The sequence below is a fragment of the Megascapheus bottae genome, chromosome 6 (assembly GCF_031878675.1).
Source record: "Megascapheus bottae isolate mThoBot1 chromosome 6, mThoBot2.hap1, whole genome shotgun sequence".
In the NCBI taxonomy this organism is placed as follows: domain Eukaryota; kingdom Metazoa; phylum Chordata; class Mammalia; order Rodentia; family Geomyidae; genus Megascapheus; species Megascapheus bottae.
The window spans coordinates 57,942,673-58,230,024 of record NC_143514.1 but is presented as its reverse complement, the minus strand read 5'-3'; the positions used below and the strand labels follow the sequence as shown (position 1 = coordinate 58,230,024).

Here is a 287,352-nt window from a genome sequence, read left to right as displayed (position 1 = left end):
GCGCACTCACCCCATGACCTCATGATGGGCACCCTGGTGCCCATCTCAGGGTAGGGGGTGTTTTGCTGGGGACATCATGTGGGGGCAGAGGGGACAGCTCATGAGGACCCATGGCAGCTGCCTTTACCTGCATCCAGGCCCAGATAATGGCTCTGGCCAAACGCTCTCCTGCATTGACCCAGAGTCTAGGACGGTCATGGAGGAGCAGGGGCGTAGCTTACAAGGGGGTGCCTTTGGAGGGGTGGGAGAGCTGGAGAGGGATGGGGAAGCTTCCTCTCAGAGGCTCCCCCACCTCCTCTTCTCTTTGCCAGTTTCTCAGCCTTCCCCAGACCCCTCCCAGGCTTGTCAGGGGAGGATAGGGGAGGATGGGCCAGGGGCTCCTGTCAGTCTCAAGCTGGAGAGCTCCCCAGGCTTCATTAACATGCAAATTAGCAAGTTCTGACTGGCTGTGGCAACGACAGGCAGCCACCCCTCCCAGCCCTGTGAGAGAGAGAGAGAGAGAGAGAGAGAGAGAGAGAGAGAGAGAGAGAGAGAGAGAGAGAGAGAGAGGTCTGCAGCAGGGCTAAGATAGGGGAAAGTGGCTCTCACTATTCTGTCTCACACACCATACACACTCACAGGCTCGTGCCTACAGAAAGACAGACACTCATACCAGAAATATACAGTCACATACAGCCACCATCCCTACAGTGTAGGAATATGTACGGACAAACAACTTCATCCACAGTGGGCACACCCTGGTCTGCCTCAAATAGGCATAGCAAGCCCCACTCCCTTCCCAACATACCCTTACACACAATCCCACAAACACACTATCCTTCCCACAGCCACACCCCCAATCACACATAGTATACAACTACACATACGAGCGAGGGGGTGTGGGTGTGGTCACCCACCACACAGATGCCCTTTAGGCCAATATGCGTTCCCCTGCTCCCTCTCCAGAAGTGACCAAGAACAGTCATTCTTTGCCCCACCCCCATACCACTGGCTCTCATGGTGGTTTCTTACACAAGTTCCTTGCTTGGACCCGCTGTCCACACCTCCTTCACCCCACCCACTTGTGTTGTCTTCTAGACATCAGCTCCATAGCGGCCTGTCCTGGCCCTCTTTCTGTGGGCTTGGGCACCTTCGACTGAGCAGGCCCCCAGCACTTCCCTTGAGAGCTGCCCTGGTCAGGCTGCATTGCAATTGCCTGTTGATGAGAGCTCAAGGGGGACCGGAAGGCGTCAGTCAGTCTTGTTTACTGCTCTGTCCCAGCACTCAGCTCACTGCTGCCCATCCATGCCATTTCCGCACAACAGGATGGAGCAGGAGCCAGCTGCGTTAATAACCTGAATGGCTAATACTTACCCAGCATTCGCTGTGGGCCCAGCCACACACAAAACAACCCTATGAAGGAGTTTCTCTTATTATCAATCTCCAAGTTACAGGTGAGGAAACTGAGGCACAGTAGGGTGAAGATGTCTGAACAAGATCACCCAGCTAAAACTAGGGTCTGAGTAACTACTCTGGAAAGCTCTATGTGCTCTTTCCAGAACACTGGGCACTGCTTTGAAGAGCTAGTGGCAGTCCTGAGAAGGGAGGAGCAGCAGAAGAAGAAAATGGGGTGTTAGACCTTTGAGAGGAGACTCTGGGCTGGGGGAGAGGGGCCTAGCGCACCAGGTCTGGAGGGCTCAGCCAGGCCACCCTCAAGAGAGAAATCTCAAGTCAAATTGCTTCCCATTTCTTCCATATCTACTAAAGTTTACCAAGCACTCTGGAAAGCCCCTCCACTCAGCAAGGCACCAGGATGACGGCAAGGCCAAGGCATATTACTTAGTCTCCAGCTTTCTTCTGTCAGTCTCTTTTTATCTTCAGGCTGGTCTACTGAGGATCACCCTCTGCCTCCACTCTGCCTTCAGAATGGGAGCCGCTTGCCTCACTGATCCCACCCTACTGGGCAATATTCGTTGGCTCAGTGATGGATGCATGATTTGAACTGCACCAATGAGAGCCCAGCTGGAGAGTTTTGAATTTGGAGCCACACAAAGCTCTGGAGTTTTCAGCAGCCCAAATCTCCTGCGATGGGCAGAGAGGAAAATTGGCAAACACACTGAGGGGAGGGGATGGAGGTCCAGCTGTGACTGGTCTGGAACGTGGCTAGGTGATAGTTCAGGGGGCTTGAACACATTCTGCTTACTCTCCCTGGGAACTCTATCTTGCTCAAGCCTTACCTCCATCCTCCCATCCTGTCACTTCTCTGCTGGGAACTAGGACAGGCTTGGGATGTATGGGGATGATCTAAGTGAGGCTGAGCCAAGACTCAAGCTCCACACCACCCTTTCTGGCCAGATGACTGGTAAATGGCAGATTGCAGTCACAAGCACTTGCTTCCCATTTGTGACAAGGAATGAATGGATGGGAGAATGAACTGACATATCTCCCAGGCCCTGGCTGGGCCACAGAGCTGGCTCACTGCCCCCCATGAGAATGAGCATTGTCTTTGGACACACTTGGTCCCCATGTGGCTGCCTGGCTCTGGAAACCACTGGAGTTTGTGGGTGGGACTCAGCGGGTGGTCTTCCCTGCTGACCTGTCCTCTTTTATCCCTCTCTCCATCCCGGTCTAGGGTTCTCATGTGGGAATGGGTAGCTCTTTCAGGCAAACTGTATTCAGCATTTTTTTTTTTTGCCAGTCCTGGGTTTGAACTCAGGGCCTGGGCATTGTCCTTGGGCTTTCTCAAGGCTAGAACTCCACCACTTGAGCCACAGCACCACTTTCAGCTTTTTCTGTATATGTGGTACCAAGGAATTGAACCCAGGGCTTTATGCATGTGAGCTAAGCACTCTACCACTAGGCCAAGCTCCCTGCTCCTTTTCATTTCCTTTTTAAACTCTATTGTTTGAACACAAAAGAGCAAGAGATTATGCCTTTGTTTCTGATCTCTAATGTGAGGATGGCCTCAGTGTCACCATGTACGGTAGAGAAGGGTATGATTGACACTCTCTGCATTGTGCAACGCGGCAGAGACTGAAGGTCATCCAGTGACTGAGTGGAGGAAAGAGTGGCTTATTGGTCAACAATTTAAAAATGTCAAGTATTGAGCTGGGACTTGAACCCAGGGCTCCCAACAACCCAGGATTTCTAGGTCCCTTTTGGTTGGATTTCTGAATTCCCTGGAGAGAATGCTTAGCACTGACATTTCCTTTTTCTTTCTTTCTTTTCTTTCTTTCCTTCCTTCCTTCGTTCTTCCTTCCTTTCTTTCTTTTCTTGTGGATCATGGGGCTTGAACTCTGAGCCTGAGCACTGTCCCTGAGCTCTTCAGCTCAATGCCACTACTGAGCCACAGCCTCACTTCCCATTTTCTAGAGGTTAATTGGAGATAAGAGTCTCAGGTTCTTCAGTGCCAGGGCTGGCTTTGAACCTTGACCCTCAGATCTCAGCCTCCTGAGTAGCTAGGACTACAGGTGTGAGCCACCATGCTTGGCTTTGACCATTTGCTTTCAAAGCAAGTTGTCAGAGTTTACTCAATGTGATGTGCTTCATCTCTCCCTTCCTCCCCCCCATCCCTTTCCCAGACAACATGCAAACCCCAGGGGGGCTTGGCTGTGACCCACTCTCCAGGGCTAAAGGTCAATTGTAGACCTGTTCCTTTTGTTCAGGAATTATTAATCCAGTAAATTTGGGGGGCAGGGCTCCTAGGTTCCTAGGAAGGGAAGAGCCAGGTCTGCTCTCCTGGACTGAGGTCCCTGAATGTTCTTTGAGAATGACCCTAAATTCTGTTAAAGTGGAATGAAAATGCTAGTGTTTTGGCTCTGGCTCCTCAATTTGGCAGCTGCCACCTGCATCTGGCACAGACAAGGCAAGAACACAGCACCCAGCTTAGTGTCCAGGACCCAGCTTACCGCCAGTTTAGGGTAGTCCTTTCCCAGCCCAGGGAAGCTAAGGGTTAACTGACTGGGGAGGCAGGAGCAGCAGTCTTTGGCTAAGGAGCCTTGTTAATTGATTCCCTCATTCCCATTTGTTCCTGCTAAAGAGAGACAGATGAGAGGGAGCCCGCCAGGCCCGGCTTGGCACCCGGCAGCTTGGCTGGGCACAGCTGTGCTCATGGCGCTGTGTCTGTGGGGGAGGGCTGGTGGCAGTGGAGGTGAAGAGTTGGGGCAGTCTCACAGCAGGCCGGTGCCCCCAGCTCATTCTGGGTCAGGCAGAGAGAAGGCAGATCATTTCTGAGAGGCAGATCCTTAGTGGGGCCTCTTTGATCTTTGGCCCCGCCTGTTACCACCAGTGGTCTGAGAGCTCAGTAGCAGATGTGGGAGGTAGCTTCCTTACCACCCCTCCCATAATGGGACTTTGGCCAACCCAAGGCCCAGACAGTATTTCTGCCTGGAATAGGGTCAACTCTGGCTTGTCCAGTAGAGTTCTAGGCCTCTGTGAGACAGGCTGGAGTTCACATCATGAAGCAGCTGGCATCTTTCCCCTGCAGCAGGCTCTGCCTGAATCCCCTGGCCCCTAAGTGTGTGTGTGTGTGTGTGTGTGTGTGTGTGTGTGTGTGTGTGTGTGTGTGTGTGTGTGTGTGATGAGGCTTTAACCCAGAGTCTGGGCACTGACACTGAGCTTTTTGCTCAAGGCTTGTGCTCTACTACTTGAGCTATACCTCCACTTCCACGATCTTCAGATTTCAGCTTCCTAAGCTGGTAAGATTACAGGTGAGCTTCTGGTTCCCAGCTTTAATTCAGCTTTGTATCATTTTTCTGCCTCTCCATTTCAGCCAAGCTCACTAGGACCTGTTAGATTTGACTTGCGCCACCTTCTCCTTTGAGGATGGAGTTTGAACGTCACAGGGGGTTCTGCCTAATTTAGGCTGTAGATTGTGGCCTCTCTGAGTCTTGGTGTTCTGTGTAAAGAGTAAAGATTGTCAAATGGCCAGGATTCTCCCCACTCCCTCAGTGTACTTGGTAGAGTAACTCTTCTGTAGCTCCTTTCACCACCTGGAATCTACCATGGTCTTGTGACTTACTCTGTCTTACAGACAGAACTTGGCAGAAGTGATGGGGCCAATTCGGAGCCCAAGACTCCAGAGGCCTTGCACACTCTCACTTGACTCTTGGCATCCTGCCTGGCTTCGGCGTGAACAGGCTGGGGCTGTCCTGCTGGATGAAGAGAGACACATGGCCTTGTCCTTCTCCTCACTCAGATGACAGCCATGCAACCCTCCCAAGCAGAGCCACTTAACCAACTAGCAGCTGACTGCTGATGACTGAGCCCAGCCAAGAACAGAAGAATAGCCCAGGTGCATTCATAAGGAGGAACAAGTAAGTGGTCAGCATTTTATAAACTTTAGGGCAACTTATTATACAGCAAAATCTCACTGTCTCAGAGTATTGTGTGAGGTAATATAAGTAAACGAGAACATAAACAAAGAGTGCCTGACACAAAGCAGGAGATCAAAAAGTAGAGTTGTCACTCTTTCTTAGGGTGGAGTTCTGGTCTATAAATTGAAGCCTTCTGCACTGGAGAATATCCTCCCATCAGTGCTCATAAGATCACCAGCTGGCACTGGGTATGGTGCTTCACACCTGCAATGTGAGCTACTTGGGCAGAGGAGACCAGGAGGATTTGGTTTAAGATCAATCTGGGGGGCGGGGAGGGAAGTAGCCTATGAGACCTTCTTCTCAGCCCATAAAAGGCTGGGATGGGGGCCTGGGGTGTGGCAATCATTCCAGCTAAATGGGAAGTATAAATAGTCCAGGCTGTTTTCAGCCAAGTGAGTGTGGCTCAAGTAATACATCACCTGCTTAGTCCGTGCAAGGCCTTGAATTCAGAACCAGTACTGCCAAACAAAAAAATGAAACCCATAAGTTCATCCAACTCTCGACCTGATTTTCCTCACATCTTTCCTAACACTACTAAAGATCATAGGTGACATTATTAGGTGCTTTTGTGTGTTGCTCTGCAGCAGGTATTTTAGATGCCTTATCTCACCAAATCTTCACTCAACCTTAGGCAATATTTCAATGACCATATTCACTGTCTTAAGTCAAGTGAAATGAAGCTTGGAGATTCAAAATTTATCTTGCTGAGTTTCACATAGCTAGTGAGCCTTGAGAGATTTGAAAGCTATAGATTACACTTCACTCTTGCCTACTTTTCCGATTCAGCTCTGATTAGCAGGCCCTGACCTAGTGGCCCAGTTTCAGAAGACCTAGGTCTTCCTCAAGCTTATTTACCATATGATATAGGTAGGTTTGGTTAAATCCCTACTCCTCCACCAGAACCTGGGCCTGTTCTTCTAACCTCTCTCTTACAGGCAAACTTTGAAGCCTTTTCTGCTTCCCAGGACAAGGTTTGAATCCTCTGCTCTCATTACATCTCTTTTAGAGTCACGGTCTTTTTCTCTGGCATTCCTCTTGAGCTTATGGATGATACCTGCTCAGTTTTCCAAGTGTTCGCAAACTTTTCCTTGTCTTCCTGATTCCCTTCCATTTCTCTGGTCAAGAATTAATTGACCCTCATGCTGTGTAAGGGGCAGGGTGATATTATGTGCCCTTCTTCTCAGGAGAATTGCACACTAGCCTCCAGCATACATGCTGATGTGTTCTTATAGGCTTCCTGCCCCTGGCTCAGAGCACATTGGCCTAAAAGTGGCACTCTATCTAGCCAATTAGATTTCTCCTCCAAAGTTTTGGACTGGTAACAGAAAAGAGACCATTAGAAAGGAGGTATAAGGAATCGTTTTGTTTGTTTTGCTAGTACTGGGTTTGAATTAGGGCCCCACACTTGCCAGGCACGTGCTCTACCATTGAGCCATAACTTCAATCCTTTCTTGCACTGGTTATTTTGACATCACATCTTGCCTTTTGCCTGAGCATGGGCCTAGACCCCTATTCTCTCCATCTCAATCTCCTGCCTGGCTAAGATGACAGGTAGGCATGTGTTACCATAGCTACCTATTGGCTGAAAAGAGATCTTGGGAACTTTGTTCTCTGGTTTGACTTGAACCTGTAATGCCTCCCCTATTAGCTTCCTAAGTATTTAGGATGATAGGCATGAGCCACTGTGCCTATCTGATTGGTTGTTTTTATTTAGATAGTATCTCACTTTATAGTCCAGGGCTGTCCTTCATCCCTCAATCCCCCTGTGTCAGCCCCCCAGTGCTAGGATTATGGGTGTATGACACTGTGTCTGGTAATGCATGTACTTTTTCCTTTTTATAAGGTTTTTGGTCAGTGTCACCTCTTCCCTTGAAATCTCCCAGTTTTTCCCTCTTATAGCTTCCTTCCTTCCTTCCTTCCTTCCTTCCTTCCTTCTCTCTCTCTCTCTCTCTCTCTCTCTCTCTCTCTCTCTCTCTCTCTCTCTCTCTCTCTCTCTCTCCTTTTCTGTTTTTTAGAGGTTTTGCCATGTAGCACAAGCTGGCCTAGACCTCAATAATGTAGCCCTAGTTGGCCTTGAACTCATTATTCTCTTGCTTCAGGCTCCAGAGAACTTGATTGCAGGTGCTCTCAGTTATCTTTGTTATACTTAGAACTAAGGTGGCCAAGCTTACCTTTTGTTGTTGTTGCTGTTGTTGTTTTGCCAGTCCTGGAGCTTGAACTCAGGCCTGGGCATTGTTCTTGGGCTTTTCTCAAGGCTAGCGCTCTACCACTTGAGCCACAGCACCACTTCTGGCTTTTTCTGTGCATGTGGTACTAAGGAATCAAACCAGGGCTTCGTGCAAGTGAGGCAAGCACTCTACCACTAGGCCATACTCCTGGCCCTAAGCTAGCAGAGAGAGAGAGAGAGAGAGAGAGAGAGAGAGGAGAGAGAGAGAGAGAGAGAGGAGAGGGAGGGAGGGAGGGAGGGAGGGAGGGAGGGAGGGAGGGAGGGAGGGGGAGGGAGGAGAGAGAGAGAGAGAGAGAGAGAGAGAGAGAGAGAGAGAGAGAGAGAGAGAGAGAGAGAGAGAGGAGAGAGAGAGAGAGATTTTACTTTCCCCAAAGATTTGGGGAAGTTGGTGGGGAGAGGCAGTACACAGGCGGCACAAGGAAGATGCAGAGTAGAGCTGCTCAGTGGAACATTCCCATGGGTCACTGCCTTGGAGTCTGTGAGCCAGAACATCCCTCTCTGTGACTATAGCTGTCCCAAATATGTCTCTGTCACTCACAAACCAGAGATCTGACCGAGGTTGTCTGCTAGGTGGCCTGGCCATATATTTTTCCCAGAGCTGGGAAATCTGGGGGCAGTGGAGGGAAGCTGAAGAGAAGTCCTACAGACTTAAGTCTCATCTTTAGAGAAAATTTGGGGGGCAGGGTCTTACTACATACTTCAGGTTGGCTTGGGGCTTGTGAGTGCTGGGATTATAGACATGGAGGACCATACTTGGTTTAATTATCTCTCATCTTTAAAAATGATCCACAGGTCACTTGGACTTTCTGATCTTAGAAACTGTTGCTGCCAATCCTCTCCATACTAAAGTCAGATGTCTTTCACCCTCTTCCCTTCCTCTCACCACTGTCTAGACCACGAATGAATCCTACCTAGCAAGTCTATCTCCTCAAATAATTGCCTAGAATGGGCAATCAGTCTTTATTGCATGCTGCTAGAGTTTTTGCCATCCTCAGTGTGCTCTGTACATCTGAATTGACTTCCAGCTGGGTTGGCCCAGAGGTGTATACTCCATGTGCCAGCACTCATCAGCAGGCCAATGGCGATTAAGCTACAGTGCTTCTCAGCACCAAGACCTCCCACTTCCAATTGCATGGAGAAGAATTCACCAGCTTCCTCAAGCCTATTGGCCCCGTGGCTGTCCTCCTAGGATGCTTCCCTCCTAGGATGCTTGTCCTGCCACCCCAGGGCCTGGAGCAGGAGAGTCCAGCTCTGCTGAGGTCACAGTTGGGATGCCACCTTCTCTCTTCTCTTCATTCTGAAATCAGCCCTCACTCAGCCTCTTATTTGTAGCATCACAACCCCAGTCATTCCAATTGTCTATGTCCTTGCCTTTGAGTCTTCCCACTGCACTTGAAGGACAGCTGAGGGGTGGGACAGGAAGTGGGTCTGCCTTGCTCATTGTATCCCTAGCACCTAACCCAGGGGCTGGTATGCAGATGGGCCTGGGAAACTTTTAATTATGTGACTAAAGTGGATCACTGAATGCCATGAGGGAGGCCACTTTCTTCCCATCCAGAAAGTCAGGGTTGGCACAGGGCCAGCAGGAGGCAGAATGGGGGCTGAAGCCCAAGTCAGGGTGAGGACAGAGCCTTTGGGTTTTCTACAATAGCCACACTGGTGCCATGCTTCAGTTCACAAAACAAGCCCTTGCCCATTCTTTGATTTCATCTTTCCCACACAGTTTCTCCCAGTGGGCTAAAGGAGGAGTGGGGGCTTGGAAAGGACACATTCCAGGTCCAAGTGGTGGAGGCCTCTAGGGTCTCTTGAGTTTCTGGGACTTCGAAACCTGTCACGGCCAGAGGGATTCAACCTAAGTATGCCCCTCCCCCTGCCCTGCAACCCCAAGCCTGGTCAGGATTCCTTCCCACAGGGACACCACCGCCCTCCACCCCCATGCAGGCTGCCCGCCTGTGTCTGTCACATCAAGTTCAAGTGATTCATGTGGCAGCAGCTCCTGGTCTGCCTGTCGGCACGTCAGCTCATCAGCCCGTCCTGGTTACCATGACAACAGGATGCAAGGCACCAGGGCATCAGTGGGCTGTGGCTCTCAGAGGGGCAGTGCCATAGGCAAGGGAGGGGACTTGTTTCTTCCTCCTGTGGGAAGCTTGGCAAGCTGCTGGGGGCTGGTGGCCCCTCCCTGCCTCTAAGTCTTGGCATTTCCTTCCTGCCATCTGTGCTGGGAGCTGGGGGAGGGGTGGAGTGCCATCCCTAGTGGGAGGGGTTTAGGAGCAGATGAGTGGGAAGAACTGCCCTCCCTGCTAGGCTGTGTCCCTCCCCCAGATCTTAGGACTCTTCTAGGGCCCTTGGCATATCATAGCCCTCCTCTCCTTGGCATAAATGGGAAGTTTCACACACCCTTCAGCTAGAAACTTGGTCTCTGACTTGGAGTAGAGCCCAGGGAGGGAGGAATTCTTCAGGGAAGAGAGTCCTGAGGGAACTGACCTGCTCTGCACCAGTTCCTGGCTAGGGCGTTTTCTCAATGAATCATCCCAGAAACCCTATGGGCTCAGTATTATCATACCCATTTTACAGGGGGGGCGGGGAATCACAGCCTAGAAATGACAGCTAGAAAGCTATAGCCTTGGGAATCAAACACAGGCCCAGCTGGCTCCTGACTTCATTTTTCTCAGAGGCCTTGTAACTGTCTCTGAGGGGAAGAAATTCTTCCTGCCATAGCCCCTCTTTGGCTCCATTCAGCCCCACAGAGAGAGAAGGGCTGGGGCTGAGCCCTGGAGGGAGCACCAGTCTGTGAGTTGGGTGGCCTGGGTTGGGTGGGACAGTGCCATGAGAGCCTTGAATCATTCTCCTCATCCAAGCACTCAGGAGTGGCCAGAAGGAGGTGCTATTCCATGATAGACTAGAGGCCTTGCATCCTTCATCAGGGCTGGGCCCAGACAGGTGACAGAGATGGGGCTGTGATCAAAGGAGTCTAAATTAGTAGGGGAAGCAGGAGAAGCAGGGGCTCCTCCCATAACTGGGGTCCAAATGGGGTCTTGTTCCTTTGGTTCTTGTGCCAAGAATTCCACTCTTCTAAATTGAGATAGAGTTCTCTAAGCTTTGCATGATGATGCCTTTCCCATCGCGCTCATGTACTTTGCCCATTCACTTTTCTGCCACAATGAAACAGGTAGAAACAATGGAGAGGGGGAGTGTGAGGGCAGGGAAGCTGCACTGTGAACCCCTTTGACCAATACATTTTCTGTGCAAGGGTGGAGTGCCTTCCCATGCCACCCTAACTTGGGCCTCAGTAGAAACACTTGGGAAATCTGCATGCATCTTGTAGAATGTAAGCCTGGCTTGAGAAGGGTCTCCAAGGGTCTAGAAGGGGTGAATTGGCACTGTCTCTGGTGGAGGAGCTGGCCTAGCCTCTCGCAGAGGTCAGCATAGGTCAGCATAGCTGTGCCTAGGCTCACTGCATTAAAGGATGACTTGCAAACCGAGGGGAGCCTCTTGGAGTCTGAGTAGGGTGAAGCTGAGAATTAGCCGCCACTAGGGCCCACATCAGGGAAATATTGAGGAAGTATCTCTGCCTGGGGCTCTCCACGTTTCCACAAGCAATGCTCTGCAGAGAGAACCTCAGCCCCCATCCTTCCAGTAAACCAGGCCTCGCCCTCACGCCTATGTCAGGCCCTGCCAAAACAGAAAAGGCCTGTCAAGACTGAAGGGGAAGTTGGAGTTTTGATGCTAGATTAGATTGGAAATTTTAACTTACAAAAATGAGACACATCATGCCTGAGGGTGTCCAGAAAAATGATGGGGGTCTACCCCAGCTATGGTCCAGCCAAGGAGAAAGCTGGGCAAAGGAATCTCAGCTGAGCTGAGAAAGAATCACAGCAATTGCATGGGGCCTACCAGCCAGTGCCAGCCATTCCAGGAAACCTACCTCCTCAGATGGTGTTGGCTTCTTGGGTTTTAACTCACTATTGAGTAGAGCCAGCCTATATCCAGTAGCATCAGAGAAATTGGTAGATATGTGTGTCTTTGTTGTAGAGATGAAAATTGAGGCTCAGGAAGCAAGGGGGGACATCTTATGGTTATCCAGAAGCTCCTGGCAGAGCAAGATCAGGTTTTAGGCCTTTAGCTCCTGGCCCAGGGTCGACTGAGTCTCTGGAGCTCCCATGGAGATATGTCTGGGCCAGGACCAAAGTCTCACTTGCCACCCCTCACAGGCTACAGAAGCTGTCTGGAGGGATCACAGGGGATGGGGCCTACAAGGATTTACAGATCCCAGAGGATCTGGGTCCCAACCTGGATCATCAGAGAATTCAGCATGTAGAAGCTACCTAGTCCTGAACCCAGCCCTGAGATTTAGTGGCCATGAAGACCCTCAGGGAACAGCTATCAGAACAGCTCCTGCACAGGACATGCAGAGTGCCTACTGCTGTAGATAGACTTCAGCCAGGTGAGATTGTAAAAATACAGGTTCTAGAGTTAGGCCTGAGTTCAGGTCCTATCTCTGTGCATCCTTGAACAAATCATACTGCCTCTCTTAGCCTCCTCTCTTATGTGCAAAGGGAAAAAAGTTTCTGATTCAGTGTGTGGATGCTTAGACATCTAAGGCACGTATCCCACTGTCTGGCCCTCCAGGCTGCCTCTGGTCCCCCACGGAGAGCTCTGTAATCTCAGCTTTCCCTTGAAGCAATGTGGTCCAGGCCCGAGGTGACTGGCCTCATCCATCCATCCATCCATCCATCCATCCATCCATCCATCCATCCATCTATCCATCCACCCATCAATCCATCCACCCACCCAGCCTTCCCTCCCTCTCCACTTGGCCTGTATGGAGCCCCAGGGTCACCTCATCTATTTTTAAACTTTTTTTCCTCCCTTCATCCTGCCACTTCTATCCTTTCTCTCTCTCTCCCTCTTTTTTTTTCTTCAGAAATGACATAATTAGAGGGGTTTAATGTTCTGCTGCTGAAATCTTCATTTTCTTGGGTAATTTCCACTATTTCATCAAAGAATAATTAATTGCATTGTCTTTAATCAATTGTTTTACAAATCCAGCAGCGGGAGGATGTCTCCCACCATCTCCACAGCTGCTTTTCCCTCCTGGATGAGGTGCCAGCTCATGCCAATGGGAGAGAGCGGCTGCCAGGGTTGGGTGGGGACTACAAGCGTGGGACCCACGTTTTCCTGGCCTCTGCAGGGGAGAGGGCACGGGTGGCTGGGAATCCATCTGGCAGCTTTGCAGGGAGCACCACCTGCTGGGGCAGGCTGTAGGGAGGGCTGGTACTCCCCCCCCCACACACCTTGGGTTTGGCCTTACAGCCTAGGCAAACATGAAGGCTTCAGTCCAAGTAGCAGAGGCAGAAGCTGAGAGCCAGGGAGATGGAGAGAGATGCCACGGGAAGCAAGATAGATGATTGTGATGACTGTTAAAGGGGATGGGGGATAGGGGGAGAAGAAGGGGGAATTCCCCGGCCAGAGGATGTGTAGTGCTGCCAGGCTCAGGACCTGCCTGAAACGCTTCATCACTATAATAATCTTGAGATATAATTACTTCCAACTTCACACACAGGAAGCCCCGTCTCAGAGAGGTCAAGTGCTTTGTCCAAGGGCAACAGCTGGCTAGTGACGGTGAAGCAAGGCACCTTTGGCCTCAGACAGTATAGCTGGGACTGTGTGTTTATTCATGGGCTGTCCTACCTCTCCACAACGGTCCTCGACAGCGGACAAGTCCTATCTCATTAAAACAAAAACAAAAAAGTCCAAGCCTGCTGAAGCCCAGCAAGTGTTGACTGAACGGTGGCTTCTTTTCTCAGTGTGTCTGGTTTTTTGTTCCTGAGTTATTGTTGCTCATTAGTGATCTCCTGGCCTGCCAGGACAATGCCCCAGGGCATTTGCCCCTCCTGTTCTGCCCTTTCTCTGGGATTTTTCCTTGATTTTGTTCACATCTCTGCTCCACGGTCACCTTCTCAGAACCTTCTTATTGAGGCGCTGTCATCTAAGTAAATGACCCTTTTCCCTTCTGTCATATGATTGTTTTTCTTCTTGCTGCCTCCTCCCTTTGCATCCCACCTTTTGGGTGCTAGGTGCCACTGAACTTTCCTGACCTGGTAGAGAGACCATGAGTGTGACCATGTAAATTGCCAGGAGCAAGTGGAATAAGACAGAGGTTCATGTGTCACCTGCAGGGGTGCTGTGGGGGGATTTTGTAAGTTGTGTGTGTGATTCCCTTCTTCTTTTTCCCAGAAGTTGGAAATGGAGTCCCTTTAGCAGAGGTCTCCAAGTAAGGACAACACAGACCTACTTTATTATTGTTATTAGTGTTGTTATATTTTGGTATCTGGACTTGTGCTTAAATTCAGGTTTTTGTCATTGTCCTTTAGTTTTTTGTTTTTTTTTTTTTTTTTTTTGCCAGTCCTAGGGTTTGAACTCAGGACTGGGTACTGTCCTTTGGCCTTTTCAAGGTTACTACTCTACCACTTGAGCCACAGGGCTACTTCTGGATTTTTCTGTGTATGTGGTACTGAGGAATTGAAATTGAACCCAGGACTTCGTGTGTGCTAGGCAAGCACTCTACCACATGCCATACTCCTGGCCCCTGTCCTTTAGCTTTTATGCTCAATGCTGGCATTCTACCACTTGAGCCTCAGTTCCACTTCTGGGTCTTTTTGCTGGTTAATTAGAGATAAGCATCTCACAAATTTTCCTTCCTGGACAGGCTTCACGATGCTAAGATTTCAGCCTCCTCAGTAGCTAGGATTTCAGGTGTGAGCCACTGGTACTCAGCTAGGATATACTTTCCTGGGGTATGCTTCGTGTCTTGCTTCTGGTTTGGGACTCCAGTCATGTATCTTTATCTTCACTACAACACCCCGATGCGGGAAATTCCCCTAGTATAGATGCTGGAACTGACATCCAGAGGAGCTGGTTGGCTACTCTTGTCATATAGCTAGCCAGCAGGGGCTGGGCCTGGAGTCCCTGTCGCTTACCTCACTGCTTCCCTCCTGCCACTATCCATCTGTTCCTGATGCAGTTGCCTGAGCTCCTTCTGACCCCCTGGGACCCTCTTCCCTTGCCTTCTACACACTGGATATTTTGCCTCTGACAGGGAATGCGGAAAGGTAGATACATACTTCCAGATCTGCCCCTTTCTCCTCATATGTAGAGTTGCAGGTCTGTGGCTGGCTGGGTCCTTCATGTTATATGGACATCTCACTCCACTAGATCCAGCTCACACTTCATGTTCATCTCATCAACCTGGATCACTTGCCTGGCACTGGTGGCTCACGCCTGTAATCATTCTATTCAAGAGGCTGAGATCTGAGGATTGCGGTTCAAAGCTAGCCTAGGCAGAAAATTCTGTGAGACTTACCTCCCACTTAGAGCTACAGCTCTACTTTGGGTTTTCTGGTAGGTGGCCCTTTCTTTCCAAGATAGGAGGAATACCTTGTCAACAGCCACAGGCACAGACAGGAAAATAATAAAAACAAAAACAAAAAAACCCCACAAAACAGAAAATATTCAAAGGACACAGACTCTGAGGCCACTTAGCGCAAAGGCAAGGCAAAGACTCCAAACCCTTTGGGATAGCAGTGAATGTCACCATACTGTAGCTCAGACAGTAATTAAAGTTCATCCCACAAACTGCTTGACATGAGCAAGTCACTCCATCTCTCCAGACCTGGAGTCCTTCGCACCCTGGATGATCTCCAAGAAAAATTCTGTATTCGTATGACACGAGTCTACAATCAACAAGGTTAAAGCGTGTCATATATAATGTTTCTAAAAGGCCAAGAAGTCTATCATATCTTTCAGCAACATCTCCAGCCAAAGTGGGTTTTAAATGCATCGGCTGTAAAGGCCACACTGAAGGTCTTCATTGGAAGAAGCTGGCTGGACTCTGGCAGCTGCTTCCCAAGGATAGGGCTGGAAACAGAGAGGGAAAGATGCAGTATGCTTTTGAGCTTGTTTAGTTGGACACACAACATGGAAACTGATCACTGTAATCCAACAAGGTGTCAGGACGCCAGCAGCCAGCTTTCCATGATCAGAGCAGCTGGGTTTTGACAGGTTAGGAGGCCTCCAGGCAAAGAAGGGGAGGGGATGCCAGCTAATAGAGGTGCAGAGGTCTAAAACTATTGTGTTCAGAGAACTAGGCATGGTTCATCCAGAGTGGAGCATTATAGTAGAGACAAAGAAAAGCTAGAGACAAGGAGGCTTGAGAGATAATTAAGAGACAAGGGTGAAGTCTGGAATGTCGGCCTGTAGGATTTGGGCTTTACTCAAAACAAGGGAGCCGCAGGTTATAGAGAACAAGCAACATGATCAAATAAATCTAAGTTTTGCAAGTTCTTTCCCTGCAGTGGGCAGCATGGAGGCTGGACTGAGGTGAGGATGGCAGCAAGGGTCACAGTAAGGGCAGGATTGCTGAAATCAATGGGAAAGGGCATGCCCTGGACTGGGGTGGACATGTGGGTGGAGATACAGGAAATCCAATGTGCTGGAGGTGGGATGGACAGGGCTTTGTTGGTGACTGGATGTGAGAAGGGGGTGAGGAAGGTGCAGCCATGTTGTGTGTAGGGTCCTAAAGGGAGCAGGTGACAATGGTTACGCGTGGAAATGGAGACACAGAGGGTGGACAGGGGATCTTGGTTTACTCTACTTTGTGCTGTTACAACTGAATATCGCACTCTGGGTAATGTATATACAATGGAAGTTTGCTTGGCCCGTGGTTCTGGAGATAGAAAGTCCAAGATGAATTGGTGGCATCTGTTGAGACTGTAACCTGGCAGAGGCTACTGCTTGGTGTGAGAGTGCATGTGCTGGAGGAGAGTGAGGAGGCCTGAACTCGTGCCCTCTTGAGAGAACTAGCCTTCCCCTGTGATAGCAGCCCTAACCATTCACAAGGGCCCTGCCACATCTCTTACAGATCATTTGGCAACACTCGCCTTGGGAAAGAAGGTTCCAGTACTGGGGGTATAGCTCAGTGGTAGAACTCTTGCCTGGCATGCCCAAGTCCCTGGGTTTGATTCCCAGGGTAGCAAAAACCAACCTTTGAACCTATGAGCTTTGGAGAAGACATGGTCTGTAGTATGGATGGGGAGGCAGGTGGAGAGCAATCACCAGAGTCTGAAAGGCCCAGAGGGTCAGGCAGGCTTTAGGGGAGGCAGGAAGTGGTGGGTGATGAAAGATGGATTTGTTGTTTGTTTCTATGCAATGTGTCACCCTACATCTTATGGATTGTAATGGTACAGATTTGCCTTACCAACACACTTCTCTGGACTTGGCTTGGCCTTGTGGTTTCAGACTCAGGCAGGGTCTCTCACATAGCCAGGACCTCAGCCAGAGCTGTGGTTGTGAGTCTGCTGGGGGCTGAGGGATCCGCTCCTGAGGTGATGCAGCATTCACCCCTAGCCATGGTGCAGGTTGTTGATAGAAAGCCTTGATTCTTCTCCATCAGCTGCTAGCACTTTCAACAACATGGAAGCCAGCTCAAGAAGTGACTATATCCTAAGAATGGTTCTCTTATTTCATGACAATCCATGGTTCACAGACAACTCCATTCTGTGGTGACACAAGGCTGTGACTCTTAGGAGGTGATGAGCACTGGGGACCATCTAGGAAGCTGGTGACAACAGAGAGACAAAGACTGGCTTCTTTAGTTCCCTTGATTTGGGATGAAGAGTGAGACCCAGAGAGGGCCAGGCACTGGCCCACAGCAAGTTTGGCCTATGGCAGAAATATAGTGGAGTTTGCATGGTCCTAGAGATAGGGATCCCCGCATTCCTATCCCCAGGACACCTAGTAGAAGGAGAAGGGGCCCTCAGGAAGCCTGTACCGTTCCCTCAGCACCTCAGAACTTGGCAGTGGGTGGCTGAGGGACCCATCAGCTCCTCTGAGGGCGCCCTCCCCACCCAGCAGGAGCAACACACCAGCATTGCTTCTGCTAGATGCCAGCAGGGCCTGCACTTCATTCAAGCAGGATAGTGAAAAATCCATATGCTCCTTATCTCTCCAGTCTTCAATCGTTCACTTTTTCAGCAAAGTTTTACCCAGACCCTATTGTGTGTCTGTCATCTCTTAGGACAACTGTGGAGCCACGTGTCTCTTGACTTCATGCCTGCAGCATTATGAATCAAACCAGGGGGAGGCAGACAAAGCTCTAAGAAAAAAGAACTGTGCCAATGGCCATGTGTGCCCTAGAGGAGATGTGGAGGGATAAGTCTCCAAGGCAGACAGACTTAGGCTTAGAAGTGAAGGGACGGCATTTAGGGTGATGGACCAGGAACATGGAGGGGGGGATGGGGTGCATGGAGAGAAAACTTGGGTGGCTAGAGCTGCAGCATGAGTGAGAAGTGGATGCAGACATCACCAGTAGAGGGTGTGTTGGTTATGGCATGGGCAGCCAGGCAGGCCTGGCATGCAGACTGCATGGTTGCCTAAACGTTCTTAAAGGATGGACAGGTAGACTCTGTAGGATGGCAGGAGAGCCTGCTTCTGGAAGGCTTGGAGGGAGGGAGGGAGGGAGGGAGGGAGGGAGGGAGGGAGGGAAGTGGTGGCAGTAGACATGGAAAGGAGACCTGTGGCAGTGGGGGCCCTGGGATCTGAGCAGAGGTCTGGCAGAAAAGACACTTATGGGGGGCAGAGTCCCAGGTCTGAGGATCCTCCAGGGAGCCTAGACACTTCCTGTTCCCTGTGGCTAGACTGGCTCTGCCACTGTCCTCTTGTGTGTCTCTGAGTTCCGTGCCCGTGAATGTCACGGGCAAAGGAAAGATGGACAGGAAAGGGCCTTATTGACTGAGAACCCATCCCAATGTCCTACCAGAATTTGGAGGTCTTTGATTCTAATTAACCTCTTTGGGAATTGGCTCAGAAGTCCAGCTATAATGCCCCAGGCCACTGAGAGCAGGCAGGGGCTGCTTCCAGCAGGGCAGGGGGTTTATGTGGGCATGAAGAGTATTACAAGGTCCTTGTGAGTGGCTGTTGTGACCAGATCCCACTCACACTGCCTCCAGCCCAGGCTGTCTGGGTTCCAAGTTGTAAGGCCCCAGAGTGGAGGAATAAAGAATGATAGAGGCCGTGAGGAGCTGAGAGGCCCTTCTGCATCCTCCATGGGTGTGCATACATCAACACACTATACAAGTGTCCATAAGTATAAGAATGCACATGCCCAGGTGCACGTGTCACACAAGCAGGCAGTATGCGCAGTGCATGTATGGTGTGTGTGGACCTGGCCACACACAACTGACCTGGTGCCACTCCTACAGTCTGTTACACAGGCTTCAGCCTTCACAGTCGTGGGCTGTCACTATGTCTCTATGCTCCCTCAGTCTCCTATCTGATGTGCACGGCCCTGGGACTTGTGCAATGCCACTGGTGCTAGAGAGGGCATGAGCCAGGATTTGACTCATGGGGGAGGGTCCTGGGTGGAGGAGTAGGCAAACAGAGGAAGGTGATCTAGGAGGCTTCCAGGGTCACAGCCTTGGGAAGGGGAGAGTCAGCCCAAGCTGGCACTGACCATCCAGACTCAGGGCAGCTGCATGTCCCTCAGCTCACCTGGCTCCATTGTCCTTTCAACTCCCTGGTCCCAGGCAGGGGGCTTCTAGCAAGGGACAGATGGCCTAGGAGAGACCTCAGAATGGCCCAGTTCTGTGCCTACTATTCTGGTCAGGGCAAGGAACCTGGCAACTGGAAGGAGCTGCTTCTGAGTGCTGTCTGCTCTCTGCCATGTTGGTACAGCCTTCTCAGTGCATGTGTGCATGTGGTGTGTGTGTGTAAATTTTTTTTAGAGGGGCCGGGAGTTTGGCCCAGTGGTAAGAGTGCTTGCCTAGTATGCACAAAGACCTAGGTTTGATTCCTTGATACCACATACAAAGGAAAAAGCCAGAAGTGGTGCTAAGGCTCAAGTGGTAGAACTCTAGCCTTGAGAAAGCCCAAGGACAGTGCTCAGGCCCTGAGTTCAAGCTCCAGGACTGGCAAAAAAAATAGTTTTAGAGATGCTGGGAATCTGGCTTAGTGGTAGAGTGCTTGCCTAGTATGCATGAAGCCCTGGGTTTATTTCCTCAATACCATGTGAACAGAAAAAGCTGCAAGTGGTGCTGTGGGTCAAGTGGTAAAGTGCTAGCCTTGAGCCAAAAAAGCTCAGAGACAGTGCCAGGTCCTGAGTTCAAGCCCCAGGACTGGCAAAAAGAAAATAAAAAAGAATTAGAGTAATATTGGAGTTTGAACTCTTATCATTTGACTCCTACCTGGTTTTCCTTGAGTTTTTTTGTTTATTTTTTGTTAGGCTTGGGCTTTTGCCTCCAAACTGAATCCTGGGATTCTAAGCATGCACCACCAGGCGTGCTTTAAGTAAAAGGCTGAAGGGTGAGTGGGGTTCCTCAGCTGGTGAAAGGGGAAGAGGTTGGTCTTGCCCTCAGGTATTTGTCTCCACACTGTCTGGATCTGGCTTGGAAGGCACATGTTCAAGTGGTCTGGCCTAGCTACCTCCTAATACTGCCTCTGTTGGCTCTGATGAGGCCCAGGGATGAGCAAATGGACACAAGGTCAGAGGTATTGGGCTCATGTGGTCATGTGTCCTAGGGCTCTAGGGGACACTGAGCCTTAGCTTGGGAGGAATGGGGGATAGGTCTCCCCAAGGGCCACACCAGTATAAGAGGAGGTTCTGCCCTGGATGCTATGCTCTGAAGCTGCCCCCTGCCCCGGCCTAGGGCCTGGCCAGTCTGCAGGCAGAGATTTATGGTGTGCAGAGAGCACCCTGCCCGAACGCTGTGCAGATCATAAATCTCACTCCGGCTTGGCCCAGGCTCCCCGTAGGCTTCTCTCAAGGTTCTCATCACCCTGCCAAGCCAGGCCAAGACTAGGCCTTGGGGAGGAGCCCTGGGCAACCCTGGCCTTCACACCTCGTCCCTGTGGGTGGCTCTGGGTTTTGTCAGAAATGGGGGCTGGAGGTTAAGAGCTGGGTTCTCAAAGCTTCCAGCCTGGGTCCAAGTGCCAGCTGCACCATGCCTAGCATGAAAGCGAAGGGAGAGGCACAGCGTGAGCGCCTGTTTCTTCATCTATGATGGGATAATGACTGTCTCTTGTTATCTCTCTCGCTATGTCACAGTTGTCCTGTTGGATAGCCTGATGACACAGAGAGGGGACTGATACTCAGGGGGACAGTGATTTGTCCAAGGTAAAGGGCTGGGGAAAATGTAAACTGGGTTTCTATGTGCCTGAAGCCAGGCCCAGAAGTTCAGAGTTTCTCAGGAGTAGAGCAGGCTCCATAGCCTAGGAGAGGACCAGCAAATGGTGGACACGTGTCCCCTGGGAATGCTCTCAGTTACCACAGCCTCCTCCCTGCAGAGGTCATAGGGTGCCAGGCAGGGGCCTGCCTGGCTGAAGGGCAGGAGCTGGGACCCTCAGGTGAATCACAAGGCCCACCTTGGGGAAAGCTGTAGAGAAAGGCTCCGGTGCTGGGGCTATATCTCCTAGCAACATGGCCCTAGGGACCACGTCTGTCTGCCTCAGGTGCCCCAGGGAGCTCTGATCAGCCAACATCCCCAAGGAGGGTGTCTAGCCTGCTGGAGTGGGTGGGAGAACCGAGCGATGGGGGCAAAGCTGGGGAACAAAGCTAGGACTGAGCTCCTCTGCCCCACCCCTGGCTCTGCCCTCTGTGTCTCCTCTCCCTCTCTGCCTCCCTCCCATCCTCTCCTGAACCTTTCTTCCACAGTCTTGACTCTCCACCTATATAACCTTCTGCCTCTGTCTCTCCTCCCTCAGACCTCCCCTGGGGTTCTGTTTCGCTGTCCTTCTGTCTCTTATGTCACTCAAATTTCTCCTACCTTTCTCTCTCTTCCACATTCCCCTCTTTTCTTCCTGTTTCTTTGTCTCTGTTGCTCTGCAAGCCTAGCACTCCTTCTCCGCCCTCTTCTGGCTTTCCCTGTCTCCCCTCCTCCCACATGGAGGAGCCTGAGAGGTGGGCAGGGGAGCTGACCCCTTAGCCTTGCTTGGGAGACATACTACAGAAAGTCTAATGGGATGTACAAGAAGTCAGTTGGTAGGTTGTAGAGAGGCAAACTTTCACCTCATAGTCTAGGATCATTCCCCTCCCCCCCAAGCCACAGTTTGCCCATCTGTTAATGGGATTAATGGGTTGAATGTAGACAGGTATAGTAATGCCTCTCAGGAGGCAGAGGCAGGAGGATGGTGAGTTTGAGGTTAGCCTAGGCAAAGTTACCAAGACTCTACTGCAACACACACACACACACACACACACACACACTGAGGCATGGCTTAAATAGGAGTTCTGAGTGCAATCATCAGTAGTGCAGAAAAAAAAGACGATCAGAACATCAGGTCAAAGTGTTCTCCTTCTTGTGGAGAAAGGGCTATCCAGGTATCCGGGTCTCTAGTCATTCTTTGATAAGCCATGCCTGGCACCTGTCTCTTTGCAGAAAGGGTCTGGGGCTTGGCTGAACTGGGGAGCCCTTGATGTACTTAGGAGGCTTTGGCTGCATCCTGGCGCCCTCTGGTGGCAACAGGTAGATACTACTCCCCTTTGCTCTGCTCTCTGGCATTGACTCCAGGACTTTGCCAAGTGACAGTGGGCACCAGGACCCCAGCTGAGCCCTGGGTATGTACCAGTCCTCTTCTAGGTATTCTTATGTTTGGGCTTACCCATCCTACTGTGATCTGACATACAGCCGAGAGTGGTAAGAACCAGGCATTGGCCTAGATGGTCACTCCCAGCCAGCAATCTGACACCACATGAGTTTGTGCTCTGAAGCCCTCAGCCCATGCCAGCAATCCTTCCATCAGTAACTATGCGCTCTCTGGGTCTGGTTGTTCATCCAACACATACTGATTTACACCTACAGGAGCTGTCAGAGCCAATATGCCTGATTTACAGATGGGAAAACTGAGGCTCAGTGAGTGGGGCGTGACCACCCTACATTCACTCATGAGTGTGTGGTAAAGAGAAGAGTCGATCTTCTGGCTTCTTGCTTAGCTTGGTAGGTCAGTCACTGCAACCACTGCTGACTGTCAAAGAGCCAACTGGGCAGCAGCGTCCAGCCAGGAACCCGAGAGGCAGAGTATGGCCAGCACAACCTCTTGGTGTGAGGTCAACCACCTTGGGCATCTGACCTTGAGTCCAAGATTCCAGAAGGTGAAGGCAGCCACTGGAGGAAGGGCATGGTGTAGGGGCACTACAGAGTGGAGTGGATGGGCCTGCATTTGGAAATGGTGGGGCAGGTGGGGGTGTTGAAGTGGCGTGTTGGGGGGGTGCATGCCAGGCCAAGGAGCCTAGGCCTTAGGGGAGACTCTGAGAGCAGAGGTTCACCCCCTAGCTTTCTTGTCCCTCCCACAGGCCTCTCAGGACCTGTTCTATGCCAGGAGGTGTGAGGAGCAGGATGGGTAAGCTTGTCGTTCCTATAGAGCTCATAGTGTGCAAAAGATCATCCCCCAAACAGGCTGTTCATGTCTAACCCAAGATGCAGAGGTCAGGGGGTGGAGGGGGAGATGCAGGGGTGGTGGCTGTCCTCCAAAAACACCCTGAGGGAAGGAAGTGTTCTAGAGCTCATTTTGGGTGGGGGAGGCAGCACAGGCAGACACACACCGAGCTGCTCTTTCCAATCAATGCGCTTCACTGTTTGCATATTTCATCTCTACCTGAAAGAAGATGGCAGGAGTGAGGGGGCGGGGGTGGGTGGGTGAGTTGGGAAGGCCAGAAAGGCCGGACGTGGAGGCCTCTCCTAGACAGAGGCCTTAGTGAGAAGCTGGCAGACAAGTCTGCACAGGGTTTGCTAAATGAGGCTGAAAGCTAGAATCAGGCTCTCGACATGGGGTCAACAAAGAGCTAGGGCTGGAACCTCAAAGATTTGAGGATCCCTGGGCATCTCTGGATAGCAAGAGTGGCAGGAATGTAGAAACTCATTAGATGTGCACATGCCCCGGTTCCCAGGCCGCTGAGAGGAACCCTAAATCTCCCTCCACAATTCCCTGCCATGCTGCAATGGCCGCTGTGGACAAGTATTAGAAAACTGGAGCCTGGGTCAGGAACTGTTTCCCGTTTGCCACCCACTGCCTACTCTCGTGGGGAAGAAGCCTGGACTAGAAAAACAACCCTGGCCCCCGATGACTTTGTCATGCCCTAGGAATGCCCAGCTGTCCGCCTCTGCCTGGGAGTGGGGGTGGGGCCCGTGGGCACTGCAGGGGGTCCACCGTGGGTGGCCGCACCCAGGTGGGGCACCATCCTGCCAGTCGGGTTTCCTAGGGTTGGTTGAGGGCCATCCAGGGCTGTGGGTCCTATGACCTAAGACAGCCCCTGAGCCCCTGGTGGGGAGGGGCACTGCTGACTGCGGGTTGGGGTGGGAGGAGACGCTGGCTCCAGCTTGCGGGATGGGAGAGAGGCCTGGCCGAGCACTGTCAAGTGGGAGCACCTCCCCTTCCCCTGTTGGCGGAGCCTCATTAGGATGCCAGTGGTCTTGTGGGCTGAGTGGAAGTCACGGAGAACAGCGGGAAGGTGTGAGTACCCATGCCAGCCAGTGCTCTGCTCCCTTACCTGCTTGGCCCTGGCCTCCCAGGGCAAGCTGCCTGCACCCTGTGGCCACACTGTTGTCCTGATACCTGCTCAGCCTGCAGCAGCCCTCCCACCCCTGCCGTCCTCTCCTTGCCCTCCCCGCTTTCCTTCATCTTCCATCCCTCTTCCTTTCTCCACCTTTGAGGCTCTGACCTGACTTATTCTCCACCCTGACCCCTCACACTGGGTCTGAGCCCCAGCCCTCCTGCTCTTAGGCCTTAGGCAGGTTGCTAAACCTCTCTTGAGTCTCCATTTAAGACTGCAAAGTATGGGTAGCAGAATCTATCTCTTGAATGCATGTGGGGCTCTGAACCTTTTCAACAAGGTCTAGTGCTTACTCTGGCCAGGCACCTTGTAGAGTCAGCATCAACCACCACCCCCATTTTATAGCTAGACAAACAGAGGCTCAAAGAGACAAGCTTGCTCCTTGTCCAGCTGCAGGTGCAAAGCTGGGCTTGCTGGCTCCAGGATCATTGTTCTCTGCATCTGTGTTAAGAGGACACAGATGGGCCATGGGCTAGACCAGATCTCAGCCACATGCAAGTTTAGAAGATCAAATCCCAGGCCTTGGAGTGAGGTCTCAGTTTCTTCATCTGTACAGTGGTCCAGCTAGTGGGTGTGTTGGTTCATGCCTGTACTTCTGGTACTTGAGAGGCAGAGGCAGGAGTCTCTTGAGGTGGAGATTGACTTGGACCCCATGGTAAGACTCTGTTTAAGAAAGAAAGAAAGAACGGGGCCGGGAGTTTGGCCTAGTGGTAGAGTGCTTGCCTAGCATTCACGAAGACCCCAGTTCAACTCCTCAGTACCACATACATAGAAAAAATCTGGAAATGGTGCTGAGGCTCAAGTGGTAGAGCTCTAGCCTTGAGAAAGTCCAAGGACAGTGCTCAGGCCCTGAGCTCAAGCCCAGGACTGGCAAAAAAAAAAAAAAAAAAAAAAAGGAAAGAAAGAAAGAAAGAAAGAAGTGCTCCAAGGCAGATGGGAATAACTAAAAGGCTCCAGAGGTGGAATCCAGCCGCTATATCCCTGCCTGGCCAGAACTAGAAGGACACAAGCTGCCTGGGGTATGGCGGTTACTACTGCCTTGTGGAGACTTAACACACTACGCCTCCAGCAGCCACTGCTACAAACCCTGGGCTTCAGGCCAGAGTCCCTACCCCAGGACTTGGGCTTACCTGCCTGACCTGCACAATGTAGCCCCACCTCCAGATATGGAAGCTGCAGCTTAGAGTGGGGTCCCGGCTGGAAGCAGGAATGGGGCTCTAAGGAAGGATGCTGTGGCCCAAAAGGGGCTGACTGGGCAGAGTGCAGACAGGGAAAGAGTTGTTGGTAACGAGGGCCTGAGATGGAGGGGGACTGTATGGGATGAAGCAGGATTGGGCCAGGTTTTGAGGCAGGGGGAAGACAAAGGTATGGACAGAGGGGAGGGAACGGGCAGGAGGGAATGGCTAGGGATGAGGGCTCCAGCAGAGGCATGATATGGCTCAAAGACGGATGGATTGCTTAATTTCTAACTTCTGGAATCAAGGTGTAGGCATGGTGGTGAGACTACTCTGCTCTTTGGGATCCTGTGTTTATAAGACCTTCAACAGCCACGCCTGCTCTAACTGCATCCTCTGTGCCCCTGTGTATCTCTGTCCCCCATCGCAGATGAGGTCTGGGGGTGCCTGAGGCAAAGTCACCTTGATGTCCACTGGAGAGGGTGGGATACCCCGCGGGATGGCAGCAAGAGGAGAGTGGCCAGGGTGTTTTTTTTTTTTTGTGGCTGGATGCCTGGGCCTCCCTGACAGGGGTCCTGGGGTGTTAGAGGTGTGTGCAGAGCAACCCAGGGCCTTGTGATTACTTATGATTATAGTTACTCCCGCTCAAAGCTGGACCTTATCTCTTCATAGGTGGTCTAGGATCAGATACTTGTCTCTGCTCAGAGGAGGGCAAGAACTAAGAACCTACACTGCCAACCAGCAGAGACCTGGCAAATCCCAGAAGCTGTCAGAACTACCTTCTTATAAAATACCTAACAACACCCTCGTCTCACTCCAGTCACTCATTCATGTGTTTGCTCAGCAGATATTTACCAAAACTGGGCAGTATGGCCACCAGGTGTATTTGTGTTTTGCCTGGACAAGGACAGGTGGCCTGTCCCCTCCTGGAAGAGCCAGCTCCATTATAGCCACAGCTGCTGTCCCAGCCCTGCCAGGTGGCCTCAGTTCCCGGCAGGGTGAGGCTCAGACGCCTTCTTTTGGGCACAACTCTTCCTACCCATTCCATGCTGAGTGGCCCATGTGGTGATGCCCAGGGACCAGTGCCTGCCACAGCCCCTTGGTTATGTAGAAGAGGCCCCTGACACTGTGACCGGCCTGAAGCTGGTCCTGGGTCACACTGCGATTTGGAGTGACTCTGCTCACCAGCCTGGTGTCCTCATCTGGGGAGGGGGATGGTGGAAGCCCCCACGCCCACATCTCCCCCCAGACCACCCTCCCAGAGGCTGTCTCTTCCTGGCAGGACACTTAGGGCCACCTGGGCCCAGCATGCCCGCTAGCTCGTGGGCAGGCCCTGGAAACTAACGGCTGGTGTGAGTGGGTGTTTGGCGGCACTGCCAGGTCCAGGCGCTCCCCAGCTGCCAGCTGGCAGCCACCAGCTCACCACCCCTGAAGGCCAGCCTCAGGGCTCAAGGTTTCCCCCTGCAGGCCACTTGCCTGGGCTCCTACTTGACGCACCCCTTTTTTTTTTCCTCAGGTGCAAGCTAAGGCAGGCTGTGCAGGGGATGTGGAGGGGACCCCTCAGAGAAGAGTGACCCGCCTCGGGGTTCCTGTCTGACCACCACTGACAGCAAAAGGGTGTGTGTGTGTGTGTGTGTGTGTGTGTGTGTGTGTGTGTGTGCATGCGTGTCAGTCATTACTGTGTGCCTGTGTGTGGTAGCAGGTCTGTTTCCTCCTTTCAACCTTGACCCCACTGATCCATTTGCAGGGATTCATACATCATTCATTCATTCATTCATTCATCCATCAATGTATTCACTCATTCATGCATACATACATACATACATTCATCAATTACAATTAACCCAAGTCCCAGTCCTTATTTGGGAGATGCTGCATAGATAAATATAGATGTGGTTTCTGAGAGCCTAGAAGACGTCCAGCTGGAGGATGGGAAGGCTGTGGTGCCCTGGGGGAGGGGGCAGCAGGGTAGGAGCGCCGTCAGGCTGTGGTGCTAGAAGCAAGCTGCACAGCGCCTCTCACTGGTTCCCCAGCACTGAGGGCAACTGGCAGCCTGTGTACCCATGAGGAAGAGCCCAGAGGCTGCTGTGACCTCTCCGCACAGTCACACAGCAATCTACACAGTTCTCAGCCTGGGCTCTGAGACACTCTGCTCTTCTGGCCCAGTGAAGGGGACAGGCCGAGGCCCGGTGGCCTTTAAGGACAAGTTACTGTGGTTGCCCCGGGGATGGAGGTGGGGCAGGGTATAGCCAGGTGAGATTAGAGTTCTGGAAAACAAAATGCCCTTGACAGTGGGTAGATTGTATCTTTGTGTTTATGTTAGGTATGGGTATATGCATGTCTATGTATGTGTATATGTATACATGTACAGGCATGCCTACATATATGTGCGTGCACATGTACATATGCATTTATGGATGTGTATATGAATGTGTGTGTGTGTGTGTGTGTGTGTGTGTGTGTGTGTGTGTGGTGATGGACTATGGAGCAGGGACACTGGTGACAAGGACTTGGCAGCAGTTCCAAGGAATGATGACAGTGGGCTGAGCTGGGGAAGGCCATTGGATAGGGAGTTTGGGAGGGATGTGGGCAGGCTGGGTGGAGGGTAAGGTGGGCAGGGGATGGCAGCAAGTGTCTGTCATAGGAATGGGGTATAGGAAGGTGACAGTGGCCTGGGTTGGGGTGACCGAGCAAAGCCTGCGGGGAAAGCTGGGAGTTTGGCCTTGGACTTGACTGTGCAGGGCAGAGCTTCTCCTTGCTGGGCGTTTCTTGTCTTTCAGAGTGATGCACAAACACACACACCCATCTTCTCCCAGCCTGGTGCCTGGCCAGGTCCCAGCTCAGCAGCTGATGGAGAAGAGTCAGGAACTAAGCGGAGACTGTCCCATGGGAACTCCACCTGGACCCCTAACTGCTATGCTCGGGGTCACCTCTAGGCCTGGTCTCGCGGTATCCTTGGAGGGAATCCTGTATACCACACTACCTACCAGATGGGTAGGATTCCCATGAGGCTAGGTGTGATTGTCTGAATGGCCCTGAATGGACGGAGACACACGCCAGCCATTCTCAAGGCACCAGCCCCTCCTCCCCCCGCCAGCCTCCCAGCTCCTTGCCCACAGCCCCTCCTGAGGGCCGTTTTGAACCCTTGGGTAGGAGTGCTGGTTTCTGGCCTCTCATTGTCTTTTTCTGGAGCAGATCCTGTCTGGTTTACTGGGCCTTCTTAGCCCCCTTTGTGCTTCGGTTTCCTCATCTGTCCAGTGGGGTTTCATTCATGGTGGGGTGGGTCCCCACATTCCTCAAGGGGGGGGTCTCTTCTCCTATCAGGCTTCTTCCTGCAGTGTGGGGGGCCGCCCGTAGGGAGGCTCTGGGGGCTCCTCCTCTGGGCCCCTCCCTGGCAGGCTGCCAGCAGCTCTTCCAGGCTAATTAAGTTATTTTGAAGCAGATGTGGAGGGTGGATTAGTGAGCAATTGGCTGTGGAGCTGTGATCTGTGCCAGGCCCCAGCCCCCACCCTGGCGCCGGGCAGCTCCCGAAATGCCAGTGAGCAGGAGCCTCCCTCCCCAAGCTGTGTAAGTGTCCAGCTGGGAGCTGTCTGGTGGGGGGAGACCCTCTGTCCTGTCACCTGTCTTGTATCCAGAGCCCACGCCATAGCCCTCCTGGGCAGGCAGGGAAGGGGAGGGGGTGCAGTGGTGGCCTTACTTGTCAGGTCAAGGCTAGGGGCCAGCCTGGAGAGCTGCCTGAGGAGCTGAGGCCCTCCCTGAGCACCCCACCTCTCTGCTGGGTGCCTTTCCAACATTCCTGTGAATTTTTAGCAGCAGTAAATGCTCTGTGCTCTTGGCTGTGAGAGGCCTATGCCGTGGGGCTCTTGTTCCCATTGAACAGATGAAGAACAGAGAGCTGTCTCACAGGGAGGCGAGGAAGAATCCACTGCCACCCTGCTCCTGGCAGCTGGCTCATAGCCACAGCCATGGCCAGCCCTGCTGTGTGCTGCATCCCATGGCAGCAGAGACCAGCACGGGTTCTGCCCCCAAAGGGCCATGAGAAGCAGCCCCCCACATAGCCCATGCAGGTCTGTCTCAGCACCCCAGCAGCCAGCTGGTCACAGGGCACTGACATGAGTGTACATGGCCTGGTACCCCTGGCTTGCACGCCTCTGGCTAGAGGGAGCTCACTCCTCCATTTCAATTGTCAGACACTGGCCCTTTAGGGAGCTTGAAGCTGCCTCTCTCTCTCTTGAGCTACTTCATGAGCCACACAGGACAACCTCCCTTTCTCCACATAAAACTATCATGGCTCCAGGCTGTGGCTGAGAGGCTCAGGTCTGGCTTCTACTCACCTGCCTGGGCCCCACAGCCCAGGCTGTTGGCTGCTTAGCTGTCGTTCACACACACATTCTCCAGCGCATGCCTGGTGCCCCAAGTTCCCCAACCCTGTCACCCCTCCCTCTCAAAGCTCCTTGCAGCTGGTCAGCGCCAGCCCCTGTTCTGTCAAGCCCAGTAGATTTCCTTCACTCACGTTGACCCCACTCACTCAATCATTGCTCAGTCATCATGTCTTGCATCTCCTTTTTTTGTGCCCATATTAGGGCTGGAACTCACAGCCACATGCTCTTACTTGGCTTTTTTACTCAAAGTTGGCACTCTGTCACTTGAGCCACACCTCCACAACTAGATTTTTGCTGTTTAATTGGAGTTGAATCTCCCAAACTTTTCTGATTGGGCTGGCTCCAAACTGCAATCCTCTGATCTCAGCCTTCTGAGTAGCTAGGATTATAGGCATGAGGCATTGGTGCCTGGCTTCCATCTTCATTTTGAAAGAGTGGTGGTAGCTCTTAACAGGGCCCGGAACCCAGGGTTTTGGACCTGTCTGCATCCTCATCACCACCACCATTCTCTTCATTCAGAGGCTGGGAGCATCCTTGGGGTGGGATTTGACAGTCCTTTTGCAGGATGGAAGTGGACAGTGCTGAGAACGTTGCTTCTCCTCATTCCCCAGAATCCAGGCTGCTTCCCCGCCTTTCCCCCATAAATACAGACTCCCTCCCATTTACAGTTCTCTTCAGGATCTGCAAGGGAAAAGAAATCGATGTATAATGAGCACGTGCTATGCACTGGGTGAGTTTACTGATTCTTTGCACCAACTCCTGCTTTAAGAACAAGGAATTTCAGGCTCCTCAGAGAAGCCAGCACAGTTGTCCATGGAAACTCAGTTGGGAGAGGACTTCTTTTTATGCAACTAGCATCCCTTTGGTGTTCATGACAGCTTAGTGTGGCACCTGGTGAGAACACTTCTGGCAGCTGGATTCTGGGAGCAGAGAGAGATGCTCATTTCTGAGGGACCCTGGACATCTTGGTTAGAAATAATATGCCAGCCTCACCAGCCATTATTTCCAAAACATTTGAAATCTTTGCTTGCTGGTGGGGGTGGGAGGGAGGGTCCTGCCAGTTCAATGCATGTGATTCCTTCACATTCTCTCCACCATGCACAGCTCTCTTCCATGGAATGTGTCATTCCTGTAGAGCCCTCCTGCAGGCTGGGAAGGTGGGCTGGGGGCATAGCCAATTAGCCTTTGCTCATCGGAAGGCAATTCAGCTCACCCAGTGGGCTTGACCAGGAAATGGAATGATCATTTGGGATTTAGGGCGAAGGCCCTTCTAGATTAGCCTCATGGATAGAGGAAACCAGCTATTCCAGTGACCAGTGAAGAAGCCAGTGCCACCAGGTCAGCTTCTTCTACCTCTGTAAGCCTTGTTCTGAGTCTGTTGTGTCTTCCCCCCAGGGACAGCTTATGATCTGTGTTGAATAGTAAACCCCACTTTTGTTTTAAAGAGGAGGGAAACTGAGGCTTGGTATGTGAAACTTTCCCAAGAGCATTTGCTGGAAAGCAGAGTTAGAATTGTTTCCCAGGTTTTCTGGGGAGAGGCCAGCACTCCTGCTGGGGTGCTCCCTCTCCACTGGGAACACTGTGGAAGTGATTCTCAAAGACTGTCCCAGATGGGCCAGGTGTAGAGAAAGAAAACCACTCTTCCCTGAGATAGGAAAGAGATTTTGCTAGGGGAGTGTAGGCTCTGCAGCCAGGTGGAGCTGTTTTCACTGTGTGACCTTGGGCAGACGGAGCAGCTGCTCTGATCCTCTTCTTTTCTGTAGTACCAGTGCTAACCTCACAGAGGTAGTTGGAGAGGAAAGGAAGGAAAGAGCCTTTCTGTACTAACTCCATTCCTTGGCTTATGCAAACAAGTGTAAGGGGTTCACTTTTCAAGTGGGGAGACTCAAGCTGAGGGTGGACAAGGGTGATCCAAAATCACCAGAGCCTAAGTGGCAGACCTGGAATGTGACGCTGTCTCTCTAGCTCCCGTCTCTTAAATGGCCTTTGCAAAGGGAACAGCAGGACAATGAGAGCCAGCCTAGGTCTCTACCTACCTGCTCTGCGACCGTGGCCTTCTCCTCATTCAGTCATTATCTGTTCATCTCATCGGTGGCAGTACGTGGGCCTGTGAGGCTGAGTGCTGGGTTGGGCACCAGGAGGTTTGTAATCAGTGCACACCCCAAACAGGTGATGCCGCCTCTTCTTTCATGTGGCCTGCAGGAGACACCCTGCTTGAGTATGGAGGGCAGGGCAGAGGACTCCTCTCCCTGAAGCCTCTGTGCCTGGCCCAGAGCCTAGCCTACAGGGGCTGGGTGAACTGTTTGCCTTGGTGGGTGTTTAAGGTCTTAGTCCCATTCCAGGGCCCTGTGGGCATCCTGGTACTGCCATTAGCCAGGTACCTACTGTCCCCTGTGTGTGAAGGTGGGAGATGGACAGGGAGATAGGAGTATGCACTTCCACTGTGCTGGTCCTGATATCTGTGCTCCTGCTGTGACTCTTGTGAACAACTTGGCCCACTTCTCACAGAGCTTACTACTACATCCTGGGTGCCTACAACACTCCTTGGGACTGAATTGTGTCCCTCTGCCCCCAAGTTCACACGGTATGAGGTCAAAATCCCAGTGGGACTGCTGGTAGGGGGGAGAGGTCTTTAGGAAGTAATGGAGTAAAGAGGCCTGGTGGGGGGAGGGGCCTAAACATACCAAGGGAAAACAAGACCAGCCCTCTGCCTGTCTGTCACAGGAGCAGGCAGCAAAAAGGTGGCTGTCTGTGTGCCAGGAAGAGGGCCCAGACACAGAATCTGCCAACTTGTCCAGCTACAGAACTCCGAGAACATGAATTTCTGTTATTTAAATTGTCTGGACTATGGTATTTTGTGATGGCAGCCTGAGCTGACGAAGATTTACCCCAGGCCAAGCAGTAACTAGGAGCCAAGTACAATATGGCCTGTGGAATGCCCAGATCATGGTAATTCATGCCACATGGGGTCTCTTATGCCAGGCTGCCTTCTGCTCCACATCATGAAGCCTTAAAATCTCCACACCCATCTCAGTCCCTGCAGACTCCTTGCAAGCCTAAAGGCCTAAAGGCTGGATTCCTGCTGTACTAGCACCCCCTGCTGGCCCAGAATTCATCTGTCTACACCAGCTGCTCTCTCATCTCCAGGTCTTGGAGAGCAGACCTGGATCCACAGTCACCCAAGTGCTCTTCTGCACCTTGTCACTAACCTCTCTCAGGGGCCTTAGGCTACAAACTAGTGACAGCAGTACCCCCTCTTGGGTGTGAAGAGAGGGGAAAAGCAACAAAGCTGGCATAAGAGCACATTTGTGGACAGAAGGGTGGTAGGCAGAAGTATGGAGAGGTCAGTGGCCTTGACTGAGTGGGGCTGGAATCCTGCCCACCTCCCTCTGCCTTCCTCTGCCAGGGAGGTTCCCACCAAGTGCCCATCTTGATCCTACCATGTCCACTAGTGTTTGGCCAGTGTCTGTGCCTCAGTGCCTTCCTGCTCTGGAAGTTGGAGTGGTGACACCTGGTCTTAAAAGGGCTGCTGGGTAGCCAAGGGCTTATTGCTTGTACCTGTAATCCTAGCTACCGAAGAGGCTGAGATGTGAGGATTACAGTTAAAAGCCAGCCTGGGCAGGAAAATCCTCGAGACTAACCTCCAATTAACCACCAGAAAACAAAGTTGAGAGGGTTGAGCACTTCGTCTTGAGCATAAAAGCTCAGAGACAGCCATGAGCCCCTGAGTTCAAGCCCCTACCCACGAATAAACAACAACAACAACAACAAAAGGGCTGATGGAGAGGGTACAGCTTGGTGCCCCTGCTTGTAACCCCTCCCTGCAGGACTGGGCTGCACCTCACTGACACTTCCTTCCCCTTTGCTCAGTACACAATGCTGACTGCCCGCTCTGTGGGCCCTGTCCAATCCCAACCCCAACCCACCCACCTCTCCCTTATATAGACCAAGAACCTCTGTGGGAGGTGTGGTCTCATCAATTCCACCCTCTTCCCCTCCCCAGTCCCTGCCTCTAACCTTTCTATTGGGTGGTTTCTCTGACTCTGCCCTCTGCTCACCCCTCCCATAGCACCCCCTTCCCAGTTTCGTACACTGGGACAACCCACCTTTGACAACGCACCATGCTAGCACAGCAGCCTCCAGGCAGGCTGTGCTGGGGGCTGAAGGGAACCAGGAGGGCTCCAGGAACCCATCTAGTTCCCTTCAACTTTTCCCCCTACTGCAGTCAGAGAGCTTTGGCAGACAGCATGCTGCTGCTCCCCCGTAGGAAACAAGTTGGTGTGGTCCTCTTTTGCCTTTAGGATGAAGACCTGGAGGTCTCATATCCTCTGAACCTGCAGACACCCTGTCCAATTTCAGGGCCTCTTTCCTTCCTGGACCTCCTCGTCTGGCCTTTCCCTCTGTCTGGAATGCTGTTCCCTTCTCCACTCATTACTTTCTGTCCACATGGTGCAGACCCCAGTTCTAGCACCATGCCATGATTTGAAGTGTCTCCCAAAGGCTGCTGGGTCTAGGCTGGGTCCACAGCCTGTGGCACTTTGGGGAAGAAGTGCAGTTACTGAGGGGTGTGCCTTTGAAAGGGATGTGGGGACCCTGGCTGGTCCTTCCTCAATCTCTCTAGATTTTCCAGCCATCCGGAGGGGATAGACCTCTGCTTCACACTCCCGCTACAGTGTACCAGGCTGCAACAGAATGGAAAGCCACCAGGAATGGAAATGTGCCAGTGACCCCTAAGAAAAAGTTGGTTTTCTCCAGCATTTTGTCACAGTAACAGAAAGCTAATACAGCACATGTAGAGAGCTCTGTCCTAGTCTGAGGTAAATGCTGCAAGTTCTTGCTAGACACTGGGGCTCTGTTTTGGAGCCTTTCTTGAACAAGCCTTTAGATGATCCCAGAGTTCTGTACCCCACAGAACTCCCCAGAACAGGTCAATTCTGACAGGCTTGCCAGCGTCCCAATTCCTACTCAGAATCTGGGATGACATTGCTGTCCTTCAAACTACCATGGAAACCTTGTGGTCTTCAGTCTGCCTCCTGGATTTTGTTCAAGATGTTTAGGTTGACGATAGTTCCTGAGGACTCTGTGTGTGTGTGTGTGTGTGAAACTTTGAGAGCCAGGAGTCTTGAGTTCCAATCCTGCCTCCCCCGTGTGACCCTACTGTGCTGTGCAAGGTCAGGGCATCCCCACCCGCCCCCTTCCTCACAGGAATGGCCCCAGAAAACATTGTGGATGAGATAGGGTCCTGAAGGGTCTTGAGGGAAGGGTGGGTGAATTGAGGGGAGCAGAAATGGAGGTGGAGGTGAGCATGGCCTGTGACAAGCTGTGCCTGGGTCAGAGGACGAAGGGCAAACTACAGGACCAGTGGAGTAGGAAAGCAGGGAAGCAAGGAAGCAAGGACTGAACTCCCCCTCCAAAATTCCTCTAGAGCCCCTACTAATAAGCATCTTAGTCTCTTTCCTGGCCCCTTAGTCAATTCCTCTTGCGACCCAGCCCCTTCTCCCTCGATGTCCAGCTCCTTGGAGCTGTCCTGCCAACAGTATTGGCTCCTGTAGCACACAACTTCTTCATCAGAGAGCAGCCAGGACCAGTTCTCTGGGGGAGTCTGAGGTCCCTACCAATGTCCTCCATGGGTGTGGGGGTGGCTTCACCACCTAGGAATGCAACACCTGGCCCCTTCCCTGTTCCTAGCAGCTTACCTAGTGTCGAATTGTGTATCTAACTCTGCCATCTCCCACCATGGGCTCTCCTCTACCACCCACAGCCCCAAATACTGTCCCCCCAGAGCTGGTCCTTTTGTGTGGTTTGAGACTAATGGGCTGCTAGTGTTGGTGTCAGGGGTGCATTTGGGCCCAGGTTGGAAGCCTGGCTCCTGAGAAGTAGTTGGGAGAGTAGGCAAGAGTCTGGCAGGGAGGGCTGCAGGCTGGGAACATGAACAAGATGTGGCAGAGCTGTGATTGGAGTATGTGTGAACTTGCTGTCAGAAAGAATCATGGTTCCTTACCTAGTGGGGTCTGGGAGATAAGGCTGGGGGTCTCACTTTGAGTACTCAGCGTGCCTTGGAGCCCAGCATCCAAGCACAGGGTTAAGCGAGACAGCCAAGTGTGTACACAAAGATGCTCATCTTCAACCTGACAGGGACCGCTTTTCTCTTTCTCTCATGCTTCAGCCATTCCAGCCTTTTGTTCCCCTATACATTTAAGGTTCTACCTCAGAGCCTTTGCATAGATGGCTGTTGCCCTGCCCAGCTACCTTGTTCCCTTGATTTCAAAGCAAGCTTCTTTGCATCTCTCAGTTCTGGCTTATATATCATCAACTCCTTAGAATCCTAACTCTGCCCCTTCCCCTCTCCATCAAGAGACCTGGTTGACTTAGTTTATATCAAGTGCACCTGTGTGGAATGGCTGCTCTCCATGTGTCTTTTGAGCTGCCCCCCCCCCCACTGAATGGTGTTTCTTTTCTTTTCTTTTTATTGGTTGGTTATGAGACTTGAACTCAGGGCCTGGGCACTGTCCCTAAGCTGCTTTTGCTCAAGGCTAGCGCTGTGGCACTTGAGCCACAGAACCACTTCTAGCCTTTTTTGTTGATGTACTGAGGAATTGAACCCAGGGCTTCATGCACACTAGGCAGGCACTCTACCACTAAGCCACATTTCCAGCCCCATAAAGGCAAATTTTTTTAAAAGTCTACTTCTTCCCACTACCAAGCACATTGCCTAATGCGTTTGTCCTCCAGGTTACTAGACAGGGGCCATGGGCCAGCCTTCTTCCTTTTGTGAGGAAGACACTTCCGGATTACCAGCTCTGAGAGGCTGCAGGAGCCCGGGTACAGGGCGGGGACAGCCAGAGTGGGTGTGGGATCCCAGGGACTACAGGAAGATGGTACCAATGACTGCCCAGTCCTGCCAGTGGAGGAAGTTCTGCCAGCTGTTCTTCCCTTCCCCAGCTTCTCACCAGGAAGAAGAAATGTAGCCTCCTCCCTGTGCCTCTCTCCTGGCTTCAGTAAGGAACAACAGAGCAATTTCCTTGGGTCTAATCTCAGTGCATCATTCTTCCAACTTAGCTTGGCTCATTCTGAAGCAGAAGAGACAAAAATGGTGTGTGTGTGTGTGTGTGTGTGTGCCCGTGCACGCATGTGCACACATGCGTGTGTATATGTATGTGTGCCAGTACTGAGGCTTAAATTATGAGCCTCAGCTCTCTCCCTTAACTTCTTTAGCTAAAGTTAGTGCTCTACCACTTGAGCCACGTCTCTACTTCTATTTTTCTGCTGATTAATTGAAGATAAGAGTCTCAGATTTGTCTACCCAGGCTGCCTTGATCTTTAGATCTCAGCCTTCTGAGTAGTTAGGGTTTCAGGCATGAGCCATAGGCAGCTGGCCTCACACTGGTCACTTCTGATTGAGGTCTGTTTTCTGATTTTGAAGACAAACATTCACTCAGCCGTCCAGTCACTTCCTTTCTAAGTGCGTTCAGTGTGCTGGGCCCTGGGGTTACAGGCAACAAATGGGGTCCCGCCCTACTGAACGGGAAGGCTGTGGGGTTGGAGAGACAACCTTTGTAGGTCATGGTGCTTTTGGTCCACACTGAGATGGGTATGCAGGTGACAGCACACCCAGAGTGGCTGAGTCCAGAGGGACCAGAAGATGTTGAACACACAGAGAGGAGGGGAATACAAGAAAGGGGAAAAAAATCTGAGAAAAAGAAGGGTGCATTTATTGAACTAAAAATACCTCTGGCTGGATGAGGTGGTTCACATCCGTTATCACAGTTACTCAGGAGGCAGAGATTAGGAGGAAAGAATTAAAGCGGTAAAAAAAAGATTCCCCATCTCAACCAAGCAGCCAGGTATTATGGCAGTTGCCTGTCATCTCAGCCACAGGGGAAGCTATAGGGTGGAGGATTATCTGAGGTTGGCCCCAGGGAAAAAATGTGAGACTCTACCCCCAAAATAACTGAAGCAAAACAAAGGCTGGGCTGTGGCTCAAGGACTAGATCATCCGTCTAGGAAGTTCAAGGTCTTGAGTTCAAACCCCAGGTACTGCAGGAAGAAACATGGTGTCCATATTGTCCAAACATATGTAGTAACAGTAGTAATTTTCATGACTTGATAACCCAACAGTCCTAATTTTACAGATGAGGAAACTATCTCAGAAAGGAAAGGCTGGGCCAGAGTTATAACCTGTTGGATGCTCTGCCTGCCTGCTGCAGCTCCTCCAAGCCCAGGCCTCCCTTTGCCGTCTGTCCTATGTCACGGACCAAGTTATTAGCCAGTTTTTACTACCCTGAAAAAAAGAATTTTACCTTTTATCAGAACTGAAATGATCCCAGACCAGAGGTCTGGTTTGATCTGTCATATTGCTTAAATGGATAATCTGAGTTAAATTCACAATCTTTATAGGGTTCTTTTGGATAACTCTGGGAATGATCTAGAAAGAGTAGCACTGAGCATGAGAATGATCCAGATAGTCACACATGAAGAGTCATGGTGCTAGCCACACTACCCCCCTCATTGCCTGCATGAGGGCTGCGACTGCCTATGTCAAAACCCCTGGGCTGAGAAGGGAAAAGAGAGCTTCTCACTGTCCTTTCAGGCTGTAAAAAGGATCAAATTCCACCATGTTCCTGGGGACTAATTATGAAGTCTAATTTTTGGAAGAGAAGCTTAGCTCGCTGACAGAATGACAAGATTTTGCTAATTTATCTTGGCAAAGTTCTGGGGCATACATGTGCAGATAAACTCTCAGAGGGCCAAGTGCTGGTGGCTCACACCTATAATCCTAGCTACTCAGGAGGCTGAAATCTGAGGACTGCCTTTTAAAGCCAGCCCCGGGAGGAAAGTCCATGAGACTCATCTTCAATTAACCACCAAAAACCTGAAGGATTGTTGTGGCTAAAGTGTTAGAACACTGGCCTTGAACACAAAAGCCCAGGGACAATGCCTAAGTCCTAAGTTCAAGCCGAAGGACGAGAAAAAAAAAATCTCAGAAGGAACTTCTGGTTTATATGAACTTTGATTTAATGCTTCGGTTTGAGGAGCAGAGAGAGAGAGAGAGATCTCTTAGTGTTAGGAAATCAGAAGAAAGAAGAGGCCTCTCACCTGAAACTCTAACTCCTAAGAGTGCAGGAGATACTCCCTGAGTTGGGTGTGGTGCCAAACACATATAATCTCCACTCCTTAATAGGTTAAGATCAGGAGGATTAAGGCTCAACGACAACCTGAGGCCAAAACCTGATATCAACCAATAAAAGCTGGGCACAGTGGCACAGACCAACCATCCCTGCACAAAAATGCTGGGCACTATTGGAGGAAAATACCAAATCAAACAAACAAAAAACACAACTAAAGAAAACTGAGACTGAAGACTGCCTTTCAAAGCCAATCCTGGTGGGAAATCCATGATACTCATATCTCCAATTAACCAGCAAAAAGTCCCAAGTAAGGCTGTGGCTTAAATGGTAGAGCTCCAGCCTTGAGAACAACCACAATAATAAAAAAAAAAAGCTAAGGGAAATTCTTAGGCCCTGACTTTAAACCCCAGCATTGGCACAAAAGAGGCACTCTGAGGGGTGGCTTAGAGCAGAAGAGTACCTGTCCAGCAAGCTCAAGCCCCTGAGTTCAAACTCCACTACAGGAAAACAAATTACCCTTGATGAAGAATGCTTGCCAAAGACTCTTTTGTGGGGATTGTGCCAAGCAGGAGAGATGCTGGTTTCAATGAGAATGGCCAACTTCAGCAGTGAGGCGGAGCTATGTCCTAACACTGAGAGGCCCGAGGGCAGGAAGTGCTGTGAATTGAATGGGTTAAGTATGTCCCTCCCCCACTGAAGACCTGACAAGGCAGCTGGACCTTTAAGAGGTGAATCCTAGAGGAGATTGCTGAGGAATCACCCTCAGAGGAACTGAAGGTGTTCCTGTTGGACCCTGTTATTCTCACAGGAGAGGCTGACTCCAAAGAGCCAGTGGGACCCTCCCTACACTCTGGCTTCCTTTCTTGAAATCTGATTTCTTCCTCTAGCACACATATGGTTGTTTACCAAGAGGTGATGCCACCATGGAGGTCTTTCAAGATCTTTTGCAAAGATGTTCCATTCTTTGCCTCCAGAGTCAAAATGGTGAGCTAAATAAACCTCGTTTCTTCATAATTCCACATCCTTGGGTATTTTGTTACAGTAATAGAAAACTCCTTAGGACCTGTGGGAATGATGACCATTGGAAGAAGCAAAATCCCCAGATAATAGAATGATACAAACTTCAGACTTTTTTTTTGGAGGTGGCTAAGTATGAGATTAAGACCAGAAGGACTCATTATGATTCAATATTAGTTTATACACTAAAAATATGGAGCTGGGTGTGATGGCTCACACCTGTAATCCTAGCTATTCAGGAGGCTAAGATCTGAGGATCAAGGTTCAAAGCCAGCCCAGGCACAAAAGGACCTGAGACTCTTATCTCAAGTTAACCTCTAGATAATGGGAAGTGGGGCTTGGCTCAAGAGTATGTTAGTAGCCTTGAGCTGAAGAGCTCAGGGACAGTTCCCAGGCCAAGTTCAAGCCTAATGACCCACTAAAAAGAAAAAGAAAATGGGCATGGACCAGGCGCAGTGACTCACGCCTGTAATCCTTGCTACTCAGGAGGCTGAGATCTGAGGATTGTGCTTCAAAGCCAGCCTGCACACTAAAGTCCGTGACACTCTTATCTCCAGTTAACCACTTGAAAACCCAGAAGTGGTGCTGTGCTCAAGGGGCAGGGCGGTCAGTAGCCTTGAGCTGAAGAGTTCAGGCACAGTGCTCAGGCATAGAGTTCAAGCCCCACAACTGACCGGCGCGCCCCCCCCCCCCCCCGGCCGCAAAATGGGCATGTTATATGTGAAAAAAAATGACTAGAGCCATTACAAGAGAAATGTTTCCGACTCTTCAATTGGCCATAATTCTTTGAATGAGGAAGGGGCGGGTACCCTTGAGGAAATTCAAGATAATTACTATCACACTTGAGTTCCTTGGCACTCCTCTTGTCCCTTCCCCAAGGGACCTATGGCCACACTTGAGGGTAACAATGTACTGGCAAAGACCCCAGATCTTTTAAGAATGATTAGATCCGGGCTGGGTGCTGATGGTTCATGCCCATCATCCTAGCTGCCCAGAAGGCTGAGATCTGAGGACTGAAATACAATCCTTCAACAGACAAATTGGATTTGTCTGGCAGACAAATTTGCGTGACTCTTATTTCCAATCAACCAGCAAAAAACTGGAAGTGGAAGTGTGGTGCAAATAGTAGAGAGAAAAGCTGAGGAACAGTGTGAGGCCCCAGTTCAAGCCCTAGTGTTGGCACAGAAAAAAGAAAAAGAGAAAAGAAAAGAAAGAATTACTGGACAGGGACCTCAAATGAGCAAATTCTGAGGAGCCAGGTCTACTGCTTAGGGTGGGGGTGACCTGCCCTGTGCCTGGACAGATGCTATCTGTGACCACTTCCCAGATGCCCTCAGGGTCAGCAGCTTTGTCACAAAGGTCCTCTGACTATGAAGGAAGGATAAATCAAGGGAGAGCTGCTGTAGGTTCCCCAACTGTGTCAAAATTGCACATCTAGAGTAACATCATAACTTAAGCAGGCCAACAAGATTAATGTTACTGTCAAGGAGAGAAGCAGAGGGGGGAATTCCATTTAACTTTCTGGTTTGAGTCTGAGAAATGAGAATGGATTATTACAATTAATTAGGTGGCGGTCCTAATTATGGTTCCATGTGTTCCAAATGTGGGCTCATGTTTGGAACAAATGAATGCAAATACATGGACTATGTCCCCTCTTCTACTCGCACCAGAGACAATTAGAAGTATTCCTTTAGTCTTTATTGTTTGGTCTTACTGGAGTTTGAACTCAGGAATTTGAGCTTGAAAGGCAAATTCTCTACCACTTGAGCCATATATCTAGCCTTTTTTTTGCTTTCATATATATATATATATATATATATATGGAGAGAGAGAGAAAGAGAGAGGGAGAGAGAGAGAGAGAGAGAGAGAGAGAGAGAGAGAGAGAGAGAGAGAGAGAGAGAGAGAGAGAGAGAGAGAGAGTCTTAAATATTTACTAGGGCTGGGTTGGACTGAGTTCCACCTATTTAAACTTCCAAGATAGCTAGGCTCACAGGCACATACTGCCATGCCCAGTTTCCTGGTTGAGATGATTTCCAAGGAGGTTTTGCCTGGACTACCTTGAAACCACAATCCTCCCAAGTTCAGCCTCCTGAGTAGCGGAGATTATAGATAAAAGCCACCATACCCATTCTAGAAGTATTTGATCTCCATGGCAGGGAAAGCATCACACCTTCTATCTTGCTCAAGAGCTGACAACTCTCCAGCTCTATGCACAAGTAGCTCATAGCAGCATTGGCCATTCACACTGCACAAGGTATCATATTGGTCTGGTTCTATGGAAAGGCCATGGCAGGCACCTCGAAGTCAATTGCATTTCCTGGGAGGGGAGAAAGAGTCTAGGGAAGGAGAGGTCTGATATCATCTGTCCACCACCAGAAACCACATATGGCCTTTTATTTACTGAGCCCACTGAGTGCAGGCAGGGAGGTGAAGGACAACACTAACTGGCACCCAGAGAGAAGAAGTTCCAGTTAAGTTTCTGGAGGAGGTTGTGGTCTGGGAAACTGAGCACAGTCTTGCAAAGTTGCTAAACTTTGCATACTGGAGCACTGACAATGAGACAATAACACTTAGTGGGCTATTTATTCATTTACTTATATTTAATTCTGGCACTGGAGCTTGAACTCAGGGTCTCACACTTTTGCTTTCTTTCTTTTTTTCCAAATGAGACACACCTCTATTTTTGGCATTTTGCTGGTTGGTTGGAGACATGAGTCTTGTGGATTTGTCTGGCTGGACTGGCTTTCAGCTTTGATCCTCTTGAGTATCTAGGATTGCAGACACTAGCCACCAATGCTAGGCTATGGGGGCTACTTTAGATTTTAGGTGAAGCATGTCCTATGTTTGTGCATAAACCATGCCAAAGCATTTCCTGGGTAATTGAAAAAGCTGCTGGCTTCAAATGGGTCATAGCTGGTGAAGACTTCAAGCCAAGTTCTTATGACCCATTAGATCCAACGGAGCCTGCTGAGTTGGTGGCAGACGGCAGTCCAGCATGCAGCCTTTGGCAGGGCCAGGTGAGAGGATTGCAGCAGAATCTCTTTAGTTTGGGAGCAAAGCCAAGCCTTCTTTGGCAAGTAATTGCTTTTTAGAAACACTGCCTTGCTTGCCCTTTGGTATTGTCAGAGACTAAAAACCTGACTGTGGACTATGACACCTGCCCCATTGTCTGGTCTACTCTAGTGAAAATGCCTTACCACCTCCATCGGATGGGGATGGTGCAGGGGTCTGGGCTTGACCAGCTTTTTTTAAACACAAGTGGGTTGCATAACAGGTGGCTCCCCAGACAGCTGGCTCTCTCTTTTTCAGCCATCGCTTATATTCTCTATAGGCATTGCCCAGAGCCAACTCCTTGCAAAGAAAGCATTCTGAGCCTGGCTTACAAATGACTTTTATGCAGAAAACACTGATATCCAGAAATGACCAGATGTTGTGGTGGTCAGATCTGTGGAAGGTTCCTGGAGGATGAACAGGGTAATCTTCCCCTTGGCCAGTGCTTCTGGTGGCGTGTCTCATTGCCGTGGTCTGGAAGGAAAGAAGGGGTTTTATGCCTCCAGTGATTCATGGTTAGGTAGTTCATGGTCTGACCAGACAGACACTTAGAGGAGACAAGAAGACAAGATTGAGGAGAAGGAACCATGAGGAAGAGGTATGTGATTGTTGTCTTAGAATGGACCTAGTGTACCATCAGCTTATTTTGGTGGGAACACTCACTGAAAGACTGCATTGTCCTAGAATGATCTCAGTGAATAGGTGGATAAGATGACTTCCTCTGTGCATGCCAATTAGTGTCTTTCCTCGGCCACCCTGGGACTGCTTGGGGGTCTCAGCAAACATAGTGGCCATGGACGTCATCTGGTGGTAGATAAATGACATCGGATTTCCTCCTCCATCTTAGGGGATGCAATTTAGTTGATAACAATTGATTTTGGCTTTGGATTTTCTTCTACTATCTTCCATGACCCACAATGGCTTTGTCATCCAGATGGTGGCAGCCTCTGCAGGCTCCACTAGCCACTGTCCACTGTCAGTTTATCTCACACTAAGGAGTTCATTTCTGAGACAGAAGTCAGTAGACAGACACCAATCAGATCCATGGATTTTTACCATTGTCAGAAGCAGCTGTGAGTGTAGGATTCCAGATTGGCCTCATGACTGGCTAATTCCAGAAATAGATGGAAGGGAAATCCTCCATGAGATTGCAGGGCCCTCCTTGAAAATGCCACATACACACACAAACGCTCTCAACACCAACTACTATTCCATAAGCAGTAGGAGCAAATTTGTGGTGTGGATCACTATCGTCTCCCCCCTTTATGCATGAATGCAAATGTATTTGAACATGTGCTTCTCAATCTTTGGTGTCCATTTGAATTACCCAGGCAGAGAAGGCAGGGAAATCTTGCCAAAATGAAGCTTCTGGTTATGTGTAGTGGCTCAAGCCTGTAACTGAGCTACTAGGAAGGTTGAGATTGGGGAATTGTGTTTTGTATGTGGGAGAAATAAGTTCATGACACACTTGATACCATCGGTGGATGGAGGGAGGGAGGAAGGGAGGGAGGGAGGGAGGGAGAGATAGACAGAAGAGAGAGAGAGAATATGCAGCTTCTGAATTGGCAGGTCTGAGTGAGGCTTGAGATTCTGCACTGGCAACATCCCCAAGGAAAGAGACCTTTCATCTCTTTCCTCTCCTAGTGAGAACATGTGAGAACATGTGAGAACACATGTTCATAGTAGGCATTCTGTAAATATTTGTGCAATGACAGAACATATATAGCTCATGGAATCAGTTGTATTCCCATGTATATTCAAAAATACACACACAGTTCAGAGAGGTCCTTAAACCAATGAGATGATACTTAAGTGAGTGTTGAGAGTCACATGTGCAGAAGAACACAGGTATGTGTGGCATCTCACAGGAGTGCATGCTTCCTCCAGGAAGCTTATATACCATCCATACAGTGGCTCATGGAGTCTCCTTTTGTCACTTTTCTATTCTGTTCAGAGGGTCAGGGTAGGAAAAGGGCCTGGAAGTGGGCCTCTCCCCTGTCCTTCTCAGAAGCAGCCTGCAGTGCTCCCTCCCCACAGACCAATCACTCATTCATTTAGCATTGGCTGGGCACAGCTCAAAGACACACTGCAGATTCTCTGAGCACAGATAAGAGGCCTGAGGCCTTGCTCATTATTCCTCGGAAATGTGTGGGACACAGTCTCAGCCATGCTGCCCCAGCCTGGGTCCCTCTATGACTCAGGGCCCTTGGTGCCTGCTTCTGTGCCCCACCCTGGCCCATCACTATGCAGAGTTTGTAGCTGCTGCCCAGACACCCCCCCCCACCTCCATACACACACCTTGTTTAGTCTGTTTGCAATTATTTAGCCAAGAAGCCAGGAAACTGCTCCAAGCAAGTTTTGGCAGACAGATCCAAGTCTCTGCCTAAGGATCCCTGCCCCTGATAATCTCAGGAAATCCTGGAGCTGCCTCCTCCTTAGAACCCTTTCCTTTCTTAGCTGCCAGTTTGGAGCAGCCACCACCCAGGCCTGACAGATATCTTGTCCACTGATAAAAGCCTGTGAATGGACATGCCCACAGGGCCAGGGGACATAGCACCTGCTGAGCCAGGCATCATTTAGATCCTCCTCCCACTCAAGGGGAAGAGGGCAGGCACCCATTGTCTTTTCTAGACAATGGACTATTCTAGCCAATAGGAGATGCTATGGTTTTAAGTGAGTGGGGGCGTGCCTGCTAAGGGGATTATGGATTTCTTCCTTACTCTTTGTTTTCCTGCTGCTATAAGGTGAGTGGCTTCTTCTCCCACATCAAGTGCTTCCTTGCTGCAGTCTCCAGACAGCAGAGCTGGCCAACTATAGACCAAAATCTCCAAAACTTGAGGCAGAATGCCGTTTTTCTCTTCTTAAGAGGGCTATCTCAGTTGCTCTGTATAGCAATTCGGTAACCGGATGACACTGGACATGAAGGGTTCTCCAGATTCAGCCTGCCATGCTGAGGCTGGCTCTGAAAACCTAGGTTAGGGAGCCACCATCAGGCCACAGCAAGCCCTACCATATTCTTCCCGAGGACCACAGCACCCTCCTGGCTGTGTATTTGCAGAGCCAAGAGGAACATGCGTCCCCAGCTCTGGCCTCCATTTTAGATGGACCTGGCAGCCTCTTCACGCCCTCTGACCCTGAGTGCCACTTCTTCTTCCCAGGTGTTTCATACAGGTGCATCTTCTCACTTCCTCTACATAAGCTATCCTGGGAAGCAGGAGCTGCTGAGAGGAGTGAACGGAATGAGGTGTGATTTGTGCCAAGAAGGCTGTGGCTGCTGGATAAGTGACAGGCACTGTAGTGGTTGTTTGGCTCAGGGTAGCTCCGTTCTCTTTCTACACTTGTGCCCTTTATTTGAAGTTCTCCCGGGCCCTGCCATTCTCCACACAGGCTTCTAGCCAGTGTGAAGAAAGAGCACACCCCTTTCCTTTTCCTTGAGCCACAATGAAGAGATCCAGGCTCTGTACTCAGCTCCCAGCCCCCAGTGCTTGCTCAGTCCCTCCAGATGGACCAACCAGGTTGTTTCCAGGCCGGGGAGAAGAAAGGCAGCAGGCAGGATGCATCTGGGGTGGGAAGGAGGGCAGGAGCATAAGCAGCCATCCATCTGGAAGACAGGTGGGCAGGCGGAGCCACAGGGCTGGGCAAAGGAGAGGCCAGAGAGCTGAGCAGAGCTGGAAAAGGGGTGGCAGGCCTCATCTTGCCTCCCTGGCACCAAGTTCTCTTCCCTGCAAGGCCCAAGCTGTGTAGGCAGTGAATGTAGCCACAGTTGCAGCCTCCTGGATGTCTGCATGAGGTTGTGGTCTTGTCCTGCAGCTTTGGCATCAGCAATGGACAACTCCATCCTTGTGCTCCGCATGCCCCCCCCCCTCCGCACCATACCCTTCCATGTCTACTTTCACTGTTGCTTCTCCAAAGCCGGCCTTCTGATGAGAACAAATCAGCCCTGCTTCTGGCTTTGTGCACTGTGGCTTTCAATCACTTTTTCTGTCTTTCCACAGTAGTTTGGGAAGATTCTGGCCAAGCTGACTGGGAACTGTCAGCCAAGAGAACACAGAGTATGTCAAGCAGGCTCTTGTCTAAGAAAGCAGATGTGTGTCTGGAGGGAGGGATGGCAGTAATTAGGGCAGCATCACTTTAGGGGGACTTGCCTCCTTCTTAGAGGAAGATGGAGGTCCCATCTATCAGCAAGTCCTCCTGGGCTCTTTCTCTGGGCAGGGCACCGTGGGGGGTAGAGGGGTGGTGGGTGCACAGAGCTCCTTCTCAGGTCTGAATGCTCCAACAGGAAGGCAACTCTCCCCACCACATCCCTCCCCCACTCCCTGGAGCTCAGATCCTGGTAGGAGAGATAAGATTTACATATACCAAAGTGAGTGAACAATAGGATGACTTGTGCCAAGTGTGTGGTCTATTAGCTCATTAATAAGCACTTAGGGAGCCTTCTTGGGACCAGGCACCAGGCTAGGCAAAGAGGTACAGATAAAAGGACCAAGCCTTCCTTTCCTAACACAAGGCCACAGGGAAGGCAGGCTCCCCAGCCCCTTGGGACCACAGAGAAAGGAGATGCCAGAGAACTTGGTAGCACCCAGCAATCACCAAGCACTGGGATACATACTTCCTGTGGGTTTCTTTGTCAAAATTCTACACAGTAGTGCATGTCACTGCTCTCATTGTGTATGCGAGGGAATGAAGGCTGACTGAGGATGGTAACGTGTGTGTGTGTGTGTGTGTGTGTGTGTGTGTGTGTGTGTGTGTGTGTGTGTGTGCTGGAGGGGTGGGGGAGAGCACCTGTGTGCTAGTACTTAGGGCTTGGTGTTGTTCTGAGCTTTCTCTGCTCAAGGCTGGCTCTCTACCACTTGAGCCACACTTCTATTTCCAGCTTTTTGCCAGTTAAATGGAGAGAAGAGTATTGTAAGCATTTCTGTTCAGGTTAGCTTTAAATCATGAACCTCCTATCTCAGCCTTCTGAGTAGCTAGGATTACCGGCATGAGCCCTCAGTGCCCAGCTTATCTAAATTCTTGCCACAAAACAGATTGGATGTGGATCCCAGAACTATGGTTTATAAAGGCTACGTTCTCATGCAGGAAACTCAGGAGAGAGCAGACCTCAGCTGGGGGCGGGGCCAGGTGGGGCAAGGAAGGTCTTCAGAAAAGAACATACAAGCTGGTCTTGAGGATAGGCTGGAGTGTGTCCAGGAGGCAGAAGGGAGTCACATCATGACGATTGTACATTTTCAGAGGAGGTGGATGTCCCATGTGGGGAGTGGTACTGCAAGAGCAGGGTGGGTACAATCGTGAAGTGACCCCAGCCCTATGGGTCCATCCTGGAGAGAGTGGGGTGTGCTTGCATTGAGGCCTGCAGATGCTCTGAAAATCCCACAGCAGTGATTTCCAGGGACCAAGGCTTCATGGAGGACAGTGTGTGTAGGTGAGCTGGCTTCTGTGGAGTGAGCAGCATCAAACAGCATCAGAGAGAGGAGGGGCACTTAGTGGGGTCTCCTCTAGGGGAGCAGGTGTGAGGCTCCCCAGTCTGAGTGGAGGAGGATATAAAGATTACACCCAAGGAATTTTGGGAAAGTGGATGGACTCCAGTCGTGGGGTCTTGGATTCCAGACTACAGGATGTCCCTGGGGCAGCCAGCTCTGGATGAAAGGATGGATGCGATTGGTCAGCTGGCACCGTGGGATGTCACGTGTCAGACAGAGTGTGGCTGTTGGGTGAGCAAGACAGACATGGCCCCTGGCTTTTATGGAGTTTGCAGTCCAGGAGCCGAGACAGACATGAATCAAGCAACCACAGGCACCATGGGTAACTTGCAAACAACCTGGCAGCTGATGGAAACCCTGGGTGCCCTGGGGAAATGTGGGCAGGTAGGACATGTGGGAAGCAGCCCTTGGCCAGATCTCTCAGGGATGGATAAGCTGGGGGTGGGGGAGAAGGACAAGCGCCCTAGGTGGAGGAATGAGCAAGAATGAAGCCTCAGAGACTGAAAAAACTGGCAAGTCGAAAGCAAAGCCAAAAGATCAGAGACCAAAGGGAGGATGAGCTCAGCTGGCATGGAAGGTTTGTTGAGGAAGAGTTGCGAGTGGTGAAGAGCTTTAGGAAAATAACGTAAGAAAAATATGAGTTCTAGAAAGACCTCTCTGGCTGCTGTAAGGCGAAGGGAGTGTGGGTGAGTGTGTTTTGGGGAGATCCTTAGGGAGGCTGCTGTGGGCACCCAGGGAGAGGTGGGGAGTTTGCATGCAGGTGGTGGTCAGGTAATAAGGAGGCATGGATCGTACTGGTATTGGGCTTGATGACTGCGTATGAGGTAAGGAAGAAGGAGGAACCAGCGATTCCCAGGGCTTCAAGTGGAAACACATGGTGGATGGTGAGGCAGCTTACAGAGATGAGGGCCTGGGAGAAGGAGTGTCCCTGGAGAGAATCACTAGTTGGTTCTAGACCTGCTGGGTTTAAGGTTCCTGAGAGGCCTCAAGTGAATGCCCTCAGGTCCTAGGCCTGGGGCTCAGGATGTAGACTGGGGAGACTATGGATGGAGAAATTATGAAAGGTTTGGGAGAAAAGGTCAGCAAATGGATGGCTACATCCCTACCAGGCAGTGGGATGAGGCTGGCATCCATCAAGGAAGGCAGAAAGTGATGCCCACAGAGAGACTGCATTGATGGATTTGCTGGTGGGAGGAGTCAGAAGGATCTGCCTGAGGGAGTCACTGGCCTCTCCAAGGCTAAGGATAAGCAGCCTACTTACTTGAGAAAGGGCAGGAAATCTGAGCAGGCCCAGCTCTGTGCCCATTGGAGAGATGTTGGGGCATGTCTGGGGGAGTTTGTCTCCATGGGATTTTGTTATCTGTTTATTAAGTGATCTTCTGCCTTTGGCTGCAGCTGGGAGCTTGCGAAAGTCCTAACCCACAGCTGTCTTGTCCTAGTTGTGTCTCTGTCTCACCCTGCAGGATTAGTTCAATGGGTCACCCGTCCTCCCCTCACTCTGCTGGGCTTCGAATTCAAGAAGCTGCCTGCTTCCCTGCTACCTGTCCTCCAGATCTGAAGCGACTCAGATGCTATGGGGCCTGTCCTGGACTCAGCCTGCATCCCCCAAAGCCACACCTGTGTGTTTTCTGCCACCTCTCTTATCTTCTGCATATCATTGTGACCCCCCCCCACCATCCTTATTCCACTCTCGCTCCTGAGACCTCACCCTCAGCAGGGAAGTAGCTGAGAGACAGGATACCTGGGTTCCAATTTGGGTTTTGGTATTATCTCACCCTAAACAAGCACTTTGCCCTCTCTAGGAAGCAGATGGGAAAACTCCATGCTTTTCAAGCCGAATGACTATAAGACTGGGCTGAAGAATTCATGCGCAATGTTCTCTGGCCTTTCTGATGTTACCAGCCGTGCCAGGGATTGGGACTTCCGAGGAAGATCTGCCCTCAAGTTAGATATAACTTGGATGAAAGGTCCGGCCTTTGGCGTCCAATAAGTGAGCATAGTGGAGGAGGCAGCATCTAGGAGGCCAGATCAAAGGGGATGCCTGAGGCTATCAGTCCCCTCCAGTCTCTTCTCCCCTCCTCAGTTCTTTCATATCCTGCCTGTTCCAGTGTCAGCTTCCTCTGTCCCCTCCACTCCACCATGCTGCAGAACTATAAACGGTGGAATGGTGTCCCAGATGTCCCTCAGTTCTTGAGGTACGATGTCTAAGAGCAGACCTTTGCCCCAGGTGCAGAAAAAGAACCATGAAGTGTAGGGAGGAAACAGAAGAGGATGTATTAGCAAAACAGAACTATGCATTGAGAGATAAGGTGGTAGGCAGTTGGATTAAGAGCGAATTGCGTCAAAGCTGTTGGGACTTGGATTTTCTTATCCAAACCCTCTTTCTGTGGTCCCTCCTCACGTGGCTTGGTGACTGCTCAGTGGCTGGGTGTGGGAAGTCACACCCTTATGCTTTTGAGAAGGTGACAGCAGGTGCTGATACGCTTGGTCCTTTGCCATTCCCAGTGGAAGGGCATTGAGCACGTATGCCCCCAAAGTATATGTGGGTAGTGAGCTTCTGAAAGATGTAGGGCCTTTATCTTAATCCTTGGTCAGTGGTATGGGCCATATGGAGTTTTACAATGGAATCTTGTAGCCCAGGGAATTCCTGCATGCTTACTTTTGTCTACCTTCCTACCTATCAACAACATCATTCTCCTCCCTAACTTGGGTGTTTTTCTGCGTACTTGATTGGCCAATGTGTTAGTATATAGCTATAACAGGATACTGGTGACTGGGAAATTCATAAAGAAAAGAGATTTATTTTGGAGGTTGGTAAGTCAAGAACATAGGACCAGCTTTTGCTTGGCCTCTATTGAGGATTTTGTACAGCATTGAGTCATGGTGAACACAGAGGGTGACAGCAGGATGAGTAGGGGGATAGGGAAAAGAGAACTTCCACAGTATCTAACCCATTCCTGAAAGAAAAACATTAATCTAGCCATGAGGACTTTACTCTCATGATCCAACACCCCTCACCCCAACAGTAGGCTCCACCTCCCAACTCTAAGTAACAGACTAACACTGGGGTGTACACTCAAACCCTGACAGTCAGACAGACTTCATCTAATCCTTCCTGGCAATACTAGAAGTAGCAGACACGTTTCCCCAGGTCATAGATGGGAAACCAAGGCTTAGAGAAGCTAAGTGTCTTCTTCAGTCTCCTAGCCTAGTGGTGGCCATTTGGGGAAGTAGTCTCCATGTCACTTGCCCTGAGTTTTAACTTCCTGGTAGATCACAGCTTGCCATTCCCCCCTTGGGGTATGTGGGTGGGTGGCTGTGAACAGGCCCATCTCTGCTAGCCAGCCCTGTGCCCTCTGCAACTCATTCAGCCACTCTGAGCCTCATGACCTTGGTAAGTCAATGCCAATCTCCTTGAGGAAAGCTGGTCCCACTTCAATGGCAAAATTGGTGTTCAATAAATCACAATTTATCTGAGGCTGCCTAACTTCTAAAACAAAGGCACATGGGTTGGGCACAGAGGTAGCTCAAATTATCTACCCTGCTATAAATATGGCTGCAATGAATATCTTTTTGGCTTTGTTGGGTTGTTTCCTATAGATAAAGTCTCTGGATAGATTGCTGCCTGGGGTCAAAGGGCATAGACATTTCTATAAGTCAGCAAATTTTCTCCCCCCCATGTGGGGGAGGGCCCCCCCAAGCTTGCTTCAGGAGTCAAGGAGAGCCGGGTGTGGCCTCACTGGGCCATTTCCTAGTGTGTGGCCTTGGGCAAGTGACTCCACCTCAGCCTCACATTTCTTATCTGTAAATCAAAGATTATGACATTACCTGTCTCAAGGGATTGTGGCCTCCCAGGAAGAAAGTGCTCATAAACCCTGCCTTTTATTATGGTTCCTACTTGCTCTGCCGTCCTTCCTCAGTAAATCAATAGGGCGACAGAGGCTGAGAGAGGGAAGGAGTCTGTCAGCCAAGGTTGTAGCAGTCTGTATTTGGATCTTGGTTCCACCTCTCTTCTAAGAGGCCTCCTAGAACCCACCCCTCCCTTCCCCCAGGGCTGGGACTGGATTGGGGCTGGAGCTCTGATGGCCTAAGGCCTCTTTCAGGCTGAAGAGGTTGGCAGTGTGGGGTGGGGGCGGGATCATTGGCATGACTCAAGTCCTCAGTGATGCTGGGCTGGCCCTTTGCCATTTTCCCTTTCTCTTTCTATCATCTGCTTTTGCTATTCTAGAATGCTTTCCCTGGCCAGTCAGCATTGAACTGGTGACCTTCTTACCCACTGGCCTGTGAGGAGGCAAACCCTGCCTCATTTATCTTCCCCGGGCCACAGCACTCTCTTAAACAATGCTGACTGGAGTAAAACAAACCTGGGAGTTTCAGAGCTTAGTTTTCTAACAAAGATGGAGAAGCACCAAAGGCCTTGCCGAAGGACACTCATGGTCAATCCAGTATTGACTCCCCACAAGTGCTACCTAGCACTCAGCAAGAATGAAGCGCGGAACCAGGAAGGTCAGGGTGTGGCAGAAGGAACCTAGGAATGGGGGGCAAACGACCCTCTGCCCCTCCCTCACGGTTACCTTGGATTTCTTATGGCTTCTCTTAGTATCTAATGAAAAATGGAAAGGATCCACTCAACTACTTCTTGGAGCTCTTTTGTTTAGGGATTGGAGACACCCAGAAAAATAGGAAAGGGGAGTATCCAGGAGACAGAGGAACAGTCAAGACTGAAGTCAGGCAGGCCTTGGACCAAAGCTCAGCAACTTTACCAGATGTATGTCCTCAGACATGTCCTTATTCGGAACCTTCGTTTCTTCTCTGTGAACTGCTGCTTCCTCTGACTAGCCTTTCCTGACCACTTCTGGGCACACCTTCACCACTCTTTCCGGCTTTCCCAGCCTGTGTCATCCACCTTGCTTGTTTTTTTCTGGTTCTTTCCCTCAAACATGGGCTGCCTGAGGACAGGGATCTGTCAGATTTGTTTTCTGCAATGTCCCCTGGATTTGGCATAGTAAATACTCAATAAATATTAACAAATGAGTGGATTTGTCTTGTGAATGTGGCCTCCCAAGGACCCTGGGAGAAGAGATGGGTACCAGGCTCTGCCCAGCACACAGTAGGTCCAATCAAACAGAAGACAGCAGCTTTCCTCAGGAAGCAGGACCCACAGTAGAGGCAGCAAATCCCAGCAGCTCATGGGGTGGCTTCTGCTTCCTGGCTCAGGCTGAGCCCTCTAATTGCTCCTGTCTCCTTGGCAGCCTCAGCAACTGTCTAATGAGTTTGCACCGGCTGGCCCCTGGGCTTGGCCATACAGCCCAGGCCTGCCTGCCCATCTGCAGGCAGACAAAGGCTCTCTTGTCCCTGGGATCTGCTTCCTGTCCGCCCACCACATCTCTGTCAAGCTGAGATCCCTAGCTGTCAGGTGCCTTCTTTTACCATGAAGGAGCCTAAGGGCCCTACCTAGAGAAAGTAGAAAGGGCATTTGCCCTGGGGGATGGGATCAGGTCTAAGTCCCAGGTCTGTCCCAAAGACTAGATACTATGAGAGACCATCCATAACCAAGAGCTGGCTGGATCACCTGGGCTAGAATCAGGCCTCCACAGCGCCCCCTCGAGGCAAGTCACCTGCTTCTCAAGCCTTGGTGCCCATGCAGCAGGGAAGGGTATGTGAGCTTATAGTATAAATGTTAGCGCAATCCCTGCCACACAGAAAGAACTACAGTAATTGCCAGGGATCCTCTTTCAATTGGGGATACTCAGTCTGCTGGGTTCACCACTACTGGCATTTGGGACTGGATCATGCTTTGCTGGGGACTGTCTCATAACATCAGCTTAGTCAATCAAGAGGTTTCCTATTAGATTCTCAATTGGTTAATTCACTCTGGGACCCCAAACCTTTCCTCCATGGTCAGAGTTACTGGAAACTAATCTATAACCATCCTCAAAGTTACCCTCTTCCCCAAACTAACCTACGAGCCCCAAATACTCCAGGCTGAGGCATTACAACTAGGAGGAAGATGTGGCGTCACAGAGAGAAGCCAGACAGGGATCCTGCAGAAGCCATGCCAGGACTCCCTTAGGCAGCTAGGGTTGAAATGGCCCTTTGAAGGGCTCCCTTTGACTCTTTTCTTAGAGCCTTTTTTTTTTTGGTCGTGGGGTTTGGACTTAGGGCCTGGGAACTGTCCTTGAGCTTTTATTGTTCAAGGCTGGCACTCTACCACAGCTCTCTTCCAGCTTTTGGGTGGTTAATGGGAGATAAGAGTATTACAGAATTTTTCCTGCCTGGGCTGGCTTTGAACTATGATCCTCAGATCTCAGTCTCCTGAATAGGTATGATGATAGGTGTAAGCCATCAGCAACTGGCTTGGAGTCTCTGTTTTCCTCTTGAGCATATAGGCATGCCCATTATCTTTGTGTCCTACTCTGCCATTACAGGTCTGGTCACTGTCCCAGAATTGGCTGAGTCTAACTCCAGCACCCAGCATCCACTGCTTGTCTGCCTCCTCCAAACATCCCCTTTCACCACCCATCTCGTGCAAAGCTCCTTACTGAGCTGCCACCTGTGTATGCATTGCTAATGCTGCTCAGATGCTCCAATGCCTTTTCTGCACTTCCCCGTCATTCCAGCAACTGGTTCCCCTGCCCCGCATTTCCCCAGTTCCCTCCACCAGCACACCATTGCCTTGCTGCAGCTCCAGAGCCAACCCTGAGCTCACAGCGCTGCTGGAACACATGTCTGCCCAGCATGGCATCCAGTTTATTTATGAGGCTGTCTGCCCCTGGTCCCAGGAGCCCCAGGGCAGGGCCCTGTCTGATTCATTGCCTGGTGCTAGGTCTGGGCAGCATCAGAGACTGGGTGCTTTGCAGAGGTGATGGTTGCTGGCTCCAGAAGAAGATATGGCAGGGGTTGGCACAGAGTTTGGGCCCATGGCTGCGGGTGGTGGAGCTGACTGATGCCAGGCTGCTAGAGAAAGGCCTCCCTATCCCCTTCCCCCCAAACTCCCACCCTCCTTCCCCAGGCACTGACTGACTCATTCACTCAGCAAGTCTCTGGCTCATTCATGTGTCTGCTTGCTGGTTCACATACCCATTCACTAATGGGCTCAGGCATTCATTCACTCCTTTCTTCATTTCTTCACTCTTCACCCCCCAAACATTTCCTGAGCTCTGATCCTCTGCCCAGTCCCACCCTCCCAAGAAACCCCGGAGACATGGAGAAACTGCCACCCTACCTCCGAAGACCTTCTGTTTAGTGTGGGGAGGGCACAGAGGGGCTCAGATATATAAGCAAGTAACTGCAACCAGAGGGGCAGGACCTGAGTAGGCTCCATCCAGGAGGGGATTCTTGCAGTCAGGTGAGAAGGCCTGGGAGAATAAGTATTATTAAGCAAAGCCTGGAGAAGCTGGGCTCAGTGCTTGGGGGCTGGGTGGAGGAGAGACCACAGAGCTGGGACAGACAGCTTCTTGGCCACTTGGTTGTGTGGCTAGTGAAGGAGAGGGAGGGACAAGAACTGTTTTCAGCTGCCACCTTGCCTTTAGAAATCCTAGGTCCACAGACAGTAATTTTGGGCCAGACAGTGTCCTAGAGCCTGGGGATACTAGAGTGACACAAATGAGACCCCCATCGTCAAAGAGCGGCCATGTGAGTATGGGAGGCAGACGCAGAGAAAACAGGTCAGCATGCCAGAGAACTCTGGAGCTGGGATGGCCTGTTAAGTAAATTGCTCATAGGGGAATCTCTCCACAAAGACAGTGCCTCTAAATGATGAGCTTTGCTCTCTCCAGGCAAATCTCTGTGGGAATGCCACTTGTTTAGGGACAGGGAATGATGCAATTTAATCAGCACTGAGTATCCATAGCCAGTGGCATGGGCATCACAACTAGCCAGCCCATGGCAGCCACCAGCTGCTTTAATCTGAGTCTCCATCCACTCCACCAGGCTACCCTTTACCAGGGTATCCATCTCTGAACTCCAAAATGCTTAGCACAGGCACCTGTGCCCTTCCTGGGACCAGAAGCAGCACAGAAGCAGGGTTGGACTGTTGACTGGGCTGTCACTGCCCATCTATGTAAGTGTGAGGGGTGGATAATCCACTGTGGGGAGGTTGTCTTCCAGTATGGAGCATGAATATAGGAGACCATAAAATAGCACTGTCCTCCCCCACTCCCCCCGCCCCCAGGCCTCTTCATCCAACTTGTCCCAGGCTAGGACAGATGGGAGGTGGTGGGAAGGGAGGGAAGAAAGGGGAAGGAGGGCGACTGAGATTGAGGTCCCAGGCTAGCCTTTTTGGCAGTTGAGATTCTTCCTGTTTCCTTCTCAAGCTCAGCTCTGAGCCCACACTCAGTAGCCCTTACCTGGGGTATCCATCAGCTCTGGTATTCTGGGCAATGACAGAGACTGCCTGCTTCTACTGCTTAGGGCTAGGTTGAGAAAGACCCTGGAGCCAGGGTCTGAGGGAGTGCCAGGGACCCTGGGCAGAGCAGAGTGCTCAGGGGGCCTGGTACCTGGACCTGTGGCCTCTATCCCCCAAACTTGTGGATTCCTCTGGAGGACGGAGGGCTCTGGATGAGGTAACTTGGCTTCCGCAGGACTATTAACGGAGGCTGGGCATCTTGTGAATCATCTTTAGACTTCAGTAAGTGACCTTTAGACTTCAGCTTAGAGGCTCTGGGCTATGAAGGAAGGAGGAGGCAGGCAGGCATTAGAGTCCAGAGCTGAAGTCCCTCTCCTGACTTCCAGGAGTGACCGAAGTTTTATCATCTGGTAAGGCTTTAGCCAAAGTGATTTTGTTTTGTGTTGATTACTTTTTGTTTTCAGTGCTGGAGCTGAAACTCAGGGCTATGTGTCAAGTGCTCTGCCACCAGACTTATTTATGCCCAGCACTGGAGATTTTTTTCTGTGGCAGGGAATACGTTTGTTTGGACCAGTAGAGATCAGGCCATCTTCAACTGTTAAAAATTTGAATCCCAATTTTAAAGAAATATTGCTATTTATTATTTTTAATCATTTCTTTTTCTAGTAGAGAAACGACCTGGCAAACAAGCACCTGGGGAACTCTATTTGTTTTGGATTACTTTTTAATCCTCTGGATTTTATATTACAAGTGTAATTTATACTAACAGAAACTTCAAACATGACAACAAATATCCAACCTAGAAAGGGAAAGAGATTCCTTTCCCTTAAATTCTCTTCCCTAGAGATGACCACTGTGTTTCAAAATTCTTCCCACAGACTTTTATATGTGTGTTGGTATAAGGTGAACAATTTCCTTACGATAGATTTTTCCTCTCATATTTCTTGGTTATGATTTTTTACCCTGTTTAGCCAGAGACACACATTTGCCTCAAGGAGGATAGGACAGTAGTATAAAATAAATAGGACAGTAATATAAAAAGAAATAAAGAACAACACTTAGTTTAAAATGTGATCTCTAACAGTCTTTTAAAGCCCATAATAAGATAAGAGTCTAGAAAGGCTACCTTTGTTGCATAACTTTGTTGGTTAAGATGCTTTGGGCTCTAAGTAACACAAAATGGCTTAATAATGAGACATATTGACCCAGGGTGGCTTCTGGGTTGGCTTAATAAACTAACTCTGGCCCATCTTTTTACAGTTCCCAAGGTTATACCTTCTTTTGTCTCATATTTTCACCATTGGGTTGGCTACCTTGTAGAATTGCCAGTGGCTGAGCTGCACTTTCATCACCATAATGCTCAGGAAGGGAGAAGTTGGTTCTCTTAACAGCAAGGAAACTTTTCCTTAGTTCCTGGAAAACCTTCCTGTATTCCATGCGTCCTGATTAGGGTGAAAGGCCCATGAATTTACTCTGTATTGGGCTGTAAGCCTGCATTTCTGCACCAATCAGCAGTAGGGTAGAATTCCATGACATCAGTTAGAGCTGTCCCCAGAATTGAAGTTGGTCTCAGCTTTCTTCAAAATATATCATGAGGATGGAATAAATTCCAGATTAAAAATGGGGATATTTTCAAAAGGAATAGGAAATGAAATACATTACACTATGAGTCTCACAGATTTTTAGTACCTGGGCTGGCTTTGAACCACGATCCTCAGAGCTCTGCCTTCTGAGTATCTAGAATTACAGACATGAGCCACCACACCCAGCTCTTTTAGACTCTTATTTCCAATTAACCACCAGAAAACCAGAAGGGGAGCTATTGCTCAAATGGTAATTACTTTCGAGCAAAATAACTCAAGGACGTGCTCAGACCCTGAGTTTAGGCTCCAAGAGTGCACATATGCATACACACAACATGTGTGCGCGCACACACCACACACACACACACACACACACACACTAAAATTTGGAGAACTCCATGTGGAGTTTTGTCCTAAGCTCAAGGTAGAGAGGTATGATGTAAGGGAAGTTCTTATCTAATTGAGGAGGAAAAGCAGAATTCTTCTACTTCTCAGCGAAGCACTAACGATTTGTAAAAACGACATAGATGAGACAGAAGTGCTATAATTTTTCCTCTGGGCCATAGCAGCAGGGTAATGAGAACACAGGAGCTTTAGAGCAGGCTTCTAGAATGCTAGGCCTCTAGCTGCTGTTTTGAAGGGTGCATGGGCCACCCCACAGTGGAGAAAGAAAGGACACATAGGGTATTCATAAGTTTCTCTGGGCTGCTGTGGCAACACATCTTTGTTGATCCAAAATCATGGTTACTAGGATGGTGGTCCCTCCTAAGGTGCTAGGGGACAATTTGTTGTTTGCTGTTTCTAGCTTCTAGTGCTTCTTGGCATTCCTTCAGGACACATCATTCCAGTCTCTGCCCCAATCTATCTTTTTTTTTTTTTTTTGAGTCTGACAAGGTAGCACAAACTGGCTTGGAACTCATGATCCTCCTGCCTTGACCTCTCAAGTGGGGATTACGATGTGAGCTACCATACTTAATTTTGCTTCCTTTGCTTGAGCTTTTTACTTCTAGCTCATCTCCACTGTGCCCAAATTCCCCTTGATGTTCTCTGGTGGGAGCAGTTGTCACTGCAAGCAGTTAGGGCCCACTTGGATAATCCAAAACAATTTCATCTCAAGATCTTCAAGTTAATTGTGTCCATAAAGACTTCCAAAATCACAGTCATAGATTTCAGGAATCAGAGTGTGGATATATATTCATTAATAATATTGATCTTGGGGACCACTATTCAATCTCTGATGGGGTGATTAGGCAGATAGAGAACCTGGGAGAGAGCCCTGCACATGCTTATTTCCTATTTGATATGTAACTATGCCCCAGTGTTCCGGCATCTGGACAACAGGGGGACGCTGAAGGTCACTGAGTGCTCTTGCAGGACACTTTACAGTCAGGACCCTGGACAGGGGTATCACAATCCTGTAGTCCCAGGCCTACCAGAGAATCTGCCCTTATGGATCCCGGCCAGCCCCAATCCCCTGCAGCTCCTAGAGATTTTGTTCAAGTAAGGACAAACCCTGGCTTCCACATTCTGAACAAGCAGGGACAGTGAGGACAGAATCTGAGGCTTAAAGGCTTGAACAGAAGGTGACATGAGTTCTAGAGGCCCCTCTTTTAATGTTAGGACACCTGACATGGTTTGAATGTCCCTTCCAAAATGCATTTGAAATTGAATTACCTTGATGAAGGTACTGTGGGATGATTAGGTCATGATATCTCTAATCTCATGAGTGGAGTGATGCTATTATCATGAGACTGGGGTTAGTTGTCATGGTAATAGCCTTATTATAAAATGGAGTTCTTCCTGCTGCATCGTCTTGCTCCCTTCACCCTCATGTGGTCTCTCACAAGTGTTGCCTTACACTGTGTACTAAACATACACACACACACACACACGCACAGACACATGCACATGCACACGCACACGCACACGCAGCAGAAAGAAACAGACAGAGGATCAAAAGATCTCAGTCTCTATGAGCCTACTTCCTCCAGGTAAGCCCCAGATCCTAATGTTTGCTTACACCACACAGTTAATGCATAAGCCTATGGGGGACATTTCATATGCAAATTATAACATGGCCCTATGATCTTGGACTTCCCAGAATCTGGAACTAGAGAAGTTTATTTGCTTACAAGTTGTTCAATCTGTGATATTCTCTTGTGACAGCAGAAAAGAAGCAAGATAGAAACTTGGTTCTGGAAAGTGAGTCAGTTGAGGTAACAAGCTCCTGAAGAAGTGGAAGTGGCTTTGAAGTGGAGTGGTAGGCAGAGGCTGGAAGAATTTGGAGAAATAAGATAGAAAGGACCTAGATTTCCATGGATGGATCATTAAGTGTGATTCTGGTGAAGGCCTAGCATTAGGGGAATTCTAGAATTTCTGGGAGGTGATGCAAGTGATCACAATCGGAACACGGGTGGGATGTGGACACTAAGGCCATCCTGATGAAGGCTCTGATGGAACAAGAGGCTATCCTGTGTTCATTAGTTATTTCCCTCCCCAAAGCCAAGTGAATAAATGATACGTCTCCTGGAAATCATTGCTCTTCTAGGCTTTATCTTTTGAAAATGGACAAATGCTATACCTGTTACTTTATTCTGTACATTGCTGTAGTATATAGTTCATGCTTTACAGACAAATTTTGTATTGGTCAGGATGCTAGAGAAGCAGAACTAGTAGAATGCATATATAATTGTAAAAGAGGATTTATCAGATCGAGCCACACAATCAAAGGCCCAATAGTTTCACATTGGCTGTCTGCAGGCTGGACAGTGAAAGAAAACTGATAACAGCTCATTCCTAAAGGCTGGGGACCTCAACACAAGGTTGAATCAGCTCTAAAGCTGAAGTTCTGGAAATGCCCTGGAGAGTTGCTGCAGAGAGTCTTAAGAGTTTGATGTCCCCAGGCAATGATGGCAGCAAAAAAAATAAGATAGAGCTTTTACTCCCAGGAAGACTTTGCCCCTTCTTCAGCTGTGTGGTTCATTCTCCACCCTCAGCTCGTTTGGTGGTGCTGCCCATATTTAGAGCAGGTCTTTCCCCTCCCTTTGCTAACCCACATACTGATCTTATCTGGAAGTACCTTCACTACGCATGGAAAAGTATATTTTTTCAATTTGTTAGGCTCTCAATCCAGTCAACTTGTCAACCATGATTAAACATCATGTATTTTTTTTATTTTATTTATTTTTATTTATTTATTTATTTATTTATTTATTTTGCCAGTCCTGGGCTTGAGCTCAGGGCCTGAGCACTGTCCTTGGACTTTCTCAAGGCTAGAGCTCTACCACTTGAGCCTCAGCACCACTTCCAGCTTTTTTGTATGTATGTGGTACCAAGGAATCGAACCCGGGTCTTCACGCATGCTAGGCAAGCACTTTAACCACTAGGCCAAACTCCCGGCCCAAACACCATGTATTTTTACAATAGTACATTTTTTATTTTATTAACATTAATGTTTACATTGTATTTCATATGTCATGTTTAACAAATAAGTATTCAAGAAGGGAATCTCTGTATGCAATCACTGGCACATAGGTTTTAGAACAATTAAAATTAAGCTGAGGGTTTGTATGTCATAGATACATATTAATCTAGGTACTAAGACATGTCTATAGAGTATATAGCCCATCATAGATTTTTATGTCTATATAGTTATATTTATATCTCTAAGACCATGTCCATAACCTTAGGTACCCAAATATTGAATCATCGTTCTTATACTGTGTGGATCTAATATCCACACATTAAGGATACCACACGCCTTTTGTTCCTCTGGTCTTCACTAATCTCACTCAACATGATTCACTCTAGTTTCATCTACTTCCCCGCGAATGCCTTTATTTTATCTTGTCTGTTGGCTATGTAGAATTCCATTGTGTGTGTGTGTGTGTGTGTGTGTGTGTGTGTGTGTGTGTGTGTGTGTGTGTATCACATTTTTTTGTATCCATTCATGTGCAGTAGGGCATCTGGGTTGTTTCCATCGCCTGGCTATTGTGAATAGTGCAGAGATGAACATGACTGAGCTGATATCCTTATCATATCCTGGGTTATGATGCTCAGGGTAGATGCCCAGGAGTGGAATGATGGGATTGTAGGGAAGGTCTATTTTCAGTTTTTTTAAGAAACTTCCAAGCTGCCTTTCAGAGTGTCGGAACTAGTTGATATTCCCACCAGCAATGCAGCAGGGCTTCTCTTTCTCCACAACCCCGCCAGCATTTGTTGTTGCCTGAGTTCAGAATATTGGCCACTCTAATTAGGGTAAGGTGGTATCTTAGGGTTGTCTTTATTTGCATTTCCTTTATGATCATGGATGATGAGCATTTTTCGCATATGTTTTTCTGTCATTTTAACCTCTTTTTTTTTTTTTTTTGCCAGTCCTGAAATTTGGACTCAGGGCTTAAGCACTGTCCTTGGGCTTTCTCAAGGCTAGCCCTCTGCCACTTGTGCCACAGCACCATTTCTGGCTTTTTCTGTGTATGTGGAACTGAGGAATCGAACCAGGGTCTTTGTGTATGCTAGGCAAGCAAGCACTCTACCACTAGGTCAAACTCGTGGTCTAACCTCTTTTGATAAGTCTCTCTTTAGTTCCCTTGCCCATTTGGTGATTGGTTTATACAACAATAGATTTTAATGCTACCTTCATTGAAAACCAAACCTTCGCATACATGCTATAATTTAACCAGACCCGTGTAGGTAGACATAAGGGATTGTCTGTAGGTTGAACGTAACTGAATTAATAATTGAATAAGGACTATTCATATTGGGGATGTAAAACATGTTTCCTCCTAAATCTATGTAGCACTGACTTCACTTCTTTGGTCTTCACTTTTTTTTTTTTTTTGGTCAGTCATGAGTCTTGAACTCTGGTCCTGGGTGTTGTCCCTGAGCTCTTCCGCTCAAGGCTAGCCCTCTACCACTTGACCACTTGAGCCACAGCGCCACTTTCTGTTTTCTGGTGGTTAATTGGAGTTAAGAGTCTCACAGACTTTAGTGCCTGGGCTGGCTTTTTTTTTTTTTTTTGGTGGGTCATGGGGCTTGAACTCTGGGCCTGGGAATTATCCCTGAGCTCTTCAGCTCAAGGCTATTGCCCTACCCCTTGAGCCACGACATCACTTCTGGTTTCATAGTGGTTAATTGGAGACAAGAGTCTCATGTTCTTTAGTGCCCCGGCTGGCTTTGAACTATGATCCTCAGATCTCAGCCTTCTGAGTATCTAGGATTACAGATGTGAGCCACCGCCCGTGGCTCCCGGGCTGGCTCTGAACTGTGATACTCAGATCTCAGCCTCCTGAGTAGCTAGGATTATAGCTGTGGGTCACCAGTGCTTGGCTTTGACTCTACTTCTAAATAACCACAGAAATAATCGTGGGATCTGGGTACTGTGGAGCTCCTTTGCAACTCTAGCTACTGGGGAGAAAAGGGCAGAGGACTGAGATTGAGGCAGCCAGGAAAACTTAACAAGATTCTGTGTAAAAACAAAACAAAACAAAACAAAAGTTGGGCATGGATGGCTCACACCTATAATCTCAGCTAATCAAAGCTGAGCGGTTTGAAATCAGTCCAGGCAGGCAAATCTGACAGATTCTTATTTCTGATTAACCAGCATAAAGCTGAAAGTAGAAATATGGTTCTAGTGATAGAGGACTATACTTAATTGAATAACCCATGCAAAAGCAAGAAGACTTGAATTCAAGCCCCAATACTTGCACAGAGGGAGGGAGGAAGCGAGGGAGGGAGGGAGGGAGGGAGGGAGGGAGGGAGAGAGAGAGAGAGAGAGAGAGAGAGAGAGAGAGAGAGAGAGAGAGAGAGAGAGAGAGAGAGAGAGGCACCCAGCCCTCCCCACCTTCCAGAATACTCTGGGAAGAGAGGTAGGTGGATGGTAGCTTGCCAGGACTGGCCCCTTCTTGTGTGAGTAACATTCTGATCTCTTGAACATCAACTGCTGGCAGCTTCATTCCACCTTGCAATCCTTGTTGTCCCTTCTTAAAGGGCAGCAGGACATGATCTTTGCCTTCCCCCAGCATTCCAGTTGCAGTGACCTTTTCAAAAGGAACTCCCTGCAATCTCTGTGTGCCTGTGCGACAGGCAAGTACAGAAAGGGTTTGACAGCAGGTATCCTCTCCTACTGCTTTTATCCCGACCCTTTAAACTGCAAGCAACAGTATTGATCAAACACAAACAGTAGATCTTCATTGGGTCATCACATAAAAAAGCAATTGGGGGTTCAGACATAGCTGCATCCAGCTGTGCTAACAGTATCAATAAGACAACTTTCCATTTCTCAGCTCTGTCTGCCTGTTCTGGACTTTTGATTTCTGGAGACGTTTTCGGCACCTGATATAAGATGATCACCAATTGCTCTAGTCTTATCCTAACAGCTCACAATCTCAAAAGAGTTTCCAGGTAGCCCTAGACATTCTTAGTTCCTATTGGCTAAACTCCAACCGGCCTGGCTTAGGTTACATGTTTACCCTCAGGCAATGACTGGCCCAGGGGATAGGTACTTAGCTGGCTGGCCAAGCATAAACTCTGAGCATTTACCTGAGCAACCTGCATAGAGTCAGGGACAGGCTGGATGTCACAGGTGTCCACTGTGCCTGGCCCCTGTTGTCTCACACTTCTGTCTGTAGAGAAGGGGATGGTTACTTGGCTACTGGGCTGCATGTGGTTTGGCTCCAGATAGCTATGCTGAACAGACAGACCCTGCTCAGACCTGTCTTACGTTCCTACTTCCCAGTCTCCCCCATGCCAAAACAGCGGTGGGAGGGGAATGTACTGTCCACCTGGGACCACACTCCTAGGCCCTGCCTTTCCCTGACCCTCAGTTCTCACGGGCAGGTCAGGGATCAGGAAAATCTCTATTTCTAACCTGAGAGGTTAGAAGAGGCACTGTCTGACCTAAAATGGATAAAGTTACGAAATGGCCCCTTTGCAGTGTTTTAGGGTGCTCCCTTAGCTGGAGGTTTGTTTGGGTCTAGACTTTGGGGTCAATCCTAACATTTCTCCACTCTAACTTGGCCTGGCCTTTTAGGCAGAATGCAGTGCTGGCTGCCCTGCCAATCTTGGCCTTTTTTTTCTGGTTCTCTGCCAAGGCCCAGGCCTGGTGTGGAGCCCCTCTGTTGGAGAAAAGTGGTGTCTATCAGTTGCAGGAGGCTCAGACTTGGTCTTCATCATACTGGGAGCTAGGTGGGGACTTCAGAGGATGGAGGGGCCTTGGAAAACAATAATCTGAGATGGCCTTAGGACAGAGTTTTTTGCTTACATTGCTGAGCAGTGAAGCACATATGAAGGTACCCTGTCCAGAGCCTCTTGAGAGGCGAGCTTCCCATCTGACCTCCACTGTGGGGGTGAGGTAGGGCTGGCTTCAGTCTCACATAATCCATTTTCTCTGCAGTCCCAGGCTGGACATGTGTTTCTTTGCCCTGGGCCATTGTCTGCCTTCTGGAATGCCCTGAATGCTTGCCAGGGGAACACTCCCCCTTACAACCTGGATCCCTTTGCCTGGCCATTTTCTGACAGCCAGAAATAGCCACTGAAGAACCATGAAGCTGGGCTATCATGGTGGTTCTGTTATAACTAGGGTTCTAGCACCTTCTTGGGTGTCTATAGATCCTGCCACAAGGGTGAAGGATTTAACATGATCACTTAAGATACACACATACACACACACACACACACACACACACACACACACACACACACAGGATATGAATGAAAACTATAGTGCAGTGTTCTTTCATGCCCTCCTGAGTGGCAGAAGGAAAGCCGATCATATCACATCCTGGCTGGAATACGATGCAACCACATATAGTAAATGGTAATGCAAAAGCAAAACAATTTTTGGGCTCTAATAAGGTTAAAATATGCTGATCCTATGACCCAGAAGTTTTCTCCTAGCATGCACCAAGGAAAAGTAAAAATGTATGTTTTCTCAAAGACAGGGGCAAAATATTCAGAGCTGCAACCCTTCTAATATCTGAACACATCCCATTTACCATTAACAGAATAAGCAAATTATGATATATCTATGAAATGGAATATTACACAGTAATAAAATGAATGCAGCATATATTTTGAACACAACATTGTGCAAAAGAGGTAAATATACAAGGGCATGCCATAAAATTCAGTTTGTAGAATTTGAATGTTAGCCTTCGTACAGAAATCACAAATCACAAATGTACATACCTGGGAATATTCACTAACTAGAAATACGTAACTTGCATCCAAAGGAAAAAAAAGGATGAGGCCATGAGCTCAGATGCTCCCGCTGCCCACTTTTGATCATTGTTCCTCATCCTGGATAAGCTCTCTCCTGACTTCTCATACCATCAGTTAATTGTGCTTGCATTAAAACTGTACAAATGGAATATGGTTGTAAGTGCCATTTGGTTTTGTACTTTGTTAGATGATCCATATGGATTTTTGCAGTTGAAGTTTAACTGATAATCATCATTCTATGAGAACTTGGCTTTGGGTAGTTTTCAGCTCAGTTTGGAGCTCTCATATATAATGCTCTTATGAACACTCCAGAACACATTTACTTTTCTTTCCCTTCCTTCCTTCCTTCCTTCCTTCCTTCCTTCCTTCCTTCCTTCCTTCCTTCCTTCGTTCTTTCCTTCCTTCGTTCCTTCGTTCGTTCCTTCCTTCCTTCCTTCCTTCCTTCTTCCCCTCTTTCTTTCTTTTTTCTTTCTTTCTTTCTTTCTTTCTTTCTTTCTTTCTTTCTTTCTTTCTTTCTTTCTTTCTTTCTTTCTTTCTTTCTTTTGGTGCTACTGGGGCTTAAACTATGACCCTCAGATCTCAGCCTCCTGGATTAAAGAAGTGAGCCACCATGCCAGCATACATTTTCTTGATGAACGATGTTTAAGGTGCCTCTTTTAAGGAAATATCTAGAATGACTGGCTCATTGTTTGTTTTCATTCTTTTATTTTTTAAAGCTTCTTCCTGCCTCTCACCTTGTCCATGTCTGCTGTATGTACCCCATTAGGGTAACCAAACAAGATTCTGATTCCCTCTGCAGGCAACCACCAGCAGCCCTCTGTGTGTCTCTGTGGCCTTCATGCCTGTGTACCCCAAGAATTGTGAGGTTCCAGGAGCTACTTCAGTGAGTACAATAGATGTTTTGATCCCTTTAACTTCCTGGCTCAGCTTCCTACATGCCTGAGGCCAAAGGTAGCCCAAGCCAGACAGACTCTGCAGCCCAGCCCCAGGTTTTCTATAGGCCAGTCCCAGAAAGAGAGCCAGTGAGTGAGCCTTTTGTCAGGGCCAGGCTTGGCAGGGGAGAGGCTAGACTGGCCAGCATATGAGCTAGGCTGGGTGGTGGCTGTGCCAAGGGGCCCAGGACTCCCTGGGCAGGGGACAGGCAAATAGTACTCTGCCTGTTTGAGTGACATCTGGGCTACTCTTTTTTTTTTTTTTTTTTTTTTTTTTTGCCAGTCCTGGGCTGAAGGCCTGAGCCCTGTCCTTGGATTTTTCTCAAGGCTAGAATTCTACCACTTGAGCCTCAGCACCACTTCTGGCTTTTTCTAAGTATGTTGTACCAAGGAATCGAACCCGGGTCTTTGTGCATGCTAGGCAAGCACTCTACCACTAGGCCAAACTCCCGGCCCATCTGGGCTACTCTTGCACCTGATTGTTCTTCCCTCAGCCTCCCTTGCCTCCCCTCCAGGTACTGGGGGTGATTTTGTCTGAGGACTACAGGAGACTGCAGATATAGGCTGCAGCCCCGGGCCTTGTCTGTGTATCTTACAGCTAAGGAAGCAGAAGCTCATGAAGACAAAGGTCTTCTCTGAATTCTACAGAATTTAAACCCAAGTCCATCTGGCTCTAGGACAGAATTCCTGCTGAAGGCTGCCTGCCTCAGGGATGTAATTAGGATGTGAAAGGTAGATGGAAGGCCAGCCCCAAGGCCAAACTGTATTTCCAGCATCTGAGTTTCCCCTATCAGAACCTGGTGATTTGGGTCAAAATGCCTTCTTATGAAAGTATGTGAGGACAAGTGGCCAGATCCATTGTCTGGAATTTTGTGGGCAAGAGACTGCTTGGCAAGACCCCTGAAGGAGCTGTGATTTGAGATTCCTCAGTTATTTCCTCCTCCCATGAAGGCTGTGTTCCATTTCATGAAAGGGAAACAGAGGCTGGGAGCCAGCCTTCCCTGGAAGGATGGGGACAGCTAAAGGCCTGGACTGTCTCTGTGAGGGTTTATGCTGGCTATGCTGGGAAGAGGTCATCTGAGTAAGAGCTGTGGAGAAGGAGGGTAGGGTGGATGAGGCTCCAGCCTGAAAGCCTCCCTGGGCTCCTCTGTGAGGTGAGCTCAAACCCTCACCATCACCCTTTCCCTGAGCATGCCTGCAGTCATGCTGCACCTGGCACTTTGGGGAGTTCTGGGGTTAGGGGTTTTAGAATTGTCACATCCCCATGGAGCTGCTCTGACCCGGGACAAATCCCTGTGCTCCCATATTTGTAACCCTCTCTGTCTTGTCTGAGGGTCCCCAGAGAGTCCAGAACTAGAACTTCTTTTTTTTTTGGCCAGTCCTGGGCCTTAAACTCAGGGCCTGAGCACTGTCCTTGGGCTTTCTTAAGATTAGAGCCCTACCCCTTGGGCCACAGCACCACTTCCAACTTTTTGTATGTATATGGTATCAAGGAATTGAACCTGAGTCTTTGTGCATGCTAGGCAGGCACTCTACCACTAGGCCAAACTTATGGCCCCCAGAACTAGGATTTTTAAGCAAGATGTATATTTGTGAGGGGGTCCAGGAAGCCCAGGGCTGAGAGACAGGGAAAGAAGCCAATACAAGTAAGCTAATGAGCAGCAGACAGGCAACTGGGGCCCAAGGAAGGACATGAGCCAATCCTTGGGGGGCAGTCTCCCAGGGAGGGAAGACTCGAGGCCTTGGTCCACCAGCCTCACGGATTCATCAGGGCACCAACTCTGAATACTAGCACTTGGAGGGGAATCTCAAATACCTAAGGGACAGGAGGTATGAGGCGGTTAGAGATAGAGAGCCTGGGGCCCAGGGAGCCTGGGAATGGCCCTGGATGCCAGGTTCAAGTCTCAGCTTTTCAGCCACCTCTTTTTCTGGGAAGGCTGATTTCTCTAAAATGGGGTGAAAGGGGCTGTTCGCCCATAGCAGTACTGAGGATAAAACATGATAAGGCTCCACTGGGCCTGGTGGTGATTGATAAGTGGCTAAATGGAACTTTCTCTTCCCTGCTCATGTAAAGAGCAGGCTGACTCACTGGTTTGGAGGCACCCAGCAACCTGCTGTTTGAACCAAACATTGCTATCCTTGCCCTCTCTCTCCTTCCCTCTTTATCTCTTACTTTTCACATCAAATGTTGACTAACATTACACCCTACCAGACCAGAGTGGGCTGTGAGGACCCAGGGTTCCCATGCACTTGTCTTGGCCCTGGGAAGTTCAAAGTCCACTTAGGAAGACAGAAATGTGACCAGGCATAGGTTTTGATGGTAAATAGAAGTTTCTGAGGGAAAAGGAGGCAGTGCAGACAGATTAGGGGGTGCTGCAGGGAGATGAGCTGATGTCAGCACTTGCATTGGGAGCTCCTGGTGGGTGACAGAAGCCACATGCTACCTATGAGGCAATGGTGGCTAAAGAACAGGAGCTTTGCATGGCATGGATGCCGTCAGACTTAGGCCTGGCCCATGCTGCCTGTCTCCACATACATGTAACTCTGGCTCTGCTGTGTCACAGGGAGAGAAATTAGAGCTCATGACTGGCAAGCATGGGAAACTGAGGCAAGTCAGATCCTCTCTGATTCCACCCTGTTTCCTCCCTCCCCATCCTTTCCTGGTTCACACCCTGAAGACCTGAGGCAGAGGTGTGTGTGTGTGTGTGTGTGTGTGTGTGTGTGTGTGTGTGTGTACCTCTACTCAAACTTTACATTCTAATTCCATTTGAATTCTGCATCTGTGATATAATCGTGTTTGTTTTTAAAATATATAATTCTTATAATGACTGGCTAATTACTAAAATAATTAATCTACATGTAAACAAAGCAAGATGTTCAGAGTTTATAGGCCCCTTGGTGTGAGTAGAGGACATAGGTGTAGGCCAATGGGGGCTGGAGGAAATGCCAGGTCTTCCAGAGCCTGACTTGTGTGGGGGGGTGCTACCTTACCATGGAAACACCCACTGTGGTGCATTCACATCCTTGTTACTGTAGGATCCCAGGTGTCATTATGCCCCCCTCTGCACCTCTGGATCACATGCATGTGTGCTCACCCCAACTCACACTAGTATTCACTTCATGCACATGTTCTTACACATGCACACCTGCATGCATGCTCAGGACATCCCTAATGGGTTGCACATGCAACTTTGAACATGCACACATGTGTGCTTATGCATTTACACAGTCACAACTAGGCAGATGAGATGTTAAGGGCATTTTCAATCATACAAACATACATGTCAGTGTGAACGTGTGCCTGCATGACACAAACATGTTTGGCCATGCAGATTGTGCAAGACACTGTTCACACAGGACACAAACCCAAATGCCTGTAGATTAGATACATAGAAATATTTTGGTTACATGAACAGATGTGTATTTTATACCCACACATATTCACATGTGTTCATACATGACTTGTATCTGTGCACACACAATCTCCTTAGCCAGGTGGGACTCCAGCTTCCCAACTGGGCTGAACTGAATCAGAGTTGTAGGAAAGGACTCTTAGATTTCCAGCCTCAAGAGGCTGGATGCTGGCACTTCTCTGCTCTTCAGGCTCCTAAGAGAAGCTCTCTTCCAGCTTCCAGAGGGACTAATTTTAGTGTTACTCTGCGGGAGAGCTGTCGTCAGGCTTGTAGCCTGGTGCCCAGATGGGTCAGTAGTCTTTCTGGGATCTATACAGCAAGGCCTTGGAAGAGGAAAGACCAGGGTCCAGTCTTCTTTGCCAAGCCTGTTTGGATCATTGATTGAGAGACAACCAGACCACTACAAAGTCCTTTTTGAAACACCTATAGTCCGGGAGGCTACAGTTTGTCTATCACATGGCTTTCAGATGAAGATGCTGTTCCCTATGTGTCCACTAAAAGGGACTTTTAGGGTGTTAGCTGAAGATAAGCCAATTCCTTGGTGCCTAGCTCCAGAGGCCAAGCTCCAGGGCAGGACAGAGAGGTAAAGGCAAAAAGCAGCTCTGGAGGGTATCATGGATACCAGCACTGAAAGAGCCTAGAGAAACCTCCTGTACCCACTAGGTGGAGGGAGCAGATGAGGGGCTTTTTCTTTTTTCTTTTTTTTTTGCCAGTCCTGGGCTTGAGCTCAGGGCCTGAGCACTGTCCTCAGACTTTCTCAAGGCTAGAGCTCTACCACTTGAGCCTCAGCACCATTTCCAGTTTTTTCTATGTATGTGGTACCAAGGAATCGAACCTGGGTCTTCATGCATGCTAGGCAAGCACTTTAACCACTAGGCCAAACTCCCAGCCCGATGAGGGGCTTTTTCATGTTCCTCACAGTCTCTTAAGCCAGATGATAAGCAGGTCTTTGTCTCTGTCCCTCTATCTCTGTCTGTTGTCTCTCTTTCTCTGCTAACCTGGATTTTGGCACAGCTGATCCTACTACCTCATCTTCCTAGTACTAACTGGAACTTCAGCAGGTTATCTTTTATATGTCAGAATGCACATAATACACCAGTATTTACTACATGCACATGTTCTTACACACACACACACACATACACACACAGGCTTTCCACATTAATCAGCAAAGAATGAAAGAGCAAAAAAACCCAATGCTGGAAGGGCCAGATGAAAGGGGCACAGGGCCTAGTGGCAGGAGGAGAGAAAATCAGAACCTCCTTTTTGAGCAGAATATTTAAAATATGCTTGTCTTTTATTTATTTATTTATTTATTTATTTATTTATTTATTTATCGGTGGGACCAGTCCTGGACTTGAACTCAGGGCCTGGCTGCTTGCTCTCAAGGCAGCCTCCTTTCACTTGAGCCACAGCACCACCTCCAGTTTTGCTTTTTTTTTTTTTTTTTTTTGGTAGTTAATTAGAGATAAAACTCTCAGGCTGGCTTCAATCCCCAGTCCTCTGATCTCAGCCTCCTGAGTACCTAGGAATACAGGTGTGAGGCTCTGGCATCTAGCTCACGCTTGTTTTTTTGACTCAGCAATTTCCCCTCCAATAATCTCTCCTTGGTGGAAAAGTTGTATAGATGAGGTGTCCATGCATAAATAAGCATGTGCATTCTTGACAGCATCAGCAGTCAAGGGCTAAATCAACACGGGTACGCCCTGCTCTGGCCACCATGGAGTAGTTAAGCAGAGGCTGGGGTGCATTCATAGGCACTGGTCTGCATCAGTTCTTTGGTGTGAGGAAATCAGGTCCTGGAAAACAGCCAGGGTTACCTCTTCATTTGCTATTTCAAATGCCTCTAAAAGTTAGAAATAAATATATAGCCCAATCCAGATTAACAGCAGTATTTTTATACAGTGAAGGGGTGGGAGACTTATTTTTTTTCTAGATGTTTCTATGTCAACTTTTTTGACAGTCGTGGGGTTCAAACCCAGGATCTTGTTTTTTACTACGCATATGCTCTGGCACTTGAGCCATACCCTAGTCATGTTTTTCCTTATGGTAGACTCACATTTTTGCCTGGGGTCAGCCTTGGACTATGATCCTCCTACTTCTGTCTCCTTTGTAGCTGAATTATCAGTGCACACTATCGCACCAGTTTATTTACAGTCTTAACTTTTTGCCCAGGTAACCTCAGCCATGATTCTGCTGATCTTCACCTCCTTACCAGCTAGGATTACAGGCATGTACCACTATGTCCAATCTCTTCCTTCTCCTCCTTTTAATTCTTTTTCCTCCTACTCCTCCTTTCCTTCCTTCCTTCCTTCCTTCCTTCCTTCCTTCCTTCCTCCCTCCCTCCCTCCCTCCCTCCCTCCCTCCCTCCCCTCCTCCTCCTCCTCCTCCTCCTCCTCCTCCTCCTCCTCCTCCTCCTCCTCCTCCTCCTCCTTCTTTTCTAGTACTGGGGCTTGAACTCAAGGTCTATCACTTTGTTTTTTAAGTCATGCTGATACTCTACTGCTTGAGCCATACTTCCACTTCCAGTTTGGTGGTTTTTTTTTGCTGGTTATTTGGAAATAAGACTGTCAAGGATTTGTCTACCTAGGCAGGCTTCGAACACCAATTCTCAGTTAAGAATACCCTGCATAGCTAGGATTATACACACGAGCCACCAGCATACCGCTCCTATATTCTTTAAGTGATGTTAGAGAGAGTTTTCATCCATATACTGTATCACCTCTATAATTAAATTGATAATTAAGATTTCTCATCCCACCATTTACTAGATGGAGGAGCAGTGGAGGCAAAGAACTGCCCCCAGCCCTGTGCTGGGTTATTGCTGGCCAGCACTGTAGTTCTGCTTTGACCCATGATGTGCAAATGTACCATACATCTTGGTTGTTGTGGTGGTGGTTATTTGGCAGTACTAGGGTTTCAACTCAGAGCCTTTTGCTTGCTAGGCAGGTGCTCTACCAGTTGAGCCACTTGTTTGGAATTAATTGAATAGCATCCCTCCTTTAAAGTTATGCTGGCCAGCGCTGTGATCCTCCTGTTCATGCTTCCTATGCAGGAGGAAAAAGAATACATATATGGCTCAATTCTATAGTAATCCTTTAATTCTTAAATGCACAAGCGCCTTCTTAGAAAATAAACGAAAATCCAAAAAGGTAGTTAGACCCAGGGACTTACATACCCCTTAAACAAAGAAGATTCATTTGTAGAAAAGTAGAGAGGGGACAAAGGGTTTCGTCTTTTTCTGGAGCGGCAGGCTGTGGGGAGGTAAACATGTTGGGAACTAATGGAAGCCAGGGGTCAGTTCAGTAAGGTTTGTCGGCTGACTAGTGCTCACTTCTGAGGGCTAATGCTGTTCTCTTCCTGGTATGGAAGAGAAGAAGAGAAACGCCTTCCAAAGGGAAATTTATGTCCTGCTTTGAGGCAGATAGGAGAAGGGCAAAGGGCTCTTTATGCATGTTTTCCTAATCACCTTTAGCTCAAAACAATCCTCATGTGAAAGAGGTATATTTTGGGATGGCCTGTTCTGAACGCCTTTTGTGGGTAACTGGACAAACTTCAATGCACACCTATGGAGTAATATGCATCATTGGAATGCTTTGTAATGTTACAGAATCATGAATACAACTGAAAAATATTCTTACATGAAGTGGTCAGGACAGCACCGAGTATATATTAAGCTGCAGTTATGTTCGCACGGTTCAGCGGCTGTTAATGATGCCAGAGCAACCCTGTAGAGTTGCACCTCTCATCCTTCTGGGGGCAGATGGAGAAACCAAGGCTCAGAGAGGGGACAAGATAGCATTGTATTGCCTTCCTCCTGGCTTGCAGTCTGGTGAGGGCAGAGTCTTGGTGTCAGGAAGTAAATTGCCCTTCTTGGCTTTCATTTCTTTTGTGAATCTTTGCTCCAGCCCATCCCACACATCTGTGAGTCATCATACCTATATTGTACTTGGGGAGGGGTTATAGGTTGAGAGGACACCCCAGGAGTGTGTACCCAGCACACAGATGACCCAGCTGGTGAGTTGTTATTGTGTTTCTGGAACACACTTAGGTGGCAGAGTTGGAGTAGAAACTCCAGAGAGACAGTGCTGTGATTCTGATAGGCCCAAAGGCCATATGTTGACCCCCTTCTGTCACTGGCACTAGTGGCACGAGGCAGAACCTTTAAGAGATTGGATGTAGCCGGAGGAAGTTAGGCATTGGGGACATGAGCTTGAAGGAACTTCTCTTTCTTGCTTTTTGGCCATCATGAGTTGAGCAGCTTTCTCTGACACTGACACTCGCTCCCGCTGTGGTGTCCCGCCTCACCACATTGTCGACAACCAGTCAGGGACTGAAACGGTGATCCACAGTCAAGGAGATTAGTTTGGTATTTTGTTACAGCAACAGAGAGCTGGCACACATGGGCTGGATCACTTTCTATAGCCCAACTTGTCCAGATGTGGTGAGCCATAGGTCCCCCGGGAACCTGTGCTCACCGGGGTGGAGTAATCGGGTATGTATGAGGGCCTCTTCAGAGGATGTAATACCAGCTGAGACCAGGGGGTGTGGCCCGCCCCCTGGCAACCCTTCCCATTTAGCCAAGTATCCATGAGAAACATTCTTCAAGCCTAAGGCCTCAGTTTCTCTTGCTGAACCAGCCCAGTACAGTGGTTATCATGAAGGTGCTGTTAGGGCTGAGTTTGCCTAGGTTTGCCCAGATTCTCTGCTTTTGCTTTCTGTGTGACAGTGAGCTAGGAAGTATGCCTCTCTCTACCTCACTCTCTTCCTCCTCAGTGAAGGAGGTGACAGGACTCTTGTCCCTTGTCCTCAGAACAATTAGATGAAAATGGTACTCTGGATGCCAGCAGGGCCTCAAGACCTGTTGCTATTGCTGTCACTCTCACTGTTTTATTAGCTGTGAAGGAGCTAAGGCCACATGTATGTGCCCGGAGGCTAGTGACTAGTCCTCGAGTCCCCATCTCTAAGCTCCTAGCCCCTAGTCCCCTGGCTTCCTCAGTGAGTGATCGACAGGCTGGGCTGATGGAGTCCTGGCAGGCCTGTCCTGGCAGCTGCTCCCACAAGGCGAGGCCCTGATTGCTGCGAGAATTAATTAGGCTGCATTCCTCTTGCAGGGCTGCTGGCGGGCCTGCACACGGCCCCTTCTGAGCTGCTGAGGGCTCTTGGCTGGGATCCCTGGCAGGCCAAGGCAAGGCCCACACCATGCTGGCCCCTGAGAGGGCCTGGGAGGCCCCTGTGTGCTGGAAGCCCTGGCCAAGGAAGGGCTGATGATAAGCCAGCAGCCCAAGGCCAGCTCCTGTCCTGGTGATCCCTCGCTTAGCCATTTCTACCAGCCCCTCATCACTCAAGATCAAATTCCAGGCATTGGATGCTATCCCTAGCCTGGCCCCTGCCACACAGGCTGGCTACTGCTTCCTGGACTCTACCATGTTCTGACATGTTTGCCCATCCCCCCTCTCCCTTACAATGCCCTGTCCTTCATCCCAGGATGTGCAAACCCACCTGTCCTTTAATTGCACAATGCTCACACATTGCCCCTCTTGTCCTTTCACATGTCTGTCGTCGCCTCCTGGGAAATGTGGAGGTGACAGTTGCTGCTGGTGTACTCCAGCACCACCCTATATCAGGAATCCAAGTCTTGATATATGCTCAGGAGGGCACTACTAGCCTTCCCCACAGCCCTCTTTCTTTGACTTCTGAGATTGTAGCTGAGGGCAGCTCTCTTCTGAAGGCTGGTACCCTCCCCTGTGCAGTTCCTGGAACCCTCATCTCCAGAATCCTGTGAATCCTGGCCTACATGTCACCTTTTCCAGGAAGCCATCTTGGGTTCCCCCTTCCTAGAGGAGAGAGAGAGAGAGAGGAGACTATAGAAGCTAAGAGTCTAGAGTTTAAATTCCATCTTAGCCACATCATGGCTGTGTGACTGGCAAGTTATAGAACCACTCTGTGTCTCAGTTACCTATAAACTGTGTGTGTATGTGTGTGTGTGTGTGAACACACGCACGCGCGCGTTCTGGGGCTTGAACTTAAGGCCTGGGTAATGTTCCTGAGCTTTTTTTTTTTTTTGCCTGTCCTGGGCCTCGAATTTAGGGCCTGAGCACTGTCCTTGTGCTTTCTCAAGGCTAGAGCTCTACCACTTGAGCTACAGTGCCACTTCTGGCTTTTTCTATGTATATGACACCAAGGAATTAAACCTGGGTCTTCATGTATGCTAGGCAAGCACTCTACCACTAGGCCACACTCCTGCTCTCCCCCCACCCCCCGCCTTGGCTCAAGGCTAGCATTCTTCCACTTGAGCTACAGCTCCACCTCCAGCTTTTTTGGTACTCCGATCATGATCCTCAGAGCTCAGCCTTCTGAGTTGCTAGGATTACAGGTATAAGCCACCAGTGCCTTGCTCAACTTTTATTTATTTACTTATAATACTAGAACTGGCTGCCTAAGGTGGTGATGAGGAGTCACAGTTAGTGTGTGCAAAGCCCTGGTAAGCCCTTGATAAACAGGAGTCTCTATTTACCCTAATGCTAAGGCTTGGCCTTTGAGGCAGTGTAGCTTCTGCTTGTATAGTTCAGATTATCATCACTATTGAATGAATAGATGGCTATATTCCAGGAATTTACTGCCCTGATGATAGGCAAATGACTTATAGGAACCTATCCTGGACTCTATTTGAGACAAAGAGCGAGAGAGAGTCTGAGTTTGTAGCAAGATGGTGAGTGGGTGGTGTGAACTGAGGCCCAGCCTGTAGCCTCCTTGGCCTGCTCTGTGCCAGGTCAGAACTCGAGTATAGCCCTATTTGTTCCCCACCTTAGCTTCTCCTGTGCATATAACCAGAATAAGTCAGGCTTGTCCTGGCCCCCTTCTGGCCTATCTTTGCCTCTAGAGATTCAGCCAAAGGTAACATGAATTTGATTCAGAAAGCTTTAGAAAAATCTTATTGTTTACTAGGGAAAGCAGACGTTTTTGTTCCACAAAATGTAAATTTTCTCAAATGTAGACCGAATTCTTCCCAGAGGTTGGCCTGATAGCGGCTCCTTATCTGTTCTCTGTTTCCTGCTGGTTCCTACCCACTGCCCAGACCCAGCTGCCCAGTTTAGCAGCACCCACAGACTCTGGGCATGATTGACCCCCACCCTCCCCTCCCCACTACACTCCCTGGCTTTGCATAGTACTCGTCCCTTGGAGAGAAGAGGGATTGGATGAGGGCCAGGTCAAGGACCCCAGAAACCCAAGGCCCAAGGACTAAGAATCTGAGAGATCTTGCACCACATTTACCTCAATGGATCTCCTGTTCTCCCTCAAACTATTGCTCAGTCACCTGGGTCGCTGACCTCGAACCCTGATCAGGACCCTGTGTCAAGTGTAGTGAGCATCTGCTTCCCCCAGAACTCCTCTGCCAGGACATTCTGCCACTGCTAAGACCCCTGCCCAATGTAGCTCTGGGCTGCAGGCCTATGGTGTCTCAGGGGTAGGGCCATTTTCAATGGGCAGCTATTATGCTGGGTCAGTAGCAGGTGAAGCTTCAGCAGGAGAAAATGCTGTGCATTGGGCAGGAATGGACGACATGTGACTAGGCTGGCCTGGAGGCCTCATGGACCCTAAAAGGTAGGCAAGTGACTCCCATGATAGGGCTATAGTTTCAGGGCCCAGCCCTGACCAGGTCACTTAATGCTCACAGACATTTCATAGCTCACAAGAGGAAGTCCAACTTCTTAGCCTGACCCTCAAGGTCTCTCCAGCTTGGCCTTCCAGCCCAGTGAGGCTCTGGTGGGGACACCCCACTCTCCCCTCTCCCCGCATCTAGATCCTCTCTCTGTTTTCCTCCAACTTATTTGAGTCTGGCTCATGTTTTGAGGCAACAGGAGTGTCACCTTCATACAGATCCTTTCTCTGACCTCCACCTCTGCCCTAGCCAGCTCCAGTCTCCCTCATACCGGTCCTCCTTATGCTCTGCCCCCAGCTTGTGCATTATGTAATCATCATTGGCAGCCTGACAAGCAAACTCTGCTTCTTCTCAGGCTCCAGGCTCAGCCTGGCACCAGAGTGCACCTGTCTTGTGCTTGCATCAGCACTGTGATTTACAGCCCATGACTTCCCATTTTCTGGATGAAAAAACTGAGACTCAGAAAGAGTTTTGTTGGAGGTCATGATTCAGAACTGGTCCATGGATTCAATCATATGTACACAAATTCTGGAGCTAGCAAGCTGGAGTTCCCATACTGATGTCACCCCTTAATGCTGTTACCCACAAAGAGTTACTTGCCTTCTTTGTGTACCATGTTCCTCATCTCTACCCTGCATCCCAGGGTTGTTCTGGTGCCCAAATGAGTTAATCTGGATAAAGTCTGTTGTATGCCAGTATACAGAATGAGCTTAATACATGTCAACATGTTATTCTTCCGTGAAGCAGTCGAGGTTGGTTTTGTGGACAAGGGTTAGAGCCCTATGTAAATGATTATTGCTTAGTCTATAAATATTTTCTGAAAGCTGGCTCAGGTCACAGCCTGCCACACCCAGCCCAGCCCAGCCCAGCCCAGCTGTGGGGAAAGGACTCCACCTGTTCAAAGGGAGATTTGGTAGAAATGGAAGCAGTGGATCCAGCTAGCTACCAGCAGGAGTGTCCTTGGCCCAGAAGGGCTGCATGGACTCAGCAGGCATGGGGTTTGAGCTAGAGTCTGAGCCTTCTTCTATTAGAAAAGTGTCAAACTTCTTTGCTCTGGGCCTTGTAGTCAGCTCCTGGCAGAACAGGATGGAGCAACTGGGGCAGAAGTAGGCCTCTGTACTCTTCTAGCACTCTGGGCCAAGGCCTGCTGTCAATTGGTTTCTGGGTAATTGGTGGGAACATGGATTCCAGAATCCTGTCCTCACAGATGCAAACGCCCAGAGAAGGCAGGTTAGCAGCATAAGATGGCCAGCAAGAGTGGCAGTGGAAACTGAGGTTCCAGCCAACCTCTCTTTCCTAAGATGGACTTATCACCTCTGGTCAGCCAAGACAAAAATAAATAAGTAATAGAAATCCCAGAACACCATGTCATCATTTATTATGAACAAAACGTTTGCAGGTAAACAATTGAGATTAAAAAATACATTAAAATAAATAATTGAGATTCTTGAAGTTCTCAGAATAAGTTATATACAGATAGCTGAAGCCCAGCGGGGTCTTCTCACCAGCAGTGTCCCCAGAGACTAAGGGTGCAGAGGCTCTCGGGGATGGGGAGTCAGGGAGGACAATAGGAGCCAGCCAGGAATTCAGCCCTGAGGCTGTCCAGCCTCTGAGTCTGCTTAGGAATGTCTGTGCCCTGGTGCACAGATGCTCTTGGATTGTGGCCAAACAGACAGGACATGGCCTCCAGGTTCATGTCCACCCCCACACAGCTCCTTTAAGCAGGGCCATGGCTGGCAGCCAGTGCTGGCATGCTGCTCTACCTTGCAGAGGCTGAGGGCTTCCCTGATGGTAGGAGGGTGCAATGCAACCAGGATAGACTTCCTCACCAGAGTGAGGTGACCAGAGCTCGCACTAACTCCAACAGTTGGGTCCAACAGGCAAACACCCAGACCCTGGTCCAAGAGACAGTCAGCGTCTCCCTTGAGCCGCCCAATCTCCATACTGGCTTCCTTCTCAAGCTTCCTGGGGCTCATGGCGCTATCTCTTCCTCCACCTGGAGTGCGCAGGCCTGGGCTTTGTCAACACCTGCTGCTGTCGTTGGGCCAAGTGGATCTTGGAGGCAGAAATGTCCCTGGAAATTGAGATGGATCAACTTAGCATTTCAGGAGATCCAAACTATCCAAGATGAGAGAAAGAGATTCGAGTTCTTACTTGGATCCTGGCTTATGGACATTTTGGAGCAGAAGGTGGTCACAGCCTGAGAATAGGGCCTACCCATCAAGGTCAAAGCTAGACTAGGACTGGAATCTTCTCTGCCCATAGGGACTTTTACATTCTGCAAGAGTGATGGATGGTATGACAAAAGATGACCCAGGTATCACCCATGCCTACTCTTCCTCTTCTGCATCTCCCTTCCTTCATGGCTCTCTACCTTCCTCTCATCCAAACTGCATCTTCTCTAATGTTACCATGTGTTAAAGGACTGCTGCTCAAGGTGCTGCATTCCAAACAATCTGGTCCAGTTGCCCTCTGAATCTGGCAGAGGTCCTGGCAAGGATGCTGGGACCCTCATAAAATACAAAATGGGCCTTGTCTGCCCAGGGATGAGCACAGGTAGCAAAAGCAGCTCTGTGCACACTGTAAAGTGCTCTACACACGTGAAAGCATCCTGATTTTCATCCTGCTTAGCTTTGTGCCCAAGGCTATTGCTCTGCCACTTGGGCCACAGCTCCACTTCTGGCTTACTGACGGTTAATTGGACATTAGAGTTTCTACTTAGACTGGCTTTAAACCTGGATCTTCAGATCTCAACTTCCTGAGTAGCTAGGACTGTAGGTGTGAGACACCTGTACCTAGGCACGACATAAATATATGTTCTTAAATGTATTCCCACCCACTTTCTTGCCTTGTTTCCTTTCTTCCTGCCTGACCCTTTAAAAATGGGAATTCCTAATGGGCCACACTATCTTCTAGCTTCCCAGAGCCCTCAGAAGCAGGAGTAGACATGGCCAAGACCCTCAGAGCAGAATGAGTGTCAAATCCTGATTGACACACATCACAGATGTCAACACCCTGAGGATTTCATGGCCATCCTGTGAGATGGTCACTGCTATTTCCATATTTTAAAAATCAGAATCGGAATCACAGAGAAGTGGAATGGCAAGTGTGTGGTCACAAAACATGTCTGCAACAGGGCTGGAGTCCCAGTCAGGCCCACTGTCCTTGGGTCCCTTGGACCCCACAAAGAGTTTCTGTCCTCTAATCAGTGTGGTTGGACAAGTGTCCATGTGGGGAGGTGAGGACAGAGCAGGCTGGGCAGTCAGCCCCTCAGGATCATGCAGTGGGTGAAGAGACTTGACGTGGACACAGCCCGTGCAGATACCTGTGGTTCTCAGGCATGAGCCCCCAGACCCTCGACAAAAAGTCTACACTCAGGCCTTGCACTAACAGAGCAGTGATTAGGAGCAGACTGGACTCAGCCAGATGCCGCAGATGCTCTACAACTTTGAGCAAGGAGCTTCGCCTCTCTGAGACTCAGTTCTCCCATCTCTCATGGGAAAACAGAGAAATGGGCTGGGTGCCCTCACCTCAGCCTCTGGAGGAGCTCTTCTGCTGAGGCCCATGTCTTGCCAGTCTGGGACACCTGTGCAGAAGGCTGGCTTCTTGGTACGGACACAGCTTCAGTCCTGAAGGAATGGAACAGCAACAGAGCCCATGTGAGGGGCTGTCCAGCACCCTGAAGGCACCTGGCTACAGGCCCAGCCCAGCCCCCACCCCACCCCACCTGCCCTGGGGAGCAGATCTATTTCCACTCTGTGCACCTGGCATCCTTCCTTTCCCGGGCAGGGTGGGGATTGAGGAAAACTGAGCTACTGGGAATGTGTAATGCCTTAGAATGAGGCAGCTGTGTGGCTGGGCTTCCCAGAATCTGGCTACCTGAACTGCAGGGGAAACTGAGGTAGGGTCCTCCCCCTGCCCCCACCACCCCCAGGCTGAACTCCAGAGGAGGAGTTTCTTGGAACCCGTGATGGTGGCTAGAGCACTGGATTCAGGAAGCCAGTTCCTGCTTTCCCAAGGGGAGGAGAAAAGAAATACGATCTCTCTCCACTTCTCTGACAGATGGGAAAACTGAAGCCAAGAAAGGGAGGGACGTGGTGTCAGCTCCTCCTCCTCTGCCCCCCCCCCCACCAACTCACTGACAACCCTGGGATTGTGTCATGGCTTCCCAACTCCAGATGTTATTTTTATTTCAAACAAGCTCTGAGCCTCAGGTTGGATTCAAAGTCCAGCGGATCTTCAAAGTCTGACTCAGCTGTCTCCTGGGGTGCATCCCACATGCCCAGGGGTGGGGACACAAGCATTCTCAGAAGCCCCCAAGTCAGGACAAAGCCCCCAAGGCAGGACTCATAGGTACCTAGTTCTCTGTGGGAAAGGATGCTGCCCCACCCCCCACATTGCCTGTGGTCCCCAGGATCTGGCGTACTCCTAACTGGCCAGCTTTTTTGCCTAATTCCTAGATACCCTGCTGTCAGGGAGGGGTCAGGCTAGCAGCCACCTCTACCCCTGCAAGCTGGGTGTCTACCTACCGGGGTCTTCGATGGCAGAAGGTGGCACAGGCAGTGTCGTGGGCACTGGAGCACTCACAGCGCCTTGGCAGAGAACGGCGCCGGCGCCTTGGCGGATTTCCCAGGCCGTAAGGAGCTGTCTGTCTGTGGGCGAACAGCCAGCAAGGTAGTGATGTGGGACAAGGAGGGAGGGAGGGAGGGAGGGAGGGAGGGAGGGAGGGAGGGAGAGAGAGAGAGAGACAGAGAGAGAGAGAGAGAGAGAGAGAGAGAGAGAGAGAGAGAGAGAGAGAGAGAGAGAGAGAGAGAGAGAGAGATTAGGTAAGCCTTTGTCATTGGCTAGCAGGGATTGTCCACACTGTACACATGCCATCATTCATGGCAGTGAAAGGTGCCTAGTCTCTGAACTCTCGTTCTACCCGTGTGCCCAGGGAGGCCTGGGCAGGCTTCCTCCTCGCTCTTGGCCTCTTTTGCTCTGGCTCTGCTTTGCTCAGGAAGAGGAATCTGTGGTCCCACCCAAAGCTGGGAGCTGGGAGCCCTTCCAGCCCTTCTCCCCTCCCAAGGGGAACCTGAGCCCAGGGGGTGAGGCTGGTCCTGTTTTCAAAGAAGAGCTGGCCCTGGAGGAAGGGCGACCTCTCCATCGCAGAGCACCTAGCACCCTGCTCACAGCTAGAATGTCCCCATCTCCTCCTCTCTACCTGCCTGGGAGGGTCATAAATGGGCCTAAAGTTCTACCTTAAAATGTTGTGTGTGTGTGTGTGTGTGTGTGTGTGTGTGTGTGTGTGTGTGTGTGTGTGTGTGTGTATGATTAAAGATTAAAGACTATCTGGCCAAGGTGGCCGGGTCAGGTAGGGCCCCTGAGGCTGGCCACACCAGCACCCTTAGGTGACAGAGCTAATTTTAGATGGTGTGGCAGAATCGCAATGACTCCAGGTAGACACGGCACGCAGGGACTGGCAGAGTTCCCGCCCTGAGCGAGTGTTTAGGTGCGGATTAGCTCTACACGCTTACGTGCCAGGCTTCTCTTGCCTTATGCAATTTAGGGAAGGAATAAAAAAAAATCACAAACACACACAGAAACTCCAACCTGAGGTATGCAGAGGCCTGGAGGCGGCACGGGCGCAGGCAGAGCCCTCAGCACCCAGCGTCTACCAGTGCTCAGCCAGGGAGCTCAGGCAGGTTTCTTGCCTGTCATCTAGGGACAAAGCAGTGCCTGCTTTTTGGGGAGCTTTGGGGGTGCTCAGGAGATGGTACTGCTCCCATAGAGCTGCGTGGAGAGCCTGACACAGTCAAGCTGCATCGGCTGTCATTGACAATGCTATTCTCTGGGGAAGTGTGGATGCGTAGCTACAGCCCAGTTGCTCCGCTCCTGTGTGATCTTTGGGAAGTCCCCTCACCTCTCCAAGTCTCAATGTCTTAATCTGGAAAATGGAGCTGAACAACTTTCCTACCAGGGAGTTGTGAGCTTGCTCAGGAGCCTCCCCCCTGTGCACACCAGGTTCTGGCGGCATCCACGTGGAGTTGAAACAGAAACTGCTTACTGTTTGCATTAGCACTATACCCCCATCTGGAGGCCCAAAGGAGAGCCAGGCTGCGGCAGAGGCTCCCCAGCATACCAGAAGCCCTCCCATGCGCTTGTATCCCACTAGGTCTCCATGATGCTCACCCAGCAGTGTTCACCCAGATGATGTCCAGGTGGCAGAAGTAGACACATTCCTTGTCAAGCCAGGAGCTACAGGAGCAACGTCGAGGCCGTAGGTGGGCGCCACGGGCCTGGGCTGCGAGCTCTGGCTGCTCCAGGTTGTCAGCAGCCTGGCTCTTTCCTGCATGCACAGGACGGGAAGAGAGAGAGAGGCAGAGAGGTGGTCAGGGATAGGGGACCTGCCAGGCTCCTCCTCTTGCACAATCAAGGAAGTTGGCATTCTAGCTTCTCAGAAGCTCCTGGCCAGCCTGGGGGAAGCCCCAGCAGCCTGATGGGAAGGGCCAGCCACTGTCCCAGGCTGCAGCAGCCTGCACCTGCACAGCACCCCCATGCTGCTGCCATGGGCTCCAGCCGTATACCCCCAGTTGATGTCGAGAAGCATTGCATCCGTATGGGGGGTGGTGCTGAAGACCCTGCCACACTGACCCTCCCGGGGAGGCAGCGGCAAGTGAGACCAGGCTCACCTTCATGGAAGGCCACGAGCAGAGCCAGAGCCACGGAGTACCAGGCAGTGGGCATGGAGACCATGGCAGCGGCTGAGTGCACAGCTGGACAGCTGGATGGAGCAGGGAGAGCGCCTGTTGCCAGTGTCTTACTGCTAAGCTGAGCAGAGAGCTCATTGCAGCGGTGCCCAGGCTGCCTCTTATAACACTAGGCAGGGCCCCGCCCCTGCGGCTCCAGCCCCGCCCTGCTGCACCTTGGGCAGGGAGCCAGGGACACCGCCTCCTCCCTGGGTGCCTGGCCCGCCCTGGCCTCCCAGTAAGGAGGGGGGAGGTGGGTGGGAATCAGAGCTCCTCCCTCCATTGGAGCACTTCTGGAGTCCTGAGGCTCCCGGCAACCTGGCAACCTCCAGTACCCTCCTGGTCCATCTGACTTCATGAAGTTGCCTTACTACTCTGTACCTCCTCCCCCTCTGTGACACTCCATAAGTTTAACCCAAAGCTGAAAGTCTGGAGAGGGAAAGAGACTCTGCCATCCACCCTCCCTGCCTGCCCACTGCCTACAAGCCAGAGGATGTCCCTCCGTTGTGTGGGAGGTAAAAGGCCCACTCAAGTCCGTGTGGCCTTGGGCGAGTCAGAACCCCCTCTGTGCTGACCTCAGTGAAGGACACAGCTCATCCTGGACCGCTAATTAGCCTGGGGCTACCTCATCCTCTCCTCACCCAGGAAGTGCCACCCACCCCTTCCCCCCATCCCAGAGCCTGGATGGAACATTCTAGTACCTTCCAGAGCAGCCATGGCCAAGGTTATATTTCTCCTGGGCCTCAGTCTCCTTGTTTGTGAAGCAAGACCAAAACAGGTGATTTAACCTGTTTGGTGCCCAGAATCTCTTCAGGCTAAGCAGGCGATTCCAAGTCCTTTCTAGAAAGAGGTTCCTGAAGGCATCTGTCCTTCAGTGGTCTCCCATCCTGGACATGGTAGAATGTCTTGGCCCACCTCTATGGCTATTGTATGAAAAAGAAAATAGAAGAGAAAAGCAAGGCAAGGCAAGGGCAAGGACAAAGGCTGTCGGGGACTGGCATGCTGTTCCTGGTCCCTTTGCAGATGCAGATGCTTTGTTGGAGACAAGAGTATGATGTACTACTGTTGAGCTGAGTGTCCTTCTGTGCCTGCCCAGGCCTGGCTCAGAGTCCACTCCCTGGGATTTGAAGGGACCTTGACTCCAGGCAAACAGGAAAGGCCCTCTCAGTTCTTGGAAGCTCCAGGCCTGCCTAGCTCATGGCCACCAGGCCTATTTCCCTAGCCAGCTTGACATCCTGAGCCCCAGGGAAGGCAGGGTGGGTGGCCAGGGACATCCTAGGAGCCTTGTTCTCTGAGAAAGAAGGAATGTGTTTAGATTGGCCTAGCTTTGAACTGTGGAACTCAGTTACTTGTTCATATATCTGCATTTTTAATAACTGTATTCAACACATATCCACAGAGGGAAAATAGATGACCTCAAGTAACAGGTGATTTTGCTTTCTCCCATGCTCTAGATGCACACATGTGTGGGAGATCCTTTTAGAGTTGGGAAGAACTAATAGAAAGCAAGTTTCTTAGAAAAATCTTCCCATTCCCAAAGCTGAGATCAGACATCGGAGACGCACAACAACCATTTTTCTGAGTACCTATAATGTGTGCTGGACACTTCCTACTGTTTCTTACTCCTTAGAGAGTCTCAGAGAAGATCAGAGCCTCCCTCCTCTTCTTTCAGCCACACAATGGGCACATGACAGAGCTGGCATTGGTACCCTGATCTCGATCTAAACAACAATAACAGCAAAAAGCCACAACCAAACTGATTCCTTGTATGGGGCTCACTGCCCGCCCCCATATCACATCTCTCTAAGAATTTAGAAGAATATTTCTGCCATGAGGTGAGCAATTCTGTGGGTCATTTCTATTAGCCTCTGAAAGAATATGAAGACAAGACTTAGGCGAGAGCGGGGGTTGGAGAAAATGCAAACTATTGAGCCATGAAGAGAAGGGAAAAGCAGGTCACAGGGAGAAGAAGGGAGTCGGGGTGGGGAGGAAAACAATCAAGAGGCAGATAAAGACAGGTAGGGAGAGGGGAGAAAACAAGGAAGCAGCATGGCATGGAGTGAGAAAAAAAGTAGGATTTAAGAAAGTAAGAGAGAAAGACCATCAGGGGTCAGAGTCATGGTTCTAATGTGTCTAATCTTCCCACAAATGTAAAACTGCACGGGACAATAGGGAACCAGAGGCTCTGAGTCTGAGAAACATAATAGAAGAATTAAATGGCCACAGAGACAGGATCCCTCCCTGGTGTGAAAGGAAGATGACGACAGGGCAAGGGCCACTGCCTGCCTGGCAGGGTCAGCACGGATAACTGCCCACAATGCCGGCTCTAGTTTCCTCGGTTTCCCTCTTTTCCCCTCCTCTCCTTGGCTGGGTCTCCAGCAGGGCAGGTAGGACTCCCTGTAATGGAGAGGCCTGCCCAGGAACCTGAGCGAGCCTGGTCTTAGGGGATGAAGCCATTCCGGGAACAACACTACTCTAACTCACTAGAGTTGGTTTCCAGGTAGAGAAAATTAAACTGAGTTAAAAATAGCCAGCTCCAGCCTCCTGGATCTCTTAGCCCAGGCTGTGACAATCACCTCTGCCACTCCTGATACATATGGCAGCCAGCCTTTGCCCCCGGTGACTATCCAGGCTCTGCTGTCTCCATTGCTTCTAGGTGGCCTGGCTGTGTGTCCTTGCTATTGCTGGCTGGCTTGGCTTCATGTCATCCTGAGTCCATTGCTCTGCCCTGATGCATCCCTCCTCACAATCCAACTTGGCCCTGCTATCTGGACACCTGCCTGGATTTCTAAAGGCTGAGAGAGGAGGCAGAGGCCCCTGACATGCATCCTGTCTAAATTAAGTAATTTGTTTCCATGAGTTTTGTTACCAGCCTGGTTGGAGAAGGGGAGCGGAAGTGATGAGGAGGATGGTTGGAGCATCTTTCTGAGTGAGATGCTAGGAGTTTCCCTGTAGAAATCCCCTCCATTCTTTACTCCCATCCTACAGATGAGCTAACTGGGGCCCAAGGGGAGGAGCAACTGGCTCAAGATAGAAATGGGCCTAGCTATGTTTTGTCTGTGCTCTGGCCTCAGTTGTCCTGCCTTCCCACTGATGGTGAGAGGTGCTCTTAGCTTTGACTGTCCTTGATCTTCAGAATCCAGCTGAGCTGAGTTAAATCTCCCCCAGGGAAGACTATGGCTGCATGGCTTTGACTCCCAGCTTGGACTCCTGATTTCTCTCATCTGGAAACCCAGTCATTTTTCCCTTACTATCTGTCCCCATTGGGTTTCAGGAGGTTCTGTTTGCAGTCCTGATGGTGGGAACACAGTGTCTTGGTTGCAGGTCCATACTGTGTAGGCAATTCAAGAGTGAGACCCTAGGGAGGGGGCTGGTCAGGGGCAGATGTCAGGAACCTTCAGGCCATGGTGAATGGAGAAAGAAGACATTTTTCTTGCCCTGGGGCTAGCCTGGGCTGAAGTCTCAGGGACAGGGATGTTCCCTTGCCCTTTCCCATTTGTCCCCAAGGCTTCAGTTTGGGTGGCCTGCCCCTACTCAGGCCTGGGGCTACTCTGTTTCAGGATCTCCTGGTGGATGGTTAGAGCCTCTTGTCATCAACCCCAGTTCACTCTGAGCCACCATGACCTGCCACTGCCCACATCATCATACCCATGTTGGGTCACCCCAGGGACAGCTGCAGTCCTGCGGGACCAGCTCCTCTGTCATGGCCTCCTTAGAGAATCCCTTGTTGCTTTCCCCCCTCCCTTCACTCCAGCCCATTTGAGAAGATTTATATCTCCCATATAAACTGTACTTTTAAAGGAATAATTCATGTGCCTTGTTTGTTATTAATCTGCGAGCAATCAGAACGGGGTCATCGAGGCCCATGGAGCTGCTGGAATTCCAACTGAAAGCAGATATTGTTCAGTCAAAGCACCCTGGCCAAATGGCTGTGTGAATCCTGCTGGACTTGTTGAAATAGGAAAATCAACTCAGGCTCTCAGTATTTAGGATGGAAATCTCTTGGCTCCAAGTTTTTGAGTTTCCTCCAAGTGCTAAACACCTAATTCCCCCACTTAGCCTTTTAGGGATATAGGGCAAATGAGCATTTATTTACGACAATATATTTCAAGCCCTGTAACTTACCTGCATTAGCTCCATTAATGGTCACAACAAATACCTGTGGGGTAGGTATTGTAATTAGTCCCTACTTTATAAATGAGGTGACAGTCTCAGAGAGGATATCTGACTTTCCCAATGTCAGATTGCTAGGAATTGGTAGAGTTAGATTAAATAGCAGGTCTGTGTTACTTTAAACTCCCTGTTCTGAACCTCCACTCTCCAGCCTTTGGGGAACCCTCCATGGGCAATTCTCCAAGGAGATCTCTTAGCTCCTACCAGGTAGAAAGCTAGGCCTGGAAAGCAGGAAGCCCAGGAACAGAGGCAGGTCTCATACCTGGGTCCCAAGAGGCAGAACTCCTCCCAAAATCCCTACCCAAGAGGGCAATGTCTGAGGTCTTGTCATAGTCATTACACGGGCATGAATAGTACATTCTTAGTTCAATAAATTCCTACATAGACCCGGGGTAGGGGGTGGGAGGTCAGGCTGGGCTCATGGTTTTCACTATAGATGAAGCCCCAGAGGAAATGGCTTACTCAGGGTCACATAGTGAATAAAAGGCAGGGAAAGAACTTTCTTCCTTGTACTGTATCTGCTATAGAACTGATAGCTCATAGCAATTATCAATCATTGCTATTCAACAATTCATCATCCACCCACCTATCCATCCAGTATCCATTTGTTCATTCATTCATCCATCATCCATCCGTTCATCATCCATCCATCATCCATCTGTTCACTCATTCATCTATCCATTTATCATCCATCCATCCATCCTCCAGCTACCCATTAGTGAACCTTTCACCTAACCTTCCATTTCTATATCTACCCAATCAGTCTCCCATCTCTCTACCTCCTTCATGAAATACAAGATGGCCATGTTTAGAAGGATCAAGGTTTGATGGATTTATTATTCAGAATTTCTGTTACAATGGAAAATACTAGAGAGGAATAGTTTAAAAGGAGGAAGGATTTTGTTACAGTTTCAGAGGTTTCAGTCCGAGGTTGACTGGATTCTTGCTTTGGGCCTGAGGTGAGGCAGAGTATCATGGCTGTGATACGGTGTGAAAGATGAAGCTGTTCCCCTCATGGCAGAGCAAAAAAAAAAAAGAAAAAAAAAAGAGACAGAGGAAAGGACCAAGTATAAGATAACACTTTTCAAAGCTGCACTTTTCTCCAGCCAGGTCACCAGCTTCTAAAGTTCCATCACCTCCCAATAGTCTATTCAGATACTGAATCCATTAATGGATGAATCCATTGATGAGGATCCAAAGTCCCATCTCGTAACACATTTAGGCATTTCATAGTTAAGCCATGACATTCGGAAAGCTTGGACTGGCAGGTTATACTTTTCCTGACACTTAACTTGGTAATTTCCTGGGGAGAGAGCCATCTCCTTATCAGATGATGAGCTCATTGATAGGTAGTCTCTGGAAACCCCATTCTAGATTCTAGTGCAAGCCTGGAACACAGTTTATGTTGAAGGCTGGGATGAAGCAAAATGCTACAAATCTTCCTATCAGATGATGAGCACATGGATATGTAGTCTCTGGAATATTTGTTCTAGATTCTAGCTCAGGCCTGGCACACAGGTTATGTCAAAGACTGGGATGAAGAAAAATGCTACAAGGTGGCTTTGTTTTCACCAGATAATCCTCACTATCCTATCTAATGCCTCCTTTCCTTTCTGATACCATCTTTAAAATGCTTTCTAATGTTGAAGACTTGAGAACGACTTTAAGAAAAGAACCAGTTATTCAGAAGTGGAAAGGCCCTTGGTTATATAGCTAGGTGAAGAAACTGAGGTCCAGAAAGGAGGTGTGGCCATCAGAGGTGCCCTTGGACAGGCTAAAACCTAGAAACCTGGGTGTCTGGATCCCCCTCTCTCTGAGGCCTAAGCCCCTACAATTTGGAGGGGCTGGAACCCCAACATTTCTTTCCATCCCACCACCACCAGCCAAGACATGCAGCTGGTATTTCTCACAGCCACACCCACCGTGTTGCCTAGAACCCATGTTTTTCAAGACGCACCCAGGGCCCCACCAGGAGGCCGCCTTTCCCCTCTGGGAAGGGGTGAGCCACCAGGAGGCTGGGCTATGCAGAAAGTACAGTACTTCATTCTAGAATTCAGTGTCAGCTAAAAATAAGTGCCTGGTGCCTATATCATAACTTGGTGCCCAGCAGGCAGGCAAAGCTGGGGTTCCCATTGAGATTCCGAGCGACATTCCTGGGAAGACGTGTGCCTGGGATGCCGCCTTGATTGGGCTTTCCTGCCCAGCTCCTAGGAATCCCTAGGAAGAGCAGAGCTGAGCCCTGGAAGGCAGGGTGGTCAAAGCAAAAACCACTGCCTGGGGCAGGCTCAGGGTGTGGGGGTGAGTCAGGGGACAGCGCACCCCTGGAACTTCTGAGGCTGGGCAGGTTCATGTGCCAGCTTCAAAGCCTTGTGACTCAGGTTTGAGTGTCCCTTACTCTCCCAGCCTGCTATGGACAAGTACCCAGCACTGGACTAGGCCTGAAGTTGTGCAGGGCAGGGTTTGTTAGTCTGCTGCTCACTAGTCACGTGACCAGGATTTAACTCTCTCGAGTGCCAGAGGCCACAACTGTCAGTAGCATCTAAGGATAATCCCACCTGGTAGACACTTTGGGGTGGAACCAATGTGGGCTTTGGTGAGAAGGCTCCATGACACACCTCTGTCCTCTCTGGGGGCTGCAGGGTGCTCGGGCCTCAGTGTGGATGCATGTCTGGGAGGAGTACACATGTACGCTGTACGCATTGCGTGCGTGTGAATGTGCATGCTTGTATGTATGTGTCAGGGGTGTTACTGGAGTTGTGTCATCTTCTGCCATGGGCTAGATTCCTGTGAGTGCCCCCCTGCCATTGCTCTGCATTTCTAAGTCCCTCAAGGCTGAGTAGCTATCATGGTTGGTGATCACACCTTCTCATTCTCACTTTGCCCTTACAATAGCAACCCTCCAAGGCATATCAAGGCATCCATTTTTTCTTTTTTCTTTGTTTCTTTTTTTTTTAAGTTCTGCGATCAGGACTCAGACTCAGTACCTGACATTTTTGCTCATTGGCTAGTGCTCTACCAACTGAGCCACAAGGCATCCATTTTTATGCTGATAGGTTGGATACCGGCCTTGGAGTAGTTGAGGTTAAAACCCAGGCCAGCCTCCGAAATTTTAAGATTTTGCCCTGGGCTGGTCTCTGGTCTTTCTACTTTCGTTACCAAAGTAAGTGAGATTACAGGAGTATATCATACATCTCATGGGTAAAGCACACACATACACATACACACACACGCAAGCGCACACGCACATATGTGTATATATATATGTGTGTGTGTGTGTTGGGCTTTTGAATGCAGGATTGAGCTTGCTCTGCCAGCTTGCTTAGCTGGTGCTCTGTCATTTGAGCCATACATCCATCTTGGCTATTGCTGGTTATGTTGAAGATGGAATTTAATGAACTTGTCTGACCAGGGTAGTTAGGTTATAGATGTGATCTACCATGCCCGGCTCACAGCTTCTTCTTATCACCCATATTTTTGAGGTGAGGAGACAGGTATTTTGTTCCAAGGTTATGATATATAACAAGGCAGAAGCTGGAATTTGAATCCAAGTCATCTGGAACTCCTGGCTTTAGCATTTCTGCTCTGGGATTTTTCTGCCAAGGCCAGTGAGTCTTCAAAAGCAAGTAGATAACATTGCCCTCAGAGGCCCTGAATCTGGCAGCAGAAGAATCCCCACCATGCTTCATCCTGGCTCCTAAGCTTTAGCAGTGGGAACCCTGGGAGCTTGAGGGAGAGGAGGAGACTGTTTTCACACTGCCCTGGGTACTTGAGGTGAGTTGTGACTCAGAGAGGGAGGCCCTGAGCTGGTGGCAAGTGGTGGGGCAGCCCAGGCCATTGTTGGGGTCCCCTAGGAGGAGGGTAATGTTGGTCTGAGTCATAGTAGCGGGACCAGACAAGGTGCTGGGATGGCCCAATGACCTCACACTTTTATCTGGGCCTAGGAAAGAGCCACAGGCTCAGGCGGGCCTGGTGGGCCCAACATGGTGGGACAGGCACAGTTCCTCCTCTGCCATAGTCACGGAGTACCTGTGAGACTAGAGGATCTCCCTTCAGGCTCCTTGAGGCCTTATGTGGCTGGAATTCCCATGCCCTGCCCAGCTGGAAAGGCAGCTGTTATAGGAGCATTGGAGGGCCTGGAGCTGACAGAAGCTTACTTTACACCTATGTCACATGCCCCTGGATGATGGTCAGCCAAGAACTGCCACCTAGCAGGTGCTAGGAGAGGGGAGGAGAGGGGGGACAGCCACCATCAGCCAGGAAGCCCCTGGAATGGAAGGCTGGAGCACACTGGCCTCTGCTACTCTGGTGGCAGCTGCTCATGCCAGGGTCCTGGCTATGGGCTTTATGGATGAGAACCTTCTGATTTCTATGTCTTATTTTCTCAATGCATCAAATAAAAATAAAAACCCTAGGATCTATAGAGGATGATTAGAGAGCTGGTGACTCACTGGGGGCCAGGTGTTAGCAAGAAATAGAGAACCATTCATTGCTCCCAGGCCAGAGGATGTGAGAAAAGCCCCCATCATGCCTTCCCAGAAGATACATCTGGCATATTTTAGTGGTCAGTGCTTGCCCCCTGCCAAGCCCTCTCCAAGGCTGACACAGAGAGGGCTGCCAAGGTCAAGCCAAGCACCAGCCAGCTAACTGGATCCTTCATCCAAGGGGAAGAGACTTTTATCTCCTGAAGGCCTTCTGGCCTCTGGTTTGGATAAACTCTAGAGATGGGAAGGGCTGAATCTGGGGAGCAGAGGGCCTAGGTGGCCATAAAGCAATGGCTTCTCCCAGGACCAACTCAGTCTGAGTCAGCCAGGGGCTGCCGCTGCCTCTGAGTTCATCGCCTGCCTGTTCGCCTGTCACCCAGCCTTGAAACCCAGGCCTCAGGCACAAGGCAGCTCTGTAATAATGCCCTGGTGATAATGACAGCTGTGTGGGGAGCTGTGCCCACGTGCCAAGCACTCTCCCTGCCTTCATCCATTTGATCCTCCAAACAGCCTGAGGAAGTGGGCAGGGCGGGGCCTGGAGGGTGAAGGTCAGAGAGGCTGCATCAGCTGCCCAAGGCTACTCAGCCAGCAATGGAAGAGATGGATCTCGGGCCCCAAGCAGTATCTCTGCCGCCAGTCAGCAAATATGTGGCACCCACTGAGGCTCAGACTTGGGGAGGGGGCTAGAGTTCTCTACTCTGGTTGGGATTTGGGAAGAGACCCTGCGGTTGAGTCTAAAGACCAGAGGGTATTTTAGGCTGGTTCTGTGTTGGCTAAAAGGAAGGACAGACAAAAAAAAAAAAATCCTGAAGATCTGAAGGGCTTTGTGGCAGAAGGGATATATGTTGGTCACCTCATTCTTCAAGCTCAGGCCAGCGGTTCTCCCACCAGAAAATCTCAGCCCCAACAACCTCCTTGCTCCCGCAATCAACCACACGGAGGAGAGTGGCCTGATTGGCAAAGGGATCCTTCATTTTCCAGCTCTGACAAGTATGGACCCCATGATCCCCTGACTGCCTCGAGGCCCCTCTCAGCACATCCTTCCTGCCTGGAAGGAGACATGAACTTAACCCAGTCCCTCTCTGCCCTGGGTATTGCCTTGCATAGCTGTGTGGGTTAGGGGACCCATCTCCCCCCCCACCCCACTAGACAGTGATACCTATATCCTCACCTGTAATTTCCCCAACAGCCTCTGGAGGTCCCCCTTCTGCCCACGTGCACTGTGGGTAAAGGAGGGAAGAGGAGGAAGAGGAGGGAGAAAAGAAGGAGCAGGAGGAAAGAGGAGGGAAGGAGAAGAAAATAGAAGAGAAACTGAAGGAAGGAAGAAGACAGAGAGAAAGGAAGGAAGGCAGGCAGAAAGGAAGGAAGGGAGGGAAAAAAGGAGCTGCTAGGAACCAGTGATCCATCCAACCATCCATCCATCCATCCATCCATCCGTTCTTTCCATCCCTTTCTTCCTCCCCCCCTCCCATGGCGGCACAGGGATTTCAACTCCCCGAAATGGCAAAAGACCCCTATGCAAACCATGTTTATGTTTTAGGGGTCACAGCACTGTTGAACCCTTGCAACCTGGGCTACAGTCCTATTTCCACAGCTGGCTATTGACAGCTTCCTCATGTGTACAGTGTCCACAGAAGTATCTCCTTCCTGGGAAAGCAGCGAGGATGAAGGTATACCAATCAGGTCTCGTCCTTACCACGGTGACCAGGCAGCAGACGGGGAAACTGAGGCCGAGAGAGGGGCCGGCCCTTCCCCTATCATGGGAAGTGGGGGGGACCCCCTCTCCCCCTTGTACTCATTTTGGGAAGCCTCGGCCAGGGTGTGTGTGTGTGTGTGTGTGTGTGTGTGTGTGTGTGTGTGTGTGTGTGTATGTGTGTGTGAGTGTGTGTGTGGTGTGTGTGAGTGTGGTGTGTGGTGTGTGAGTGTGTGGTGTGTGTGTGGTGTGTGAGAGTGTGTATGTGTGTGAGTGTGCATATGTGTGTGTGTATGTGTGAGTGTGTGTGGTGTGTGTGTATGTGTGAGTGTGTGGTGTGAGTGTGTGTGAGTGTGAGAGTGTGTATGTGTGTGTATGTGTGGGTGGTGTGAGTGTGTATGTGTGTGTGGTGTGTGTGTGGTGTGTGTGTGAGTGTGCGGTGTGAGTGTGCAGTGTGTGTGAGTGTGGTGTGTGAGTGTGTGGTGTGTGTGAGTGTGTGTGAGTGTGTGTGTGTGGTGTGAGTGTGAGTGTGTGTGGTATGAGTGTGTGTGTGAGTGTGTGTATGTGTGTGGTGTGAGTGTGTGTGGTATGAGTGTGTGTGTGAGTGTGTGTATGTGTGTGGTGTGAGTGTGTATGTGTATGTGTGTATGTGTGTGTGTGGTGTGAGTGTGTGTGAGTGTGTGTGGTGTGAGTGTGTGTGTATGTATGTGTGTGGTGTGAGTGTGTGTGTGGTGTGAGTGTGTGTGAGTATGTATGTGTGAGTGTGTATGTGTATGTATGTGTGTATGTGTGTGAGTGTGTGTGTGTATGTGTGTGTGGTATGAGTGTGCATGTGTATGTATGTGTGTATGTGTGTGTGAGTGTGAGTATATGTATGTGTGTGTGAGTGTATGTGTGTGAGTGTGTATGTGTGTGTGTGGTGTGAGTGTGTGTATCTATGTGTGTGTGGTGTGAGTGTGTGTATGTATGTGTGTGTGGTGTGTGTGTGGTGTGAGTGTGTGTGAGTGTGTATGTGTGTATGTGTGTGAGTGTGTGTGGTGTGAGTGTGAGTGTGTGTATGTGTGTGTGGTGTGAGTGTGCATGTGTATGTATGTGTGTATGTGTGAGAGTGTGAGTGTATGTATGTATGTGTGTGTGTATGTGTGTTTGTGTGTGAGTGTGTGTGGTGAGTGTGAGTGTGTGTATGTATGTGTGTGTGTGAGTGTGTGTATGTATGTGTGTATGTGTGTGTGGTGTGTATGTGTGTGTATGTGTATGTATGTGTGTATGTGTGTATGAGTGTGTATGTGTGTATGTGTGTGTATGTGTGTATGAGTGTGTGTGGTGTGAGTGTGTATGTGTGTGTATGTGTGTATGTATGTGTGTGTATGTGTATGTATGTGTGTATGTGTGTATGTGTGTATGTATGTGTGTATGTGTGTATGTATGTGTGTATGTATGTGTGTGTGAGTGTGTGTATGTGTGTATGTGTGTGTGGTGTGAGTGTGTGTGTGCGCGCTTGCGCGTGCGCACAGAGCTAAGCTGCCGGGTGGTGGCGCGGGTGGGTGGCGGCCCCGCAGGCAGCCGGCTCGGCTCGGCCCGCCCTCGCCTCGCGACCAATTTTGGGCAAAGCGGCGGCGGCGGCGGCGGCAGCGCTACGTGACCGCGCTGAGTCAGCGCGCAGGAATGCGGAGGACGCTTTGTTCCCCGCTGGCTGCAGAACGAACGTGCTGGGGCCCGGGCGCGGCGGGCCTGACATCACTGCGGGCCGGGCCGGCCGCGCGGCCACGTGCGCCCCGCTCCCCTCCCGGCTGCCGGCTTGGCTCCCCTCCCGGGGGACACCCCCTTCCCCCGCCGTGATCCCAGCCTCCCAGCCTGCCCAGGCCAGGGTGGGTCACGTGGGGCACGGGGACCCACCTCCCCAGGGAGGAGGGCAGGTGCTTGGTGGGGAGGCGGGTGTTGAGGCCTCCAAGGGCCTAGCTAGGCCCTGAGCTGTCCTATGGAGCTGGGGTCTCTGAAGCTGGGCTCAGTCTCAGTCCTCCCTGCCAGCCCTGCCTCTGGCTGCATGCTGACCCCCACCCCCCCAGAGGCTGGGCCTGTCCAGTGACAGGGCCACTGTTGTTCTTTATGTGCCCTGTGCTGGATGGAGGTCTTACGCTTATCGGTGTTTTGGAAAGGAGTGTAGGGGCTTTGAGAAGTTTGTTTTGCTTTACACATGGCTACACCAAAGGCCCTGGTGTACCTCTGTTGATCTTAACTGCAGCGCTGACCAATGACCAGAACAACCCTGGGTGCTTATTGCTCCCGGAAATTGAGGCCCCAGGTGAGAAGCCATCCGCCCCAGGCCACAGTCGTTCTCTCCCGGAGCAGTTAGGAGCCCAGGGCAGCTTGACCAACTCCCTTCTTCCAGGTGGATGTGAACCCTCCTCTGGGTTGGAATATCTCCATGGTTCCCCAGACTTCTAGGTAGGTGCAGTTGAGGTGGTCAGCATGACAAATGGAGTGGAAAACCTTCAGGTTCCACTCCCTGCTGTTCTGAGAAAGACCAGCCCCTGGAAGCACCTGGGCACAACGCTTGCTTTTGGGTTCTTGCATGACTGCCCTGTCTTGTCCATGGGGGAATTCCATCTTCCTGAGGCAGGGGTCGGAGGAACAGGAAAAAGATGGCCATGTCTGTGGGTAAGGCCTGCAGCAGGCAGGCCTGCCAGCTGGCTGCCCTGAATAGAAGGTTCTCTGGATAGGAGTTTTTCATACATCTTCTCCCTTCCCTCATCACCAAGGTTCCTGACGGCAGGACATGGAAGTCCACTTTGCCATCCAGCAGACAAGCCTGGAACATGAGGATCTCAGCTGGCCTTAAGAGGCCATCTTTGTCCATCTTGGCCTCAGGGACTCTATAGTTGAGCAGGTCCTCCTTGAGTTTCTGCTCAGCCCATCCTTCGCTCAGTGTATCTGGGACTCGTTGACTTCTGTCCTTTTAGGCCACACAGAGGAGATGAGATAACCTCTCTTTGCACCAGGGCTGACCTTGAAACAGCCTTTTTCCTACCTTCATGGACCGCCCTAGCTTTTCTTTTTTTTCCTTTTGTTATATAGCCCAAGCTGACTTGCAACTTTCCTCCTCAGTCTCCTGAGCGCTGGGATACAGGTGTGTAACACAATGAACAATGTCTAGCTGTTCCCTTCCTCTCTTCTTACCCTTCCTTTCTCTCTCCTTCTCCTTCTCTTCCTTCTCTTCCTCCCCTCCCACTCTGTCCTCTAGGCTATACTCATATTTTGACAAAGCCCTCACTCGGGGGCTGGTCCCCGTTCTGGGCACTGGCAGCGAGGGCCCAAGCCCTGGCTGGTTCTTGGTCCTGCCCTTCCGGTGTGGTGCTTTTACTCACAGAAGGCACAGGTGTACCTGGGCAAGATTGACATCACCATTTAAAGCCAGAGGTCTTGGAATTTGGGATGATGCCTTTCCTTCTGTCAGCATTGCTGGGGGTTCACTTAGAAACTCAGTGCACAGTGACAGAGTCCATAGAGCACAGGGATTAGATGCAGACCGCTGGGACCAAGAGCCCTAGGGCTTCTCTGCACCTTAGATTTCACATCCATAAAAGGGGAGCAGGCTCTCTTTATGAGCATTGAAGAGTATGCACATGCAGACTTTTTGGCATGCAGAAATCAAGTGTTAGCATTGGCTCACACCCCTAGCCTGTGCCAGGGGCGCTACAGTGACTTACCCTCCAACATCATCTCCCTTGACTTCCGTGTCTTGTCCCCATGGCACAAACCCTTATGCAGATATGTGGGAGCACAGATATTTCTAATCCTTTTATGAGGAAGACTGTGAGGTATGGCCACCACAGCTTAGGCCGGGGTGCGGGGGGAGGGAAAGAGAGAGTATCAGTCTTTGTATGTGGCACAGCAGACAGGTAGAACCCGAAATCTGTCTCAAGTGAAAGCTGATGGTGTCTGAGTCTCCTTGGACCTCTAAGACCTCAAATCTCTGAGGACATGGGGGGACAGGAATGTGCCTGCACGTGCCCCCCCCCCCCCCCCACTACACAATTCCTAGCACTTAGGGCCCCGCCTCAACCCGGCAGGCCTGCCTGGATTCCTGCCCGTGTGGTTTCCCCTCAGCCTCTCCCTCACGTCCACTGGCAGAGCATCCTCCGCTGTCTGCATTCCTCTGCCATGAAGGGGCCGGGCTTTGGTAGGACAGCTGTGTGTGCTGGGTAGGGTGTTCCGGGCCACACCTGCAGGCACCTGCCTCTCTGTGCCCATGTATGGCTGTTCCCCTGTGGGTGCATAGAATGTGTGTGTTTGCACTGCTAGGTTTGCACATATGGGGTATAGACCTCTGTGTGCTTGTGCATGCATGCATGCATGCATGCATACAAGTCAAGGGGGACTGATATGCAAGTGGGGACATAGATCCCTAGGGGTCCCGTGAACCTGTAGATATGGACATGTGCTCATGCCTGATGCATTCTACACTCATACCAGAAGGCTCTTTTGTGTGGAGATCTGGTACCCAGATCTTGACCTCTCCAGTAAGACCTCTCTCAGCCTGAGCTCACAGCTACTAGAAGAAGCTGGAGGAATTGAGAGCAGGGAGCCAGGATGAGATCAAATATGGAGAGTCCATTAGCCCACCTGGACAGGCTGCTGGCTGCATGTTCCCCTATTTAATCCTCATATCCACTCCAGGACAGAGAAGAGTGGAGTACATTTCTGCTCCTGGCTCAGAGATGAACAGTGCATTGCCCAAGGCCACATGGTGGTCTATAAGTGGTGGAGCCAAGTTCAAGTCTGTATCTACCTGACTCTAGAAGCTGCCAGTCAGGGTTGGGAAGCAGAGACATGTAAGGGCTGAGCACCGTGTGGATGGGCATTCAGTGTCTTTGTAGGTATGGGTCTATGCCACCTATACAAGCCACCTGTGCCCCAGCTCCCCCTGCTTGGGCTGGGTAGTAATAGACAGGCATATAGCAGTTTATCTGTGTCTGCCCCTGGAGTAAGTGCCTTTTACATGTAGTAACTCATCAGAGCCTCTTTAATATCCCAGGAGGCTGTGCTATTATGAAGCTATTATGATTATACTATATAATGTTTATATAGTAATATCTAATAATTATAACAATTATTATTAATAAGCTATTATTTTCATTGTAAAGATGAGGAAACTGAGGCACAGATAGGCAAAGCAACTTTCTCAAAGTTCCACAGCTGAAAAAACTGCATAGGTAAAATTTTAATTCTTGTCTCATGGCTCCAGGGTCTGAGGGTACAGACCCCCCCTCCCCCCGCCACCCTCACCGCCACTACCCCGCACCCTGAACTGCGCTGGCTCATCTTCTAGAACAGGAGCCCTCAACCTCACTCCCTTGTGGTTGGGTGGTCTCCCTCCAACTGCATTCTACATTCAGGCCCAGTCCCCTTTTCAACCCTCCCTTTCCAGAGGGGGAGACTGAGTCTGTACTGGAGTCATGCAGGAGCCTAAAGAAGTGATTTCTACGGCTCAGTCCCATGCTGCTCTTGTCTGCTACTAACTTGTAAGCGCTCATTCTTTCCATGCACCAGTTTCTGCCCTATCCCCAGAAGGGCTGCCCTGAAGTTTCCAAGTAGGGAGTCCTGAAAGGAGGTGGGGCAGGCCTGGCAGCTGGCATGGCATGGGCAGGTAGGCGAAAGTGAGGCTGGGCCAGAGCTGAAGTCGTGGCTCAGGAGCCGGTTTTCCCAGGCCATGTCTGAGTAATCCTGTGTCTATATTTATCTCATCTTTTCTTGGGTGCGCAAACAGAACCCAGTGCCAGACAGGTCCGCCACCCCCCATTGCTGGCTTCCTTTCCTCACCTGCCAGTGGCCCTATGGAGAGCCGCCCTGTTGGCCCACAATGATATTCAAACTCAGTGGCTTCTGTGACAACTATAATTGTCGGTGGTGGCCCTGGAAGGTCAAACTTGGTAGCTGTACTTGTGAACAGTGGCAGCCATGGCCTGGTACAGTGGGGGCTTTGAAAGGACTTTTGTCACCCAGGAACAAAGGGTCTTCTTCAATGGGATGGGGCCTTTCATGCCTGTATTTATACTTTGGTCCAAAGAGGACCACATCCCCTCTCTCCAGGACCTTTTTTTTTTTTTTGGTTGTTGGTCATGGGGCTTTGAACTCAAGGCCTGGATGTTGTCTCTGAGCTCTTTTGCTCAAGGCTAGTGCTCTACTACTTTAATCCACAGGGCCACTTCTGGTTTTTTTTTTTTTTGATGGTTAATTGGAGATTCACAGGCACCTTTTAGCTTCAGGCTGGGTTAGAACCGCGATCCTCAGACCTCAGCCCCTTGAGTAACTAGGATTATAGGCATGAGCCACCAGTGCCTGGCTAGGACCCAAAAGTTAAAGGAGGGAATTTGCATGGTGCAAGCTCTAGTTGAGTCCTGACACCTTGATGTAGGTAAAGAACTAATGGTGACTTGGTTTCCCTACTTGTTTGGGGGCCTGTGTGCCTTACCTCCTTAAGATCTTGGAAGCTTAGGAAGTGACAGATGGGATGGTCTCAGTGGAGAAGGGGCCACCAGCCCCATCTGCTTCTACCATCCCAGCCTCAGGCCCACAGCAGATACACACTCAGATACACAAGGTGACAGATGCCTGCCTCTTAGAACAAATGCATGCTATGGGACACCCCTAATTCGGAGAGAGACATGAAGTCTTAGATTTCTAGTGAATTAAATGCATTGGCATTTGGACTCTGGGAAGACCCTAGAAGGTGTAGTGGCCCCTAGTAACTTTGCTAAGACCCTTTCTCAAAGACAGGAGGCAGGACAGGTCACCACCCAAGCCAAAGGGAAGACAACACACAAGTATTATCATGATCAAGGAATAATGAGGCCTGGACTGGGCCTGGACTTCAGTACCCCAACTCCAATCACGATCTGTGGATGTCTAGGCCCCTGCCCTGACTCTCGCCTCTGCCCTGGCGATGCCACCTTCCTGACCTTGGAGAACCCTGGGCCTGGTGCACGTGCACTGTAGCCCTGGGTTGGATTAGGCAGAATCCGAGGACGTGCTGGGCTGGCAGGCTGAGGGGTGGGGCGGGTGCTGGTGTTGGAGTTGCTCTATGCTGGCTCAGGACTGGGCTGTGACAAGGCCTTGTATGGCTCTGCCAGGGTAACTCGGCGGCTGCACCCATTGGCTGGGCTGACACTCCCAGCCAGAGCTGCCTGGGCCCCAAACCACGGGTAACCAGAGCTGCCGGGAGCTGGCGGATTAGCATGCCCGCCTGCCCGCCCGCCTGCCCGCCACCAGGGCTGCTCTTTTCCTTTCCTAAAAAGGCAGAGCTGGGCAGGAAAGACGGGCAGTAGCACTGGGTCCTGGGGTACAGGTCAGGTGGGTGGGGTGGTATAGGTACCTCCATGGAGGGTTTGGAAATCCTAGCTTTGGGCCTTGAGCCAAGCTCTTTCTGGCTCTGGACGTTATTTTGTCATAGGAACAGGGGAGGGTTGGCAATGGGGTCTCTTCAAATTAGATGAAGCCAGGATAAGCTTGGGAAATAGGTAAGTTGGGGTCTCCTGGTCCAAACTCAGGTTCTAAGGTTGCTCAGTAGCAAAGAGCTAGAAATTTCCTAAAGGTGACCACTCCGATGATCTCAGGGAACAGGGATAATTCTCTGTTCATGTAAAAAGTGATGAGGTGGTAAGTCTCCATCCTCCCAGCATCTCCCAAGAAATACCCACATGGAGCCTTCTCAGGCCCTTGACCTTCTGCTCTGTCCTTCCTTTGCTCTGCGCACTCATTCTAACCTTAAGCTGGCTGACCTTTCTAAGGCTATGCTAGCTAAAGTGACATGTTCCCATAACTCTCCAGGGCATAGCACACTCCTCAAGTTCTGAGGCCAGAGAGGACACAGGCTTAGTAGTAAGGCAGAAAAAAAAAATCCCAATTCTGTGGAACGAGTGTAGCCTTAGGTGGGGGCTCAGCAGAGCTTGACCAATGCCTTACGAGATGCCAGATCAGATGGTATAGGCTTGTAATCCTGCCACTTTGCCAGGGTGGGATCTTGGGCTTTTACTTCATCTGTAAAATGGGAATGCACATCTGTTCTGGTCTCCTTCTTAAGGGAAAAGGTTTTGCAGCCTCTTAAGAACCTCTATAGGCAGAGACTTGGTGGCCAGTGACAGGCAGGTGACTGTAAGTGGCCTTGGTGTTAGGCCGGTCACAGACAAGAAGGGCAGGTGACAGAATTCACACGTCTTCCCCATGCTCTCCAATCCTGGCATTTGTTGGTTAGGCCTGCATCTGTGGCCTGAGTGACAGGGTCCCAATGTGGCTTGTCAGAGAGAGCCCCAGCTGGGACAGCGGATGCAGAAGCTCCACCATTTGAGACCCAGTGCTATACTGGAGTCAGGGTGAGGCTGGAACTCAGCTCTTTGGAAGGCTGCTGTGGAACCAGCCTCAGGTTGTAGTCCTTTTACTTTCACTATCTGGAACAATACAGACAGTAGCTCACCTTGCTGGGCTGTGGAAAGGAATACAAAATTTGGACTCTGGGCCTAAATACATCCTATGCTCTTCTTCTACATGTGCCTGTGTGACTCCACTGATCTTCTGGCCTGGTTTGAGATTTGGGCTTTCTCTAGGTCATGCTCCCTAGCACCTAATTAATTTGGGACTCTGCATTGTCAACACCCATGATTCTAAGGCTGGCTACCTTCTTTGCAGCTTTTGTATGGCTTTCTTAGGGCCATTTCCCCCCCAACTCCTGTAAAAATTTAATCCTTCTGAGGCTGACATCATCTGGCCATCTGATATCTGTTCATATCCTGGCCTAATTCTGAGAAGTCCTAACTTTGTATGATTGTTACTGGGGCTGTTTCCACGCTCTCCCTTCTCCTTCATTAACTTACCCATGTGACTTACTTGGGGTGGGGTGGAGATGAAATGTGAATGGAAGGATACTTATTCTTAGTGCCTAGTCTTTCTCTGCTTCTGAGGTCATGGGAACACAGAAATAGAGCCACTCTCATTTTAGGTCTCCCACTTCTGAGATGGGAAGATGAGAAAAAGAAGTTCCCTTGGCCTTCAGCTACCCATTGTCTGGCTTGATTGTTTCTGCAGCATAGTGGAACTGGTCCTGAAAGGCCAGATCTGTGAGCCTTACCATCACTGGAGATGACCTTACCTGCCACCTGATGACCTTCTCAGAACTTTGGATGCTTTCCTGGTGACATCCACCTCTTGCAGTCCAGTCTTCCTTCACAGTTGTCTTACGTGTGTGTGTGTGTGTGTGTGTGTGTGTGTGTGTGTGTGTGTGTAATTCAGGGCCTGGGTATTATCTCTTAGTTTTTTTTTTTTTTTTTTTTTTTGCTTAAGGCTGGTTTCAAGACAGATGGTTCCACTTTTGGCTTTTAGGTGGTTAATTGGAGATGAGTCTCATAACCTTTCCTCCCTGGGCTAGCTTTCAACTTTGATCCTCAGATCTCATTCTCTTGAGTAGTTAAGATTACACGTGTGAACCAGAAGCACCTGGCTTGTCTTTCTTTTTTTGTTTTTGGTTTTTTTTTGCCAGTCCTGGACCTTGAACTCAGGGCCTGAGCATTGTCCTTGGACTTTCTCAAGGCTAGAGCTCTACCACTTGAGCCACAGCACCGTTTCTGCTTTTTTTCTATACATGTAGTACTGAGGAATTGAACCTGGGTCTTTGTGAATGCTAGGCAAGCACTCTACCACTAGGCCAAACTTTCAGCCCCTTGTTTTACTTGTAAGACTGCTCACAGCCTTGCATTTTCTGCATCTCACCTTGTAATCAAGGCTTTCCTCTACCTCAACCACCCCATGTGCTTCCTTCCCAGCCCATGGATGCAGCAATTCTCAGCATCCTCTCTTCATTTGCAATATTCTCATTCCATACCTACTGTCCCTTTGTGCCGTGGGCTGGCAGAACCTCACTATGGGCGAATCTGACTTGACTGTCTGCCTCTCAGTTCTTGTAGTCTGGATGCTGACACTACTGGAGAAACTGCAGAGCTGATGGAGGCTGCAGCCATAGTGCTAAACAGGATGCCTGCCTCACCTCCTGGGGGCTTCGTATTGCTCATTCATGTCTTGTCTAGTCTCCTCATTGTTATCTGCATCTCTGGAAGCATTCTTGTCATCAGGCAGGCTGACTTATCCACCCCACTTCCCTCCCACTAGGGGAGATTGATCTCACCTCTTTGGTCACACTCGCCTTAACACTCAGTTTCTGCTCTCCAGTCTTTTCTCCCTGAGGTGTCACAGCCTTCCAGCGCTTGCCCAGCAACCCTTCCTGTGCCCTAGGCCTTGGATCCTCAGCTACCACCCTCTGCCCACCATTTCTCCTGAATTCAGACATGGCTCTGCTAGGTGAGCCCAGAATAGTGCTGGGCCAGCTTACCTTTAGATCCTTAGCACTGAACTGGGGTCCTCTTGTAATATCCTTCCTCCTGGTCAAGTGGGGACCTGGAAGTTCCCTGTGGCTCTGAATCCATGTGGACTAGAGTGTTTCCTCCTGCCATACCATTTACACCTCTGTAATAGGGTGACACCCTATGACCTGCTGGGATAGGAGGCTGCAAAGGTGAACGGTGTCTTTTGCTCGCTGCTGTAGTGGAGGTGGTGCTCAGTGGTGGAGGCCGAAGCTGGGGCTAGCATTTTCTCCATCCCTGCAAACACAGCATTCAATGCCAAGACAGCAGTGGCTGGAACAATTTTTCGAAGGCTCTGTTAGCTTCTCTGTATTCACATCTCATTTAAACCTCACAATCCCCTTCCAGGTGAGGAAAAAGAGTGGTTAGGTGATCTGCTCAAGTTTCATCCTACAGTTGTGTATGTCCTATCATAATCTCCAGAATCTATATGTATGACTTTGTGATAGTTTCTAACAGCACTCCTAGAGACTGAATGTAGGCTCTAGCCACATGGCTAGAATTGCATGCAGTTGAGAATCCAGGCTGTGTGACTATGGCCTAGTAACTTCCCCTTTCTGGTCCTGATTACACTGTAGGAAAATGAATATTTAAAGATCAAACTCCTCTCTCTTCCCAATCTGACCTACTACCATCCTCAAGAAAAACCACAAGCCAGGCAGACATGACTCTGTTGGGACTTTCAAATTTATTCCAACGTGCTTTTCTTTTCTTTCTTTTTTTTTTTTTAAAAAATATCCTCAGGCTGAACACTCAGCCAGAGCTGTAATAAAGGCAATTATTATACTTGTAAAAAGCTCTCATTCACAGTACAGATGTAATTTACAACAAAGGTCACACACATCAATACTGAGCATTTTTTAACCTTTTGTATATGAGACTCTGTGCTTTAGACCAGCATGGATTTTTGTTTTTGTTGTTGTTGAATTTTTTCTTTTATCTTTTGCACTGATATACACCATACCAACATTGCAAGATGCAAGGGCAGGAACTAGAGTTTAAATAAAATTACAGGCAAAACTACCCATCCCAGAGCGATGGCTGTACATACATATCTACAGTACGGATTTTTGGAATGTATTGCCGTTTAGGAACATAGAAACTTTCTACAGACAATTTCACATACAGAATACATACAACTTTTAAGAAAGGAAAAAAGGCAAATATTTATCTTACAGAGGGTATGTATCTTACAAATGCCTACACATTTTCTTCTTTCTTCCTTTTCTTTTCCCTTGAACTCTAGATTTATAAAGTGATCCTAAGTGCTGAAGCAGGTTTTTAATGGAAACAGTGCCTTTGGCAACTTTCTCTCCTGGGCAACACAGGTCTTTCTCCAAGGAGGGAGGGCAGCTCAGCCAAGACTTTTACTTAATAAAACAAAACAAAACAAAACAAGATTTGTCTGGCAGGGTACTTGTGGCTCACGCCTTAATCCTAACTACTCAGGAGGCTGAGATCTGAGTATAATGGTTCAAAGCCAGCCAGGGGCAGAAAAGTCTGTGAGATTCTTATCATCAACTACCAAGAAGCCAGAAGTGGAGCTGTGGTTCAAGTGGTAGAACAGCTTTGAGTGAGAAAGCTAAGGGAGAGCCTAATTCAACCCCCAGTATCAGCCCAAAAAGATTTGTCTGGAGCAAGGACTAGAAAGAACTTCAACTCAGATATAATGTTTATTCCTATTTCCAAAGGGCTGGGTAAAGCAGGTGCCCAGGGGAACCTAGAAGTGAATAATGTATTCTTCTTTTTTGTCCTGAAGTTTTCCAATGGAGGAAGGCAGACAGTATGAGTCTGGGAGGGACTTCTGGCAGTTTGTTGTGTTTGTCAGGACCCTGGTAGGTCTTATGTCTGGGAGCTGCGTGCCAATTATGTGGGGAACAAGAAGAGGGGCAGGGGATTGGTACCTGGAGTGACTGTGAAGCAATCCAGTATGATGGGAACCTCAAAGGTAGAGCTGGGGAGAAGGGGCTTGTGACCTTTAGCAGAGGGCAGGATTTGGCTTGAGGCCTCTGCAAATTGCTGCATAATGCTGCTGGCTCATCTGTACCATGGAATGCCAGTTTGTAAACCAAGCTGGGGTCTATACCCACATGCCAGCAGGCTGCAGGGATCAGGGTGCAGACTGGAAGTGATTGGGAGTGGCATGTGTGAAGTGAACTTTTCCAAACTAGGAAGGTTTGCTGTGACCTGGGGCCTTGTGGGCAGAAAACCTCAGCAGAAGGGAGCAGAGATGGCCTGGTGTGCCATTGATTCGCCCTCTCTGGATACCTGGGTGGAGCAGCGCTCTCTGGGACTCCTGTCCCTGTCATGGAGAAATGGGTCTTCCCTGATGGCCATGCCATCATCACTAGGATGTCCAGGTAGGAGATCTTGGTGGTGGTGCTATGTGTATGCATGGGGGGGGGGCTAAAATTAGGGGGATGACATCCAGGAGAGCTAAGATGGGGTGGAGAGCTGTGGGACACCCTGAAGGTTCAGGGCTAGTCCAGTAGTCGAAGGCAGGAAGATCTTTCCCTGGAAGACTCTATCTGGGCGGAAGTCATGCTCTGTATCCCGTTTCCAAGCCTCAGTTTAAAATTTCCAATGCATCGAGTCTGTGGATTAGGAATGAAAGTCACAGGGGGAGAATCTTGGCCTCTGGCCTGCCTATGACTGGGACCCAGGCTCTTGCCACTTCCTGCCAGGCCCCAAATGAGCCAGTCTGATCTAGGCTGGGCTCCCTAGCTTCTCCTAGGTATGCAGGAGTCCTTATAATGAGTCAACCATTAGGAGCTCATAGCTAGCCTCCCTCCTCTCTGCCCTCAGCCAGCACCTAGAAGCACAGTGGACTCCCAGAGAGGCCTTGTCCAACTGACCATGCAATCAATACCTTAGATGGGAGCAAGACAAGAAGTGAACTAGGTGGTCTGTTGGAGGCTTGATGGGGCTTGGGTACATACTCCATAGGACCCAAGCAGGGAAAAGGCTCTAAACTAGCACAAGGAGCTCAAGGTATCTGACTCTTCCCTGAGCGGCAGCTCAGAAACCCTCTGATGGGCCTTCTCTTCACATGGCCTGGCTGAGGTCCAGGAGAAGCCAGAGAGGTCCCTGCTCTGGATCCAGCCTGGGTGACACATGACCACAGGTCCTGCACTTTCTTCCCCTTACGGAAAGGGCTGGAAGGCTGTTGTGGGGCGGAAGGGAGAACTCATCTCCTAGGTAGAACATCAGTACACAGTAGTGCCTGCTTTTGCATTTAATTATATAGGCTAATGTGCCAGAGGTCAAATCAACTAGGAATTTAAGTTTCTGGTCATATTACTTTTCTTACAAAGCAAGTTTTTGATCCAGAACATAGAAAAGTTCAAATGACTTTGGACAGGCTACACATCCTCTAAGTGTATCTGAGGAGGCTAGAAAAACAACCAAATATCATATTATGTGTTTAGATTTGTGATACATATCTATCTGTACACACACACACACACACACACACACACACACACACACACACACACACACGCAATGTAATCTAACCAGGAAAGAAATACGATGTCTCTGTACTCCAGGGGCAATGGTGAAGCAACTCTCAAACCTCAGGCTCAGCCACTTCAGCCTTGTAGATAGCTGGAGTGTACAGAGTGGCCTGTGGACAGGGCCAGAAGAGAGAGGTGAAGGTCAGGTGTATGGGGACCAGGAGACAGAGGTCAGGTCCCTTTTCTAGCCCAAAGGGCAGGTGGAGAGTAGAAGGGAGGACCCACAGTTAGGGTGGCTTGCTTGCCTGTCCCATGCGGGGTTGGACTCATAACTCACACTACCCAGGCATGGACGCTTGGACAAATCAACCAGTGATTACCTTCTGCCTGCTCCTATTATGTTTGTACTTGAAACCCCAGCAAAAGAAATGTATTGGTTCTTTTTCTTGCAAAGAATAATAGAAACAGAGAAGGTAATTTGGGGGATTGGCAGTTGTGTCCCCCTGCCTTAGTTCATTGGCCTCTGTGCTGATCAGGGAGAAGTGACCACCTAGCCAGGGGCCGGGGCAACGGTATACATAAGAACTAGACATCCCCATGTATAGGACTGTTACTTTTGCATTTCACTGTATATATTTTGAAAGTTTCTTTTTTTATTCTTCACCCTAAGCAAACAGCTACTTTTTGCCAGCCTTTCGGTGGGGTGGGGGTAAGGGTGGGCTGCTGGCTGCCAGCTGCAGTGGGGACTATAAGGAAGTCCCCACAGCCTTTCCCCAAAGGACAAATGCCTCACAACATCAAAATCTTCATGGGACTCTCTCTCTCTCTCTCTCTCTCTCTCTCTCTCTCTCTCTCTCTCTCTCTCTCTCTCTCTCTCTCTCTCTCTCTCTCCCTTAAATGTATGTGTGTGATTTTTTTCTTTTCAAGCAACAAAAGGTCTAGAAAAAGGCACAGGTAACTGCATACATGGAAGATATAACAGATTGGGCGGGGTGGGGGGCGGCTGAGCAGAAGCCACAGAGATGGATGGACAGATGGGGAGGGAGCCCATGGGAGCAAGATGATTCGAGGTGGTTGGATGGAAAACGTCTGTTGCCAAGCACTGGAAGCGGCTGGAGAGAGGCTAAGCGCTCACAGGACCTCTGTCCTCTGGTGGAGGTGGAGGTACCTTGGCCCCCCTATTACCTGGGGGCTCAGGAGAATCTTGCCTGGTCCTGGGTTCCCCAGAGAGGTTCCTCCTCCGGGCTGTGAAGCGAGCAGAGGCATCTGCCAGGCAGCCCATGGAGCTGCTGCGGTCCAATGGTGGAGAGGCAGAGTCTGCGGGGTTGGCCAGTATATAGGGTGACTCCAAGCAGGGACTCCAAGATTGGGCCACTTGGTGGCTCTGGGGTAGCTGTGGGGTACAGGGGCTGTGTTTGGGCACAGGCTCTGAAGGTGCTTCAGCCCTACGGGGCTCCCAGTCAGAAGGTCTTCCGGGGCCTCTGCCCTTCTTCTCCTTCTCTTTGGGGTCATCTCTGCCCTCCAGCTCGGAGGAGAGGGTGAACTTGGAGACCTTTGCCACAGGGGACACGGAGGCTGATGAGCTTCCGGTGGGGCTCCAGCGTCCTCGCTCCTGGGCCTCCCGGGCCCCTGTCAGGTCACTGCCAGCTCCTGAGAAACCACTGACCCAGGCTGTGGAAGGCCCTGGCATCAGGGTAGGATGGACCCCTGGGCGGGCCTGCACCATCTGGATCCCACCAATAGGAATCAAGGGGCACGGGGCACGGGACAGGCGCTGGGAGTGCAGAGGCAGGTGGCTGAAGATGTTCTCTGTCCGAGCTGGGCTGTGGCTGTGGAAGTCATGGGGGAGTGAGAAGGGTCGGGAGGAGAAAGGATGAGCAGGACCAGGAGAGCAGGATGGACTTGGAGACTCAGCCTTCTGCTAGGGTCAAAAAAAAAAAAAAAAAAAAAACAACAACAAGACAGAAAAGGAGTGTTACACGACGACCAGGAGGAGAAGCAAAGTCTAGAGGCCCCGAGGATGGACTAGTCAGAGATCACTGAGTGAGGCCGCTGGAGATGGGCCAGAATTGGACATCTCACCTCTGTGTACACAGTACTGCCCAGTGGCCATCTCTGGCTGTCTGATGACCATGAGTACACTCCAGTCCCACTGGCTCCGTGACTCCGGCCAGAACATCTACAGGAAGGGTTCTGGCCCTGGCCTGGCCCTTTGTCTTTAATCTGCTGCCTTTCCTGTGACTAAAATGATCTGGACCCCCCTTACCCTTGTACACGAGTTCCCTGTCATCCAAGGCTCCCAACTTCCTCACCAAGGATGTTAATCTGATCCCATATCAACTGTCAGGAAGTACTCCTTGACGCTGTGTGCCAACGGCTCATCCCTGTAATCCTAGCTACTTGGAAAACTAAAGCCCACCAGAAGGATGGGGATTCCAGGCCAGCCTGGGCAGAAAAATCCATGAGACTCCATCTCAATTGAAAGATGCTGAGTGTGGTTGTGGGTGCCTGTCAGCTCGATACAGTAAGAAGACAAAAGTAGGTAGACTGTAGAACAGGGAGGTACCTGGGTAGGAAGTGAGACTCTACCTCAGAATTAACCAGTGTGCAGAAGGGATGAAAGCATGGCTCAGTGGTAGAGCTCCTGCCTAACAAGCGCGAGGCCCTGAGTTCAAACACAAGGACTACCATGAGGGAAATAATAAATCACTTGTAGACTGATGTGGGGGCCGTAGCAATAGTGTCAATGAGAGTGCTGTTAGCCTTAGGTCACACATGCCAGCCATGGTGACAGCACAGAGATAACACGTCATCAGGGTGAGTACTGTGTATGGTACACTACCCGTGATGCTGACAGACAACGGCAGAAGGTGCCGGCATGCCATGGTGAAGGCATAAATGCTAGCCATGTTATCTGTGCTCATGACTGACAGGGGTGGCATGGCTGTGGTGTCCCTACGGGACAGTGGTGTTTGAGACAGACGACTTTGCTTAGGCTCTGTCATCTGCTCAAACACTGTATGTTGGATGGGGACAGAATCAATAGGAACTGCTTGAATATTTCTGCCCACAGCCAAAGCTACATTACTTGTTAGGGGGTAAGGGCCCCAAATTATGAACTTCAGAGACCATTCCTGTTGCTTTCAGGGGTGGCAATAAAACAAAATCTCAGCCAGGTGCCTGTGCCTCATGTTGGTAATCCTAACTACTCAGGAAGCTGAGACTGGAGGATTGTGGTTCAAAGCCAGCATGGGCAGAAAAGTCTGTGGGACTCCATCTCCCATTCATTGGCAAAATGCCCAGTCTGGAGACGTGGCTTGAGTAGTAGAGTACAAAATGAGCAAGCAGGCTGAGCAAACGTGAGGCCCTTAGTCCAAGCCTTGGTATTGATATTAACAAAACAAAACAAAAATCAAAAAAAGCTGGCTTACAGCACAGGGCACGGAGCCTTGCACAGTAGGGTCCCCCAAAAATGCTTGCTAGTGGATCAGTGACCCCTAAGCTGGCAGAGTTCCCCAGCTTGAGATGTGAAGCCGTTGGAAGAACCCGCAGGCTCTTCCCCAGCCCATGAGGGTCAGGACAGAACTCACCCACGTGGAGACGCAGGTCTCAGGGCTTCTGCCGAGAAGCTTGTGAGGTAGGAGTGCAGGCTGGAAGAGAGCCCGCGGAGCTGGCCCCAAGCCTGGGTCATGCCTGCTGGCTGAGGGGCTGCTCGGCCCAGACAGGGCCCACTTCTCTGGCAGCGCTGACCGTGGTGGTGACCCAGCCTGATCTGGAGACCACCTCCTGGTGGGTGAGCATCTGGGGGTGCCTGGGTCTATGGCACCCTCGAGTCTGGGGGGCAGATGTGCTCGAAGGAAAGGGGGGCGTGGAGTGCGAGGAGACAAATCCAGTCTTGGGGACCCACAAGGAGGAGGGCCCATGTCCCTTCCAGAGCCCAGTGGGGGCCCAGGCGTGCTTGTAACTGAAGTCTGCAGTTCTGGTGAACGTCGCTGGGGAGATGAGTCAATTTTGGTGAGTGAGTGTTTGCGAATGAGTGGTGGGTGGCTGCCTGCTTCTTTGCTTGGGGACCACGGCCTTCGAGGGGACACGGTCTTGGAACTCAAAGCTGAGCCTGTGTCCTTTTCCACAGGGCCCAGTGGGGCTAATCCCAGCTGAGGAAGGCCTGGGGTGCCCTGGCTAGATGTGGAGCAACTGCTGGCTGTCAAGTTCTCAGCTTCTGAGACTGAGCTGCCTCGGGTAGCCTCATTATCAGAGGTGGCATGGGAGGCGGGAGGGCCCTGAGCAGGCGAGGAATCTTCCTGCAGTGTGGCTGGCAGGCCCGATGGGGGAGCCTCTGAGGATGGCCTGGATGACTCCTCTTCACTCTCTTCCTCCTCCTCCTCCTCTTCATCTTCATCCAGATCGGCATCGGAGTCCAAGTCTGAGTCTTCCAGGTCTGAAAACTGGTGCTCCTCCACAGCCTCGGAGCCCTCTCGCCCTTCTGAGTCCTGGAACATGTCGTCACTAGTTCCTGGGGGGAGAATGCAGGACACCCAAGGTCACGGTCCGTCCTTGTGGGGCCACCCTGACCCCAGACTGCCAGTTTCCTTGTCTACTAACGAGGCAAAATGCCACAGTGATGGCAGATGACCAAGTGACACAAGAGACAGAACATTTTGCAAATAATGGTGAGCGATGATTACCTTCTATCATAAATGTGTAGGGGCTTTTCAGCTATTAATCCACACAGAACCCAAGGGATCTCGGGAAGTTGGTTATGTTCTTATCTTTACAGAATAAATGTGCAAAAGAGGTAAGACAAACAAACTAACTTGTTTATGTAGGTTACTCATACATCTGGGACCAAAACATAGCAAGTAAGGCAGCCTTCTAAGGCCCATGGCTGGTGTCTTATGCCTTGTAATCCTAGCTACTTAGGAGGTTGAGATCTGAGGATCGCAGTTCAAAGTCAGCCTGGGCACATAAATCTATAAGATTCCTATATTCAATTGATGAGCAAAAGTCAGAGTGGAGGTATGGCTTAAATGGTAGAGTGCCAGTTTTGAGAGAAAAAAAAAAGCCAAGCACAGGCATGAAGTTTGGAATTCAGGCCCGAGAAAGACAGCTTTCTTGTTTTCACCAGAAGCTCATGATGTGAGCCAGCTAGAATGTCTTCCTGTGCCTCAGTCTCCCATTTTGCCAAATGAATGAGAGTCATCACTCACACAGCTGGGAGAGTAACATTTCATATGCTAGGAGGAGAAAATGCAGGTCTGCACATAGTAAGGGCCCAAATAATTATAATTGTTATAGATCCATTAAGGCTGGCATCTATTATTCTGGGACACAGCCTGCTGGCCAGTCCTGCAGAAAGAACTGTGGTCAGCCTAAACACACGGCTGTCATGGTGACCAGGTTGCCACTGGTGACTGGTACAACAGCATTTGGTGGGTGGCAGAGTCTAGCTTCTGTGGGTGGCATGGCAAAGCTGGCTTCAGGCTACAGGGCAGGGTGCCACCCTTGTTGTACTATTACCCTAAGGAGTCACTGCCTTTTAAAAGCCTGGGATACTCCCAGCTAGGAGGGAAAAGCTCTGAAATGCCAGCTTTCTGGCATTTCACGGGGTGGCTACTACCGGCTGGGTCACTTTTGCCAGTCTCATTTCTGAGATGGGTAACATTTTTGGATATTGGGGAGTGTTCTGCTAGTGTCTGGCCCACCTGGCAGACTCTAAAGGGTTTGGCTAGCACATCGTGAGATTGCTGGGATACCATGTGTCATGGGATGCCTGTAGACCGTGGGCTGGTGACTGGACTGTGGGTGGAGCTATCAGTCAGCCACATAGAGTACATACATCCACACTACAGAGCAGCACCGCCAAACCCAAGCATCTGGTGTACCCAAGCCTCCCCATCACATTCAGCTGCCCCGGGCCAGCATCGGTGCTTGCTTAGAATAATCACACGCAACAGTATGATGCCTAAAATGGTCAAAAAATGATGAGGTGGCACAGGGGCTGGTGGGCAAAGGGAGAAGGCTACAAGGCCCAGGGTAGGGTCTCCTAGAAGCCCAGGGGCAAAATTTTATAGTCTGGTCACAGGCATTTAATTCTCTGGCCTGGACTTTGGCTGAAGTATGTCTGATGTAGCCCCCAGCAGTCACCTAACCCTACCCTCACTCACATATTGTGAAACCCTGGTACAGACAAGGATCGAGATTACCCAGCAAGCCCTTGCCTAACTCAGAACTAAGTTTCACAACTTCTTGTCTTATTACACAGACAGATAAAAATGATTTCGATGATTCTAGAAGCGGAAAACAGTCTGGGTTGAAGCCCTTCTCCTAATGCTAACTCCCTTTTGTTTTGTGCTCCCCTTCTCTGTAAACGGAGAGCGGTAGGAAGTCCTAGCTATCATTATCTCCAGCTACCCCCTCCCCAGCCCACAGGCAGGTAGTTGTGGGTGGCACTGAGCTTCTTGCAGACTGGTGAGGAACGGTAGGACCAGCACCACCAGATATTCACCAGCCATTAAAATCCCTCTTTACTGATAAGAAAGCTGTAGATGGGGTGGCTGTCTGTCCTGGACATCCAGTGTATGAATGAGCCGCCAAGGGTCCCCAGGCTAGCGCGTGCTTCATCAGATCCTTCCACCTCCCCCCCACCCCATTCCAAGATCCCCAGTGGACTCCAAGGGATTCCCCTGCCTGTTTAGCCATTTCTCCTTCCCGATGCCCCAGAGGGAACATTCCAGGCCATTGCTGAGATCAAGGCCAATGCTCAACTAGCAAATTCAAGGAAGTAGGACCAGGATGGAGAACCACAGAAGGAAGCATGGCTAGGTGCCATTTCTGGGACTTGCCACATGGTGGCACTGGCGTGCAACCTCATCTCTGCCTGGGTAGGACTGGTGGGGTGTACATGTAGGGGGGATATCTTGGTGTTCTCGCCATCACCCACCCTTTGAATCTGCCTCAGTGAGAAGTGTCAACTCCATGCTTCTAGTCTTTTAGGCCATATATCTCAGATTGTCCTTGGCTCCTTTCCCACTCACCCCTTCTCCCCTCTATGATGTGTGTGGGTGCTGCTTTGGCATGCACCTAGAATCTGCTGATTTCTTACCTGCACTGTGCCCACTTGGTCTGCATCTACACAGACATGTGCAGGGCCTGGACTACTGTCTCCCTCACCTCCGCAGGCTGTTCCCTGTTCATTGACAGAGTCCTGGACATCAGAGGATGTCACCTGTGCTGCTGGCCTCATGTGTGTGGACAGCCAAATCTGCCCTTACCTCTCACAGCTTAGGTGTCACTTTCCTCTGCTTGAAACAGGGCAACCTATTATATGACAGGGTCTGTAAATGGCCTGATGTTTGTTTTCGACAAGTATGACAAACCATGCTGAGGATGGGCAGTGCCCAGCCAGACACTGCAGCTTTCCCCCATAGTTTGCCTGTTTTGAGACTGGCTCTAATCTGCTTCCAGTGCTGCGATGGGGCTGTGGGATCTGGTTTTGGCTTTCTTGGAACTCTCCCACCTCCAAAATGAGGTGAGGCCCATGCCAGAGCAGGGGACCCACAGAGTCTGACACACAGTGGGTACTACATGTTAGCTGCAATTACTCATGGGTTCATTCAGTATTCTTTCTCTGAGCACCTGGTGGGGGGGGCACCTGTGTTGCTCTGGCATGGTAGACTGTAGTGTGCAACAGCCATCCTGCGCAGCATGGGGGAATTCTGGGAGTTTAACCTTTGTCTCCCAGTGACTGGGAAAGTTGGAGGGGCAAATGGAGAGAAGGGGAGCAGCAATCAAGAGGATGGCACAGGAAAGGAGAAGGATAAGGGAGAAAGGCAGAGTGACCTGGTAAATGAGGAGGAAAGGAGGCGAAAGGGACGAAGATAGGTTGAGGAGGCCCATAATTTCTTACCTTCTTCGGCTTCCAGCTCCTCCAGCACCCCTGTCTCTTGGCACTTTTTGCTGTGGGCTTTCGACTTCATGTGCTTAGTCAGATTCCCTGGAAGGGAATAAGAAGAGACTCAGGCTCAGTTAGAGGGCTGAGAACCAGTGAGGGAAAGTGAGAGCTCATGGAGGCAGCACTGGGATGGCAAGCCCTGACTTCTCAGACCAGTCCTGCCCCTGCCACCTGCAGGGGCTGGGCTGAGGCCAGATTCCCCTCTACCACCCTGATCAGGCCAGGACTTGTAGCCAGAGGTGTGGATCAAAGTGGAAGGCAGGAGTTGGGGTGGAGAGGGTGTGGCTGTGAGAGGACAGGAGGTACGACAAGGACATGAGATGCTGGTTAAAAAGCAAACAAAAAGGAAAGTAAAAAAAAATGATTTCCTGCTTCTGACTTAAGTCTGGGCCGATTCTGATTCCAGTAAGATTGCTGGTGTGACACCAAGTTCTCACTGAGCAATAGGGCAGGTGGGGACTAAGTGACCATCTGGCTGTGGCTGTTTCTTTAGGTGGAGGAAACTCAGGGCTGGGGCACTGTCCCTTAGTTTGTTTTGTTTTGTTTTTGTTAAAGTCTGGCTATCTACAACTTGAGCCATAGCTCTGCTTCTACCTCTTTAGTAGTTAATTGGAGATAAGAGTTTCACAGAATTTCCTTCCAAGGCTGGCTTCAAACCAGGATCCTCAGATTTCAGCTTTCTTAGTAGCTAGGATTACAGACATGGGCCACTCTTGCCCAGCTGAGGCTACTTCTAAGTAGCTCATAAAGCTGAACCTTAGGGTCTGGAAGAAGACCCAGGGCAGACCCACTCTTAGGAATGAGGGTAAGTGAAAGAAGCTGGACATACACAGAAGCCAGAGTCTGAGGCTCAAGTCCACTCTCCTCAGAAAAGTGCCCTTCCTGGGTCTCAGTTTTCCCAGGCCAATGTCCAGGGCAGATACAGGCACACAGAGGTTTGAGGGAAGGCCTGGGGAAACTCTGCCCGGCACCGTGTCTATGAAGCCCTCAAGAAAGGCTTGCTCCAGCTCTACTTGTAGGTTCAGCTCATAGGCTTGGAGTTCAGGCCACAGCTCTATGGGACCAGACAACAGAAACAACACCAATTCTCCCCACAGGTGTGGTATTTCACAGGCTGCATCACCCTGTAAAAGGCACTGCCTTTACAAGGTCCACAATCTGTCCCAGGAAGAATGCAAGGAAAGGATTCAGATTCAGGATGCTCCTTTGGGCCCAGTAGGCACTCCCACACTGAGCTCTGAAGACTGATGTCTTTCCATACTATCAATCACATAATCAGCCATAAATTCTCTGAGTCAGAGGCTTTGTCTCACGAGTCTAACTAATTGGGAAGTTTGAACGGATGAATGGAGGAGGAAAGAATGGAGAGAAGAAAAGGCTCCTGGACTGGATGTATAGACAGATTAGTAGATGGAGGAATGAGTCAGTGAATAGGGGAAATGTGAAGTGAAAGAACAGGAAAGAGATTGATGGCACTAGGTAAGTAGAAAAGCAGATGAATAAGCCAATGAGGTAGATGAATAGGTAAGAAAATTAGTGGAGGGAAGGATGGAAAATACGTCAGTATACATAGGGGATGAGGCGCTGAATGAGTAGAATGGCTGGTTGAACGGATGAATGGGAATGGATGCCTTCATATATATAAATATATATATTTATATAATGCATGGAGACAAGACAGGAGGATAACAAAATGAGAGGCTGCAGGGGAGGATGGATAAGTGGAAGGACAAGTGGAGACCAGAAGAGGAACAGACAGGCTGAGAGAATCAACAGAAAGAGAAATGACTGGGAAGATGGCTATATGAAAGGTGGGAGGAGTGGATGATGGAGAGGAAGGATGGTGAGCAGGGAAGAGAGGCGGAGCCCATGGCTGTACCACAGGGTGCTTCTTCCATCATTCTGACAATCACTTGAGAGACTGATGGGGAGCATAAGCTGGGATTCCCTATGGCTGTGAGGATGAGGGATAAGCTATCTCCATTCCTCTCTCCAAAGCTCCTAATCCACGACTGTCCTTGACTTGGTCTTCCTCCTGCAACTAGACAGAAACCTGCTGTTCTGTGCCTGGCCAGGAGGAGTGGTCCCTTTTCCAGCCTTGTGGCTCTCTATCCCCACTGATCAGGTAAAGCCTGATCCAGCACAGCCAGGAGGTGGGGGAAGACAGCTGGGGTCTTCTGAGGAGCAGGAAATGGAAGGGGTTCTGGGCTACCGTAGGCCACAGGGGACATGCACGCTGCTCATTCTGGAGGTTGCTTCACTTCCTCCACACATTTTTACCTGGGTCTCTACTCAATCATATTAAATACATACAGAGGGTGAATGGTAGCCCTGGGGGAAATGCCATTATGGAAGAAAGAATTGGGGAACCTTGGCAAATATGTTATTCCATCCCCCCTACACCAAGGCATGTGTCTTCTGTTGCCCTAACTCTGGGCCCAGGGGCTGACGACTCTTGGACAAGACCCTTGGCTGTCCTAGATACGGGCAGACATCCTGTTAGCCATCATGGAGAATCGCCATTTAGACCCAGAACCTCAGAACCTCAGGGCCTGAGTCCTTCAGGTGATGGAAAGATGGCACAGGATGGTTCAGAGGCCAAATGGCCTCAGTGTAGTCTGGGCTTAGCTACCACCAGTTGGATACTTGTGAACAAGTTTCTCACCCTACTGAGCCCCAGTTTCCAGAAGTATAAATCATACTCACCTTATGGGGACATGGGAAGATCTGAAGATATGAACATATTTGGAGCAGTATGTGGCTGGCACAGAGTAGATTCCCCCAACCCTGTCAGCACTTACGGGACTCTGCCACATATTGTGTGTTATGCTGGTATGGAGAAGAGAGATGCCCAGATGGAGTGGCTTCACTTTTTAGTGTGGGCCTCAGAAGAAGGCAGGAGGGAACCCCCCTCCTGAAGGTCTGCCCTCCCCTGAATGACCTTCTAGGGGGCAGTGGAAAGGGGGCAGACTTGGAGATGGCTCTGCATGCCACAGCAGCAGTAGACACCAGGCAAACAGCCCTGAATGATGCCTGTTTCCTCCAAGCCTTCCCCTCCCCAGCGTGTCTCCTCTGTAGACTGGGAGAAGCACAGCAAATAGCCACAATAGTGCAACCTGGCCAAGGTTCTCCTGCCACTTACCAAGCACTTCTTCCCATCACCCCTACCCCTCACTGAAAGCCAGGCAGCCCTGAGGTGGGAGAAGAGAGGATGTAAGTGTCTCTGGAGGAAAGTGGATGCTGTGAAGGGCACCAGTCAAGGACCATGTCTCCTTGGGTGTCCTCACTGCCTCCTCCCCGCCCCCAGCCTGATGGATGTGTTTGTTCACAGATGCCATCTTTGCCCTCCAAGGTGACCATACAAGAGCCTGAACAAGGCATAGCCATCGCATGAGCTCTGGGAACTACCTGAGAAGAGGAAATGGATGCTCTGCGGGCTGGCTGCCACATGTCCCCCATCCCCACCCATCACTCTCTGAGAACCTCCTCAGGTAGCTCCCAGAACCTGAGTTGCCACGTCCACATCTGACAGAGACGAGACACAGACAAGCAGACAGAGACGGACAGGAAAGGCCCCAGGTCCAACCAGGCTCAGTCTCAGAGCTCACACAGCCTGGCCCAGGCCAGAACTTAAGGATGAGAGGAGAAATAGGTGGAGATGACCTGAAGGATAGGCAGACAGCTCCCAGGAGGAGAGGAGGGGGCTTCTTATCAGAGCTGGTGGCTGACAGGACCCAGGGCTGGCAATAAAATACAGCCCTGAGAGCTATAGCCAAGGGCTCCAGGTCCTGCCCCCTGCTTCACCAGAGGGGCTTTTCTCTGCTTCTATCTGCTGCCACTGACCAGCCCCTTCAGTGCTGGGCACAGAGTGAGATTCCACTGGTTCATGTGTTCTTCTAGCAGGCTCGAGTGGCACAGTGGAGGCTGACGTCAGCTTGCTCCTGCTCACTGGCCAAGAGCACAGCTCCTTTATCTTCAGGAGAATCCACCCCCCCCACCTTCCTGGAAATGTAGAGACAGTTCCCCCCACCCCTGCTCCCTGCCAAGCCCCTCTGTGTTCAGATTCTGTACTCTAGATCCCCTCAGTTCTGTGGTGACTCAGAGAGACCCAGACCCTGAGCAGAGACTGAGCAGGCAGCTGGGTGTGGCTTCCAAGGAAGGCATCTTAGGCAGTGGAGGCTCCTGAAGGCCACAGCCACTCTCCACCTTGGCAGAGGGATTGGCTACAATCTTAGAGGACAAAGGGCTTCCCTGTGACACAAGGCAGAGGGAATGCTCCTCAGAACTGGGTAGAACAAGGAGGTTCCCTTGGCGCTCTTCAGTGGGGTCCCCTGCTCCCCACCCCACTGGAGCAGCACTTGTGAGCCACTCAGAAGTCACCACCTGGCAGTGTTGTGCTCCCTCTGAAGAGGAAGATAAGGGCACTGGTGCCCTTGGGGCAAGGGCTCCCCATGCATGGCCACTTCTGATTTCTGGTTTCTTCACCTTCAGGAGGCTTGGACATGAGAATATCCACATGTAGAATTGATGACTGTTATCTAAGCAGTCCCCCAGCGATCCCCTTGTCTTTCTTCTCCCAAACCTCACTAGGCCGAGAGGGCTGCAGACCTGCCTGCCCTATGGCACACTGAGAGAGAAGAAGAGCAGGGAAAGGAGGCAGGTGAGGGGACACTCTCAATCCAACCCCAAATCTTGGTGGTGAAATTTAAGCTCAGCTTGAAGATGATGGAGAGAGGACACAGGACAGGGGTCACCTAACAGGGTCAGGAGATCAGAAACCGGGACCCGGCCAGAGAGGAGGTGGCTGAGCCACAGAATGTGAAAAAAAAAGTACACCCTGGCCTCTTGGCTACTACTGGAAGAACAGAGGTGACCTTGGGTGGGGAGTTCCACTGGCTCCCCCTTTTTGTGGCTACCCAGCCTATTTCACTGGGAACAGCTTCATCAACAGAAAGGAAGGACAAAAAAGAAATCAGAAAGCACAATGCACTGTACAATACCATGTCCCGAGGAACTACCTGGGCCCCATGTGACTATCATGGAGTCACCAAACTTGCTCACAGAAGGCAGCCCTCATGTGCCCACACCTGGATCCAGCGATGTGAAAATCCCTCAAGAGGTTGAACCCACCAAAGCCGCCAAGACCTTGGCCTCCTACAGAAGCACCCCATTGTGCCCGCTTCCAAGTACAGTGAATGAGCTCAGTTAAAACCTTCCTATGAGGCCTGCTGGGAAAGACGCCATCCAAAGCACTGCACCATCAACCTGAAGGCTGGAGGCCCGGCCACAGGTTGTCTGTCACGGTTTCCTGAGACACAAGTTCTCAACAGCTCCTTCCTCCTCTCATGGGCAACTGCAGAGCCTTCCTGACCCTGGTGTGGGTGTGGCTGGATAAGGGATAGCACCTTGCTAGTCTGGATCTGGAAAGCATGGCTGGACCCTGAATTTTGGAGCTGCAGAGAAGCAAGGGGGAGGAGGGTGGAGGCGGAGGTGGGGGGGCAGCTCTAGGAATGAGGCATGCGACTGTGTTAAGTGACTCTGAGTGGAATGGTTCGCTCAATGTTACAGTGTGAATGTTGGAGGTCATCAGTCAGTGGATAAACAGCTCTGGGGACATGCAAAAGGAAGGGGGGATGAGATAAATAGACCCAGAAGTGTGGGCTGGTGATACCAGGAGAGGACCAGGTAGGAAGCTGCAGGTGTGGGGAGGGCTGGGGCAGCCACAGGGTGCTACTGCCCAGTCTTGAACTGGTGGGCTCTGCCACAGGCACTAGGTGGGGTGGGAGCCCAGGATATGGGTGTGTGCCAGGTCCCAGGTAAAGAGGTGTGAGCCGGGGCTCCCAGAGGAGAGCGCTCCGGTGGGCTGGGTGGTGCCCCAGCCAACTGTCTCTTACCTTTGGTTTTAAAAGCAAAGTGACAGTGCTTGCACACATAGGGCCGGACGTCAGTGTGGGTGCGGATGTGTTTCTTCAGCATGCTGGGCTTCTTGCAGCGAATTCCACACTCCTCACAAACATATTTCCCTCGGCCACGGCCTCGCACATAAACATACTCTTCGTTTGATTTGTACCTATGAGCAACAGGTGTCATGTAAAGGAAAAAAAAAAGGAGAAGAGGCAGCTTCTCACTTGGGAAGATGTGCACGCTTCCTAGTTGTCTCCAGCCTGGGAGAGGAAGATGCAGAATCAGAGAGGGCCATGACAGGGCCTGGAAGGAGTTAAGCTGCCCCAGGGATTCACCAGAAACCCCTGCAGCCCAGCCCTTGCATGGAGCTGGAGGAGTACCTTCCTTTCTTTTCAGCACCCCAGATGCTGGCACTTCCTCTAGAGAAGCAAAGCCACAACTTCCCAGATGGTCTCCATTCCGCAGCCCACTCTGTCCATAGCACTGCCACGAAGAACAGCCACTGTGGGCCACCAAAGTCACACAGAATGAAAATGCCTTCAAATAATAGCGAGGGCCTTAGCAGCTACCATTTACCAAGTACACATGCCGACCTGGGGTACTCCACCTGAATGAAATAACCACCATCTCACAAGAACTTGTACAAGCCTGAGGCTCAGAGTGGTTGAGAGACATTCACAAATGATCCCACAGCCCGAAAGGAACAGAACTTACAGAACTTGGAACTGAACCATTTTGCCCTGAGCTTGTCCATCTCCTACAAGGAGCAACTAATGCAAAGGCAGCCTGCCCAGGAGACCAGTCCTGAGAGGGAGGCAGGAAGTGCAGTCATTGCTCTCCAAGGTCTTGCTATGGAGGAACCCACATTTTCAGGTGGACCAGGCAGTGCCACCTGCTCTCGAGGCCTCATGAGCAGCCCAGACCCTGCACTGGAATGAACTGCTCCTTCAAATTCCTCAGGCCCCTCAGCATACCACTAGCCACAGACATACCTGCAGCCAGGGTGCAGAGATTGTAGACCACAGTTCAGAAGGAGGCCTGACCAGTCCAGGAGGAAGCATTGATCATTAGACTCTGAAGCCAGCCAAGGCCAGGGCAAGAGGTGGGCAGGTGCAGGAGGGTGGCCGGAGATGACAGGAGCAAGGACTCTAGCTTACTGGCAGGACAGCAGTTCTGGGTCCACTGAGGTCACATGGTGGGCGCAGAAGAGGCTCTTGGAGTGGAGGTCAGGCAGCAGTGCACCATACCACATCCACACCTTTCACACCACATAACCTCACACCCCACTCTCACAACCAGAATCACAAACCCTCCCACTCAGTTACCTACTCACTCTCACAAACCCTCATACCTGCAATCAATCACACAAACTCACACCCACACACCGCTCACACTCAGTCACACACGAACACCCCATGCTATCATCTACTCACACACCTTACACCACATACATCTCTAATAATCACACACCTGACCATTACATTCTCACCCAATAATCACAAGTATTTTCATACCCATGCCCCTCCCACACTCATAAATACATTCTAGTCATGTTACCTCCACATCCTTACAGTCACCCCCACAAACACACAGTTCATATTTACAGTACAGTCATACTCTAATTCCCACATTCAAACACCTACTATCACACTCCTCATATACATCTGCTCCCCTGCATCACACACACACACACACACACACACACACACACTCCCCCTCCCCCCCACAATTCTCATACACAGTCTAAAACATACTGTCTTCACCTATACAGTCTCTGACCTGCCTGTATTGGGCACTGACCTCAGGTGGCTTTGGGCAACTTGATGCATGAGCTAGAGCAGGTGCCATCTTACCTTCAAGTGGAAGAACTGCAAACCTGGGGGAGGGGCAGTGGGAGAAATGTGACAGAGCTTCACATTCAGGGAGAGCCTCTTGGGCCCAATTTCTGCTTCCCTCTATGCCCTGGGTACCCAGCCTTAAGGAAAAGTAGACTGAGGCAGGCACTCTTTCCAGGCTGGAAGGAGAGTCAGAATGGCTCTTGTTGGAAGCTCCAATGCCACCTGGAAACCTCCACAGGGCCCTGTTTGGTGAGTCTATGACATGTGTCTCTCCAACTGCCAAGTGCCATCTTATCCTTAGACATGGCCCCCAGTGTGCACCAGAGGCCACAGCCACATTGACCATGGATGTGGACTTTGCTCTGCTCAGCCAGGCTCTAGGCTCTATGTCCATCTCTCTGCCCTCAAAGCCCTGCACTCCCCTCCACAGTGAACTTAATCTATACAGGGTCTTTTGTGGGGGATGGGAAAAGACAGCTCTAATCCCTCAGGAGTGGCACTTGAATGGGGCATACACAGAACCATGCATGGCTTTTGTGACTACCACAGGACGTAAAAGTTGTGAGCCCACACTGGGAGCACAGGGGCATCTGTGTTAGGTATGGCATGGTGGGGTGGAGATGGTGAGGCAGAAAAGTGGGGAGATGCCTCGTAGGAACCCCAGGAAAAATGGCAGGAGTGTCAAACAGCTTGGAATGTGACAGGTGAGAGCAGACAGGGCCAGGTAGGTCAGGATGGCTCATCATGGGCCTTGAATGCCACCTTGAGTCTAGACTTGCTCCAGGCAATCTTACAGATCAGCACAAAATCTCCCAGGGTGGACACCCCCTGCTGCTGTGAGGCCCCAGGATAGAGATTCAGAGGCCTCTGTGTAATCCTCAGATTTCCACGGCCCTGGGGCCATGTGGACGGTTCAAGTTGATTCGCCCTGGCTCGCTCACCTGGCCAGGGTGGGAGGCAATGGAGACTCTCCTTTTAGCTACTGAGTGTGAGTGAGATGCAGGTGAGAAGGATGTGAAGACGTGTTTAGCACACTGCTGGGGTCATAGAATTGCTCTGCGGATTTGTCAGAGGAAGCTGATCACACAAGAGGCCGAAAAACTCTCTGAGCATAAACAGTGCTACGGGCAGAGACCTGACAGGAAGCAGAAGGGAGCCCCAAACCTGTCCCAACCTGTGCCTGGAAGCAGCAAGTGCTCAATCAATAAGCTGCCCACTGGAAAGTCAAGCAAGGTCTTCTTTGCTCATTCAGTCTCCCCGTCCCACCGCCTTGCCTGCCTTCTGTTACCCTGACAAGCAGAGCCATCAGCCAGTCCAGTTGCTCTGAAAGGAAGAGAATCCACTCTCTGGATTGAACTGTCTTAGTGGGAGGGACTTGAGATCAGACATTCTGACTAAATAGGGAGATGCAGCAGGGAGTCCATCCTCAGAGCAGGGGGGTCCATGGCTGCAACTCCTGGGTCCCTCAGGCCTCCCAGAAGCAGCTTTGTCTTTGCTACCTGGCTGGGCAGACAATGAGGCAGCAGAGCAGGGTGTGCAGATGCAGCCCTTCCTGCTCGTGTTCTCCATGAGCTGCAGTAGTATGGAGACAACTCGAAGGAAAAGGCCTCTTAAGCAGCTCCTAGTCAGGAGGGACTTACTATCTGATGGAACTCTGCACACAAAAACAAGAGGGCAAGTGTCCTGTCCAAAGTTAGTGGGCAGCTGAAGAGTGTGAAGTGGCATGGAAACTCCAGCGCTCTGTTGGGTGACTGGTAGGCCTTGGTCTGGGGCCCCTTCCTGCCTGTGATTGTCTGCTGGAATCAGCGCACGACACTAGGGTTGTGGCTCTGGACTCTTTGGAGGCAGGCCTGAGAGTAGCAGCTTCCTCCAAGTGGCTGGGAACTTGGCACAAAGTCCCAGGGTGGCACGCATAACTCTGCTCCACCCAGGGAGTATGGTGGCCATCAAGTGACATTTCAGACAAAGTGCTGAGTGAGGTGTTGTTTCCAGGCTCTGGATACATCTGAGTCCCAGGAACAAAGCTGGAAGGTAGCAAAGCTTGTCCCCTGAGGGGCCCCAAGCAGGAGAGGTCCTCTAGCTGAGGGCTGGGGACCACAGAGCACTGGGCATGAGGTTGATGGAAGGGGCTACAGTGATGAGTGCATCAACTTCTGGGGCAGCGTTGTGAGTGGATATGCATACCTCATTCCATCTCCATTTACTCCTGAGACACAGAGAGGGTTCAGAAAGGAGACAAAGAAGAGGAGGCTCTGGGAGGGGATGGCAGTGGGGTGGGGAGAAGGTGGGGGGGCTGAGAGGAACTGAAGGTCTGGGTGCACAACCCCTCTGGAGGGTTGAAGCCCATTGTGGCATGGATTATCACATCTTCCAGGTTTCTTCTAGAAAAACCAAATCCAGATTTCTTTTATACTGAGCATATTAGTAAATACTTGCACTGAGTGCCAAAGACTATTTTAAGTGCTCCCCAAACAAGGCCTCATTCAAATCACATGACTGCACTATGGGAAGGGCACAGGAGGAAACAGTCACAAAGGAGTTAAATAGCTTACCCAAGGTCACACAGCCAATTATTTAATGGATTTAGAACTTGAACCCAGGCTACTTGCCTAGCCAGGTCAGGTGCTTAACTTCCGTGCAATTCTCTAAACATCTAAACACACACACACACACACACACACACACACACACACACACAAATATAGAAGGAGAAGCATATCTATTTTAGCCCAGGGCTAACATCCAACTCAAGGTAATTCTCCAAGGTCACACAGCTAAGAAGGTAAGAGCATGTCTGACCTTCAAGTTTGTGACTTTTCTCTCCATCAAGCTGCATTGTTTCCTTAAAAGCAAGTATGAACTCAATGGCCTCCAAGTTACCTTTCTAATCTATGAATCTAAGAGGCAAATCTGCATTTGCCCTATTGACTTTTTCAACATGTTCTTAATATTGAATCATAAAACTCTCGCCTCTCCTCCAAATTAGGATATTTTAAAAGCTTGTCAACATTGTGATTTTATTATGATCTTCTTGCCAAGTATGCCTCTTCACCCCTGGGCATGAAACTTGGGTACAATCAAACAAATTGAGATGAAGACATGATTAGGGGTGCCCACACTGTCATTATAAGGTAGCCTGTGGCCTGTGTGGGAGGTTCAGGGTCAGGCTCTTCAAGTTTGACCTGTGTACCTTCTAGAACTAGTCAGCTGCAAAAGTAGGAGACACAAAGCCTGGAGGTTGAACTGGAAGGGTCTGTGGAAGTTCACATTGAGCTCTGAGCACACCTCAGATTTTCCTATGGTCAGGGTTCTATAGAAACGGTATCCTATCCAGCAGGGAGGGAGGGCACCATTTAGGCTGAGGCCTGCTGGGCCAGGACTTACATGTATAGGCCCAGAGCCCAACAGTGGAGCTGATTCTGCATGGCAGTGGGAGCCATAGTAGACTTCTCTGGATTTATTCAACACCACTTTCAAACCTGCTCTGAGCCTGGACTAAGGCCAAGCCAAAATATAACTCTGACTCTGATGTTGGTCTGGTGAGTGGCCAATGGACGCCTATAAGAACATAAAAGGAACGGCGGTACAGATGATGAACATGGGGGCTGTGGTTGGTGTGTCAGATCTCAGGAAACAAGGGGCTAACCCTGATACTTGTGACCCATAAGCCTGGGTCTGGGTGCAGTGTACAGGACAACAGTGGGTGGGAGGCTAGGCAGCCGAGGACCCGCAGAGCAGGTGAGGATAGGAGAAACAGGGATAGAGACCAAGGAGAGGTCAGCTCAAGGACATGTTTAACATCTGTAGGAGGATTCTCACCTCAGGAGCAAGCCCTTGTCTGCCTGGACTTAAACCTAACAGTAGGGTGCTCACCATTCCTGATTTCATCTTAGGGTACCAGTTCTCAGCCTCAGTTATGAGGAAGACAGAGCCCATTATGCCCCAGAACTGGGCAGGGAATTGGAGATGCCAGGCGAGTAACTTCACAATGACCAAGTTCAATTAGGAACCACCAGGCTAGCACCGACCTGGCCAGAAGCCAGAGCCACTATTTCTGCCCAGACAGTGACATTGGGGAGGGAAGGCAGGCAGGCAGCCAGAAGTGGAGGAGCGGGGTTCAGAGAAGTGAAACTTCCAGAGAGAGGGGTGAACTCTTCACAGTGGACCCAGACTGTAGCCACCCTAGCTTGTAGTGAGTTCTAGAAGGGTGACTTCTCAACTCCTCAGGAGCCATAGGAGTGAGGATAGGGGGTGGGGGTACAGAGAGGGGGAAATAGGGTTCTGGGGTCCCCTAACTCTTACAGCTCCATATCTAGTTGTTTCTCAGAGTGGGTGGCTGTGTGAGCTGAACTTTGTAAGAAAAGAACCTGAAAATATAAAGGTGATTTGATAATTACTGGGAGAGACAGCATTTGGGTTTGGAAGTGGTTTTCCTCTCTGAGGCTGAGGAGCCCTTTATCCTCAGATCTGGCCATATTCAGGCCCCCTAGCCCGCATCTTCCCCGGTATATATGTCTCCAGCATCTGGGGACTCACAGTGTCCCTATGTGGCTTCTGACTCTCCTGGGAGGGGCCTTTAACTCTCAGCCTGGGATCCAACTATAGACTGAGATTTAAGTCTGCAAAAGCCATGCCTTCCCCGGAGACTGCATAAGGCTCAGTGCTCAAGTGTCACGGGGTCTTCCCCGTCTTCTCAGTGTCTCCCGGTCATCACCCCCTGCCCCCAGGCTGGTTTTTCCTTCCCTTCCATCCAAAGTAGGCATAGAGCCAGGTTCCTGAGCTTCCAGGCAAGCACTCTAACATCTGAGCCACATGCAAGTCTAGTTATTTATTTATTTTCAAAATTTGGTTTCTAATTGTGACAGGAAAACCAAGCCCTTTCCGTGTGTGTGTGTGTGTGTGTGTGTGTGTGTGTGTGTGTGTGTGTGTGTGTGTGTTAGTGCTGGGACTTAAACTCAAGGATTTTTGTTGTTGTTGTTGTTCACAGCCGGTGCTCTATCACTTAAGCCATGTCTCTAAATGGGCATTTTACCAGGGCTTCATGGAGTTTTCTGTCTGTCAGGCTATGAACCTTTACCTTCCAGGTCTCAGACTCCTGAGTGTGTAAGATTACAGGTGTGAGTTCCTGGAACCTGGCTGACCCCCAGTTTTTGACAGGTCGAAAAGTACATCCACATTGAGTGGAGATGTCTTGTCATCTAACTAAAAAGGGAATCTTTGGCTTTGTGGTAAGAGGTAGGTTCACAGTCTAGCCCTATATACTGAGCTAATAGATTAGGACAAATAGGATTAGGGGCAGGGATTCTCTATCATTTCTTCTTCTCTAGCCATAGCCTAGCTTGTCAGAGGAACTACAACATGCGGAGGGGGACATCCTCCAAGGTCATGGCCAAGGGGACTGGGACTCCTCAGGACTCCTTCCCACCCCAGGAACACCATGCTGAGTCCTATCCAAGAAGGAGGCGCCTTACAGAGCAGATTCTTTGTCCCCATCTCCCTAACAGGACCTTGTCCCCCAGGTCATTGCATTCGAGAGGAGAGGAGGAAGAAGGAAGCGATGGTGATAATGGCACAGAGGCAGCTGAAGATGGAAGAGGGAGGAGCAGGAGGAAGAGGAGGAGGAGGAGAAGAAAGAGGAGGAGCAGGAGGAGGAGGAGGAGGATGGGGAGGAGGGTGGCATTAGAGCAGGAGAGGAAAAAGTTGAGAGCAAATCCCAGCCATGAAGACAGAGCATCAGGTACTTCAGCATCCAGATCATGGCACAGAACCGGAAACAAAGCTCTAGAGCTTCAGTGGCTCCCCCCGCCCCCCACCCTGACACTTGACCCAAACCACCTTACCACACAGCCTGTGCCACCCACTCTTACACTTTTGAAATGGAGGTCAGTAGAAGAAAGGATCAAAGCCCAGTTTTTTTTTTTAAATATGCAGGGACAATAAAAACCTCAGCAAGGTTCTCTTCCCTTAGATTTGTCTCAGGATGTCAGAGGCAACAAATGGGCGATGGCTTCAGGAGTTCCAGTGTGAAGAAAGGGATTTGACAGTGCCCATATGAAAGGCATGCCACAAGCTCCCCTGAGAAGTCATGGGTTGGGTGAGAGGCTGAGATGTGTAATAGCCCAGGCACAAGCGGAACACTGTGGCAGAGGTCCAGCTCAGCTCCCAGCGCGAGTGATCACTAATATACTGATATACTAAGCTCCCGCCAGAATTTTCGCTTGCTGAGCTCCAGGCTTTGGCCAGTTCTTGGCACGACACGGGGAGGCTGGTTTTCACAGAGGGAAAGGAAAGATAGGAAGGTGAGGAAGTCGAGCTTCCAGGAACTTGGAGAGCTCCTGTCTCAAGATCAGCTGGGAGAGCTGCTGCTGTGGGCTAGGCCGTCCTTCAGAAATGCCATTTCCATTTCACCTTGTCAGAGACGACAAGATGAGTGGCCAGTGAGAGGGTCACTTCCTATCTTCCCAATCACAGTGGGTGTGACTATGACCCAGACATGGACAGCATGTGCCACCATACCAATCCTAGAGAAAGCTTTTAAATGTGGGGGAAGTAGAAAGTCCTTTAGTCTACTAGGGACGGCAGCTTATACCACGGTCCAGCCTCATACCACGGCCCCATCTCTGGCCTTGCTCCCTCATGCTCTGTCCTCTCGGGTACCTTCCTAGCCTTCATCTCAGGACCCTTCTTACTTTGGCTCATTCTAGCAACAAGGGCCCACCTTGGAGCCACCAACCATACAAGCTACCACAGCCCTTCCTCCCCTTCCTTCCTTCCTTCCATCCTTCCTTCTTCCCTTGCTCCCTTTCTTCTCCCTCCCTCCCTCTCTGCCTCTCTCAGTAGTAGGCTTGAATTCAGGGTCTGGGAACTATCCCTGAGCCTCTATGTATTCAAGGCTTGAGCCACAGAGTCACTTCCAGTTTTTGAGTAGCTAATTGGAGATGAGAGTCTCACAGTGATTATTCTGCCTGGGCTGGCTTCGAACTGTGCTCCTTGGATCTCAGCCTCCAGAGTAGCTAGGATTACAGGTGTGAGTCATGGGTGCCTGGCTCCACAGACCTTTTATTGTCTTGTTGATCAATGCTAGCTAATCAAGGCTCTTGCCTAGAATCCTAGTTTCTCAGGAGGTTAAGATGTGAGGATCTCAGTTTGAGGCCAACCTAGCACTGCAGACATATCTCCTTCACCGTCTAGGCCCGACAGCTCTGTCTTTCCTGGGTGGGGGAGGGGTGGGGAACCTGCATGCCATTGCTGCCTCAGCTCTGTCTCTAGAAATCTATCTCTGCCTTGGTGGGCTATCTGCTAGCCCCAGTCTCTCAGCTACACTAACCAATAGTCAAAAGGGCTTTGAACACAGCCTGGTTTCTCCCTGGTGGCCTTAGGATCCTGTAGGCTCTTGGATGTATCATGTCAGCTGCCACCTTGTCTTCTTAGGAACCTGTGTGCCCAGTACAGCTGTTCTCTGCCAGCCTACTCCAAACTCAGCTTGTCTGCTGATAGCTGTGTCCCAGCATACACTCCCCAGCCTTCCAGCCACTGTGGTCTGTACAACTTCTGTTGCAAACTACCCATGGTGACAGATAATATCTGTTCACAGCACAGAGCCAAAATTCTGCTTGGAGCTCAGGTCCTGTTTCCTGCTTTGTTCTGATGCCTTGAACTTCCTTCTTGGCTTGACTGGCTGAACTTGTTCAGAAATCTGCCCGGAGCTCCTTACAATCTCTGACCCCTTTAAATTCTTCTCTTGATTCCCAGCTCCCTCACCCCCTCTCTACCTAGCTGGACTGTTCTTTCTCCTTTTAAAATTTTATTCTGAAAGAATCAAAGTATAGAGTGAAGGCTGAAAGTGGCCTGTATGCAGATTGTTTTCTCCTGAACTGACTGTAAACAATGTAAACAATATTTCATCATCCAAATTCTTCCGTGTGTGTGTGTGTGTGTGTGTGTGTGTGTGTGTGTGTCTGTGTGTGTGTGTGTGTCCTACTGCTAAGTAGGAGCTTTGTAAAGACGATCTTCAACATAAAAACATCAGCACATTGGTGGAGTTAGGCTGGGTCTGCAACCTTTCTTCTGATTCCTAAGAGGCTCTCCCAGGGGACACACATTCCAGCCATGAGCCAAGCATGGTGGTACATGGTTGTCACTCCGGCACTCGTGAAGTCTGGGGTGATCACAGGTTTTAGGCCAGTTTGAACTAGATTGTGAGATATTGTCTCAAAGAAGAAGAAAAAGAAGAGAGTGAAAGCTGGCTGTTTCCCTGGGAAACCCAAGTCATGGATAGAAAACTGGTCAGTGAAATGGAACAGAAGACATATGGGTTGGTAGGCAAGAGGCCCGGAGGGAAGGCCTGCCTTGCATCCAGTTCACATTTAAAGGACTGCCCGCTTCATAGCACAATCTCTGCTGGGGTTTGTGGGTTGCACCAGGGTAGCTGTGTGGCCCTACATCTGCTGTGGTAGGAGGCTCCAGAAACCTGTGGTTGGATAGTCACTGGGGACAGGTTTCCCTTCTGAACAACTTGTTCTGGCCTCTACCCTGTGTTGCTTCAAGAAGTTCATTCATCATCATACCTCCAGCAGGGGGCCCTCCTCCAAGAGACTCCAACCGTAGACAGAGCGCCACTTCTTCATTTTCCCATGCCTTTGAGGTCAGGCTCCCCTTTGCCTTCTTCCTCCCTCTGGCTGTGTGCGCTCAAGACAACCAGTATCTATACCAGTCTCTAACAGGACCCCAATACTCGCAGGGTGCCTTATCTCAGGCTGGGATGCACTGCCGAAGGCTCCTGCCCAGGAAGGAATGCCCACAGAGGAGTTCCTGTTGGATTCTCTGACCTTTGCAGAAGGCCAGTTGCTCCACAGGGAGATCAGAGCTGGAAATGGCCATTCCTGCAGGCTCTTTCTGAGCGCCTGTCAGTATTCAGCGCTGAACTCTGGTTCTCAATGCTGAGGCAGCTGGAAAGGTCACACATATCACACTGTGGTTGCTAGAAATGGTTTAATCCAAACCATGTGGCTTTGCTTGTGGTTCCCTGGGAAAAGAGAGGCACCCAAGAGCCAAGGTGCAGCTGAAGAGCACAGAGCCAGTGATGGCACAAAGGGTTCAAACTCTGGTCCCCAGACTCCAGAGCCTAAGCCCTTCTTCTACATATTTCCAATTACAAACTCAGGGAAACTGAGACCCAGACTGAGGACAAGGCTAGCTGAGAGGCCTCAAGTCCACAGACCACAGCTCAGGCCTCCCTCCCTGGAGAAGACCTCATTTCAAACAAGGCCCAATAATGGGAAAAGCAAATGTTTCCTGTGATTGAGGCTAAGAAATCCAAGGGGACCCATGCTAACCCTTCTGCCAGACACTCCATCTGTCCAACAACCCACTTGTCACTTTTCTTATTTGTTTATATTAACACAGCCACAGAACTGGAGCTGAATTTTCTCTCCTTGCTGGTGGGCGGTACCTACAGTGCCACTAAACACAGGCCTGGGCTTCTGGTCCTCATAGCTCCATGCTGGGCAGAAAGATGGGCTAAGCCTAGAAAGTGAAACCAGGATGGTAGAGGGAGGGAGGAAGAGAGGGAGGGAGAGAGGGAGGAAGGGAGAGGGGGAGGGAGGGAGGTAAGGAAGATAGGAAGAGGAGGGAAGAAAGGAACAAGCAAGTGGGAGGGAAGGGCCACTTTTGCTGAGCATCTCCTGTGTATTAATGAGTTTTGAGGGGGATTAGAACTGAATGGCTTTCCAGATGATTGGCTATTCCCCATGTGTCCTCTAAGTCTGGGAGCTCAGGGTAGTGGCACAGACCCAAGGCTGAGAATTACTAGATTGTTATTAAATGTGAACAGGATACTAGTAAAGCAAACGTTTAGTTTAGTAGGATAGCACCCGCTTAGCAAACATGAGCCTGAGTTCAAATTCTAGTGCAACCAACCAACCAACGAAAAACAAAGAAAATATATATATTTTTTTTCTGGGACAGGGAAAATGCTCTTGAAAACTACAAATGATAAAAGAAGAAATGAAAACCCCAACAGAGTAGTTGGAAGACACAGTGGGAAGCCATACCCAGAGTGTGGCAAAAATACCAAGCTACAGAAAATCTGGCAGCTTTGTGTGGAACAAAGAGAACAAGCCGGCAGGGCGAACTTCCCACAGCCTGACTCTTCTTCCACGCAGCCCCTCCCCATCTTTACTGCTTTCCTCCACAGCCGGCCTCTTAGGACAGGGTGCACATACCGCTTCAACTGCACTTCAGCCTGGGCTATAAGGAGTCCATCACCATGGAAACCACTCCCATCAAGGCCATCAGCAACCCCAGCACTGCCCTATCCAACAGACAATTGTTCCCATGGTCCAAGGCCCCCAAACAACTCACAGCTCAGCTTAGCCCCACCTCTCACACCCTGCTCTTGGTTTCTAGAGCTTTACCCTTGGCTGGGTGTCCTCTTGCTTTTCTCTTGGCTCCTTTTTAAGCACCTAGCAGCTGTGTCTCCACCTGCCCTTTACATGCTGGCACTCCTGAGCTTGGTGCTGAATGCCCTTGGCTTTTCTTTCTTCTCCATCACCTCAGATGACACCACCTAGTTCCAGAGTCTCAAATTACATCTGCATATCGACATCTCCCATTCCTGAAGGCCAGCCCCGCGTACATACTAATCAATAGACAGCCCACTGAACATCCTCACTCTGATCGCTGGCTCTTGTAGTTAGATGCCCACCAGGCTCTGATCTCCCATCTCCCAGCTTGCTTCTTGTGCTCTTCTCCATGTGAGCCAGAAGTGTGGTAGCCATCCTTGATTCTGTCTTCTCGCACTTTCACTCACCAGTTGCAGTGAAGGAGACACAAACAGGAATAAATGGATGGAGAAAATAAAGCAAGGGAAGGGGAGGGGTAATACACACCAGAGGAAGGTGGTCTGGGAATTTGTGACTGAAGGGTGGCTTAAGGGGGTAGGGATCCACTCTGGGGAAAAAAGCTCTTAAGGCAGAGGGCAGAGCAAGTACAAAGTCCCTGAGGCAGCAGTCTATGAGGAGGAAGCACCGGGAGCAGGGGGTGGGGGAACTGGGGAGTTGGGGGAAAGAGTGGTAAGTTCAGGTCAGGGAGGAGCTGGGGCCACCCGCAGGCTTCAGAAGGCACAGAGCAGGAACAATGGGGTCTGTGATTGACACTCCAAGGTCAAAGAACTGTGTAAGGCGGACGCTTCACTTTGGGAGTGTTCATTTGGAAGTAGCAAGGGGTGAGTGAGTTAGGAGGGATGGGACCCAGGCGGCCCCACGGGAGCACACTTGAGCTTTCCCCACGAAGCTCCCAGGCCAGCTGGCACATCACTGCCCAGCACAACAGCTCTGAGCCCGCACTGGCCCCCACTTTCCACAAACCCAAGCCAGCCATCATGATCTGCTTCCTGAGGGCCCCACCCCAGCTGGCCCTGGCCTTCCTGGGTCTCACTAGCTGACTTCATCACTCCCGTCAGACCCTACTGCCAATGGCTCATCCTGGCTGCCACTGCTGGCAGTCAGGTATTGCATATCAATCTCAGGTGCTTCCTCTTTTAGATTGGCTGGCTGGGCTGGGCTCCTTGCATCAAGAGAAGTTGAGTCAGGACAACGTCAGGACAATCATCACCCTCCATGAACAATGTAACTTTGTATGAGTGAAATTACTGCTTCTCAGAAGAGTCCTTCGACATGACCAGACTGGGAGAGGGCCAGCACATTCCCCATGCCACTCCCAGAAAGCTGTCTGAAAAACACAGGCTTTGTTCAGGTATGAAAGTGACCGAGAGAGGACCGAGAGTGCAGAGAGAGGACCCTATCCCAGGAAACCAGGACAACTAAATAGGGGCTGACGCACAGTGTGGACAAAACATTGTCCTAGGAACAAGTCAAGAAGGGACTTGAGAGAGACGGATGGAGTTTTAACGTGAGGACAGAAGTAACACAAAGAACTATGGTTTGTGGAGGGGTCTGAGAGGTCTGCCAGAGGTGGGTAGCACTAGTCTATGAGGGCCAGGAGGATTTGCTTATGGGCAGAGCCAGGTAGGCAGTAGAACTATAAGGAGGTGAACTATAAAAGAGCAGGCTCAATGGTGGGGCCAGAGGTGACGCAGCCACAGAAAACTCTGGAACACAGGCACAGCACAGGCAAAACCACACCAAATAGTGTCCAAGGATACCAACATTGGCTGCTGATAGAATGGCTGGCTAGAGCAGTGAGAGAGGGAGAAAAGAAGCTACACTAAGCTCTTGACTGCTTTGTGTAGACACTGGACTTTGGGGACCAATTGAAGCTGGACATGGTGGTTCATGTTTGTGGTACCAACTATTTGGGAGGTGGAGAATTGTGGTCCAAGGTCACTCTAGACAAAGTTGGTAAGATTCTATTTGAAAAGGAAAACAAAACAGAAAAAGGAAAAAAGGAAAGGGTGGCTCAAGTGCTCACTCAGCAAGTAGGAGGCTCTGAGTTCAAACTCCAACACTGCAAAAAAGAAAAGAATTTAGGGACTAATTGGAAGGGGCAGAGAGGAGTTTAAGGTGACACTGAATGAGAGAGTCAGGTATGTCACCCGCAGTCTGGATGCAGACAGAGATGTGGGTGGGAGGTGCAGGGTTTGATTGACACAGGCTGACTGGGAAGAACTGTCGACCACCCAAGCAAAAAGGGCAAGAGATATCCAAAGCAAGGGTCTACAATTCAGGAATGTGGGCTCAGCCCTGCGCTGGGGTTTGAAGACAAGGAAGGAGATGGTTGGCAAGAGAGACACTGAGGACAAGAAGAAATGAGTCCCACTAGCCAGCCATGCAGGCCTCCATCACTCCCACACTGCTGAACGGGCTCCATCACTACCCAGCTGTTTGCTCTTCCCACCTGCTAGGCCTGGTCCCACACCCTCCTAGCTGATCCAACCCCAAGGCAGTCTTCCCACCATGAACTTCTCAGCCCCCACTGCTCCCACCTCAGCATAGGGCTTTGTGTTGTCACTTTGGTTGGGTCCCCAAACACTTCAAGGTTCAGAGGACTGATTCATTGATCCACTGCTAGACTGGAGGTCAAGGAGAGGCTGGCTAGCATGGAACAACTTGAAGATACTGCACACCTAGCATCTGCTCTTCCATGCCTAGTTTATTAGCTCTCTCTCACATTTAGAAACACCTGTGAAAAACTAACCAGTCACACATATGTGGCAAACAGATTCGTGTTATTACCAGCACTAGCTATGGAATGTTTCTTCCAAGCACAGGTAGAGATGTATGACCCCACTTCCAGGGCCTTGGCAAGGCCACGTGACTTTGATCAAATGGAGAGGAACAAAGACTTTAACCTTCCAGAAGAGGAAGAGTTTAAAACCAGCACACAGTAGATCACTCTTTTTTTTGCCAGTCCTGGGCTAGAGCTCAGGGCCTGAGCGCTGTCCTTGGACTTTCTCAAGGCTAGCACTCTACCACTTGAGCCTCAGCACCATTTCCGGCTTTTGTCTATGTATGTGGTACCAAGGAATCGAACCCGGGTCTTCGTGCATGCTGGGCAAGCACTTTAACCACTAGGCCAAACTCCTGGCCCCAGTAGATCACTCTTTGTTTCCTTTTTTGAGCGCCTCTGCTGGCCTAAATCCCTTGGTGGACTCAGTGAACAGTCCCCAATTTATAAATCCTTCTCTAAATGAAAAACAGATGCGCATTGTATTTTAAAAAAGGAGAGAGAGAGAGAAGAAAGAAAACAAAGAAAGAAGAACCCATTTCAAGCACTGTTCCAGTGGCATACCAATGGAGGGCCCAAAGATACATTCTGGGTTGTTCTGGGATGGGATTCCATTAGTCGTTTGTAGGTTAGTCAAATAGTCTATGTTCCTGGTCCCATTTATGAGACTCCAGGTGTGCGTTCTGTTCTCCCCAACACTTGAGAATACTCCTGAGGGTGCCATCAACTTCAAAAAACCCAAGCTGTGAGAGTGAGGATGACATTTCCCACAGCAGACTGGGAGTGAGGTGGATTTAAGAAACGGGGCACAGTGGGGCTGGATCCGTCATGTCCATCCATGTGCTCGGCTCCTGTGAGCCTTACCCTTCCCACAGGCCTCCTGGGAACCTTCATACCACGAGAGTGTTACTGTCACCTTCAGAGGTAAGATCACAGAATTGGAGAGGCAGGGATGGCGCGGTTGCACAGGAATGGTTGGGACCACTGCTTGTTGGCACTGGTGATGGTCCTCTTTTCCAAAGAGCTTCTGAATAGCAGATGGGACTTGTGACCACTTGCGTGGGACATGGAGGAGAGCAGCAGACTCAAGTCAAGGGTGTGGCAGAGAGCTGTTTGGAGCGAGAACCCAGCTAGCTCCTGGTCCAGAGGCTCAGCCTTCCTCAGGAACACGGGCAGCTGGGGCTTGGGAACTGAGTCTCTACTTGGAAGGCCATTGGCACAAATGTCATCTGCTCCTGGCCTGCAAACATCACCAGGCTGCCTCTCAAGAGCCCCAGAGGGCGACCTCTCAATGACCTGAAGCATGGATCCTAAGGACTCAGTGGTAGGAGAACCCAGAGACACAAGAGGGCGCTCTAATCAAATGGCATGAGCAGAGAACCACAGTCCCCAATCAAGGGTCAGCATTTGAAACACCTTTGGTTCTGTGCTTCTCCACGGAACCAGGATGGCTATTAGGGTATCGTGCTTGAGAGATATTTGTCCCCTTTGACCTTGTCCTCATCATTAGGATAACCAGTCCCCCTACTCCTCCCCGAGAGACCCTTTGGCTAGTGCCAGCAGAGGATCTTGGGGAAGGAGTGTGACAGTTTGCTTTTTTCTTTTCCAACTTTCTAGGGGGCTTTTGTGCCAGTCACTTGAGGCACCTATTATTTTGATCTGTCAGTCATAGGCACTGGAGCACCACAGGGCCCCAGTGACAGCTTAAGTTGGCCAAGGTTTGGAGGGAGGCTTTCCTCCACGCTATTGTCCCTCCAGACCATGTACGACTGGGGCCAACCACCTCAATCACAAAGGGACACAGACACAGACCCTGAGACAAACAGCAAGGCACCTACTCAACAGACACCACACCCTGGGAGCAGACGCGTGGCCGCACAGAACACAGCTGGCACGAGGAACTTTCACAAAGCACATCTAAAGTGAGGTGCACTTCTAGAGCCCAGAAGGTCCCCAGAGTGGTGAGCTCTGAAACACATAGCTCATCAGGTTTCCAAAGGTGAGCACAGAAGGTTAATAACCGGGGCTACAATCAGTGAGCCTCAAACCTGGCCAGTCAGAAAGGGTGACAGCCTCATGGCTAGGGCTTGAGTACCCATGGAAAACTGGGCATGGGGGATGACCTGAGCAGACAGAAGTGACTTCTGAGAAATACATTCCAAAGGAAAGGGTAGTCAAGGCAGCAGCCACGAGGCACACCATCTCCTCTCCCCCTGCCCCTCCCAGGCCAATGGCGAGAAACTGGCCAGGAGCTAAGGATTCAAGGATGAAGAAAGACTGGATTCTCAGGTCCTCAGCAAATACCCAGCAGCACACATTGCTGCAAGGACCCTCCCCGCCCCCCGGAATGTTCTCAAATGGGCGGCCTGTGGGTCCCACAATGCAGAGAGGCACTGCAGGAATCATGGGTACCAGGGAGGGCGAGGGGGGGGGCATTGCCCTGAATGGGCAGCGTGGCCTGTTATTTATACACACAGGAAACAGACTGAAATCCCAGTGAGTGTCTTACCCTCCTTCAAAGATTTTGATCCTCGCTGGCTCCCCTCTCTTGGAGGCAGGAGCTTCCTCTTCTGGCTTCCCTCGCTTTTCCTCTTCTTTCTCCATTCTAGCTACATCTTTCTGGCCTTCCGGGGAAACCAGTGACGGGAGGTGCACCTGCCCATCACAGGAACAACAGATCATTGCTGGTTAAATTTGTACTCTGGGCTGAGAGTGTCCCAATACACTAACTTGCATGGCATTGAACACATGTACAGATTTCCCCGATCCTCTCCCTAGCTGCTGGCGCAATACTAAATACTTAACAGAATCAAAGAACTGACCCACTGAGCTGCAGCTTCCCCTTTATCCCAGACTCTTGGTTAATGTTCTTAAGGGGACTGTTTTTCTCAGTCTTTTGTAGGAATTTGGGAGCTCCTGGGAACAGGTTTTTATCCTTATCCTGTTCTCAAATACCTCAGCACCCAAAACAGGTCCACCTCAAAGAAGAGGCCTAAAGGATATTGAACAAATAAAGACTAGATTCTGTCTTTGGAAATAATGAGTCCAGATTTCATTAATAGATAAGAAAGCCAAAGCCACATGGCTGGTTAAGGATAGAGCTGGGAGCAGACTCCAGCCTTTTCAGGATCCTGACCCTCCTGAATTAAGACTGAAGACCACAGGCCACAGAAGCAATGGAAGTTCTGGGTGGCTGCTCTGTGTATTGAGTCTGAGTGAGATTTGGCTCTATAAGGAGGGATTGCATTGACCATGTGCTTTCTCCAGATCTTCCGTTATTTCAAGAACATGCCATCATCCTTTGAACCCACCACACATGTAGGGAGCACAGGTGCTGTGCTGAGGGCTGGGCAAAAAATATCTGGCTGGCAATCAGGGAATCTGTGTCCTAGCACAAATCTGCACTGCTGCTTTGGCAGAACAGGACCTGTGGGTTTCCAGGCACATAGTTTCTATTTCTCTTTTGGCCTGTGATTCATGAGAGACTAGGGGGAATTGCACCTTTATAAGCTGTGGTGATGCCTGAGCCAAGAGTAAGCACGTTGGTTTCAGTGGCACTGTCCACGTTACCAGGAAACAGTGTTAGCATTGAGTAGGGGACCTGGGATCCACTTTAGCTTTGTGTGCATGCGTGAATAGATGCGTGTGTGCATACATGCATGTGTTCATGCATGCATGTGTGTGCGTGCGTGTGTGTGTGTGTGTGTGTGTGTGTGTGTGTGTGTGTTGGTACTGGGATTTAAATTTAGGGTCTAGGTGCTGTCCCTTGGCTTGTTTGTTCAAGAGGTATTCTACCACAGATCCACTTCTAGCTTTTTGCTGGTTACCTGAAGATAAGGGTCTCATGGACTTTCTTGCTTAATTAGCCTGTCTTTCTAATCACCAGTCTCATCCTCAGATTTCATTTTCATGAGAATCGAAGATTACAGGAGGGAATCACCAGTGCCTAGTTTCATTTTAGCTTTTAATGGTAATCTGAATTAGTACAGGTAAAAACATTAACTGGACATCAATGCAGTCATTTACTGCTTTATGTTTTGTATATTTTAATTATCCAACATAGTCCTGTGGTATTACTATCTGTGTCTATGTGTGTGTGTGTGTGTGTGTGTGTGTGTGTGTGTGTGTGTGCATGCACACACACTGCTGCATGTGTACACGCATGCCAATCTTAGGCTAGCACTCTACCACTTGAGCCACAGTCCCACTTTTGGCTTTTTGTGGTATCTAATCGGAGATAAGAGTCTCATGGACTTTCATGCTTGGCCTGGCTTCAAACTATGATCCTCAGACATACCTATTTTAAAGTGGAGAAACCCCAGCATTGAGATGAAGTAACTGGTCCCAGGTCACACAGCTAGTAAGTGGGCTAGTGGGATTTAAGCTGTGGCAACTTGATGCCAGAGTACTCATTTATAATTTCCTTGTGAGAGTTCTGGGGTTGTCAAAATGAACCAAGAGAAAAAAAAGGAGCATGTGGCAGTAAAATGGACTCTTAACACAAACTTGGGTTCTTCCAAGGACTTAGACACAGAAAAAAGTATTAAAATCAAACTCATATGTGCTTGGGTGGCCTAGACCTGCAAGAAGATGGTTAGCAAAAGCTTTGATGTTGATAGATTACCTAAAGGATGTTCTCAGAACAACTAACAAAGAATGGAAGCCATAGAATGACAACTGCCAGCCCTGTGTAAAAGATGGGTTTGAAGGTGATAAGTACTCTGGAACTGGAGATATGCAAGCAGAGGCCTGAGAAAGTATAACTGAAGGGCCTCAACTTGTTGACCATGAAGTTAAATTAATGCTTAATACATTAAGTAGGTGTGATAAAGTTTGCAGATTTTAGCTCATTTTTACAAAAGTAGCATTATAAACCATCCCTTTACTGGCCACAACTGCAATGTTATCTATTTCAATAAATCAAAGGACAATAAATCAAAGGGTAGAGAAATCCCCAAAACATGTTTCCTTGCAAGACCACCAGTCACAGTTGTCAGGGAGAAAATATGTCCCCCTCTACAAATGTAACCTTTAGACCATGTGGCCTTAATAGCTCATCGAGGGCTTTGGCACTCAGTGAAGAGAAGAATAAAGCTGAACTCACCTCTGTCATGCGTGGCTTGCAGGAGCTGGCTGGCACAAGCCTTCCTGACTCAAGATGTGGGGCTGTGGCCATGGTGTATGTCTCTTTGCTCACCTTCTGCTTAGACCTCAGGAGGGACAAAGCAGCTTTAGTGGAAACCCCCGGAAGGTTGGGGTTGTACAAACTTATGCACCAACCAGCGTAAACAGAGGACCTCCTATCTGCATGCTGGATGTGATTTGGCTTAATATAGTTTAGATAGCACCAACTGACATTAGTGGTCGTGTGGAGGCTGGGGAACTGAAGTACCTTCTTTGAGTCCATACCTTCTTGAGACTGGGCTGTTCTGGGGGATGTTTCTGATAGAGACAGAGAGCTGGGAGGTGCCAGGGGTGTGAGGTCGGGCTGTTCCTTGGAATCTTCTTTCTTCACGCTTAGTGGGCAAAGCCCTCTTCCATGAGGTTTGCCAGATGGCTGGGCACAGTCCTTCAAAGCTTCTGAGCTGGAGGCTGTCCCGTGGGGCAATGGGGGATGATGAGAGAGAGGAGGAACATCCTCTGGGCTGCATGGATCAGAGGATAGGCTGGACATCTCTGGCTCCCTCCTTCCCCGTCCCTGGCTGCCTTGGTGGGATTTCTCTGTCCTCCCGCCATCCTCAGTGCCAGTCTGCGCCACACTGCAGGGCTTCACCAGTTCCAGTTTCTCATGGACCTTAGAAGCCTCTTCTTCCTTTACCCTTTTCTGCTGCTGGGTTTCCATGGTGAGCTCAAGGCTGCCAGCTGGGGAGAGAACCCGCTTGCTTCCCCCAGCTGTTGATGAACCTCCCTCCAGGCTCGAGAGTCCCTCTGAGGACAAGGAGGTGCCTTTCCTTTCAGGGAATGCTGCAGGCACTCTCAGGTATGGAGTCTGGAAACTTCTGCTTTGCTCTTCACTTAGCCCAGACGATCCAAGCCTGGTGTCATATACATCTGCTCCGCACACAACCGTCCCTGCGGCTGGCAGGTCCTCACCCCTGGGAAGACCCACACTTACTAAGCTGCCTGGGGACTGGGTCACTAAGGTCTGAGATAGAGTGGTGTACATCGCACTCCCGTAGGACGGTGTGTTGGTCTGGATTCGGACAGGCACCACCAGGGATGCCATGGTGTCTGCACAAGCAGGCAGAGCCGGTGGAAGGGCTGAGGTGGGCTCTGGGGAGCTGGCCAGAGGAGCCACGGGGGGCAGCCGGATGTCGCTGCTGAACTCGGTGCTGCTGGAGGGGCCAGGAGGTCCTGTTGCCAGTGGGGGCAGGCTAGTTTTGGCTGGGGGCAGATGGCTTTCCACATCGCCAGGGAGCTGCAGTGCAAACTGAGATTGCACAGGCAGGTAAAACCCGGAAGAGAGTGCCGAGGAAGCGGGGTGTGGCATGGGGAGGAATGAGGGGGGCTGGCGGAAGGGGATATTGGCAGGGTGAGGCAGGAGCTGGGGGAGATGGAGCTGGCTTGGGTGCAGGACGGTAGGTTGAAGAGGAAGTGGTGGGGCTTGAAATAGGGAGGGAGGGAGTGGGGGCATGGAGTATGGGGAGGAGAGGAGGCCGGCCATGGCATGGGTGGCCATGAAGTCTGAAGACTGTCCTGGTTCGTGCTGCAAGAGATGCTGGAAGGAGAAGAGGGAGACAGGTGGGGGCAGGTATGGCTTCTCCTGCAGGGGCAGCTGGGCGGCAGGGGGGTGGAACACGGGCAGGGCTTCTGTGTAGGGGGGGGTGGACCCCAGCGGGGGCCTGTCCTGTACCTGGCTCTTGCCTCCCGCATGCCCACTGTGAGAGGTGGCTGCCAAGGAGATCTGGGGTGCTGAGCTTTTGGCCAAAGGTTTGGAGGAAGAGGGCGGTGGCTCCTCACTGTCCTGCCTTCCCTTGGGGGTGGCCTCTGGCTCAGCTTCTGGAGGCCGGCTCAGAGAAGCCTGTCTCACCAAAAAGCATTTTCTTCTCTCTGGTGGGGCTGCTGTGGCAGGTGGAGCAGCTGGCACTGCTGCAGCCGGGCCTGCCAAAGACAAGCTGCCGTAGTCAAAAGATTTGCTGCGCGTCTCAGACATTTGGGTAGAATGGGACAGGTTGGGGCTCTGCTCTGAGGCTGACCTCCGCATCTCTCGGGCATGCGGGTGGTGGCTGGGGACAGTCAGCATGTGTGTGCCTGAGGGTTTGGAGCGGACTTCCGATGAGGGCCCAGGGACCTCAACTTTCCCATGGTCGTCCCTGTCAAATGAGGCTGAGCGGCTGGAGCCACTCAGTGAGATACTGCTTTCCTGGCTGGGACTGCGAGACAATGGCACAGATGACTCAAAGCTGGACTCCCCTGAAGACTGGGCCATCTCGGCCAGGCGCAGCCTCTTCTTTTTGGGGGGCAGCTTCTCGGCAGGGAGCTGGGCGAGCGTCTGGCTGCGCTGAGGCCACTGGAACTCCTCTGTCTTCTCCGTTTCCTTTGGGGGCGGCTCAGGCTCTGTGTCTGGTCGGTCAGGCTCCTCACTCACTAGGATCTCAGGGACTTGAATATTGGGCTGGCGGACCAACCGAGGCTGCAGGGAATGAGCAGAGCGCCCTTGTGGGGCAGGTGGCAGGGTAGAGAATGGGGCTGGGGGTTTGTCTTCCCCTTCTAGGCCACTGGACTGCTCAAGAGGGTCGGATTTCTCAAAGGAGCTGGTATGCTGGATGACAGAAATTTCTTTGGATGTTGTTCTCCTTTCCTTCCCTGCTTCTGACCCAGATCCCAGCTTGGGAGTCCTTGGTTGGAAGCTCGTCGTTCCCTCCAGTGATTTACTTGGTTCTGCTGGTGACTTGGTGGACTCCAGGGGAAGGTTCCGAGCAGTGTCAGATGGTCCTGTGCTGCTATACTGACTTTTGGTCAGCTCAAAGGCAGGTGGCTCTTCCTCATCCCCAAGGCTCTTCTCTTTCCTTCTCTTCCTCAATGGGGTGAGTTCCAAGGTGGCCCCCAGTTTATAATGCATCATCTGGGACCACGGCTCATGCTCTGCCTGACCCTTTTCAGTTTCTGGAGAGGCACGGGCACCTGCAGAGAGAGGCTTGGTGATCTGGAGCTCCGAGCAGTAGTACTTTTTATGGGCTTCGTAATTGTCCTTCTTCTTGTACCGAGCACCACAGATGGTGCATTCATAGGTCATCCCTTTCGGCTTTGATCCCTTCTTGGTCTTTTTGGTCAGTTCACTTTCCTTGGGTTCTGGTTCCTCTGAGGGCTTGGAGGCTGCATCTTTACTGCTTGGTCCTGGCTCTTCTGAACTGTATTCACCTCCCAAAGGTAGTTCAATGGCGGGCTGGCGCTTCAGCATCCGGGGATGGGAGGTAAACCCCGCACTGCCACGGCTTGGGGCCTGGGAATCGGTGATGTGGTCATCGAAGGAGTAGCTACCTCGGAAGGTGTGATGGGAGGTGCTGATGGTGCAGGCAGCAGAAGGCATTGAGTGGCTTCTAAGCAGAGGCACAGGAGGGGTAGTGCTGGGCGGGTGCTGGAGGCTTAGCAGTGATTGTTCTGGCTTTGTCTTCTCACCGTGGGATGACAGGGGGTCCCGGTAGAGACTTGACTTGGGGGACTCCATACTACTGCGCCTGGTGAGTGAGCTTCTCCTGGGCTTCACACTATCGATCTCGCTGGTGTCCACCACGGCCTCGTTGATGGTGATGAGTTTGGTGATGTGCTCAATCACCTGGGTCCGGGGCACAGACAAAGGCACCAGGCTGGGCTTGTCTTCTGCAGACAGGGGCAGCAGGGGCTGGGTGGAAGTGGCCGTCAGCATGGAGGTTCGCTGCCCGATCCTCCCACACTTGCCAAAAATGATCTCCGCGTAGGACTTAGCATTGGTATTTGGGGGACTGACCTGTTGTTCAGCACTCTCAGAGCGGGAGAAGTACCCAGATTCAGTACTGCCTTTGCTGCCCGGGCTTAGAAATGCCTGCTCATCGATGACCTTTTTTCTTTCGCTCAGGCGGAGGGCCAGCTTCTGCTTAATGGTGTGGGTGTCTTCAGGTTTCTGGCTCAGGGGTTGCTCGGACGAAGGTTCCACAAATGGGCTGGGGTCCTCCAATGATGTTGCCGTGCTGGACTGGGACAGGGAGTAGCGTTCGTGACTGGAACTGTGGCTCCCAGAGCTGTACAAGCTGCTAGATAGAAGGGGGTGCTTAGGTCTGGGGGGAGCCTCTGTTGGGGGGCCAGATGTAGTGGCAGTTTCTTCATCAGAGTCTGTGCTTTCTCCCTCGGTGGGTTCCTCAAATTCATCCCCAGGGATCCTCTCCATCTCCAACCCTGGGGGATACAGCTCACTGCCAGTACCTGAGGCCAGGCCTGCTTTGATGCGGTGGGCATGAGACTTCCTGTGCTTGTAGAGGTTGCTCTTGGTCTTGAAGGAGAAGCCACAGGGGCCGCAGGGATAGGGCCTCTCGCCTGTGTGCGAGCGGATGTGTTTCTGTAGCACGCTGGGCTTAGCACAGGGCCGGCTGCAGTATTGGCAGATGTATTTGCCTGGTTTCTGGGGTTTCCTCTCTTTCTTGTGGGCCTCTTCTGTGGTCTTCAGGGTGACTTGGGAAGGTCGAGGCACAAAGACCTTGGGGATGCCAGGTAATTCCTCAGGGGGAAGGATGGAAGCATGGGAAGGGAGGAGTTGGCTTTGTGGATGGAGCCCCGAGGCCACAAAGGAACCTGAAGGTCCAGGTCTCATGGGGTCAACCAGCTGCCACGTGGAGCCCTCCAGGAGACGCTCAGGTTTGCCGGGTGACATGAATGCTGGTGTCAGGGGGTGCTGCGGAAGCTGTGAGATGTGGACGGAGGCCTCGATGGAGGGTCTCCTGGGGGGCTTTTGCTGTTGGCCTGTTTTCTCCTGAGAGCCTTCCCTAAGGACTGATGAGGGGCCCGGAAAGGGATGTGGGGCTAGGAGCTCCTGGGAGGTACTCTCTTGGGTGGCAGCTGTGCCACTGCCTGCGTACGGGGTGCTGGAGGAGACACTGGTCTGAACGGTCTCTGCTTTGGTCAGCCGCTTCCGGGGACTTCCCTCAGCCTTCTTGGTACCCTTGACACTTTGTTCAGGATCCATGACCTTCCTGGAGACTTCGGAAGCTACCTAGGGTGGGAGGGGGCAGGCTGCATTTATGAAGAATCTGAGTGTCCCAAGGAGCTGTCCAGCTTTGACCACATGGGTCAAGAGCTGTGGAAGCCGACCCTAAGACGGCTTTTGGATTTTTTTTTTTTTTTTGCAAGTATCACTGACTGAAAGTGGATTCAGAGCAGGTCATCCGCCCAAGCCATTTGTAATCAGTGAGGCATGGCCCTCGACTTCACAGACAGAAAGCACGGCAGTGCTTCCTGCCCAGATGTCTGTCATGAAAACAGCACGAAGGATGTCAATAGTGCCATTGTATTGTGTCGTTTGGCAGTGACAAGTGGACCCCACGAGTCCCCTGTGTATTATGCAGACGGCTGAAGGTTGGGGACCTCTGTGTCCTTGGCCCAGGCATCCCTTGGCCCAGCCCAGGAGATATCACACTGGATGCTGGTGGAGGCTCCGTTCTGGCCTCTTTTCTTTTAGTTCTGTGTTATAGATCGACAAATGGTCCAGAAGGAGAAATCACACTCTTCTGTAAGACAAAAACATACACAACAACACATACGCACAAGAAAGATAGATCAGTTACTATGACACATCATCCATAGTCAGTCAGCTGGGACTCAAAGTTGGATGAGGAACTACCTTCCCTGCCCCCCCCAAATAAAAATGGTTATGAAGAGAAAGCTGTGATGTCCCTAAGTCCCCATGCCCAAGCACTGCCCATTCTGCCCACACCCTCCCCGCAGCAAGTACTTGTGTGTGTGTGTGTGTGTGTGTGTGTGTGTGTGTGTGTGTGTGTGTTTGAACTCAGGACCTGGATGATGGCCTTGAGCTTTTTTGTTCAAGGCTAGTGCTCTACCACTTGAGCCATACTTCCATATCTGGCTTTCTGGTAGTTACCTGCAGACAAGAGTCTCATGGATTTTTCTGCCCTGGCTAGTTTTGAACTACTATCCTCAGTATGGATTACAAGTATGAGCCACAGGTGCCTGGCCAGTGCTTGTGTTTCTGACACTGGTTCTATGTTGTTTTGGGAGCTGGAGGCAGTGCAGGCTTTTTGGGACTGCAGGACAATCTGGTCAGGAGATCTAGGCCCTCCTTCCTACTCTGTTACCCATTCTGTGGGAGCCCCAGCTCACCTAGCCCTTACTACTTAGCCTGTAAAATGAATAATGGCAACGTTAGCCATGCCTGCACTTGGGTGCTACATTGGGTTTGGATAAGGTAATGAATGTGGGTGTCGGTGGATGAAGTACAGTTGGTCTGGTCTGGAGCAGAGGAAGTGTCTGTGAGGATTCAGGGTGAGCTCAAGGGATATATTATTCTGCATTGACCTTTCTCATGGACCGTGGATTTCAAAGTGCCCATGGGGAACATGGTTCATCTTGTGTTTCCCTTGCTAACTCAGACCTCAGCTTGTATTTCAGGGAAAGCTACAAACGTGCCATAGCTCAGGAGGATGCACACTCCAACATGCTTGTGACCATCACGCTGATCCAACAGTTCCTGAGGAAGAGCCTTCTGGAGGGTTCTTCTAGTAAACCTTACACGTATATTAAACAATCACTTCCTTCACAGTTATTTTTTATAAATTTTGTTTACATTTCCAATAGATTAAAATTTTCATATTGTCTTACATAAACTTTTCATATTAGATATATCAATATTTTATGTCTAGGCTACTAATATTTTCTTACTATATCATTAGCATATTGGCTGTACAGAATGATTTTGTTGCAGCCTTTTCTTGTTTCTTTAGTTCCCCAAAGAGGCCCTGGAAGGTGCTCAGGAGATTGCACCTTTCCAAGCGTGGGAACAAAGCTTGTCTGCTTGTTAGAGTGGACCCTGCAGATGCATCCACTGCATCTGCTTTGGGTGGCTTTTTTCAGGGTCTTTTTTCCTAGGGCCAAGGTCAAAATTCAAAGTTGGAGGTCACTATGGCTATTTTCTTACTTTAAAAAACTCAGGCCTCCAGATAGAAAGTGACCTCCCCGACCCAAGCCTCTAAGCTAGTCTGTCTCTCAGCTCCTTCTCCAGGGTCTTTTCCACCCCAGGTGAGCTTCTGAAGGACCTGGCCAATGTTTCTGGGCCTTCCTCTTCTGTGTGTCCTTTTCTTGACATTTGGACCCCTGGCTTCATTTCTGTCTTTGTCCTTGCTTTTCAATGGTTTTCAGTTTGCTCATTTCTAGGGTCTGAGAAAATGAACAAGTCTGAAAGAGTCAAAGGGCAGGATCTCAGACCTCGTGATACTCCATGGAGAAAAAGACAATTCCATCTTTCAGCTAAAGATTATACCTTATAAATTTATTCCTTTTTTTGTAAATCAGGGTTCACAAAGAATTTAAGATAATCATAAACAAAATCAGCAAAGCACCTTCTGTTTCCAAGATTGGGACCCCATGGCCAGAGCCGAAAAGCAGACACCCAGAGGACAGTCCTGGGGAAAATGGGAGCAGGCTTTTATTGGGCAGGCAATGCCACTAGTCCTGGCAGGTGGCCAGCTGCAATCAGCCTCAGATTCCAGGCTGAGGAGCCTGGGCTACCAGCCAAGTGAGATAAGGCCAAGACAAGATGGGGAAAGAAGTGCTGTGCACAGGTTGCTGCTAGGTCACAGTAACCCCAGATTTGTGGGACTTAACACAATTCTTGGCTTGTAATTCATGTACTTATACATATGCCCCAATAACCCAAAGCTAGTAAAAATATTGACTGACTGCAATAAAACATGGATCTCAAAATGCCGAGGAAGCAAACTTGTTTCCAGATTCAGTGTCTGGGGGCATAGGACTCAAGGCCACAGGCTACATAGTGAGAAAAGATCAGATGATAGTGTGATTGAAGCAAAGACTCCTGTCATCAGGAGAGAAATATACTGGCTACTGGTGAAGCCACAGTTTATTAGCCTCTTTTGAAACAGAAGAACAAATATACCAGTTCACACTGGGGGCTATGAGTGTGACTGTCATTCCTGGAAGACTGAAAATGGTTCGACAGTCAACTTGGTTATTACTGCCTCCCATACACACACTTGTACTGGCATTTGAACTAAGTGTCCCACCTAAGCAACTGTCTCAGCCCTTATTTCATTGTTATGTGGTGTCTTGTGCTTTTTCCTGGAGCTGGATTCTCCAACCTCCACTGCCAGAATAGCGTGGATTACATGTGAGAACCACTAAGTTTGTTAATAAATTTGTTAGCTCATTTGTTAATAAGCGAGTGTCTTGCTAACCTTTTGCCTGGGCTAGCCTCAAACCATAATCCTTTCATCTCTGTGTCATGTAGCTGTGATTGCAGGTGTGAGCCACTGCACCTGGCTAAAATCTTTATTTCTTGATTTCTAGTAAACCTTATCAGTTCCTTATAAATGTATTAAACAATCATTTCATTCGGGGAGTTATTTTTTAAAATAAATTTTGTTTATATTTCCAATGGATTAAAATTTTCATATTGCCTTATGTAAACTTTTATATTAGGTATATCAATATTTTATGTCTTGGCTACCAATATTTTCTTGCTATCTATCATTAGCATATTGGTTGTACAGAATGATTTTTCTTTCAAATGGACTACCATTCTTCCTTTTTATAACTATACGTTTAATGGCCAAGTTTATGCTCTAGCATGCCATTTAAATGTTTTTTTGTGTGTGTGTGATTCATTTTGTCTAGCTTTTCCTTTGTAAAGAATTCTCTCTCACTGCAGAGATAGTTGGCCAATCACTGGGCCCACCCATCTTTCATCCTCTCCACAATACCCCTGCTCCAAAACAACCTAATTGGATGAAAGACTTTGGGGTGAATACTCGAGTAAGGCTTTGAATGAGGACAAACACATTGAAAGTTAGATTTGAAAGAATGTGACTTCAGTCTAGGCTGGAGTCTATGTGCAAAGCATGGGGAGTGGGAACTTTAAGGTCTCCAGAGTATTTAGGTGGGGCTGCCACGCTACACTGGGGTGGAACTCTACTCAGGCCCTCTCAGCTCCAATCTATGAAGACTCAGTCATGTCAAGCAGATTCTTTAACAGCTAAGGTTGGCAACCTACCTTCAGATAGCAGGAAAGACCCTACCTTGACCCTAGGGGTAGGAAGAGGGTCACATTGTTGGGCTAGATTGGACTTTGGGGGTGACTGCCCCTTCATTCAGTCATGACAAACAGGACCAACCTGAAGTGCATGGCTGCCTTGTATGGGACAACACACTTTCCCACTCAAAGGCTAGACAGCATGGCTTTCTGGAGCAGCCAAGATGATCTGCCCTGGGTCAGGCCTGCACTTAATCAGGTTATCAGCATCTTCCTGGGAACTTGTCTCCCCTGGACTGGGCACAGCTTGTGCCTTATTCTTCTTTGTATAACCATGGTATGTGGTCAGTACTAAGAAAACTATTAGAGTATTTCTTAAATATTTGACCAAGAATCTACCATGGGCCTTAAGTGCGCTCCACATTGGCATACTGGTTCTTTTTACAGATGTGGGGACTGAAGTTTACTTCTTCAGAGCAGATAAGACTGGAGGTGTAGGCCCACACCTAGGAATCTCCTGCGGTGCTCAAATTGGTTAGAGCAGTCCTGGTGCATTCTGTCTCCTTGCTCCTTTAGGGGAGCTTCTGTGGTATAGCCATCTGACACTAGATGTGCTCTCCATATGTCAATCACTGTGTAACCATGGTAATGGCTGAAGGTTGGTCCCTGAATGTCTACTAAGGGCTCATATGCTAAAGGTCCTTGCTTGGGGCACTATTGCAAAGTAGTGGTCTACTCGGAAGTTGGTTCATTGAGGATATGCCCTCATGGGGAACTATGAGTCCTAAATTTCTTTTGCTATCTTTTCTTCTCAGCCTTCAGAAGAGTGGCTTACTTCAGCACACACTTCCGCCAAGAAGAAAAGCATCACCACAGCTATGGAGCCAATGGAACAGGTACTTAAATCTTTAAAACAATGAATCCAAAGGTTAGTCACTGTCTTGAAGACTCTTAAATAATGTGTTTTTTTTGAATGATTGACCTTTGTTTTCCTATCCTTCCTCTTCACCTCCTACCTAGCCCTAAGAATCTAGCGCAGGACTTGTATAGACTGGTCAAAAAGCACATTCTGTTTCTACAAAGAGAAACCTAGGAAATCCTAGGTGTTCTATGTAGTGTCTGTCTTCCTGTTGGAGAGACGAGGGGCCACCACCAGGGAGGAAGCAGCTGTGGGGGAGAGGAGGAACACATTCCATAGTCAGGGCCAATCAATGACACACCAGAATTCTCCTCTGCACAACTTGCAGAAGATACTGTTCTTGTGATAGCTCAGACAATGGTGGGGTAAGGCAAAATGAAAATAAAGTCAAAATGAAACACTGAACTCTTGCTACATTCCATGTAAGGGACATTCTTGTATAAAGCAGCTCACCATTTATTCCTTACGTCAACAACTTTAGGCAGGTACCATCAGGTCATCTTCATTTTACAGGAAGCTGAGGCACAAAATAATCAAGCTTGGAAGCAGCAGAGCCAGTGCCTAAGCTCAGGCCACCAGGTGACTGGCAGTAGAGATACTCAGGAGGTTGGGACACAATGCCAACCTCACAGACAGGACTCTGTGGATAACTAAACACTGCTCCCAGTAGCCTTCCTTCCCGTCACATGGACTGACCTGGCAAGAAGAGTTTCTCCTTCTATTTGGAGAAACTATCTGTAACATTTAAGTCTTGCTCCCAGTGAGACTGAATATAAAGTGAGATCGGGACCATGAGCCTCTTCTCAACAGGGTCCTGGAGAAGCCTGGATGCAAGGGCTTAATTCATCTACTGAGGAATCTATTACTGTATACCTAGTTATCTGCCCCCACTGCCTAGAGAGTCATTTATTTATATCTGCCTTCCCCATAAGGATTAAAAGAGGCTTCTGACCTCCCATGAGAACGTGGTGGGCATCTTTGACCTTACGTTGACCTGATTTATCTTCGGCAGTACAGGAAGTGCTTGTGGGTAAAAGAGCTTAGGAAAGAACAGAGCTTGAATGAGAGTTGGCTAGGTCAGGCATCTGGCTTCTGAGCACTTGTGTTCTGCCAGTGTTTCATCATTGTTGCAAAGGAAGACCTGGATTCTACAGTGGCCTGCTGGCTTGTCAGGATCCAGCAGGCTGTTCCTTTGATGGATCTTTGCTTCCATATAAGCAACAGTACAAAAGATCTACCTGCTGACAGGCTTCCTGGATAGTTAGGACCTTCTGTCTATTATGAAGGGTAATATATAAAACACATGGTCTCACACACACACACACACACACACACACACACACACACACACACACACACTTCATAAAATAAACTATAGAAGGACAATGATCAGATGCATGGGTAAGCTAGTCTGTGTATTCTGGCAGTGGACCCAAGGATGACCTATGGTCTCCATAGCTCTTGCTCATATAACAGGAAAGATATAACTGTACCAATAATGACAGGGCCATTATAAGTATCATTTTGCATCTCTTTTCTCTATTTCAGTCTGCAAGTATTCCAGTGGGCCTTCTTAATACTAGGCCTGCCATTTGGAAATAGATAAAAATGATAGACAATCTGGATGTGAATAGCCACATTTTACTCAAAATGGATCAGACAACTAAGCATAAAAAGAGCTAAAATGGTAAAACTCTTAGAAGAAAACTTATAGGAAAAGCTTCATGACATCAGACTTAGTTGTGATCTCTTAGAAAGGATACTAAAAGCATAAGCAACAAGTGTAAGAAATAACATAAACTGGACCACATCAAAACCAGTAACTTCTATGTGAAGTGAAAAAGCAGCCCATAGAATGAGAGAAAATAGCTGGGAGTGTGGCCTACTGGCCAGGAGCATGAATGAAGCCCAGGGTTTGATCCGCTGTACCACATAAACAGAAAAAGCCAGAAATGGCGCTGTGGCTCAAGTAGAAGAGCACTAGCCTTGTGAAAGCCCAAGGACAGTACCAAGGCCCTGAGTTCAAATCCCAGCAGGATGGGCAAAAAAGAAAAAGAATGAGAGAAAATATTTGCAAATAATAAGTCTGATAAAAATTAAATATCCAGGATACATAAAGAACTCCTATAATTCAATAACAACACAAAGCAGCCAAAATGTAAAATGAGCAAGGGGCATGAATGAACAGTTATCTGAAGACCCTCAAAGAGCCAAAAAAATCACACAAAAATATCCAAATAGATCAGGGAATCATTATTGAAAGCCAGCAGGAAAGTCCATGAGATTTTTATCTCTATTGACCAGAAACCTGGAAATTGGAACTGTGACTAAAGTGGTAGAGTGCTAGCCTTGAGCAGAAGAGCCCAGGGACAGTGCCCAGGCCCTGAGTTCAAGCACCATGACCAAAACAAAATAAAGTACGCAAAACTATTAGGAAAAAAGATTAAAACCATTATACAATAAAACTACACACATGCACGCATGCATGCACGCATGCACAAGTGCATGGAGGACTAGCATCATGAAAGGAAAGAAAAGAAGTGCTGGCAACGATGTAGAGGAATTTATCAATTCTTGTGCACTACTGGTAGGAATCTAAAATGTTTTGGACTCCATGGAAAACAATGTGGTGGTTCCACAATGGAGAGAATGACATCACTCCATTCGTAAGGAAATGGAAAGACTTGGAGAAAATCATATTAAGTGAAGTAAGCCAGAACCAAAGAAACATAGGCTCCATGGTTTCCACCTAGGACTCTCCTAGCAGAAGATCACAACAGCTCAAAAGCTATGTACATATGGTCATATAGGATGAGACTAAATGAAAGCAACTCTAGGACATGGAAACAAGAGGTTTATCTTTGTGATTGTTGTTCTTAATGTACCATGTTATTTCTTTTTTTCTTTTTTTCCCCTTATGGTTAATCTCATGGGGTTACTGTATCTCACTTTGTTACCTAGTATATTGTGTACATGTTTATTTATTTATTTGAAATAGGGAAGGGAAGGGAGAAAACAAGATGATTGGGAGGGGTTGGGAGTGTGAAATGGGGACAAAAACATAAGAAGGGGTATCAGTGTGTGAGAAGTAATGCACCCACTATCTGATGAATGTAACTGTAACCCCTCTATACATAACCCTGACAATTTTAAAAAAATGCAGTGGTTTCTCAAAGATTTCAAAATAAAACTAGAATCACCTGATGATTCAATAATTCCATTCATGGGCGTACTCTCAAAAGAAAAGTCTCAAAAAGATTTTTTGGGGGGTAAACAGTGTACTGAGCTTGAACTCAGGATAGAGTTCTGTCCCTTACTTCCTTGTTCAAGCTAATGCTCTATCATTTGAGCCACATTGCCACTCTTGGTTTTTTGGTTAACTGAAGATGGAGTCTCATAAACTTTCCAGCCATGGCTCACTTTAATCTACAAGTCTCAGATGTCAGCTTTCTGAGTAGCAAGGATTATAGGAATCAAAGAGATACTTGAATACTCATGTTGATAACAATATTATTCAAAAAAGCCAAAAGGTAGAAGCAAGTTAGGTATCCATCAATTGATAAATAAATAAAATACTTGGGGCCGGGAGCTTAGCCTAGTGGTAGAGTGTTTGCCTAGCATGCACGAGGACCCGGGTTCGATTCCTCGGTACCACATACATAGAAAAAAAGCCAGAAATGGTGCTGTGGCTCCAGTGGTAGAGTTCTCGCCTTGAGAAAGCCCAAGGACAGTGCCCAGGCCCTAAGTTCAAGGCCCAGGACTGGCAAAAAAATCCAGTATATGTTTATACATACATATATATGTATGTGTGTATATATATATATATATTATTTAGCCTTAAAAAGGAAAGAATCTTGGATACATGCCACAATATGGATGAGAACTCTGTGCTAAATGAAATAAGTCAAGTCAGGAAAGGAATAATGCTGTCCTTATGAGAAGGGCCTAGATCAGTCAAATCCAGAGACTGGAAGGGGAATGGAGGTTGCCAGGGCCTATGGGGAGAGAGGACCAGGAATTGTTACTTAATGGGAACAAAATTTCAGTTTCGCAAAATGCAAAGAATTCTGATATTTTAACCTTAGTCCTTCCCAACTCTGAACACAGGATATCTTTTTCAATTGGTGCTCTCTTAATTTCTTTCCTCAGCATTTCATAGTTTTCCTATACCTCCTTACTCCTTAGTTTTCTTTTATCTCCTTACTTAAGTTTATATATATATATATATAAGCTTATATATATATGTATATAGTTCTTTTTTGTATAAGGCCTCACTTATTTGCATTTTGGATAGTTCATTGCTCTGTTTAGAGTAATGCAATTGTATATTGATTTGATTTTGCAACTTTATGAACTTTGTCTACCAGTTCTACTGTTTAACAGAGCCTTTAGGGTTTTCTCCATACAGCAGCATATTGTCTTCAAACAGGAACAATTTTGTGTCCTTATTTGCAATTTGGTTTTCAAGTATTTCTCCTTGTCTAATTGTTCTGGCTATGACTTTAAATAAGTTTAATCAAAGTACAGGAGTGGCGGGCAACCCTGCCTAGCTCCTAATCTCAGAAATTCTGTTTTCTATCATAGTATATGACATTCAGCCTTTACTTGGTTCAAGTACTTTTCTTCTAGTCCTGGGGGATTGAACCGAGGGTCTTGTTCATGCTAGGCAAGTGGTCTACCACTGTGCTACAGCCCTTGTTTTTTTGAGTAGGGTTATGTTACGTACTCTAAGTCAGGCTCAAATTTGTGATCTTCTCCGGTCCCTAACTCCTGAGTGCTAGGATTATAGGTGCATGCTACTAAAGCCAGCTAAGATATGTTTTCCTTTAAGTCATCAAAGGGTGTTGATGTTTGTCAAGTGTTTTTCTTGTATCGGTGGAAATGACTATGTGATGGTTAGTCTTTATTCTGTTAATGTAGTAGAACAATATTTATTGGTTTTAATATATTAAACTATCTTTCCATCCAGGGATAAAGATTATTTGATCATGATATGATTCTTTTAATATGTTGTTGGATTTGGTTTGTTATTGGTTCACTGAGAATTTTTGCATCTATATTCATGAGGATTATTGATATGTGTTTGTGTGGTGTGTGTGTGTGTGTGTATGTATGTGTAAAATAGAGAAGGAAATGAAGAGCGGGAGGTGGAGAAAGAGAAGAAGAAGGGGAAGGAGAGAGAAGGAGAGGGAAAGGAAGAGGAAGAGAATTTTGCTTGGTTTATGTATCAGATGGTCTCATAAAATGAGTTTGGACATTAAAAAAGGCAGAAAAAAAGGTTTAGAATGGATTTTATTTTTTTTTCTTTTTCTTTTTATTTTTTTATTGTAATTAGCAAAAGGGTTACATGATATTTGCCAGATAGAAGGTGCATTAATTCACATACATTGATACCCTTTCACATGTCTTGGTACCCATTTTCCTCCCCCCCCCAGAATGGATTTTAAAATAAGTTTGGAAATAGTCCCTCTTTTTCAAGTTTTTGGAAAAGATCCAGAAAAACTGATGTTAATTCTTCTAAAAATATTTAATGAAATTTACTTGGTCATGTACTCTTTACTGGCAAAGTTTTTGATTCCTGATTTTAGCTCTATGTTAGTGTCTTCAGACTTATTTCTGTGTGATTTAGTCAGGGAAGGTTGCTTTTTATTTTCCAGGAGTTTATCCATCTCTTTTCCTTTTTTTTCTTTTCTTTTTTGTGAGTCTTGGGGCTTGAATTCTGCACCTGAGCAGTCTTTGAGCTTTTGTGTCAAGGCTAGTACTCTACCACTGAAGACAAGATAAAAATATCACAGAATTTCCTGCCCAGGCAGCTTTGAACCATGATATCAGATCTCAGTCTCCTAAGTAGCTAGGATTATAGATGTGAGCCATTAGCTCCTGGATATCTGGTTTTTTTTTAAAGTTATCTATTTCATTATCATCTAATTGTTCATAGTGGAATCAGAATAAAAAAACAAAAAAGTAAGATTTTTCCTTCATAGTAGGACTATAACATATAATATTAATCTTCAAAAAATTATATCACCATTTGTAATGGCTCTTCTTTCATTTCCAATTTTAATTATTTGAATCTTATTCTTTTGTTGTTAGTTGATTTCTCTAAGGGTTTTGTTACTTCTATCTTAAAAAAATCAACTCAATTTTCTTTTTCCAACTATTTTTTCTATTCTATTTCTTTTTATAACAGTTGTTATTTTCTCCTTTCTGTTGGCATTTGGTTTAGTTTGTTCATTTTCTAGCTCCTTCAGGTATAGAGTTAGGTTATTTAAGATCTTTCTTCTTTTTAGTGCAGGAATTTGTTACTGAGTTTCCCTTTTGGCACGGCCCTTGTTGAATCCCCTAAGGTATGTTATGTTGTGTTTCACTGGTCTTGAGGTATTTTCTAGTTCCCTTTCTGACTTCTTTGAATTAGTACTGAATTTGTTTTCATTTTGTGAATTTTCCAGTTTTCCTGCTGGTATTGGTGTCTAGTTTCCTTCTGCTGTGGTCAAAAAGAAGTTTTGTATAATATGACTCTTCTTAAATTTGTTAAGCCTTATATTGTAATCTTACATGTGATCTGTCACAAAGAAGACAGAATGAATGGACTCTGGGTGGAGTGTTTTATAGTCAGGACTATTGGACTGACAGTGCCACTTAAATTATTTTCTACAGATCGCTTATCTGCTGATTCTATCCACTATTACATTATACACAAATATGTAAATGTCATGTTAAACCTATTATTTTGTACAATAAAAAGCAAAAATGTTTCCTAAAAATAAAGCAAAAATAAGTAAGTACAAGGAAGGGAGGGAAAGAGGGAAGGAGAGAGGGAGGTGGAGGAGGAGGAGAAAAGCACAGAAACACTGGGCAAAAGGGTAAACCAATGCAACAGTGATACTCACTAGATGCTGCTATGTTGGAAATGAACTTTACAATTTGGAGGGAAGAGAAGTCAGGGGTAAGGAGAAAATGAGGGAGGGAAGAACACTGTTCAAAAAGAAATGTACTCATTATCTTACTTATGTAAACGCAAACTCTCTACACATCACATTTCACATTTACAAGTGTGTGTGTGTGTGTGTGTGTGTGTGTGTGTGTGGTGTGTATATGTGTGGGGAGGGTGTGTGTGTGATGTGTATGTGTGGGGAGGGTGTGTGTGTATGTGGGGAGGGTGTGTGTGTGTGTGTGTGTGATATGTATGTGTGGGGAGGGTGTGTGTGTATGTGGGGAGGGTGTGTGTGTGTGTGTGTGATGTGTATGTGTGGGGAGGGTGTGTGTGTATGTGGGGAGGGTGTGTGTGTGTGTGTGTGTGTGTGTATTTGCTGGTCCTGGCTTGAACTCAGGGCCTGAGCACTTTCTCAAGGCTAGAGCTCCACTTGAGCCACGGCACCTCTTCTGCCTTTTTCTGTGTATATGGTACTGAGGAATTGAACCCAGGTCTTCATGCATGGTAGGCAAGCACGCTACCATTTGACGAAACTCCCGGCCCACAAAAATATTTTTCAAAAAGAAAACAAGTGAACATGGAGTACTAAAGTATATAAAGAGATGCTCAATCTGACTACTCACTAAGGAGCCATAAACAAAACCCAGAACACATTCACCAGAATAGCTAACACCAAGCAAACAAAATGTCACCAAAGATGGCAAGGCTGTAGAGCAACTGGAACTCTTTTTCTGCATTGTTAATTAGAAGATAAAAGGACATACTCATTTGGGGCCATTTCACTGACAAAATCTAATACCAAACATATATCTATTCCTGACCCAGAACATCTATCCTAAGAATATACACTACAGTAATGCATTTGTCTGCCAAATTATGCTAATGAGAGTGTATACAGTAGACTTCTTCACAATAACAAAAAAGCTAGAAACAAATGAGTGCCTACAACAAATAGAATGTGGTATGGTTCTATAAGAATCTTTTTTTTTTCTTTTTGGTGGGTCATGGGGCTTGAACTCTGGGCCTGGGTGCTCTCCCTGAGCTCTTTAGCTCAAGGCTACTGCCCTACCCCTGAGCCACAGCCCCATTTTCTAATGACTAATTGGAGATGAGAGTCTTACATTCTTCAGTGCCTAGGCTGGCTTTGAACAGAGATTCTCAGATCTCAGCCTCCTGAGTAGCTAGGATTACAGGGGAGAGCTACTGACACTCACCTGGCTTTCTATAATAATCTTTACATAGTAATAAAAATGGACAAAGGAGGAATGTTTCAGATTTAAAAAAAATAGGCCTTACAGATACAATAATATGCAAAGGAATTCAGATCCAATCGACCCTGTGCTAAGTTGAATCCATTTAATTGGTTAATGTATATGCAAATCCTATCTTACTACCTTAGAATCCAGAACAGTAGTTAGGTCCTGAGGGGCAAGTGGGAGTTTACTAAATGTTCACATACATACATGTATAAAAGTACCTAAGTGTAAGTCTGGTGTGTGCCAATTTTAAAGAAGATAGAGACTTTATACTGGAAAGATACAAGGCCTCTGAAGAGAGATACACAAACAAAAATGGGATAATAGCTGTAGAAGAGGCTACCCTGGACCTGGGTTCCAAATATAGGTGGGGAAACTGAATACTGGGATCAGGAGAGACTCATTAGGTAGCTTTAGAGACATGCACACTGGGATCTGAAGAACAAGTGGGGTTGCTCCAAGCAGAAAGGGGGATAATATGGACAAGATGGAGGATGTTGGAGGCCTCTGAGTGTGAGGAAGGCGGGTAGAGTCAGGTCTGTGGGGTTCAGGAGTGGGAAGTAACTCCTCACTCGCCCTGGCCCCCAAGGCAGCAGCAGTTGGCCCTGCTCTCCTGGGTATCCTAGTGGTCCACACAGAGCATCAGCAACCAGAATGCTCAAACTCTGCATGGGCAGCTGTGTCTCCCGCAGACCCCTGGGGAGGGTCTTTGGAAAGAGCCAATTAGCTAGCCCTCTGGCCCCTGCCAGTCACAGGAGCAGAGCATGCTGTCTGCACTGAGTGTGCCGGACAGATGGGATTCTGTAGAAGCTTTCCACGGATACCCTCAATCCATAGTGGCTGCCATGCTGAAGACTCTCCAGGTTCCCCGCTAGCACAAACCCCATGGCAAGGCTCCCCAGACCTCCTCCACAGCCTCCTGCCTGATTCTTTAGTCCGTGCTGGTCTATGGGAGCTGTAGAATTCTCTGAAGATAAGCCAGCCATTCTCCTTGCCCTACATGCCTATTGTCATCCACACATGTGGCAAACTCTTCAACACCCTTCAAACCCACCTGTGGTGGTTAATCTTTTCTTTCTTTTCTTTTCTTTTTTTTTTTTTTTTTTTTTTTTTGCCAGTCCTGGGCTTGAGCTCAGGGCCTGAGCACTGTCTTTGGGCTTTCTCAAGGCTATAGCTCTACCATTTGAGCCACAGAACCACTTCTGACTTTTTTCTATGTATGTGGTACCAAGGAATTGAACCCAGGTTTTCTTCGTGCATGCTAGGCAAACACTCTACCACTAGGCCAAACTCCCACCCCCAAAGAGATGCCTTTTTTTTTTTTTTTGTGGGTCACAGGGCTTGAACTCTGGGCCTGAGCGCTGTCCCTGAGCTCTTCAGTAAAATGTGTGGTGGTTAATCTTATGTGTTAACTTAACCCAGACATTTGGTCAAAAACTATTCTAGAAGGTTTGACGAAGACTTTTCTTTCCTTAAAGATGAACATAATCATTTAAATCCATAGACCTTGCATAGATTATAATTCCTTTCAACAGGGCATCAACGGCTCATGCCTGTAATTGTGGCTGCATAGGAGGTAGAGTTTGAAAAGACTGAGGTTCCAGGCCAGCCTATGGTGGGGGAAGGATCATAAGATTTCATCTCATTATAAAACGTCTGGATAAGAACGGAACACTGGTGGCTCCTGCCTGTAACCCTAGCTACTCAGGAGGCTGAGATCTGAGGATCCCAGTTCAAAGCCTGTCTGGGCATTAAAGTTCACGAGACTCTTATCTCCAATTAACCACCAGAAAACTGAACATGACACTGTGGCTCAAGTGGTAGTGTGTTACCCTTGAGCTGAAGAGCTTAGGGACAGCCCCCAGGCCCAGAAATTCAAGACCCATGACCAAAACAAAACAAAACAAAAAGGCTGGGGAGGTTTCTGGACACAGGTAGATCATGCATGTAATCCTAGCTAATCCTAGCTACTTAGGAGGCTGAGATCTGAGAATTGTGGTTCAAAGTCAGTCCAAGAAGAAGTTCATGTGACTCTTACCTCCAATTAACTACCAAAAAGCCTGAAAGTGGAGCTATGGCTCAAGTGGTAGAGCACTAGCTTTTATAAAAAAGAGGTTAGGAGTAGCACCAGCTCCTGAGTTCAAGTCCCAGGACTGGCATAAAAACAAACAAGAATTTGAGTATAATAGCATGTGATAGTTGTCAAGCTATGGTGGGAAGTGTAAGTAGGAGGATTCTTGTCTAGGCCAGGCATAGCTCAAAAATAACCAAAGCAAAAAGAGCTGGAGGCATGGCAGAAGCAAGAGTACCTGCATAGGAAATATAAACCTTTGAGTTCAAAATACAGTGCCGCCAAAACAAACAAATAACACCCTGTATAATGTAAGTAGCCTTCATCCAATCAGATGATAGCTTTAATAGAAAATGACTGGCTTCTTTAGAGAAGAAGGTAATTCTGCTAGCCAACTTGCTTTAGAGTCTTTAGACCCCAGAGGAGCTGGCCTATCTTGCAGAGTCTGGACTTGCCACACCTCTATAATTGCTAGTGCTTAGGCCAGTTCCTGAAAGTCAATCTTTCCCCCTCTTCCTCTCTCCTTTCTAGAACTGGTTTAAGAGCACAGTGCCCGCCTCAAAAATGTCAGGACCTTGGTCATTCTAGTTTCTCTTTGTCAGAGCTGCATTTTACTTTCCTTAAGCCTCCAGTTCCTTTGCCACTGTCTAACATGGTTTTACCTATCTGTGTGTACTTGTATCTGTATGCAGCTATCTCTTGTTAGTTCTGTCTCTCTGGAGAACTCTGGCTGCTATACCACTGTTTTCTCTGTTGAGTGAGTGTCCCCTGATCCCTCCAGATGCCTGCATCCTGGGCATGTTGCTCCACTAGCCTGCCTAAGGGATGAAGGTTCTCCAAGGCTAACAGGCCTCATTCACCATGATGTCTTTAGCACCAAGCAGTGGCAGGCAGGCATATAGAAAGTTAGTGTTTACCGAAGGGGGTAGGGGGAAAGTCTTTGAGAACATAGCTGATGGCATAAGGGAGTCTCCTTGGTTAGAGGATGAAAGGTATCCTACTGGGAGAGACCACAGAAGGTCAGGATGCTCAGCTCCTGAAAACCAGGCACATGGTACCCTCCTTGGATAAGGACACTGATGGGGCAGTCACCTCAGCTCTGCCAGTAGAGTATCCATACAGCAGAGGATCCTGCAGGCCAGGGCACAGCCAGGCCAAAGCACAGCCAGACCAGCCACGGAGGCCTGCTCATCACAGCAGGCCTCATTCTGGTCTGGACTGAACTGGTTAGATTTATGGGGATGTGGGAAACCCCTTTTTGACATGCCAGGCTCTATTTACACAATCTGACTGCATCTTATCTTCCTATCCGACTGCCTGATCCTCTCCCTTTTGCCCCTGTACCCTCCCCTTTCTGTCCAGCTGGCCAACCCAGTTTCAAGCTCCTCCCCTGGCACTGCCCACTCTCTTTCTTCCCTCCTTCCTTTGTCAGATAAATCCTACTTGGTTCTACTGCTGACGTCTCCTCTTGGTGTCCACTGCCCCAAATGGCCCTCCTTCACTGTATGTGGGCTTCCAGCTCCATTTCAGACAACACTGATAACAATGGGGATAATGCCACCTTGTGTGCATACTGTGGTTTTAGCTTCCAACACTATTTTAATTCCTTCTCGTTTATTTCCAAAGAAGTTCACCCCTGCAGACTGAATCTGGTTATTCTGACTCCCCCTGCACTTTGTCTGGCAATCCTTTTCACCAGTGAGGAGGGCCTCAGAACAGCCCTCTAGAAGAGTCTTGTCACCCTTTGTGCAATTGAGGGCACAGAGGTGTGGCAAGGCAGGACCAGCCAAGCTAGATCAACAGTTAGACCGCCTGTTGTTTTGGGTTCTCAATTCTGTACTTCCTAAGGACGTCCCATGCTGCCTGGGTTCTGCCCAGGGTCTCACTCATCTCTGCAGTCCTCACCCATCCCCAGCTTGGACAAATGCAGTGTGAAAAATGACCTATCGAGCCCTGCATCCTCATCCTCATCTGGGCCTTCCCGCAGAGTACCAGCCCCTTCCCTTTACCACCAGACGGCAGAGCTGGGCAGAGCTGGGCTCTGGGGTACCATGAAATCCCAGGGCCTTTTTCCTTCACTCAGAGCTACAAGAAAACCAGAAATCCTGTTTCACGTTTGCCACACTGGTTGCCATCCAAGCCAGGCTGGCAGGGTTAAAGCAGAAACTCTCCCAGGAAGTGGCCCAGGGAATCACTTGGACAGAAGAACACAGGGATGCCCTGGGGAGGGAGTGGTAAGGGTTAGGCACTGAGTCAGCGAATGTACACCAGCAAATGTACACCAATCCTTCTGAGCCATGAGGGGCCCAGCCCTGCTACTCACCTGCAGGGACTTGCCCCTTCCCTTCTCCAGCTCTTCAGACCTCCCCATCATGCCTCATTCCTCTGCATAGGTTTTCCTATAGGTTTGGGGCTTTCCCAAACAGGATTACACCTTCTTTCTTGCCTGTCAACAATTGATACCTTCTAATTCTTACCTGTTTTGTTTAATCTAAATTTTCTTTTATGTTTAGTTGGCATGTGTGTATACATACATACATACACACATACATACACAAGCACAGGTATTATTTCAAGCCACTTGAGATAGAGTCCAAGGTGTTAAAGATTAGCAGAGGAAAACACACTGATGAAAAGGATCCTAGAGCTATGTTTGCATTTAACGCATATATACAATTGTTTAAAGCATTTCAGCCCAACAACAAAAATAGATGATAATATAAAGAACACCAGAAGCCAGGTGCTGTTGGCTCAGGCCTATAATCCTAGTTACTCAGGAGCCTGAGATCTGATGATCACAGTTCAAAGCCAGCCTAGGCATGAAAGTCCATGACACTCTGATCTCTAGTTACCCACTAGAAAACAGGAAGTGGTGCTGTGGCTCAAAGTGGTAGAGCACTAGCCTTGAGCTGAGGAGTTCAAGGAGAGTGTCTAGGCCCAGAGTTCAAGCCCCATGATCAACAATGACAACAAAATAAAAATAAATAAAATGAACACTAGAGACCTCAACCCCGGCCCTGCTTTTAAAAAGACATATCAAGGATGTTGGAAGCCCCGGCTCAGTGCTCCATAATCATGGCTCCTCCTCCTTTCACAGAAGAAGCTGTGGTCCTGAACTTGGAGTTACCACTTCGTAGGTGTTTTTTGACACCTACTTCTACTTCACAGAACTTACTGGGTGTGTGTAGGGGGGTGGGAGAGGACCCAAACCTGCTGGACCAACAGCTCCTTCCTACTAAAATCCTTCAGCGAGTTCTATTTTGTGTCCCATCTAACTGTCCACCTGTTATAGATGAGGGCAACAATGTGGTGATCCCAGAACCTGCCCTGTCGCTAGCCTTGTTCTGAGCAAGGCCCTTTTCCTCTCTGCGTCATAGCATCATCTGGAAGATGTGGGCTTTAACCTGGACCATGCCAAGGGCCTTGTCTCAACCATTATGAGGGGTGAGTAGGACTGGCCAGGTGCCAGAGGTGGGGACCAGCCCTCCTCTCAGGGTCTTTGAGGGATGATTTCTCAAGCACAGGCTAAAAGCCATTAGGAAGACATAGCGTGATTTTAGGGAAAGGTGTGTGTGTGTGTGTGTGTGTGTGTGTGTGTGTGTGTGTGTGTGTGTGCCAGTTCTGGGGCTTAAACTCAGGGCCTGGGCACTGTCCTTGAAGTTTCTCAGCGACTTGAGCCACAGCACCACTTCTGGCTTTTTTTGTGTATGTGATACCCAGGAATTGAAACCAGGTTTTGCGTATGCTAAGCAATCACTCTACCACTAGGCCAAACTCCTGGTCTCAAGAATCTTTTTTTTTTGGGGGGGGGAGGGTCATGGGGCTTGAACTTGGCCTGGGTTCTGTCCCTGAGCTCTTCAGCTCAAGGCTACCACCCTACCCTGGAGCGAAGTCCCACTCCCATTTTCTAGAGGTTAATTGGAGATAAGAGTCTCAGGTCCTTTTGTGCCAGGGCTGGCTTTGAACCTTGATCCTCAGTTCTCAGCCTCTGGAGTAGCTAGGATTACAGGCATGAGCCACCACACCCGGCCCAAGAGTCTTTTTTAAATAGTACTTTACTTCATACAATGAAAATACAGAATTGGCAGAGAGACCTTGAGATCCTCACTGCTTAGTATAAGGCTATATTTAAGCCAACGCAATTGAAATCAGTATGAATTAAAGTATTCAATACACAATCATGTGGTAGGAGGGTATACATTTCTGAAAAAGCACAATGTTGATAGTGACCTAAGAGCAGGCCTATAGGGCTTGCCTTATCCCTGAGAGAGCTGAATGTCAATCCCACAACTGCCATACCAAAGCCCAGAAGTTATTGAGGGATGCGGAGGATGATGGATGAACACTTTGCTGCTTAACACGGCAAGAGAGAATTTTACTTCAGAAGGAAAGCTTTGTTGCCAGGCACCACTGGCTCACACTTAACAATCCCAGCTACTCAGAAGATTGAGATCGGAGGACAGAGGTTTGAAGCCAGCCTAGACAGAAAAGTCTGCAAAACTCCATCTCCAATTAACCAGGAAAAAGTCAAGCTAGAGGCATGCCTTAAGTGTTAGAGTGCCAGCCGTGAGCAAACAGAGTGAGTTCAGTGAAAGAAGAGCTTTGATGGTTTTTAGAAGCTGGTCTCTCTGGTAGGGACACTGAGAGTGTGCAGCAAGTGGGGTGCCTTCCTTTCTGTTAGGGGCTGCTCACTAAACCCTAGGCCTCATGAAAACCACCGTGTGGGACTCACTTGTCCACTTATCTACCTTCTTCTCTCCCTCTAGTCTGGATCTTAGGTCTTATGCTTCCCCTGGGTTGAAGGCTCTTCTCTGGAATAAAACTAGTTAAAGCTTAAAAAAAAAACAAAAAACCAAGAGAATTCACTAATTAATTAATTAATCAGTGCTTGCACAATATCACATGACCAAGGCAGTCTTGGCTTTTTAGTCTGTTCCTGTTAAGAGTTTTCCCTGTTGGAGGGATTCCTGGGTTAGAAAGCTCAGAATGATGCCAGACATGGTGGCTCATACCTGTCATCTTAGCTACTTAGGAGGCTCAGACCTGAGGATCAAGGTTCAAAGCCAGCCCAGGCACAAAAAGATCTTAGATGCTTACCTTCAATTAACCTCTAGAAAATGGGAAGTAGGACTTGGCTCAAGGGTAGGGTGGTAGCCTACCCTTCAGCCTTGAGCTGAAGAGCTCAAGGACAAAGTCCAGGCTGAATTCAAGCCCTATGACCCACAAAAGAGGAAGGAGGAGGAGGAGGAGGAGGAGGAGGAGGAGGAGGAGGAGGAGGAGGAGGAGGTGGAAAGTTCAGAATGCTGAGTTGTTTGGGTGGTCTACACTCCTAAATCTGAACCAACCAAGTCCTGGGGCCCTGCTATTGAGAGTATTGGAGAACCAGGATTCTCCCTTCAAGCCTAATAGGACAGGACTCAGAGCTGGTAACCTTTGACTTCCTCTTTTCCTCACCTGAAAGTTGGGTTTGCAGTCAATTCCTTAGGGTCTCAGCCCCCAGTGAACACTCTTAATGCAGTTCCATGAATCTTTGCTTCCTGGCCACAGTCATCACGCTGCCGGCCCCAGATTGCCCATGCTATAACCACACTCTGCCATCTGACCAGTACCTACCTGCTGCCAGACCCCATGCTGTCCCCAAGGCCTGCAGTGGCTGCTCCATCCCTCATGAGCTCACAGCCTATGACCTCAGAACCACAGGGGTCAAGACACTGTAAGACATACCACAAAACATTCGTGTTCTTAAAGCAAATGACTAATGCCATTATGCCCGAGTGAAAGAAGCCAGACACAAAGGCTGAATAATTCCATTTATGTGAAATGTCCAGAGACGGCAAATTCAGAGACAGAAAATAGATAAATCAGTGAGTGCCAGAGGTTGCGGGAAAGGGAATGCAGAGGGAGGCAGATGGAGCAGAGTTTCTTTGGAAAGTGAATAAGAATGTTCTGGAATTAGACAATAAGCGATGAGTGTACAACCTTGTGAATATACTAGAAATCACTAAAGTGTACATATTTTCAAGGTATATACTTGTAAGGAGTGAATTATATCTTGATCTTTAAAAAAAAAAAAGGAAGTGGAAAAGTAGTTTTGATTTCCATGACCGTTAGTCTCTAGCTGGAGGCATTACCAGCCGTCTTTTCTATGCCCAGAGCTTAGGCTATACAAGGGTGGATCTGTGCCACCACAGTGAAGTTCCTATCAGACAGGGCTTGGGGATGTGGCTGCACGGATGAAGTGAGGCCTGGGGGACTCTTGGAAAACCCTGACTGGAATCCTGTGGTCTTGCTGATAAATCCCATTCCAGTGTAAGGAGCATTTTTGTAAAGGTGGCCAGCAACCAATGCCTTTGCTCTCCAAGGATAAACCTTGGCATATAAGTCTTATAAACCACAGACTATTCTATAAGACATTGAGATTACCGTGATGGGCCCACAAAGTCACACAGCCTCAAGGTCCAAAGGGAACAAGGGCCCAGACCCAAGCTCCTTACAAGAATTACAAAAAGATGTAGGTGCATTATTTCTGACACATTGATACCCTTCTAATGTTTTTGTGACTGTTGTAAGGAGCTTGGGTCTGGGCCCTTGATCCCTTTGGACCTTGAGGCTGTGTGACTTTGTGGGCCCATCGCGGCAATCTTAATGTCTTATAGTATAGTCTGTGGTTTACAAGACTTATATGCCAAATGAGAGTGTGAGGTGATAAGTTTGAGTTCAAGCACACACACAGAGGTATTTCCTTATTTTATAATATATTTATCTGTATATTCTATAATACATTTCTCTGCTCCTGGGTTTTCTCATAGATAATCTTTCTAGGTCAAAGGATCACATCTTTTTTTTTTTTTTTTAGCATGTACCAAGCCCAGCTATAAGGATATAACAGCAATTCAATTATTTCCTTTAACTAATCTATAGGAAAAACATAATCTCTATTTCTTTGAAGAGGAAACTGATGCTCCGAGAAGCTGTGCAAGTGGTGGGCTCTAGAACAGTGGCAGTCAGATTTCAGACCCTGGATTCCCAGCCAGCATACCGCATGGCCTTTCTAAACAGACACAGAGTCTGTGTGATCTTTGCTGATCATCAAATGAAGCACCACAATTTGGACACAGCACTTTTGAACTTGTCCTACTGTTGAGATTTTCAAAAACATTTTTTTTTGTGACTAGAATTTTGCAACAACATCCTTTGTACACATATCTTTACAGACTGGCATTATTGTCCCATAAGCCAGACTCCCAGGAGTCCCAAGGGTCAAAGATTGTGCTGAGCTAGAATAGCTACGGAGCCCATTGCCGTTTTTTGCTCTCTGCTTTTCAGTCTGTCTCAAGGAACACAGAGCACGCACTTGTGCACCTTTTTCTCTAGGGCAGTGGAGGGCAGATGGTCACTTCTCCATTTTCCTCAATATTGCTCTGAACATGTGCTGTGGCTTTCCTAGGACTGGTCCAGAGATCTCTCAGAGTATGACATCCTGAGTGGGAGTTGCTTTGTGGGTTTCTTCCTCTCATAGCAGAGACACTAGAGGGCTGGGATGTTTCCTGACACCAACTGAGCAGAGAGAGGTTCAGGGAAGGCATGATTCAGCTTCCCCAAATCTCACACATATGTTTGCTCAAGGAAGAGACCCATGTGGGAGATAATACCTTGCAGCCCCATTCTACCTCCACCACACCCTAGGTACAAGGGCTCATTCAGGAACCCCTAATGAGTTTAGAGCTGGTGGGCCTTGTAGCACCTTCTATCCCTACACCCTCCTTGACAATAGTGCCCTGGTGAGCAATGATGGAGCCAGGTCCACACCCAGGGTATATGGCACATGACTTTCAGCTGGGAGCCCATGAGCAAGGCTGTCATGGCAGGCCTTCTCCAGCTCTCTGCCTACTGGCTCCTAGGAACCATCTTACTAGAAAGGCACAGTGTAAATATTTTGCTAAGCTGCCAAGAGAGGAAACTTACCCAGGCTGAGCTGCCCGGTGCTGGGCGCTGGCCATGGATACAATGCTCAATGAGGGCCATTATCTGGGACGGGAGGGCTGTTTGTTCCACTGCAGGATGGTGCCAGAGCCCACAGCCACCAGGCTTGCTACTCTGGATGCCACACAGAAGAGTCTCCTTGCACTCAGCAGACTCTGCGGTTACGCAAGGCCAGGCCAGGAGGTGGACTCTCCCCGGCTGGGAGCCAGGCCTTGTTCCTTCCTGCCTGAGCATGTCCGTCTGAAAATGTTCAAAATTGAGGGCCTCAGTGTTCACAAAATATGCTTGGGCCTTGAACCTGCTGGTCTATTCCGAAGGGTGGAGTGTTAAAGAGCAAGGGTGCCCAATCCCTGCAACTCCTGGCCCCCACCTGCCTGCCTACTGCTCCCAAGCCTCACCACCCGCTGCCAAGCCACTTCTTCCTCTCCTTCTTCTCCTTCTCCTCCTCCTCCTCCTCCTCTTCCTCCTCCTCTTCCTCTTCTTGTTCCCCCCCATCTCTCTGTCTCTCCCTTTCTGAGCTATACCTGGTCTAAGTCCTTTCTAAGCATACGATCTACTCTATTTTCTCAAAGCTTTCCTTATGTGACTATCCAGGCCTCTGGTGACCCAAACCAAAAGAATGCATTTCCAAGCCAAAAGCAATCTTGCAAGTATCTATTCAATGCCCATTTTCCAGATGAGCAAACAGCAGCTTGGAGTTGGGTAGTCTGAGAAGAGTGAGTCTGTGTGAGCGCCAGTGTGATCTCCTGGTGAAATCTTTCTTTTTAAAAATTGTAATTAATAGAGGGGTTACAGTTACATTCCTCAGATAGAAGGAGCATTACTTCATACACATTGAAACCCCTTCTCATGTTTTTGTCCTCATTTCCCCCCTCCCCTCCTCCCCCCACTTGTTTCCCCCTTTCCTTTTCCTATTTCAAATAAACAAATAAATGTATATACAATATACCAGATTACAAGGTAAGATACTGTAACAATATGAAAATAACCAAGGGACGATGAAAGAGATGAGAAATAACATAGTACATTAAGAATAACATTCACTCATTATATCCAGAATAGCTAGACCTCAGAATACAGCAGACTGTAGTCACTTCCTTGACCCTTGGAGCTGCTGCTCTGCTCTGGGGCTCTGTCACCCCCTGTTGGGCTCCTGTTGCTGCAGGAGGTAGGTGGTTTCCACATAGCAGCCAGGGAGGCTCTCCTCCTCTCAGATTTCCTAGGCCTCTCAACAGTCCACCCCCCTCCCCAATTCCAGTCCTCTTTCCCTCCTCCCCTATTCCCTCCCACCCTCCAGATACACTGGCCTCCTAGCCATTCCCACCAGACAGGATCCAGCATCTCCCAAGTGCCTTTTCCAGATTGCCACAGGGCCCTCCCCAACCCTCTCCTCCCCTCCCCTCCCCTCTCCTCCCCTCCTCTCTCCTCCCCTTCCCTCTCCTCTCCTCTCCTTTTCCTCCCTGTCTCTCCTCTCCCTTTCCCTCCCATTCCCTCCTCTCTCCCCTCCCCTCTTCTCTCCCCCCCCACGCCTCTCTCCCCTCACATCCCCTCCTCTCTCTCCTCCCATGCTCTCCTTTCTCTCCTCCCCTCCCCTCCCCTCCCCTCCCCTCCCAACACTTAGACCCATCCTCCCAGCTGACTTCAACCTTACCATCTTTGGATGCCACTTTTCACTATATTTTACTAAGAAGGTATCTTTAAAAAATAACAAACTATTGTGATTGTGTATCCCTGTATATAGACACAGATGGAGTAATTTGTCTATTTTCCTAGGTTCCCAAGAGGCAGGTATTATGTTTTGTCACCTGGTATGCTGCTTGGCACCTTTTATCTAAACATGGCTGATTTCTTTTTTCAATGCTGGGAATTAAATGCAGGGCCTAATACTTGCTAGGCAGGAGCTCATATACTTGAGCCACACCTCAAATCCTTTCAACTTGTTTTTCAGATAGGGTTTTGCACGTTTGCTCTGGGCTGGCCTCAGACCACACCCACAATCACACCTGGCTAGAAGGGCCAGCTTAAGGGTGGTCCATTTCCCTGAGGCTGGCATCGCTACTGTCTCCTCCACCCCAACACAGGCTGAGCCCCTCCAAAAGAGGACCGTCACTCCACCGTGAGCACCCAGGTCTGGCCAGCTGCTCTCTCATGGGCATCTTGAGTTTGAAAGTGTAGAAAGCTACTCCTGCACATTTACAACTCTCCATGGGACGATTCTAGGCCCCTCTGGGATTAGAACAAATGTCTATGGAATGAATAAGGAGAGGGATAGTAAGGACAGAGGAAGGTGAAGCTAACCCAGGAGAGGATGGAGGCATGGAAGCCACAGATGATCCCAAGGGTGCCAGCCAACAGCCCCGAACAGAGGTAACATGGCAGAGAACATGGTTCGCATTCTCTGCCTCCGCTGGCTCAAGGATTGCCTTACAGATCAACCACTATTCACCAGGCTGGCTGGGACCAGGGGCCTATCCCTTCTCCAGGACTGTCCATATCCTCAGACTGAGAGGGAGAGTCTTCCATATTGGCTCCATATTTGCAGGAATCCCAATGTAAGCCCAACTTACCTGCCCCAAGTCTGAGCCTGAGGATCTTCTCCTGCTCCCTAGCATGATACTTCATTTCTGCCTCAGTTGCCCTGCCCCTGCATCTGGCAGAAAAACTCAGCAAGCAACCTGCTTCCTACAGGTGGCGCTGGTCTATACAGGAGGACTGGTGGTGATCAAGCATATCTACACCCATGCCTGCTCCAGTCTCCTGGCTTCCAGTCTGCCAAAGGGCCCCTGAACATGTATGTGAAAAGAACACCTCATATAATTTTGTTTTGGGAAGATTCTGGTTCCTCATTCACTGATGCGCCTTTTCCCTGTTGGGGAGACATGAGCCTCTCTCTGTCTCGAGAAGCTCACAGCTATAGCAACCTGTAGCCCACAACAAGATCTGCTCTTCTCTAGCCATTTCCCTAACACAGAGAGCCCACATGAGGACTTTCTCTCTAAAAGTCTTTCTCCTATCCTGCAGTGGCTGGCTCATATACCTCCAAAAGGCTCTGGAACAATCCCATGTCATATCTGCCCTGACAAACGCATGCCATCACTCCCTGTTTGGGTTGTTGGCTGGCTTACACCCAAGCTTTCCTGACAGCAGGCCCCCTGAGGCATGCCCTATCTTCAGATCTTCACATTTTTGTTAACTGGTCAATCATATTTGCTCACTGAGCACCCTCAGAATTCCATCCAGTGCCTGTCATGGGGGTATAGAGAAGGAAGGAGAGTCCTGGCCTGGAGGGTAAGTGCCCAAGGACGGAGACATTGCCACACATTTAATGGGAGTAGAACTAGACAAATGTTCCTCAGAACCCCAGAGAACGGGGGTCTTAATGCCTTGGAGAGAGCCACAAAAGGACTAGGATGAGAAATCCATAAAGAAAATCCAGCAAGTATAGAGGATCAAAGGGTAAGATGTCACACGAGGGTGGAGAAGCAGGGAGAAGGGGCTAGGCTAGACGGGAATGCTGATTCTGAATTCTGGATTCTTCCTGTAGGTCTGGGCTGGGCATGTCCAGCTACTGCCCAGCTTTGCACATAATGTTTTCCTGGAATACAGCCTGTTTGTTTTTATATACTGCCTATGACTCTTTTCACCCAGCTCTAAGTGGGAATTAGAAGCAATGCATGGATGTAAGCAGGGGAGGGCATTGTCTGATTTGTGTTTTACCTTGTCATTCAAAAAGGATTCAGGGAGGGGCTGGGGCAGACAGCTGGTAGAAGGACGGTGATAGGAAGGCTGGCACAATTGGACCAGGTGCCAGTGGCTCATGCCTATAATCCTAGTTACTTGAAGTCAGACCAGGCAGGAAAGTCCATGAGACTCTTATCTCCAACAAACCACCAAAAAGCTGGAAGTGGAGATGTGGCTCAAGTAGAGTAAGGGACTGTCCTCAGACCCTGAGTTCAAGCCCCAGTACTGGCACATATACATAAACACAAAGTATATTAAAAATTGCTATGTACCCAGACTGAGCTAAGCATTACATGAGCTAAGCATTTAATCTGCCCAGGAAATGCTCAATGTATCTAGAGCTGTTATGCCTGATTTCCAGAAGCAGCTCAGAGAAGTTAGGCAGCTAGCCCAATGGCACACAGCTAGCATGTAGTTGTGCCAGAATGCAAACCCAATGGCCCATACCCAAGCTGAGGCTATCCACACCAAGCTAAAGGTCTTTGGGGTCAAGTGTGTTGGTTACTAGAACTCAAGTCCTCAGAAGGAGAAAATCTAGCCTGTGTCGAGCCAGGCAGGAAGTGGGAGGCAGAAGTGTGGCTATTTTAGAAAAGCGACATAAAAAAACCACGAAACTTCCTACCTGTCCTGTTTTGCTCCCATCTGTCCTGGGGAACAAGGCTGCCCCACTGATAAAAAGGCGTTTCTCCCCACATAGCGGCTCTCCCACTGCTGCTGGGGAGTGAGCACTAAGCTTAGCGCATGTTACCTATTTTTAAGGAACTATATAAACAAACAGGGCTATGTAAATAAGAAAAAAATGAGGTCATCCCTTCAAAATCTAAAAATGTCCCTTTTCTATGGAGTGAGTAGCAAACCTAAGAAATGATTGGGGCTTTTTATTCCCCTGAATCCCTCCCTCTCTAACCCACAGCCTCTCAGGCCACCAGGCCTGGACAGAGGAACAGGTAGCCTTGGAGCTGGGATACCTGGTTTTACTACTGGCTCGTGGGCTTTGCCTAGAATGCCTAACACCACCACTTGAGTTCAGAACCACCCCTTTAGGCCCAGACACCTGTCTGGATTCAGGTCACTCACAGCTGTCCATACTCACTGCTCTCCAGTGTGAGCCATGGCCTGACATGCCAAACCAGCCTGTCTCCTAGGATGTCCTGCTCCTTCTGCCTGCCCCATACCTTCTATGCCTCCCGTTCCCTTTTATGTGTATATGAGGATGATCACACAAGGCTTGACATCCTGTTTGGCTTGTGTTTGTACTGAGAAGAATTTTGTGCCTTTGTTGGATACTGTTAGAGATACAAACCAGAACTCCCTTCTATTCTTTCCTCAGTGCTCAGGTCATATAGAGCTGAAGACCACCTTGAGGCTAACAGATACACCTTGGACAATCTGTAATCATCACATCACTATACTGTTGTGATTCTGAATCCTTTAATACTGAGAAGGCAGACCAACAAAAGACAAACAAGAGAAAGGACCATTAGATGCTTCAGCCCATACAGCAACAAAAGGATCATCTAGGACACAGGGCAGTTAAAGGCCAAATACAGTGAATAATTCTGACTTTGAGGGAAGATGGTCTCAAGCAGCCAGAGATAATGTATAAACTGGCACTGCTGTGTTTCAATAAAACTTTATGTATAAAAACGGAGTGGCTGGGCCAGAAGTTTGGCCTAGAGATAGAATACTTGCCTAGCATGCATGAAGCCCTGGGTTCCAATCCTTGGTACCACATATGCAGAAAAGCCAGAATTGGTTCTATGGCTTAAGAAGTAGAACCCTAACCTTGAGCTGAAGAACTCAGGGACAGCGCCCAGGCCCAGAGTTCAAGCCCCACTACCACCACCACCAACAACAAAACATTGAGTGGCAGTCTGGATTATGCCTACAAGCTATAGTTTCCAGATTCTTGATCTAGAATTTCAGGTGTTGATTTTTTTCTGCAGCAAAACAGAGTTATTGCTCTATAGATGAACTTTCATAATAAACCAATGTTTGAACTTAAAAAATCAATGAGTATTAATGAGCTACCACTTCACACTATTTATTGGCATTACACTCAAGCTCTGATATTTAAAAATGGCTTCCAAGATAATAAATGTTCACTGCTGAGAAAATGCTTCCTCCTCCGTTTTCAAATGAGTTTTGTGGTAACCATTCATTCAGTAATCATGTAATTCTGGAGAAAGATCCAGTCCAAGCCCCTCCTGAAGCAGGGCTGTGACTTCCTGGTCCCTTGCCCTCAAATGACTCAAGATGGAAAGAGAGGTTTCCAGAAATCTCAGCTGTGCTAATGGGCTCCACTATCTCTGGCATGGGGGGAGAGAGGAAATCTACCAGGTCACACGTGTGCTGTCTTAACCCCATACCCTGCACCTCCTCCATGCCATATTCTTCAGCCCCCACCTGATTGGCCCAAACATACCCAGGATCACCTGAACCACTCAAGAGCTCTGAGTCAGCACCCCATTAATCACACTGCTCTCTTCCCCAGGGAAAACAAGAAAGGGCCAGGGCCAGAGTTCTGGTTGGAACTGACAACTCATTTCCTGCAGGGCAAGTCCCTTCTTCTTATCCTTGCAGCTGGCAGCACCCACGTGGTTTGAGTATGAAGTATGGGAGGGAAAATGCCAGCCAGGCCCATGGGAGGGAATCCCTGAGGCAGTTCTCTTCCCTTTGCAGCTCTGCCTGTGTCCCTTAGAGGATTGTGTTCCTATTAGTTCAATAACTTATTGTAGACCTTGTAGAATAAGACCAGCTCCTGTCTGTGACTATTAGTAGAGAAGAACCATACACAGTTAAGTGTAGTATTCACAGAAGGGAACGCATGTTAAGTCAAAGTACCTTGGGGGTGGGGGTGGGGAGGGTATACTCCAGGATGACAAGAAGTGACTCCATTCTTTAGAGAACCATTGACTCCTATTAAAGTGCAGCTCTTCCTAAGGAAGGGTCATCCTGGAAGTTATAGCTGCCTTTCTTCAGGAAGCATCTTGGTAAAAAGAAAAAAGAAAAGAAAAGAAAGTACTAGATCTGTTGTAGCCAGAGGTCCTGCCCCTTACCAGCCGTGACTGTCTTTACATGACCAAACGTCTCTGTGTTCAGTTTCCTATATGGGTCAATAGGATCAGCCTTACTGGAGTTTTTGCTGGGCTTAGGTGTGCCAGACCCTGTGTGTTGCCAGGGCCGATCCCTTGACCCTAAAATCCTGCACTGGGACCAGGTAGTTGAGTCTAGCAGCTGGTGTGGCCAAGCTACCTGCTTGGTGGCAGAGACTGGGGGCAAAGCTACTCACAGGTGGAGAGTCCTTGCTATGGGTTGCCAAGTTAACAAGGACTCTTTCAATTCTAGCCTCATTTTGCAGGTAAACGATATAAGACTTGTTGCCTGTGAAACCAGTAAATGCTGTATAAAACCATGCTTCTCAGGGCCACTGCAAGCATCCCTCAGAATGGGACTTAGTGCCTATACTTTCTTAGCTACTTGGAATGTTTTTTTTTTCCGTCTTGCATAAGAGCTCTGGAGAGGCCAGGTCTGTGGGCCCAGGTGTGCTATCAGCTATGGGCATATGGTGACACTGCCTCTGTGAGGTGGACTGCAGCCCTGGGCCTCTCTGCACAATGCAAAAATATCTTCTGCTCATGCAAGGCCCCTTGAACATTACAGCTGAGCCCACTAATCCAAACACAGGATATTGGGCTCTAGAAGAGGCCCTGAGGTCCTGAACCTTCATTGTGTCAGAATGTCTGTAATCCTAGTGCTTGGGCAAGAAGATTGTGAGTTCTCAGCCAGCCTGGGCTACTAGTGAGCTCATGGTCAGCCTAACTATAAAGTCCTATTTCAAAAGAGAAGAAAAAGAATACAGATACAGATTCCTGTCCTCACAGAAGGAAAACAGGATCAGTCCCTTGCATTAGTCACAGAGTGTCTGATCCTGAGGGTCTGAGTGTGCTCAAGAATGTAGTCTCTTCCTCCTCCTCCTCCTCCTCCTCCTCCTCCTCCTCCTCCTCCTCCTCCTCCTCCTCCTCCTCCTCCTTCTCCTCTTCCTCCTCTTCCTGCTCCTCTTCTTCTTCCTCCTCCTCCTCCTGCTCCTCCTTCTCCACCTCCTCCTCCTCCACCTCGTCCTCCTCTGTCTCTTCCTCCACACCTATCACCCCTTCTATTCTTCCTCCTTCTTTTCAGCCTGGCACACCCTCTCTCCACCCTGCCAGCTGCCCAGGTGATTCCAGCACATTCTGTACCAGACAAAACACCAGGCACTTGATCTTGATTTCAATCCAAATTTCTGCCAATACCATGCACCTAACCTTAACTGCACCTAGCCTGAACTCCTAGGATGTATCCAAGGAGTATCTACAAACATGTATACACACACACACACACACACACACACACACACACACACACACACACACACACACTGGGTTGGGCCTCTCTCAGGCCAATCCAATCTGCATCACTGGAGATGGGCTCCAATTCAAGTCTCCAATTCTAATGTTGAGAACTCCTTCCCCAAACCTGTCATCTTTCCAATTCTCCCCACAAGGGTCCTGAAGCCCACTGCTGTCCCTCAAAGCCATCATAAGGCCTAACTTCACAGTAGGTGGGCAGGCAAGCATGTGAGGAGGGGTCCCTGGAAAGCGGGGATGCATTGGACAGGCACATGAGGATGCCATGTTCAGGTCCCTTGAGAGCTACCACTACGTTCTTTTTTTTTTTTTTTTTTTGGCCAGTCATGGGCTTGAGCTCAGGGCCTGAGCACTGTCCTTGGACTTTCTCAAGGTTAGAGTTCTACCACTTGAGCCTCAGCACCATTTCTGGCTTTTTTCTATGTATGTGGTACCAAGGAATCGAACCCGGGTCTTCGTGCATGCTAGGCAAGCACTCTACCACTAGGCCACTACGTTCTTTGCCAAGGAGAGGTTGGAAACTGAGAAACTGAGGGAACAGTAATGCAATTTGGGGAACTAGTGTGGGGAGCAGTGGCAGATCACTGACACCCCAAAATCACTCCTGACCAAGGCATGGCAAGGACTTCCAGGACCAGTTTCACAGAGGCTAAAGAAGGCCAAAACCATCTTAATAGCAATGGCACATTGCTCATGAAATGGTAAGCTCATGCCTGGTCAAAATAGTACCCAGAAAGCCTGCCCAGCCACAGCTCTGTCCTACCTGTGCTGAAGGCACCACTTCCGATGACCAAAACTGAAGCGCAGATCTTTCTGGAAGCCAGAGGTCATGTCCACGCCTGCCTCCACTACCTCCTCTATGCACTGCTCTTCCCTCTGGAGGGCAGAGCTGGCCCAGCCTGAGGCTCTGGCAGCTTCTCCATGAGCTACTGTGAGGTGGCTGAATTTGTGTCTCCAGTCCTGCAAGGGGAAGGCCATGGTTAGAGTTAGAGTCTTCTTGTCAGTTTTGGGCATAGAGCCATTTCTGTCTGATCTCAGGAGATCAAGTCCTCCCAGCATGCTTTTCTTTCTGGGGGCCCAGATCCTGTGGGAGACAGTGGGGTGTGCTGGTCATAGAACTCATCATACACTCCCTTGCTCCCAACGCTGAGCTTGAGCTTGAGCTTGAGTTCAAGACAGCCTGGAAGTTACCCTGCTCAGATTAATAGTCTTACAGTCTCAGGACAGTCAACTGGGTGGCTGATTAGGTTTTGCTATATGACATAACTAACCTTCAAACAGAGAGAGTATTCAGGCTCGAGCAAATCAGGGAAGTCATTCATTCATTCATTCATTCATTCATTGTGTCAGTCCTGGACCTTGAACTCAAGGCCTAAGTACTGTCTCTGAGCTTTTACGCTCAAGGCTAGCATTCTATCCCTTGAACCACACAGCTCCACTTCCAGCTTTTTGGTGGTTAATTGAAAATAAGAGTCTCATGGACTTTTCTGCTTCCAATTAAAATCCTCAAATCCCAGCCTCCTGAATAGTTAGGATTATGTATGAATATGTGCCACCAGTTCCCCACTTCGATTTTTGTATTTATGTTTTTATATATAAAATACACATACATAATGTTTTATATTTTAATTGTTGGCGCCCAATTATTTTCATAGATATATTTCTTAATTATAATTAATAGAAGGCTTACATTATATTTGCCAGATAGAAGGTACATTTTTTAACAATCATTGCTACCCCTTCTCATGTTTTTGTCCCCATTTCCCTCCCCCAACCCCTCATATCTATATTTTTACCTTTGGTACTGGGATTTAAACTCAGGATATCACACTCTCACTTGGCTTTTTCTGCTCAGAGTTGGCACTCTACCACTTAAACCACAGCTCTACTTCTGATTAATTGTAGATAAAAGTCTCATAGACTTTTCTGTCCTGGCTGGATTCAAACTGTAATCCTTAGATCTTAGTCTGCTGAGTAGCTAGGATTACAGGTGTGAGTCACCAGCACCCAGCTAGGAAAGTCCTTTACAAATGGAGTTTTCTCTGTCTAGGTACAGAGAAGTCACAGACTGGAATCGTTAGGATTCCCTGGGCTCTTCCTGGATGAAAGGCAGAAAGGCCACATGGGAAGTTCCTGGAAGCAGCCATTGGGTGCTGGGAATGACTGGGTGGCTGAATACCAGAAGGAAAGAGAACCATAGTCCTGCACTCACAGCAAACTGGGTTGCCTTTACAGGAATCAGCTTGGGACTTCAGACCTCAGCTACCAACACCCCTAACACCCCCTGTTTGCCCAGAGCCCAGACGCTCTACAGACTTTGGATCCATATATCACTGAGCTAATAATTAGGTATGGGACTTAGTCACCAAAGTGGAGGGCATTTGCTAAACAGAAAACCCATACAGTCTCTAAAAGTGACTGGTATCTGGGCACAGGCAAGGACTACCTACAATAATAGACATAGGAACACATTGTCTTCCCGAAACCACTGAACAAAACAGAATGTTCAGGCCAAGGGAAGGCTGGATCAGGGCAGGTGTTCAGCAGTGCTTAACTGGGTGAACAAGTGAATGTATGTGCATCTGTTTTGTTTTCGCGGTACTGAGGTTTGCACCTGAGTTTGCTAGGCTGGAGCTGTACCACTGAAACAGCCCTGAGTTTTGCTGATTATTTTTAGGACAGGGTCTTGCTTTCTGCCTAGGCATGCACCTGGACTGCAATCCATCTACATGAAGCTTCCCATTCTTGCTGGGATCACCCACATGCACCACCACATCCAGCTTCCCTCCACAGAAATGGAATCTTATGGACGTTTCTTCCCAGGCTGGCCTGGCACCACAATCCTCCCAATCTTAGGTTCCTGTGTAATTTAGGATTACAGATACACTCATAGCACAAAGCTATTGGTTCAGAAGGGATCTCACAAAGGTGTCTGCCCAGGTTGACCTCAAACCATAGTCCTCCCTCTTTCAGCTTCCTAAGTATTCAAGATTATAGGCATGAGCCTATAAACCAAACTGCATCAATTTTTAGCAACCCATTTAGCAAGCTGATGAAAGGATCAAATAAGACATTCCAGGGGAAAGTGATTCTTAAAGCAGACAGTGATGGTGTCCGTGGTTCAGGGAGAACGTTAGTCCCCATGAAGCCCAAATGGTTCAAATTCCATGGAGATGCCTTCCCAGGGTGCAACAATTCTCCATAGAACCTTCTTTGGTTGCTTATTCATTGAACAGATGTGCATCTGTGGTGATGGGTGGTGAGATCTGAACAGACCTTCAAGGGTAACACAATAGACTTGCAGTTCTGTTGGGAATTGAGAAAGACAGGCTATTGCCAACAGAGGATCTCCAAATGGTTGGAATGTTTAAGAAGCCACAGGCTATCCCAGTGACTGGGGAAGAGGCAACAACAGCACCGGAAGGAGTCAGTGGGAAAGCATGAAAGTGGTAGCAGGAGAGGCTGGACCTGCACTGGCAGGGGAGTGAGGTCATGGAATGGTTTTGATCTGTGAGGTAATGCCCTGCGGATGAGGGATGTGGCTCGGAGAGGAGATGGGATGGGCGGAAGCAGGGGACTTCCACAGGGAGCCACAGGAGTAAGGGCAGGCCCCACCCACCCATCACCCACCACCCTTGTTTCCTCCTCAGTGCAGGTCAGAGGGCTGCCCCATCACAACTGTACCCTGGGGATCTGAAAATGCCACACACCTCTGAGGGTCTAGACAGCAAGTGGCACTTGTCTATCACTTCTCTAAATGCCATGGAAATAATAAGTAATAATAATGGAAATATACAAATAAGAATAGAGCCTCAGTGACTGGCCAGAAATTGTGAGGCCACAGGAGTAATGGGGAAATCTAATTGGAGGTACACCTTGGTTTCTCTTAGCCCATGCAAAGAAGTCTATCTGCTAAACTCTGAAAAGCCACCAAGGGCAGAGACTGAAATCCAAGAATAAAAGAATCTTCTAGTTGGATACTAGTTGTTCACGCCTGTAATCCTAGCTACTCAGGAGGCTGAGATCTGAGGATTCTGCTTTGAAGCCAGCCTGGGCTAGTAAGACCATGAGATTCTTCTCTCTAATTAACCACCAAAAAGTAGATCTGTGACTTAAGTGGTAGAGTGGTCATCTTGAGTAGAAACCACTAAGGGAAAGTGTCCTATCCCTGAGCTCAAGCACACACACACACACACACACACACACACACACACACACACACACCCCTAAGTCTCCAAAGAGACCAAAGTGGAGGGGTAGGAAGGAATTGAGAATAGAGACCACCTTCTTCCATTCCTTTCATCCTCCAGTCCCATGACCTTACTGGTCCAGGAGCTTCAGGCCCTGGTGGATGGCTTGACTGCGCATTGCATGCATTTCCTGAGGATGCGTTTGTGCATCAACATCCTGAGTGGTAAGATCATTTGGCATATCCCACCCCTTGCCCCCACCTTACCTTGCCTTAAAATTTTATTCTTTGTTCCCAACCATCCTGATGGCTGATGTGCCTCACATGGGCCTGGGCAAGCTCCCACACTGGCACCTCCCACCAAAGGGAAACTTCTGGTTCTGGGCAAAGTCAAGCTTGCCTCTTCTTCCTAAACATACCAGGCGTCTGCAGAGGTGCTCTTCTCCTTTTCCATGTGAGTGACAGCCTCAGTTTGATCTAACCAATACAATGTCTGGATGACAGGGGAGCTGGCATTTGACAGTCCCTACAGGAATGTTGAGAATGAGGCTAACATTGGACTTGATGCCCACATCATTGGCCACCACAGGGAAATAGGGTAAGACCTCAGCTGGAGCACTGAGGGAAAAGGTTGGAATCCTGAGACCCATTGACTAGCGAAGATTATGAGCAAAAGAGCGAAGTATTAAAAATAGGCGACCACTCACCGATCCACCTGCACAAATTACTCCATAAATGATTCCAACAAAATAAAAGCTGCACAAGAATAAGTAATTCAAGGCAGGACACACAAGCAATAGTGAAGAATATGGAAGGAAAGCAGAAAATGTATAGGGCTATCTAAACAAATGTCTACCATGATGTTATCTCACTGGGAATTAGCTATCATTCAATTCTCAACACAAATAGAAAAATACCTATTTTTGGAAGAGATTGTAATGCAGTCCTTCTAAACTAGGAATAAAGAAAATTTAATCAGTTTAACAAGCAAAGGGGAAAAATACAATACATGCAAGGAAAGAAGTATAATAAAGGCATAAATAAAGATGGCAAACATTAATGACTATAATGATATGAACAAATTAAATTACTTCATTGTAAGTGAAAAGACTAGGATGGGCAAAAGAAAAAAAATACCCAACTATATGTCATTTGGGAATAATACACTTAAATTGAGAGTGTTATGGATATAGCTTAATGGTATAGCACCACTGATTCAATCAATCCCAAGCAACACACACACACACACACACATACGCGCGCGCACGTGCGCACACGCGCGCACACACACACAAACACACATGAAAAGTTGAAATCAAAGAAATGGAAAAAGATATTAATAGGCAAAGGGTTAATAAAAGAATGTTGGAAAGTTGGTACTAATCTTGGACTGCAATGTAAAAATACTAAAGTAGAATGCTTTATTTTGCTAAAGGGCATATTTCCACAAGGAGATGCTGTATCGTGAAGCTTTGTTCTCATTCTGACAGCAGAGGAGATGGTATGTCCTCGAACAACAGTGAGAAGAGGTAGAGAAGCAGCCAGCGTGTGGAGTATTCATCAGTTTTGATGAAACATGTCACCTTCTAAGAGCCACAGGGAAGATACAAAGATATAATTCATAGGCCTAGCTTCACAATACTCAACAAGCAGACCAAATACCTTTTTCTAACATTCCTGTATTAGACTGCATGAAAATCCCACATTCCCCTTCTCAGCCAACCCGATGTTCCCATTTTTCACATAGGAAGGCTAGAGGCCTAGAGAGCAGGTGCATCTCTGTTGGGCCCTGTACACTCTGCAACTACATACAGATCATCTCAGAGGGACTGGTAAGAAAACAGACATACCTGCTTGAGCTAGAAAAGTTCTTGGTCTAAACCCTCACTGGTCAGCATGTTCTTGGACAGCAAGTGGGTGTGGGTAGGGTATGAAACATGCATCTCCTCTAGGCATATTCTCTATACTGAAACGAGGTGTGGAGGAACGGGGGTTAGGTCTACTGGTGTGGTGGCTTAGTATGCACACCACTGCTCCCATTTTACAGAAGCAAAGAGCTGTGGAGGTGGACTGTGAGGTCCAGCAGAGTGAGGGTATTTAACATCACTTACCTAGCCATGTAAAATGATTTAAATGGCAAATATAGGCTGGGTAGAGTAGCTCATGCCTATAATCCTAGTTACCCAGAAAGCTGAGGTCCAGAGTACTGCAATTTGAAACCACCCTAAGAGAAAAGTTTCTGAGACTCCATCTCCAAAATAGCCAGTGAAAAGTTCGAGCTCAGGTGTGGTGTGAATGGTAGAGTGCCTCCTCTAAGTTCAAGTCCAAGTAACACACACACACACACACACACACACACACACACACACACACACACACACAGTGGTAAACTCAGTGTTCTATATATTTTTGTCATCATAAAAAATTAAAAGAAATTACATAAAAGAAATTACATTTCTTTGTAGAAAACAATTGAGCAGGGAAGGGCTGCTAGAAAAGGAGGATCAAGGGTACAATCATGGGGCAAATCTTTCTGTTTTCCTTTTTGTATTCCTGCTGTTGTGGTCCATGGATCAGTAAGAAAATAAGAAAAGCCAACACACAGGGCCATCACAGGCAGGTTCACTCAGCACAGTCCAGGTGAATGGTGCGGGGAGACCAGTCACTGGGAGAGGAAACGAAGAATTACTGGCATGCCTCATTTCCTCAGTACCACTGAAGAATCCCAGAGACACAATATTTACATCATCAGGTCTTGAGTTCAGACTCTTGTTTCAGCCATTAATAGCTGTGTGACCTCAACTGAATTATTTACTCTACATAACGCCTCACTTTCTTCATAATTCAGAAGGGAAAAGCCCTACCTCTCCTTGCTTGCATGGATCAGGTAAGACAGGTGTGTGATTAGCACAGATCTATCATACAGGAGGATTCAACAATACCAGTGCCCTTCTTCAGTGGCTGGGGGAGAGGGGAGGGAGAGGGAAGGAGTCAGGGAATCCTTCTAAGTCTCCTTCTCTCTGTTTCTCTCTTCCTCTGGCTGCTGTTTGGGAGTCAGGCTCAACTCTAAGACTCTTGTCTGCATCCCTGTGTTCAGATCCCAGGCTCTGCCTTTCCTGGGTACTCGTTTTTCCTTGGTAAGCCCACATGACAGCACGAGCTCCAAGCACCTGGCCACACAGGGGCAGTTTGTTACTCTTCCTGGTCCCTGGCTGAGTTCTTCCCACACAGTTCTCACCTGTCTGGCAGCTGAGACAGGGATGAGCAGTTTGTCCCCCAAGGAGTCAGAGTGCTGGGCCCCCACCCCCAAATTCCTCACTGGACCTAGACAGAAGAAAGATTTGGGGTTTTCAGGTCCTACAGGATTAGAAGGGGAGGTGTCCATGGTGACTGGCTAGTGGAAAAGCAGGAAGCCGCCCAGGTAAAATCTGGACTACAGCACTACCAGCCATCAGAAGACAATGGGACCAGGGTCATTTCCTTCTCCTTGTCACAGTGACCTAAAGTGACACTCATCATAGAGGTGGAGAGACTCCTTCCCTCCCTGGGTTCACTGAAGTCCACAAGACACTGCATGAAGGAAGTCCAGCTGATCCAGTGGAGAGGTTTCCACAGACCCTGCTGCCACAGAGCTGGACCCTAGGGTACAAAGGCAAAGGACACCTCACCTAGTCTCAGTGGCCCTCATCTAGAGGGGAAGCAACAGAAGAAAATCAGTGATTCAAGACCCCTCTCCCCCTCCCCACGAACTGAAGCCTGATTCCGCCTCCATACATCTCCCTGTCTACAGAGAGCCAGGAGTTCTCACTGTCACCCTGATATTACAGGCAGGCTCCACTGTCAGCTGCCTACTGGGGAAGCTGGCTTAAGACTAGAGGTGTGAACAGCTTCGTCCTGCCAGCGGAGAGGCCGGCCCCGGCTTTGCCTCCAATAAAAGTGGACTCCCTGCTCTGCCTCTGCATGGCCTCAGATACCACCTCGAAGACCCTGTTTGCTCATCTCTAAGATGGGAGCAATAGCACACCCCAAGGGGTTGGTACGAGATCTAAAGAGCACAGTCAACTTTCCAAACCCTCACACGTTGCCTCTCTTCCTCTTCTGGCTATTTTTGATCTTTCTGATCTTCTACCTACCATGATTATATCTAAAATAAGGCAATTCTATACAAGATCACTGTGATACTAAAAAAAAAATGTAGGTTGAGATCCTGGGGGACAAAGGGACGGAGACCCTCACCAAGGCTCTGCCGGGGATGAGCAGTGCTCACTAGGGGAGTTGCAAAATGGGTACTTACTTTGGTAAGGAGAATGCCTTTCTGCATCCACAACCAGCACCTCCTTAGCTCAGATGGGAAGTCTGGTTGGTGACCGAGATCTCCAGCTACAGTTAAGACTCTGATCCAGAACCCAACCTGACCCTCGAGCCCCTCCCTGGCCCCACCGCTCGGGGTTTCACAGAGAAAAGGCAGTTTAAAAGAAGCCATTTGTCACTGAGCCCACTCAGCTGTGGAGTGCTTCCTTGTGACCCCACACATACACATCTCTTTTCCTTTCTTTCCTTTTTTTTTTTTTGTGCCAGTCCTGAGGCTTGAACTCAGAGTCTAGGTGCTAGCCCTGAACACTTTTGAGCCACAGCTTCATTTCTGGCTTCTTGGTTGTTAACTGGAGATAAAGAGTGCCATGGACTTTTCTGCCCAGGCTCAGTTCAAACTGCAACACTCAGATCTCGGCCTCCTGAGTAGCCTGGACAATAGATGTAGCTACCAGCATGTGGCTCCAGCTATTTTTTTTTTCTTTTCACACTAAGTTCCCATTGCTTCAGTTGTTTGTATGTTCACTATCTAGATATGAGCTCTGGTACCAGATCAGTAAACCAGAGCAGCCTCATGGGACTCTCATACAACTTACAGGGAGTAAGGGAGCTTATGGCCTTGATCTGGGGGAGCTGCAGCCCTAGAGGAGCCCTCTGAGCAACCCCAACCCCATAGTCTTCATCTAGAAACACATACAGCCAGGGGTCCTGGATTCAAATCCTTTCCACTTCCTAGCTGTGTAACCAAGGATGGGTTGATTATTTCCTTACCCTCGCTGGGCCTCTGAGAGCTACTGTGTAGATGTGGAGAATGAGTAACAACTTCCTGGCTGGGTCTGGGGAGGAATTTATGGGTAAATGCACAGAGTGCTATCTGGCAGCCCACCTCAGCATTCAGCATGTCCATTCATACAGGCAGAGTCCTCTTTCCTACAGCTTGGCTCAGGTCCCCATGCCCACCACTCGGGACCAACACACAGCAGCCCTGAAATTACTCCCCTCCGTGCTCACCCTCCACACTGCCAGGCAGGTTGTCCCAGCACCCAGCTCTGACCACATGACCCCAAACTCTCAGGACTTCAGTGCCCAGCTAGATCTGTTCCATTGGCACCCCAGTAAACCACAGCTCTCATCTCTATGCTTCTCTCAGTTACAAATGTTTCTCTCCATTCAACTGCTAACAAATCCACACGAGCCCTGCACCCATGCCACCTCCTCCACGCAGCCACCATGATCTCTCAGTTAGAGGTCACAGTCTGCTGACTGTGATGTTAACCTCCTCTGCCCTGTGTGTGGAACACAGCCACATAAACGCTTGCTGGCCACATGGCAGACACAGCACACAATCTTCCAGGGCAGGATGGGGATGCGTGTGACTCATCTCTGCCTCACACACAGAGCCTTGAACATAACTGGTGAATAGACACTGAGTTCTCTCAATTTACTACCCCTGGGTGACAAAGGGAAATATCTGTGGGGAGTGAGTGAGGATGAATCAGCAGCCCGTGGCATCTCCACATTCCTCCTGAGGGAGTCCCATCCCCACCCCCAGAGCCCACAGTCCCATCAGACCTGGCTCCACTGAAATCCATGGTCTAGAGCCCCAGAGACCTATCACCAGATTCCTCAGGTCAGCTTGGGGCCCTGGAGGCCTTGGGCATTCCCTGCTTCCTCCCAGTTTCCTCAGGTGAGCGCGCCCTCCTCTACCTGCTACCCCCCAAAACTGTCTAGATGGTGCATCTGCAGCAAGCTGTAACAAGGCCTCATGCTTCCTGGCTACTTCTCATGCCTATTGCCCACCACAGAACGTAGTGGCGCCTCTCCCTTCTCCAGTGTTCCAACATTCTGTCCAGTGTAGTGGCGCTGAGAGTAGAGCTGCTCCAGGGACCATCCAGGACTGGGCATTTGTCTGTGCAGGCCGTGAGCATGTGGGACAGGCACTGACTGGACTGTGTGCCACTCCTGTGCCCAGAACTGTGCTTGGCCTATGACTGCTCAGTGAAAGCTTCTGAGAGGGGCCAAGTGAGAAAGTATCAGAGCCCCTGCCCCTCCACTCCCCCACCGGCCCACCTCCCATCACCTCACTCAGCTCTCACTTTCTCCAGGCTCCAGCAACATGGGCTAACCTGTCATGTACGCTGTGCATAAGCAAGGCTGGTTTCTCAGGGTGCCTGGCCTGCACCTTCATCTGAACTGCATGTCCTAGAACCCTTGGTGGCCAGAAGGCAGCAGGGTAGGTGGTACCTTTATGTTAACTCTAATGCTGGGAGCCTGAATACTGGCAGATCTTTGGGGGGACTTTCCAGAGATGGGAAATAATGTAAAGGGGCCTCCCCCACTCTGTTTGAGACTGTCCCCTTTTTCTCTCTGCTCACCAGACTGTGCCCATCCCTCCCCAAGGCCCCCCTGATCAGGCTGTCTGTACCCACAGATGTCTACATAGCTAAACGTGTGGAACCGAGGGGCGGTACATGGGTGGGGATGAGTGAAAAGGACCTGGGTCTCACTGCCAAGCTGCCAAGTCCAACAATAAATGAAGTTCATCTGCAGGCCTCAGTTTTTCCTTCTGTCAACTGAAAGGCCTGAACATGCCCGTCTCTAAGACCCCTTCAGGGTTAACTCCCTGTAGTGGCTGGTTTCTTTATTAGCCAGACTAACTCTGTCCAAGTAAAGAGAAAAAACAAGCAAAGAGAACCCCCTACCTTCTCTCTTCTTCCTACATGCCGTGATGGGCCTCAAACTCTGGGAATATAAGCTAGATCTCCTTTAGATCCTTAAAAGACTATCCCACATGGAGTTGTAATGTCTATGTCCACATAACAAGAGGTTTAAAACACATTTGTGGTTGGGTACTGGTAAGCTACTCAAGGAGGATGAGATCTGAAAATCTCAGTTCAAATCCAGCTCAGGCAAGAAAGTCCATGAGATCCTAATCTCCAATTAACCCCCCACCCCCTTCCCCCCAAAAAGCTAGAAATGGATGAATGAATGAGTGACTCGACTGATAGACTGACAGCTTTGAGTAAAAGAGCTTACCAACAGTGTCCAGGCCCTGAATATAAGCCTCAATATAGATACATACACAGACACATGTGTGTGCATGTGAGTGTGTACACGTGCACACACACAGGCACACACACACACAGGCACACACACACAGGCACCCTTGTGTACCTGTTCTATCTTTTGAGCTTAAAAGTCAGGTAAAATAGGTCTAAGTCACTCACAATACAGAGAAAGTACCGCTCTGGGAGGGAGGGCCTTGTCCACTGTACCTCAGCTGAGACGTGGAACAGACCCCCAGACATGGAGCCATAGCTTCCCAGGTACTCAGCTAAGTACTGGCCTCAGCTAAGCAGTATGCAGGACGCTTTCCATGATTCCTCTAGGCCCAGAGCCCCTAGGCAGCAGCCAGGGCTAAACTCTGTCCAGCAGCCAAGCCTTCACTTCTGAAGATGCCTGGTCCTTCCACCATCACTGGCCTGTGAACCCAAAGCAGGGTAACAGAATCTCTGCTATACAAGACGGAAGAGTTACACATTCCTCCTGAGTCCATGTCCTGTGGTGTTATGGCTCCTACTCTGAGGCTCCCGGAGAAAGGCTGACTGTGTGTGATCAATCACCAAATAGGGAGGAGAAGAGGAGAGGGAGCAGATTTCAGGAGAAAAGGAAGAGTTGTAATCCTGGACTCTTTTCCCAGCCTGGCTCTCCAAGTTTGTTGCACATGGTCTTGTACTGTTACCTTAAAGACATACTGATCTGTCTTCAAGTCATACTGCACATAACCTTAACAGATGCCTCCCCTGCACTTAAGCACTGCACAGCCTGCACTACTACTTCCACTCCTGCATAGCATTTATCACCATTGTAATTAAATAACTAATTGCATAATTGCTTATTCTCTCCACACAGAATACAAGCTCTTAGGGGAGAACCAGGCCCTGTTTGCCTCTTCCCAAGCTAAGCCCAGCCCCTGACATTCTGTTAGAGAACAGGCACTCAATAAATACCTGTTGGCTTGGTAAAAATCACTCGACCATTCATGAATTGAATGCGTGGAATTCATACATTGATCTGAAGGACTAGACCTGTCCTGGAATGAAGAGAGATACCTGTACTCCAGTTCCAGCTTTCCTCATGGCATTTTGATTTGGGGTCTCATTTTTCTCATCTGTAAAATGAGTACACATGGACTGGACATTGTGCTCCAGATCTGCGCACTTCCTTTCAGTTCTACCTTGGTGGTCATGTTTCCCAGGCTCTACCCAGACCTGGTGTCCGAGCAAGGCCAGCACAAAAGGGTCTCTGGGCTGCCCAAGTGACACACAGTACTGTGTGGGGAGAGTTACTGTTCCTGGTCTGTGTCTCCAGGAGAGAATCCTATCTGACAACGATACCTCCCTGGGGATTGGTGTCTCTAGCTGCTATGGCAACCCCTTCACCTCCAGCCTTGGAAGAGGAAGGCATAAGGGACTTGCCCAGATGGTTACCTAGCACCATGGCCAGAGCCAAGCCTAAGAGTCTTGGGTGCAAGTCTAGCACCCGGGGCACATAGTGAAGAGTGTGGCTCTCATTTGGGACAGGACCTGTGTCAACTGTAAGTGGTACCCATGTGACATCAGAGGAAGTGACAGAGGATAAGAGCCTCCTGCACCCTCTTGGTTAGATTGTGGCAGGACACGTAGTGGCATCTGGCCAGCGGATGGCATTAATGCAGTGTGTCTGCAGAAGACTCAGGAGTTCAGGGCTTGAACGCTCTGCATGCTTACTGAGTGGTGCTCATCTTCTTTCTTGTGGACCCTGGACAGTGGGCTTGGACCTGGGGCCTAGAGTGAGGCACCAGGCAGAGACAAGACCTCACCTCACCCAGAGAAGACAGCACTTCACAGGGTCTGGGGTACAGGGTTCCCTCTTTGTGCTGCTCTCAGTCCTCCATCACATGGCCCTCATGGATTCTGTATGGCTTCTGTGACAAATTCCCACCTGCTTCATGGGCTAGAGCAAAAGCAGTTCATTCTCTGAGAGTTTGGAAGATCGGAAGTCCAAAATGAGTCTTGTGGGACCAAAATCAAGGTGTCAACAGAGCTGTATTCCTCTCTGGGGATCCAGAGGAAGGATTACTTTCCTTTCTTCTTGCAGCTTCTAGAAATTTTTCATGCTTTGCCTATGGTCAGTCTCCAAAGTCATCAGTGGCCAGTGGGGTCATTCTCACTTTTTATACCGTATGGCTCCCTCTCCTGCCTCAGTTTTGCACTGTCACACAGCACTCCATACATATTTAAAATGAAGATACTAATTTAAGATGTAGATTTCAAGGCCTTGTGATTCCAATGGGCCTGTGTGGGTAATTCAGGCTGATTCCTGTTCCATGGCCAGCTGATTTGCAACCTTAATTCCACTTGCCATCTTAATGCCCCTTGGCCATGAAACCCATGTAGGAATTAGGATATGCCCATCTTTGCATATGCAAAGGACATCTCTGCTACCATTCTGCACAATGGAAGGCAGCCCAGGATGCAGAGGGAGGCATGGTGGGCCAGCGGGAGGGAGACAGCACACATACACACAAGCTTACATATGCTCATGCACACATACACACACACACACACACACACACACACACACACACACACACACACACACACACACACACACACACCACAGCAATGGCCTCCAGACTCCTGCTCAGCATGCATCACTCTTGAAATCTTTATCATGTTCCCATGTCAAGCTGGGCTTGGGCAGTTTCCATTGCCACTGCAATGTTCCTTGAGTGTATTCCTCTGTCCTCTGGGATGGTGGGAGTTGGAGACTTTGGGTGCAGTCCCGCAGCCTGGATCTGGAGAAGGGACACAGGTGCTTAGATGGCCTTCAGGGCTCTGATTGCAGAGCAGGGAGGGCTCCCTCACCTCCTCACCACTGTGGTGAGTTTGGAGACTCCTCCTCCCCAGCCATGTGTTGCTTCTGTTGCCTCTCACCACCAGATACCAGGATCCTCTGGATAGAAACCCATGATGCTCTGATCCTGCCCCCACTGCTGGGCTCTGGAAATGAAGGCTGGACCAGGGGAGCTGGGAAATAGTCAGAGACCAGATCTCACGAGCCCAGCAGGTCCCCAGGCCTATCTCTGTTCTGTACCCAGACACCAGGGCTGCCTCCACACCCTGTAGTCCAAACTAGGGAGCTTAGCTGGGCTTCACCCTTCCTCCTTTAAAACTCCCTTCCTCTAGGCACTGGTGGCTCACGCCTGTAATTTTAGCTTCTCAGGAAGTTGAGATCTGAGGGTCACAGTTCAAAGCTAGCCTGCGTAGAAAAGTCTGTGAGACTCCTATTATCAATAAATTACTCAGAAGAAACTGGAAATGGTACTATGGCTCAAGTGGTTAGAGTGATAGCTTTGAGCAAAAGAAGGTCAGGGACAGTGCTCAGGCCCCAAATTCAATCCCTAGCACCAACACACACACACACACACACACACACACACACACACACACACACCCCATACACCAAAATCAAAACAAATATCAATGTCCTCCTTCTAAGAGTTCCTGAGAACAAGGCAGCTGGCAGTGGAGATTAGATGATTTGATGAGCTATGGCTGTCCAAGTCTCACCATGCACTGACACAGCACTGTTCTCTACTGCCCCAGAATCAAATCCTCTGGGATTGTTACATTTCTTAAGTCTCATATCCCATTCTGTCAAAGAAAAATAAGACCAAATACATATACCTCCTTCATGCCAAGTCCAAGCTGAGCATTCTCTACACAGTGGCTCATTCAGGCCTCACCTCATCTCTCACCATCTCCATTTCAGAGAACAGGAACTGAGACTCAGAGAAGGGAAACAACAAGCCCAAGGCCACACAGCCAGGCTGAAGCAGAGCTCAGGCTGTAGGCACTATATCATAGCACCAGGGGGAGGTCCCAAAGAGAAGGCCCACTGTCAGTGATCAAGGATCAATGACATGTTTCCAATTTACATTCTGAGAAGCCCCCAGGTCATGCAAGATATCTCCAGTTTTGTCTGAGGCTATCTATTGAGAACTAAGTGCAAGGTTTTATTGGGGAACAAAGAAAAGTAGAATTCTGGGGTGGGAGGGGAAAGGGAGGTCCTTAAAATGTTTGTAATGGCTCACCTGACCCCCACCTTGTACTAATGACAAGATGAAGGCTGAGAAAGGAGAGAGACTGGCACAAAGGCAAAGCTTCCCTTCCCTACAGCAAAGGGAAAGAGTATCTCTTTCCTATTCCTGGCATGATCCATTCAGCCCTCATGCTGCTTGGTGCAGAGTTTAGGACTGGCACTGCATACTTGGTGGCTCTATAGCTCACAGGCTTAGAGATCAAGGTCCCCTTGACCTTGCTGACACAATTAGGATATCTGGGTGGGGTAGCAGGCGCATCTGGGTGGGTGGATGAACTTGTTTATACAGACCTGCTCAGATCACTTAGGAGCAGAGATGTCTGGGATCTCTGAGGGCCTTGCAAAGCTAGAGCTGCTGCTTCGGTGGAGCTGAAAGGCACCCTTTATTTAGAATCAAAAGCCTCAGGCAGAGTCCCACTTCTGAGGCTCACCACTTTGTGGCCTTGAACCGCCCACCTGACTTCTTTGAGTCTTACTCCAGGCTAAAAATGTCTCCCATAAGGAGTTGGTAGGAGTTGAAATGAGGTAACACAAGTGGAGATTCAGGAGGCGTATGAATGGTCTGGGCTGCCAACTCCCATGCTCCACCAGATCCCCACTGTCTGATTCTGAGGCTGTGGGGCAGGGGCCAGGAAATCGGTACCCGCTTCCACTACTCAGTGCACCGCATTTGGAGAAATCCCTCTAGAAAGCACCCAGTGTGTGTCTGCTAAGTAAATGACTCCAGGAACATCTGCTGAGCTGCACGTGGTGGCAGGAAAACATGGGCTGGAGGAAATAAGCAATTTTCTCCAAATACATTTCCTGTGAAGTCCAAATGCTGGGAACTGACTGGGTTGGGGCTTCTAGGACGAGGAGGGTGATGCAATGACAGCGCTAGAGGATCTTCATTGGCTCTGGGACAAACCTAGCTGAAGGACCACGCCCCGTGACCCGAGGCCAAAAGCAGGAGAGATGCTCCAGAGAGGTAGTCATGAAGGGGTGGGGTGTGTGGATGAGCCTGAGTCCAGTCCTTTCAACGTCTTCATGAAGACAGGAAAGAAAGAACTGAAAATATGCTCATTAAATCTGCATCTGGCACCCAATTTGGCAGGGTTGCCAAAATTCTGTAAGACTAGAATTAAATTAGCAAATTGGAAGTAGAATGATTTTAAGCAGGCATGATAGAATCCATCGGGACCAGGTGGAGGCTGGTGGGGGAGGGGACCAGGAAAGCCCACATCCCCAGGAGGTGAGAAAGCCTGGCAGCAAATGAACGGAAGTGGAAAAGAAACAAGCCAGCCATTGAGCAGATAAGGTCAAGATTTACCCTAGGATGTGGGGGTGACAGGGGCCAGAGTTGAAGGTAGCCAGAGGCTCCTGAGAGATAAGAGGTGTATTTGGACAACACCCATGAGAAAAAGTAGTCCTCTCTCCCCAAACTCCAGGCAAAAAAGGACTTGGGGGCTACTTGGGAGTGGACAAGGTGGGTTCTCTAGATTAGTGTTCTGTGGGGTAGATATTTGGAAGGCTGGTGACACAAGCACAGTAGCTGACACAGCTGTATGTTTCCTGAGTCTGGGGAAAAGCTCTGGGTGAATATTGTGGGAATAAAGAATGACATAGATTTTATGGGGAAGTAAGAAGCGTGGGGCACATTTGCCAGGTACTGACTCAGTGCCAGGCCCTGGTGTGTCCACCAGGCACCAGGGTGTCTAGTGTGTCCTCACCAGATGCCTGTCAAGCGCTATTTAATGATATTCCAGCGATTTCTCTTTTTCTCTTTCATTTTCTTAGGATTTCTTTTTTGTTTCCTTTGTTTAAAAAAATGTTTTCATTTTTCCTTTTCTTCTCTTTCTTTCTTTTTTCCCCCCAGTGGAGGAAATTGAACTCAGAGCTTTGTGTTTCTGCTTTCCAAGTTGTGCCACACCCTCCACGCTTTCCCTCGCTTGTATTTCAAGCATTTGAGATAAGGTGCTAACAGTTTTGCTCAGGTTTTCCTTGAACTCATAATCTTCCTGCTTGTACCTTCATCCTAGCTGGGATTACAGGTGTATATCACCACTTTTACCATGTTTGCATATATCACGTCACTACCACATCCTTCCAAATCCTACTTCCACTCATGGTTTCCTGGGCATTCTCCACTCATGGTTTCCTGGGCATTCTCAGCATGGAACCAGAGCACTGACAGGTGGCAGCAGTAGCCCATATCTAGGGCTAATTACCAGGTTGGCTTTGAATTTCAGTCCTCATATTTCAGCCTCCTGAGTAGTTAGGATTATAGGTGAGAGCCACTGATGATCAACTCATTTTCACTTTTTAACGGTTTTAAATGAGATTCTTTCAGGGCTCAGAAAACACCCATGCCTGTGTGGGCTTCTGGGCTGTAGACCCACCACTCATTTGTCCTGTCACATGGATTGTTTACCCTTTCTATGATGGGTGCATGCAGCACAAAGATCTGCCCCCAGAGCACCACACAGCATGGGGAGAGGGAGAAGCACCAGCATGCCATGTGCCACTTTTCTTCTGAGAAAAAAAAAAAAAGAAATTAAGTTAACAAAATAAGAAAAATGTGAGAAACTGACAAGCTGAAACTAGCAAGCAGAAACAAATTTCAGAGTTACTGTGTCTTCACATTATTTTTTTTTAGCTTTGACCTCAGATAGCTTCATTGCTTCCCAAAATGCTTTTCTAACAAAACCCTAACCCAACTACTTACATGCTTATATCCGTGTGTGTGTGTAAGCATACTTGCCATGTCCTCTGAACAATCTACTTCAGAAAGTTGCCCACAATACACAGTTTTACATACAGGCACCACAATGTACACCTTTTTTCAGATTTCCAATATCTGTTTGCTACTTAAAGGCTCTAAGGAGTCCAGTAGTATAAGAGCCTTCAAGCTTTCCAAAAGGTTACTTGGCTACAGGATCTCAATTCATCATTTTAGTCTGCCATACTTATGTTCTATGAATGCACCAAAGGAATATCGGACTTCTTTATTTCATAAGACTGCAGCTTGCTTAAAATAAACAGCCATTTTGGAAAAATGGCTAAGTGCTGTCTGATAGGCTGAAGCCTATGGACTCCAGCCTCAGCATCTCTTTGCTGCTTCTGTTTTCCCAGGAGACCCCAGATACCCACATCCATAACCCTGGGGAACTCGTGGGGACATACGGTTGTTGTGATCAGCTGTGTGGCTCAGCGTCAGAGAGTGGACCAGTCACTGTTCATGGCTCACTGGCTTTACCAAGAAGGTATTGGCCCCCAATTCGAGCCTCTTCCATTTGTTCCATGACACTTCCTTTCTTGGACCTAAATGTTTATCTGTTCCCTGACTGTCTTTCCCCTGGGATCTTGTTGCTGTGTCACAGTTAGACACAGCAGACCTCACAGTCATATGCTTCTTATATCTCTGTGATGGTGGCAAATGGAAATGGGTTGGCAAACTTTCGCCTAAGGTGGCAGGCATCCATAGGAGGACCTAAAGTTCAGGTTCTCTAGTATACTTGACTTTTTCTGTGGAGGCACTTCCCAACCACAGTGGATGGTTACTGCACTGGTTTATAATTTTGCTTCTTACACAGGCTATGGGAGGTGGCACACTTGGGGTGGCCAGCAGGAGTAGAGATTTGAATACCAATGGCCCGATGGCTTTCCTAAGTGACCCTGAAAAGGGAAGATAGTACAAATGTGTAGGGATATGTTCTTTTTTGCTCTTGGCAGTTCTGGGCTTGAACTCACACTTGCCCAGTTGCTTGGCTGGTACTCTACCTCTTAAGCCTTGCCTCCAACCCTGATTTTAGCTGGGTATTTAGCAGATGGAGGAGTCTGGTGGACTTTTCTGTCCTGGCTGGCTTCAAAGCCTTCAGATCTCAGCCTTATGAGCCACAAGCACCCACCTCAGTCCCCTCCTCCTCCTCCTCCTTTTGTGCTAGTCCTGGGGTTTGAACTCAATGTCCGTACCCTGTCCCTGGGCTTTTGTGCTTAAGGCTAGTGCTCTACCACTTGAACCACAGTTCCACTTCTGGCTTTTTGCTATTTAACTGGAGATAAGAGTCTACAGACTTTCCTGCCTAGGCAGGCTTTTAAACTATAATCCTCAGATATCAGCCTCTTGAATATAGGCATGAACCACAACTGCCCAGCTCAGTTGTTCTTTTATAATAACCTTTTCATTTTGGAGTTTTTCTTCTTTTCCTTTCTTTCTTTCTTTTTTTTTTTTGCCAGTTCTGGCACTTGAACTCAGAGCCCAGGCACTGTACTTGAGCTTTCTCAAGGCTAGCACTCTATCACTTGAGTCACAGCACCACTTCTGGCTTTTTCTGTGTATGTGTTACTGAGGAATCCATCCCAGAAAAGCACTCTATCATTATTAGGCCATACTCCCGGCCCTTTGGAGTGCTTTTAAATCAGTAGAAAACTGCACAGATAGAACAGACTTCTATACTATCCGTCCACAGTCTTATAAAGCTCACATCTAATAGAACAAGATATATCTGTCCAAACACAGACATTCACATTGGCGTCGGACCAGTGACTAGTCTGTACATTTTGACTTCCACATTTTTCCACAAATCACCTTTTGCCGTCCCAGGATTCAATGCAGGATATCACATGGCTTTTAGTCATCATGCTCTTTTAGTGTCTGAATTTATTGTTGTTTTTTAAGAAATAGGCACCACTGAGAAGCATGTGTCTTCCAGGTGGCAAGTGGGGTACTAGGGAGGGTTCCAGCCACCCTGCAGGGAGAGACAGCATCCCATGAATGGCAGGTTTGGGTGTGGGGACTTCTGTCCTCACTGTGGTATGCTCCTGGGCTCATGCCTCTGCACCCACTGCCACCAATGACGGAGGGTTAAAATACAGTCTATGGACAGCTGTGGGCAGGCTCACAGCTCTATCCAGCAGGCGCTCAGATATTCCTATTAATGTTATTATGATCCCTCAAAGTGGATTTTGAGTCCTGAGCTATCTCGCTGAGCTGACCAGATCAGCCCCAAATGAGACCTTTCCACAGATCTCTGAGGGAAATTCACCTTGAGATGCTCTATCTAGCTCTATCATGACCAGAGGCCCACACCATGATATCTTCACTGCCTTCCCTGTTTGTCCTCCTGGGCCCCCCTCACTCTTGGCTTTCTCCATCATTCTACTTTCTTTTGATCCATAAATTTACCCTGTTAGACCTATTGTGCCTTCTTGTATCCCTTTGGTCATGTGTACCTCCTTCTCTTGGGCTGGTATATAAGCCCCATGAGCCTCAACTGTCATCTGCTCTGGACTTTGCTGCATCCCAGTATCTAGAACAGTGCTTGATGCTTCAGAAGTGCTCAGCAGACCTTTCCTTCTCAAATGACCAACAGCCTCTGGCCTCCACCCTGCTGACTGGAACATAGCTCTCCCTTCATCCAAATGCACTGGTGAATTCAAATAAGAGACACACTATTTGGGAATCAGGTGGCTCAGAGTCTTTTGAGTTTTCCTTAAGAAAAAGGGAAGAGGGTAATCATGTCTTTCTTTTAATTGAATTCTGTGCCATTAATGTCCCTTCTGCCTCCTCTCTCATGAGCCACTCTGCCAATTAGAAACCACAGTCTCCTCCTTGTCCAGAACCTGTCTGCTGGCTTCTCTCATAGTCAATTGCAACAGAATCCATGCCACAACAGACTGGTCCCTCCACATGCAGCCAGCCCACCTGGTTCCTAGACCCATTGAGCTTCTGGGATATCACAGGCCCAAAGGCTTCTCAGAACAGGAAGAAACACGGGACACTGAATTTCAGAGAAGGCAACGAGTAGGCAGGTGACACACAGCAACTTCATGGCAGGTCTACAAAGGACCCAGCTTTGCATCCTGGTCTGTATTCTTCCACAGACCAGAACCCTTGTGCCAAGTTCATTTGCCACCAGGGAACATGGGTTCTAATCTGACTCTCTGCCTATAGCTGGCTGACCAGGGAACATGGGTTCTAATCTGACTCTCTGCCTATAGCTGGCTGATCTTGGGTACTTGAGTCCGGTAGAAATGAGTGGGACTGATTAACCCAAAGAGCAGAGCTCAGAGGGAAAGGGTTAGACATGGTTGAGACTTACTACTTTGTATCCTCATCCCCAGCCCTTCTAGTTCCCTGTGTGAGGGTGTTATACTCATGTAGGTGAGAAAAAGAAACACAGCAAAAATGTAGCAAATCTCATAACAAGCAATTGGCAGAGTCAGTACCAGAGTCAAGTTGGTCCTAGTAGGGAAACTTTGCCTTTTCAGCCTGCCTATGAGAGCCCCAACAACCCAGAGAAACCTAGGATGTTAGAACACTGGAAATTTCTTTTAATGAAGTCACCAGAGAGAACCCATTCTCAGGAAAAGCAAACTGAGGCCCAAAGAGGAAATGCAGCTTGCCTGTAGCCCTGGGGCTCATGGATACTTGGATCTTCTGGACTCTGGGCTGCTGATTCTCTGGATGTGGATTCTCCTAGCACCTAGTTCAGACCTAGTTTGCAGAAGGGTTCAATCTAAACTGATGAAAGATGTGGGGAGTGCCACTTCCTGAGACACCCGCCTCTCATCGCCTCCCCAGCCAGGTATTCACACACATTGGCCTCAGGACCAAGCTAATATGATGGAGCACACGCCCAAACTCAACACCATGCCTCCCACCCTCTGCTTGACCCCCTGATGGCTCTGAGGGCTGTAAAGTGAGCTGAGACTGGCCCTGTGTTTGCTCCTCGACTCTGCAATAGAGCCCAGGCCTGCAGGGAAAAGGTGGAGAAAGATGCAGAGCTGGCATCTTTGTCCCAAGGACTGGGGCTCAGACATGAAATGTATCCTCCTCCCAAAATGCCAATGCTTAGCACCAACAGATCCATTTTTAGAGATAGCCAACTGACAAATACTGCTATTTTTATTATTATCATTTATTTTTCATAATAACAGCTAAAACATTCTGGTCTACCTACTTTGTGCCAGATATGAAAATGGAATAGGATATCTGACAGTGGCTGTATGATCACAGCCACCTTGTAGGTCAGTGTAAGTATTCACAATTTACAGACAGGAAACCAGAGTTGGAGAGGGAAGTCAGGGTGATTGGCTGTAAGGCAGGAGATACAAAAAAAAAATCCAGCTTGAACCAGAGCTAAGAATGGTTGTAAATGGAAGACAGACAGACAGTCCAACTGAATTCCTAGGCACTTAGCTTTCTGGGATTCTCATTCATGGCAGGACAGACATGGAGCCTCCAGGACTCTGCTCCATGGAGCCAGATACCATCTTCAGAGGCTGTGAACCAGAATTCACTTGGGAGAATCCTGATCTGAGACTGACCCAGGGAAAAGAAAAACAACTACAGCAGAAAAGCAAGGTCTGGGGGCATGGCCTAGCAAGCACAAGGTCCTGAGTGCGAACCCTAGTACCTCCAAAATAAATAAAAGTCCTCATGTGAAAAGTGACAGGCCACCCTGGTTAAGAACCATGGCTCCTAAGGTTCACTGTCTCACAGCTACACCCTCTTTTAGAAGATTCCAAAATGCTTCTTATGAAATCATACCTCAGAAACCCTGAGAGCTTCCAACTCTAGGATTCTTAACAAAGTAACAGTGAGTCTAACAATCCACTAAGACAATATGACAGTTCTGATTTTTGGTTTTTTATTTTATCAAATGTGGCAATCATTCTCACAGTGTAAGGTTTACAGAAGATGTTGGAACCCAAAGCCCTGTGTCTGAATCCCATCTCTGTACAGTACTAGGTATGCAACCTGACCTGACAGTTATAAAAAGCCTACTGTGTACTCAGATCCCTGGACAGGGCAGAGAAGTAAACAGGAGTTCCACCTTTAAAATGGGAATCAATGGTTATTAAGTGCAGTTACTAAGTGCCTACTCCGTGCCAAGCCTTTGGTGTATGTGTGTGTACATTCTTCGCTTACCCTGCCTGGAAGCCGGCTTTGCAGCCTGAAGAAGCTACAGGGACCCTAAACGGTGAGATGGCATGAAAGTACACACATGTGACCATATCCAAGCTCTCTCCGCCCTGTCTCTCCCTCCCCACTCCCTTGGCAGATCAGTCACACAGTGAGGGGGATAATAGGAGAGAGTGCTCTGAGCCGGGCAGGAGCTTGCACAGATGTATGACATCATGGTTATTAATAATGGAAGTAGCACAAGCAACTCACCATCTCTCCAGATGGACCACCTGAACGGTCTGCTGTTAAAGGAACCCAGGATTCTACAAGAGAAGAGCTGGGAGGTGGCCTAGGAATGCACCCTCTCCTCATGAAGCGGCTCCTGAGACAGCAGAGCCTCTGTAATTGAACAGGATTAGGTCCTGAAGCCATACTATCACACATGTGCGCGCACACACACACACACACACGCGTGTGCGTGCAGAGGCTGCCCAGGTTATCTACAGTGGTCCAAGGGAAGGGCAGCCTCTTGGTGTTCACTCCTCCAGCTCCCTCCTCCCACAGGGCCTTGGTACCTGCTGCTCCTCTGCCTAGAAGAGTCTTTCCCCACAGATTTGTGTTTTCATTACTGGGTCTTAGGACAAAGTCAACTTCTAGGGGACCCTGGTTCCTCCTCATTTTCCCACCCTCCTCCTGGGTCTCCAGCCCTCTAGGTGCTGGTGTGAGTTCCAGGCCCAGCAGCTTTATCTGGCCTATTATTATCCATTCTCTCTTCTCACAAGCATGGCTGCTCTGCAACTTGAACAAAGGCACCTCTGCCTAGGAAGTGCACTTCCCAGGGCCTCAGGAAGACCTCTCCACATACATCTCAGGCACCTGGCCAGTCCCTGTCCCTCAGGATGCTGACTGGGGTGGGAGCATTCCTAGCAGCCTCTGCTAGGCCACTGCCCCACTCTACTCCCTCAGTAAGTGCTTATGGCCCCTTTCTGTTCATTACTCTGCCAGGTGCTGAAGGCCTTCTTCCTCTAGGTGTCTGACAGTTGATCAACACAGGACCCCAGAGCTGTGACTGCCCCTTCTTTAGCAGCGAACTGGCAGCTGACTAGCATAGGCAAAGATAGCAGAAACTGGCAGAAAGTGGGAGACACTGAGGACATGTGGCATTGTGTTGACCCTGCAAGGGCTTTCCACCTGCTTAGTGTGCCTCTTGGGGAACTAATGTAGGCAGCCTGCCAACTCAGGGGGTGTGAGGACAAGGGGCAATCTCATGGCTGCAGCCTGCAAGACATCAGGATGGAGGTGTGTGTGAGAGAGAGGGTGCAGGAGCAGGTGAGTGTGGACCAGTATACAGGATGAAGTGTGTGCAAATGACCAAAGAGGACAAGTGTGTAAGAATGTGTGAGCATGTGAAGGGGTGTGCATATGTAGAGGCGTATGTAGGTGGGGGGGAACTATGGTGCCATCTGTGAGCTAGTCACCATAGGATGAACTTGTGTTTGAACTTTACACACTAGAATTCCACAAACAAATGGGATCTGATCACCATTTCGTTCATCCAATAAGTCTTTAAGAGTAATCTCAAGACACTCCGAGGGGTCCTCATAAAGCAGTGAGGTCAGTCCGGAAGACAATTCTGTCAAACTCTGTAGTTCTCAGTTCAGTGAGGAAAGAGCATTGGGTGGGGAGTCTAGGATCTGGTCTCTGTTTTACCACTAACTCCTGGGTCATCTCAGGCTGCCATCCACCCGTATGGTCTCAGATGAGCCACTTAACTGCTCTGGGCTTCTGCTTACTCTCCATTTAAAGGGCAGTTAGAACTCTCAAAGTCTGCTTGCAACCACAGCCTCCATGGGTTGCCTGAAGCACTGTCTCTTCCCAAAGCAAGCCTGTGTAACATGCAAAGGGGCCCCAAGCCAAGAGAAGAAATCCTGGGTTTAACAAAAATAAACAGGTCCTTTTTATTGTGGGACTTCTCAGAGCCTTCAATTTGCCAATATGGGTTGTGATTGGCTAGATGGATGATAAAGAGCTTGCAGAAATTGCCAGACTTACTCAAACAGGGAAACCTTTACTCATGGAGCAGCCTTCCAAACTAAACTAATGTTCAATGGAACACACACTGGGAAATCCACAAACAGGCACAAAGGACACTTGTGAATGTCTTCTTTTCTGCAGATGATGGCACGGAAATGGTGTTTTAAGTCACAGAGCAGAGCCATGACAAATGCCAAGCCAGGAATCACCCAAGCCACAGTAACTGGCCTGTGCACCGGGCTTTTTACAGTCACTAGACAGTTTTACTTGAATGATCTCAATTCTCCCTGACAACATACCATTGAAGGTACTCATCCCCATTTTTCAGACAATAAAAACAATCTAAAAGAGATTAAAGTCATCCACATCTGCCCAGAACCACAAGTGATGGACCCATCACCAGCCTCTATCAGGTTCCTGGTATGTGGTGGATCCAACTGTCCATAGGTAGATTTGTATAGATAAAGCAATTGCGGCTGCTAGCAAGCGACCCCCGAAGAGGTCAAGGCTGACATCACCTGCACCTGTTCTGCAGCCACCACTAGTCCGGTCTGGAGTCACGGAACAGGGGGTTAGGGCTAACTGCTCCCCCAAATGCCAAGGAGTAGGAGCCGCTCTGAGAACACCAGAATAGCTCCCTGCCAGTCACCACAGCTCCCCACCATGGCAGGAATGGCCCCCTAAGCTGCCCTCCCGCCATACCCGCACCAGGTGCTATTCTGTTAGGCGGGAGGAGAGCGCGAAAGCAAGGCTACTTCAACTCACTCCCAATGAGCCCACAGCCCAAGGCTGCTGGCCAGGCGGTCTGACCCCGACCCGGCCTCCAGGGGCAGGCGCGCCGCCTGGGCTGTCAGGCGCGGTGAGCAGTTCTGTGCCCGGTGTTCCCGATCTGCGGGGGATGAGCCTGGGGGTCCTGAGGGTCTTCGCAGGACCAAAGGGCTGCGCACGCCCAAGGCGAATGGGTTGTGCCCGAGAAGTGTGTGAACGCGGGAACAAGGCTTGCGCCACCCTGGGCTGGTGACAAGTAGCGTCTGGGAGACGCTAGCGCAGTGCATGTGCAGGGGCAGCCCGACCCTTCGCCGGAGGTGGGGCGGGGAGGGGGCACCACGCGCCCACCCTTTTCCACCCGCCCCTCTGCTGCTCGCCAGCGCCGAGCTGGGGCGCTCGGGGGCGGTCAGGCCGCGGCGGGGCGCGGGGCGCGGGACGACGTTCGCGGCTTACCTGCGGGGCGTCCTGGGCTCTGCGCCTGCCTCGGGGCTGCGCTGGGCTGCGCCTGCTGGGCTGCGCAGCGCTGGACTGGGCTGCGCGCCCGGGCTCCGCGCGGCTCGGCAGCGCCCGCGCGCTCGGCTCCGCCCGGCTCGGCTCCGCCCGGCGGTGCCCCGGGCGCTCGCAGGCGGCCCACGCGGCGCGGGGTGGGCGCGGGGCGGGCGCCGGCGGCGGGCGCGGCTCCGGGCCGCCCCGCGGTCTCTTGGAAGCTCCTTATTTGGGCAGTGATGTCAGGGGAAGTCGCCGGGCGCCGGACCACCCACTTCTTTCCATTCACTCCCCAGAGTTTCCTGTCGCCGAGACCCGGGGACCCCACCGTCCTCCCAGGCGCCTCTCTGGCCGGGTCGGCCTCTGCGCTCGCCCGGCTTGGGCCTAGGATCCCCTGGCGGCTGAGGTCACGGTGGGGCCGGAGCGCGGCCGGTGGCGGCGGGGACGGGGGCTTCTGCGGCGGGGAATCCCCGCTCCCAGGCCCCGGGGAGGGTCGCGAGGCGGTGGCGTCGGGGACGGGCGGAGTCACTCCGGGAGCTGCCCCTCCCACCGCGCTGTCATTTCCTCTCGGGCCCTCCGGGGAGGACAGTCAGGGAAACCCCGGTGGCCGCCGCCGGGGCTCTGCCACTGGGCGCCACCCCTAGGACACCCTGGGGCCCGACAGGCGTCCATCACTGTCCCCAGAGTGCGTGGTCCCCACGGCTTTCTTCCCAGGCGCAGCTCTGCTCCGGGAAGCCGGCGCCTTCCCGGGCGGGAATCCGCTTTAATGAGGACTGGGCGGGGCGAGTAACTGGGCCTCCCCAGGCTCCCGCTGGTAGGGTAGGGAGGGGGGTCATGCTAGGGCTTTACCAGAAGCTGCTGGAACCCAGGAATCCAGCCTGAGTCACACTGGGCTGTGCTCTGGCCAGCAAAGCATCAACCAGAGCCAGCCCGGGACCAGCCCCCACCACCGGCCAGCACAATGGCCAGGACTCTGAGACCCCCCCCAGGACCATCTGCAGTTTCTTGGGTGTCTGCTGTGGCTCAGACACCTTGGGGAATTGCAACAACTTATCACCACTGCTGCCCCAGGCCCAGGAAGTCACTGGGTTGATGGCTGGCCAGACCTACCTGTCAGAGAAGAGCCTCAGGAGCAGGTCCCTGGGGGCTGGGGATGCTGCACTAGAGGGAGGCAGATGCCTGCCGAGCAGCATTGAAGGGAACACTCTCCAGGGTGCCCACAAGAGCACTGTACTGTGTGTTGCCTGGCACCACCAAGAAAGCCGCTTGGAGGCTTCTGGGTTTTCCCTAACTCCAAAATGATGACATCAAACTCACCTGGGCCCAAAGAATAGGACCTGGTGGCCCTAGGGATTTCTTTGCTTTCACTACAACCACCTCTGGCAGAATCACCCAGAGAGAGCCCTTTCTCAGAGGCACTGCACTCCTAGAGGAGGAAGCTAGAGCCCCAAGGCTGGCAGGGAGAGAGGGCAGGTGTTTCAGCTGCTGGCCGTAGGTCTGTACTCTCACACCACTGGGCCCATGCTAACCTGACTGCCGTGATTCCCAGCAGTTGTGTGAATCACCCTTCTTGCCACTCACAACTGCCATCATTTCTCAGAGCCCAAGTCTACTCCAAACACCGTTTCTAGACAAAATGCCAGCAGAAGGCCACTGCTCCCTGACATGGGCCACAGGCCTCACTCTCAGCTGCACTTCCGGGAGCTCAGCCCAGTCCCCCAACCACACACCACCCTTATTCTTTAGGGCCTTTGCATGGACTTCCCAGTATCAAAATACCCTCTTTACTCTTCTGCCACCCATCAAGCCTGCCCTCAACTCTAGGTGGGTCTTTTCCTTGAGTGGGCAAATGGGTGGTATGGCTCTTGATGAGATCTCTGCCCCCAAGTCCAACTTTTTGCTTTAGACAGAGAAGGTGATTGCTTCCAGACCTGATTCTGTAAGCTCAGGGGATGACCTTGCTCCTGTCCCAGGCTGGGTGTCCCCTGCACCTCCAGTGGTTGGCAGTCCCCTTCCCTCATTAAGGACAGTGTTGGCATATGCAAACCACAAAGGACTTCTATTTTGATTCATTTCTTCTCCCAGGTCTGATTTTTACAAATATTTGTTAAGTGAATGGAAAAATCCTGAGAGGCAAATTAAAGACAGACTAATCAAAGGTAGAGCGGAATTATCTAACTAACTCACAACTGCGGCTGGGTGCCAGTCCCATGGGCTGGCAGCTGGGCTTTCAGATAGACTAGCCTAAAAGCTCAGGAAATGGGGCTACAGCACTCCCCAGCCTTGAGAAGGCTCTTCCCACTGGCCATTCCTTGGTTCTCCTTTCAGTGGGATTTATCTCCCTCCCTCCCTTCCCTTGGCAACTCCTCCACAGCCTACTACAGCCAGAGACATCCCCACAGCAAAGAGAAAAGAAAGTACAAATCGTACAACGTCTTCGTCAGACAGACATTGTCCTGCTCAATTTCTTCAACTTCCCGCTTCCCCGCCACTCCCAGCCACCCAGGCTCCTCTTATTGTGGCCATCTCTCCCTGGAGTATCAGTTGGAGAGCCCTCCTTTGACCTTCCCACAATCAGAGCCACCTTGGAATTCAGCCCCCATGTCAGTTCTAGCACCATTTGTCACTAGAGGTCAAGTCTTCGGGATTCCAGCCTCAGGGCTCAGGAACATGGGCTAGGAATAGGCAGACCTACTTTGAGCTAGCAGCCTGAGCCCCACTCTGCTCTGTGAGCCACCACCTGGGGTACCTTTCCCACTCAGTGTCTAGATGAAACACAACTGGGAAGGCAGATAGTGCCAGGGGTGCCATTTCATTCCTCCCAGCCCCTGAGTGTAACTCCTAGCATTCAGCCCCAGGGACCTTCTCACATTCCTTCATTCCTCAGATGTGAATCAAGCACTTTCTTTGAGAACATGGCACACAAGAGCCTGTGTTCTGGGAGTTCCATCCAAGGATGGAGACTGACAGGTAAATAGTAGATACCCAAGCCTGCTTGCTCTATGCTACTCTGCTGCTTGAGGTGGGGAGGAGGTGGTATTCAAGATGTCATCGTGCGTGTGTGTGTGTGTGTGTGTGTGTGTGTGTGTGTGTATGTGTGTGTGTCAGGGAGGGGAGGGGAGGTACCTTCTACTTCTAAGGGATACAATTCAAGAACACTGTGCTTTAGGTGTCCCAAGCTAGAATACCAAGCAGTTGTTTCCATAGAGACCTCTCTCTCTCTCTCTCTCTCTTTCACTCTCTCTCTCTCTCTCTCTCTCTCTCTCTCTCTCTCTCTCTCTCTCTCTCTTTCACACACACACACACACACACACACACACACACACACACACGCGCGCGCGCGCGCGCGCGCGCGCGACTTGGTTCTGCTGTATAGCCTTCATCTCACTGTAGAGACTTCATAGCTAAAAGCACTCAGGGTAAGGCTGGCATCTGATCTGCCATCTCAAAGGCTGTGTCTATGTAAAATGTTTTGAGCTCTTAACAACCAAATTAGATACACTTCTGGAATTCACTGCCATTCCTAAGGATCCAGGGACTGCCATAGCATTCTGAGGAAGATTTTAAAGGCAACTAACTTGCCCTGTGGGCCCTCGGGGTTATGTTGAGAATGTGTTCCTACAAACAAGCCCCTCTCTACCTCTCAACTCTCTGTGGCTACCCTTTCTTGTACACAAATGCTCTGTGTTATTCTACATGTGTGTGTGTGTGTGTGTGTGTGTGTGTGTACTATGTGCCTTTTTATACAGGCTGGCATATGCACATATGTTTGATACTGCAGCCCTCTCTTGTGCAGAGACCTAGCAGTCTATGGACAGAACCAGCTAGGGCTCAGTCCCTTACATTTCCAGCTTCCTGACTCAGGCCTTCACCTGATGCCATGGAGAATAACCTGATCCTTGAGCTCTTGGGTTTAGACTTCACTCTGCACTACTGGATTGCCTTGGGGATGGAACTTCTTGTTGAAATCCAGGTAGGGGAGAGGCTGCTCAGATATACTTGGACAAATCAAGAGCAGGTCTGAGCTATCAGCTAGTACTTTTAATAAGAGAGCCTCAAGTTGCCCATATAGATGTGGCTTTCTGCATCTTCCTCATACAGACTAAGATCCAGCCTCAGGGAACTGCTCAGTTTCTAAGCCAGGTTCACTTTGCAAATTCAGCTCTCTGTGCTGTTCCCCACACCCACCGTGGTACAGTTAGCTCCCACTCAGTCTTCTGGGCCCCAGTGAGGGCATATCAGGTCTCCTAGGTGGCCCTGACTGCTTCCTTCTCTGTGTGTGGCCAGCCCTCGGCACAGATGGCCCTGGCTCCCACTCCTTTCGACTTGTTGCTCATTTAAGACACCACCTCTGTGGGTCCAACCACATCTCTGCTCCAGGAACATCACATATATTCAGAGTACCCCTCCAAGCATCCTGTCCAGTGAATAGCAACCACAAGAGGCCAGTCAGGCTCAAGCTCACTCTCAGAGCTTTCCCTACATAACAAAAAGATCTCCTTTTCCTACACTTCAGAAAAGACACTAGGCACAGCTAATGCCTTAGGTTGTCTTAATCCTGGCTTCTCCATAGAAGTTTCTGGGGACTCCCCTTGAGCCCAGTAGGCCCCAGGTAGGGAAGGTGGGGCTTTTGGTTCCAGGAAAGCAGGAGATTAGTCAAAGCCACATTTCCCTGGCAGCTGTAAGAACAGGTTTGCCCAAGCCAAGGGAATTGCAGGAACATTAACAACAAATACTTTCTCTGCACGTGGTATTGTGCTCATGCACAGCAGTCTCAGCCTCTGTGGCTTAGGTTTGCACCAGCCCTGATGTGGGTCCTGCTCCAACACTTATGACTGCTTAGTTTCCTGCACCTTCTTTCCTTAGCTGTGAGAAGGGGAAGGGCAACACATCTCAGGGAAGAATTATGAGGATAAAGTGAGAGCCTAAGAATTTAAAGGAGAGGCGGGTACTTCATAGATGCTCACTAAAGGAAATCCCTCCCACACCTCAAGTTCTTTGGCAGGAAGATCCTCTTGTGAATAAGGCTCCATTTACAAAGTGAGCAGAAAGAGATTAAATTCAGATCTCATGAACATTCGCCTAAGGTAACAGGTAAATACGTGGCAAGAATTCTAGGAGCAGCAAGAAAGGCCAGTGAAATTCTGGGATGGTTTTAAATCTGCACTGTCCACCACTATTTGTGTAACCTGTATCCATCAGTGATTGAGATAGTCCATGTGGCCAGCCCAAGCCAGCCCTGGTAAGGATAAATCCCCAACCAAGATAAATCCTGTGCTCAGACAGTTAACAGGTTCCAGAGAGGTCTTGCACACTATGGAAAATAACTATGACAACAGTGGATGAAAGCTGTGAATGATGCTGAAGACAGAGAAGAAGAGAGGAGCATGGGAGGGGGTGGGGCTGGTTACTTCCAGGAACCCCTATCCAATAGCAATGAAGGGATGTAGAGGTATCTGGTTCCACCCTGCTCAAGCCCTGCCCCCACTGCAGCCTTGGAAAACTCTAACATCCTTCTTCAGGCTCAGATCTCCCTAGGTGAGCCTTTACTGCCCAGGGAAACACTTGGTCTAGACATGGAAGCTCTTAAATCCCCAAATAAACTGTGAATCTTTCCCCCACATCTTTGCTTGTGTTGTCCTCTCTTTGGAATGCCTTTCCTTTCATTCCTATCCTCCCTTGCTCCTCTTTAGCCCCTCTCCCCCATCAATCATCCTTAACTGTTTAGTAAACCCACTTAACAGGTCTCCTTCAAACTTTCTGGCTTTTTCTTTACTTGCCTCCCTCCTTCTCCCTGCCTCTGCAGAAGTGAAAGCTTGGTATGCCATATTCTGCTAACTTCTCTGCACATACCAGCAAAGGATTTATGTCTGTTGCCCCATTAGGTGGGAGAGTTATATGGGGCTAAGCTTGGCACACAGTAGGTGTTCAATAAAAAGGCCACCCAGAGGCATTCACTTCATGCTGCACCCGTGACCAAACAGAATGTGAAAGCTTATGTCATGCTGCCTAGGAGAGCACAAGAAGCCTCCATTCATGCTCAAGGGTCCAAGGTTTCTATACTAGTCATCCATGAGCTTTCAGCCTGAAAACAAGTCCTCTCATGATGTCTTCCCCAGACCTTCTGACTGAGATCCTTCACCATAGCCTTGGAAGGGGAAAGCAGCCACATGGATGTGACCTGAGATAAGGGATCACAAGGGATTGGTATTAGGAAGAGGGTGTGAGGGTGAGGGTTCATTTTAGGTGCTACCTTGATGAGTTCTAGGCCAGGCAAGATGCCCCACATATGTCTCAGAGGGCATTCTGATTGAGAAAACACATGAACTGGAAGACTGAGAAAAGCAGAGCTCTTTGAAACAGGGTGGTTTTCACTCAGACAGCTGGACGTGTCTCTTTGTAGGTGAGTCCATACCTGTGGTGCCCTGGAGGAACCCTATCACTGAATATGAAACCTAGCACCCAGCGGTGCTAACTCAGCACATGCATACTCATTATTGAGGTAGTTCTTTATAGACTGGCCACCATCACACGCATCACTGAGGCTCAGCAAGAGGCCAGCACAGGGACTCTCTGCTGTAGTTACCAGAGGCAGTCTTGGCAGGCGCGGCATCTCTAGGGCATGGGATTCCTCTAGAGAGGCTATGACTAGGGTTTAGCAAAGGTTTCCCTGAACCCAGGTGACTCTCTCTCCTCTGAATTCAATCAGTAACATATACTCAGGTGCTACAGGCCAGGCTCTGTTCTAAGGATTTGGAGCACATCAGTAAACAAAATGGACAAAAGTCCAGCCCCTATGGAGTGTATGTTCCAGAGAAAAAAGACAGACAACAAGCCAGAACCAGAATAAAAAAATGTACATTATATAACTTAGCAGCAGGAACTTTGCACCGTGGAAAGGAGATAAGAAAAAGTGAGGGGATGAGGAGGACATGGGTGGGGAGCAAGCACACATGCGCACAGGGGACTCAGAGCAGGAGGCATTAGAGCAAAGACTTTGAGTCCTAGGGGATGGAGGAGGTGTTCATGGGAACTGCTGGTGCCGAGGCCCTAAGGTGGCAGAGGGTCAGACAGATGACCCTGTCTCTGCCACTGTGAGAACTTCAGCTTTAGAAGTTTTCCAGATGAGGTATCTAAAGTAATCCTACCACAAATTCCACTCCCGAGAACAGAGGCTCCAACTTCCTACCAACGTCAGCCATGAGTTTCTAAGCATGAAAACAAGCCTTCTCAGGCTGTTTTCCCCAGGTCTTCCCACTGATATCTGTAGCCTGTCCCTCAAATCATCTAGACTCTGGATGAGGAGCCCACCAAGAAACCTGGGGCACCACACTAGGTGTCTCCGAGAAAGGACTGAGTGGGAGCTTAGAAAACAGTGTGAACATTTGGTGAGAGTCAACAGAGTTGGAGCAGAAGATGCAGATTACAAGTGGAGAGCACTTTTCCCTGAGCACCATTCCTCAGCTTCAGACATGAGCCCTGAGCTCTGTACCTGCATAGCTCCTATGTCTTCTGTATTTGGAGTTGGGCTCCAGGCTTGTCTACCTCCTCTCTCATAGGATAACATTGGATAGCTTCTTTGAGCTACTAGGGAAGAGCAATCAATGCCAATATCAAAGAGGCAGCCCCTGAGCTGGAACTCGGAGTTCCCCAACCAGAGCCACCTATGCTTCTCTCTGGGGGCTCTGTGAGGAGTTCATAGGTCAACAGCTGGGGCGAGCAGCACAGGGAGACTGAACGATGCTGGATGTCTTTGCTTCTTGGCTTCAAAAGACAGCACAGACTAAGTACACTTCTCCACCACACATTGACAGCTGGAAGAAGCAGATCTGCTCCCGAAGCCTCCATGAAGTTGTAGTCAGCAACCTAATTTTAGATGGAGCATCTGCTCTTCCATCCCAGAGAGGCCGATCTGTCTGGGATTCACTCCTTCTGGAACTGCCAGAGAAATGAATCTAGTTCAATGGATACAAACATGGATGGTATTCGGATAAGAGCTAGCCAACAGATTCCCCTCCCTTTCCATGGGGAAGCCCCTAGGAGTTGTACCCTATCCAGACATCTTGTCTTCCCCCTTATCCACCATCTTATACCCAGTGACCAGAATCCTATGAGCATCATCTCTGATTTCCATCTGGCCCTCTTTAAAAGGTCAGCGACCATGAGGATCTGCCTCAACAAAGGGCCTCCTGGACAGTGATGACATCTGCCCCACCCTGCTTCCCCCAGATCCCAACACGGGTCCTGAAGCCTTGATCCCAGACAAGAAAGCCAAAATCCTGTGTATTGGATTTTATTAGCACACAAGTCCAGAAAAGCCATCAAGGTGTATCTCTGATGAAAAAGCATCTAAGCAGGTTGACTCCAGGGATGGAAAGTGGTGGGGGCAAACTGAGGGGACTGGATATAATGGGATGAGCCACATTCCTAGGTCAGGAAAGGATTTACCTGTGCAGATAGAGTGGTGGAGGGCTGAGGGTGTGAGCTTTTATACCAGTGGGTGACTAGACTACATTCTTCTCAGTTGGGAGTTCGCTTTCCTTGTCTTTTTCCTTCATATTCTTTGGGGTTATTTAGCCTCCTCCCTCACACCCATAATATACATAGAGCAGATTCCCAGGGTAGGATACATAGGGGGTGCCTCCTGCTCTCCCACGTCCCCATCTTAATGCTGGTCATGTATCACGTGACTGTGTCTCAGTGCCCACTTCAGCGGCCAGTGCCCACAGAACACCTCTGCTGCTGCTGCTCTGGACCCAGCTTCTCCTCCACATGGGCTCCTATCTCAGTACTCCTTAAGAATGAGTCTGTGGCCGCAGGCCTCTACCTCCCTCAGTCCTGCCCCATAGCATAGGGAATACACGGGTTGGGTCAAGCCCTGGGCTCAGGGCTCAGGGCTTCCTGCTTATCACCTTGTTTAATTCATCCCTGTCAATAAACCAATAAAGGGGCTAAGGTGGCCACACTGTCAGGAAATGGTGGGTCTGTAGCAGAACTCTATCTGTCTATCTTCCTTCTCCCACCTGGCTCCCTCCAGCCCCAATGGGGCCTAAGCAGTTGGGGCCCAGAATACCCATCTGGCCATTCAGTGGAAAGTGAGGCAAAGGGCCACCTACCTCCCCTGCCCCACTCCCCCTGCCCACCCCTTCCCAGGATCCTGCCTCCGACCCCTGTGATAGAATGAGTTAAAATCTTACGTAAAGAGATTTGCAAATATATCCTACAAAACAACATTTGGATAGTTTAAGTGTTAAGGAACCAGAACCATATGGATTAAATGTCCCTGACATTATGTATGGCTTGAAAACGTTAGAAGGAAATGTACTGAGAACACACACACACACACACACACACACACACACACACACACACGCACACTATGTAAGGCCAGACCACAGTTTTAGTTTTGTGGGACATAGTTATTTGAAAAATACGAGTCAACACCCATTCAGTTTCTCCCAAGCTGGCTTTCTCTTGCCTGCTTTTGGGTGATGTCTTCTCCCCACCGGATCAGGCTTGGTTCACTGCCTTGCCAACCCCTTATCCTCTTCAGGCCTGAGAAAGGGACTTCCCAGAATGGTAGGCTCAGTGATCTAACCACAGGACAGTTGGAACTCAACAGCTGGGATCCTCCAGAGACCAGATGGGTGATTTCAGGTGCCAGGGGACAGCAGTCAAGTTTCCCCAGCAGAAAGGATACTCAGCAGCCTGGGGAAAGCACTTTCTGAGGCCATTTTTTCCTCCACTCATCATAGCACCCACCTCCCTCACTTCTCCCAGGACTCTGGGTGGAGGTCAAGCATAGTGACAGCATCCCACAATCCTTGCCTTCATAGAAGGGAAGCTAGGCTTTGCTCACTAGCAGCCAGTGAGCTGACAGATGATAGCCTGGATTTACTGGTCCCTCCCTTGATGCTGCCAGTCTCCCCATCAAACCTCGCTGTGTGAAGCAATCCAGAACCATGAACTGGATCCATTCTTCCCTGCAGGCATCTGATTTTGTGCCAGTACTGGCACTTGAACTCAGGGCCTGGGCACTTTTTCACTCAAGGCTAGTACTCTACCACTTGAGCCACAGTTCCTCTTCTGTTTTTAGAGTAGGTTAATTGGGGATAAGAGTCTCAGGATTTCCCTGGCTTTGAATTTCAATCCTCAGATCTCAGCCTCTTGAGTGGCTAGGGTTACAAGTGTGAGCCACCCAGCTGGCTGGGTGCTTTTAAGGATTCTGTACATGTGAATAAACTAGATTTGGTTCTAAGTCTAGACTGCACATGGCACCAAGCTGGAGGAGAGAGGAGATATAAAGCTTAGTTTGGAAAAGCAAGATAGTCCAAAAGCCTCTCTCTGGTGAGGAGATTGAGGATGTGAAGCAAAAACCACAGTATACAAGGTAACAGTCTGGGTGCCAGGCCCAAGGCCCAGCCAGTGGTGAGCTACCTTCCTTCTACACAACGGGAAATACATGTCCAGTGACCAAATTTCCAACCTGGCCCCTCCAATAGCTGGGCCATTCTCTGTTCCCAAACCCAGCTGTGTAGGGCTGACATCTCCCAGAGGAGGCCAGGATGGAGACAGCAGGTGATCAGTGGCATTCAGTGCCACAGAGATGTCAAGTATGGCACCAGAAAGCAGGCAGGTCTTAACACTCGCTAGATACTCAGGAAACAAACCAAATAATATGTAGGAGGAGATGTCAAGGAGCCATTACTTTTCAGTCCCCTTGACTCCCTTACTCTTTGCTGGTTATTCTGGGAATTTTCTGTCTGGGTGGTTTCAAGTGCTCAGAACATAGAATTTCAAAGGGATACAGGAGCAAAGGAGAAAGAATGGGAGCTGAAATGATGAGAGATACTAGCTCTAGTGTCTGCATTCCAGCCTGGACACCAGGCTTCTCCATGGTTTATTATGTTAACTATGAAGTTAACAGGCGATCTGATTCCTCAAAGCCTCATAACAATTATTTTTCTATGACTGTTTTCACCCCAGGCTGACCTGGCCACAGGCCACAGGGATAGAACCTTCCTATATGTGTCAGTTGTGAGAGTACCTTTGCCCCATCCACTATGCTGCAGAAACCCTATGGATCATCTAGTCTGTTCCAATGCACCACGCATGCATGCAGCAGGCAAGAGGTGCCGAGGACAGGTACACTCACTAGTATTGCACAAAGATGCATCTCCCTTTGCCTCACTCTCTGTATCCCATTTTCAAGCTCATGGATGTTGGCACAAGTAGGTAGAAGGGCCCTCTGGGGATTTCTGATAACTTTTCATTTATGGAACTCATTCTCTCCTAGTGGTCTTGGTCCCCAAATGTCTTCTCTAGGATTTACTCCATGCCCTGGTGGGTGCCAGGCCTGTGCTTAAAGCCTCTAAATAGCTTCCTTGTTACTGAGGCAAAGCCAACTTCTTTTATAAGGTCTTCTACTGCCTGCTTCAGTGGCCATAACACCCTCTCCTGCTTCATCTGCCTCTCATTACACCTTTTTCAGGTCTTTGTCTCAGGGCCTTTGCATGTGCTATGCCCTTCCCCTGGAATGACCTGACCCTCTATATCCCATCCTTCTATGTCCCTATAGTCTTCACCAAGCCTTCCATTTCCTCTTGCATGCCGCCACCTTACAGGAGCCCTCCAAGACCCCATGCTGTTAGCTTCCCAGCATTGTATTTCCTTTGATGTTAGTAGCTTCTTCTTTGGTGTGTAATGTCCTGACTGTGGTCAGCTCCACAATTAAGAGAGCAGGTAGGTGGTGCTCACCACTGCACCTGTCAAAGCTGCCAGGGGTTCCTAGCCCAAGCAGGCCTTTTTTCCCCCTCAATATCAAACTCCACAATCAGAGACTTAATTTTATAGCACTGTCACTCCTGAGGAGTTGTGTGTTTCAGAGCCTGCTGACCCTGGAAAACCAGGGAGAGTGTGTTACTGTTCCCTCAACTTCCTCTGCCTGGTGTGGACTGGCTCAAACTTAACCTTCAGGACTAGCCCAGAGGAGGCCAAAGTGTGCAGAGATGGCGAATGAGACCACTGGATTCTGCCAGTGACTGTGACTCCAAGCTGATGATAGGAAGTCAACATGGCACTGTGCCTTCGAGCTTAGCGACAACCTCATCCCAGGTTTTGCTCAGTGTACCCTGAGGATGAGGCTACAGATGCTGGGGGTAGGTGTACTTTCGAGCTGGAAGGAAGAAGACAAAGAACAGTGACACTAGACACAGGTGTCTGGAGAATTTATTATGGGGACATGATAAAGTCACACCATACTTCTGAATCTTTTCCTTATCTGTAAGATTGAAGGGATGAGCCAATATAGGATCACACACACACACACACACACACACACTATATATATATATATACATATATAAAATATACAAATACATGCATGTCATACCTATTACATATATATTATATATACATGCACACATACCTATAAACACACACATATATGGTAGGGGGTGTGCATGTGTGTGTGGTCTGTGCTTGAACTCAGGTCCTATCATTGTCCCTGAGCTTTCTGGCTTAAGGCTAATGCTGTACCATTTGAGCCATTGCTCTATTTTTGACTTTTTTGGTGCTTAATTTGAGATCAGAGCCTCATGAACTTTTCTGCCTGGTCTGGCTTTGAACCATGATCCTCAGGTCTCAGCCTCCTGAAAAGCTAGGATTAAAGGCATAAGCCACTATTGGCCAGCAGGGTAACATTTTTCTATCATAACTCTTTTGTCCAAGCCCAAGTTAATGGGTAGCACTGCTTATCTCTTACCGAGCATCCTTTCTTTCCTTTTCTTGACAAGAGCTCCTCGACTCTAGTGGGGTACCCTTGCACAGAGCCCAATCATTCTGCCTTAGCAGTGAGCAGGCTACTCATGATAGCCCATTGGTCCATGAGTGGCCATGTGACCAAGGCTGGGCCAGGCATGTCGCTTCCATGGGATGCTTCACTGCAACAGAAGGGAAGATAGGCAACTTTTCTGTCTGGAGTCACAGGTTAAGATCAGTAGCTAGTAGGTACCACAGCCCATCTCTACCTCTGTAGTTATTGTGTCATGCTCTGCAGAGAAAAATGCTCAAAGACAGCAAATGAGACTTAGGCTATGGAGGTGAGAAGTGTAGAGGACATAGGAATCTGAAGACCTGATAATATCCTGTCAGTTCCTGAATCTAGGTTTGCCTGAATTCTACCTACTATCCGTATCAGTAAACTGATACAATCTTTCTATCCCACTTTCACAATCTCTCTCCTTCATCCCTGGAAGGCCAATAGTAGAGAAAATGAGCTTCCTGGAAAGTAGCATACTAATGCTTCTTGTATGTGTCTTCCCATCTAATCTGTGTGATAAAGCTGACCTGGCAACAGAGAAACGGGGTGTAAGGGAAGAAAAGGGACACTAGAACCTTAAAGACCTGACCCCTGGGCCAGGAGTTTGGCCTAGTATTAGAGGGCTTGCCTAGCATCCACAAAGACCCGGTTTGATTTCTTGGCACCACATACATAGAAAAGCCAGAAGTGGTGCTGTGGCTCAAGTGGTAGTGGGCTAGCCTTGAAGAAAAAGCCTAAGGACAGTGCTCAGGCCCTGTGTTCAAGCCCCATGATTGGAAAAAAAAAAAAAAGACCTGACCCCTAATGTTGGCCTGGCCATACATCAGCTGTACAACACTGAGTCAGTTTTTTCTCTGGAAGCATCTTCACATTTGTTAAAAAAAAGGGGGGGGTGGAGGAGTGGGATGGGTGGGTAGCGACACTTGCCTCACCTCAAAGACTGATATGTGGGATGTAACACTGGAAATGTTGGCTGGGCAGTGCCGTCCAAAAATCCCTTGAAGAAGATTCTCTATCTTGCTCCTAAGAAGTAGCAGTAGATGTGGATGAAAGAAGAGGAGCATGTGGGTGAACCAAGCTGAACGTCATTATCCAGTGAACGGCTAGTGGTTGTTAAGGTCGGCTGACAGCTCAGCTTTCTGCCAGGCTAATAGGCCTAAGTGGCTTCCAGTCTGCTCTGGACAATGCTAAAAGGCTGAACTTGAATCCAAAGCTGGTGGGTTGATGGCTGTACTGGGCCCAAGCAGGGCAGGGTATGCCACTCTGGGCTGTTTTAGGGACTGCATAGTGGGTTTATTTTTTCCCTTTGCCAAAGAGCAATTCAGAAGACTGCTGCTCTGAATAAATATTATGGCTCCGTCATGTGGTGTGAGGGAGATTTCCATGGGGGATGGCTTGCAAAGCGGCTCTCCTCGGTGTTTACCCTCAGCAATCCCCAGAGCCTGTTTCTGGCAGGCAGCTGCATCTGCTGCACTCCTGGGCCTTGGGGACCTCGATGCTTCACTCCAGAGAGGCTGTGCTGGCTGGCCAGCCTTTCACCGGGAGCCTGATGGGGACTGTGCATTAGGCAGCTGGCTATGGGACCCACAGGGCCTCCTCTCCCAGCTCAGCCCTACTCTCCTTTGTCAGCCTGGACTAAATCTGGTACTGCACCAGTTGATGGTCCATTCCCATCAACTTGGGGAGAGTGTAATCACAGTGCAGGGAACTCCTGGGGCCTTCAGGAGCCACTTTGTCCTTTCCTCTTTCCAGGGCTGGCTGTTCTTCATCTCTATCCTCCTATTCCCTTTTGCCTGGAACCATAAGACCCCAGCAACAGGCATGTCTGACTTAAGCAGAAGCCAGCTGCTTCCCACCCATCCCCCACCCATCCCACCTCCTCCTGGGACACCCATTCTCACAGAGCTACGCATACCCTGCCTTCTGGTTACAGTGACCTTGTTGACTGCCTTTTCTCTCCCACCCAGCTTTGGGACCACTTCCTAGGCCCACAGGGCCCAGCTTGGTGTCTGCTCAGAGCACGGCAGTTATCTAGCCAAATACTGCAACTTAATCACATAATCTGGCTAGAGGTGTCAGCCAGCCTTACACTCTCATCCAATCCAGCTCTTCTGAGTCTAGAGATTTCCTGGGAGATTTAAAAAAAAAAAAAAAGCTGGGCTGGGAGTTTAGCTTAGTGGTAGAGTGCTTGCCTAGCATGCACAAAGACCCAGGTTCGATTCCTTGGTACCACATACATAACAAAAAGCCAGAAATGGTGCTGTGGCTCAAGTGGTAGAGCTCTAGCCTTGAGAAAGCCCAAGGACAGTGCTCAGGCCCTGAGTTCAAACCTCAGGACTGGTTAAAAAAAAAAAAGCTTCATGGGATCAGAGTTTGACAAGCAAGACAGAGAAACAGCTAGGCAAGGATGGGGAGGGAGGGGATTTCCAGGTGCAGGGGTTAGGACTCATAACCCCCAGACAAGGTGCTCCACTGGAGAGGTCTCTAGAATCCAGGCCTAGAATAGCTCATACCAAGGCTGGATATTTGTAGTGTTAGGCCCTCCACTGGTGGCTGTGACTGGACAGAGGTTCTTCTCCACCCCTCGCCTCTTATGTTAACTTCCCCAACCCGCAACTTTTTTTGGGGGCCAGTCTTAGGGCTTTGAACTCAGGGCCTAGGCACTGACCCTGAGCTTTTGTGCTCAAGACTAGTGCTCCATCACTTTTTGAGCTACAGCTTCATTCTCAGCTTTTTAGTGATTCATTGGTGATAAGACTCTCATAGCTTTTCCTGCACGGGCTGGCTTTGAACTGTGATCCACAGATTTCAGCCTTTTGAGTAGCTAGGATTATAGGCATGAGCCACTGGCTAGCCCAACTCCTTTGGATACCAATTCTGGAGTGTCATAGCAACACAAGGACACAGGAGGCCTTCTGAGACCCTATCTTGTGGGTGAGGGAATTGAATCTCTTAGAGGCCAAAGGTTATAGAGCAGAAAGAGGCTGAAGCTGGATTTGGACTCATTTATCAGATGCCCAAGTCCACTGCAAATTCACGGCACAATGGCTACTTTTGAACAAGGGAAGGACAGGACAGTCTCTAACACGCAGAGGCTCTTTGTCTTGGCCTGCAATGAAAAGCACTGCCCCCTCCCCACTCCCAGCTGTCCAGGGCCCACCCACATGCAAGTAAGGGAGGGCCTGCAAGATCTGCCTTGGAATGGAGGGAGCTGACTGGCAGAGAGGCTCTATACCCAGCTGTGGCTCTGTTGGCCTTCTGCAGGCCAGGGGTCCCTTTCCTTCTCCACAGTTCCTCATGGCTCAGTCAGGAGCAAAGGTGCAGCTCTACCCACTGTTGAGTTCATTCTGCTGGGCCTGGAAAGATATGGGAAATTAAGCTCCATTTAAAGCCAGAACGAATTTTCTCACCACAAGCCACATGCCCTGTGGGTTCCCTGGGCTGGCCTCTGCTGACCTGCCACAGCCTTCTTGTGCCTTCATAGGGCCAGGCATCTATCTAGCTGTCTGACTTGTGGTGAGTCCTGCTGTGCTAACCAGAACTGAGATCTGTCTCAGTCTACTAAGAGACTGGCCCTGGAGCTCTACCCCACGGACCATATTCTGTCTTCATTTAGCTAGAAAGTCTGGATGCTGTCTGCAAGAGAAGACAGGCCAGGATTGCTGAGCCCTTTCTGACTTACACCAGCTGTCACATCCAGAGAATACACTGTCCCTTGGGTGGTCATGCAGGCTTAGACAACCATGGACAATTATTTCTCTGTGCTGATGGGGTCTGACCTGAACCATTCCTTTTCCCAGCCAGGATCTGACTCAGGGGACCAAAGGGAGCCTTGGGTCTTGGCCTACCCTGATAGGGAGTCACACATGCTAAGTCAATGGAAAGGACTAGGGCATGAAGCTGCCCCCAGTTCTTAGTCTAGTCAGGGAGGCTGGCTTGGCCTGGCTCAGCTCACTCACTCTGGGCCCTATTCCAACCTTCTTTTCCTTGAGCTGACAGACGGCTGGCTCTATCCCCTTGGGGAAAGGGATGGTGGAGAGGCCACACTTCCACACAGGAACTTCCCTGTGCCTCCGATTCTCCTGCTGATCACTTCCCAATCTTCACAACAATATGCAGAGTCATTAATCAACGGATATAAAGTTTCAGTCAGGTAAGAGGAATGAACCCTGGAGATCTGCTCTGTACGATTGCACCGAGAATCAGCAAAGTACACAGTTAGCATTTTGTGAAGAGGGTAGTTCTTCAGTCCTCTTACAGTAGTAAATTGAAATGTAGAAACCCCAACAGTATATGGAGTATAAATTGAAAATGCCAAACCCTTTGTAGAAGTTTATCTTTTATCCCATTAAAAAGTGGGCCAAAGACTTAAAGAGAATCTTCTCTGAAGAAGAAACAAAAATGGCCTATAGACACATGAAGAAATGCTCAACATCTCTGGTCATAAAAAAAAATGCAAATCAAAACAACTCTAAGATTCCACCTCACTCCAGTTAGAATGGCCAGGATCAGGAAAACTAATAACAACAGATGCTGGAGGGGATGTGGCCAGGAGGGATCACTACTACACTGTTGGTGGGAGTACAAACTCATTCAACCACTATGGAAAGCAGTATGGCAGTGCCTCAAAAGACTAAACATAGAGCTCCCCTATGACCCAGCAATTCCATTACTTGGCATTTACCCAACCATCCAGAAACTAGGGCATACTAAATCCACTAGCACAACAATGTTCATTGCAACATTATTCACCATAGCAAAGATATGGAACCAACCTAGATGTCCCTCAGTTGATGAGTGGATCAACAAGATGTAGTATTTGTACACAATGGAATTCTATGCTGCTATCAGAAAAAATGACATCGCCCCATTTGTTAGGAAACGGAAAGACTTAGAAAAAAAATCATATTAAGTGAAGTAAGCCAGACTCAAAGGAACTTAGGTTCAATGGTTTCCCTCATTTGTCATAATCAGTAAAAACCTTGGGCTCTCCTAGCAGAGATTTGCAATAGAGCAAAACCTTGATACATAAGGCCATATAGTATGAAGCTAATTGAAAGGACCTCCAGGATATTGAAACAAAAGCCATATAATGAATGATTGCTGTCCTTAATGTACTATGTTATCTCTCATCTCTTTTGCTGTCCCTTGGTTATCTCATATTGTTACAGTATCTCACTTTGTTATCTGATATATTGGATATATTTGTATTTGGTTATTTGAAATTGGATAGGGAAGGGGGGAAAACCAAGATGGGGGGTGGGGGGGGAGGGTAATGGGGACCAAGACATGTGAAAGGGTATCAATGTATGTGAATTAATGTACCTTCTATCTGGTAAATATCATGCAACCCTTTTATTAATTACAATAAAAAAGAAGTTTACCTTTTATGGAAGTAATCCCAGTTCCTAATTACATAACATTTATAGTACACCAAGTCTGGGCTAAACACTTTGTGTCTAATCCTCACAGCAAGAATCTGAGGCAGGGAATCATACGATTCCCACTTTACAGATGAGGAAACTGAAGCTTCAAGTCTCTTTCTGGGAAGTCTCTCTCATCTCCTAGTCACTGAGAACCAGCCTGTGTGTGTGTTTTTCAGTGGGTCTCAGGAGACGTCTCTCACGAGTCCTGGGGCAACTTATGGTTGAACTTAATTCTGACATTTCCTCTCTGCTGGCAGTAGCCACAGTGCTTCCAGGTGCTTACCCGGCTCAGGCCTCTGCTCACACGACCCAGGGGGTAGTTTATGTGCCATAGAAGGCGACGGAACTGCTCAGTAGACACAAGTTCCTCCAGCATACTTCCTCTGGGCCAGCATGGTGTGGAGATGACCTTCCCTAGAGGCAATCCTAACAGGATGGGCAGACATTCAGCTGCCTGGCAGTAAGCGGGAGAGGCTGGGAGAGAGATCTTGTATAGGACTGTATATGACTTCCATTATTACAACTCCGTGACTGATGTCTGCTGCTGATGGAGACCAGCTGCCCTAGCTTGGATGTCCTTTCCATCTATGAGCCCCCAGTTCATTTGCAAATCTGCTCCCAGTTTACCTTTGGGAATGTGGCAGCTCTGTTTGGAGGTACCCCTTTCCTCTGACCCCTCCCAGATGACATTTCCCTGGCTAGTATGACTGTTATGTAATCCAGGGAGCCCAGCCTGCCAGGCCTTTAATTGGACAGCTCTTTCCCAAGGGATATAGCTGGTGCCAGCCCTCCTACCCCTCAGCTGCTGTGGTGTGTTCTCTCTCTCTCTCTCTCTCTCTCTCTCTCTCTCTCTCTCTCTCTCTCTCTCTCTCTCTCTCCCTCTCTCTCTCTCTTTCTCTCTCGCACACACACGCGCGCGCGCACACACACACACACACACACACACACACACACACACACACACAGGCTTCTGCATGACTGACATACCTGGAGTACATCTAGACACATTAGTGGCTCACATGCTCTGAGCTTGCTTACTGTGACCTCTGCCCTAAGAAGTATGTCTGACCAAAGCCATCCCTGGCTCCCGTGGCACCACCTGGCACTGTTTGCAGTGGATGTGTATCTTCACGAGTTAGCCAGATCTAGAAGACAGACACCATTCTTGTTCTTCCCTGGGCCACCAGCACATAATGGCCCTGGCCTCAAGCTGGTCCTGGGAGGCCTGATACAGTGGGACAGAGCCCTCCGAGGGCACTGGGGCAGGCTGATCCTCTCTGCAAGTCAGCTTGGGGACATGCTGGACACACTGTCAAAAGTCAGCTGGAGGAAGACCTGAGAATGGAAAGTGAAGCCCAGCCAGGGACAGCAGTGTCAGATGTGTGACCTCAGTGACAGAGATCTCAAGCGGACTACAGCTAGCCTCCCCTAGTATCTCTCCACTGTCCTGTTGTCCATAAATGTATGGTTGCCTGAGGACCTTCTTTCCCTTCCTTCTAGAGACACTAACTGCCACCTTCCAGGCCTGGGGCCCAGCCCAGAATACAGCCCTGGAACTCAGGGAGCTGTGCAGATGAGTCGTCAACAGCTCTCAGGTGAGATGGAAGTGACATAACAGAATTGTGTACTGAGGTAACACTTAAAGGAAAGGGAGAGACCTGGAGGAGGCCACAAGCCAACTTGGTCTTGAAGGAGAGTTTATCAGAAGAACTGAGCTGGAGGAGTGAAGAGAGGATATGACGGACCAGTTAAAGAAAAATATGCATACATAGGAACATGAAATGACCCAGCAAGATGGAGACACATTTAAGCCAGCTGGAGCAGCTGCAGGCAGATGAAGGAGGAGAACAGGGGGACAAGGTCACATCAGAAAAGGCTAAAGTCAGCTGGGCACTGGTGGCTCACACCTGCAAGCCTAGCTATCCCAAAGGCTGAGAATCATGGTTCAAAGCCAACCAGGACAGAAAAGTTCTGTGAGACTCAACTTCAATTAACAAGCAAAAAGCCAGAAGTGAGAGGTAATTCACCAGCTTTGTGTGAAAAAGCTAAGTAAGAGCAAGGAGTCCTGAGTTCAAGTCCAGTACTACTAGAAAGAAAGGAAGAAAGAAAGGAATAGAGGAGGGAGGAGGGGAAGGAGAAAGGGGAAGGAAGAAAAAAAGGAAGGAAGGAAGGAAGGAAGGAAGGAAGGAAGGAAGGAAGGAAGGAAAGAAGGAAGGGAAGAAAGGAGGCTGAAATCAAAGAAAGCCAACCAGATTTTGGCTTAGAAGAAAAGTCTTATCATTGCAGTCCATGTGCCCATTCTGTTTCGTGTGCCTACCCCCATAATGCCAATATCTCAGCTCTATCAGTCACTCAGACAACTCCAGCCTAGAACTCTTTTTTTGTCAGGGCCTGGGGCACTGTCCTTGGGATTTCTCAAGGTTAGAGCTCTACCACTTGAGCCACAGCACCATTTCTGGCTCTTTTCTATGTATGTGGTACCGAGGAATCAAACCCAAGTCTTCGTGCATGCTAGCCAAGCACTACCACTAGGTAAACTCTCGGCGCCCAGCCTAGAATTCTGACCTCACAGCATTGCCTAATTGTCCTTGAGTGTCAAACTATAAAATGCCAACAAGGGCAGAATTCTCAGCAACTTTCAAAACATGAACCTACCAGGGAGATGCCTTCTAAACACATATAGAACTCTCTAGCAAAGCCAGCTTCCTTTGGGGCTGAGTGAAGGAAAGAGTGACTTTTCTGGCCTGGGGCTGAGCAAGGTCACAGCTGGGCGCAGGAGAAGGCCTTGTTGGCTGTGTGCCTTCCTCCAGGACTGTGCCTGTCCTGAGAACCCTGGGGTATCTCACCAGACTCTTGCCAGCCTAGGACTCATTTAACTTGGCAACACGGATGAGAGGAGGTGGTTGGGGATGGGGCTAAACTGGAAGACGTGGCTTCTGTCATCATGCCAGTATCCTCTGCAGCCTAGAAGGTCTCACCACTGGTGGAAGATCTCAGCAGTTTCAAGGAGCTCAGGAGTTGGTTGAGGACTATGATGTCTCTAATAGTGACTGACCAGATAAGTGACCTTTTGTCCTAACCTGTCTGTAGAGGACACCACTCCCCAACCCCCTCACCCCGCCCTGTTCCCCAGTCTTGGAGGGACAGGTAGGCTGCTGTCTTGACAGACATGGAAACTGAACCCCAGCAAGGGGAAGTGGCTGGCCTTGGGTCACGAGGTGAGGTGGGGACAGAGATGCAGGAGGAGCCAGATCTCCCCGCTCTTTGCCTCACCACCCCAACTTCCTGCAGGTGACTCAGTGTGGCAGTCAGTGCAGGAAGGAAGTGGGAAAGGGAAGCCCAGCCTGCAGGATTCCAGGTCACCACTGTTCATTCAAAGCCGCCAACCACCTTGGCTACGTGGCCCTAACCACTGCCTGTGACCTCCCGGCCCTTCCTCCCTGAGGCCACAGCTGCTGGCCATTTCCTCCAAGGTCAACTCCAGTGGCCTCTCCAGGGCCAGCCTGCTGTGCTTCACTTCCCTCCTCAGGGCTGGTGGTCCCCTGCTTGGACCTGGTGAGTGGCAAGGTCTAAGCTGCTGTTCATCAATGAAATGAGAGATGAGATGTGGTTAAATCTCAGGTTTAATTCACCTCCTGCTTTACAACTAAACCAGTTTTTGACATGTGGGGAGCCCTGAATACCTCCTGGAGTCAGTTTCTGTCCTCCTTAAAAAGAAGTGACAGAATCTATTTGCAGGGTCTGTAGAAGATTAAATGAGCAATAGCCTGCCTTATATGACGCATTCCATGACAGCCCCTGTCACTGGCTAACTTATAGATGTACTTCCTTCTACCATCTCATTTAATTCCTATGGCAATATCTTATGTGATATCACTATGTTCACATTAGTCCAGAGCTGGCTGATGGAGGCAAGATTTGAACCTGGCACAGGATGAATCCAGCACCTGAGTGATGTCTTTTCTCTGCCTTTGGAGTTGTGTAGGCATGACCTCGGCCCCATCTCCCCGGACTTCCATGCTTGCTCTTCTATTTCCCAGGGTAGGGCTTGGCATGTCTGAGCCTCTGTTGTCCCATCTAGACATTGGGAAGTCACCCTTCTACCCCTGCCTTCCTGGGGAAGGACAAATGAGACGACACCTATGACAATGTCCTACCATTGTAACTTTCTGTTTGTGTGAGAGCTGTGAGTTCTGGGATTACAAGCAGTCCTGGACTGAAGCCTGAAGCCAGAAATGCAGGACAACCATGGCCTACAGGAAATGCTGGAAGGCCTTTGTCTTCTGGGGCTTTCCATGTGCTAAGTGAAGAGGGAGAGTATAGACCTATGCCAACTTGTCCTCCTTTTCTGCATCAGTGGATGTTACTAAGGGGGTAGAGGATGGTACAGGCTGGCTCCCAGCATGTGGCTAGATGGTTAGCAGCTCACACTCCCACTATACAGGGTCCACAGAGAGTTCACACTATTCAGGCCACGTTGTTTCACACTTATGTCCTACTCAGTCCCTTGGGAAGAGGAAGCCAGTCCTCCTATGACCGCACTAACTGTCACAATTTTGGCTTCTCCCTTGGATCTTGGGGTGGTAGTGGGAGAAGCATACATAGGAACACTTGGAGGTGTTGGTTGTGTGTCTTGATTCTTTGGCTGGATTGTTAAGTTCTCTAAAGTTATACCCTTTGTGGATACCCATCTTTGTATCGTAACTGGTGCCAGCCATCCCCAAGGGGCTATCACATGGTTCTCTCCCCCTCTTTCCTTGGAGGCTAGAGGTGGGGTGCGGGTGTTAGAATTGTGGATAACAGAGTGTGGGTGTGGTGCTGACAGATTCCACTACAAGCGAATGTCCTGACTTCTGTGAGTGAGGTCGTCTCATGTCACGGTCATCTCCAGGTATTCTGGGCTAGATCCAAAGATCACGTACCTGGATCTCTTTCCGAAAAGGGAGCAGAAGTGCAAGGTATTTAATGGGCCAGCAGTGTGGAGTAAGATTCCATCCAAAGCCCTGTAAACCTGTCTTCTTTCCTCCTTTATTTGCTTCTGACCATTTATGTGGCCTGATCGCTCCCAGTGTATATCTCATCTGGACACCGAGGTATTGGGAGACTTGGCTGTGTGCTTTCAATTATGGAGAGATTATAAGCAATCCAGCTTGTTATCTGGCTCACAAGGCCCTGTGGAGGTTCAGAGCCATTGTAGGGTAGGGACAGAGGGCAGAAAGCAGAGATTCTGAGACTCCTGGAAAGAGGTTCTGGCTACTATGTGTCTCTGATTCCCCGCTGAAAGGGACCTGCAGAGTTACGGCAGGATCAGCTAGAGGCTGTAGTGTGTCTAGATCATGCATGCCAACGTTGGCAGGGCAAAGACTGACTCCTCATCCTGCCCCTAGCCATGTAACACTGCTTTGAGCCAGGCACAATTCTAGACACTGGGCAGATGCAGGTCAGAACTATCTAGAAAAAGAGAAGGACAAATAGGAGCAGTAGCAGTAGGAGGGGTCTCTCTTAACTGAAAGAGGAAGTAAGGGGTTGGACTTTGTACATCTGTTTCTGCAGCAGGGGACACAGCAGGTGCAAAGGCCCTGAGCCTAGAGTTTGTGGAACTAACATATGAGGAATGAGAAATCATTGATGTGAAGGTATTTAGAAACTTCGGGGTTTTACTTTATTATCTTACTTGTGCCAGCCTAGGACTTGACCTCAAGGTCTGGACCTTGTCCCTTAGTTTTTTGGCTCAAGGCCTAGGGTGTTATGGTTTGAGCCACAGCACCATTTGTGGATTTTTGGTACCCAGCTGGAGATGAAGTCTCATGGAACTTTTCCTGCCCAGACCGACTTCAAACTGTGATCCTCAGATCTCAACTGCCTGAGTAGCTAGGATATAGGCATGAGCCCCTAGCACCCAGTAGATTTCTGGGTTTTATTTAGAGACTTTCACAGTTGTTAGCCACTCTTTTTCTTCAAAGCCTCCTTCAATACACAGACCTTTATACCTCCAGTCTATTTGCTCTCTCCTTTTTCAGATGTCACCCAGTTTTCTAAATCTACATGCTCCAGAAGGTCTTCCCATTTCCTAACAAGTACTGGCTGGCTAGAGGCCTCATAGATATTGACTGGTGACAGAGGAAGAAAGCTAGACATTAGCCAAGGATGGTACTCCCTCCTCCGTGTTCACAAGGCCTATGGCCTGGCTCACTGCACCCTCTAGATGCCCAGCAGTGTTGGGGACACCAGCAGAGTGCCTGGTGCCACTTTGTGGTATGAAATAGCTCAGTGTAGAATACACTGGAAATTTCACTGGACTCTCCTTTCCTCTGCCTCTCAACCAAAAGTTGAAATTACATATTACAATCAAACAATTCCCATCTCCATTAGGAGTTTTAACTCTTTTGGTGCATTTGTTCCCTTTGAGCGCTCTGCAGTAATCAAATGAGGAATTTACACTCATTTCTTAGCATTATAGGAGTTTCACAAATCCTTGGAAATACAGGAAAGAAACCATAAGCAATGTCCATATCATCATCTCATCTGTAGGTCAGATTAGCTGGATGAATGAATGAATGAATGAATGAATGAATTGTGTATTCAGAGGAATGAGAGAAGAGTAGAACAGAAAGATGAAGGGCCTCTGGGTCCGGGTGCTCTTGCTGATGATTTCTGAAGCCTTCAGAGAAGCCATTTAGGAAGTACCAAGTGGTCAGGCCCTATTGGACTAATGTCCTCCAGACAGCCAGGTTCTGTTCTCTGTCACTACAATGACAGCAGCACAGAGGGACCGGGTAGGAAAGCACTCCCGAGAGCAGAGCCACCAGGGACCCAGGGACAGGGATCCAAGGCCACTTCACCTCCCCTCAGGTCATTCTTCCTCCCCCTTGGGTCCTCAAACCAGCTGCCCTGAGATCCAGCCCCTTTTACATGGGCTATTAGATGTTAAATACGCTTCTAAGCATCTGTTTCTATTGCATGAATAATCTTAGTTGTCTTTATTTCTGATCAGACAACATAGGGCAAATATTTATTTTTGGCTCTGGGATTTGAACTCAGGGCCTTGTATTTACTAGGCAGAGGCTTTACCACCTAAGCCACAATTCCAGCCATTCTTTTGCTTTACTATCATCATCATCATCATTCATCATCATCATTTTAAATGATCTGTGTTCTAGCTCAGGACTAGCTCAGACCTCAATCCTCCTATCTACTTCTCCCTTAAAGGTGGGATTCCAGCTGTTCACATCACACCCAACCCAGCAGTACATCTTGATGCCTCAGTACATATTTATCAATAACTAGTTCTTTGTAAGCGTTATTCCCACTCTACCCTTACAGCTGGGAAGTAGTGTGACCCTGGCCTCCTGATATTAGGTCACCTCATTTCTTTATCCTCTTGTACTCTACTCCTATCTTGCTGGGTACCTGCTGGTACTGTGTAAGGCTGGAGGAACTGGGCACTGAGGGTAGTAAACTGGAAAATAGGGCTGGAGCTTGTTATAAGTCTTCTGTGCCCTAATGAGTCTGTGCTTGCTGGGGTGGAGAGGGTAAGGTCATTGGAGGGGATGGGAAACCTTTTCAGCAGTTGTCATAGTAACCCTGACTTCTAGTTTCATGTAAGTGAGTCCCTGAGTAGGAGCACACTGGCACACTTGGAGGACGGGTGGAGGAGGAGTGGTGGAGCCACGGAAAGCCGCATTGTCCTCCCTTACCCTTGCTTTGCGTTTCACTGGTTTACATGCCCAAGGTTGGTGCCATTATGTGTGGGCATCTGAGTAGAAGCTGCTTAAAATAGCCACCTGACTATTTCAGGGAGCAGTTGAATATGCATGAAGCTATTTTAGAAAAGACATCCCTGGCCCAGCCAATCCCAACCCCATCCTCTCTCCTGGAAGAGCCAAGAAGAGTTGAACGGGTCCTTTCTTAGTCTCTGCCATTGGGTGGGAGTCTTCAGAATCCGCAGGAACAACACCCTGGCTACTGTTGGTCCTGCAGCCCCACTAGCTCTGCTTCTCTATTCTGTGGTCACAGTGGCTCTGGCCAGGCAGCTCTTCCCTCCCAAGTTCCCAGAGCCATGGCAGCTTCCACAGCTTTTGCTTTGGACACAGTCCAGTTTGCCTGTGTCTCAGTTCTCTATGTGTTATGGTTCATTTATTCAATACACTTTTACTAACAGAGGGATGTGCTGGTCCTGGGATTACAAAGATTTCTGGTACAAGCTTATGGAAGATGACCTGGTGAGCAGAGACAGGAGGGTACAAAGTTATGAGAGAGAGGAGTCAGAATGATGGGGAGGTTGGGAAAAGAGCTCTAGATTCTCAAGACTAAGAAGATGGGTTTGGGGAGGAGCCTCAGGGGATGAACAGAAGGCCCTGGATGAGGAATAATGATAGTCTGTGGTAGTGGTGGTTGGGCGTGGCCAGACAGTGCTAGTCTGAATGAACAGTTGGGAGGAGAAGATGCTGCAAATCAGTCCTAATTCATGTGGGCATGAGTACTGTCTGGCAATTCCTTCTCCGAGCCCCAGGGTAGGCTGCAAGGCCTCCCTCTCCATGAGCTTGGAAGGCCTGATGGATCTGAGCTCCCCACAAACCAGACCAGAAGTCTCCCAGGCAGGGACTGGTCATACTCTCCTAGGCATTCATCTCCACAGCCAGTGCCAGGATAAGGGGTAAGCAGATAGTTACTGAATATGTGTTGAAAACTTAGATTTTTGGACCAGACTGCCTGGGTTAAAACCTGGATGCTACTTCTTACTGTGACCCTAGGGCAGGATGTCTAAGCTCTGTTGGCCTCATTTTTCTTACCCAGATAATAGAGATAATAATTGAACCTCCTATTTCCTGAAGCTTTATGGTAAGAGGGACTTGGATTGATGTGTATAAAGAAGAGCAGAGCATTGTAGTTCATACCTATACTCCCAACTATTCCAGAAAATGAGGCAGGAGTCTCATCAGTTGAGCCTAGAACTATAACGCTAGTTTGGGCAACATGGTAAAACATAAATGTATTTGCATTTTTGCATGTTACATATATTCATACGTATATTAAAAGAGTTTAAAAATTCTATGTGGCACACAGTAGCAATAAATAAAAATGCCTACCTATTTATTGGTCAGAGGTGGTTTTTTTCCCAGCGTTGGTACTGAAGAATTCCACATTTTACACATGCCAGGCAAGTGCTCTACTGCTCAACTTCACCTCCAGCCTGAGTATTCTGAATTCTGAGTTTTACCTCGAGGATGAAGTGCCCACTAACAAAACATCTTTCCAAAAGTAAAATAGCTCTGTTGCTTTAATTGCTCTCATTGTATGGGTTCATATTGTAAAAAAAAAAAAGTTCAAGCATTATAAGAAAAGAAGAAAAAGGTCATCTTAAGTTCTGGCTTTCAGAAAACTACCATAAACACTACCATCTTCCACAGTCTGAGTGTGTAAGTCCCACTTCAAGATCTGTTTGCTCGATTGATGATGGCAGGAGGATATGGGGCTCTCAGGACATGATTAAGTTTTGGTGAGAAGGCTTGTAAATGGGATCAGTGCCTTTAGGAAAGCTTGAGAAAGACGCTTCACTTCTGCCACCTACGAACAGACAGAGAGCCCTCATCAGACCCTGAGTCTGCCTTGACCTTGAACATCCAGCCTCCAGAACTGTGGCTAATCAATTTCAATTGCTTATAATCTACAAAGTTAATGTTACAGTGGTCCAGACACCATTTAAGATACAGTTGGTCCTCATTATTCAGATTCCTGCTTGTCAATTTATCTACATGATAAAGCTTATTTGTAACCCCAAACCAGTCCCTTCCTTATAATCATTTGCAAATGTGCAGTGTGTGGAAAAATTTTTGAGCTATCCTGAGTTGCATGTTCCCAGATAAGTTCAATCAATGAACCACTCTCCTTCTGGTATTAGCACCCATACAGTAAACAAGAGTCCTTCCTGGGAACTGTTGGGTGTCACGTCTTCTGTATTTCTATGCTCCTCTGTTTGGTGAATTTGTGTTTTAGAATGGCCCTCTAATATTCTGCTGAAGTACTGTCTAGTGCTCCTGAGCACCAAAGAGCTGTCAAGTGCCTTCTGGAAAATACACAAGTTAGACCATCTTCATTGGGCTTGAGTTACATACTGAAGAAAGACCCTGGGTTCAGTGGTAATGAATCAACTAGTAACTCAAGGTGTGTTTGAACAGAAACACACATCATCAAAGGTATCTTTGAACAGCCATTATAGAAAACAAGGTTATGTATTGATGAGGTGAGCCACATGCTGGAGGTCTCCTCTGTGTTTGTTAATTCATGTGGGGACCTTTTAGAACAGAATGACTTAAGTGACGAGAATCAATTCTTCCTTTCTCGACAGGCAGACACATATGCCTATGTGACTGGAATATACCTCCCATAGTCTTGGCTCTTACTTTTATTCTTTATTTATAAGTATGTCAAAAGCATCTTTCACATCATAAAAAAAGCCTATCCTCTCCCATGACAATATTCAGAGCATCTGAGGCTGAGAGGCTGAGGAGCTATGGCCCATGGGACCCAATGTAGAGCAAGGCTCTAGCCTTCACTAAGTCAGGATAGTCCCTAGAAAACTCTTTTCTCCAGAGCAGCTGTGCTGCTGCTGCTGCTGCTGCTGCTGTGAATTGTTCCTGAAAGGCATCAGCTGGAGTCAAAGAGCCACTGTCAGGCAGGAGATGTATTACACAGGCTGTATTGTGACCAAGGGGCTGAGAAGAGGATGAGGAAGATAGATGGTAGATGGTGGAGAGGGTGGGCGGTGAAGTAGAGGCTGGTCTTTAGCACACATTTGGAGTTCCTACCCAGCTTTCTCAGATGTAGGCTTTCTGACTTGTTCTGCAGCCAACTCCTGGACCTGGAGTCCAACAACCTCTTTATTTCCTATTGACTGCTAACTGCCAACAAGTCTTAGCCAACTGAAGCTCCAGCTTATGAAAGATCATGGGTTAGGGGCCAATTAGGCTTGACTCTGTCCAGCCCATTACAGGCTCAGGGATCATAAGAGAGTATGATTTTCCTCTTTGAGGAGCTCCATCTGGGTCAAGAAGTGGCTCTTAAGGAAAGCCTCCAGCCTCCCCAAATGTCAAGATAAAGACATCTCTAAGCTCCAGGTTTGGGGTGTCTACAGACAGCTTTCATTCAGGACACGGAAACCTTTCTGTACACAGTATAAAGAATTTCTCACGATTTAGTGTGTGTTTTCTCTGTCTTTGGCTGGTACTTGGGTGTGAACTTAGGACCTTGTGCTCTAGCTTGGCTTTTGGCTAAGGAACAGTACTATACCACCTAAACCACACCTCTACTTCTGGCATTTTGCTAGTGAGTTAGAGGTGAGAGTCTTCTCTGCCTGTGCTGGCTTCAAACTGTGAACCTCAGACCTCAGCCCCTGAGTATCTAGGACTACAAATGTAAGCCACCGCTACCTGGCTTAATTGTTGTTTTAAAGCAAACTAGTTGGATATACTTATTTTCAATAACTATGTGCATTCTTTCCTTGTGGCTATGGCTCAAACACAAGGCCTCACACATGATGGACCAGTACTCTGCCATGTGTTTGCATCTGTATCCCAAACATGCATTATTTGGGGTGAAAATGAAAGCATCTCCATTTAGAGGCCAGGACTGGCTCTATACCTGGCTAAGCTGCTTGCTCACAGGGTGCTGGAGAGAAGTCACAGCTCTGTTCTTGGAATCAGAGAATTCTAATGAGAGATACAAGTTGACAGGCCCCACTCAAATCTCTCCCTGCCACTGACTCACTCTGTAACCAGAAGCAAGTGACTTTCCCATCCTAAGCCTCTTTCCTCTCACCTATGAAATAGGAGCACCGTCACCAAATACACACAGGGTCTTGCCAGAACAAATAAGAGCATCTAAATGCATTGTTCCTTTGTACACATTAGCATTAGGTTCCAGAATGTTCCACACCCACTCACAAGGATGGTCCAGACCTCCAAACTCTCCCTCCACACCCCCAGCCACATCTGGGGAAGTCTCTCCCAGCTATTCCGCCTCAAGCCAAAGCCTGTGTTGTACAAACACAATCCCATCCAGAGACGCAGCCCCTGTGTGTATTGGGTGGGCTGCCTGCCCCTGGTGCAGCTTGCTCGGCCATGAGCGCAAATAACCACCTCTTCCTGGGGGGAGAAGGAACAGGGAGTCGGCTTGTTCTCCGAGAGCAGAGTGCTGGCTGGCCACGAGGAACATTTTAAGGTGGGACGCTTCTTCCTGTACTGTTGGCAGCTGTCTACATAAGGCGTCCATTATGTTTGGGCCCCAAGGCCAGCAGACCCCAGAGGCCAAGCTAAAATTAGTGTCCACTTGTGCACTCGCCAGAGACATGAACATCCGAAGGTCAGATGCTTCCAACCAGTCACCCTGACAGGAGGGGAGCCTCGCAGCTGTGACCTCCAGCTCTCCCAGGCTCAGGGAAAGACAGCCCTGCCCTGCCCTGCTCTGCCCTGCCCTACCCTGCTCAGCAGCCTGACTCAACAGCCCAGCAGGGATAAAAAATAGACTGCAGACCATAATTCCAAGCACACCACACCACACACACACACACACACACACACACACATACACATACTCTTGCATGTACGTCCATAGAAAAAAGGTAGGAGAGAAATTCACTGTCTCAATCAGAACTATGCAATATTAGATAAATTATTTTCTTTCTCCTGTACTTTCAAAGTTTTCATTTTTTCTTTTATCCTTCCTTCCTTCCCTCCTTCCTTCATTCCTTCCTTCCCTCTTCTCCATTCCTTACTTGTATTAGGCTTTGTGTTCAGAACCTTGTGCCTATTAGGGTGGTACTCTACCTGTGTTATTTTTGAGTTACCCATGTTATTTTTGAGATGAAGTCTTGGGAACTATTCTATTGAAGCTTGGCTTCAAATCATGATCCCTCTGTTTCCAGCCTCCTGAGTAACTAGGATTACAGTCACAAATTATTGGTGCCTGATCAAATTTTCTTAACACATACTACTTTTGTACTCAGAAGAAAAAACAACAAAATACCATAACTTACATACTCACATTAAATAGACAAACGTGATTAAATTGTGAGTGACTTCAAGTTTGCATCTTGTAAAAGAGGACCAGTATAGCACATGCCCCAATACAGTTGTGCAGGTGGAATGTAAATCCATATAAAGAATAGAACCAGGCCCAGACAGTGTAAGGGCTCAGTCATCACCTGTCATAACTGCTTCTGGTCGTTTCTGTCCTTTTCACTCCGTCTCTGGCTTTCTCTGTTGAACAGTTCTACAGCTGCCTGAGCCTCAGTGGTCACATGGACCAATCTGCCTCAGTTTCTACTCACAGGCAGGCCACAGCAATTCTCTCACCCATCACCATCAAACACAGCAATATCTCCTGGTCCCTTCAGAGCTTGCAGGTAGCCTGGACCCTCAGTCCGAGCCAAGAAAAGCCTCAGAAGCTACCCATGGCCTTGACCTTGGAGAATGCCCAGCTGCTTGTATCATAGAGTTTAGCCACATTCCTCTTAAGCTGAAGGGGCTAGCCTAGATATGACCTTCCAGATGATCTTTGAGCTAGTGGTCTGGTGCTAGGATTACAGACTACTTCTCTGCTTCTCACTAGAAATACTTGCTGCAATGCCCTATTGTACCCAAGATGAGGTCTACTGTCTAGGCCACCTTCCAGTCCTTTATCAGAGTACTCCAGTGTGCCATGACACTGGAGGTTCTCTCCTCTAACCCCAGCCTCCCAGCCCCAGCTCACACACACTCTGCTCAGAGAGTACCAGCCCCACGTGGACAGAAGACACCACACCTCGTGTGTGCTAAGCTCTTTCTCACACAGCCTTGCTGGTGGCTGTCCTCCACCTCCCACTGTCCAGCCGCAGTGCCTCCAATGCCTACAACAGTTTTACTGAGATGACCCCTCAGCTCTTTCTAGCTGCACAGAGCTGGCACATGTGGTGGAATGCAAATGTCCATTCTCTGACATGCTTCATGCTGGCCAGTCACATAAGTGTTTGCCTTTGGTTCTGCAACCATCTAAGGAGGCAGGCATTTTATAGATGGAGATTCTGAGGCTGGGTCACTCATCCTGCTTCCCACAGAAATGGTAGGGGATTCGGGGACCCCTGGCCACAAAGCCTATATTCCTTATACTCTATGGCATGACAGACAATGTTTTGAGTTTTGCTAAGAGAGGAAACCGGAAGCCTCAAAAAACTGCAGAGTTACCCAGGATGCAGAAGCTACCCTGGGGTGGAAACCCCAACAAGGAGAAGAGGCGGAGGGACCCAGTCTCAGCACTGAGTCCTTGGAAGATCTCTGCCCTAGGCGAGTCAGCTGATTTTGGCCACAGTGGCTGTCAGAGAGAGATACAAACCTAGAGTGCATGCATGCATGTGGCTTCTGTGCTGGAGAGGCCAGGCCACAGACAAGCAGCAAGCAGCATGCTGCCCCAGCCCTTGGCTGCTATTAAGTTGGGGTGTGTGTGTGTGTGTGTGTGTGTGTGCTTGAACTCAGGTGTGAGTCCTGCACCCTTCTCAGCCTTTGCTCTCTTGTATTAACCCCTGCATCTTTGCACATGATGTGCTTTCAGCTCATGGGGCTTTCTTTGTTGGAGAGAAGTACCTGATAAACTTCTACTCATCCTTCAAAACCCAGTTCAAGTATCACCATCCAATTGTCTTTTCTGGACCATTTCCACAATCAACCCAGACAGGATCACTCTACTCACAAGTTCGGTAGGGATTTGTCTCCCTTCTAGAAAATTCTGCTTAAAGTCAACCTTAGACAACCACATTACCCCCATGAATCCCCTATTCTGTTTCACATATTTTCCTGTTCTATGGCAATTTACCTGCCATAGAATGGACGTTTCCAGAAGGCAATGCATGGCACAGAATACAGATCCCAGTAGGAAATAAAAGATGTTTAGGGGAAAGGCCATGAAAGGGCAAGTATGGGGCTGGTGGTTGTCTTCAAACAGGGTTTTCTAGAATGCGCATCCTTCAGGCAAGTGAATGTGTGCTCTGAAGCACACACAGGTACTTATGCACACACACAGTGCTCACCCAGTCCAGCGAAGGCTCTCTGTGGGTGGAAGGCCCCTGGAGCAATTGAGTAGGAGCCTGAGTCCTGAGGCAGAGACAGCTGGCCTCAGTGTGGAGCGCTGCCCCTCCTCCCCTAGAGACGGGAGCCTCTGTCAGCTGCTTTGATGCCTGCCCAGTTCTGAGTCTTATTGCCTCAGTCTGCAGACAAGGAGGAGACACAGAGGAGGCAGGTGCTTGCCTGGGATTTTCCTGACAGGTGAAGTCATCTCTGGGGTCAGAGCCAGCTCCCTGGCTCCTGCTCCAGGATTCTGCCATCCTCATATGCAGCTATTAGCAAAACCACCAGCAGTAGGATGATAGATGCTTGGGTGATTTTCTTTCCTCCCTGAGGTCTGGGGGCGGGGGAAGGAACCTGGCCTTCCAGTCTCTTGACTAAGGCTGATTCCATCTTTCTCTCATGTTCTGGCCACCAGACACAGCTTGGTGGTTCAGGGGCTGTGTCTATGGTGGTGGTAAGGAGCTGGGCAGAGCTTACCTGTCAGAAGGCAGCCATGGTCTCATGGTTGAGATGTGCCAGAGATTTCTAAGAGCTTCGAGGACTGTGTTGGGGGAGGCCTGTGGGAAGTGGAGAAGTGAGAATATTATACCTCCACCATCTGTCAACTTTCCCTGGAGTGTGAAAAATGCATTGAAGAAATTGGTAAGCACAGCCTTGTAGAATGCAAAGCCCAGCCACCACCCTGGCCCACCAAAGCCATGCCTCCCTCTTCCTAGTCACGTGACCACAGCCTTGTTACCCTATGTACAAAGTGCGAACAGGGGCCCTCACCCTGTGGACCCACAGACATCCCTAGGCCTGCTTTAGGCCTGGGTTCTCACTTTCATATCCTCTGTGGGAAAACACCTCAACTATCTATTTTAATCACTCAGTCTTTCTCTCATCATTTATTCCTTCCTTTGAGCACCCAGTGACTATTTGGGAAGCACTTAGATGCCAATGTCATGCTTCATGAAGTCATTGAAAATGACAGCTCACTTCCATTGAGGGAGGTACAGATTAGACTCTGCCTAGCTTCCATACATCCACCTTGGAGGTGACCTTGGTAGGCTGGACACAGGGTGAGGGTTTTGAATCTGTTGTGTAGGGCACTGCCAATAATGCCAGCACATGGATTTCTTTGTGTGAGGGTGTGTGTGTGAGTGAGCGTACACACACACGTGTGCATGCATTGGTCCTGAATTCAAGGATCTAGGCACTATCCCTGAGCTGATTTTGCTCAAGGCTAGTTAGTGCTCTACCACTTCAGCCACAGCTCCACTTCTGGCTTTTTGGTAGTTATTATAGATAAGAATCTCTCAGAGTTTCCTGCCTAGGCTGGCTTCGAACCTTGATCCTCAGAGTTCAGCCTCCTGCCTAGGCATGAGTCACTGGTATACGGGAGTCTTTCAAGTGAAAATATTTTTCAAACTATTTCCTAATGGTAACTGCATACTTCCTATTGCCTCACTGAGAAAAGAAACAATACAAAAGCTTCAATGAATATGATGCTTTACAATTAACTTGTATCTTAGTAATCACAGCATCCACCACACTCATTTAGGGTGTTATTTGTGTCTCTTGGGCTTGAGGCTGGGTGCCCTAGAGGATCCATCCATTCAATATTCATTTAACAGGTATTTATGGGGCCTCTGTGAGGTGCCATCCCTGCAGGAATCCTGAAACAGGAGGAACAGCAGCTCTGTGGTAAGCCCTGCTGAAGCTCGTGCCTGGCTCAATTAGGGCATGAGCCCTTGAATGGGCCATGACCTTTCTCTAATTCAGAGTCCCCAGAAGTAGAGAGAATAATCCTGAACACAGGAAGATGCTATGGGGATAAAATGAGAATGTAGAAAGCATCCAAGACTAGGATTTAGCCCAAAGCAGATTCTTCGCTAATGAGCACCAGAGGACTGTCATGAGCACAATCACAACCATCCTATCATCTCATCTCTAGACCTATCACCTACCTCCTCATTACCATCTCATTTCTATCGCTACAACCACCATCCCGTTATTATGAATACCATCATCAACATTGTGAATACGATCAACAGCAGCAGCGTCCACATTCCCATCATTATCCTGTTTCCCTTTGGTTTCTGGCCCCCAAGAGGCCTGTCATTGTCCCTGTTTAGGATGTATAGTAGTTCTATTACAAGAGTTATATCCATTGATGTCTTCTTTCTCAGATCATGCTTGCCTCTGTAACTTCCAAGTTGTATGAACTTGGGGTGACTTTCTTAACCTATCTGAATCTGTTTCCCTGTAGGTGAAATAATTTACAGAATTTTTAGTGCTTCACAGAATTGTGATGATTAAATTAAATAATATGCATAAAATCTCAGCAGACTACCTGACATGTGACTGGTGTTCAGTCATTGCCCGTGATTATTGCCTTTGCTGTTGTTATTATTACTGTGTCTTTTTGTGGCCCATGAGACCCAGAAGACAGAGATCATTCCAGCTTCATCTCCATTTCCTCATGGTCAAGCACAGGCTTGCCTCTCAAACAAACGATTGATGAGGCAGTATTGGAAGCACAATTCAAGGGACAGTAGCATAGAGCATGGCCAAGCATAAAGAGACTTGCTGTGACCTCGATAAACACCAACAGATGACCAAAGGGACACTTGTCACTCACAGAGCCAATCTGCACAGCTGTTAGGACCCCTTATTCATTCATGAAACTGACATCAAGTTTTTACAGGATTCAAAGAACAACCCCTTACCTGTTGCGGTTTGTTGTTTTTGTTTTTTTTTTCCTACTTTGAAATCTTGTCCCCACCACCACCTCATTTAGCCACCACAAACATGCTTGGAGGCAAATAGAATAGGTGCTGATGACTCATTTTGTGAATAAAGAATAGAGGTTCAGCAAAGTGACAAGTCTTGCCAAAGGCACTCAGAAGTCAAAGCTAGAGTATAATGTGGACCAATTGCACATACCAAGGTCATTCCACTATGACATTGACCTTTTCCTACAGGCCCTGTGATGCCAAGCACTTTTTAAACATTCTCACTGCCCAGTTGCTCCCCAGGAAATGAAATGGAGTTAAGTTCTATATTATTCTAACTTGCCTGTTTTTAAAAAAAGAATCTAAGTTCTATGAAGGCAGGAAATAGAAGAGCCACAAGGGTGCTGAAGCAGTTAAACAATATGAATTCTGATTTCAGACTGCCTGAGTTCAAGTTCTAGTTTTGACATTTCATAACTATGGGAACTTGGGGGCCAGGAGTTTGGCCTAGTGGTAGAGTGCTTGCCTAGCACGCACAAAGACCTGTGTTCGGTTTCTTGGTATCATGTACATAGAAAAAAAGCCAGAAGCGGTGCTGAGGCTCAAGTGGTAGAGCTCTGGCCTTGAGAAAGTGCAAGGACAGTGCTCAGGCCCTGAGCTCAAGCCCAGGACTGGCAAAAAAAATAAAAACTAACGCTGGGAACTTGGGCCAATGACTTAAACTCTCTGGTCCTAAATTTCTTCATCAGTAATAGGAAGGTACTGCAGGGGTGCTGGAAAGGTTTAATGGGCAAGCCACCTACAGTAGCTTGCACCAAGTAAGGCTTGGGTGTAATTATTATTCTTCATGATACATTAGTTGCTTAGCATAAGGCCTGACTCATGCAAGCATTCCAACAAACATTTATTAGTGGTTGAATGAGTACAATTCTCCCCTGGAGGGTGATAGTGAACCTGGATCCCCAGCAGCTCATTCCCGGTAGATCCAGGTGAAAAGCGACATCTTCGCAGGCCTCAAAGCCCTTCCTGCTTCACCAGGCTGCTTTTTATCCACTGCTTGGTCATATCTATGACAAGAGATGAGGCTCTCAGGTTCCACAGCCAGACTTGGTCATCTATCATTCACGATTCACTGGCCTCAGCTCCTGCTCTGTGAAATGGAAACATCCACACCTATCCACAAGGGATCTTTGGTAGACTAAATGCCATGTATGGGGTGTGAATCCACCTGCTTCCTACCCCCATTCATGCCAATAGTGACCAACAGGACCACCACCACTGACCTCAATGCAACTCATTCGGTGGTAAGCTCATTTTATGCTAACGTGTTGCTTCTTGTGGGCTTTGGGTTCTTTCCCTGGGACATCAATTGTTGGGTAGCTCAGGCTCTGCCCGCTAGGGCCCAGACTGCTATGAAAAGGCAAGTTTCCATTTGCCCCCAGTGTGGGTTGGGATTCTCAGAGGAGAGGCAGCTGCTGGGGAAACAGCCCCCACCCGCAGGGGCAGAGAGGTCCTCAGAGAATGTACACAGTGAGTTCCTTCTAAGTGCCAGGGCCAGGAGCCAGCTGGCATACAGCTGGCTGGGTCACCCAGTCCCTGTGGTGGCTACAGACCCTTCCTGCTCTTAGTTGCCCCTACCAAACCTAGAAGCTGGCAGACTGTTGTGCTGATTGGAAGAAGTGAATATCTACTAAGCCCGAAGTCTCAAATCCTTGCCTCATTTTATCTTTATCAGATCGCATAAGGGGTAGGAGGTACCCTGACCTCTGCAAGGATTAGCTCTGAGGCTCTAGACATACCAGTCTCTCCCCTGCTCCATTTCCTCTTCTGTGAACCCCAGTGCATAACTCTGCCCATTCAATCATTTGTGGAGGAAGATGAACAATAGAGACAGAATTGAATTAAGATCACTTAACTAACAAGTGCAAAGCTGAAGCTGTGGACTTCAAATCTTCATCCATCCATCTATTTACCCACCCACTCATCCATTCATCCATGTATCCACCCATCCACTCACGATCCTATTAATCTATCCATTTACACACATTGTTTTTAGAGCCTATCACACAGTAGCAATATCTATACATTAATTTCTCTTTCTAACTATTTCCATTATCTATTTCCCATTATTCCTAAGACTCTGGCATTCAAAGCAATTCTACTTAACAAAGTCACTTGAATTCCTATGTGCCAGGTTTTGTGCAAGGCTCCAGTATAAAGGAACCTTTTTTGACAATCCTGTGCACTTAACCTGTCTGTCTTCCTGACAAAATGGACAGTTTAAAGAGACAAAAGAACTTGCCTAAGCTAATATACTTGAATCCTGGATGAAAGCTTACATCCATATCACTTTAGGCTTACTTTCATGGGAAGACGTCAAAGGAAGAAAATTCTAAACAAATTCCATGAGGCATTGTTTATAATCATGGAACACTGGCTGTTAAAAGCAAATGCAAGCTGGTCCCTGCTTCACTTAGGGTGTGTACCCTCAAACTCCAAGCAAGCTCACTGCTCCTGGGACGCCATGGCAGCTGGCACTTGCTTAACAAGTGCCTGCTTGCTGCCAGGGGCTAGGCTAAGAATGTTACATGGTTGATGGCACTGAACCCCTGAAAGAGTTCTGCCTGCTCCTACTTTATAGCTAGGGAGATTAGCCAGCTTCTCAAAGGTCACACAACTGGCAAGTGGCAGTGTCTGGGTGACAACCCAGCTAGCTCTTTTCTTTGAATTCTGTTCTGCCACCCCCAGGCCAATCTCCCAATGCCTGTCCTGTGATAGGCACGGCTGGTCTCAAGTTCAGGCTTCCCCTCTTGAGGCATTGGAGAGGTCATGTCCTTCAAAGAGGAGGTGAGTGCTGGCAAGATCAGGAGACTAGGCACACAGGTACAGGGATACCCACAAAGTCGGGTGGTTTGCAAATGTATATCCATAACACCTATGAGGCTGGTTCCACCCTTGCTTCCTTGCCAACAATCGGGGCTTTGGTTCCATGGGCAAATGATGATCAGCCATCACCAACGCACAGTGCATGTGAGGAGGATCAGTGTTCAGATCCAAGCTCTGTCCCTCAGAAGCTCTATAAACTCAAGGCAGGTCCCCGGGAAGGTGAGATCTTTGAGCCTAGGCTCCCCAGCTATAAAACTGGTCTGATAACATGGAGCTGGTATGGCCTTGGTGGGGATGCATAAGAGCAAAGGCTGGTTCCCTCCTATCTTGCTCCTCATCACTTCTTCATGCCCCTTGGGGGCATCTGTTTCTGAAGTCAGACATAGCCCCTGCAGCCTGAGAAGTTCCAATGATACCCACCACGTGGCTGGCCTGGGCACGAACACACGTGGCACGCTGGAGATAAATATAGGGTCCAAGCACCTGATTCTCAACAATGGACTATTCTGAGGCTTTAATTGCTCATCAAGGGAAAAGCAGGCTCTGGGCAGTGACCAACCTTGGAAGTTGGGACAAGCAGTGGGTGGCAAACAGCAGAATAGACACACCAAGTGCAGGTGCAGAATCACCAGTCAGCAGGCCACAAATCCTATCCTAGGAAAGCACCAAGGGAGAGTGTTTAATACGCCTCAATTGTGAGCTTCCTTTCCATGTATAGATTAAGAAAACTGAGGTGTAAGGGAGGCAAGTTTTAATCACCGCCTTAACATTTAACCCTGCCTCCTCTGGGCTGTACCACAGGGACCTCAACGGTATATGAGGGAGACATATTGGATGCACACAATTACTGTGCCCAGTGACAAGTGATGGTGTTCACTTATGCCAGGCATAGACTCCTCTCTGCCTCCTGGCAGGGACAGGCAATGACAAGTACATGACAGGTATAGAATGTAACATCCCAATGTAAGTGTACTAAAGAAAAATAGAGCAGGATCAGGGGTGGCGGGTACCTGGGGCTAGCTGATGTTTTTGATAGATGGTCAGGGTCTATGGTAAGGATGACAAGTTAATGTTGGCATGAGAGTTAGTTAAGAGATAGGCAGGCAGATAGATGTTGTGTCCTCTGAAGATGGAAAACAAGCTCAGGCCCTGTGCTGGTTTGCTTCAGAGGTCCAAAGAACCAGTAATGGAGTCAGGTCCTGCCCCAGCTCTGGTTTTTACAGGTTCCTCCAGGCATCCTTTGTTCTCCTCCACTGCCAGCTTCTGTCTGCCTCTCAGGAAGAAAGTACTAGTGAGCTTGGCTGGGCTGGGTGCCAGAGCTCGGACCCTCAACTCGCACCACCTAGTGGGACTGGCACTGGGACTACATGGAGACTGGCCTGACGCCCCAGAATCTGGATACTACAGGGCAGTCTCCTTCTGCCAGTTCCTCCTGTTTCAAGTCTTGGTGTTAGTCCTAGGAGGTGCCCTCCACTACCAAGCTGTGTGGCCTTGACCCTCAGCCCCTCAGCACAGCATCTGTCAAAAGTGGATACAAAGCCATTCTTTAAGAGCCACTGGGAGGATTTAATAATTTAAGACATGACACATCCACAGAAGCCCGTGTCTCACAGTGGATCTATGTATGCAGGCACTCCCCAGCCTGCATCAGCTTCTCCCCTTCCTCACCTAGACCCCAACCCAGCGCAGTCTTTCCTCTTCCTTGCATTTCTACAAGAATGCCAGCTTCTAGACAGCAGCCTCAGCCTTCAGCAGGTCTCTGAGCTGTCTGCATGGAGACAGGGGGTCTTAGTCATGCATCTTCTGCTGGAAAAATTGAATGTGAAGAACAGAACATGTAGAATCCTATATTCAGAGGCACCTTCATAGTGATCCTGGGCAACTTAACTGATTTTTTTTCTTTTTGGTACATGAGAATAATAATAATTGGTACTCAGGGTTCTGCAAAATTATATGGGGACTTCAGTATGACTGTTTCTATTACAGAATGATAGGCTGAGATGAGAGCTTACTCAATTTGTCACTGATAATCCTTCCCACAACATCCCAGCCGGGAGGTTTTATCTCTAGTTGAACTCTCCAGTGACAGGAACTCACAATGTGCTGGACAGCTCAGGCCATGTTTACTAGGGCTTCTGAGCATAAGAAACTTCACTGTGTGTCATTTTGAAGCCCGCCACACTGAGCTCTGGGATGCAGAGAAATGAGTGGGTGATGAGCAAGGTGGAGGAGGTGGGCAGAGTCTGCAGAGAAGCGTAGGAGGATGGTGGGAGGGTGTTGGGGAGCTGAGTGCACCGGAAGCAATGCCTCCATTCCTTAGTCAGAGTGCTCCCTGACAGGGCCCCCACAGGCTCATGTCAGCTACCCTCCCCAAATACACTCCCACTTAATGCTCTTCTCATGGCTTCAGAGCCAGGCAGTCTGACCAGCTGCCTCCTGCCTGGGCAGTTCAGGCACTGGACCACAGGCCCTGGGTTCTTAAGCCATGATGTATGATTTATGACTGTGATGAGCTCATCGACTCAGGGAGAGAGGGAGGGTGATCCGAGGGGAGACTGGAGGGAGGCTGGTTATGGATTTTAACCCTCTGATGTTACTGACTGGGAATTTACCATCAATAATTCAAAGCAGTAGGGAGGAGGGGAAGAGAAAGAGGTAAAAGGGAGAAGGAGGTGAGGAAGAAAGGGAGAGAAGGCATGGAGGAGGGGGAGCAGAGAGGAGGGAGGCAGAGAGGCATCTGTGGTGTTTCCCACGGGCACCATGCCCTCTTTGCCTCCTTCTGCTCCTTGGCATCTGTGTAGCAGATCTTATCTTCCCCAGGACCTGACAAAGAGACTCAAGCTCAGAGAGGAAACCTGAGCTTCCAGAGCTGGGGAGAGATTTGGACCCAGGTTTGCCCATTCCATGACTCAGTTCTGCCTACTACATCTTGGTTCTGCAGGGTAGCCATAACAGGGAACACAGAAGGTTCTTAGGCAGCCTCAGGGCAGCCAGCCTCAGCTCACACTCGGGGACTGAACTGTGGGGAGAAAGGGCTAAAGGGCTTTCCCCACCCCTCCTGGAGGGAAAGCAGCCTGGGCCTTCTGGACAACAACAGAACTTGGTTGCTGAAGCTGAAAAAAAAAATTAACTGCTATATTTAAAAAGCATTGTTAAGTTGCTATGGCAACAGAGGGGCTAAGAATAATATAAAAAGAAGATGATATGCCAGGTTGTCACTAGCAACCCAATTTTAAGTGTGTGTGTGTGTGTGTGTGTGTGTGTGTGTGTGTGTGTGTGTGTGTGTTCGTTCTAAAAGGAGATGGGGGTGGCAAGGTTCAAACCATCTTCCCTGCTCTCTCTGGCACTTTCCCCCCTGAGATATGGCCAAGCAAGAGTCAAGCCTGTCATCACTTGGGTCTGCCCTGAGTCTAATGGTAAAGGTAAGTCTCAGTTCCCTGATCATTGCTTCCTCCTGACTCCCCTGCCGCCTAGGATGGTCCCTTCAGTGGTGGAACCCCAGCTGGAAGCACCTCTGAAACAGATGGCCCCCACATAGCTTCTTTTCTCCAACCTGAGAGCTTTCAGCCAGACTGGCAGACTCCCTGGGGACCACGAGGGAAAACAGATGGCCCAGAGAGAGGGGCAGGATATGAGTTTATTGATCCACAGCCTGGATGTCAGGCAGGAATCAGTTTGGCAGACCTGGGCATGGGTAGCCCTGCCCCCCTGCTCAGGAGGTTGAGCCCAGGTGATTTGAAAGGGACCCACAGTAGGCCTGGGAAAGGGAAGGGGAGAGCCAGAGCCCTCAGACACCAGTCTGCTGCTCGCCAGGGCTGAGATGGTAGCACCTATAGGAAATAGGGGAAATCTGGGGTGGCAAAAAGACAAACAAATGCCCAAGATGGCTTACTGCCAGCCCGAAATTAGAATGATATGTGCTATTTTTGCCTTTGTCACACACTGTAGGAGAAAGCTTTGAAGTCAGAGTGGGGTCCCCATACCAGCTCTGTCACATACTGTCATATGAGTTCCGCAAGAATCTTCGCATTTCTGGGCCTTGGTCCTATTATAGAGGAAATGACAGACTCTTGAGACTGAAGCTGGGCTTCCATAAACAAAACCTTAGATGGTACCAGGCCTGCCACATGGCATATTCTACATTCAGTACCATCCCCAGAGAGAAAGCTTCACTGGGGGCACTTCTCCATGCCAAGTCAAGTCAAAGGCCACAAGAGCACTACACAAGTAAGCAAGGAATGGCAGAAGCAAGACATATCAGCACACGGCAACAGACAGACAACAAGGGCCTTTGACTGGCTGGTCATGCCTGAGGGCTCTGGGAAAGCCGAAGGGAGAGGTTCCATTGGTGCTCATCTGGAAGCATGAGGATGAGAAGGAAACAGAAAGGATTGGCAGAAGGAACAGCTGGGTTGAGGCAGGGAGGTGGGAAAGCCTAGGCAGAGCCTGGGAAAGGATTTGTGGGGTGTACCATATCCAGCATGGAGGAGCCACTGGAGAACAGAACTATCAGACCTGTGAGAAACCCAGTGGGGGGCAGGTACCCATAGAATCAGGGCTGGTACAAGAGTCCGGGGAAGGGGAAAGGAGCTTGGCTAAGGCAAGATAGTTCAAGTTGCATCCTTGTCCATCACCGCCCTTCCTCTTCCCAGAATGGCCATGGGGGGAATGTTAGACTACCCCATCTATCCTCTCCCATGCCTGCTAGGGGTGCCCATTGTGTGTTGATTCTCAAGCACTCCTTGGAAGTGGGAGAGATGGGCCAGGAGAGATGGGCCAGGAGAGCTGGCAGGGCACAGACCAAAAGTGGTGGCGTAGCCTTGTGAGCAGATAGCATGGCATGAGGAAGCTTGGTGAGGGAATGTGTCATGGTGCACCAGGAAACAGTAACTGGATACTGAGGGGGTGGAGAGGTCAGGGCAGGGGGAGTGGATTTGTTGAGGGAGTATTCTTCTATGGGGAGCCAGGGGGACTGGACAGGACAGAGGGACAAGCAAAACAGTTTTCAGACGCCAGGCCTGGTCTGACATACAATGTCAACCTCTTCCTGTCTCCGACAGGATCCTTCTTCCCTAGCTGCCTATGAGTGCAGCACTTGAGGATCACAACTTGGGCAGAAGTGACCCCTGTGAAGCTTGTATTGCACATCCTCTTTTCCCCTCTCTCTCCTTTAACCAATACTGACAGTATCTTCAGTGCACCAGGCACTGTTCTATCCATTGAATCAGACACACAAAATGCTGTCCTCATGTAGGCCAAAGAAACAGACAACAGTTGAACAAATATTGTCAGGTAGTAGAACACTAGGAGAGAAAATAGAAAAGGAGGAAGAGAAGAGAAGGGGTAGGAGGGACTTTCTAGCTGGGGTCAGGGTAGGGTCTCTGCAGGATAGCATTTGAACACAGGCACAGGGACATTCAGGGAGGTGTGTAAGAGCATTTCAGGAGGAGAGAGAGGGCAGTGCCAAGGCTCTGAGGGAGGATTGAGGGAGAAGAGGGGCTAAAAATCAAGTAGGAGTCATGGGCAAGTAAGTCCACAGGGCTCCTCCACTACTGCATGGCAGCTAGACAGTGCAGGGAATAAGCTATGGCCTCAGGATAGACATTGATTGGAGAAGGAAGAAGAATAGAGGGATGAGTTATTCAGTCAACCAACACTGCTAAGCATCTATCCCAGGGCAGTCTCTGGCTGTATGGGACTCATCACACAGCAGCATCTCTGCTGACAGAATGCATGCCCACTACATCCTAGGAACAATCAGAGAAGATGAAGATCTCAGGATCAAGGCCTTGGAACCACAACAGCACAGGACAGTTGGTGGGGCATTGACACATCTGGCTGGTCCATTTTAAAGCATGAGAAACTGAGGCCTAGGGCTCTGAATGTCCCCATATGATAGCCAATGGTAGGACTGGAATCTTCTATCCAGGACTGCAGGCTCCTGGCCCAGAGGACCTTCCAAGAAGGGAGTAGATATGACATGGGCCTGAGGCCAGACAAACTGGCTGTGGGTCTGCACTCATGCTTACGAGATCTTTCTGTACAATGGAACTGATGGGGCATCTATTGCAAGTGGTTGTAAGAGCTACGGCAACTCATGTAGAACATGCTTGTCCTAAGCACTTGCAGTTATAAATATGAGTGGACCTTCAAGGTTCCTGTTTTCTCTCTTTGTAGATACCAGAACTGAGATATGATGGCATCTGATCAGCTGACCTTGCCCCACTAGTAGGCTGAGCACCAATAAGGGGTCACCTGGCTGTATCAGATGGTGAGAACTCGAGCTGTTTATAGACATTTTGGGATGCCAGAATGGTGTATGGAGCCTGTGTGAGCCTCTTCCCTCCACTTCCCTTCCTCTGCCCGTTTTCTCTTCCCTGTCCCTTGGTCTACCTCCTTGTCTCTTTGTCTCTGTCTCCCTCTCTCAATGACACAAGCACACACTTACAATTATAGTCATGAGACCTTGAATCTAATGCAAGGAACTAGGAGCCAAGACTTACAGAGAAGAAGAGAAGGCTTTAAGGATTTGGGTTAGGGGTCAGGGTTCATATCTCTCTTGACTGGGAAGAAACTAGCCTTGATGGATCAGGGCCTGCTGGGAGACTAGCAGGCAGGAGTCGAGCCAAGTGAGGGTGATAAGAAACACACTCTTGATAGAAAGCGAGGCAGAGGTCAGAGAGCTGGAAGTACATCCCAGCACATACTGTGCAGCCACAGTCACCACAAAGGGTAGCCAGTGCCCAAAGACTTCCTGGCAGTGTGGAAGCAGGAGGAGCTTGCAAGGATGGGGAGCACTTGACTCAGCTGGTGGAAGAGAATTCAAGCAGCAATCAAAGAGAAGTCAAGCACTGAGCAAGGCCCACGGGCCAGGATGTCTGGGGGCCAGGTAACAGGGAGGCTCTATGCACAAACAGGCCTCCCTGTTAGAAGTAAGATGGGGCAGAGCAGAAGGGCAAGAAGCTTTTCTGTATCCACACTTCATGTTTACCTTGAACCAACAGTCATTCCTTCATTCACAGGAATAACTTACTTGTCTAAAACAAGCTGAGGCAGCCTGAGGGCGTCATTTTTTCCTTCCTGTGACTCAGTTTTTCCACCTCATGAGGGGTGTGTCGCTGATATGGAAGGAGCCTGTCTGAGTCGTCATGCAAAGTGAATCCTACCAACCACAGAAGGACAGGTGCTTGCATGCTGCTCCCACTCTCCACTGCTCAGGGTTCCCTTGACTCTGCTGGGAAGCTCAGGCTCTGTGGATACTTTTGGGATTCGGGAGGTTTGTTCTCAGGGAGGTGGGAGCAAAACCGTAATAACTGAGAAGGATACCGTGGGGGACCAGGCTTGGAGACAGACACACAGGGGTCTTCCTCATCTGTCCCATGGCAGTGCCAGCAGGATATGTGAATCACACCAGCATCAACATAGGGATGGGGATCACCCACACCGGGCATGGTAGCTCATGCCTGTGATCCCAGATACTCAGGAGGCTCAGAGTGGGAAGGTTCAAATTCTTGAGATCCTCCTGTCAAGCAATAAAAAGCTAGGCTTGGTGGTATGTGCCTGTCATGCCCGCTACTCACAAGGCATAAGTTAAATGATCATAGTCCAGCCAAGGCATACACATGAAACCCTATTTGAAGAATAAAAGGCCTGGGGGCATGGTTCAAGCGGTAGGGTACCTGCCTTGTAAACAGGAGGTATATTCAAACTGCAAAGAGGAGGAGATAGAAGAGGAAGAGGGGGAAGAGGAGGAGGACAGAATGAAGAGGAAGAAGAATGGAGGAGGAGAACGAGGAGAATAAGGAGTTCTGGTAAACATCAGAGTCAGAGTTATGATTTACCTATTGCCTGTCACTCCCAGCCCTCATGTCCTTTCCAGAAAGCCAGGATGTCTCTTAACCTAAGTCACACAGGCCAAGAATAGAAGTGATTTATTCCTAGCCACACAAGGACTCAGACTGTGAAGAGTGCCGGGGTACTGCCCACTGTACTCCAGAGGTGCTAGTGCTAGCAAGCCTCCAGAGCTTCAGTTCTAGTCATTTTAAGCGTCTGGGCCTTCCTGGGCACTATTCCTACCCCTGGCCACTTGCAAACATCCTGCTGGGCCTCCACCTCAGACCCTGAGGCTGAGAAGCTGCTCAGAGTAGCCAGGGAATTCTCTGAGCTTAACCAACTGAAGACACCCGGGGTAATGTCTGGGCTCCTTGAACAATTTTCAAAGGGTCAACAAAGGAGGGAGAGACTGTCATTTTCATGATTGAGTCATTTCACAAACAGGATACATACATATGTGTGTGTGTTGTGTGTATGTGTGTGTATTTGTGTGCATAATTTATAACTGCAATGAAATACTATGTAGCCTCTAAATCCACGTGACATGGCTGAATGTGGAAATAAAATGGAAATAAAGCAGTCACAGAAGGGCAGATCATTGCATGAGTCCAGTTGTATGAGATGGCTAAAACAGTCACATATTAAATGTTGGCATCACAATTGTGAGGGGAAAAAAAAACCTCGTAAGGGCAGAGGTAGGCAGCTGAACTGATTAATTATCAGTGCAAGTAGCAAATGCTTTTGTGCCAGGCTCTACTGAGAGTTGTTACCTACATTAACTCATCTAATACTTGCAGTAATAGTACAATGGAATAGGTGGGGAAACTGAGGCACAGGGAGACTGCATAAGTCACCCACGATGACTCTGCTATTTGTGGGAACCTGGGCAGGTGGCTCCAGTCTGTGCTTCTCACATCTCTCTTGTGCTGCCTCTGGGGACAGAGGGTTCTGTTCTCTAACAGAGGGATGCATTTGTCTATTCCAGAGCAGGAAACTGAAACCTAAGGATTGTGGTTCAAAGCCATCCTGGGTACAAAAGTCCAAGAGGAGCTGTTGTTCAACTAGTAGAGCACTAGCCTTGAGCAAAAGAAGCTCAGGGACAGAGCTTAGGCTGAGTTTAAAACTAGGACCAGCACCTCCTCCCCCACCCCGAACCCCTCCAACCCCAAACAAAAACAAAAGAAGAAGTGGGAAATGTAAAATGGGTCTGGGTGAGGGAAAACAGGGTGGGGAAGAATGAGAGGTGGGTGACTGATCAAGAAGCACTGGACACTTAGATGAACGTGTTAAATTGTCACATTAAAAAACATCTGAGTAAGTTTTCTAATTGCAATAAAATTTTGTGTAGTTGGGGGAGGGGAGAGGTTGAAGGTGAGGTGCAGTTGGTAGAGTGCTAGCCAATAAGCGAAAGCATCATGTACTGAGTACCAGTTCTGGTCTCTGACCTTAAAAAAGAAAGAAAGGAACATTTTGCATAATGGCAGGGGGTGGAGGGGTATTAACAAACCACAGATTTCTGGGCAGAGGGAGATACATTTACAAAGACCTGGAGAAGGTGCAGGTGGGGTCTAGGTGGGATGTCTGGCTGTGAGGGGGTCAGAGGAAAGAGTGAAAGGCAGATCTAAGGGCCCTAAGAAAAGCCAGCATTTGGTCTTGGAAGCCATGGGGAACATACAGGGAAAGAGAAGGTCCGGATTTGTGTTCTAGAAGGATCCCTTTGGTTCAGCACGCAGCCGAGGTTGGAAAGGTACGGTGGCAGCAGTTAGAAGCAGCTATAAAATTCCAGGTACAGGCTGGGAGTTTGGCCTAGTGGTAAGAGTGCTTGCCTAGCATGCATGAAGATCCAGGTTCAATTCTTCAGTACCATATACAGAGAAAAGCCCAGAAGTGGTGCTGTGGCTCAAGTAGTAGAGCACTAGGCTTTGAGAAAGCCCAAGGACAGGGGCTCAGGCCCTGAGTTCAAGCCCCAGAACTGGAAAAAAAATTCCAGGTAAGGCACAGCTGTTGGAAGTCAGAATGGAAGGAAAGATATACCTGTCAGATGTGGAACAGACAGGGCTTACCACCCTACACCTGGGGCAGGGCAGAGGAAGCAAGGCAAAAGGTGCCAAAGAGAATGTCCAAGTTTAGGGTATCTCATCCCTTCCAGGAACCCTCCTGTTGTGCCATGTACCCAGACTCCCCTCTGGTACTACATTTCACTGTAGTAACTGGAAATCATGGAATCCTTGGGGAAGTTCCCTGAAACACAAAGCTTCTGACTTTTGATAAAACCTGGAAGGGGAGGGTGGAGGGTGGGGAAGAGGCTTTCACCAGCAGAAACTGCAGCATGGCCTAGAGTTGTGGGCATGCACACCTGCATGTGTGCATACACACATACTCACACACCATAAAAATGTGCCTGAAACTCTGTAGAATTGGCTGATTTGGATCCATCTCGTTAGGATTTGTTTGCCTCTTAATGCACTTCATTTTAGCATGGTGAGCACTTGTTAGTACTCAAGAAGGAGCAGGTGCCAAGAGCTTGAGAAAAGCCAAGGGGAGGAAAACATGAAATTGAGATAATTATAAGGAATAGCTCTTCTTTGTTGCCAATTGGGAAGAGAGGTGTGGGCTGAACTTAGCCATGGAGTTTCTCCTTGAAGCTTTCAGAGCCAGGGTGAGGACCAGGAGCTCAGATTAGCCCCCTGGGGGTTTCTCTGGCCAAGTCTGGAGAGTAACATGAATCCAATCATGCTAAATTGGCTACCTGGCTTCAAAGACAGAGAGCAAATAAGTTTCCTAAATTCCTTCACATGTCACTACCTCCCACAGCCTTTGGTGTCTTCTGGAATCACAGCATCCTGTCCTCAGGAGAGGTCTGAATAGGGTAATCTTCTCTTCACATTTGTAGGGGTAACATGAGGTAGTGGCCTGGGAGTAGAGTGGGTGCCAACATGGCCTTCTGCCACCATTTTCCTTCACCTCCCAAGGCTGCTTCAACTCACCAAGCTCATCTCTAGCTTAAATATGTGCGCACTCTGCAAATACAGCCTCAAGACATGTCTTCTCGGCACTCTCCCTCTGGTTGGTGCCCCCCTGAGAATACTTGGTAAGAAATGCCCACTGGAGAATACCACTTTCAGTCTGGGAACAGGGCCCAGGCTCAATCTCATATCAAGGAGGCTGGGCTCACATCTGACTACACCTAACCTCTGGTCTCTTGGAGGACCCTGGTGGAGAGTGGAAGCTTCCTGCTCCTAGCTGATGAGTCAGTCTGGGGGAGCCAGGGGTGAGCGAGAGAGTGACCCAAGGACACCTACCACACATTAGGCATCTGATGGCTGATAAAGAATCCAAGGACCTGGGTGCACCCCCAGCTTCTATCATCTGTCTGCACTGAGAGCTGATTCTACTGGATTGTGTCATTGTGTCTGAGGTCATGAGCTCAAGGCTTCATGGAAAGCTCTGTTCCTTTGGCAGGACAGTGCGTGGGCTTGGACCAGGTTGGGGTGGAAGTCAGGCCCAGGGGTCCCCAGAAGGCTGTGGATAGCTCCTGCTAAGCCCCCAGACCATAACAGAGAAGAATCACCATGTCTCCCACCACTGTGACTCAGTGATGTCCTATGAGCTCTTCCCACTAGCAATCCTATCTCAATCAAGAAAGGGCAGGCCAGCTGCTTGTTTCAGTAGTTCAGAGGAGGAAACTGAGGTTCCAGTGATCAAGTGACTTGCCCCAAGATCCACGGCAAGTGAATGCAAAAGACAGAACCGAAACCTAGGACTCAACACTTTTTACCATCTTGGAAACCCAGACACACACAGGAAGGCACCCCCAGAGTGCAGGCCCTGGCGGCCTCACAACACCAAGGTTTCCACACAGGCTGAGGCTGCTGCCTAGAGCTCCATCTCAAGTTAGAGTCTCCCGTCCTCTATCACAAGCCTCCCCCAGGGACAAAGTCAAGACAAAGATGGTTCTTCACAAAGAAGAACTGGCAAGAGGTGGGAGAAAAGGCCCATCTCTTCCCCCTCAGTCACCCTGTGCTCCCCTGAGGGAAAGTCCAGCTTCACAGGCATGTGTATAATCTACCCCACAACAGTGAAGGGATAGTTGGGAATTCTCTAGAACCATCCAAGCCCCAACTACTGCCTGCCACTCACAACCCCTGTTCCTTTACAAGGTGGTGGAACAGCAGCCTGCATCTAGGAATGAAAGAACAAAGACACACTGCAGGGATGCACAAGCCAGCATCCAGTGTTCCCTGGGAGCCCACAGCGGAACTGAGAGGCAGCTACCCTCTGTTCCTTCCCCTCAACTACCCCAAAGATGGGCAGGCACTACAAGAGTTTTAGGCCATGTTCTACAAATGGGTGATGGTCCCTTACCTGTCTGCCTGTTCAAGGTCAAGAGCAGGGCAGAGGTCTGGTTCTTATACAGATCCCTCCCTGCATTGAAACATGTCCTTTCCACATGAGTGAACTAGGGGCAGGAAGGGAAGGAGGGAGGGAAGGAGGCAAGGAGTAAAGGAAGGAGGAAGAGAACGAGAGAGGATAGAAGGGTCCTGCCATCCCTTCAATTCCAATTGGAAGACCAGGTACCTTACTCTGTAGATGCCTTTATTTAGGTTAACACAACTTCCCTCTCCCATTCTACAGCACCTTGTACCACTCTGCAGAATCAGGTTGGGCTCCCTGACCTCCCCTTAAACTGAGAGAATCAGAGAAATGGAAGCTATAACTGGGAGGCTCCAAGATCCACAGCCTTCAGGACAGTCCTGTTTGGTCTCAAACACAGTCCTGCTGCATCTAAACCTAGGGACCCTGCTCAAGTCCCTTCTGCCTCTCTTCTAGTGGGTGGGACACTGGGAAGGAAGGCATTCGAATTCCTCTATAAGTATTCTGCTTTCAAGTGCTGGGATGCTTAGACTCAAAGGTCAATGACTGATAACCAGGTCTGTTCCTAAGAGAAAATTCTGGAAGAGGGCTCAGTACCTGGAGGCAGAATGAGGGGATAAGGCAGCATGGTTGAACTTGTCACCTGTGGGCCATGCTCCCTTTCTTCCTCCTTCTGCAGATGGGTAGTTGATGTTCAGGGTTGTAAGTTCTCCTTCACAAGTAATGCAGAAGTAGAAGGAGCAGACACTGCCACATGTGGGGTGCTAGTCTTCACCTCACTTCATCTCTATACCCACTGGGGAGGTGGATAGGGGGAGAGGCAATAATACTTGAACCAGTGGATAAAAGCCCTGAATGGGTGAGGTTGGGGTCCTGATGGGTGGCTGCGCAGAAGAGCAGGGCACCTGGATGACAGCTGGGTAATCGCCAGTCAGTGCAGGGGTCATGACTGAGAGGGTGACTGTAGCCATATGAAGGCCAGCAGCAGTGAGTGGCCCATGAGCCACAGCTGCTTTCTATGCAAATGAGCCCCTCAGTAGCCAGTGAGTGAGTCACAACCCCTCTGAGACCCAGCTGGCCTTTGTGACACCTCCAGCAACTGCCATTGCTGGAAGCCCGGAATCCCAGACCAGGCCAGTTCACAGGAACTAGGCCCCTGCAGGGGACTTCCCCATGCTGGTTTGCAGGCAGTGGCAGCCCCAGTGGACACGTGGCTGCAGAAGGGCTGGATGCAGGCCCCTTTGAGCCTGAGATTTGCACTGTCAGTGTGGCCTTAGGATAAGGATGACATATCAGTCTCATTAATCACTCACAGTGCCCTGTCCCCTTTGTCTTTGCTCCTGTTCTCCCTTGTCCCCTTGTTCTGACACCTGGAAGTGCCAGCCCTCTACATTCCATCTAGCATTGAGAGGCTGAGGTTTACTGCTCCAAATCCCCTGCCTGGAGGGGGCGGGGCACACAACTACCATGGAAGAGCTGGGTCAAGAAGCAGGGAGTCTGTGCCGTATCTAACTGGGAACAAGTGCAGTCCTTTATGTAGCTCTACTCTAAACTCAACAAAGCAGAGGGTGGCCAGGGAGCAGGAAAGATGGGTAAAGGTTTGACTATCAGTTGGATAGTGGGTACCCCCATCCTGGGGATCTAGGTAAATGCACTAGCACAGCAAACAGACCCAACAGTATTGTTCAGAACGGTGAGACCCACTGTACAGATAGGAAACTGAGGCCTAGTGAAGACCAATAACTGTCCCACAAAAAGGACTGCAGCCAGGTCTCAGGCCTGTGTCCCCAGTCCTGGTGGGGGGCGGGGATAGGGCATGAGGTCTTCCTTGTCAAAGTCTGCCAAGCTGCTCTGTGCACTGGTCTGAGGTGACAAAGGAGCAGTTGGTCAGCTGACCCCTTCACCTCCCCTGTCCTCTGAGAGGAGAGGAAACTCTGTGGGGGGGGATTCCTCCAGGGGTACCGCAGTTGGTGGTCACTTCCTCTCCACACTCTCGTTTTCTTTGTCACTTGTTTAGTTTCTGCTTTTCTTCCCTCGTTCCTTTTTCTCAAAGCTGCTTTCATTTCCTCTGGCCGTGTCTCCCCCTCCCTGCCCCCATTCCATCCTCTCTGCTCCTTCTAAGTCCTTCCTGCTGCCTTGGGATCCCCCAGGCTGCCTCAGCTGGGGGGTGGCAGGTGGTTAGGGACAGGAAGGGGCTGTCTTCCTGCCTCTTCTCTAATGGTGGGAAGGCAGATGTGGTTTCAGAATGGCCTGGGAGCCCCCTCAGCCTCAGGCTCCTGCTCAGCCATGAAGCAGACAAGGAAGCCAGCCTCACAGGCTGTCGGGAGAAAATGAAATGACACCTTTAAAACATTCTAGCTAGTACTTGGACACACACACACACACACACACACACACACACACACACACACTTAATTTTGTGCCCTCGGGCCCTGCATCTGTGTCAGCCTCCTCTACCTACAGTCTCTCTCTCGGTACTAGGCCTCATACCTGGCCAGAGACAGGTATCTTGTTCGTGCTATCCAGGCCACATAATAAAGATGGTTCTGGAAAAGAAGAGAAGGTTTACAGTCCTGACTCTGCAGTCAAGTCGCCATAGGCCTCTACAGGAACAGGAGCCTGCCTCTCCCTTCAACCCCTGCTAGGCCTTCACTTTTCCCTTCAGACTGCTGGTGACCAGAGTAGTGGACAGCTCTGCTTGCTAGAAAGTTCCAGTCAGCTCAGACCTGATGACTCTGACTCTCACCTTCTATCTCTGATCATCCCCAAAGGGCCCCCATCTCTTCTTCATTGCTCTGCATACTTGTGAATTGCTCATGTTCTCCCCGTGCTCCCACCACCCCTCACACTTCAGTTACTTCCTCTGCCCCCAGAGAGGCAGCCTAACAGGGTGCATAGAAGCCCCACTCTTCCTACTCAAATCCTGGTGTGGCCTCTTGCTACCTCTACGACATTAGGAGTTTTCTGACCCCTTTATGCCCAAGGAGGGGTAGCTGGGGAACTAAGATGAGCAGGTAAGACACGGACTGACACATTGTAAGCACCTCATAAATGCCACCTACTCCCATTGGTGCTGGAAAGTGACATTCACGCTCCTTCAGGACATTGTCCACAGACCCCATCCAAGCCAGGTTGTCTGCTAGATACTATCTGGCAGTTTAGCTCTTACAATGGGCAGAAGGTCTTGATTCCAGAGCAGCTGGCATGGAGCAAGGAGCCCTGGTTCTAGAATCTGACCTGTGTTCAAATCTCAGGTCTATCCAGGTTTGACTTCCACATCAGTCTCCATGAGCTCACGGGCTCATGAAAAAAATGGTTTCTTTCCAAATATAAAAACTGCTGATCAAAATGAATGTTTGGTTAACATATGAATCAAACAATCAATTGATTTGATTTGCTACTTCCCACTGGGGTTGGTGTGCTGGTTCTGCCAAAGTTCCTGAACTTATCATCATTGACCAATCACAGCAGGTCCTTAATCTTACAAGTTACTCACTGCAAATAAGTTTTTTTTTTAAAGTGTATCATTTTGGGGGCTGGGAGTTTGGCCTAGTGGTAGAGTGCTTGCTTAGCACGCATGAAGACACAGGTTCAATTCCTTGGTACCATATATATAGAAAAGCTAGAAGTGGTGCTGTGGCTCAAATGGCAGAGCCCCAGCCTTGATGAAAAAGCCCAAGGACAGTACTCAGGCCTTGAGTTCAAGCTCTTTTTTCTTAATAAAAGAATATACTCAGAAGGCAGGAATAGGAGGGCATGCCTATAATACCAGCTACTAGGAAGGCAGAAGGAGGAGGACTGAGATAGGCAGCTGGGTGGCCTGGATTAAAAAAAAAAGTTCAAGACTCTATTTGAAAACCAAACTAAAAATAAAAGAATTAGGGTCTAGCTCCAGGGACAGAGAACTTACCTAGGAAGTGTGATCTTGGAGTTCAATCTACAATATTGCCAAAATCAAAGGAAAAAAAGAAAAAATATACTGAGAAAGACTATATGTGGGAGTGGCTTCTTTCGACAAGGTATAATGATTGGGTCTTCCAATGGGCCCTTTGACAGATCTCCTCTCTCTCTGTGTCACCCTAAAGACAATCTCCTCCCCTGCAGAGGTGAGGGGTAACCTATCACCCTCCCAAGCCTGGGTGGTCCTGTGTCCAGTGCTACAGAACCAGTTTCTGGGCAACACTCAGTTCCGAGAGAGTCAGGCCTGACTTTTGCAGGGGCAGGAGCTGGGGCAGGGGCAGGGGCAGGGGCAGGGGCAGGGGCAGACCCAGAGGAGGCTTCATTGGCCACCAGGGGCACCCTACGAGTGCTACAAACTAATGTACAGGACGGCAAGTGTTCTCATACTCTCTGAATGTTAATAATGCATGGGCAGCTGGCGCGGGGCCATGCAGGCCTGAGGTCAGGTGGCATTAGCAGCCCTCTAATGGTCCTAAGTACCCTGGGAAAGATCCCAAGTGACATGTGGGCGGCATGGCGGGAAGCCAGGATTCCGGGCACTTAGACCCCACAGGTGGGAGATTGAGGGTGGGGGTAAGACAAGGGCAAGAAGAAAGTCTCCATAGACCTGAGCCCCAGGCATAAGAGCTGGGATGAACCAAGGCTTCCTGCAAGCACCTGGAAATGTTCACAGAGCCCAGCAAAGGCCTAACTCCTGCAAGCAGGTCAGGGCCAGTGGGACATCTTAGAAACAAGGGCTGTCTTCCACTGGATGGAGGAAGGGGAGTAAATACTGTCATTATATTCAAACAGACATTATGTAAAAATAGACTATGGAACTTGAGAGTACGAATGGGCTAGGGAAAGATGGGGAAGATGACAGAGAGGATGCCATTGTACTCATACCTTGACTTCTGGAATCAAAACTCCTTTGTACAATTACTTAAGAAAAAAATAAAAAGAAAACTAAGGTGGGCACTGGTGGCTCACACCTCTAATCCTAGCTTCTTAGGAGGCTGAAATCTGAGGATCATTGTTCAAAGCAGATCAGGCAGAAAAGTCCGTGCCACTTTTATCTTCAATTAACTACCAGAGAACTGGAAGTGGCACTGTGGATCAAGTGGTAGAGCACTGGCCTTGAGCTGAAGAACTCAGGGACAGTGCCCAGGCCCAGAGTTCAAGCCCCATGACTGACAAGAAAAAGATTAAGATAAGAAATAAATGAAAATGGACATGGTACTGACGCAAAGCAAAACAAAACCAAAAAAAAACAACCAACCCAACAATTAGCCAAACCAACAAACAGAAAAACCAGGAGAAACAGCTCCCCTCTTGGAGCTCAGTGGCTCTGCTTGGATGACTGCACCCTGAGATGGGGAGAGTAGTCACATAGCAAGTGGCACAGAGTATTGGCAGAATGAATGAATTAGACAAAAGAGCTGACCTGAGAAACAGGGTCTGGCTTCCAATCCTGGGTTCTCTCCTTCTCCAGCAGCCCCAGGCCCAGCCCCTGATGAGCCTGTAAGCCTTGCATCTCTATGCTTAGCACTCAGAAAGGAGAGGAAAACCCCTGTCTAGTAAGCGCAAGACCCTGAGGTCAAATTCCGGCATTGCCAAAAATTTAGAAAAAAACAAAAACAAAAAAAGAGCACTACAGAAAATTCACCCCACATGGAAGTTGCCAGGGGTGGGGGTGGTGAGCCCCAGAATGATCATACTCTGTAAGTGTTCAGACAGCTATCCAAGAAGCTACCTAGGTGTTGGGAGACGGTGGGTATGACTTCTAAGATTAGGTCATAAAAAAGTAGAAGAGCTTCCACCTTGTTCTTTCCTGAGTCCCTCATGCTGGGAGAAGCCAGCTATTTCTTCATGAGGGTATTCAAGTGGCCTGTGGAGAGGCCCCCATGGGGAGACACTGGAATCCTCTGACAACAGCCAGCTTTGACCTGTGGCATGTGAGAGCATCATCTCATACACAAAGGCTATGCCAGATGACCATATGCCCTGCCCATGCCTTAGCTCCTCAAGAATGGTCAATCTGGGGAAGCTTCTTTTGTGTTGGTTCTGCGACTTAAACTCAGGGCCTGGACACTGTTCCTTAGCTCTTTTATTCAAGACCGGGTGCCCTACCACTTGAGCCATAGCTCTACTTCTGGCTTTTTGGAGATGAATTGATGAGAACCTCATGGACTTTTCTGCTTGGACTAGCTTCAAACTGCAATACTCAGATCTCAGCCTCCTGAGTAGATAGGATTATAGCCCAATTTGCTTCTGAAGTATTGATGCATAAGAAATGAACCATTGCAAATAATAAATGATGAAACCAGGCCCAATAAATACTGACATACAAATATTCCCCTTGCTAAGACTATCTCTCTATGGAAAGGTCCAACACAAGGTAAAGCTCAGTAGAGTCTTCAGGGTGTACAGAATCAACAAGAGAGGAGGGCCTGGTACTCCAGAAGGTCTGAACACATGGCAGAGTCTGGCAGCCACAGGCAGCCAAGTCACTGGGTAGGCCAGGCCCAGGAAGGAATCCCAAGAGAACTCCCAGGTGGGAAAATGAAGGATCCTGGATTTGAACTCAAGAAACCAGAGAAGGCAGAATTAACTAGCAGTATTTACTGGGGTTAACTAGCAAAGAGAGGCACTAACTATCGGAGGGTAGGGAAGGGCTGTCCAGGTTGGGGTGGAGGTGCCCCAGGCCATCTTTGCCTGGTCAGAAGATTCCTGCCATTGTTTCTGTAGCTGTCTGCCTCCACTGACCCATCTCCTTACACGGCACTAGGATCAAGAAGCTCTGCTCATCAGGTCCCAGCCCCTCCCGTCTTGGCCTGCCTGCTCCTCAACAGAACCCCCCCTCCCCAGGCAACCCAAGCTCTATTTTGCCCAAATTTCTCTTCTTCACAGGTCCCTGCTGGGGTTAGGCAGGGCTGAGGTAAGTGAGAAGGCATAGGACACTCAGGTTTCCTGCCCTCCATAGAGTCAGGGGCACCCCTAGAATTAGGCTGCCTGGCCCCTACATCTGATTCATACACATCTCTAGGACCCAGCCCTGGGCCTGATAACAGCAGGTGCTAAATACATAACAAGATAAATGACCTGGAAGAAGTTCACAAACAAAGAAGCTCACAGCATGCTGAGAAGTCTCAGAGAGGAAATTGGTGGCAGTAAATTTGCAGCAGGCTGATCCCTGGTCATCTTTTCTGTCATTGCCCCTGGGCCTGCAGATCTCTCCCTGGCTGCTCTGGGCAGCAGGCCACATGGGCTATGCTGAGAATACCAGCAGAGGGGGTGGGTAATGGACAATGTACCTGGATACTCAAATTGAATGTTGATAACCAGTGTCCCAGCTCCCAGGCACTCAGTGACAATTGCTGTAAGGAGCAAGGCCCTGGCAGTGAGGCTGCAGATTCTACCCAAGGCTATGATGTTCCTGCCCCTCGTATATCACAGGCTTCACTGCCTATGAGGAAGGCCCTCAGGCACCTGCCAGACTACCCCCATATCTGGAAGGAACTGAGATCTCAGCAAAAGAGAGGTGAAAAAAGTCCTTGAGAGCTGATAGTGGAGTCACCAGTGGGAGACAGAACTCCATCTCCTACTAAGGCATTCACTGGGGACAGACCTGAGCCAGAGAGCCTGGACTATGTAGGTGAGAGATGGAGCAAGGTCCAGCCTATGGAGAGGGCTAGAGAGCCTGAGGTGCCCAAGAAGGATCTAGCAGGACCAGATGCTGTCAACAGGGAAGTGGCAACTGAAGGCCCTTATCAGGGGACTCAGAGAAGCAAGGTGCTGAGTGCAGGCCTCCAGCTGTCTCTGGCTGCCTTTGGCCCCTCTTATCCTCCCACAGCAGCCTTGGGCTCTTGAGGCTCCTGGCGTTGGATGCTGGTCTCCACAGGGTTAAATGGACAGTAGCTTTGGACTCAGATGCCGCTGCAACAGAATCGAGTTCCCTTGGCCGGCCAGGTAGCCTCTCGACTTCAGTTTTCTCACATCTGGAAAAGGGAATTGTGACACTCCAACACAGCCAGTATTCAAGGAGACAGCTGGTATGTAGGTGGCATAACACTCCTTTCAGAGACGGTAGAGCTAAATCTTCATTCAGTGAATACACAAGGAGTGTGTTCTAGATAGCTGCTCCTAGCACTCTCAATTGAGTTTAGAGTTTAGGTTGATGCGGACACAACTGATGGGCACTAAACATTTCACTGACTGACCGCTTATTTCCACAGGAGAGCTGTGGATTACATCTGTGATTTAGAAAGATCCTCAGACTACCAAGGGTTAGGGAAGCTGGAGAAGGAGGAGGCCAGAGCTAAAACACCAGGGAAAAGGAGAGGCCATAATTATCAAGAGAAAGAGGGTGAGCCTGGCATGGCTGAGCCAGGCAAGTGGCAAGAGGGAGCACTGCCAGCAATATACAGAAGCAGGGAGCAAAAGCAATACCAGATCCTTAGTCAGGGAGTGAGGCTGGGGGTAGCACAGGAGAAAACACCCATCCACGTGGGTGGCTGATGTCACTAGTGTTCTGCATTGAATGGGAAAAGCAACTTGAGGGCTGTGGACTGTGGGAGGCTAATGATGTCTGTGGCCCTGGGTGTGCTAAGAAGAGACTTGGAGAATATTCAAAGTGAGTCTGTGAAGTATAGTGTTTGTGACACCAAATGTACCTCTCCTTTGAGATCAAGACATGGCCTGCCATTTTGTTCTAACAATAACCATCTTCTGATGACTTTTAGAACCTGATCCACTCTCAAGCATTTCCGTTCTTCCAAGGTATCTACAATCCTTTACGGATGTTTCTATTGCACCCTCATCTGACAGAGCCTTCAAGCTCAGTCATCCTGCCCAGTGAGTGAGCAGCAAAGCAGAGACCAGGATCTAGCACAGGTAATTTCCATGGAGCGCTCCCATTCTTTTGAGCATTCAGGATGTGTCTGGTACACAGTGACAGTACATCAGCACTTGCTGGGGTGTTGATGCTGATAGAGGTGTTGAAGAGACTATGGTGATGGAGATGGAGGGGAAGACTCATTTGCTGTGTTTCATTCAATCCACGTGACAACATTAGGAGGAAGGGTTTAGCGTTCCTCAGGTGCAAGGAAACAAGGATTTTGTGGGGATGCTTGGAGTTGAGTCCTGATCACACATCCCAGTCTCAACCTGGAGCCCAGTCACTATCATCAGAAGGATCCAGACTCCACTCATGCCTCTCCTTCACCTCCCACCACTCTGCCCCTCCTTCCCCATGGGGCTGGCATGCTAGGGCTCTCCAAAGCCCCAGGATCTGGGAGCTAGGCATCTTGGAGAATTCAACCCATCTCCCTCCTTCACCGCCAACACAGGAGCTCTGTGACAGGCGGATGAAGGAAGTCTGCACTATTCCCCAGCCACCCACATGCTATCTAAATTCACTGCCAGACAAAGCCAGCTCTTTGTCTTGGCGCCTCCCTCCTGCCTGCCATTCATGGGCTAAGAGATTTCACTTCCAGTAAGTGGAAGAGAGAGAGAGGGAGAGGAAGAGGGAGAGGGAGGGGGGAGGAGAGGGGAGGGGAGAGGTGTGTGGAGGGAGAGAGAGGGGGAGAGAGGGAGGGAGGGAAAAAGAAAGAGGGAGAGAGGGAGGGAGAGAGGGAATGCAGAAGAGGTAGAGAAAGCATTGAGGGGAGGGAGAGGTAGCAACAGTGAATCAGACCCAACTTAGCCCCATTGTCAAAGTGACAACTCATTTAAAAAACTGATTTGTAGGCTGTTCCATGGGGAGATGCTGCTTCTGAAGAGCCACCTTTCTCTCTTCAGTGAGGAGGCACCTGCAGCCAGGCCACCCACGGAGGTATCCACTGGCCTTCCTTCCACAAGCCCACTCAGGGGACAACCTAGACAGATGTTTCTAAATTCTGGTCTCGCCCTACTGGGAAGCAAGTAGAGCCCAGGTTCTACCCTTCCCCTGGGGTAAACAGGACAAGACTCCAATATCCAGTGCCTGGCTGGGCCCCTGCAGATCTCTGGCTCTGCAGTACCTGACAGGTGAGAGCCCAGTCCCCTTTCAGAAACCACAGGTGCTCTGCTCACCCTAGAGGGACCAATGGGCCAAGAAGACTCAGAGTCTTGGAAGGGCAAGGCTGCCTGGTTTTAGGAAGAGGGAAGATGGTCCAAGGTACCTCCAAGCCCTTCTTGTTTCCTGGGAACCTGGTGACACTACTCCAGGAGATACAGTGGCACTCAAGTAGGTATCTGAAAAACACAGGGCCCTGGTTTCTCATGTGTGACCTGAGAGGGCTGAACCCTATGTCACTTCCACAACCTCAGTCCACAATCCATACTTAGTGCAGAAGCAGAATGAAGACCCAGGGCATACACTGATGGCTCTAGCAAACACCCACCACTCCTTGACTCTGCACTGGCCATTCAGGGACCAGACACTGAGAGGACTGTGTGTTTCAAAGCAGCTCAGAACCAAAGCAAGAAGCAGGTAAACCAGATGTCCTAGCATTAGGAAGATGTGACAACCCTCCAGAACCCCTGGGGATATATGGTAGAACCAGAAGAATTCTAGCTTGTTCTTGCCCCAGAGAAGCTGACATTGGTCACTGAGACCCACTGACACTCTAGGGCCATCTTCCCCAGGATACCATGCCCTTCTCTGACTTTGGGTCCAACCCTACAGACTTCAGGTACCATCCAAAGCAAGGCCTTGCTTGTCCTTGGCTTTGGAGAAGGCAAAATGCATTCTCCAGCTCACTGCTAAGGGTCTCATTGGCCTGTGTTTGAAGCATATTGGAACCACTTACAAGCTGTGTGGCCTCAGGCAGACAGATGATGGTATCTCAGCCTGGTTTTTCCTTCTGCCTGGTGTGGCCAAATTATACCCCCTTGCTGGGGGGTATAGATGAAGTCACTGTGAGTTGATGCGCAGCCTGGTACCACGGCCTGATTCTGCCATCCCCTGAAGCCTCTGCTGGGGGGCTGATACCATTATCCCTCACATCTCAGGTGAGGCTCTTTTCTCTGCCATGGCTACAAAGGGTCTTCAACTCTGCAAGGCTGGGTTTGAAGCATCTGTGAATTCACACAGTGGTATGTCTGTGAGGCATATCACTGTCATTGGCCACAAGGTCCTGAGCTAAATGTCACCTGAAACAATCTTTGGTTCCACCTCTGAAAAAATCAGCAAGAGTCTTGTTCACAATGACACATCTGCTCCTGGGCACTGTGCCTCACAGGTGAAGAGACAGAGGCTCCGAATGAAAGATTACTTGCCAAGATCCTACAATTAGTTACACAGAAGTAGGGTGTGGAACACAGTCAGGGATTTTTATGTTAACAATTGCATTTTATTTATTATTACCATTTTCTCTTGCAGTTCTAGGGCTTGAACTCAGGGCTTCATACTTTGTAGACAGGCGTTTTGCCATTTGAGCCATGCATCCAGTCTACAACTGTATTTTTCAATGAGGATCAAGGAACTGATGCTGTGGTTCAATGTGATAGAGCACAAGCCCTGAGGAAAATGAACTCAGGGACAGTACCCAGGCTCTGAGATCAAGCTCCACAACCGACCAACCAACCAAACAAACAAACAAAAAAAAATGCATGTAGTTAAATAAGGATCAACAGTGTCTTTCACCAAGGCCTTTGTGACCTTGAGAACCCCAAGCCCCTGGCAAAATCAGAAGAAAGAGATTTTTTTTGGAAAAGGGAGTTTATTTATTAAATTCAATCAATCAATGAATTTTATTCTACTTAGAATTTGAACTCAGGACTTGGGTGCTGTCCCTTCACTTTTTGGCTCAAAAGAGTCTCATGTATAGACATGATGTTTTATTACATAGATTAATATATATATATGACACATAAACCCTCAGCCTAATTTTAATTATGTTCTAAAATCTAAGTGCCAGTAGTTGTATATAGAGATTCCCTTCTTGAAGATTTGTTTGTTAAACACGTCATTTGAAAGATGATGTAAAAATCAATGTTAATAAATTCTTTAATAAAAAAAAAGAGTCTCATGGACGTTTTTGCCCAGGCTGGCTTCAAACCTCAGTCCTTAGAGAACTCAACCTCCTGAGTAGCTAGGATTTATAGACATGAGTCACTGGCACTCAGCTCAATGGGAATTTAAATGGGAAGATGTTTTACAGACTTGTGGGGTTCTACAGTCCTAAAAACAAAGCAGATATCACAAACTTGCCCTGGTATAACAGCCCCTGTATGCCAGACCCTACATTGAGACCATTCTTTCTCTGCTATCCATGAAGTCACTGTAATCTGTAGAAGAGCTGGATCCTCTCCTTCCTCCAATCTGCAGAAAACCACCTGACATGTAGTTTGCCCAAGGTCACAGCTCCTAATGATGAAGCTCAAGTTCAGCACCTTTTGGAGGGCAGACATTCTACTGCCCTAGCCACACCTGATTGCTAGCAGACAAACAGAGAGACAGACAGACAGACAGACACACAGACAGACACACAGACACACCGACAGACAGACACCTGTGGAACAGGCCCACAGGTCTTTATCCATGGGCAAGACAGGCTAACTTCTGTTCCTGCAGGAGAGAGTGGGAGTAAGAAAGATCTTCTAGGATAGCTAAACTATCCCCAAAGACAAAGACTCATAACCTGGGCCACAAAGGCCTAGGCCAAGCCCAAAGAAAACAACAGAAACCCAGCCTCGAGTGCTGGACCAGTCCTCAGTAGTCACTGGGCCAACGGGTATCCCAGGCATCCTGCCATGAGTAAATGTGCTTTTTCTCAAGTGCCAGTTCTACTTGGAGATGTGGCAGCTGGTGTTTGTTCTTAACAAATCTTAGCTGGGCACTGGTAGCCTAGATTGAGCTGCTACTCAGGAAGCTAAAATCTGAGACTCACAATTCCAAGCAAAGCCAGTCTGGACAGAAAAATCTACAAGACTCTTACCTCCAATTAATCACCTAAAAACTAGAAGTGAAATTGTGGCTTAAGTAGTAGAGCACTGACTAGCCTTGAGTGAAAAAGCTAAGAGATAGTGTGCATTTCCTGAGTTCAACCCTCTAGTATTGGCACAAACAAACAAAAACCCAATCTTGATATATTATGAGAGAGATTGCAAAACATATACGAGCATGTTTAAGGGAGAACTAAACTCCAAAGAAATTCATTTGTTCTTTGTGCAAAGCTGAAGAAGCTCTGAGCTAGTCCAGCCTTCTCATAAAACTAAGAAGCTGTAGCAGTAGGTGCTAAGTGACTTGTTCAAGATCCGTTTGCTCACTGAACCTAAGCTCTGGCCCAGAAGAGAAGTTCTCCTATGCCTATGTTGGAGCCAGTTCAGCTTTGCTGCTTATACCCATACTGCTTTGGGCTGGTTAATTCTCTTTCCAGAGCCTCAATTTCCTCATCTGTGAAAGGGGGGCAGTAGTCTTCGAGGAATGGATCGAGGAACCAGCATAGCACACAAACTTAATCCCCCTGCTCTCCTTCCTTTATAATCAGGGTAAAGACAGAAAGATCCCACAACAGATCTCAGTCTCTAAGACTGTGGATTCAAGTAATACCCCGCCATTTTATTTTATTTTATTTTTAACTTGGCCTCACACTTGCAAGGCTGGCACTCTGCTGCTGAGCCCCACCCCCAGCCAGTTGTCTCACCATTTGTAATGAACCATGGCACCCGTTAGACCACAGCATTTCACAAAGTTCCTCTAATCCATCAGCCATAGGAAGATGTGGTGCTTGGAATACTCTCACAGCCACGGGGAGGCTGAATTCCCTGAGCCACCCAGTGCTCCTTGCAGAGGAAACAGAAACCTCTGAAAATAGAATCTGAATCGATGCTCAGGACTCGCAGCCACAAAGTGTAGCAATGCTCTAGGAGCCTACACCAGCCGGGCCCTGTGCAGTCTCAGCTGCTCTACTGGCCACGGGGGTTTCCGGGCAGCCTGGAGTCAGATTGCGACATCTCCAGCAAGCTAGAGGTCATGTGTCTTCCCAGGGCAGCCCGAACAAATGGGGAACTCCAGGAAGCCAGGCTAGTGCACAGAAGGGTTGGTGCTGGGAGCTGGAGCCCTGAGGTCAAAGAGGCAATGTGTTTAGATCTCATCCAGGCTGCAGGCCCAACACACCCAGAGAGGAAGGCCCAGACTTGGAAGGAACAGGACAGCTGTGTAATAGCACTGGCCTGGTGACCTCCTAAGTGAGCACTGGAAGCACTGAGGCGCAGAGGATGAGTAAGGACCCCTCAATAGTTATCCAGTTAGCAGAGGAGTCAAGGGGAAGCCACCACATCTTTTATCCCTTCTGGAAGAAAGTGTACCCAGACCCGTCCAATATTTACCAAGCATTTTTACCTGGAGGCTCCCAATACTGTCTTGCATTCTTACAGTCAATCCTGGGAGGCAGTGGGGGAATCACACCCATTTTACAGATGAGACAAATCAAGGCTCACAGACACCCAGACTGTCTGCTCCACCTCTCCACATCAGCCCAGCTCAGCAAGTGTCGGCAACTCAGTGTTTCCAGGCATCTCCACAGCCACCTGCCAGCCAGCCCTGGGCAGTGCTTCCCCAACCAACACCATAGTGCACATGGGACATTGTTTATTCCTATCTGAGATGAGAAAATACGATCGGATTAAGTAACTTGATGTAGTCACACAGCTGAACAGTGGTAGAGCTGGAGTTCAAATAGTTCTCATCCCCCACCTGTGGTTTACCAAGTCCTATGGCTGGCTGGTAACAGAATGGCAATCCAGCCACTGGTGACACCTCCCCAGGCTCTGATGACCATTCTGCCTCCTGGAACATTCCAAAGCAGCTCATTGCATGGCCTGCTGGTGTGTGTGTGTGTGTGTGTGTGTGTGTGTGTGTGTGTGTGTGTGTGTGTGTGTGTGTGTAGGTGGATCACAGGACACCTCTGGGCCCTCAGCTTGCTCCGTTATCTTAGAAATTAGATGGGCAGCACCTGTGAAACTACTCAGTGAGGGCTGTCACCTATGTGTACCCTGGCAATGACTCCCTTGCCACTCTCTGCCTTCCCTGTCTGAGTCTGTTGAGAACACTGAGAATAGCTCCAGTCTCCAGCTGGACAGAGCTGGAATGGAACCCGTACTGCCAGAACCCAGGGTGGCTGGGAGAGGAGGAAGCAGACCTTGGGAGTCCAACATGGCCCTGGAATGAAAGTATCTACTTCTTTTCCTGGTCTCAGGGAAGGTGAGCCTGTGACAGCACTGGGGACATCAAGGTTGAAACAGAAGAGAGAACTGACATGTACAAGGCTGCTCAGGAAAGGTGTTCCTTGGTAGCCATTCTATACGGGTCTGACCAATGCCCTACCTTGAAGCTCTCACTTTGCTCCCCACCCTGGTTCTGACAGCCAGTCCTTTGGATCTCCCATTCTGCCCTGCACCAGATGAGGAGGCGGCCGGGCAGGCAGGTCCACAGTTCTGAGTGCTAATCGTGGACCATTCATTAATCCCTTGTAGAGTAACCCAGAAGAACCCTTGCCTTTTCCTGGGCCTTGATCTCTCTACCTCTGATACTCTTCTTTTGGGGGGCAAGGAAAGGGAGATATTGAGAATTGAACCTAGGTTCTTACACAAGCTAGACAACTATAAGCCATAGCCCTAACCCCATTCTTCCATCTAATCATCCTTCCATCTACCCTTCTGTCTTCTTTCCTCCTATCCATCATCCATCCTTATATTCATTATTTATACATCCATTTATCCATTATATCCATCCATCTATCCATCCAGCCCAGGTACTCCAAACACAAAGGCCAAAGTAAGCTCCTACATACTTCAGTGTTGACTCAGGCACAGTATCGGTGGCCAATCATTCCTTTTCCCACTGGTTGGACATGAAGAAAAGGAAGGCTGCTTCCTTCCCTAGTGATGGGCTTGCTGACATTGTCTTTCTCCCTTCCACATGCATGTCTCCCAGCTAGTGACTTCCATATGTACAGTGACTTTTCCCTAAGCGAACTGTCTCCTACAAGAGCTTGGGTTTTCTCTAGGGCACACATCACCAAGTATATACACACTCTCTCCTGCCCGCGTATGTGCTTAGCACTATGCGAGGCCCACAGCTGCCTATACTGTCTTTGCTCTCCATGGGTCAGCACAAGCTGATCCCCCTCTATCACATCACTGAATTGTTTCAGCACACATCCTTGGTGCCCAGAACTTCTTGTGGTTGGGTTTATTTAGAAGGCTGCACGAGAGAGCAGTGAAGAGTGAGGTCTTGGAAGCCAGCTCTGGATTCCAAGTTCATTGCCTCAACTGTGTGATCTTGAACAAGTTGTGAGCATGACCTCACTTTTACTGTCTGTAAGATGGAGACTAGTATTAGAAGCCATTTCTTAGAGCGGTGGCAAGGAGGATTCGATGGAATTAAGTTCTGTATCCAATTGAGGCCGTACTGCATGCTCTAAATGGGTGTTTGGGGCTGGTCCACTCATCTCTGAGGTGGAGTGTGAGAAGGATGTCACTGATAGTAGGGGACAGGAACCAGAGATATAAAATCTTGCAACATACTATGTGCCTTGCAAAAGGAATCACTGCCTATTGGGTACTACTGTACCCATGGAGAAACTCAAAAAAGGGCTTCAGTGAGCTTGGCACAGGTCATGCCCACCAAATGTGAGCTACACCTTCTTTACTGTTGCCCCAATCACATAAGCTGTGTAAGAGCAGGAAAAGATCCATCTTTCTTGCACAACGCTTGTAAGTCCCCAGGACTTAGGAAATGGCCCAGCATATGGCAGATATTGGATGGATGAATGAATAAATGAATGGGAAACAAATACATTGCTAATAAGAACTTGATTAAATGGCTCTTTGATCAAACACATCAATTCTGATCTCAATAGTGAGGCAGCAGGGAAACAGCTGCCCCCATCTGGGTGCCAGGACCACCCTTCCTTCAAGGCCTGAACAGGCAAAACAATACCCAGGGGCTGGTCACTTGGTCCTCACTGGAATATACTATCTGACTTACACATGCTTCTTGTATTTTCCCAATAGCTAGTGGGATGGGATCCCTTTGGTTTCCTTCTTTTTGATCCTGAACATAGGGATGTGGCCCGGGGGAGGGCTTGGCAAACACTCACGTGTTTCATTATTTTGGTCTTCTCTCTTGGTTCATGCATGCAACCACACGCCTCCATCTCTGATTGTGTAGTGTGCTTGAGACACAGTGGGAAAGAAAGCACAGTAACTTCAGAGGAACCAATCTTGCTAGAAGCCTCTAGTTTAGTCTTGATCAGACATTCTCCCTCCTGATTCATCTCCCCCCATTGGTGACACAGAACACTGCCCTACTTCCTAGCCAGCCTTGCAAAACTCATCCTGGAATCCTTACCATGCATCTACTGTATGCAGAGGAAGAGCTGAGTGAAACCAGTTTCCTGTGGCTGGCAAGTCAACTCCAATGTTGACGGAGATAAATGTGACCAGGAGTGCTAAGGAGACCAGCAAGATGTGGAAGCTTTAGGAGGTCATGTCCGATGAGTTCCTAACATTCCCCAGAAGTTATGTTGGATTCAGCTAGATTTTCTTATCTGTTTTCCTGAAAATTCTGCTCAGTAGATGTATTGGTCAGGAAGGGATCTGCTCATCTGACAAGTGAAAGAGAGAGAATCTATGTGGCGCTTATAGTCCAACACAGACCTGACATGTCAGTCATGACCAAATGCTAGACAAAATGCTAGCAATAGCCCTATTGTGTCAGGTGATCAGGCGAGGTGGAGGGAGAAAGGGGAGCTGTGGAATTCTCTCAAGCCATGGGGTCAACAAAGAAGAGGCTTGGAAGGAAGTCCACAGCAGAGATCTCAGAGAACTTAGAAAGTTCTGAGTTCTAGCCAGAAGCTGGAAGTCCCAGGGGCCACCATTAACGGAAGATATCTCCTTTTTCTCAGTTTCCCCTCCCTGCAGACTTGGATGGTGATATTCAGATGGTGATTTTCTTCTCACAACCTCTCACAACTCCTACGGTAAAGATGTCTTCCTTACGTCTAACTGAAGGGTAGCATGTTATTGGTTTGGCCCCTTCTACTGAGGATGTAAAACACAGGTGGACAGCCAACAGTGGAGATCTCAAAGCTGGCTAAGTTCTCAAACTCTCCCATCAGAGCAGCTCTAAATGAGGACATCCCTCTGGATGTCCCAGGGATAGGGTTCAAAACAGTGCCCAAAAACCAAAGGGGCTTTCATCTTCTATGCTATCTTTAGAACCCATGCATGGACAGAATCCTGTATTCAGCTCACTTGTTCACCTGGAAGATGATGGACTGAGTTGACATGTGGTGTTCCACTTCCTGCCCCCAGCACACTGCCTGTATACTGGGGAGCTTTATACTATATATTGGGGAGCCTGGCATCCATACTTGAGAAGCACAGGCAAAGGAAACTTCTAGAACAGGGTTTACATTAGGATTGGTATGGACACAGCCATGACCTTTCCTTGATCAAAGGAAGAGGCCGCTGTGTCTCTTGGTCACATCATTCCAGGGGACTGATGTCTCCAATGTGAAGAGATAAAAGCCTATGCTATGCCGGAACACAGTACAGGGAAATAGGAAGAATGTTCTGGACAGAGATTTTTGAATCTCCCTATTGGAGGAATAAAACAACCTCACTAAGAAGGAAACATGAGAAGGGCAGCTACTCACAGGCCTTGTACTTAACAGCCACAGCTGTAAGAGTGGCCAGGAGCTCCTAGCATGTCTCATGTCTGACACGGTGTATGACACATGATAATCCTACATGGGTATTTGTTGAATGAATGAGTAGCTGAATGAATGGCTGAGCTACAACAAGATGGATGGCCCTTGGCCATCTCAGGTCCTTTATGGCCCTAACTAGCATATCTGAGGTGAGCTACTCTACCAGTCTGTTCCCACTGTAAATAAATAACTCAATATGCAGCCTGCTGGCCCCATGGTTTTTCTCTGTGGTTAATACAATAAAAAGAACCATGGATTATAAACCACTAATTATATTTAAACAAAAAAAAAATCCTTCCATGAGAACAATAGTAATAATGGGTAATAATGGGTACCAAATGCCCAAACTTCCTACTAAGCAACTCCCATTTATTATCCTTCCATTCTCATGTCAATTTTCTATCAAACCAGTTGCCCAAGAATTGGAGCCTGGGACTGGCCCCGGAGTGCTCTGTCTCTTCCCTCTGCTTGGCACAAGAGGAAAGGACAGAAGGGACCTGCTGTGTCTCCCATGCCTCCCTCCCACGTAGTCTTGCCCTTCCCGTAAGAAGAGTCAAAGGCACGTGGTGTCATTTATGTCTATGAATATGGCCATGAGACTTCTGTTCAGGGCTCTTAGTGCTATATGCCTTCTGCCAACGTCAACTGGATCCCTGGGGCTGCTATTTAGTCTCTATGAGGTCTGAGTTACCTTGTCTATAAAAAAAATGGGGGTACCACTGTCCATTTCAGTGTGCTTTGAGGAAACTCAGAAGCTTGATGCACACTGGAAGAGCTGACATGAGTATAGAGCTCAGCTGGGCTCCAGCATCGAGTTCTGTCAGAGAGGAGTGAAGATGAGAGCACTACTGGAGGGTAGCTTGCTCTCAGCCACATCTGGTGTACACACAGGGATGGCGTGCGCTCAGCTCCCTCACATCTGTCCTGTCTCCCACTGGGGGGTCTCTGTTTTCAGTCACAACAGGGGTGCCCAGTGATGCCTGCTGAGGGCCCTGGGATGAGCTATAGGCAGAGACTGATCTGATGGAATGTATGCATGGGTGTGCATATAGGAGTAAAAAAAGGCGTCTTTGAAATGTTGATCAGGGTGGATCACATCACTGGTTCACATCATTTCCCAGCCCCTCACCTGAACCTTTCAGTAGGGGAATTAGGAAAAGGCCCGAAATGCCAATTGCTGGTCTGAGGGATTACAAGCTCTATAACTTCTGAGACTTAGAAACAATAACTGTGTGTGACTGGTTGGGGGGGGGGGCGGGAAGAGACGGAGAGAAACAGACAGACAGACACCAATTTCCTGGGTGTGGGCCTAGCTGGCAAGCCGCCAACATGGTTTCCCTGTGGTTCTTGGTTCTTAAGAGAATGGTTTTTCCCCATTATTATGAAATTTAACAATAGACATGAGCCCTCTGGGATGGGCTATTCATGTATGGTGCTTACTTAGCCCCATGCAGCCAATACTAATTTCGTCTTTATTAGTCATGTGATCTTGAACGGAACATTTTGCCTCTGCAGTCTGCCTTCCCTCCCCCCATACAAAGCAAAGAAGCTGGCCTTGGGGGTGACTTTCAGCTGTGCTCTACAGAGCTCTCAGAGGACACAGGACCAGTAGTGGCTTGGGATGGGGCAGCTCTCACTCATATTAAAATATTCCTTGAGTAAGGAGCTGTGCTACATAATGCCCAAATAACAAAACAACCTGGGCCCTGCTCACCACTCTGGTCCTTTGTGGCATGTGAGGCCTGAGGTCAGATTCATCTTTGGTCCATGGAGGCAGCACAGCCATCTGGTAAGGACTGGACCCCTGGGTCCACTGATACAGTGCCGAGACCTTCAGCATATCATTCAAAGTCTGCCTGCTGCCTCTTCTGAAAAAGACAGGAGCCCACCTCAAAGGGTCTTTGTGCCAGTTCAACAAATAGATAAACCTACACCTCACCAGATGCCCAGCAAGTGCTTACGGACTTTAGTAGCTATTTTCTGTGCTAGCTTCTAGCATGAGGCTGCAAATGTGGATGGTAAGCAACAATAAATGACAGCTGAATAAGCAAGAGATTGAAGGAATGGATGTCCAGAATCTAAAATCCATTAACTGGCTATGTAAGAAATCCACTCAGCATGAGGGCTGCATGCATGCAGGTATCACCTGGAATGGGGCCAAAATTACAGATTCGGCAGGGCTGGTGTGGGGCCTAGCCTGCACAGTTCTAAGGTCCCATGCATGGCCCACGGTACTGAGCTGAGTAGTAAAGCTTTGGTTCCATTCTTTGGCTTGTAAGCTCTATATCTGCAATAAGCAAACCTCTCAGCACCTCTGAGAACCTCCACAGACCGAGTGAGCTCATGACTCATAGGACTACCAAGCCCAGAGCACTCTCATACTGGCTTCATAAGGCTGGAAGAAACTGGGGCTGAGTTATGTCTATGCCAGGCCTGGGCAAGTCATTAAGCCTCTCAAAGGCTCAATATCTTCATTTGCAAGTTGAGAACATCAGTTCCCTCTATACCCACCCCCACAGAACTGCTATGAAGATCAAAAGTGACAGCAGATGACTAGATGGGACCAGGTAGGGCCAGGGGCCATGACTGATGAGTGGCTCTTTGTTTCCAAGTTCAATTATCTCTTCACTCTTCACCCCTTGAATTCTCACTGTCCCCTCCCACCCTCGGAGAAACTGACAATTTTTTTATTTTTTATTTTTGCATAAGGGCATGGAGGGGAGGGAAGAGGAAGTCAAGCTTGCTAAATTTAGCAGGTGCTCGCCCCCTCACCCCGTACTGTGCCCACGCATTTCAGTAGGTACCTTTCTATATTTAACTTCTGCCTGCACCTCCCCTTTCCCAGACTGACCCAGAAAACCCCAGGAGGATGTGGTGAGGTGGAAGAAAGCGCAAAGACACGAGCAGGGGCTGACATCACAGGAGGGGCCGCCTGCTCCTTCAGGTGTGCATTCTTCCTGGAAGAAACCACAAAAGGGTTTAACTTCTTTCCTCCTCTTGCGTTTGAGACTCCCCTGGCCAAAGAGCACTCAGAGACCATACTGCCCTTTGGGGCAAGGACATAGAATCTACAAGACTGCTGGGATATCCATCAGTAGCCTGGTGCTGGCTCTTTCATGTATGTGGCCTGACTCAGTCCAACTGGCAGAATCATGTGTCTAGCTTCTACATGCTCAGGCAACAGGTACCAGGAGGAAGCCCAAGAAGATGACATTGTGCAAAGCCTCTGATGGGTGGAGACAGGAGCCAGGCCTCAGTCCTCCAAGTCTATACTCCCTGTCCATCCTCCCACTCTGCTTCCTCTGCAAAAAGGCGACAGGAAATCATGGGTTCAAGTCTCACCCACTTCATTGCTCAGTGATATGACTGGGAACGAATCTATTTCCCGAGCTATGAACAAACTTATGGAGCTGATTTTCTCCTTCATTCTTGGTGACTTCTAGATGATCTCAAACAAGAGGTGAAGATGACTCCTGAGGATGGCGCTCAGATGCAAAAGCACAAGGAGGCTTCTGCCTGGTGCTCCACAGCTGGTTGGCTCCCACATGACAGGGGTGCTGGGAGGAGCCACGGCCTATATCAGGGTCCACCTCCAAAAACAGGAGAGCTCGCATTCCCATGAGGAGCTTAGGGCCACAGGCATGAAGGCCAATGCCTACCCCAGCCTGAAGGGGCTGGGAGAAATGCCTGGAAGATGAACACTAGACAGTATCTCTGTTCCATGCTGATTTGAACTCAGGACCTTGGTGCTGCCCTTTAGCTTTTTCCATCAAGGCTAGTAATCTAAAGCACTTAAGCCAGAGTTCCACTTTCGGCTTTCCGGTGGGTGATTGATTGGAGATAAAGTTGTACAGGCTGTCACTGAACGTTGATCCTCATACCTCAGCCTCCTGAGTAGCTAGGATTTCAGGCAGGAGCCAGGGGCTTGTGTTTTTTGATGCAGCTCTCTGGTTTCTGGCTTGACAAGAGACCCCAGGCATCAACCCTGTTGGGAGGCCGCTTCTGTAGCAATGGTTACATACCAGCATGGCACGTAGAAATGGGGAAGGCTGAGAAGCATGGACTTTGGAGTGCACTATAAGTACACTTGGACATTTCTGCAAGAACAGTGTCTGCCTGGTCCATCTGTGGATGTCTGGGCAGGCCATTTCCTCTCCAGAAGCTGAGGTGAGTGAGAGGGAGCAAGGGAAAGGGTGTGCAACTCCTTGTGGGAAGGGGGTGGGCTTAGCATGGGTACCTCCAGCCCCTGCCTGCTTTCTCTGCAGGACATTTCCACAATGTAAAGCACAAAGCGTTGAATCACTAAGCGCCACACACTTTTGCCTTGCTATCTGAGGTCAATGGCTGGGCTGCTTAGAGTCAAGTGCAATGTGAAGTAAATATGGGATAGGATTTTTCGATTATCAGACTGGCAAAACTTTTAGAAAAAGAAAGCTAACAGGCAGTGGTCAGGTGGGTGGATGGCAAAGTGGAAGTTTAAAGGAGTGCCACCGTTCAGAAGCAGCTTGGTAGTTGGCTGCTACAGCCTTTAAATAGCATGTGCCAGAGGAACTAGTACTGCTCAGGCTGTTTTGAAAGGGGAAAAACAAGGTGATAAAAATCACTCTACCAGCTTTCAAGATATATGTTATTATATTAAATAAAAAGAAAAATTCTTAAAGCTCAATAGTTTGTTTTTTTTAAAGCACACTAGGCAAGCCATCTATAGAAAATGGGGAAAAAAACCATAAAGAAGCATCTCCTTGAAAGGATACGGAGATAGTAAATAAGCACATGAAAAGCTGTTAAATGCCACCAGACATCAGGGATATGCAACATGAAAGCTCAGTGTGGACGAAGGTGCACAGAACCTGTGGTATTCATACCTGGCTGTCTGGAATGTAAAATGTCACAGCCAGACTGTAAAATAATTTGGAAATTTCTGGAAAACCCCCAATGAACATTCAAATATCAAACCCAATAGAAACAGCCCTGAGTATCTCAAACAAATGGAAACTTCTATCCATGTAATCCCTATCTAAATGCTCACTCCAGCCTTAATAAAAGATGACAGCAGGTGACTGGTTGCATCCATACTGTGGAATATCACTCAGCAATGGAAAGGAACTGGCTGTTCATACACATAACGGGGATGGATACAGCACTGAGTAAAACAAGCAAATCTCAAAAGGTCACATACTACCTGTTTCTGTTTATTTTATGTCATTCTGCAATGACCATACTATAAGGGACATAACCATACTATAGAGACTAACATGAACCTAGCAGTTGCCAATAATTAGAAATGGCTGGCAATGGGGGTGGGGGGAGGAGGGGAAGCAGGAGGGAGATATACTAGGAGGTCATTTACACACACACATGAGAGATGACAGAGAACTATCTGCATGCACTGTACCTATGTCAAGATCTGGTGCTTGTAAAGATATTTTAAAAATTCAGTTCCCTCTTAATCATCAAAATATCTGTGTGTGTGTGTGTGTGTGTGTGTGTGTGTGTGTGTGTGTGTGTACCAATTCTGGGGCTTAAAAATTGCTCCTTATAGAAGTAGAGCTGTGGTACAAGTGGTAGAGTGCTACCACTTTGAAAAAAGAAAGGACAGAGATGCCCAGGTCCAAAGTTCAAGAACTGGTATACAAACAAAACCTTAGGGGGAAAAATGAATTAACTGAAAATTGCCTCTTATCTCCTTTGCATAAGGCTAGTGCTCTACCACTCGAACCCCAGCTTCAGTTCAAGTCCTGCTTTTGATATTTTAGTCTAGTTACATTGAAGAGGGCCTGGAAGAGATGAACACGGGCCTCTCTGTGCTGTCTTTGAAACCTGACTTCCTAGGAGTCTATAGTATTTCATAACTAATTGTCCATTTGAAGCAAAAGGACTGGGCTGGGATAGAGTTCAGTGGCAAAGCACTTGCCTAGCAAGTGTAACGTACTGCATTCAACCCCCAGTTAACATCCCCCGATAAAATCTACAAATGAAGGGCCGGGAGTTTGGCCTAGTGGTAGAGTGCTTGCACGAAGACCCAGGTTCAATTACTCGGTACCACATATATAGAGAAAAAGCTGGATGTGGTGCTGTGGCTCAAGTGGGAGAAAGCTAGCCTTGAAAAAGCCCAAGGACAGTGCTCAGGCCCTGAGTTCAAGCCCCAGGACTGGCAAAAAAAAAACAACTACATATGAAGCAAGAAAACTATGATGAAAATGAAAAAAAAAGCAAGCAATTACCCTTCGACCCCACATTTCCACTTTGACAAATCCTTTCTAAGGTGATATCTAAAACAAGGAGTAAAATACCAAGAGACAAACATGATTAGCATGAAGCAGTTTATAACAGTGAAAATTTAGATCAGAAAGTATTCCCACAATTGACTGTGGACAAACTGGATTATGATGAAATACATTCTGTGGATATATTAAGATGATGATGCAAATCTATAGCCATTGATATGGAAAGATGTTCAGAATATGCCATTGAGGAAAAAAAGACTACTTAAAAGCAATTCTTCATCTTTCTTTGTACAAAATGTTTACCAATGGATAGGCTGCAAATCCAAGCAGGAAGGGACTTTTTTGTGTGTGCGACAAGGTATTCTTGCTTTGTAGCCCAAATTGGCCTCAAACTCATGATCCTTAACTCAGCCTCCAGAGTGCTGAGATTATAGCTATGCACTGACATACCCAGCAGAGGGCAGGGGGTTTTATCTTGATCATTTACTTTATTACCCTTGGCTCCTAACCCAAAGTAGGCACTCTATAAATGTTGAATAAGCAAATAGCATAACTATTTGCATAGGGGAAAAAGTCTATAATGTCATATAACAGTTAAATACTTGTTCCTTCAGAGTAGAGAGATCTGGCTTGATTCGCATATCTTTCAGTTGACTTATATTTCCTACCCCCCTAGTGCTAAGTATGGATTTAGTTTTTGCCAGTCCTGGGGTTTGAACTCAGGGCCTGAGCACTGTCCTTGGGCTTTCTCAAGGCTAGCATTCTGCCACTTGAGCCACAGCACCACTTTCAGCTTTTCCTGTGTATGTGGTACCAAGGGACCAAACTTGGGGCTTCATGCATGCTAAGCAAGCACTCTACCACTAGGCCATACTACTGGCCCCTAGAATCATTTTTGACATAACTAGTTACAAAGTAAAAAACATACTGTGGAGTCAGGATCCTAAACGATTCTGGCATAAATTCACTAGTGGACGTTGCCTGGCTGTGGGGTTTGGTGGAGTCTAAGAACTCTTCCCAAGAACTCAGTTGTCAGGACTTTGGCATGGGCAGGGCCACAAAAAAGCCCTCACAAGAGATCTGGACAACACAGCATCCTTTCCCCCCTAGAATGCTGATGGGCTTGAACACAGACAGGGTCCATGGGTAACAGTGTGGGAAAAGGCCAACCTTGATCCAAGTGCCCTCTAGAGAGGGGCCAGTGCACAGTAGAGATCTAGCTCCACCTTTCTATGCATCTTTTCTAGGGCATGTTACCTAGTAGGTGCTCAGTAAATCCTTGTTGCTGGAACAAAGGGATGATGGTTCCTCTTTTAATTAGGGCATTGGTCCCTGGGACTGATCACTGTCTAGGGACCAGTCCCACAGCTGGACCAGGAACATGTTCCAGGGCTCCTATATCCCCCCTCCCAGTTATCAGTCTGCTGATAAGAAGCCACTGAAGAGTTCAAGAATGAGCAGGGATGAAGCCCAGCTCAGACAGTGCTGATAGACAGCCAAAAGCCCTCACTATGCTCTGTCTCCCTGCTTTGCCTGACCTTGAACCACACCCAGCTCCTTCTCTCTATAGAGACAGAGTTGCTCTGACAGTTTTGGTGATAGACATAAGGACACCGAGACCTGCCATGCTGATGGCAGAGGTGACAAGGCTGGAAATGACAGGATATTTGGGAAGAGCATTGGGGAAGGTTCTGCACCCAGGGAGGTCCTGCCTGATATGTGTGTCTTTGGAAGTGTCAGTGGATATGTGTAGAACACATGTATATATGCATGTATGTGAGACTTCTGGGAGCATATGTATATATACATTTGTGAGGGCATAAGTGCATGGATGTGCTTGCAGATTGTGCGTGCATGTTTGCACATGTGTGTGTGTGTGTTGGGGGGGGAGAGAAACAGAGAGAGAGAAGGAGGAAGAGAGGGAGAGGGGAGAAAGAAAGAACTGTTTGGGAGCATTTATAGAAGCTGCCTTTCTTTTGGGGATTCCCCAGCAGCCCAATCCACTATCTTTTCTGTGCAGTGGGGTGTACACACCTGTAAGTGTGAACACTAACACAAAATCCAGATGCCTAGTGAGGGGAGAGTTCATACATCCAAGAGTGGCACAGTCACCTCACTCAAACTCCTTCCCTGGGGCTCCAGTTTCCAGTCTGTCAAATATGGTGGGAGTCAGAGCCCCTCTCTCACCCTATGTTAGCATCTCTGCTAAGAACTGCCATTCTGGTGCAGACTCACATTCACAGGGGCACACTGACAGCCTACCCGCTGTCCCAAAGCTTTGTCCTCTGAGCATGTGGCTGGCACCTGGGCAGTGCCTGGGATCCTGGGGCAGCCAGCATGCCCAGCTGCTATCTCCTAACCCACCCAGATGCCCCCTGCATTTTCCCTGAACTTCATGCTTGCCCTGCCTTGCCATGCTTGTTGCTATGGGCGAGGAGCCATCCTACTCTGCCAGCCTGCCTGGCTCTTACACTGGCTTCCATTTCTAGCTGGAAGCTCCGCCATGTCAACAGTCTCAACAGCCTATTTCCTACATCAGTAGTCTCAAAAGAGTACTTCTCCAGTGATTTTGCGTGGGGGGAAAATTCATGGCTTCTATTTCTACTGATTTCATCACAATGTTTGGTAAATGTTGGATATATGTGCATTTATATGTTTACAATCTATTATAGCAATCTATTTTATAAATAGGTAAAATAGGTACATGCTGGAGTGTGTCCTCTAAAACACTCTTTTTAGTCAGATGTGCAGGAACTCAAGCTTGTAATTCTAGTCAATAGGGAGGCTGACATTTAAGGACTCAGTTCCAGGGCAGCCTGGGCAAAAAGAGCTGGTGAGCCTCCATCTTGACCAATAGCTGAGCATGGCATGTGCCTGTCAACCCAGAAAGGTGGGGAAGCACGAACAGGAGGATCACAGTCCAGGCTGTGATTATTTACCTTATAAATGACCATTTACTTTATAAATCAAGACCCTATCTCAAAAGTAATCAACTGAAAAAGGAGCTAGAAAAGTGACTCAAGTGGTAGAGTGCCTGTCTGGCAAGTACAAATGCTATGGGTTCAAACTGCAGTACAGAAAAAAAAAACCCTCAAAACTGCACTTTTACTACATGGCATGAACAGTCTGATACACTTTAGGAAAGGTAAGATACATCCAATAGCAACTATACCTTGATGCTTGGTACAGATATCATAGAGGAAGTGAGACGTAGGGCTAGGGGCATAGATCAAGGGCAGAGCATCTGGCTAGCAAGTGCAAGGCCCTGAGTTCAAACCCCAGAACCACAAGAATAAAAGTAAGAAGTAGGCACTAAATGGGAAGGAGGAAAACAACTGCTGCTGACAGAAGTACAGGATGGGCTCTGGGAAAGGTTCATAGAAGTTGGGGTGGGGGTGGGTAGGAGAGGGGTGAGGTTTGAGGTTGTGTCTTGTAGGACAGGATGTGGCATGTGGCTGTGGGAAGGAAGATCCCATTCGGTGGAGGACACTAAGTAGAGCAAAGGCATGTGGAGGAGCATAAAGAGCAGGCAACAGGGCTCGGAGGCTAATCATTCAGCTTCCAGTGGGAAAGCAGGACGGGATGAGATGGGATTGAAGAGTATTATAGGAAGCAGGGGAACACAAGGGGAGCCAGTGGAGGTTATTCAAGATAGAAGACAGGACCCATGCATTTTGGACTTGTAATTGGGCAGAGGGATATGAGATTGTTTAGTGGAGACCAGGTAACTAGCTGGAAGATGGCAGGTGGGTCACCTGAGCCCAGGTGATGGAGGATCCTCACCTCCAGCAGTAGCAGCAGAGGCCAGGAAGGAAGCAGGTGCGTGGCACAGTGGTTTCAGCTGAATGTCATCGCTGCAGGGACACAGTGAAGGAAAGGGAGAAAGGAGGAGCTGAAGGTAACTCAACTTTCAATGCTAGGTGACCAATAGGGATAACAGTAAATGGGACTCATGAAAGAAAATTCGGGTACAAGTGACAATCCAAAGATTAGTGTCTTGAGAAGCTGGGTGGTTGTATATAAAAGTTGGATTCTCAAAGGAGTAAACTGGACTGAAATATGTGCATGTGTGTGCTCACCTGCCTGTGCCCACCTTGAGATTTGAACTCAGACCCTTGCACTCTTGCTTAGCTTTTTATTCAAGTATAGCCTATAGCACTCTACCACTTGAGTCCCAACTTCACTTCCAGCTTTAATTATTATTATTATTACTATTACTTGTTAGTTGGAGATATGGGTCTTGCAGATTTATCTGTCCAAGCTGTCTTCAGACCTCAATTCTTAGATTTCAATCTCATGAGGATTGTAGTAGATGTGAGCCATGTGCTTCCAGCTAAGGTCTGAAAGTTCTGATGGAAAAAGGTCATCCTTATTCTACAAATTGCTTTGCATCCTTTTATAGGGAAGGCACCAGGCCAGGCACTGGAGAAGTACAGAGGAGCTGGGAATGCTGGGAGATGACCATGCAAAGTAGTGCCTGACAGTCTCTCAATGAGAGCTTTTGTGTTGCCTAGGGGTAGGACACAGAGCTGACCCCTCACATGGGGCCAGGCTCAGCAGACACAGCCGATCCCTGAGGACACTCCCAACCTTCTCCCCACTCCAGGATATTACTTCCAGTTCC

At 49.0% G+C, this 287,352-nt stretch overlaps 2 protein-coding genes across 4 annotated transcripts; both read right to left on the bottom strand.

Moving 5' to 3' along the window:
* Positions 1–80,552: 80,552 nt before the first annotated feature.
* Positions 80,553–85,322, bottom strand: Edn2 (endothelin 2). Of its 2 annotated transcripts, XM_090333789.1 has the most exons (5): positions 85,244–85,322; positions 84,744–84,900; positions 83,102–83,224; positions 82,103–82,201; positions 80,553–80,646 (listed from the first exon to the last, which is right to left on the bottom strand). In XM_090333789.1, the coding sequence occupies exons 1-5, from the start codon at positions 85,305–85,307 to the stop codon at positions 80,553–80,555; spliced, it is 537 nt and encodes a 178-aa protein (XP_090189915.1). In that variant the 5' UTR covers positions 85,308–85,322. The 2 variants fall into 2 exon arrangements, with proteins under 2 accessions (XP_090189915.1, XP_090189916.1); XM_090333790.1 differs by lacking the exon at positions 82,103–82,201 and having other exon boundaries at positions 85,244–85,307.
* A 24,830-nt stretch (positions 85,323–110,152) lies between these two features.
* Positions 110,153–258,814, bottom strand: Hivep3 (HIVEP zinc finger 3). Of its 2 annotated transcripts, none has more exons than XM_090335088.1 (9): positions 258,458–258,814; positions 240,528–240,607; positions 180,651–180,847; positions 143,491–149,083; positions 140,896–141,041; positions 123,354–123,529; positions 117,415–117,501; positions 113,099–114,021; positions 110,153–111,429 (listed from the first exon to the last, which is right to left on the bottom strand). In XM_090335088.1, exons 4-9 carry the CDS (start codon positions 148,540–148,542, stop codon positions 110,632–110,634), a joined length of 7,182 nt encoding a protein of 2,393 aa, XP_090191214.1. In that variant the 5' UTR covers positions 148,543–149,083; positions 180,651–180,847; positions 240,528–240,607; positions 258,458–258,814; the 3' UTR covers positions 110,153–110,631. The 2 variants fall into 2 exon arrangements, with proteins under 2 accessions (XP_090191214.1, XP_090191215.1); XM_090335089.1 differs by having other exon boundaries at positions 110,153–111,426.
* Positions 258,815–287,352: the final 28,538 nt, after the last annotated feature.

Coding starts and splice junctions, on each gene's coding strand:
- Edn2 (XM_090333789.1), bottom strand. CDS start 85,307: ATGGTCTCCATGCCCACTGCCTGGTACTCCGTGGCTCTGGCTCTGCTC. Junction 82,202..83,101: donor TTCTGCCATCGAAGACCCCG/GTAGGTAGACAC, acceptor CCATTCCTTCAG/GACTGAAGCTGTGTCCGTAC. Junction 80,647..82,102: donor GAGCTCCTCCAGAGGCTGAG/GTGAGGGCACCC, acceptor CTCAATTTCCAG/GGACATTTCTGCCTCCAAGA.
- Hivep3 (XM_090335088.1), bottom strand. CDS start 148,542: ATGGATCCTGAACAAAGTGTCAAGGGTACCAAGAAGGCTGAGGGAAGT. Junction 117,502..123,353: donor CTTTGCTTTTAAAACCAAAG/GTAAGAGACAGT, acceptor ATTCCCTTCCAG/GGAATCTGACTAAGCACATG. Junction 111,430..113,098: donor AGACCTGCGTCTCCACGTGG/GTGAGTTCTGTC, acceptor TTTTGACCCTAG/CAGAAGGCTGAGTCTCCAAG.